Source organism: Bubalus kerabau, chromosome 3 (assembly GCF_029407905.1).
Source record: "Bubalus kerabau isolate K-KA32 ecotype Philippines breed swamp buffalo chromosome 3, PCC_UOA_SB_1v2, whole genome shotgun sequence".
Classification (NCBI taxonomy): Eukaryota; Metazoa; Chordata; class Mammalia; order Artiodactyla; family Bovidae; genus Bubalus; species Bubalus kerabau.
In genome coordinates, this window is record NC_073626.1 from 186,736,502 (window position 1) to 187,022,016 (window position 285,515).

Genomic DNA, 285,515 nt, shown 5'->3' on the forward strand with positions numbered 1-285,515 from the left:
CAGGGACGCCTAGCATGCTGCAGTCTACAGGGTCGCAAAGAGTCAGACACGAATGGGCGACTGAACAGCAACATTCATTACACGCTCAACAGACTACAGTATAGTATAAATGTAACTTCTGTATATGCACAGTGAAACCATAAAATCCTTATTGCCATATTTGTTTTAGTGCAGTTTTGGAAAACATTTTGGAATCATCTGTAAGAAACGCATAGAAGTGAAATATAAATACAAAGAACGAACATCAGACATCACGACTAGGGAAACCCTTACTAGACTCAGGGGCTGGGAATGGACTTCAGGACCACATGTCAAATGTTCTATTCCAGAGCTGCTGTGGTTGAGCTGCCTGGTGGCCAAAGCAAAACGGGAAACTACAGTTATGAAGTTCAGAATACTTGAGTCCTGTGGACAGACAGAGACTGCCTCAGAGGAAACAAAACTTTGCCCAGCACTCAGCTCAAAAAGAAAATTTTCACACATGTGTACAAATGACCCTGAATGACATCATACGTAGGTGTCCCTGGCCACATCCTTGAATGTACAGGCTGTAATGGGTTTCCTAAGCCTATTTCCTGGAGTATCTTTTGAAGAAGACAACAAAACAGTTCCAAATACAACTCAGTGAGAGCCTTTAGAAAGTAGAGTCAAACACAACTTTCTAATGACCTCACTTGATCCAACTGCATTTCCTAAACTGTGTTCCTCAGAACCCCAGAGTGGTACACAGTAATAAGTGTTCTTTTAGAGCTCCACAGGAACTAAATTGGAGATAAAATCAGAATTCAACAAAATCAAGCAAGTTTTTTAACTGCAGAATTTCTAGGAGTATTTAATACTCAAGTGTCCATGTGAATCTCCAATTTCAGGTGAAGGATGGATTCTTTTCCATATTCATGGACCCCTCCTCTCCACTTATCCCCAGTTTTTTTCAGAAGTGCCTTTTAGAAGCTCTCAGAGGGACTGCCCTGGTGGTCAAGTGCTTAAGAATCTGCCTTCCAATACAGGGGACATGGGTTCAATCCCTAGTCAGGGAGCTAAGATTCCACATGCCACAGGGCAACTAAGCCCGTGTGCCACAACTAGAGAAGCCTGCATGGTGCAATGAAGACCCAGAGGGTGGGGATGAGAACTTCTCACAACCTGTGAGATGCTCTGTCTTCACCAAGGGGGCCAGGGTTGCTCCCTGGGAGACCAGGCCAGGGGTGCTGCCTGGGAGCCCGGGCCAGGGGCGCTCCCTGGGAGCCTGGGCCAGGGGCAAACGTGGGGTTCTCTGTGATTAGCTGCGTGGAATTGAGGGAGCAGCTAAGGGAATGCAGACTTACCGGATATGCCCCAGGAGGCAGTCAGAAGCGGGTCAAGGGAGAATTCCAAGTTGAAGGGTTAATTAGAGCTAGCCAGAGAAATGGGGGAGGGTGGGACAGGAAAGGAAGTTCAGAGGTGGCAGTGAGAAATGGGTCTAGACCCTAGGGCCATTCCAAATTCAAAGAAAATGTGGTCTTAGGGACTTGTTGTCTGATTTCTATAACCCCAGGCATAGATGCATTGGGATAATTCTGAGTCGGACAGAAGTGGTCTCATCTATGGCTCATTAGTTGATGGTTCCAAGCTTCAGGTCTTAAATCAGGTTCATAAACAACTTGGCATAAATCCAAGTTGGGACCCGAACCAGCAGATGATCCTCAGCCAAAATGGCAGATTGAGGAGATATTGTGCATATTTGCTAGGTTGAAAAGGCCAGATATAAGAAGTGCATGTCCCAGGATGCACACACTCTGAAAGTCATAGGACTGTCAGTAACAGTGGGGAATGGAGACAACCTGAGTAGTCCACTTGTGGGAATTGATCAACTCAAAAACATTCTTAAAGTTTATTTTTTAATTTAAAAAGGTGTTTGTTTTTTTTTTAAACTTCACTTTGAAGCATGTGGAATCCTAATTCCCTGACCAGGGACTGAACCTGTGGCCCTGCATTTGAAGCGCAGTCTTAACCACTGGACAGCCAGGGAAGTCCATAGATTATGATACTTAAATACAACAAGATTCCATACAACCTTCAGAAGGATGTGATGGTGCTAATTAATCTGGGAAAAGATATATGTAAACTATTCATCAAAAATACAGATTACCAAAATATAATAGCCGAGTCCCATTTCATCCAGAAAAAAAATTTTTTTTGTATAAGCATGCACAGAAAGAAGGCTAAAGGAAGACATCCAAAATGAAAACTGGTTCTCTGTGGGCTGAGAGACTGAGGGTTATTAATATCTTTTTCTTTACATTCATCAGTACTTTTTTTTCATTAAGCATGGGTGTTTTTACATAATTATTTTTTAAAAACAAGTGGGAAATTCTTTAAATCCATCAATATTCCTTTAGCTTTTTTTTACAGTAAGAATGTATTTTTTTTACATAATTATTTTTTAAAAGCAAGCGGGAAAGCACTCCGTGTTCCCAACCTCCCACAGGTGGTACCCGAAGCCCTCCCTGTCTCTCTTGCATGATCCCTCCCTCTCCACCCTTATCTTCATTATCCAGTTTGTGCCATTTTGGTTCCAAATCCTGTTCCTCTAGATCCCCGACCCATCCACCCTCAGGCACACAGATGCTTTGAGAAGGATGGAGGCACAGCCAGCCGTGTTTCGGGGAGCACAGAGGCAGGATATTCTGGACTAAGAGGGTGAGTGAAGAGACCAGCCAGCCTAGGGTGAGGAGGGGAGCGGGGGTGACGGGGTGTTCGCTGGAACACAGCTCTCTGGGGCCACCGGGCTGTGCGGTGAGAGTGGCTTGGCCAAGATCAAGATCAGAGGTCAGAGGTCAGGCAAGGTTCAGGCCAGTTGGCACTGCCCTCTCATGCCTTTGCCAGGGAATCTGACACAAGATCTAAAGCTCACATCAGAAATGTCTTTGTAGGGCACGGGTCTGTGGTTATCTGCATGGTGGGATTTCCAAGATGGTCTGTCAAGAGACCTGGCTCTGGTTTCTCCAACTCACAGCAGACTCTGAAACTGTAACCTCACTGAGGCTGTCCTGCTCAAACTCCTTACACCCCCCAGGGCTGTGTGAAGCACAGGATGGAAGAAACTGCATTACAAAGGGCGGAAAAAAAAGTTTTACTGAGAATTAATGAGTTCACATTTGCACAGAAATTATATTTTATTTGAAGATTTGGAAGGACTCAATTTTCTTTTTAAAAATTTTTATTGGAGTACAGTTACTTTATAATGCTGTGTTAGTTTCTGCTATAACAGCAAAGTGAATCAGCCATCAGTTCGGTCATTCAGTAGCATCTGACTCTTTGGGACCCCATGGACTGCAGCACGCCAAGCCTCCCCTGTCCATCACCAACTCCCAGAGTTTGCCCAAACTCATGTCCATCGAGTTGGTAATGCCAGCCATCTCATCTTCTGTCATCCCCTTCTCCTCCTGCCTTCAATCTTGCCAGGATCAGGGTCTTTTCTAATGAGTCAGTTCTTCGCATCAGGCGGTCAAAGTTTTGGGGCTTCAGCTTCAGCATCAGTCCTTCCAGTGAATATCCAGGACTGATTTCCTTTAGGATGGACTGGTTTGATCTCTTTGCAGTCCAAAGGACTCTCAAGAGTCTTCTCCAACACCACAGTTCAAAAGCATCAATTCTTCAGCGCTCAGCTTTCTTTACAGTCCAACTCTCACATCCATACGTGACTACTGGAAAAACCATAACCTTGACTGGATGGACCTTTGTCGGCAAAGTAATGTCTCTGCTTTTTAATATGCTGTCTAGGTTGGTCATAGCTTTTCTTCCAAGAAGCAAGCATTTTTTAATTTCAGGGCTGCAGTCACCATCTGCAGTGATTGTGGAGCCCAAGAAAATAAAGTCTGTCACTGTTTCAGTTGTTTTCCCATCTATTTGCCATGAAGTGATGGGACCAGATTCCATGATCTTAGTTTTTGAATGTTGAGTTTTAAACCAGCTTTTTTAATCTCCTCTTTCACTTTCATCAAGGGGCTCTTTAGTTCCTCTTCTCTTTCTGTCATTATGGTGGTGTCATTTGAAAATCTAAGGTTAATTGATATTTCTCCTGGCAATCTTGATTCCAGCTTGTGCTTCATCCAGCCCAGCATTTCGTATGATGTACTTTGTATATAAGTTAAATAAGCAGGGTGACAATATATAGCCTCAATATACTCCTTTCTGCATTTGGAACCAGTCCATTGCTCCATGTCCGGTTCTAACTTGCTTCTTGACCAGCATACAGATTTCTCAAGAGGCTAAGGTGCTCTGGTATTCCCACCTCTTAAACAATTTTCCACAGTTTGTTGATATCCCCACAGTCAAAGGCTTTAGCGTAGTTAATGAAGCAAAAATAAATGTTTTCCTGGAATTCTCACTTTTTCTATGATTGAACAGATGCTGGCAATTTGATTTCTGGTTCCTTTGCTTTTTCTAAATTGAGCTTGAATATCTGGAAGTTCTCTGTTCACATACTGCTGAAGCCTGGCTTGGAGAATTTGGGGCATTACTTTGCTAGTGTGTGAGATGAGTGCAATTGTGCAGTAGTTTGAACATTCTTTGGCATTGCCTTTCTTTGGGATTGGAATGAAAACTGACCTTTTCCAGCCACTGCTGAGCTTTCCAAATTTGCTGGCATATTGAGTGCAGCACTTTCATAGCATCATCTTTTAGGATTTGAAATAGCTCAACTGGAATTCCATCACCTTCACTAGCTTTGTTCATAGTGATGCTTCCCAAGGCCCACTTGACTTTACACTCCAGGATGTCTGGTTCTAGGTGAGTGGTCACACCAGACATCCAGGATGTCTGGTTGTCTGGGTCATGAAGATCTTTTTTATATAGTTCTTCTGTGTATTCTTGCCACCTCTTCTTAATATCTTCTGCTTCTGTTAGGTCCATACCGTTTCTGCCCTTTATTGTGCCCATCTTTGCATGAAATGTTCCCTTGGTATCTCTAATTTCCTTGAAGAGATCTCTAGTCTTTCCATTCTATTGTTTTCCTCTATTTCTTTGCACTGATTACCTAGGAAGGCTCTCTTATCTCTCCTTGCTGTTCTTTGGAGCTCGGCCTTCAGATGGATAAATCCTTCCTTTTCTCCTTGGCCTTTCACTACTCTTTTTTCTCAACTATTTGTAAGGCCTCCTCAGACAGCCGTTTTCCCTTTTTGCGTTTCTTTTTCTCGGGGATGGAATCAGCCGTATATATGTGTATATCCCCCCTTTTGGATTTCATTCCCATTTGAGCCACCACAGAGCACTGAGTGGGGTTCCTTGTGCTATCCAGTATGGTCTCATCAGTTACCTGTTTTACATATTGTTGTTGTTTAGTTGCTAAGTCGTATCCTACTCTTTGAAACTCCATGGCCTATATCCCACTGGGCTGCTCTGTCCATGGGATTTCCCAGGCAAGAATACTGGAGTGAGTTGCCATTTCCTTCTCCAGAGGATCTTCCCAACCCAGGGCTCAAACCCACGTCTCCTGCAGTAGCAGGCAGATTCCTTATTGCTGAGCCACCAGGGAAGCCCATTTTGCACATAGTAGGGCTGCAGTCCATGGGGTCACACAGAGTCAGACACAACTGAGTGACTTCACTTTCACTTTTCACTTTCATGCATTGGAGAAGGAAATGGCAACCCACTCCAGTGTTCTTGCCTGGCGAATCCCAGGGACGGGGGAGCCTAGTGGGCTGCCATCTGTGGGGTTGCACAGAGTCAGACACAACTGAAGTGACTTAGCAGCAGCAGCAGCAGCAGGGTATATATGTCAATGCCAATCCCCCACTTGGTATCCCCTTGTTCAGGCTAGGGCCCAGGTCCTGCCCTCTTTCACTTCTCTTTAAGAAACACTGGCTAAGCAGATCATCAGAATGCCTTCTCTCTGCACCCCCATGTGAGATCTGTTACACTGAGGTCAGCTGCATAGCAAGGTGTGTAAATTACTCAGTCTGCCCTGAGCAGGGTTTCATGGAGGGGGCGCCGGAAGTAATCTTCCACAGTTTCCTACAGAGTTACCATCTCCATTTTATCAAAATGAGAAACTGAGCTTCAGTGAAGTTGAGAAGACTTGTCAGAAGTCGTGCAGCTAGTAAAGTGATGGGAGCCAGATGCCTAACTATAAAACCGGTGTAAATGGTTACGCCAAGGCGCCTTTATGAACTTTCACTTTCTACTTTATATATTTCTATAATACTTGAGTTATTATACTCAATATATGTTTTCTCCACAGTGGTTGCCCAACAACATCAAAGGTTCTTCTTTAGACACTAACCCCAAATTACTTCCCTTGGTCTGAGTTGAACTTCACCCAGTGGCCTTCCTGATTATTATTTGGCTTCCCAGTATTCTTGCTTGGAGAAGTCCATGGACAGAGGAGCATGGCAGGCCACAGTCCATGGGGTCGCAAAGAGTCGGACAGAAGTGAGCTACTATCTTTCGCTCAGAGCTGGCTAGGGGCTTTCCAGGTGGTGCTAGCGGTAAAGAATCTCTCTGCCTGCCGATGCAAGAGATGCAAGAGAAGCAGGTTCCATCCCTGGGTCGGGAAGATCCCCTGGAGGAGGGCATGGCAACCACTCCAGTATTTTTGCCTGGAGATCCCATGGACACGGGAGCCTGGTGGCTACAGTCCATGGGGCCACACAGAGTTGGACATGACTGAAGCGACTTAGCCCATACACAGGGCTGGCTAGCAGAGAGGGGCGTCACCGGCCAGGCTGGCTGAACTGTGCTGTCCACCTGATTTTCTATTTCTTATTATAAATGAATGCAGCTCAACAGATTTCTTTCTTCTTCTATCTCAACCCTCCCTAGGGTCTAGCAAACAGAAAGGAGCTTTATATAATGCAGGTCAAAGCAGTGAAGAGACACAAAGTCTTTTTTGGCACAGTAACCCACAGGCCTTAGTTCTCTCTTGGCCATGTACACTTTGATTGTCCGTGTCAGAAAGCAATTAAAGGCCTCTTTTCCTCATCTATTGCTATGTTACTCAAATGACTTGCCCTTCCTTACAAGGGACAAAAAAAATCCAACTCAAGCTGACTTAAGAATAAAAATACAGGTGGATTTTATTGGTTATTATAACTAAAAAAAAAAAAAAAAAAAAAAAAAACCCGAAGAGTTCTGGCTTCAGGTATGGCTAGATCTAGGCATTCAATGTCATCAGACCTTTTTCTGATTCTTTTCTCATCTTTCTTTTGTGCCACATGGTGTGGTCCTGGAAACTAAGGGTTCTATCCTCTAGCTTGGAAAGAGAAACTTGTCAATCATTCCAACAGAAGTCCCAGAATTGAATCTCGTTGCTTTGGCTTAGCTCACACTCTGAAGTCTGAACCACTTCTTTTAGCCAGTAGGGTGAATATGCTGATTGGCCTGCCCTGAATTACATCACCTCCCCACTCCTGCAGAGGGGCAAATCACACAGAATGAGAGTGGAGAGCAGCAGTTACCCCCAAAAAAGGCCACTGTAGAAGGAGAAATGGATGTTGGGCCTGGGCAGGAGACATGCTAGATCTGAGCCACCCTTCAGCTTGATCTGGGGGACAGTAGAGTAGAAAGATGGAGAAGGCAATGGCACCCCACTCCAGCACTCTTGCCTGGAAAATCCCATGGATGGAGGAGCCTGGTAGGCTGCAGTCCATGGGGTCGTTAAGAGTAGGGCACGACTGAGCGACTTCACTTTCACTTTTCACTTTCATGCATTGGAGAAGGAAATGGCAACCCACTGCAGTGTTCTTGCCTGGAGAATCCCGGGGACGGAGGAGCCTGGTGGGCCGCCGTCTATGGGGTCGCACAGAGTCGGACACAACTGAAGCAACTTAGCAGCAGCAGAGTAGAAAGAAATAACTGTCACGTCAAAGGTGAAGGAGAAGAGATGTGATGACAGGGGGTAGAGAGTGGAGAAGTGGATTTCAGAGACAGAGGGCCCGGGGGAGCCTGAGGCAGGAGAGCAGGGCCTGCCCCATGGTGTGGGGACAGCGCTGAGTCAGAGGAGCTGGACCCTGTGGACCTCAGCAGGCAGCAGGAGCAGCGGGCCAGGTTCATGCTTCTGGATTCAGCATGGCCTCAGTGAGATTCCTTTGAGGAAGTGGATCATGTCACCCCATTCTCTGATATTCAGGGCAAAGCAACAGAATCATATTTTTTCCCCTAGCTTTTAACTTGTTTGTTATAGTTGGTTTACAATGTCTTATTAGTTTCTGTTGTATAGCAAAGTGATATGGTTATACATATATATAATTTTTTTCTTTTTCATATTCTTTCCCACTATGGGAATCATGGCAGGGGATGGGGGAGAAGTTGAGAGTTTTTGTTGTTTGCTTTTGAACTGTGGTGCTGGAGAAGACTTTTGAGAGTCTCTTGGACAGCAAGGAGATCAAACCAGTCAATCCTAAAAGCCATCAACCCTGAATAGTCTTTAGAAGGACTGATGCTGAAGCTGAAGCTCCAATACTTGGGCCACCTGATGCAAAGAGATGACTCATTGGAAAAGACCCTGATGCTGGGAAAGGTTGAAGGCAAAAGGAGAAGAGGGAGGCAGAGAATGAGATGGTTAAATAGTATCACTGACTCAATGGATATGAGTTTGAGCAAACTCTGGGAGACAGTGAAGGACAAGAGAGCCTGGCATGCTGCAGTCCATGGGGTCACAAAGAGTCAGACACAACTTAGTGACTGAACAACAACAACAATTTGCTTGTTTTTACTGCACCGAGCAGCATGTGGGATCTTCATTCCCCAACCAGGGATCCAACCAGCACCCCCGGCATTGGGAGGATGGAGTCTTAACCACTGGACCACCAGGGAAGTCCCAGGAATCACGATTTCTTGACCGCCATGCAGTGTGTATCTGTCAGTCCCACATGAGTCCTGTTGACTGGAGTCAGCTGCCTGAAGGCCAATTGCCTCCACACCAACAGACGAGATTGAGTTCCTGGACCCAAGAAGATGGGAACCCAACCTGCATGCTGGTAGATCCCCAGGGCCCTGGTCCCACAGAAGTCCCCTTGGCAGCCGTCCAGCAGGCTTGCCCTCTCCACACCCCGCCTTTGCTTCCAGGGCTCCGCAGCGCCGTCCTTCCAGGGCTGTGCCAAGCTTCAGGGCGATCACAGGTGAGGACTCTGTCACGAGGCTCAGCTCCAAGGAGGCTCAAATAAACAGCAGCTGTTCGTGTTACTCCTGGGTCTGCAGTGTGTCTGGCACACAGCAAACACACCTATTGTTAGGTCTGTGACGTGCACAGCTCAGGAATCAGGAACGGTTAATACAACCACTGTGACTGTAAAGGAACGGATGGCCGTGACAGGTGATAAATACCAATGAGCTGTTGGGCTTTTACTGGGTTTGGCTGGGCTTTCTCCCCCGACACTCAGAATACTTTTCCTATCACTTCTCTCCTCTTCACAAGGTGGCCTGCTTGCAAATAGGCTCAAAGTGCAAACTTTTTCCCATTGATCCTGACGTCCAAAACCTTTCATGGAGATCCACCCATGGCAATGTTTCTCAAATTGGGGGTCCCCGCAATCCACCTGGGTTAGAATCATGATGACGTTTATAAATGGGGCAAATTCTGAGATTTCCAACCAGACCTTGCTGAATCTCTGGGTCTGGGGACCTGGAAACCTGTATTTTGAAAGGTTCCTGGGAGGACCTCCCTGGTGGTCTAAGAATCTGCCTTCCACTGCAGCAGACTCAGGTTCAATACCCGGTTGGCAAACTAAGATCCTACATGTCGTGGGGCAACGAAACCCAAGCACTGCAACGAGAGAGAAAACCCACACACCGCAGCTCAGACCTGACGGCGTTTCGTCACTGAGCTGTGTGTAACTCTTTGCGACCCCACGGACTGTAGCCCACCAGACTCCTCTGTCCGTGGGATTCTCCAGGCGAGAGTACTGGAGTGGGTTGCCATTTCCTTCTCCAGGGGATCTTCCTGACCCAGGGATCAAACCCACGTCTCCTGCATGGCAGGGGGATTCTTAACTGCTGAGCCACCTGGGAAGTCCAAGACCCGACTTAGCCCTAAATAAATTAAAAAAAAAAAAAAAGAGATTCCTGGGATGGGGTGGTGGTGGTCGTGATTCTAATATGTCCTGAAGCTCACAGGTGGTAGTCCCGCGGGCAATCATGACGCACGGGCCCCAACAGGAAAATCCTGATTCCCGCACTGGCCCTCCCTGCCCCCATGGCCCTTCTATCAGGCAATTCAAAGTCTCCGGGCAGAGAGTTACTGATTAACCCTAGGTTTCAAGGAAAGAAATAATAATAACTGAAGGGACAACGTGAGCCAAGAAACAAGCTGAGCAGCCCTGGGAGAGTGGTGGCAGACGGCTCAAGACTAGAAGGAGGAGAAGGAGACTCGAGCCAGCCAGCCTGCGGCCAGACAGCCTTCGGGTCCCAGCAACACCCACCGATTTCTGCCCGTCTATGCCCAGGCGGTGAGTTGCCACGTCCTGGGGGCTCCGGGTGCCCAGAATGGCCTGCCCCAAGATCCCGCAGCAGCCCCAGCTGGTCTGCCAAAAAGCCACCCCCTCCGACCCCGCGGGCTGCGATGGAGGTCCTGGCGGCCCCACGGAGGGTGACCTGGAGTGCCTGGTGTGCCGGGAGCCCTACAGTGGCGTCCGGCCGCCCAAGTTGCTGGGCTGCCAGCACGCCTTCTGCGCCGTCTGCCTGAAGCTGCTGCTGTGCGTGCAGGACGATGCCTGGTCCATCCCCTGCCCTCTGTGCCGCAAGGTCACGGCCGTCCCCGGGGGCCTCGTCTGCACCCTGCGCGACCAGGAGAACGTGCTGGCACGGCTAGCCCGGCCGGGCCTGGAGGTGCCACTCAGCCCTCAGGGGCTGGCGAACCCTGCCGCTCTGACAGCAGGGCAGCCCAGCACGGCCGGAGAGGAGGAGCAGGACGCGGTGAGCGCCAACCGCGCGGCGGCCCGGCGCCTGGCCGCGCACCTGCTCCTGCTGGTCCTGCTCATCGTCCTCATCCTGCCCTTCATCTACCCCGGCGTCATCCGGTGGGTGCTCAGCTTCCTCGTCACCCTGGCCCTGCTGCTGGCTCTGCTCTTCTGCTCTCACCCCGGCCAGCAGGGCGGCTGCGTGCCCACCCCCAGGACTCTCTTCTGCAGAGAGCGGAAACCCAGCGAGATCGCCTCCATCTCCTGAGCGAGCTCTGACCGGGCGGAGTCGGGGGTCCCTTCTGCCGCTGCGGCCCGCTTACCATCACGGTGAACAGAGGAAGCGGTTATGCAGCGGACCGGCTCCCTTGGGAGAGTAACTGCCCGCTGGACTTGCCAGCCAAAGCCAGAACGGCTGTCTTGGGTCAAGAACTGTGCTTTTGGACAATAGACTCACCCCTGCCGCGGATATAGCATAGCTATTAATAAACTCTTTGGGGCTGGGGAAGGAACTACTTGAACGCGACAAAGGAAGGGGGTCTCCTGTTCCTTTTAGTCCAATGCCCCTGACTTTTCTTTCTATACCTGGATGAGAGTATTGCAAATATTATTGGTATTGTAGAACAAATAGAACTGGAACTCTTTTTTTTTTTTTTTTTTTTTTGCAATTTCTCTGAGTTTTTTCTGTCTTTCTTTCGGTTTGATTTTGTGTGTTTGGGAGTTTGTTTCTGTTTCAGGCTGTGCCATATCTTCCCTCCTGGGAACTCAGAGCCCACAGGAAGTCCTCCTGTGCTCTCCCTAATGCTGTCTGCCTGATGCCCATCTCACCTCTCCAAAGGTCCTGGTGGCTCAGGTCTCCCACTGACCTGCTCCCAGGGATGGAGAGGGAGAAATTGTGCAGAGCAGTGATAGTCCTGCTGCGGCCGGGGGATGCCCACATTTGGCTGGCTGAGTTGGGGAGGAGTGGGGAGGACCCTGGTGGGTCTGGGAATTGCTCCCAGCAGCTCCACCAGGATTTCTCAGCTGCATGTCATCAGGCCCTAACACAACAGAGAATCTCAGGGTTACAAGGACTCCCCTCCAACGGTGGGTCCAGCTGCCCATCTAAGGCATTCAATCCCACACTCTCGAACCAAAGCTTTACAGTTGTTGTTTTCTTTCTTATTGCATCCCGATGCCCAGTTGAGATTTTGTCGTAAAGATAAGAGGCCCCATAAATACAACGGTCCTCTCCAATAACCCCGTCTTTCCCACCTCACCCAGGGAGCCACAGTCATCTGAAAGGCTCTCGCGTCTTCTCTTGGCCATTTCTGCTCCATAACAGAGAGGAGACTTCTGCGGGAGGGAATGACCTTCCATGGCTTCCGGAATCGGGCACCAGCCAGGGGGACCTGTCGGGGTGCAGGGGGGTGAAAGATGGGAGACGTCGCATGAGATCCTTCCAAAGACCCCATAGTTGAGAGGCAGACTTGAAACTTCAGAAAGGCGTGTTGAGTCCAATCCATCATCCCTCCCGGGCCCTCTTTCCTGACAGTTGCTGCATTTGTGTTCTTGAACTGGGCCTTCTGGCTCTCTGAGCTTCATTTCCCCCAAAACGAGCTAGTAGGACTGGGTTATTCCTAAGTCTCCTGAAACCCAGAAGCTGAGGGCACTGCTGGGCTCCTGAACAATGAACAAGGGCCACAGCCTCTCTGGAGTCACATACAGAAAAGTCAGGGTGTAAGTCTGTATGCAATTAGCTCTTGCAATCTGCAAACAAAAGCTTCCTTTTTTCTTATAAGGTGCTTTCAGGGCAACTCTGTGACACCCACGCTATTGGCTTTGTTAACTCCAGGTACTGGGAGGGGGCATGAGTGAGGGTGTGTGGGTGTCCTCATCCTTTTAAGCCAAGGCCACGTGGGCCTGGAGAACACCTTGTCTCCCCAGGATGAATAAATGACAAGAATTGTTTGGCATTTCCAGAACTGGCCTGGGGCATGTGCAGTTTGGGAGGGTAGCCAGTAGGTTAGGGAAAGAACGTTCTTTCCTCATTCACCTCTACTCCCATTCCACCTTGATCTTGGACCCTCCACCAAGGTTTCCATCGCTAATAACAACACCATTTCTACCAAAGTAATGGTGGGCTCATGTTTACTGAGTGCTTACCATGTGCCAAGCACTACATTAACTGCTCTGTGTCCATTATCTAGTTGAATCTTCATGACAACTTTATGAAGGAGAGACCACCATGCCGAAGAGAAGACTGAGGATCAGAGAAGTCAATTCATCTGCCTAAGGTTGCTCAGCCTGGGTTCACTCCCTGGTCAGGGAGCTAATACCCACGTGCCACAAATAAGAGTCCGCATGCATCAACTAAGATTTGGTGCAGCTAAATAAATAAATAAACATTAAAAAAAAGAAAACAAAAAGCTCATGATGGCCTGGATGGGAGGGGCGCTTGGGGGAGAATGGATACACGTATATGTATGGTGAATACCTTTGCTGTCCACCTGAAACTATCACAACATTGTAGTTAGTTTTTTGTTTGTTTTTTTTTAAGTGCTACTGAAGGAGAATCCCATGTCCCAACAGCCTGGCTTTCTCATCAGTCATTGAGCCCCTTGGGTTCCATGGGGCCTGTTCAGTGTGACAGAGAGCAGGGACCCAGCTCTGGTAATGGGGTGGAGAAGCCCGTCCAGGGTAGGAGCGCCATCCAGAACAGGCCAATCTGGTGGCCAACTTTATGCTTAGGTCCTCAGGATGGACAGAAATTGCAGGGAGAGGCCAAATTCCACCCCCTTCAGCCCCATATCCCTATTCTGTGGCCTTAAAGTCAGACATAACCTGGCTTGAATTCTAGCTGTCTCATTCAGAAGTCACCACACCTCACTGCATCTCAGATTCCTTACCCATGAAACAGGTTTCATAGAGTTGCCTGGAAATTAGTTTAAAAAAAAAAAATCCATGGTTGAGCATTTAGGATTGTAAGAAAGTAAAGAAGAAAGAGGGAAGACAAGGAGAAATGGATTGAGTTCTAGAAAGCCCTAACAGGAATGATGAGTACAGACTGTCTTTATTTTATTCAATCTTATTAATAAGGACATGGATTAAAACCTGGACACTAGAGACTTCCCTGATGGTACAGTGACTGAGACTCCTCACTCCCAGTGCAGGGAACCTGCATTCAATCCCTGGTCAAGGAATTGGATCCCACGTGCTGCAACTGAGACCTGGCTGCTATATAAAATAAATAAATATTAAAAAAAAAAAACAAACCCTGGACACTAGAATTTACCTCCTCCATTAACCAGCCTCAACATCAGCAATGTCTTCAGTAATATAAGAAAACAATCACCCCTAACATGGTCTGTACGCACTGAGTGAAGTGTATTACATATGATATCACATCTGCTATAAGGTTCACTTCCGTTCAATCACTCAGTCGTCTCCAGTTCTTTGCGACCCCATGGACTGCAACATGCCAGGCTTCCCTGTCCATCACCAACTCCTGGAGCTTACTCAAACTCATGTCCATTGAGTTGGTGATGCCATCCAACCATCTCATCCTCTGTTGTGCCCTTGTCCTCCTGCCCTCAATCTTTCCCAGCATCAGGGTCTCTTCCAATGAGTTGGCTCTTTTCATCAGGTGGCCAAAGTATTGAAGCCTTAGCTTCAGCATCAGTTCTTCCAATAAATATTCAGGACTAATTTCCTTTATGATTGATTGATTTGATCTCCTTGTACTCCAAGGGACTCTCAAGAGTCTTCTCCAGTACCACGGTTCAACAGCATCAATTCTTCAGTGCTCTGCTATAAGGTAGGTGCTATTATTAATTAACTCCAAATTACCAATAGGGATGCTGAGGCACAGAGAGAGGTTGAGTAACTTACTCGAGATCACACAGTAAGGTGGTGGTGGAGCCAAGGCCAGACAGCAGAAGTCCAATTCCAGAGTTCAGACTTTGAGTCACTTTACTGTATCAGATGAAACACTCCTGGGCATGTTGTAAGCACAACAACGTATGTGAGCCCATGGCCTGAAGGGTGAAAAATTAAGAAGAGGCGGCATTCCCCCTTTGGCTGGAGGACTCAGGGGTGCCAGGGCTAGAAGCTTGTGGAAGGTTGCCTGTCCCATTACCTACAGCTGGGTTCCCATCTCAGCCTACAGCACCCATTCATCACTGGAAGCTCTCTCAAATGACCGGAAGGAGCGTTGTGGTCTTTGCTGGAACAATGAATTCTTTGCAGCAATGGAAAATATTTCCAGGAATGAAGGACCTTCCTGCAGTCTCTCAGGCTATGGGGAGAGCATGGAGCACATTCAAAGAGAAATTAGATCTGAGCTCTTGAATCTGCCTGGAGCTGTTCACATGAACTTTATATTCTTGCCTGGGGACCTTGAAGTCACTTTCTTAAAGGAGACTATTTCTTGAGTCAGTAGGGAACTCTCTGAGAACTCAGGACACCAAGAAATCTAAGATCCATCGGTGCATTTACACAACAAATATTTATCGAAGGTCTGCTCTGCGCCAGGTACTGAACAAGATATTTAATCTTATTTGATAAGGAACTTTGATGAAAAAGGGAAACCAATGGGTACAAAGTTGAATAGTGTGTCCCTTCCCCCCAAAATATAGGCTGAAGCCCTAATCTCTACTACTTCAGAATGTGAACTTATTTATTTTTTGCTTTTTTAATAACTTAAGTTTTATTGGAGTGTAGTTGCTTCACAATGCTGTGTTAGTCTCTGCTATACAGCAAAACAAATCAGATATATATATTGCCTCTGTTTTGGACTTCCTTTCCATTCAGGAGAATGTGACCTTATTTGGAAACAGACTTTTACAAAAATAATCAAATTAAAGTGAGGTGGTCATCCGCATGGGTCCTAATCCAATACGACTGGTGTCCTTATAAAAATGGGGAAATTGGTCATGGAGACAGACACACTTAGAAGAAAGACAACATGAAGATTCATCAGAAGATCAGCCACGCGAAGGTGAAGGCAGAAAGGGGTTATGTTTCTATAAACCAAGGAATGCCAAAGACGGCCAGAAAGTGACCAGAAGCTGGGAGAGAGGCCTGGAATAGACTTTCTCTCAGGGCTTTCAGTGGGAACCAGCCTTGCTGAGATCTTGATCTTGGACTTGTAGCCTCCAGAACGGTATGAGACAGGAAGTTTCTAGCACTGTGACAGGGAAGAACAGAATCTGATTCCATGTCGCATGCGTTTCTTTAGCTTTGCTTCTGGTGCTTCTGTCACTGCAGCCGCGGCAAGCGTGCGGTCTCCAGCCGTGAGCGTGCATGGCAGCCTGCCTCCGGAACCCTGCCCCTCTGCCTCTGTTCAGCTCACAAGGAAACACCCTGACCTTGCCCATCTGGGACTGGCCACAGGAAAGGAGAAATTAGTACATCCCCTTCCTGAGGCTGGCCAAATCAGGAGATATTTTGCAAGACGTATGGCCTTTTGGGACTTCCCTGGTGGTTCAGTGGGTCGAGAATCCAGCTGCAATGCAGGAAACTGCCTACCATGCAGGACACCAGGGTTTGCTCTCTGGGTCAGGAAGACCCCTGGAGGAGGAAATGGCAACCCACTCCAGTATTCTTCCCTGGAGACTCCCATGGACAGAGGAGCCTGGCGGGCTACAGTCAGTCCATGGTAGCAACTAACACCACCACCGTGGCCTTTTCACTTTACTTCCTCACTCCATCTCCCTCTTGTTCTAGAAGAGAAACTACATCCAGACCCCAATAAGAGGGCAACTTAAGACTCTAGCAAGCCATCTTCTTGGACACTGGCTTTCCAAATAAAGCTGCTATTCTTGCCTCAACACGTCATCTCCTGATTTATTGGCCTGTCGTGGAGGGAGCAGACCAGACGTGGACTCAGTGTGCTGTGCTGTACTTAGTCGCTCAGTCGTGCCCAACTCTTTGTGACCCCATGGACTGTAGCCGGCCAGGCTCCTCTGTCCATGGGATTCTCCAGGCAAGAATACTTTAGTGGGTTGCCATGACCTCCTCCAGGGGATCTTCCCAACCCAGGGATCGAACCCAGGTCTCACGCATTGCAGGCGGATTCTTTACCGTCTGAGCCACGAGTTGTTTAAGGAACAAGGGATTGTGACTCCTTGGTACAGCAGCCCTAGGAACCGACACAGCATCCATCCTGTGCCTGGGCTTGCACCAGACCCCTTAGCTGGGCTGCTTCAAGTTCAGCAAAATAACTTGGCCAGAGTCTTGTAGCAACACTCATAGAAATGTCAGGTTCAAAATCAAGTCTGATTGATAACCAAAGATTAAGTTCTCACTCCCATTTCGTGCATGGCAAATTGAGGCTCAGAAAATCCCTGTGATTTCCCCCTCAGACAGAGCCCAATATGTCAGAGATGAAGTGGTAATCAGAGCCCACAGTTCCTAAATTATCCTTAATCTTAGAAACAACCATATGGGAACTACTGAATAATTATCCCCATTTCACAGGTTAAAGAGTTAAAACCCAAGTCCTTAAGACGCCTGACCAACCTTAAGATCACAAGTGAGTGAGTGAGTGAGGTGCCAGAAGTTGAACCTACAGTTTGACTCTAAAGCTACACCTCTCACTGCCTCACAGTTTCTTAGCAGCCTGTCTGCATGGACAAGCAGGAAAGCCTATCTTTCAAGGTGCTTGAGGAACTTACCATCAGAGCCTCTTTGCTCAGAGAGGATAGGACTGTCTGTCTTGTTTCCTCTGACTTTGTTACATTCAATGGCCCCTCCTGTGGATCCCCCATCTCTCTTCCCGGGGAAACTGCTCTGTGGTTAACCTCAGCCAAGGAAGAGTCCCACCAGCAACCACTACACCATTTGGGGTGCTTGGTCCTTCCTCCACATACCTCCCGTTTCAGCTGAAACAATCACATGATACAGATCATAAGATCTTTTCCAGAACTGCAATCTGGAGTTAGTGATGAAGGAGAGATGAGTGTTTAAAGTGGTAGCAACAAAGCAGATGGTCCCCGTAGCTCTGACCCATGAGCCTCTAGTTGCTTCAGAGAGCTGTTTCCTTCCCTACAAGTGCTTTTTTTTTTTTTCCTTTAGATAGCCAGAGTCAGTTTCTGTTGCTGGCAACCAAAGTTCATGACCTAATACAGGAGCCGTCCAGGCTCCTGGTTGCTGAAAAATCCCACCATGAACTTCAGCCCCTCCCAAACCTGGAAAATGAGGCAATGCCACAGGCCAAGGAGTGGAGGACCTCGTGCACTCCTGCCCCAGCCCTCCTGAGAGCCAGCCTGAATCTGTGGTGAGGCTGCCCAGATGTCAGGACCAGGGAAATGGTGGCCAGGTCGCCTCTGCTCAAATGTGGGACTGGACAGGAAAACATGGAATTGGATCTCAGGCCAGCCACTGTTGGAGGAGAGTTCCTTGGCTTCAGAATCCCCAGAAGAAACAAAGTCTCATTCTTACATCAGTTCAGTGAAGTCGCTCAGTCATGTCTGACTCTTTGCGACCCCATAGACTGTAGCCTACCAGGCTCCCCTGTCCGTGGGATTTTCCAGGCAATAGTACTGGAGTGGGTTGCCATTTCCTTCTCCAGGGGATCTTCCCAACCCAGGGCTCGAACCCGGGTCTCCCGCATTGTAGACAGACGCTTTACCGTCTGAGCCACCTGTATGCGTGTACGTATAATTTTTTTTTGAGGGGGCTGCACTAGGTTGTCGTTGATGCATGTAGATTCTCCCCAGCTGGAGCGAGAGGGGACTACTCTGTGGTGTGGGGCGTGGGCTCCTCGTTACAGTGGCTTCTCTTGTTGCAGAGCATGAGCTGCGGACACGCGGATTCACCAGCGGCGGCACAGAGCCTTGGTTGTTCCGCCGCACGTGGGATCTCCCCAGACCAGAGATCGAACCATGTCCCCTGCATTAGCAGGTGGGTTGTTAACCACTGGACTGCCAGGGAAGTCCACAAACTCTAGTTCTGTGTAGACAACTAGCCCAAGGTCCTTCACTGGAGTCAGTTTACAAAGCAAAGCAGCCTGCAAAGCAGCAGCGGGGGCAGCAGTTCCAAAACCGCAGCAGCCATCATCTTGGCTAATGTTTAGCAAGAGCTTCCTACATTCGGGCTACTGTTCTCAGAGCTTCCTTAGAGCTTTCTTCCTCAAAGCTAACTCTTTTGTTCTTCACAACAATCCTATTATTCTTTCTGTTGGACATTTGACGCCGTCATCTCAATGAATCAACACAGAGCCCCTATTCAGGAAGGCAGCTGAGACATGGATAAGATAAGGAACTTGCCTGAGTGGCTGCGTTGAGTTTGAAGCAGGGGGTCTAACCCAGCTCCAGCCCTTCCCAGTCACCGCACTTAAAACCGCTTCCTACTCCCACCTCTCTCCCTTCCTTCCTCATCTTCCCTGCCTCCATCAAAATGAACCAGACCTGGCCATGCCTGAAAATCAACTTTCCTCTAGACTTTTCAACAGTTACTTGAGTCAACAAATTCCCTTTCTTTGCTTAAACCATTTGGACTGTGTTGTTTCATTTGTAGGCAAAGGAGCCCTGAATCCAGTCTCATCCTACTGGTCCACAAGGCCACCTGTCATATCCTTTAATATCCCTCCTTTAAATAAGCCAGATACCCAGAGGATTCTGGTAGCTCCTCAGCCCTTCCCCCAAGACCCACTGCTCTGTGAGGCCTAGTTTATGGGGAACAGTGTCAGATTCGTGATCGCCAAAGAAGAGACTTTAGCTTCAGGACTAGAGCTGAGGCTTCAGGCACTTGGAGCTTTATGTGAGAGGTTTTATTACAGTGAAAAAGGGATGGAGAAAGCGTCTGTGATGACACGGACATCAGAAGGGGGCAGAGAGGCCCCACTCACTAGTCTGGGTGGGGCTTGATACACCTTGTCAATTGGTTACTCACAATAAAAAGGTCTTACCAGACCCACACCCACAGTTCAGTTCAGTTCAGTCACTCAGTCGTGTCCAACTCTTTGCGACCCCATGAATCACAGCACGCCAGGCCTCCCTGTCCATCACCAACTCCTGGAGTTTACTCAAACTCATGTCCATCGAATCTGTGATGCCATCCAGCCATCTCATTCTCTGTCATCCCCTTCTCCTCCTGCCCTCAATCTTTCCCAGCATCAGGGTCTTTTCCAATAAGTCAGCTCTTTGCATCAGGTGGCCAAAGTATTGGAGTTTTAGCTTCATCATCAGTCCTTCCAATGAACACCCAGGACTGATCTCCTTTAGGATGGACTGGTTGGATCTCCTTGCTGTCGAAAGGACTCTCAAGAGTCTTCTCCGACACCACAGTTCAAAAGCATCAATTCTTCGGCACTCAGCTTTCTTTACAGTCCAACTCTCACATCCATACATGACCACTGGAAAACCATAGCTTTGACTAGACGGACCTTTGATGGCAAAGTAATGTCTCTGCTTTTTAATATGCTATTTAGGTTGTCATAGCTTTTCTTCCAAGGAGCAAGCATCTTTTAATTTCATGGCTGCAGTCACCATGTGCAGAGATTTTGGAGCCCAGAAAAACAGTTTCTCACTACTTCCATTGTTTCCCCATCTATTTCCCATGAAGTGATGGGACCAGATGCCATGATCTTCGTTTTCTGAATCTTGAGTTTTAACCCAGCTTTTTCACTCTCCTCTTTCACTTTCATCAAGAGGCTCTTTAGTTCCTCTTCACTTTCTGCCATAAGGGTGGTGTCATCTGCATATCTGAGGTTATTGATATTTCTCCCGCAATCTTGATTCCGGCTTGTGCATCCTCCAGCCCAGCGTTTCTCATGATGTACTCTGCATAGAAGTTAAATAAGCAGGGCAACAATATACAACCTTGACGTACTCCTTTTCCTATTTGGAACCAGTCTGTTGTTCCATGTCCAGTTCTAACTGTTGCTTCCTGACCTGCATACAGATTTCTCAAGAGGCAGGTCAGGTGGTCTGGTATTCCCAGCTCCTGAAGAGTTTTCCACGGTTTGTTGTGATCCACACAGTTAAACAGTCAAGTAGATCAGTCAAAGTAGATACAGTCAAAGTAGATCCATTATATCTACTACTGTGGGCAGGAATCCCTCAGAAGAAATGGAGTAGCCATCATGGTCAACAAAAGAGTCCAAAATGCAGTACTTGGATGCAATCTCAAAAATGACAGAATGATCTCTGTTCGTTTCCAAGGCAAACCATTCAATATCACAGTAATCCAAGTCTATGCCCCAACCAGTAACGCTGAAGAATCTGAAGTTTAACGGTTCTATGAAGACCTACAAGCCTTCTAGAACTAACACCCAAAAAAGATGTCCTTTTCATTATAGGGGACTGGAATGCAAAAGCAGGAAGTCAAGAAACACCTGGAGTAACAGGCAAATTTGGCCTTGGAATAAGGAATGAAGCAGGGCAAAGACTAATAGAGTTTTGCCAAGAAAATGCACTGGTCATAACAAACACCCTCTTCCAACAACACAAGAGAAGACTCTACACATGGATGTCACCAGAGGTCAACACCAAAATCACATTGATTATATTCTTTGCAGCCAAAGATGGAGAAGCTCTATACAGTCAGCAAAAACAAGACCAGGAGCTGACTGTGGCTCAGACCATGACCTCCTTATTGCCAAATTCAGACTTAAATTGAAGAAAGTAGGGAAAACCACTAGACCATTCAGGTATGACCTAAATCAAATACCTTATGATTATACAGTGGAAGTGAGAAATAGATTTAAGGGCCTAGATCTGATAGATAGAGTGCCTGATGAACTATGGACTGAGGTTTGTGACATTGTACAGGAGACAGGGATCAAGACCATCCCCATAGAAAAGAAATGCAAAAAGCAAAATGGCTGTCTGGGGAGGCCTTACAAATAGCTGTGAAAAGAAGAGAAACGAAAAGCAAAGGAGCAAAGGAAAGATATAAGCATCTGAATGCAGAGTTCCAAAGAATAGCAAGAAGAGATAAGAAAGCCTTCCTAAGCGATCAATGCAAAGAAATAGAGGAAAACAACAGAATGGGAAAGACTAGAGATCTCTTCAAGAAAATTAGAGCTACCAAGGGAACATTTCATGCAAAGATGGGCTAGATAAAGGACAGAAATGGTATGGACCTAACAGAAGCAGAAGATATTAAGAAGAGGTGACAAGAATACACAGAAGAACTGTACAAAAAAGATCTTCACGACCCAGATAATCATGATGGTGTGATCACTCACCTGGAGCCACACATCCTGGAATGTGAAGTCAAGTGGGCCTTAGAAAGCATCACTACGAACAAAGCTAGTGGAGGTGATGGAAGTCCAGTTGAGTTATTTCAAATCCTGAAAGATGATGCTGTGAAAGTGCTGCACTCAATATGCCAGCAAATTTGGAAAACTCAGCAGTGGCCACAGGACTGGAAAAGGTCCGTTTTCATTCCAATCCCAAAGAAAGGCAATGCCAGAGAATGCTCAAACTACCACACAATTGCACTCATCTCACATGCTAGTGGCACCCCACTCCAGCACTCTTGCCTGGAAAATCCCATGGACAGAGGAGCCTGGTGGGCTGCAGTCCATGGGGTCGCTAAGAGTTGGACACGACTGAGTGACTTCACTTTCACTTTCATGCATTGGAAAAGGAAATGGCAACCCACTCCAGTATTCTTGCCTGGAGAATCCCAGGGATGGAGGAGCCTGGTGGGCTGCCGTCTATGGGGTCGCACAGAGTCGGACACGACTGAAGCGACTTAGCAGCAGCAGCAGCACATGATAGTAAAGTAATGCTCAAAATTCTCCAAGCCAGGCTTCAGCAATACGTGAACCGTGAACTTCCTGATGTTCAAGCTTGTTTCAGAGAAGGCAGAGGAATCAGAGATCAAATTGCCAACATCCACTGGATCATGAAAAAAACAAGAGAGTTCCAGAAAAACATCTATTTCTGCTTTATTGACTATGCCAAAGCCTTTGACTCTGTGGATCACAATAAACTGTGGAAAATTCTGAAAGAGATGGAAATACCAGACCACCTGACCTGCCTCTTGAGAAACCTGTATGCAGGTCAGGAAGCAACAGTTAGAACTGGATATGGAACAACAGACTGGTTCCAAATAGGAAAAGGAGTACGTCAAGGCTGTATATTGTCACCTTGCTTATTTAACTTATATGCAGAGAACATCATGAGAAACACTGGACTGGAAGAAACACAAGCTGGAATCAAGATTTCCAGGAGAAATATCAATAATCTCAGATATGCAGATGACACCACCCTTATGGCAGAAAGTGAAGAGGAACTAAAAAGCCTCTTGATGAAAGTGAAAGTGGAGAGTGAAAAAGTTGGCTGAAAGCTCAAGATTCAGAAAACGAAGATCATGGCATCTGGTCCCATCACTTTATGGGAAATAGATGGGGAAACAGTGGAAATAGTGTCAGACTTTATTTTTCGGGGCTCCAAAATCACTGCAGATGGTGACTGCAGCCATGAAATTAAAAGATGCTTACTCCTTGGAAGGAAAGTTATGACCAACCTAGATAGCATATTGAAAAGCAGAGACATTACTTTGCCAACAAAGGTCTGTCTAGTCAAGGCTATGGTTTTTCTCGTGGTCATGTATGGATGTGAGAGTTGGACTGTGAAGAAGGCTGAGCGCGGAAGAATTGATGCTTTTGAACCGTGGTGTTGGAGAAGACTCTTTAGAGTCCCTTGGACTGCAAGGAGATCCAACCAGTCCATTCTGAAGAAGATCAGCCCTGGTATTTCTTTGGAAGGAATGATGCTAAAGCTGAAACTCCAGTACTTTGGCCACCTCATGCGAAGAGTTGATTCATTGGAAAAGACTCTGATGCTGGGAGGGAGTGGGGGCAGGAGGAGAAGGGGATGACAGAGGATGAGATGGCTGGATGGCATCACTGACTCGATGGACGTGAGTCTGAGAGCTGGTGATGGACAGGGAGGCCTGGCATGCTGCAATTCATGGGGTCGCAAAGAGTCGGACACGACTGAGTGACTGAACTGAACTGAACTGAACACAGTCAAACACTTCAGCATAGTCAATAAAGCAGAAGTAGATGTTTTTCTGGAACTCTTTTGCTTTTTCATTGATCCAACAGATGTTGACAATTTGATCTCTGGTTCCTCTGTCTTTTCTAAATCCAGCTTGAACATCTGGAAGTTCACGGTTCATGTACTGTTGAAGCCTGGCTTGGAGAATTTTGAGCATTACTTTACTAGCGTGTGAGATGAGTGCAATTGTGCGGTAGTTTGAGCATTCTTTGGCATTACCTTTCTTTGGGATTGGAATGAAAACTGACCTTTTCCAGTCCTGTGGCCAAATTTGCTGGCATATTGAGTGCAGCACTTTCACAGCATCATCTTTTAGGATTTGAAATAACTCAACTGGAATTCCATCACCTCCACTAGCTTTGTTCATAATGATGCTTCCTAAGGCCCAGTTGACTTCACATTCCAAGATATTTGGCTCTAGGTGAGTGATCTCACCATCGTGATTATCTGGGTCATGAAGATCTTTTTTGTACAGTTCTTCTCTGTATTCTTGCCAGCTCTTCTTAATATCTTCTGCTTCTGTTAGGTCCATACCTTTTCTGTCCTTTATTGAGCCATCTTTGCATGAAATGTTCCCTTGGTATCTCTCATTTTCTTGAAGAGATCTCTAGTCTTTCCCATTCTATTGCTTTCCTCTGTTTCTTTGCATTGATTGCTGAGGAAGGCTTTCTTATCTCTCCTTGCTCTTTTCTGGAACTCTGCATTCAAAAGGGTATATATTTCCTTTTCTCCTTTGCCTTTAGCTTCTCTTCTTTTCTCAGCTATTTGTAAGGCCTCCTCAGACAACCATTTTGCCTTTTTGCATTTCTTTTTCTTGGGGATGGTTTTGATCACTGCCTCCTGTACAATGTCACAAACCTTCGTCTATAGTTCTTCAGGCACTCCATTTATCAAATGTAATCCCTTGAATCTATTTGTCACTTCCACTGTATAATCGTAAGAGTGTTGATTTAGGTCATACCTGAATGGTCTAGTGGTTTTCTCCACTTTCTTCAATTTAAGTCTGAATTTGGCAATAAGGAGTTCATGATCTGAGCCACAGTCAGCTCCCAGTCTTGTTTTTGCTGACTGTATCGAGCTTCTCCATCTTTAGCTTCAAAGAATATAATCAATCTGATTTTGGTATTGACCATCTGGTGATGTCCATTTGTAGAGTCTTCTCTTGTGTTGTTAGAAGAGGGCGTTTGCTATGACCAGTGTGTTCTCTTGGCAAAACTCTTTAGCCTTTGACCTGCTTCGTTTTGTATTCCAAGGCCAAATTTGCCTGTTACTCCAGGTATCTCTTGACTTCCTACTTTTGCATTCCAGTCCCCTATGATGAAAAGGACATCTTTTTTGGGTGTTAGTTCTAGAAGGTCTTGTAGGTCTTCATAGAACCATTCAACTTCAGCTTCTTCAGCATTACTGGTCAGGGCATAGACTTGGATTACCGTGTTATTGAATGGCTTGCCTTGGAAACAAACAAATGAAACACACCCACTTTCACAACATACATTTTAAGATAACAGAATTAGAGCTAACAATAGAAACATCTTACTAGATCCACTCCCACAACATACATTCTCTCCTACCATCTCTGTTGAACAGTAAATGGAAGAGCACCCCAGGACAGGACATGGCGTATGTGAACTCTTAGGAGAGTTGTAAGGAAGGAGGTTTGGGTGGCCAGGGCAAGCCTCAGGAAGGATGTGGGAACTGGCTGGATCTTGAAGCAAAGGTTTGATTTGAATAGCCAGAAAGAGTGGGGTGAAAGACAGCATTGCAAGGAACAGTGTGAGAAAATCATGCTGCTGCTGCTGCTGCTAAGTCACTTCAGTCGTGTCTGACTCTGTGTGACCCCAGAGATGGCAGCCCACCAGGCTCCCCCGTCCCTGGGATTCTTCAGGCAAGAACACTGTAGTGGGTTGCCATTTCCTTCTCCAATGCATAAAAATGAAGAGTGAAAGGGAAGTCGCTCAGTCGTATCCGACTCTTTGCGACCCCATGGACTGCAGCCCACCAGGCTCCTCCGTCCATGGGATTTTCCAGGCAAGAGTACTGAAGTGGGGTGCCATTGCCTTCTCCAGAGAAAAGCATAGAAGCCGCCAAACGCACAGCATATTCAGGGGCAGAGAGTGGACCTGCCTAGGTCAGGAATCAGCCAGGAACAGGGAAGAGGGCCGCACCTAGTGGCAGACGGTCCTGCGTGCCAGGCTCTGGGGCCCACTTGTGCACGTGAGCGTGCAGGCACAGACGTGCTCAGAGTCACCCCCGCCCTGAGACTCTGAACTAGCAGCACAGACTCTTGTTGGCAGCCCGTGACAGGGAAGCCTGTGCCTGTGTGCATGAAACATGTCCACTGGAGGTGAGCGTGGTGGGGAGAAGGGGGTACAAAAGGATGCAGTGAAGAGTTCTGAGCTTTGCTCCACTACTACAGACCCTAAATAAACTTCCTTGGCCTTCAACAGCATCCAACTCTGTGTAAGGGGACGTGGGGCAGTTTCAAGTGGTACTAACAGATATTCATTCATTCACTCACTCATTCATTCAATAATACTATACACTAAGCATTACCAGGCCTCCCTGGTGGCACAGGAGGTAAGGAATCTGCCTGCAAGGCAGTTCAATCCCAGGGTCAGGAAGATCCCCTGGAGGAGGAAATGATGACCCACTTCAGTGTTCTTGCCTGGGAAATCCCATGGATAAAGGAGCCTGGCAAGCTTCAGTCCACGGGGTCACAATGAGTCGGACACAACTTAGTGATTAACACTAACATGAGCGTTAGCTTAGGTCCTAGCGACACAAGAGTCAGTGAGACACAAGACTCCTGGCCCCGCTGAACTTACCCTGGGGCACTGAGGGCCGCCTGCTCAACAGCCATTCCACCTTCTGCCTTCAGAGAAACCTGATTTTGTCCATGCAGCAATGTGCTCAATCAAGGCTGGCAAGAGTAGTCTCGGCTCAGGGCCCCATCCTTCACAGGGCCCCATCTGGCCTCTCCCAGCCATACCCCTCCTGACGGAGAGAGGAGTCTACAAGGCCAAGAGGATGCGCCCACCTAGCCCACACTGTGGGTACCTGGCACCTCAATATTCCCTGTCCAAACAGCCCCAAGCCCACTTCCAGCCTCCTGGAGTGAGTCCCTCCCCGACCCACTCTCCTGAGAGTGCAGCCACTGCCCACATCTCTAGACTTGATGAGTGGCGAAAGGGCAGCTGTTTGCAGGAGGGAGGCAGACAGGGCTTGGGTGTGTGGGAGTCCTCGTGTGGGACGGGAAGGAACCAGGGCTGGAAAGAGAAGGAAGAGGGGCAGTGAGCCGGGAACCACATCCTGGCCTGAAACTCTGAGAAGCTGGAGGATTCTAAATTCACACCTGACTTCGATATTGTTTGAAGGTGTGTCTGTTTGGAAGGTTAGGACATGTTTTTTTTATCATTCTATGTTCTTGCCCTAAGCTCCACAAATGTTCGGACTGGCCTGTTCCTGGCTGCGGGGATCTGAGTCAGTCCCCCTTGCCAGATTCCTTGCTTTCTCAGACTCCTTTGCAGCCAGGAATGATCAAGTGATCTAGACATGTGATCCCAGCAAAGGGCTTCTGGAAAATCATTTCTACCTTGATCATGCAAGAGAAACCTATGAGGAAAGTCTCATGAGGAGAGCTTCCTTTTTCTCTTTTCTGCTTTTGAACACAACTGCTTAAGAACCATCTCTGGGGCGCAGGATGACAGAGTGAAGGACGGCAGCCAGCATGCGAGGATGATGAAAGTTGTAGAGACCTCGGGTCTTGTCGTGCATGCTAAGTTGCTTGTGTCACGTCTGACTCTTTGCAACCCTATGGACTGTAGCCTTCCAGCCTCCTCTGTCCGTGGGCTGCTGTAGGCAAGCATACTGGAGCAGGTTGCCACGCCCTCCTCCAGGGGATCTTCCTGACCGCGCTCAAGTCTCTTAGGTCTCCTGCGTTGGCACTAGCAGCACCTAGGTCATGGAGCCTAGGGGCCAGCTCTGGAGCCATCGGCCTCTGGATTTTATGCTCCGTAAGTCGTCAGTGTCGTCACGGTCTTGGCCACACTTTGAGCAGTGGCCAGCCATCCTCACAAAAACTTTGTGGTTTTTAATTTGTTTTTTGTATTTTTGCCCATGCTGCCTAGCTTGCAGGATATTAGTTTCCCAAACAGAGATCAAACTCTGCCCCTGGCAGTCAAAGTGCAGACTCCTAACCACTGGATCACCAGGGAATTCCCAGAAACATGCTTTCTAAAGACTAGTGACAGAAATCAGTCTGGCTGGAAGATCAGCAGTCTGGCTGGTGACATCTCGCCAGTCTGTGGGGAGGATTCCCCATCAGTTCAGTTCAGTCGCTCACTTGTGTCCGACTCTTTCCGACCCCATGAATTACAGCACGCCAGGCCTCCCTGTCCATCACTAACTCCTGGAGTTCACTCAAACTCATGTCCATCGAGTCGGTGATCCCATCCAGCCATCCCATCCTCTGTCATCCCCTTCTCCTCCTGCCCCCAATCCCTCCCAGCCTCAGGGTCTTTTCCAGTGAGTCAACTCTTTGCATGAGGTGGCCAAAGTACTGGAGTTTCAGCTTTAGCATCATTCCTTCCAAAGAACACCCAGGACTGATTTTCTTTAGAATGGACTGGTTCAATCTTGCAGTCCAAGGGACTCTCAAGAGTCTTCTACAACACCACACTTCAAAAGCATCAATTCTTCAGCGCTCAGCTTTCTTCACAGTCCAACTCTCACATCCATACATGACCACTGGAAAAACCATAGCCTTGACTAGACGGACCTTTGTTGGCAAAGTAATGTCTCTGATTTTTAATATGCTGTCTAGGTTGGTCATAACTTTCCTTCCAAGGAGTAAGCGTCTTTTAATTTCATGGCTGCAATCACCATCTGCAGTGATTTTGGAGCCCCCAAAAATAAAGTCTGACACTGTTTCCACTGTTTCCCCATCTATTTCCTATGAAGTGATGGGACCAGATGCCATGATCTTCGTTTTCTGAATGTTGAGCTTTAAGCCAACTTCTTCACTCTCCTCTTTCACTTTCATCAAGAGGCTTTTTAGTTCCTCTTCACTTTCTGCTATAAGGGTGGTGTCATCTGCATATCTGAGGTTATTGATATTTCTCCCAGCAAAGACTAGTGACAGAAATCAGTCTGGCTGGAAGATCATCAGTCTAGCTGGTGACATCTTGCCAGTCTGTGGGGAGGATTCTCCATGGGTGAAGTCAAACCAGAGGAAATAGAGAATTTTTTGCTATACGTGCATGCTACTTTTACTATTATTGTCTTTAAAAAATAATCCCATTTTTCCTAACGATTTAAAATGAACTACATCACTATTTAGGGCTTCCCTGGTTGCTCAGTGGTAAAGAATCCACCTGCCAAGGCAAGAGAGCTGGGTTTGATCCCTGGGTCAGGAAGATCCCCTGGAGAAGGGAATGGCATCCCACTCCAGTATTCTTGCCTGGAAAATTCCATGGACAGAGAAGCCTGGTGGGCTACAGTCCATGGGGTCGCAAAAGAGTCAGACATGACCTAACTACTGAACAACAGCATATCACTACTATAAATAAATAGCCAAGATGATTTGCTATTATAGAAAGTAATAAAAAGATTTTTTAAGTGAAATCCATGCTGAAAATAAAAACCTCTAAGTGCCTTGTGGTATCCCACATTGGATCCTGGGACTGTAAAAGGACATTAGTAGAATAACCAATGGGACTTCCCTGGTGGTCCTGCGGTTAAGAACCCGTCTTCCAATGCAGGGGACATGGATTCAAGTAGATCCCACATGCTGGGGAGCAACTAAGCCCGTGCGCCCCAACTACTGAAGCCCAAACACCCTAGAGGCTGTGCTCCAGAACAAGAGAAGTCACCGCAGTGAGAAGCCTGAGCATCAGAACAAGAGAATAGCCCTCAGTCATTGCAACTAGAGAAAGCCCATGCACAGCAATGAAGGCCCAGTACAACCAAAAACAAATAAATAAGTAAATATTAAAAAAAAAAAAAGTGGAAGTCACTTAGTCATGTCCAATTCTCTGTGACCCCATGGAAAATACAGTCCATGGAATTCTCCAGGCCAGAATACTGGAGTGGGTAGCCTTTCCCTTCTCCAGAGTATCTTTCCAACCACAGGATCGAACCCAGGTCTCCCGCCTTGCAGGCGGATTCTTTATCAGCTGAGCCACAAGGGGAAGCCCAGGGGGAAAAAAAGAAAAACCAATAAAGTCTATACTTTAGTTAATGGTAATGTACCAATACTGTTATCAAGTCCAAACTCATACTCTTACCACACAACAGGTCAATAAACCAAGAAATAAGCTGCTGGGGCAAGGAAGAGTGACTTAATTCAGAAAGCCAGCAGATCAAGAAGACGGTGGACCAGTGTTCCAAAGAACCACCCTCCCTGGGTTAGAATTCAGGCTTCCTTTACACTTAAAGGGGAGACGGTGTGGTCGGGCGATGCCAGCTTCTTGGTGTCAAAATCCTTTACTCTTGAAGCTGTCCACATAGGTCAGGTCAGGATGTTCTTGTAAACCTCCAGCAGGGCAAATGCTATTCTCTGCTCTGCAACTTTTTATCTCTATGTGAATGGAAAAGTGTTGTATCTTTAAAGATCAGAGCCTTGAGAATGGGCTAGCCTGTGCATTTCAGGCCATAGGCAACATTCTTAACTGGAAGCAAGAGCAAAAGAATACAAAGGTTAAAGTAAAAGAAACAGCTCCAATACAGAGTCAGATTTGTTCTTCCTATTACAATACTGGTTTCTCTGTCTTAAAAAAAAATGTAGCATGGTTATATGAGATTCTAACACTGGGGAAACAAGGTGAAGGATTATATGGTTCTCAGGTAAGAATTCTATACTGTCTTTGGAACATTTCTGTCAATCTAAACTCCTTTCCTTCCAAAATAAAAAGGTTATTAAATAAATAATACAGTGCTTAAATCCTAACTCAGTATTCTGGAGAGCCAATGGCTCTGAGCTGAGGCCTGTTCTCCCTTCATTAAACAAAGATTAGCAGATGTTATAGGAATACAATGGTATACTATTCTGTCTTAAAAAAAGGAGAAGATAATCCCACTTGTAACAACATGTATGCACCTGGAAGACACTGTGCTCAATGAAATAAGCTAGACGCAGAAAGACAAGTATTGTAATGATCTCACGTGGGTGTACCATCTAGAACAAATTCACAGAAGCAGGGAGTTAGAATGGTAGTTTCCAGGGGCTGGGGGGAAGGGGGAGGGAGATACGAGGACACGTCGGTCAAAGGGTACAAAGTCTCAGTTATACAAGATGAATGACTGTAAGCTCTGAAGATCGAACACACAGCATGGTGACCACAGGCAACAACGTGAAAGGTGGTCGCTCGGTTGTGTCCGATTCTCTGCAGCCCCACAGACTGTGGCTGGCCAGGCTCCTCTGTCCCTGGAATTCTCCAGGCAAGACTACTGGAGTGGATTGCCATTTCCTTCTCCATGGGACCTTCCTGACCCAGGGACCAAACCCGGGTCTTCCACATTTCAGGCAGATTTTTTACCAGCTGAACCACCAAGGGAGCCCATATAGGCAACAATATTGTATTGTATACTTAAAATTTGCTAAGGGGATAGATATTAAACCAAATCTTCTCAACACACACAGAAACTATGCAGGCATGATGGATTAAATTATTCAGGTTGATTGGAGTGATCTTTTCACAAGGTACACATATATCAAAACACCAAATCATACACCTTAAATATATATAATTGTATATGTCAAAGATGTCCAATAAAGTTTTTTTTGAAAAAGAAATATACAAACCTTTTGTTTATGAACCTGTAAGTCACAAAGAAAAATGGTTTAAATAACGGCCTTGATTATTAGTTTATGAGAAACAAATAAAAATTGTACCTCAACAACAACAAAAAGATTCAATAGTATCAAACTGTGTTCTCAGTAGAATAAGGATTGAAGGGAATAACTTTCTCATGTAGGACTCAAGGTGATTTAACACAAGTTCACGTACCAGCTGAAGATACCTCGTGTATCACCAGTGATAAGAGTCTCATGCACTAGAAAATATTAGATCAGGGGCAAATACAAACCTTCTTAGATGAGAAGCAAGTAGGGGTCAGCACTCATGCCTCCGTGTAAGAGATAAAGCAGAGAACTACAAACGCATTACCTAACACACAAGAACAGTGGGGGAAAATATTAACCCAAGTGACTTTGACCCTAAATGACTGCCATTCAGCTTAGCCAATTCTAGTTGATGGTCCCATCAACAGAAAGATGTTTAGTTCTTTGGGTCAAAGACGCCTTAGAAACACAAACAAGAGATAAGTTGGCAACATAGCTGTATCCATGGTAACGAGAAACCACCCACAGTGCCCTCCACCCTGACTCTCCTCTGCAGGTGTGTTCAGTCCTTCCCCATGGTACCCCTGTTTATTTCTGAGTGTCATTAGGAAAGAAGTGCCCATAAACAATCTTCTGTGTCATTCAGTCTCAAGTTCAACATGGCAGCATCATACGGATATTCTACAGGAAGGGATATGGGGCTGCTTTCAGCGAAGTCACCCCTAGAATTCAGTACCATCCAACAAACACTCATGCCAGGCCAGCCCCCACCCACATCCTGGAAGGACAGACATCAGTGAAACATAGTGAAGGAGTCTTGTTCTGCTGGGGAGCCGTCCTCTAAAACTCACCTAAATATCTTTGAACCTGTATTGATGTTTGACCCCATGGGATGGCACGACAGCAGAACCGATCAGATGTGGGATCAAATCCTGGCTCTGTGATCGTGGAGCTTGATGTCCCTGCCCAGGTTATTAAACACCCACCCCACCAAGCTTCAGTTCCTTCCCCTGTGAAGTGGGGCGAATAACAGTATAAACTGCATAGGATTAAACGATAGAAAGCGTACATGGGACATGAAGAGCTAGCCGCAAGAATAATGGTCTCTGAACAACATCCATGGCGATTTCTATAATTTCTGGGAGAATCAAATCCAATGATCTGGTTGCTGCAAACCTAACTGATCACCCAGGGAACTTTTTAAAATATAAATTCCTCGGCTTCCACACACCTGAGAAATTCTAAATTGAGCCAGTCTGGGGCAGTACCCAGGAGCCTATGGCTCCATGATATACATTTACAGGGTTTCACATTGCCTAGTCTGCAGTGGGCCCTCAATAAATGCAGGCCTCATCCCTGGCCTGGACCATTGCACCAGTCTCCTAACCACTCACCTGTGTCCACTCTTATCCATGTGTCCACCTCCGGAAGCCAGCGGAATCCTTTGGAAACGTGAAATCATGTCACATCACTGCCCCCAAACCCTCTACAACTCCCCATTTCTTACTGAATAAAATTCATGAACAAGGCCCTACATCAGCAGCTCCTGGGCACACATTAGAAATACCTAGTGAGCTTGTGAACAATACGTAGGCCTGGCCTAACCCCAGACGAGCAGAATCAGAATCTCTAGGGGTAGGGTGCAAGCAGAGCCGTTACACCACATGGAGGACACCCAGTTACAATGGGATTTCAGATACCCAGTGAATAACTTTGTGGTATAAGTACATCCTGGGGAATATGGGGACATATTTATACTTAAAAAGTATCTATTTCTTGTATATCTAAAATTCCAGTGTAACTGAGTATCCTGTATTTTCATTTGCTAAACCTGGAAACCCTAGGCCACACATTAGCCTTTCTAAAAAGCTCACAGTGGGGCTTCCCTGGTGGCTCAGTGGTAAAGAATCTGCCTGCCAATGCAGGAGACACGGGTTCGATCCCCGGTCAGGAGGATCCCACATGCTGCAGGATTGCTCGGCCTGTGAACCACAACTACTGAGCCTGTGCTCTGGAGCCCAGGATCGCAACTGCTGAGCCCACATGCTGCAGCTACTAAAGTCTGGGTGCCCTAGAGCCTGTGATCTGCAAGAGGAGAGGCCGCTGCAGCGGGAAGCCAGCCCACCACGACTAGAGAGTGGCCCCCACTCAGCACAGGGAGGAGCGCGCGCAGCAACGGAGACCCAGCACAGCCAAGGGTAAAGAAACAAATTAAATTAAATTATATTTAAAGAAAGCTCACAGTGAAACGGCCCCCATCACCTCTCATCTATTCCTCTCCCTCAAATCCCTCCACTCCATCCTTCTCCTTTAAAGACTCAGCCGCCTTCCCCATCTCTACAGCTTGTGGTTGCTGTCTGCCTGGGATGCCCTGTCTGTGTCAGACACCAGCAAGCCTCCCTGACCTCTGCAAGAGCACCTTCTCCCAGGGTTCCCCTCGCCCTGTCTTACTGTATCTCTGTAGCAACCACACGACATGATGTATTATTTGTTTGGCTGTCCATCTCCCTTCCCCCACAAACTAGACTGTCAGCTCCATGACTTGTTGAAAACACTTTGGTTCTTTCCTCACTGTCTCTACAATGCCTAGAACCCTGCCAGCTACTCAGTACATTCGGGCTGAATTAGTTAATGGGGGATGAAAAGACCCTTCCTTCCAGCACAACTCCCTAAACATTCCCGTGGGAGGAGCTGATAGATAATCTTGGCTGAGCCGGGTCTTGCTTGTGGCACGTGGGATCTTTAGTTGCAGCATGCGAACTCTCAGTTGTGGCTACGTGGGATCCAGTTCCCTGACCAGGGATCAAACCTGGGCCCCCCCTGCACTGGGAGTGTGGAGTTTTAGCCCCCAGAACACCAGGCACGTCCCAGCCCCAGTAGAGGTATCTTTTACTGAGAATGAGAGCAGCTAACGTTTACTGAGCTTGTCCTGTGTGCCAGGCAGCATTCAAAGCACTTCACCTGCATATGCTCATTTCATTCTCATGACAACCCTTGTAGGAACCATAACGATCCTCATTTTAAGAGGAGGAAAGTAAATTTTTCAACAGCAAACCTCAAAAAGCTCCAGTGCCTACACCAGAGGGACAAATGTACTTTCTCTACATTTCCTTCCTGTACCCTGGATTCTGGGTCAGGGCCCATGTGCTGCTCATTGTTGGGGTGAGGAGAAAACTGGGGTCAGGGGTGAGCACTGCGCAAAACTGTAACTGCTCCAATGTCTGCAGTCAAGAGCGTTTGACACAGGGTCTCTCTTGAACTATACACAGGGCAAGGCTGTTGGGCAGAGTGGTGCCTGGAACCATAAAGCCAATCTGGCTAAGAGACATTGAGCCCAGGAGGGCTGGCTGGAGGTTTTCTGTCCATGTTCACGTCCATGTAGTTATTAATTCTGCAACTGATAAGGCTCGTGTGCTCAGAGATAAACCTCCCATGCCCCCGACGGGTACACACCCATTTGACCCTCACAGTGGCCTCATAGGAAAGGAGAGCTGCTATTCTTTGTCCTGAGTTGCCAGTGAGATGAGGAGACACAAGCCTAGAACATTCCACAAGATGCATGAGTCACAGGCTTCTTGGAAGCTGGTCTCTGACCCTGATCGGTGCCTTTCCCGTTCACAGCACTGGGCTGTCTTCGCCTGGAGTAACAGCAACAACCTTGGGGCCACAGTGACTCACTCTGGCTCACCACTACTGCTTCAGGAGCAGGAGACAGATGGGCCCTAGGCGGGACAGCTTCTCCCCTGTGGACAGAAGCTCCATAACAGTGGGATGATGAAGGAGGCTGGGCCCTGCCCAGATAAAGAGATAAAGACCATATATTCCTCATTCTCAAATCAAGAACTCCCTGACCACACATGCACAGAAAGGCTCCTTGGAGGTCAAAAAGGGAGGGGGGATCACCTCATAGTAAGTGATATCAAGTACCCATAAGCCTCTTCACCAGAATCCACCTTGGCTGAGAGATGAGCACTGACACATGGGGGGATCCTGAAAGTGAAAGAAATACTTGCTCAGTCAGGCCTAACCGCGGGGACGGTAGCCTGCCAGGTTCCTCGGTCCATGGGATTTCCCAGGCGAGAATTCTGGAAGGGGGTAGCCATTCCCTTCTCCAGGGGGTCTTCCCAACCCAAGGATGGAACCCACATCTCTCACATTGCAGGCAGATTCTTTACCATCCGAGCCACCAGCGAAGCCTCAGAGAGGATCCTGAAACACACCAAATACAGACTCAGAATCAGGCAAATCAAAATGATTGGCCAAATAAAACCCGGAAAAAATGCCATAAAAGTAATTCAAACTACCACGAGGATGCAACTTAGCAACTCTGAGTACTGTACTCTTGTTCTCCTCCTAATGAACACCTTGCTTGTTTAACTACTTTCTGTCTTTGTGGGAATTCTTTTCTGCACAGCCAAAGGGCCAGGGCCTGGTCACTGGCCACTGGCTGACCTAGTGGCCAGGATCTGGTGCTCTCTCACTACAGGAACCTGGCCTCAGTCTCTGCTCTGGGAACCCAAGCTCCACTCCAAGCCACTGCAGGCCGAGACCACCTGAGATCACTGTGGCTTCTGCACAACCTTGACCTGAGCCTCAGTTTACTTTCCTATAGAATAGATGTGATGAGAATTCACAGGATTGCTAGAGGAATGCGGTCCATTTACACATTTATGGACTCCAAAATCACTGCAGATGGCGATTGCGGCCATGAACTTAAAAGACACTTACTCCTTGGAAGGAAAGTTATGACCAACCTAGACAGCATATTAAAAAGCAGAGACATTACTTGGCCAACAAAGGTCCATCTAGTCAAGGCTATGGTTTTTCCAGTGGCCATGTATGGATGTGAGCGTTGGACTATAAAGAAAGCTGAGCACTGAAGAATTGACACTTTTGAACTATGGTATTGGAGAAGACTCTTGAAAGTCCCTTGGACTGCAAAGAGATCCAACCAGCCCATCCTAAAGGAGATTAGTCCTGGGTGTTCTTTGGAAGAACTGATGTTGAAGCTGAAACTCCAATACTTTGGTCACCTAATGCAAAAAACTGACTCACTGGAAAAGACCCTGATGCTGGGAAAGATTGAGGGCAGGAGGAGAAGGGGATGACAGAGGATGAGATGGTTGGATGGCATCATCGACTCCATGGACATGGGTTTGGGTGGACTCCGGGAGATGGTGATGGACAGGGAGGCCTGGTGTGCTACGGTTCATGGGGTCGCAAAGAGTCGGACACGACTGAGCGACTGAACTGCACTGAACTGAACACATGTGTTATATCATTCTGAACCAAGTACTGGGTTCAGAATCATTCCCAGTCCCTGGGGCTGGGCACACAGCAGAGGACTGACTCCCGGCTTTTAAACTCTAGTGGGGACCACAGGCAATAAACAGAAACGGGAAGATAAACCAGAACAATTTCACAGAGTGAGAAGCCTGGAGTGGGATTCCCCAGGCACTTAAACAGTACCTGGCACACCGTAGGTGTTCAGAACTATTTTTTCTCTGACTGGACATGCTGGGTGGATGGGGAAGACTCACAGATGTCACCCTAGGGTGGTGGCGGAGGGGGGGCGGGGGGGACGAGGGGTGGGCGAGGCGAGGCACCGGCATGGAGAGCCAGGGTTGCAGCACCAGGCAGTTCAGTTCAGTCGCTCACTCATGTCCAACTTGGCGACCCCATGGACTGCAGCACGCCAGCCCTCCCTGTCCATCACCATCTCCCGGAGTCCACCCAAACCCATGTCCATCGAGTCGATGATGCCATCCAACCATCTCATCCTCTGTCATCCCCTTCTCCTCCCGCCTGCAGTCTTTGCAGCGCCAGGCAGGGGAAACCTCAAAGGCAAAGAAACGGAAGGGAAACTTGACGGCATGGATAGATCTCAACGCTCTGTGAACTTCACAGGGCTGTCTACCTAGGCGGGAAGGCTGTGTCTGTGGCCTGCTCTTTGATTTCACATCATTTGCTTTTGACGATTTCCCCCGGATGGTCGCGCGGCTCTCGGCGTTGGGGGACCGAGTCCGGCGAGCACTTTCCGCAGCGCCGAACCCGCGAGGGCGTCGCGCGGCGTCCCCAAGGGCGCACGGGCCCACGGAGCGAGTTTCGCGCGGAGCTGCCGGGCCCCTGCCTGAGCCTGGCATCCCGGGACACGCGCCGGAGCCCGGAGCCCGGAAGCACCGGGAGCGCGCGGGGCGGGGCGCTGGGCGGCGGGACCCGCCGGACCCGCGCGCGGGGCGGGGCCGGAGCAGCCCGGCCCCCTGGCCTCCGGCGCGCCGCCGCCTTCAGGTAAGGGGCGCGCTCCCCGCCGCGGGAGCCCCCGCCCCGCGCCGCCCGGCCCGCGGGCCCGTTGCCCCCTCCCCCCTCCTCCCCCGGCCCCTGGTGCCAAGTGCGCGGCGGCGGCCCGGCGCCGACCGGCCCGGAATCGAGGCCGCCGGGCGGCTTCTTGCTTTCCGTCCGAGCCGGAAGTGCGCTTAGAGCCACACGCCCTGGCCGCAGATGGGGAAACTGAGGCTGGGCCTCCCCTGGCCAATGAGGACTCTGGTCCGGGCCAGGGAGGGGACGGTGCTTGCCCAACCCAAGGTTACCTGGGGTCGCCGGGCTTCCCCTTGGCTCACGGGGCCCCTCGGGCGTTCCTCACCCCGCCTTCTTTGGCCCCTGTAGCCCTCTGAGCTCGCAGGAGACACTTAAACTGGGAGGGAGGAGAAGGTGTTGAGAATAACCTCTGGAGAAAAGGCCCCAGGGTCACAGGGAGCCCAGGTGGCCTCCTCCTGACTCCTGTTGTTAGAGGAAGGATGAATTTCTGCTACCGATTTACCAACTTTGGGGGGGGGGGGCGGGATTTTACACCTGGGTAAGCTGAGGCTCAGAGAGAGGAGGGAACTTCCCCAAGACCACTCGGCTGGGAAGGAGGTCAGAATAAGAACCTGGATTCTCCGACTCCAGAGCCTGACCCAGCACCTGGCACAGAGGAGGGCTTCACACACATGCGCACACACACACACACCCCTCCAGTCTCCTCTCTGCCCTGCTCAGGGTGGCGCAGGAAGGCAGGACCACAGCGCGGCTAGACTCCAGGCCTTGGTCTGGACACCACTGCCTAACGAGGCGTAGGAGTCAACAGTGAGTTCTCTGTTCACTAACTCAGCGTTCATTTCAGTGCAGAAACATGAAGCCCTTTAAGCTTTGGGGTCGTCCACCAAATACATATTGAAGGCCTACTGTGTGCGGTTTAGCCACTGAGAATACAGCAGTCAGCGAGACAAGAGCTGCCCTGGGTGGGGGTGGCGAGCAGTAGCTGGGTGGGGACATTGCAATTGCAGAGAGTGGAGTAAACCCTGCCCTTCAGCCTGAGCGGGAGGAGGGATGAGGAGGAGCACTGGAATCTTCTCCCCCTGAAGTCGGAGAAGAGGGCAGGAAGGGATGAAAGCGCACAGCTCCAAGTCCTACCAGGCCTTGTTTGGGATGCTTTGCCAGCCTGAGCTCCCCCAACCCCACCCCCAGGGATTTGGGGAGGAGGGGCTGGGTGGGTAGAGGGCATCCCTGAACTGACCTCAGAGTCTGGAAAGCTAGCTGTGTGATCTCGGGTGCGTCATTCTACCTCTCTTGGCCTCTTTTCTCGTCATACGGTGGGAGTCACGATACTTCACAGTGTTGGTGGTGCTGTGCTGAAAGGCTTCGGAAATCGGAAGCAGGGTCCAGGCTGTGGCTCACATCAGAGGCCTTGCCGACTCAGGCGTGAGCCAGGGTGTAGTGTGTATTTATAGTGTTTATTTAGAGGCTCTAGTGACCCTGTCAGAGAAGGCAATGGCACCCCACTCCAGTACTCTTGCCTGGAAAATCCCATGGACGGAGGAGCCTGGTAGGCTGCAGTCCACGAGGTCGCAAAGAGTCGGACACGACTGAGCGGCTTCACTTTCACTTTTCACTTTCATGCATTGGAGAAGGAAATGGCAACCCACTCCAGTGTTCTTGCCTGGAGGATCCCAGGGACGGGGGAGCCTGGTGGGCTGCCGTCTCTGGGGTCACACAGAGTCGAACACGACTGAAGCGACTCAGCAGCAGCAGCAGCAGTGACCCTGTGGATAACCCGTGAGTGCTCTCCGTAAAGAAATGTCAGAGGCAGAGGGAGGCTGAAGGCTGGGAGCCTGAGCTTCCCTGCTCTGCTGTCGCAGGAAATAGAGCGTGTGTCGCGGTCCGCGTTTCAGCTCTCAGAACCCTTGCGGTCACACGTACCGCATCACACAGAGGTGGCCCAGGCCGTCAGTCCGCAACTCCCGGAGTCATCCTGAACGAGCTAAGTGACCTGTCTGTGCCTCGGTTGCCTCACCTGTAAAATACCTGTCCCCAGGGTTGTCACGGGGACGGAGGAGGCCAAAGCCACAAAGGGCCCTGTGAGAGCTGCCACCCTGGGAGCTTTCCAAGGCCTGGGAGTGGTTGGATGGCACAGTTGGCTGCCTTGGTTGCCGTGGCCGAGCATGTACCAGAATGGCACCGTTTAGACACTGGGGGTACAGTGGTCAACAAGACGCATGCTGCCCTGGTTGGGGTGGCGGGGAGGGAGGTTCATCAACGTCACAGCTTGGAGAGTTTCTCATGAGCCTGAAATCATCTTTCCCTGCACTGGTACCACAAGGCTGCAAGTGGCTGGATCAGCCTCCCGGGCCCTCACGTGGGACCTGAGAAATGTCATTAGGTGGTTTATCCTCACTCTGTCCTTTATGACCTGATGGTTTTGTGACCATTGCTGTACATTTTAAACTGCGGCAGCAGATGAAATGGGGGGGGGGCCCTCGCTGCCTTGAATATGTTACAACGAGCAGAAGGGGGCTAGAAAGGGTATCGAACCCACTTGCCACTTTGCCACCCTCCTCTTGACAGCCAGACCCATCTGATTGTACCACCCTCTGCTCAAAACCCTTCTGTGGCTTCCTACTTTCTTAGGGTAAAGAACAAAAACCTCAGCATGGCCCTTAAAGTCCTGCCACCTGGGCCCCACCTACACCTGGCTTCCTCCTCCAGCTGTGTCTCAGACCACTTTATCAGTAGCCCTGTGTGCTGAAGCAGGCTGCTGCCTCCTGCCTCAGGGCCTTTGCACGGGCTCTTCTAGACTGCTTCTCTTCCCTCAGCTCCCTTTTTCCAGGGTAACACCTCATCCGTCAGATCTGATCCCAACCTTGACTGGCATTCCAAGTTCCCCAGGCCACAGGACTTCCCCAGGTACGTGGAAGGTTTATGTCAAAGTGTAATTATACTTGTGTATAATTGTGTAAGATATCACTGGGATTAATCTCAGCTTCCACCTGGTCACACACCCCCACCTCCAACTGTAACCCTCACGATTTCTGGGACTGCTCGGAGTTTGCTCGAGATGCTCAGTAATGAAATCTCTTTGGGAGCAGCTCTTGAGCGCACCCGTGGACTTGCTTTATCTAAAATTCTATTGTCCTTCATCAAAAAAGAACAGTTGCAGACATCACTTCTTAGCTGTGAGGGTAGGTGTTCTTTCCTTCTTTCACCTGCTCTGCCAGGCACTGTTCTAGGAGACATCAGGGAACGTGACACAGTAGCCCCTGCCTCACGGAGCTTTCTCTAATGAGGGAGACAGACCACAGACAGACAAACCTACCCTCACCGCCAGGTGGTGGCACCCTGGATTACGAAAAGCCACACCGGGCAGTGGTGGCAGCCGGTATCTTACACCTGCGTAAGGAGGCGCTCTGCTGAGGAGGTGGGAAAGCACAGGTGTCCTGGGCATCACCCACTGCCCCCCGCCCATCCTGCTTGGGGAGATAGGCACGTAGGCAACCAGCCTTCATGCCCGAGAGGAGGTGAGGCCCCCCAGAGAAAGCATACGCAGCGCTTCAGAGGTGGCAGGCTGGACAAATCCAAGAAGCCTCACGGCAGCCCCTGAGGCCCCTTAGTAAAATGGAGATGGACTTGGGTCTCAAGTCACGTGCACCTTAGGAGGTGTATATCCTGGTCCTGCCATTTGCCACCGGTGTGGCCCTCACCTCTATGAGCCTCAGTTTTCTCATCTGTAAGATGGGGACAGTGTTAGTCTCTTCCTTGCAAGGTAGTGGTGAGGCTGAACTGGGATCAGGAGAGTAAGTCTGCAGGAGCTCTTCACTGACTTTTTAGTTTTAATTTATGCCTGCACCGGGTCTTCATCGCTCCCTGCGGGCTGCGGGCTGCGGGCTCTCCCCGGTTGCAGCGAGCAGGGGCTGCTCTCGGGTTGTGGTGTGTGGGCTTCTCTTTGCAGTGGCTTCTCATGTTGCAGAGCACAGGCGCTAGGCTCACGGGCTTCAATACTTGTGTGCGGGCTCAATAGTTGTGGCACACAGGCTCAGTTGCTCCTCAGCGTGTGGGATCTTCCTGGAGAAGGGTCAAACCTGTGTCTCCTGCATTGGCAGGTAGACTCCCAACCACCAGACCACCAGGGAAGTCCCTGATTTTATTTGTAAGCTGTGCTTTTGAAGAAGGTGGTTCCTCTGGTAGCTCAGATGGTAAAGAATCCGCCTGCAATGCTGGAGACCTGGGTTTGATCCCTGGGTGGGGAATATCCCCTGGAAGAGGGCATGGCAACCTCTTCCTGTATTCCTGCCTGAAGAATTCTGTGGACAGGGAAGCCTGGTAGGCTACAGTCCATGGGGTCACAAAGAGTCAGACACGACTGAGCGACTAAGGTTTTCACTTTCACTTTGAAGAAGGGCATTATTTGGAGATGAGGATCCACGCCAAGAAAAAAAAACAGCTTGAGCTGCGTCCTGAGGTGGGAAACCCAGCGTAGGCTGAAAGGAGCAGCAGCTCAGCTTGGGGGAAAGCTGGCTAGAAGGGGAGTGGGGAAAATAAAGTTGAAAAGTGGGGTCTTTACTGAACCAAACTTGCGTCTGTTCACTTGCACAGACCAATCTACTGTCAATCTGCTGAGACCTGTTGTGGTGAAGGAAAAAGTGCAGCATTTACTATACAGGGGCCGATCAGGAGGTCAGGGCTGCTGCTGCTGCTGCTGCTAAGTCGCTTCAGTCGTGTCTGACTCTGTGCGACCCCGTGGACGGCAGCCCACCAGGCTCCCCCGTCCCTGGGATTCTCCAGGCAAGAACACTGGAGTGGGTTGCCATTTAAAAGAAACCCAAACTCCCTGGTGGGTTTCAGGGAAGCGTTTTGTTTTTGTTTCGATGCATAGTTGATCGACAGAGCTGTTAGTTGCTGGTGTATAGCAAAGTGATCCAGTCATGCGTATATATACGTAATTCTTTTTCACATTCTTTTCCATTATGGCTTGCTGCAGGCTATTGAATGTAGTTCCCTGTTTTATACAGTAGGACCTGGTTTATCTATGTCTGTGAGTCTTTCTATTTCATAGAGAAGTTCACTTGTGTCATATTTCAGATTCTACATACAGGTGATGTCATATAGTATTTGTCTTTCTCTGACTGACTGGCTTCACCTCATATGGCAGTCTCTAGGCCTTCCACGTTGCTGTGAATGGCATTATTTCATTCTTTTTTATGGCTCAGTAGCATTCCATTGTGTATATTTAACGCAGCTTCTTTATCGATTCATCTGTTGTGGGGCATTTAGGTTGCTTCCTTGTCTAGGCTATTGTAAACAGTGCTGATATAGCATTGGGATGCATGTATCTTTTGAAATCATAGCTTATTCTGGATATACACCTGTGAATGAGATTGCTGGATCATATGGCAACTCTATTTGTGGTTTTAAGGAACCTCCATCCGGTTTTCCATAGTGACCGCGTCAATTTACAGGGAAGCGTTTTCTTTTTCAGGGACGCAGTTTTAAAGACCAGCTGAAGGAGGGGAGTCACAGGGTGTGTGATCAGTTTGTGCACAAGTCTCTGACTGGTTGATGGTGAGGTAACAGGGTGGTATCACAGGGGTTAGCATTAGCAATCCTCAGGCTCCAGGAGGTCTGGGGACTGTGTTCTCATGGTCATGGAGTAATTACATCCTTCCGTTTGATAGTGGTTTTATCATCTGTAAAACAACTCAGGGACTGTGTGTCAGACACTGTCATCTAAGGGCTTCAGGGAAGAACTAAGGACTCTTGGACTGCCAGATGACTGTTTAAATTGTTACCGGTTCTCCTGGCCAAACTGCTACTTTTGTCATGATGCAGTCCTTTCAATCATTAATTCTTGGCTCCGGGGAGGCCTGGAAGACTATAGCTTTTCCATGAACAAGAGGCAGGCAGAGGACATGGGGAAGAGGGTCTGTCACATAAAGGCCCACTAGGTCCTGCTTGGTTCAAGATGGAGCTAGTGAGATTCTAATTTGGCAGTTTTCAGATTGTGTTTGAAGTTTTTTGGCCCACCTCAGTGTATAAAGTAGACCAAAGAGGAGCAGTGTAGGCCCTCCTTGAACTAAGACCCAGGTGCTCATTGAAATCCCACATCACTTATGCAGCGGCCTTTCCATTTATTTGTCAGGGCCTCTTTCTCCATCCATGAAACAGAGATAATAGCACCAACCTTACAGAATCGTTAGGAGGAAACGAGATGGAAGAGTAGCATATGGCTAACATTTACCAAGTACTAATATTTACAATTTTTTAATTAAAAAAACTAATTGTGATGAAATACACAGAACATAAAATTCACCATCCTAACCATTTTTAGCTGTGCAGGTCAGTACCATTAGGTATAATCACGTTCTTCTGCAGTCAACCTCCAGACCATTTCAACTTGCTAATCTGAAACTCTGTACCCACTAAACAACAACTTCCCCACCCCCCTCCCCAACCCCTGGCGACCCCTACTTTACATTCTATCTCTACGGTGTTGGTTACTCTAAATAGCTCATATAAATGGAGCTTTGTCACCCTGGTTATTTAACTTCTATGCAGAGTACATCATGAGAAACGCTGGACTGAAAGAAACACAAGCTGGAATCAAGATTGCCGGGAGAAATATCAATAACCTCAGATATGCAGATGACACCACCCTTATGGCAGAAAGTGAAGAGGAACTCAAAAGCCTCTTGATGAAAGTGAAAGTGGAGAGTGAAAAAGTTGGCTTAAAGCTCAACATTCAGAAAAATGAAGATCATGGCATCTGGTCCCACCACTTCATGGGAAATAGATGGGGAAACAGTGTCAGACTTTATTTTTCTGGGCTCCAAAATCACTACAGATGGTGACTGCAGCCATGAAATTAAAAGACGCTTACTCCTTGGAAGGAAAGTTATGACCAACCTAGATAGCATATTCAAAAGCAGAGACATTACTTTGCCAACAAAGGTTCGTCTAGTCAACGCTATGGTTTTTCCTGTGGTCATGTATGGATGTGAGAGTTGGACTGTGAAGAAGGCTGAGCGCGGAAGAATTGATGCTTTTGAACCATGGTGTTGGAGAAGACTCTTGAGAGTCTCTTGGACTGCAAGGAGATCCAACCAGTCCATTCTGAAGGAGATCAGCCCTGGGATTTCTTTGGAAGGAATGATGCTAAAGCTGAAACTCCAGTACTTTGGGCACCTCATGCGAAGAGTTGACTCATTGGAAAAAACTCTGATGCTGGGAGGGATTGGGGGCAGGAGGAGAAGGGGACGACAGAGGATGAGATGGCTGGATGGCATCACTGACTCGATGGACATGAGTCTGAGTGAACTCCGGGAGTTGGTGATGGACAGGGAGGCCTGGCGTGCTGCGATTCATGGGGTCGCAAAGAGTCGGACACGACTGAGCGACTGATCTGATCTGATACAGTGTTTGTCTTTCTGGGACTAGTCGATTTCATTCAGCATAATGTCCTCAAGGGTTATCCATGTTGCAGGGTGTTAGAACTTCCTTCTTTTAAGGCTGAAAAATGTTCCATTGTATGTATATAGCACATTTTGTTTATCCTTTCATCCACCGATGGCCACTTGGCTTGCCTCCCCCTTTTTTTGTTGTTGTTCAGTCACTGAGTCATGTCCGACTCTTTGAGACCCCCATGGACTGTATCATGCCATGTACCTCTGTCCTTCAGTATCTCCAGGAGTTTACTCAAATTCTTGTCCATTGAGTCGGTGATGCCATCCAACCATTTCACCCACTGTTGCCCCCTTGTCCTCCTGCCTTTAATCTTTCCCAGCATCAGGGTCTTTTCCAGTGAGTTAGCTCTTTGCCTCAGGTGGCCAGAATATTGGAATTTTAGCTTCAGCATCAGTCTTTCCAATGAATATTCAGGGTTGATTTCTTTAGGATTGGCTGGTCTGATCTCCTTGCAGTCCAAGAGACTCTCAAGAGTCTTTTCCAGCACTACAGTTTGAAAGCAGCAATTCTAGGACTTCCCTGGTGGCTCAGATGGTAAAGCATCTGTCTACAATGCAGGAGACCCTGGTTCGATCCCTGGGTCAGGAAGATCCCCTGGAGAAGGAAATGGCTATCCACTCTAGTACTATTGCCTGGAAAATCCCATGGACAGAGGACCCTGGTAGGCTACAGTCCATGGGGTCGCAAAGAGTCGGACACGACTGAGCGACTTCACTTTCACTTTCAGCCTTCTTTATGATCCAACTGTCGCATCCATGAGTGGAAAAACCACAGCTCTGACTATACTGATTTTTGACAGCAAAGTGATGTCTCTGCTTTCTAATACACTGTCTAGGTTTGTCATAGCTTTCTTTCCAAGGAACAGGAGTCTTTTAATATGGCTGCAATCACCATCCATAGTGATTCTGGAGCCCAGGAAAATAAAATCTGTCACTGCTTCCACTTTTCCCCTTCTATTTGTGATGAAATAATGGGACCAGATGCCATGGTCTTAGTTTTTTGAATCTTGAGTTTCAAACCAGCTTTTTCACCCTCCTATTTAGTTCCTCTAAACTAAAGGCTCTTTAGTTCCTCTTTGCTTTCTGCCATTAGAGTGGTATCATCTGCATTTCTAAGGTTGCTCTTTCTCCTGGCAGTCTTGATTCCATCCAGCTTGTGCTTCATCCAGCCTGGCATTTTGCCTGGTGTACTCTGCTCCACCTTTTAGCTGTTATGAAAAATGCTGCTATGAATATGGGTGTGCAAATACCTTTTTGAGACTGTGCTTTCAGTGCTATTGGGTATGTAAGCAGAAGCGGCATTGTTAGATCATTTACTGTTACAATTTGAAGGTGGGCATGGATGGCTGCCTCCGTGTCTTCTCTTGCCCGTCAGAGTAGGAGAGGTCCCTGGGACCCTGTGGACCAGTTTGAAAACCAGTGAGTCAAATGAACCATTGTAGACTTTGCCATTTCTTCCCCTTCCTTACCAGGCAGATTTGCCTCTTAAATTATATTTTAGTTATCCCTAGTGGAAACCGCCCTTCATTCAGCAAATGTTTATCGGTTCCTACTATGTTCCGTGTGGGCAGAGGGAGATAGACAGTAAGCAGTAAACATAAACAAGGGAAGGGTATAGTGTGTCATAGCAAGGCCTGCTTTGGCCCAGGCGGAAGAGCCAGTTGACAGGGATTGGGATGAGAGGCTGGGGGTGCCATGGTTTCCCTGAGCTGTGAGATTTAAGCAAAGACCAGAAGGAGAGAAGGGAGTTGACTGTGTGGTTACCTAGGGGAAGAGCATTTCCAGCAAAGGGAGCAGCCCCTGCAAAGGTGGGAGCACGCCTGGTGTGGCAGCCAAGAGGAGGGCGTGTCTGGAGCCGAATGAGTGGAGGAGCCGGCAGGAGAAGGGCAGGGTGCACATGGCCTGGCAGCCACTGTGAGGAGGCTCTGGGTGAGAAGGCAGTGGCTGGAGGTTTGGAGCAGGGAAGGGACGCGATCTGACTCTCCTTTGAGTGGAGCTTTCTAGAGGCTGTGGGGTGGATAGCTAGGGGTAAGGGCGGAAAGAGGTGGGAGGGGAGGCTCCTGCCAGAGAGACGATGGCAGCTTGTACTCTGCTGGGAGTCAGGGAAGAAGGGCGTGATGATAAATGAGGACGAAACACCCGAGAGCCTGGGCGTCCACCCTTGAGCACACTGTCGCCTTCCAGCCCTGCCCCAGCACCCCGCCCCTCCTCCAGGCTCCCGAAGCCAGGGTGGGCTGGGAGCTTGCCCTCCATGCCAACGCCCTCTTTTTCTTTCCAGTCTGTGCTGGGATCGTCCAAAACCCTCCGGGTTCTTCTGTGTTGAAACTGTTGCCGGGACACCTCCTGAGATGGTGCAGTTACCGCGGACCTCCAGCTTAACTTCCCGATAGAGGTATAAAATGAATGGGTTTGTCTCCTAAAATGCTGAGAGTGGGAAGTAAGCTGGGCCTGCCTAGGAGCCCCGCTTCTAGGACCATGTCAGGATTGTCTTGGGGTGTGTGTGTGTGTGTGTGTATGTCCGTGTTGAACTAGTCTTCAGAATTTCTGGCTTAAGAACAGTACTGTAGCTCTGTTTGTTACAAAGGATTTCTTTGGCCCAATGCTTTTCTTTCTTCTTGGGTCCAAAATAATTAGTCCTCAGCCTTCCTCTGACACTGTAGTTATCTCTCTAGTAATGGTTGTTTTTAAAACAGATGTTTATATTATTTATTTTTTAATTTGGCTGCATGGGGTTTTACTTGCAGCATGCAGGATCTTTCGTTGCAGCATGCACATTCTTAGCTGTGGCATAGAACGTTGGCTCTTAGTTCCCCAGTCCAGGATGGAACCCGGACCCCCTGCATTGAGAGTATGGAGTTTCAGCCACTGGACCACCGGGGAAGCCCTACTGATGGTTATTTCACTGTACTGCAGACTCATTTAAAAATTCACCTGTGGCCACTTAACTCAGAAAAAGAGGAAGAAAGGGAGAAAAAGAACATCACACCCCAGCTGCACCGGGCTCCCCTACCCTGCAATCCCCCCGCCAACACACACACACACATAAAAATTTAAAAAAAAAAAAAAAAGGCCACAGTTGGCTCAATTTTAAGAAAAACAAAAGAAGTTCATTCTTGCATGACATCTTTTAAAGACTAGGTCCTGCAGAACTTCCCCAACCAGGGATTGAACTTGCTCCCCTAGCTGTGGAAGTGCAGTCTTAACCAGTGGACCACCAGGGAAGTCCAAAGGCCTTGGAGTTTTAATGATGATTTAAAGGACTTTCAGGGCTTCCCTGGTGGTTCAGTGGTAAGGAATCCAACCGCCAGTGCCCGAGATTCAGGTTTGATCCCTGGGTCAGAAAGATCCCCTGGAGAAGGAAATGGCAACCGACTCCAGTATTCTTCCCTGGAGAATCCCATGAACAGAGGAGCCTGGTGGGATACAGTCCGTGGGGTCGCAAAAAGTCAGACACGACTTAGCGACTAAACGACAACAACAAAGGACTTTCCAGGATGATGTTGACCACATCTGATTTTCTCCTCTGTGCTAACTTTGGAATTTTTGCCACTACAAGAAGAAATCCCACTGCATTGTTTATGGCATCCATCAAGAAATGTGGGTTGAGCACCTCCCGTGGGTGCCTGTAGAACCCAGGACAGATGTTTGGGAATGACCATCTTCCCTTACTACTGACAAAAATAACCCAGCCTGTGCTTTTTTTGGTGACTGGTAATATGACCTGTAAGACAGAAGTCATGACTGCGGTGTGGTAAAGCATGTTCCCGTTCCAGCCTGGCGCCTGCATCCCGCCTCGGCCATGAGCCCAGCCATGGACCGGTGGCCCCCCAGGCACCTCCCCGTGTGCATGTCATCTCCCTGAGCGGCGGGGCTGACCTGGGGCAGAGGTGGACCTTTCTCAGCGTTCCTTGGGATCTTCGTGTCACCTGGGCAGGGACAAGATCCCCAGGGAGTTGGGACTACTCCCTGCATCAGTGATGTGCGGAGCCCAGGATGGTGCTGGACGGGCCCTGTGCACGTGAGGTGGCCCCGGGCACCCACCTCCAGCCCTGACCAGCAAGGTCTTCTTCTCACCGCAGGAATCCAGCACCCTTTCGCCCTCTCTCTCAGAATCAGTCCAGCTTCTCAGACATACTTGAGACTCTCGGTTCAGCTTTAGACTGGATCCTGATTCTAACCAGACCAAGGAGTGGAGGCCACTGAGGGCCAGTGTACACGGTCCAGGTGGCGCCCCCGCCTCCAACCTCAGCCGCCACCACACTCCCTCGATTGAAAGAGTTTGGGGCCCACCCCATCCGACGGGCCAGTCTGTGGAGTTGGAACCCTGGGCTCCTCCATCCCACCGTCACGGATGGCTGAGAGTTGCCCTTGTCCATCTTGTTGATTACAAGAGCTGCTGGTCAAAGGAATGCGGCTTAATCGTGACTTCACCCACACGGGCTCAGCTGGGCCACATGCGGCCAGGGCTTTGTAAGATAAAGCACTCCTCTTCTAGTGATCAAAAACACAACAATTTTTAATTACAAAAATTTTTTTTAATTATTAAAGCTCTAATAGAGACTTCCCTGATGGCCCAGTGGTAAAGAATCCACCTTGGAATGCAAAGGACTGGGATTCAGTCCCTGGTCAGGACAACCTGGTATCCCACAAGCCACAGAGCGACTAGGCTCACCTGCCACAGCCCATGTGCTCTGGAACCTCTGCCCCACAAGCAGAGAGTCCACATGCCACAGCGGAAGATCCTGTGTGCCGCGGCTAAGACCTGACTCAGCCAGATAAATGGGTAAATGTTCTTTTAAAAAAGCTCTAATAAGCTTGCGACAGAAAAATGTTAGAAATCCAGAAAAAAAAGAATAAAAGCCAATTACTTCTAGGCCCACAGCCTTGCCACCAAATGAAAAGGATCATTAACTTTTTTTTTAAAACTGGAGGATAGTTGCTTTACAATGTTATGTTGGTTTCTGCCATACAACAACTCGAATCAGCCATAAGTATGTGTGTATATATATATCCCCTCCCTCTCAAGCCTCCCTCCCACCCCTCTAGGTCATCAGAGAGGCCAGGCTGGGCTCCCTGTGTTATATAGCAGCTTCCCACTGGCTGGCTGTTTCACATATGGTAGTGTGTATGTTGGTAAAGAAGCAAGGTCCGATGCTGTAAAGAGCAATATTGCACAGGAACCTGGAATATCAGGTCCATGAATCAAGGCAAATTGGAAGTGGTCAAACAGGAGATGGCAAGAGTGAACGTCGACATTCTAGGAATCAGCAAACTAAAATGGACTGGAATGGGTGAATTTAACTCAGATGACTATTATATCTACTACTGTGGGCAGGAATCCTTAGAAGAAATGGAGCAGCCATCATGGTCAACAAAAGAGTCCGAAATGCAGTACTTGGATGCAGTCTCAAAAATGACAGAATGATCTCTGTTCGTTTCCAAGGCAAACCATTCAGCATTACGGTGATCCAGGCCTATGCCCCAACCAGTAACACTGAAGAAGCTGAAGTTGAACGGTTCTATGAAGATCTACAAGACCTTTTAGAACTAACACCCAAAAAAGATGTCCTTTTCATTATAGGGGACTGGAATGCAAAAGTAGGAAGTCAAGAAACACCTGGAGTAACAGGCAAATTTGGCCTTGGAGTATGGAATGAAGCAGGGCAAAGGCTAAAGAGTTTTTCCAAGAGAACGCACTGGTCATAGCAAACACCCTCTTCCAACAACACAAGAGAAGACTCTACACATGGATGTCACCAGATGGTCAACACCGAAATCAGATTGATTATATTCTTTGCAGCCAAAGATGGAGATGCTCTATACAGTCAGCAAAAACAAGACCAGGAGCTGACTGTGGCTCAGATCATGAACTCCTTATTGCCAAATTCAGACTTAAATTGAAGAAAGTAGGGGAAACCACTAGACCATTCAGGTATGGCCTAAATCAAATCCCTTATGATTATACAGTGGAAGTGAGAAATAGATTTAAGGGACTAGATCTGATAGACAGAGTGCTTGATGAACTATGGACGGAGGTTTGTGACATTGTACAGGAGACAGGGATCAAGACCATCCCCATGGAAAAGAAATGCAAAAATACAAAATGGCTGTCTGAGGAGGCCTTAAAAATAGCTGTGAAAAGAAGAGAAGCGAAAAGCAAAGGAGAAAAGGGAAGATATTCCCATTTGAATGCAGGGTTCCAAAGAATAACAAGGAGAGATAAGAAAGCCTTCCTCAGCAATCAATGCAAAGAAATAGAGGGAAACAGCAGAATGGGAAAGACTAGACATCTCTTCAAGAAAATTAGAGATACCAAGGGAACATTTCATGCAAAGATAGGCTTGATAAAGGACAGAAATGATATGGACCTAAGAGAAGCAGAAGCTACTAAGAAGAGGTGGCAAGAATACAGAGAAGAACTGTACAAAAAAGATCTTCATGACCCAGATAATCACAATGGTGTTATCACTCACCTAGAGCCAGACATCCTGGAATGTGAAGTCAAGTGGGCCTTAGGAAGCATCACTACGAACAAAGCTAGTGGAGGTGATGGAATTCCAGTTGAGCTATTTCAAATCCTGAAAGATGATGCTGTGAAAGTGCTGCACTCAATATGCCAGCAAATTTGGAAAACTCAGCAGTGGCCACAGGACTGGAAAAGGTCAGTTTTCATTCCAATCCCAAAGAAAGGCAATGCCAAAGAATGCTCAAGCTACCGCACAATTGCACTCATCTCACATGCTAGTAAAGTAATGCTCAAAATTCTCCAAGCCAGGCTTCAGCAATACGTGAACCGTGAACTTCCAGATGTTCAAGCTGGTTTTAGAAAAGGCAGAGAAACCAGAGATCAAATTGCCAACATCTGCTGGATCATCGAAAAAGCAAGTGAATTATATAAAAACATCTATTTCTGCTTTATTGACTATGTCAAAGCCTTTGACTGTGTGGATCACAATAAACAGTGGAAAATTCTTAAAGAGATGGGAATATCAGACCATCTGATATGTCTCTTGAGAAACCTGTATGCAGGTCAGGAAGCAACAGTTAGAACTGGACATGGAACAACAGACTGGTTTCAAATAGGAAAAGGAGTACATCAAGGCTGTATATTGTCACCCTGCTTATTTAACTATATGCAGAGTACATCATGAGAAACGCTGGGCTGGAAGAAGCACAACCTGGAATCAAGATTGCCGGGAGAAATAGCAATAAGCTCAGATATGCAGATGACACCACCCTTATGGCAGAAAGTGAAGAGGAACTAAGAAGCCTCTTGATGAAAGTGAAGGAGGAGAGTGAAAAAGTTGGCTTAAACCTCAACATTCAGAAAACTAAGATCATGGCATCTGGTCCCATCACTTCATGGGAAATAGATGGGGAAACAGTGGCTGACTTTATTTTGGGGGGCTCCAAAATCACTGCAGATGGTGATTGCAGCCATGAAATTAAAAGATGCTTACTCCTTGGAAGGAAAGTTATGACCAACCTAGATAGCATATTTAAAATCAGAGACATTACTTTGCCAACAAAGGTTCGTCTAGTCAAGGCTATGGTTTTTCCAGTGATCATGTATGGATGTGAGAGTTGGACTGTGAAGAAAGCTGAGCGCCGAAGAATTGATGCTTTTGAACTGTGGTGTTGGAGAAGACTCTTGAGAGACCCTTGGACTGCAAGGAGATCCAACCAGTCCATTCTGAAGGAGATCAGCCCTGGGATTTCTTTGGAAGGAATGATGCTAAAGCTGAAACTCCAGTACTTTGGCCACCTCATGCAAAGAATTGACTCATTGGAAAGGACTGATGCTGGGAGGGATTGGGGGCAGGAGGAAAAGGGGACAACAGAGGATGAGATGGCTGGATGGCATCACTGACTTGATGGACGTGGGTTTGGGTAGACTCTGGGAGTTGTTGATGGACAAAGAGGCCTGGTGTACTGCAATTCATGGGGTCGCAGAGTTGGACATGACTGAGCAACTGAACTGAACTGAAGTGATGTTGGTAAAGAATCTGCCTGCAATGCAGGAGACCCCGGTTCGATTCCTGGGTCAGGAAGATCCACTGGAGAAGGGATAGGCCACCCACTCCTGCATTCTTGAGCTTCCCTTATGGCTCGGATGGTAAAGAATGTGCTTGCAATGTGGGAGACCTGGGTTTGATCCCTGGGTTGGGAAGATCCCCTGGAGAAGAGAAAGGCTGCCCATTGCAGGATTCTGGCCTGGAGAATTGCATGGACCGTTCAGAGCTGGACTCGACTCAGCGACTTTCACTTGCACACGGTAGTGTGTGTGTCAGGATCGTTAACATTTTGATGTATTGCCTTGTGGTCTTTATGCTCTGTGAGACATTTTTTAGAAACATAGCTGGCATCGTATTGTGTATCCCACGGTGCACTGTTAACCACCTCCCTGGAAAAAAGATTCCCTTTGTCCGTGGCACTTGCCAGTTTCTGTGATGGAAATAGCCCCGCTGTGGCCTGTTTCAGTCTCCCAGCATCACTGAACGCAGAGCTGGGAGAGGTGCCAGTCTGAGCTGATATCAGCACACCATACTAGGATTTAAAATCATAATCCATCAGGGACTTCCCTGGCAGTCCAGTGGTTAAGACCTCTACTTCCCATGCAGGGGGTGTGGGTTCGATCCCTGGCTGGGGAACTAAGATTCCACATGCCTCCAGGCCAAAAAACCAAAACATAAAACAGAAGCAGTATTGTAACAAATTCATAGACTTTAAAATGGTCCCCATCCAAAAAAAAATATTTAAAAAAAATCTCTTCATTCTGATCTTATAGTCAATACACAGTCATTATTGACAATTCATAAAATTTAAACATATAAAGAAAAGATTAAAATCATACAGAATCTGAAGCCACCAACCCCCACCCGCCCCACTGCACCCCAGCGTACAGACAGTCAGTGTCAGCCACCCTGCTGTAAGTCCAACCATCCCCTCCATGCAGGTCGAGACATGAAATAACTGTCTTCAGAGTTTAAAAGCAATACAGCTCTGTGGCACTGGGGAAATCCAGAAGAGGCTCTGGTATCCCACCATCCAGAGATCCCCGTGATGACTGTTCTTCCAGACATTTTACTTGTCTATCTTTTTAATATGATTGGACTTGTGGCTTGAATCTCCTGGTTTATAGTCATACTACATGCTTGTGCCTCGTAGGAAGGTAACATCCAGGGGAAGGATGTTACTGCTGGTAATTGATTAAAAACCCTTTGGAGGGTTAAGAGTCTGCACTTCCACTGCAGGGGCCTTGGGTTCGATTCCTGGCCCGGGAACTAAGGTTCTGCAGGCCACACGGCATGGCCAAAAAGAGACCTTACAGGAGCCTGAAGAGGCAGAAAGTATTCTGGCTCCTTGAACATAGAAAATGGCCTGTTAGGATGAAGCTCAGATTATTTGAAGTTTGGGTCGCTGAGCATCTTTGGGTGTCCTTGGGCTGAGCATTATTGGGTCGCTGAGCATCTTTTTGGTTCTTCAGAAACACCTTCTCTCCTCTCCCGCTGGGCTCTGGGACGTCTCTGGGTAATTCCAGATGCTGGGCCCTTGTTCCATCTGCCTTCCTCATCTAATGCTCAAGGGGAGGGTGAGGAGTACCTTTCCAGAGAGAATAACCAGGAAAATCTAGCTTTTGTTGACACCTCAAAACTCGTTCATTCACTTGCTTATGTCACAGGCAATTTCCGAGCACTCACTCCGTGGCACACAAATGGCTGGGCCCGGGAATACTGGTGTGGAGGAGATCCAGTGCCAGCCCTCTGCCGCCAGGCTGGCCAAGCAGCGGGTGCAGCACCCACGGTTCAGGGTATGAAGACTTGGAACCGACAATTCATGCCACGAGCCAGGCTGCTCTCGATGAATGATCAATGCCTACAGACCTGGGGGGCAAAGGTCAGAAGTAGGGTCAGGGCTCCCCTGAGCCCCGGGGCTAACCTCCCTCTTTCCCACAGGCCTCCTCCCAGTCCCACACCCTATGGACCCGCGGGCTGGTTTTTCTGGTTTTTTCCTCCAAGGCAATTTGCATAGTTCTCCAAGAACTTCCAAGAAGCTGAACAGCCTGTTTTCAGACTTAGAGAGAAGGGAAGCCCAAGGTTGTTTCTTGAAATCTGGATAAGCATTATATAAGGTTTCTTTTTCTTCAGAACCTTCGTCATTGTGTAAAATGATTTTTCTTTTTCAGTGTTTTCTTTCCATTTTCTTTCCAACTCCTTGTGTGAAACAGAATGCTCTTAATTTAAATGTTTTGAGTTTACCTACCGTCTGTCTCCCTGCTACAGTGAGTCTCCATGGTGGAGGTGCTTGTCCCTGTGTCTTAGTCACTCCTGGGTCCCCAGCATGGAAGCAGCACCTGTAATACTTGTTGTACTTATCTGGTACGTGTTTGGTAAATTAACTGATTGATTTGGAGTGGAGGTGAATATTTAATTTGGGTTTATTTTAACTTGAGGTTCTCAAATTCTATAGCAATGCCGCAGTGCTTGTTTCTTTTTAATTGATTATGGACTCACGGGCAGTTGCAGAAATAGCGCTGAGAGGCCCAGCGCGCCCTCCCTCAGCTCTGCACGCGGCCCTGGCCTTCAGAGTCAGGTTGGACTCCTCAGCTGGGCACACTTGGTCCCCTCAGGGTGTAGCCTCTGGCAGCTTCCCCTCCAACCTCATTTCTTCCCTCCCCGCCTCTACACCCACCCATTGCCCAAGCCCTGGCTACACTGAGCATCCTTTTGGTTCTTCAGAAGCATCTTCTGTCTTCTCCGTTTGGGCCTGACACGTTGTCTCGTCTGCCGGGAACACTTCTTTCCCGCCCCGTCTGAGGTCGCCTTCTCCGGGAAGCCGGTGCTGGGCTCTCCTCTGCGTGTCTGGCTGTCTGGGTTCCCTCTGCCGCAGCATTTGCCCCACTGCTTTGCCGTCGTCTGTTACCTGTCTGTGTCTGCCACTGCCTGTTTCTCCTCCTAGATCGCCTTCTCCGGCCCGTCTTAGCTCCTGCAGGCCTCTGCTGGAACGGCCCCTTTCGCCTGATACCACTGCCACCCCTCCTTCCTCCTCACTTCGTACTCCCCTCACCCTGGTTGCTCTTCCCTGGCAGTCACCGAATACTTAACTGAATATTTACCTGCTTATCTACTTACTTACTGATTTCTTGGGCCTCCCTGGTGACTCAGATGGTAAAGAATCCACTTGCAGTGAAGGAGACCCCAGGCTCTCAGTGCAGGTCCAGTCCTCAGGTGGGGACAAGCCCCTGGAGGAAGACATGGCCGCCCACTCCAATATTCCTGCCTGGAGAATCCCATGGACAGAGGAGCCTGGCGGGCTACAGTCCATAGGGTTGCAAAGAGTCGGGCACGACTGAGTGACTAACACCATCACTTATCACTTATTTATTGAGTGGACTGTTCAGAGCATGGATCATGCATTCAGTTCCTCTGAGTGAAAAAAATCTCAGTTCCACCACTTAGTAGCTGTGTGATTATGGGCAAGTTACTTAAATTATTATGATTTTGACGTATCAGTATAGTATTGCCTGTCTCCCTTCTGAATGTGAGCCCCTTGAGGGCAGGGAATTTGTCAGTTTTGTCCCGTGATCTGCCCCAAGGCTGCCCAGAACAGGACATCCTGCACCATATATCCTTCTTCATTCGTCCAGCAAGTAGTGACTGAATACCAACCATATTCCACGGCTAGCTCAGAAAGCTCTGGGTACAGCAGTGAAGAAACACCCAGGGGCCTTCCTCGGGAAGTTAGCATTCTACTTATGCACACAAGTAAACAAATACTCTAAAAATATATTACTTAAGACGGAAGTAAGTATTACAGAAATAGAACAGGGGTACTGGGTTAGAGAAGCACAGTAGCTTGGCCTAGAGAAGGTGACATTCGGGCTGAAGCCAGAATGATGTGAAGGACAAATGCAAAGTGTCCCGGGCTGGGAGGACAGCAGGTGCAAAGGCCCAGGGGGAGGACCAGCTCGCGTATTTGAAGAGCGAAGACAGCCCGAGTGGCTGTAGTGCAGTGAGCACGGTGGGCAGGGGGTGTACAGGCTGGGATTAGAGGCAGGCAGAGGCCAGACCAGGACTGTGTAGACCACCATGAAAGGACTGGTCTTCATCCTGGGGCGATGGGAGGCCTCTGGAGGACTTTAAGCAGGGGAGTGACATGACCACTGTGTGTGACAACGAGGCCGCTCGGGCTGTTGTGCAGAGAATGGATTTATAGGGGTATCACGAGTGTATTTTGTTGAAAGGATGAACGAACGGATGAATGGATGAATTTGGCCTGAGCTGAGTTCTTTGGGCACTCAGCACACCCTCTTCCCTGCCGTGGTTAGAGGCAGGCCAGCTTAGGATTCTCTGATTAGAAGGCTGTTTCTTCTCGAGCTGAGACCTAACATGGGGTTCCCCAAATACAAGCCCAATAAACTACCACCGTGGGCTCCTCTGGGTAGGAGCAGCAGTTACTCCAGTCTCCAAGTGGCACGTGGTGGTGTTGATTAAAGGTTAGGAATCGCCGAGTCTGCTGACATCAAGGCCGGGCACTGCCCCCGGTCATCATCTTAGTTCGTGGTTTGTTGCTGTGCCCTTTGTTCACGGCCGTGGTCTGTACTGATTATCTGAGCCAGGGAGTTCAGTTCAGTTGCTCAGTCATGTCCGACTCTTTGCGACCCCATGGACTGCAGCATACCAGGCCTCCCTGTCCATCACCAGCTCCCGGATCTTGCTCAAACTCATGTCCAGCAAATCGGTGATGCCATCCAACCATCTCATCCTCTGTCATCCGCTTTTCCTCCCGCCTTCAATTTTTCCCAGAATCAGGGTCTTTGCCAATGAGTCAGTTCTTCGCATCAGGTGGCCAAAGTATTGGAGTTTCGGCTTCAGCATCAGTCCAGCCAATGAATGTTCATAATTGATTTCCTTTAGGATGGACTGATTTGATATCCTTGAAAAGCTATGACCAACCTAGAGAGCATATTGAAAAGCAGAGACATTACTTTGCCAACAAAGGTCCATCTAGTCAAGGCTATAGTTTTTCCAGTAGTCATGTATGGATGTGAGAGTTGGACTGTAAAGAAAGCTGAGCGCCGAAGAATTGATGCTTTTGAACTGCGATATTGGAGAAGACTCTTGAGAATCCCTTGGACAGCAAAGAGCTAGGGAAATCCACTCCAAAAGATCTCAAACCTGGGTTCCTGGAGCAGCCATTGGAGGCCAGTCTTGCTGGGTGACATTGGGCAAGGTCTTAACCTGTCTGGCCCTCAGTTTCTCCATCTGAAATGAGGGGAGGAGAATCCCTGTGCCTGACGCACAGGAGTGAACATGGGGTTTGGAACCAAAGTCTGGTTTGATTTTCATCACGTACGTACTGTGTGACCCTGGGGAAATCACTTGACCTCTCTGAGCTTATAGTTATAGGAGAGAGTCATAATGCCTCACATGCTACTTAACCTTACCTGGTAATTGTAAGAATTAAATGGATTTACAGTGCTTTGTGAGCTGTTAACCTGCTGTCCAGATGTTGGCTTGTGGCTTTAACTAGCTCAGAGTTATTTTGAAAAACAGATGCCATGTTAGCTGCCAACAAACTTTTAAATAATCCCTCCATGGATGTAATATTTTGAGAACAAAAGATTTTGTTGCTCAGCTGGATGAGAATGAATTGTGAGCCAAAGTCAGTGTGGCATATGGGTATTAATCTAGAAATCTCTGGGCAATAAGACGAATGTTTAAAACGGAGATGGTGCAAAACAAAAAAAAACCACGAGATTGTGGGTGAGATGTCTGCTAAGAGGTCTAGCTTTGGGTTCTATTCTGCTGTTCTCTGGCACGTGACCCGGGCCCAGATCCTCCTCCTCTGAGCCTGTTCCTCCAGGAACAGGGAGAAAGTGGACACTGTGGTAGTACCTGGCTCATAGAGCCGGCTGAGACAGTGTGTGTTAAAACTGCAGCCTGGGGGCCTGGCATCCAGTGACGGGTCCCTTTGGTTGCCTCTTACTCTTATTTATGCCCCTTTGCTGCATGCCAGGCACGGTGCTGAGCACTTGTTTGTTTGTTGATAATTTTATACATTTATTTCTTTAACATTTATGTAGTGTGAGCCCAGTGCCAAGTTCTGTCTTTTCAGTGCTTTATAAATACTGACTTGCACGGCGGTGTTCCTCGTTGCTTGCGCAGATCTTCCAGACACACACTATTATAGTTCATTTGTAGGTGAAGGAATCTCAGTGCAGAGAGGTTGAGCTTCCCAAAGTCCCACACCTTCTTCTCATCACACCGTCTGCCTGGTCCTGAGCCTGCATTTTGTATCTGCGGTGCCTGTGGTCACGGCTGGCTACCCTTCCTGGTCCCCCCTCCCAGGGCCCTTGGAGGCCTGGCTTGGCTTGGTTTGTCCCTACGCCTGCCTTCCCTCCGTCCACTTCAGCTGCTGGCAAAGAAGAACAGAGTAGAGGGAGGGGCAGAGGGAGGGCAGGGAGGCCTTACTCCCTCCCCACCCCTCTTCTGTGGCTGCGCTGGGCTTCTCTGCGGCATGCCGGCTTCTCTCATGTGCCGCATGGACTCTAGAGAGCTCGGGCTCAGTCGTTGCAGTGGGGCTTAGTTGCCCCTCAGAATGTGGGATCTTGGTTTCCCAATCAGGGATCGAACTCAGGTCTCCTGCATCGGAAAGCAGATTCTTAACCACTGGACCACCACGGAAGTCCCCCATATACACAAATCTTAAGTATACAGTTCAGTGGATTTTAAAATCACCACCTGGGTCAAGATACAGAACATTTTCATCACCTAGAAGCCTTTCTGTATCCCTTCTGGGCCAATATTCCTCCAATGGCAACCCCTCTTCTGACCCTTCTTGCTATAGATTGGTTTGACCTATTCTTCAAGTTCATATAAACATAATTCTACAGTATATACTCTAGTGAGTGACTGTCTGCTTATCATTAAGATTCACTCATGTTGAAGTCTGTGCGTCAGGCTCTGTTCTTTTTCATTGCTGTGTAGCATTCCATGGTATGACTAGACATAGGATGTCCGATCTACCCGTGGGTGAACGTGTGGGTGGTTTCATTTAGGACTGTTATGAATGAAGTTTCTCTGAGCATTCATGTACATGTCTTTTGGGGGACATAAGCCCTCATTTCTCAGGAGTGGAATTGCTGGGGTGTAGGGAAGACATCTGTTTAACTTTGCTGGATAAAGTGAGACCATTTTGCCCGTGGTTCTACCAAGTTACATTTTCCCCAGCTGTGTATGAAAGTTCTATTTGCTCCTTATTCTGTTAATATTATAGGTCTTTTTTAGTTTTAACCATTCTGATAGGCGAATGGACTTGGGCTTTTTTCCTTTTAAAATTTGTTTGCTGGGTCAGGTGTTAGTTGCAAGATCTTTAGTTTCGGCATTTGAGCCCTGGGTTGCAGCACCTGGGATCTAGTTCCCCAACCAGGGCTTGAACCCAGGCCCCTTGCACTGAGGGAGTGGAGTCCGAGCCGCTGGACCACCAGGGACGTCCCTCACTGGAGTTTTTCATTTCTGTGTCCTCAGTGACTAATTCACACCCCGCCGGTATGTTTGCAAGTTCTGTCTTTTTTCTTCATCAGCACTTGGTGTTGTCAGGTTTTCAAGTTTAGTCTTTCTGATGGATGAGTAGCCATGTCTTACTGGGGTTTTTATCTCTGTTTCTCTGATTCATGATGATGTTGAGCACCTCTGCGTGTGCTTATAGACCACTTTTGTGAAGATACGTGATATCTTTTGTGAAGTACCTATTCAGGTCTTTTGCTGATCTTAAATTTGCTTTGTTTCTTTTTCTTAGTGACTTGTATGAGTTGTTATCATTCTGGGGATACTCAGCCTTTGTGATAAACACATTTGAAAATATCTCGCCCTCCCCCACCTCCCAGTCTCTTAAAGATGATAACTAGAAGTTTTTCATTTGAATGAGGGCTGATTTATCCATTTTTTCTTTTATGATGGGTAGTTTGTGTCCTATTGAAGGAGGCTTTGCCAACCTGCTGAAAGCAGTCTTTCACTGGGATTTTTCCCTGCAGGACTGGAAATGGCCACAAGGGACGGGTCGGGCCCGAGGCTGCCCCGGGTGGCTGAGCCGGGTGTGGAGGGGGAGCCGCGTCTGCCCACGGGCCGGGAGCTGACCGAGGCCAGCCGCTTCACCTACGCCGCCCTCTGTGGCATCTCCTTGTCCCAGCTCTTTCCAGAGCCTGAGCAAAGGTGAGTGCTTCTATCTCACAGAGAGATGGTCGTGCTATTTCAAGGAGATGATTTGTGGCAGCCAGGCAGCCTTCCAGGTGCTACCAGACGGTACAAAGAGGACAAAGCCGTTGTCCTTGCCTTTAGGGAACTCACATCGTAGGGGGACAGCGATCCCTCATTCGGTGCCCACTCATTTATACCTTCACAAGGCATCTAAGGAGCACCTGCTTTTTGACCAGGCACCACTTGAAGTACATGGAAAGTGTATGTGAGTAAGATCAACAGGGCCACCTCTGCCCGTACACTCAAGGAGGACACCCCCTAATGCAGGACAAGATGTCTGTGCATTCAGTGAGCACCTCCTGTGTACTGAGGATTGTGAAAGGCCCTGTGGAGAACGCAAAGAAAAGCAAGGCCTGGCTCCTGTTCTCCTGGTGCTTACAATCAGGGGGCTAAACCAGGTGTCTGGGTTTGTGTGTTTTGTTTTGTTTTCATTTTTATTCACTTATTTATGTGTTTATGACCGTGCCGGGTCTCCGTTACTGCGCTTGGGCTTGCTCTAGTTGCAGCGAGCAGGACTTCTGCCTGACTGCCGTGCACATCACCTCACTTCTCCTATTGCCGAGCGCGGGCTCTAGGGCGTGCCGTCTTCAGCAGTTGCAGTGTGTGGGCTCCATTCCCCAAAGTGAAAGGGAAAGTCGCTCAGTCATGTCTGACTCTTTGTGACCCCGTGGACTATACAGTCCATGGAATCCGCCGGGCCAGAATACTGGAGTGGGTAGCCTTTCCCTTCTCCAGGGGATCTTCCCAACCCAGGAATCGAACCCAGGTCTCCCGCATTGCGGGCAGATTCTTTACCAGCTGAGCCACCAGGGAAGCCCAAGAATACTGGAGTGGGTAGCCTATCCCTTCTCCAGCTGATCTTCCCAACCCAGGAATCGAACCAGGGTCTCCTGCATTACAAGCGGATTCTTTACCAACTGAGCTATAAGGGAAGCCCTGGCATGTGGAATATTCCAGGACTAGGGGTCAAACTGTGTCCCCTGCATTGGAAGGCGGATTCTTAACCACTGAACCACCAGGGAAGTCCCCAGTTGACTGGTTTTAAGAGTGGACGGATGGGCTAAGTGCCACGATGGGGGATAGGTTCAGTGAGTGTTTGGAGTCGGAATAGTAGAGTGGCTAGGAGCATGGGCTTGGCCTTCAGGGATTTGCAGGGGAAAGTTTGGAGGGCCGGAGGAGGGTTGTTGGAAAGCTGGTGAAGTTGTTTGGAGAAACCAGGACAGTGATCCAGAGGAGGAGGAACAAAGGTGAGGCAGCCTTTTTCTGGAGCTGGGGACAGCTTGGGTGTTGTGGAGGGGCAGATGGAGCCCCCAGACTGGGACGGAGGGCCTCGGAGCACACAGATAGTGTTGCTGAGGCCGAAAGTGGTGGGTTTTGGGGACAGGAAGTAGAAGAAGGTTTCGCTTCTGCATTATTTCCAGGAGCCGCGCCCCCTCAGTCCCAGCATGGGCCCCTTGAGTAAACTCCTCTGTGCCTTGAGTCTTAGCTGGGCTTTTTTTTTTTATCTTTGTCATCCTCACCAAACCAAACACTTGTGCGTATTCATCTCCTTGGGGGTCACCTCCAGGAAGCCTTCCCAGACCCTCCTCACCTCCCGGACAGGATGCGTCTCCACCTGTCTGTCCAGTGACCTGCCCCCATGACCACCGGCATGCTGCACTGCAGCTCTTCCCATACCTGCCGCCCCACTCCTGTCCCTGGAGGGCAGGAACTGCCCTGTTCATCGCTTGAGTGCCCAGTGCCTTGCACACAGCTTGGTGTAGCGAAGACAGTAAAGATTTGTGAAAGGAAGGAATGGATACATACTGACTCTGTTAGCACAGGAGACAAACCACGGGATTTGGACTCAGATCTGGGTTCAGATCCTAGCCCTGCCACTTTGCGATGACATGTGACCCCTGGCAGGTTATTTGGCTTCCCTAAGCATCGGTGTCTTCAGCTGTAAAGTGCGGCTAGTGATGCCCACCCTGCAGGGTAGTTCCAGAGTCAAATGAGATAATGTAGGTAAAGCATGTAGTGCAGTGTTTGGCTGCTGCAGTACCGTACATCACACCCTCACAGAATAAGACTCGAGGCGAGAAGGGGAGGATGAGGATGCTCTGCAAGTCTCTCTCATTAGGGAGGAACTCTTTCCCAGGATACCCTGCAAAGGCTTCCCCTTTTATGTCATTGGTTAGAGCCTTGCCTGGAAGGGAGGCATGGAAAAACTAAAGACACTTGTCATTCTCTGTCTCCATCATGGCAGGGGGCTTCTACTGGCCCAGAAGAAGGGGCTGGAGAATCACTGCTGCTGAGAAGCGGCCATCCATCAGAGAGGGTGGTCCTGGGGAAGGAATGTCTGGATGGCTCCTGCAGAGCCTGGCACAGAAAGTAAAGAAAGTGAAGTTGCTCAGTCGTGTCCAGCTCTTTGCAACCCCATGGACTGTAGCCTGCCAGCTTCCTCCATCCATGGGATTTTCTAGGCCAGAGTACTGGAGTGCGTTGCCATTTCCTTCTTCAGGAGATCTTCCCAACCCAGGGATTGAACGCTGGTCTCCCGCATTGTAAGCAGACCTTTACTGTCTGAGCCACCAGGGAAGTCCTGGTTTCTTTCTTTCTTTCCTTCTTTCTGGAGGTTAGAATTTATCTCATTGGGTGTTCTGTTCCCAAGCAAGCAAGGGCCCAACTCCTGCAAGGGTCCAACTCTCTCCCTGCTCCAACCCATACCTGTGCCATACTTCAGTTCAGTTCAGTTCAGCCGCTCAGTCGTGTCCGACTCTTTGCGATCCCATGAATCGCAGCATGCCAGGCCTCCCTGTCCATCACCAACTCCCGGAGTCCACCCAAACCCACGTCCATAGAGTCGGTGATGCCATCCAGCCATCTCATCCTCTGTCATCCCCTTCTCCTCCTGCCCCCAATCCCTCCCAGCATCAGAGTCTTTTCCAATGAGTCAACTCTTTGCATGAGGTGGCCAAAGTACTGGAGTTTCAGCTTTAGCATCATTCCTTCCAAAGAAATCCCAGGGCTGATCTCCTTCAGAATGGACTGGTTGGATCTCCTTGCAGTCCAAGGGACTCTCAAGAGTCTTCTCCAACACCACACTTCAAAAGCATCAATTCTTTGGTGCTCAGCTTTCTTCACAGTCCAACTCTCATATCCATACATGACCACTGGACAAACCATTGCCTTGACTAGACGGACCTTTGTTGGCAAAGTGATGTCTCTGCTTTTCAATATGCTGTCTAGGTTGGTCATAACTTTCCTTCCAAGGAGTAAGTGTCTTTTAATTTCATGGCTGCAATCACCATCTGCAGTGATTTTGGAGCCAAAAAAAATAAAGTCTGACACTGTTTCCACTGTTTCCCCATCTATTTCCCATGAAGTGATGGGATCAGATGCCATGATCTTAGTTTTCTGAATGTTGAGCTTTAAGCCAACTTTTTCACTCTCCTCTTTCACTTTCATCAAGAGGCTTTTTAGTTCCTCTTCACTTTCTGCCATAAGGGTGGTATCATCTGCATATCTGAGGTTATTGATATTTCTCCCAGCAATCTTGATTCCATACTTAGGAAGCTCTTATCTTTCCAGAAGCTGCCCCAATCTGGTAAATCCCTACCTGATAAGCCGGTAGATATGCAGGGGAAGAGCTTTGCGTACTTTGTTCACATAAAGAAATATTTATGAACCTGAACTGTGTGCCAGACCTGTGCTGGGCACCACCTCCACCTGGGAGGGCACAGGGAGAAGTTATTGTTCTGTGTGCACCCCCCTCCCAAATCCACATCTGGTCTTAAGCACACAGGGCTGTGGCTGAGCCAGAAGCATTTGCCTTGGGGGTGTTTCCTTCCTGAAAGTTGAGCGTGTGTGCGTGTTAAGTCACTTCAGTCCTGTCCAACTCTTTGTGAGCCTGTGTAGCCCGTCAGGCTCCTCTGTCCCTGGGATTCTGTGGGCTTCTGTGCTGCAGCGCAGCATGTGCAGCCCTTTCCACGTGGTTGATCTCAGTCGTCTTAAGACCCAAAACACACTTGGGAGGCAGGGCGGTCTCTGCAGTGGTTCAGCGTGGCCTCTGGAGTCCGAGACTTGGGGGCTTGGACCCTGGAGCTGTCACATAACCTCTGTGGGTCTGAGTATCATCCTTGTTTCTCGAATGGAGGTAAAAACAGTGCTTCCTGCCCTTGTGGGGCTGTACCCAGAAGTCAGCGAGCCCATGTGTATGGAGCAGCAAGCACAGGGGCTGGTGGATAGTTGCTCTGCGGTCGCCATGAATTCTCATTGCCATTGATTGTCATATGTTTTGACTGGGGCTTCCCTGGTGGCTCAGACGGTGAAGAGTCTGCCTGCAATGCAGGAGACCCGAGTTCAGTCCCTGAGTCAGAAAGATCCTCTGGAGAAGGGAATGACTACCCACCCCAGTATTCTTCACCAACCACATCAGAAGCATTACCAAGACCCCGCCATTCTGCAGTGCTGCTGCCTCGTTTAATAGATTGCCACACTGGCCCTTTACATATGTTCTCATTCATTTGTTTATCCAAAGAAACACCTGCATAGGGCTTTACACCTGCCAGTTTTGTTCTGAGCACGTGACACCTGCTAACTCGGCTAATCCTTTCGACAACCCCATGAAGTAGGTTTCGTCCTTCTCACCGGTATTTCCAAGGCACAGAGAGGCTGAGTAACTTGCCCAAGATCACACAGCTCACGGCAAAGCTGGATTTGATCAGAGTTCATGCTCTTCACCCTTCCACGCGTGAGATGCAGCGCTTCTCTGCATCCATGGACATAGGGCCCGGCCACGCCGCTGCCCTCAGCCCCGAGCCCTTTCTGCATACATGTTGACACAGAAACGACACTTGATCCACTTAGTCATCCCTGCCCCCCACTCACACCCACACATCGCCCCAGGGTAATTCCAGTAATTCCAGCGGGGCAAATCATAGTAACTGTAATAACGGTAGCTAACATTTATGGAGGGTTATCATGTGCCGGGTGCTTTTATCTTGTGATTTAATCTTTCTGGCCAATCTCTGAAGCAGCCCTGTTATCATCTTCACTTTACAACAGAGGAAAATGAAGCTGAGAGAAGCGAGGGAGGCTGTGAAGCCAGGCACCGAGGGGGCCAGAACTCTCCCAGGGGTCAGGTTTCAGAGCCCAGCTCAGCCCTCTTCACTACCTCCCTTGGTCACCTTGTAAATAAAATAGTGATGCTGGGACTTCCCTGGTGGTCCAGTAGCTAAGACTCTGCGCTCCCAATGCAGGGGGCTCAGGTTCAAGCCCTGGTCAGGGAACTAGATCCCACACGCTGCAGCTAAGACCCGGTGCAGCCAAGGGAATAAATATGTTTAAAAAAAAATGTAAATAGTGATGCTAACCAACATTAATTATCTACTGCGTGCCAAGCCTTGCTTGTCGTGCTTTATATGTAGCTTCTCATTTAATCCTCAAGCAGTTCTATGAAGTCGGTCTCTTACACCCATTTTCAGGTAAGGAAACCGAGGCACAGAGAGATCAAGGTACTTTCACAGCCTCGCTCAGCAGTGAAGGACGTTTCCACCGACTGCAGAGGGGGCCACCCACGTGGGCTGGGCCTGCCTCAGCTGCAGAGAGCCACCCTGCCCAGGGTTCTGCCCACTTCCTGGGGTATTTGTTGTCCGATGACTCTCTGATATGAGGGTATGAAGGCCCAGCCCTCTCGCCCCACTGGGGGACATCTCTCAGGGGTCACCCCATCTTCAGATCTCCCCACAGGATCAGCTGAGACTTCTGTTGAGACTGGATCTCAGCTCCCTCCCACCCACCAAGTTCTTCATCCTCCCTGCCCATCCACAGGTGTTGAACCTGAGGGAATCCCCAGTAATCATTTCAGAGCTACTTCCTGGGAACCTGGACCAAAACGGTGGTGTTCCCAGGATTTGAACCTGAGTCCTGCACCCACCTGCACGGGCCCAGCCTGCAGAGATCTCTCTGCTTGGGCTTTGGCAGCAGCAGCTCTGAGGAATGGGTTGGGTGTGCTGCCTGGGATCCATGGAGACCAGAGCCAAGCAATGCCAGCAGAGAGCCTCCTAAGGTCACCCCCACGACCAGGGAGCTTGGCTTGTTTCTGGGAAACCTTTTCTCAGAACTTGCCTAATCACCTCCCGGCTGACTCTCCTGCTCCACATCCCAGTGGTAGCTTTGAATCAAAGCCTGATGTGGGCTCTGCCAGGGTCCCCAAGATGCCACGAAAGTGAAAAAGTGTCAGTCACTCAGTTGTGTCCGACTCTTTGTGACCCCACGGACTGTAGCCTGCCAGGCTCCTCTGTCCATGGAATTCTCCAGGCAAGAATACTGGAGTGGATTGCCATTCCCTTCTCCAGGGAATCTTCCCCACCCAGGGATCAAACCTGGGTCTCCTGCATTGCAAGCAGATTCTTTACCATCTGAGTCACCAGAGAAGTGCCCCCAAGATGCCATGGGCTTCCTGCATCTCCTGGGGTCCCTTCTGCCCTGGAGTACCCCATCCATCCCCCACCCAGGGACCCCTGTGGGACTCAGCTCAAATACTCAGTATGGACAGAGACCCCACGGTGATGGTTGCATAACTTCCTCCACACTTTGTCCACTTCTGCGGCGGCCAGCGTGTTTCTAGAAAGCATGTCCATGGCTGTTTCCAACAGCAGGAGGTCTCCATCTGCGGGAAGCCTTTTCTGGTTGCCACCCCTCACCTCCCAGATGGATTCGGGGCCCCCTCTCTGGACTCATCAGGGCTGGATTCCTGCCTCTGTCCTAGCATGTTGCATGGCGCTAGACCAGTTAGTTCCATCTGGGTCTCTACCCCTCAATGAGCTTCTTATCCAAGATCCGTCTTGCTCATTTTTTATTTCACAGCCCTCAGGGCAGGCTGGGCTCAGGGTGTTTGGTCAGTAACTAACTGCTCATTGCCCTCATTCCTATGGTTTATCAGCTCCTTGTGGTTAAAGTTTTGGTGGAGTAAGGTCAGATCCGCTCTCCTGAAATCAGGTTTGGCTCTCTCGCTATGTTCCATGGGCCACAGTTGCCATGGTTTTTTGTAGATGCCAGCTCTTCACATCCCTTAACATGTCTCGTCTTGTGAGTTGCATGGTCCAGGGTCTCAGCTGTGTTTGTCTTTCAGATCCTTCTGCACAGACTTTGTGGCTGGCCTGGTGAAGTGGCTGGACCTGTCTGAAGCCGTCTTGCCTACCATGACTGCTTTTGCCAGTGGTCTGGGAGGCGAAGGAGCAGACGTATTTGCTGAGGTTTTGTTGAAGGACCCCATCTTGAAGGATGACCCACTGGTGATCACTCAGGTACACCCACTGCCCAGGTAGCAGCTGCTGGGGAAAGTAGACAGCTTCCTCTCAGAGTCAGCCTGAATATCACTTCTAGTTGTGTGGGGGGAGTTCAAAGGTTAAATATTGCATCATAATATCTGATGATACGATGATCGATCATTATCGAATATTTACTATTGATTTATTACTTAAACATTGCTTCTTATATGTTAGCACCTTTACTCATATGAACTCATTTAATTCTCAGAGCAATTTTATGAGGTAGATAAAGTGATCATCCCCATTTTATAGATGAGAACATTGAGGCACAGAGAGGTTTAATAACTTGTTCGAGGTCACACAGCGGATTTGAAGCTTGGCCATCTGACTCAGAAGCCCGTGTTCCTAGCCGTTAAGCTGTGGTGCCTCTTTTCGGAAGCATCAGCTCTGCTGTGTGCCCTTGGGCGTGTCACTCACCTCCTCTGTGTGCATTTGAAGAAGGCAGATGCTTGGCCCGGGCTCTCGGTGCCAGCGGAGCACTTTTAAAACAGCCCTTGCCCTCCTTCATCTGACTCCCTGAAGTTCTTATGCATTTGTTTGGTTATGTGCTGGCTTGTTGGTCTGGCTTGCCACTCAAATGCAGGGCAAAGGTATTTTGTCTGCCTTGTTTTCCCACTTATTGTTAAGAGTCAATAAATGTATGTCCAGTGAGCAGGCTGGTTACGTATCAACCTATCGCTAATTCCTGTTACTTTTCCCTCAGGACCTTCTGAGCTTCTCACTCAAGGATGGTGAGTTGATAGTTCCTAAGTTCTGTAAATTGTGGGCACGTGTCTCCCCCTCAGCCAGGGAAGCCAGGGTTAGGTGTTGCTCTGTGGTCCCATGCTCGTGGCCTTTTCAGAGCAAGAAAGGGAAGGGAAGCCAGTAGCGCTGGGGGGCCGGGGAGCTCTCCATTCGTGCCAAGCGCCAGCGGCGTGATGCTCCTTGCGGTTTTACTGATTCCTCACCCCACCCCCCAGTCTCACCTTCTCAGTAGCTCTGGAGCCTGGCTCTTGCCCTCCAAGGTCTGTTCTGCTGACATCAGGGAGAAGGAACACAGAATTGAAAATGACATTCCAACAGCCTCTGCACCGTGTAATAAAGGGAAGTTTCAGGGACTTCCCTGGTGGTCCAGGGGTTAAGAATCGGCCTTGCAATGCAGGGGACACATGTTCAATCCCTGGTCAGGGAACTAAGATCCCACAGCCCACTCGCCATAGCTAGCGAGCCTGCACACCACAACGAAAGATCCCACGTACCACAGCTAAGACCAACTCAGCCAAATAAATAAACACTTTTTATAAACAGAAGTTTCCCCGAGTCTCCACCGAAACTCTGGCTCGTGGGGGATTGGAGGGGTAAGAAGAGGAGGAAGAAGAACAGGATTTCACAAGTAGGCGTAGCACACACAGGAGCGTTGGCAGGAGAGAGCGCTCAGAGGAGGGTCACGGGGGCCGGAGCCCAGTGAGCTCTGCACGGTCACAGGGTCCCAGGCGGTTCCCGTGGAGTTTACAGTCTGAGAAGCGCAGCTCTGAGGCTCAAACCCCAACGTGGCCCTTTTCCAGCCACGCGAAAGTTTTAACTCTGTATCTCAGAGCTGAATGCGGATCACGCAAGGGTGATCTGGCCCAGCCCCTGCTTTTATGCAGGCACAGCCTGAAGTAACACGTCTTCCTTTAAAAAAAAAGATTATTTATTTTGGCTGCACTGGGAGACATGGGTTCAATTCTTGGGTCGGGAAGATCCCCTAGAGGAGGGTATGGCAACCCACTCCAGTATCCTTGCCTGGAGAATCCCCAGGAAAAGAGGAGCCTGGCAGTCGCAAAGAGTCAGAGACGACTGAGCACGACACAGCACTGGGTCTTACTTGGGGCTCTCAGGATCTTCGCTGCACGAGGGCTTCTTAGTTGCAGCATGCAGGATCTAGTTCCCCAACCAGGGATGGAACGCGGGCCCCATGCATTGGGAACGCAGGTTTAGCCAATGAAGCCGCATGGCTGAGCTGTGGTCTGAGGATGTGGTGGAGCTGGTCTGAGAATCCTCGGCAGAATCCCTTTTATTTCTGCAAACTGAAATGAGGGAGTATTCGATCGTCCTGGATGCTCTTAGAATGAGAGGTGGTTTGCCCGGAGGTCTGGGGCGCGGGTTTCGGGAGAGCAGGGTAGTTGGTCAGCACACACACACACACGCTCACATGATCGTCATGGTAACGACAAAGCACCGGGTCCAAGCACTTGCTGGGAGGCCAGACGGCTGCCGGGGGCTGTGCAGACTTGGAGTCCTCCCTGCCCCCTGAGGGGTGCTGGGAGGCTTTGTTCCCATCTTGAGGGTCAGGGTCCTCTTGGGTGAGACTCATATTTGCAGGAGGAGTGACTGGGGACCAGAGAAGGGAAGGGGCTTTCCCGGCAGCACACGGTGGCAGGTGGCCTTCTGGTAGGAACCAGGTCTCTGGCCTCCTGGGCCAGCCCTCTGTCCCACGGCCTTATCACGGGGGAAGCAGCTCCTGTGTGTGCCAGACTCTCCCTTCTGTCTCCCAGAGCCATGTGTATCCTAGCCCGCCACCTGCCCGCACCTGCCAATCACAACCCTTCTGAGCGCCCATGAGCACCCCAGGACACCTTAACTTACCGCCCTTTGCTGTGTGTACCCTTGGCCTGGCTCTCCCAGAATAGTTAGAGTGGGTTTGAGGTGGCCTGTCTGTAATATCATCGTCTGGTACTTCATGCCCTCCTGGGGGCGTTCTCGTAGGCAGCCTCTAAACTGGCATTCAGTTCAGTTCAGTCGCTCAGTCGTGTCCGACTCTTTGTGACCCAATGGACTGGAGCACGCCAGGCCTCCCTGTCCACCACCAACTCCCGGAGTTCACTCAGACTCGTGTCCGTTGAGTCGGTGATGCTATCCAGCCATCTCATCCTCTGTCGTCCCCTTCTCCTCCTGCCTTCAATCTTTCCCAGCATCAGGGTCTTTTCAAATGATCAGTTCTTTGCATTAGGAGGCCAAAGTATTGGAGTTTCAGACTGGCATTGCCTGTTAAATTTCTCTGGAGAGTCCCCCCACTTGCTAAGCCCCTGCTCATGCTGGTGACTGCCCCTGGGCCTTGTCAAACATTGTTTCACAGCATCCTCATCCCCATCCTTTCATGTAGACATTCCCCTTCACGGATCAGCAAACTGAGGCTCAGAGAGGTAAAGGAACAGGTCTAAGCTGTTAAGTGGCAGAGCCGACATTCTAAAATAAGTGCTGTTAACAAAAACCTTCTCAGATTTTACCCATAGGAGTTGGAGGGATGCAGAGGCATCCCCATGGGAATATAATAATCCCTCACATCTAAGCCGGCTTCCCAGGTGGCGCAGCGGTAGAGAATCTGCCTGCCAAGGCAGGAGACTCAGGAGATGCAGATTCAATCCCTGGGTCAGGAAGGTTCCCTGGAGGAGGAAATGGCAACCCACTCCAGTATTCTCGCCTGGAAAATTCCATGGACAGAGAGGTCCATGGGGTCACAAAGAGTCGGAGATGACTCAGCAACTGAGCATGCATGTCTAAAGAATACAAGTCTCTGGCAGCATCTGAGGGGTACCTTTGGTTTGTCTCAAAGCCCCTCCAGATGCTGGCATCTACAAATAGGAGCATGGTCAGTGACACACCAGGACCCCCAGTGGGAGCTGGTGGAAGGGCTCAAAAGTTCCCCAGAAGGCAGAGGTAGGTAGCCCCTCCAACCATCCAGATGGCCCTCGTTGGACACAGGTGGGCCCCGGAGAGATGGCAGGTTCAGTTCCAGCCCCCACAGTAAAGCAAGTCACGTGACCATATGTGGTTTTCAGTGCATCTAAAGTTATATTTACACTATACTGTAGCCTGTTACGTGTATAATAACACCGTGTCTAAAAGGGGGTCACAAAGAGTCAGACACGACTGAGCGACTGAACTGAACTGAAAAATCCAGTGGACAAACTTTAATTTTAAAATGCTGTTGGAAAAAAATGGCACTGATAGATGCTGGATGCAGGGTTGCCATAGACCTTCAATGTGTAAAAAACAAACAAACGAAACAACACATTATCCGCAAAGTGCCATCAGGGTAAAGCGGAAGCCTGTAGTTGAGAAAATGATGCCCGGAGTGGCAGCGGCTACTGTTGTCCTGTCCAACTCTGTCCTTATTAATGAAGAACCAAGGACCAAGACGACAGAGGATGAGATGGCTGGATGGCATCACCGACTCAATGGACATGAGTTTGAGCAAGCTCCGGGAGGTGGTGATGGACAGGGAGGCCTGGCGTGCTGCAGTCCATGGGTGGCAAAGAGTTGGACACAACTGAGCAACTGAACTGAACCGAAGGACCAAGAACTGGGAGCACTGGGGGATCTGCCCGCCTGGTGTTAAAATTCATCAGCAAGTTGCTGAATGTCTCTGCCTCCGTTTCCTTGGGCATCAAATGGGCACCACAGTACTCTTTACCTCGAAGGGCGGTGGTGAGGACTGAGTGGAATAACCCAGGTCAAGTGCTGAGAGCAGAGCTGGCGCCCAGGACGCAGCCCCTGCGTGCTGCAGGCCGCGGTGGCCGCAGGGAAATGGCAAACTCCTGGGAACCAGGAAACCTGGACTCTCATCCTGTCTCCGAGACACTCGTGATGTCAAGTCACTTCTCTGAACTTCAATTTCAAATACGAAGAGGCAAGCGCTCAATGCTACTTCAAAGCAAAACAAAGCTGTCTTTGGTCCTAAGAACACAGTCGAGGATCTTGTAAGGAGAAGGTCAGTGTCATAGTTGGGCCAGTTGTTCAAGGCCTATCTCGTAAGCTCCGTGAGGGCAGGGCTCCTGTCTGGCTTCTTCACTGTTGTTTCCCAGTGTCTGCAATGCTGGTGGACAGATGGTGGGCATTTAGTGTTTGTTGGATGGATGGAGGGATGGTAGAATGGATGGATAGAAGGAAGAATGGATGGTCTTTCCTTAGAGCGCAAGCTTAGGCACTAGCAAGGCGGTTTGTCTGGACTGTAGGGTTAAGCCGTCTTTTTCTGCAGAGACTGAGCGGGTAGGTCACACAGCACAGAAGAAAGCTGTCTGTCTGTGTGGCTGCGTTTCTCTGGGTGTGAGGCAGGGTGGTTAGTCGTGGAATCAGCCCAGGAAATCAACATGAAGAGCTGCAGGTCTCAGAACTTCCTGGAAGGTTGACCTTTTACTGACAATGTTGGGATCTTAGTCATGGAACGATGGCCGTCTTGGCAGCAGTAGGGTGGAATTTCTTTGCACACTAACCATTTTCTTCTCCTCACCCGGTAACAACCCATGAAGCCTCTGGCCTGCCTAGCTGGAAAAACAAGCCTTTCATATGTTGACGGTTAAACTGAACCTGAGCTCACTAAACCGGGTTTTCACAGTCGCGGCACTGCAGACATTGGGGACTGGATAACTCTTTGTGGTGGGGCCCCGCTGTGCCTTCTGGGAGATTTGGCCACCTCCCTGGCCTCTTCTCACCAGACACCAGTAGCCCTCCCTGACTTGGAACAACCAGAAATGTTTCCATACTTTACCAGATGTTCTTGGGATGGGGGTGGGGAGCACAAAAACGTCCCTAGTGGAGAACCATTGGTCCAGGACCCACAGTGTGGCCAGGTGGGGCTGGTTTACTAGCAGTTGGTGGTCTTCAGAAGTGACCTAGGAACTTCCCTGGTTGTCCAGTGGTTAAGAACCTGCCTTGCAATGCAGGACACGTGGGTTCAATCCCTAGTCTGGGAACTAAAATCCCACGTGCTGCAGGGCAGCCGAGCCCACACACCGCAACTAGAGAGACCACGTGATGCCTCAGAGACCCTGATTGCCGCAACTAAGATGAGACACAGCCTACACAAATAAACAAATAGATAAAAGTTACCCAGTTGCTGTGGGTCATGTAACACAGATGGTGAATGACTGTGTAATATATAATCCTTAGATCAACTGCTAGAATAGATAACTGTTATCTCCACTGGGAGGAAATTAGGCTCAGGAGGTTAGGTAATCAGAGGTGAAATTTCAAAATAAGTTTCAAATTCCATTTAAGGCAGTGAGTCTCATGGTGAATTATGAGCCAGAGACGTAGCTGAATCATGGTTCTCGCCCTCTGTACCCTGAATCCAAAGATAGCTTTGGCTCCGGGCAATGGGACCCAAGGAGGTGCAGCTGCAGGAGACAAAACCACCTTCACTGCAAGCCCGGCTCCGCTTTCTGACCCGGTCTTTATGACTGAATTGCAAAGCCTGCCTCGCCGATAAATCAGAAAAGCCTGAGAGGTCATCTTCGATCGTGGTGGAACACACACATTGTCACCTGGTGGCCTGGGTCTCCGTCAGGATCCTTAAGACTCGGCAAGCTTGTTATCGGTATTGAACTGATTGACGCATTCAGCCAGTAAGAACTGAGCCCCACTGCGCGTGCCAGGCCCTCTGCTGGGCGCCGGGAGGAATCCTCCCTGGGGCAGATGCTCATGGAGTGCCTACTGTGTGCCAGCCCTGAGCAGAGTGCTTTTATGATTTGTTTCAGCCCCTCAACAGCACTGGGAGGTAGATGATGCTGGCCCCCGCCCCCTCGTTGTGCTGACGAGGCCGAGGCAGCCCAGAAAGGGGAATCAGCTGCCTGAGGTCACACTGATGGGGAGAAGGAGGGCAGGAGTTGAGCCCAGGCATCATGGTTCCAGAGTCTACTCTTATCTTCGGCTATGCAGCATGTGGGATCTTAGTTCCCCAACCCAGGATCAAACCCATGCCCCCAGCAGTGGAACCTTGGAGTCTTAACCACTGGACCCGCCAGGGAAGTTCCCCACCATGCACTCTTGACTGGTGTTCTCCTTCCAACGAGGAGATGAAATGATAGAACCCTCATCCTTACAGCTGCCTTTAAGGGGATTTGATGAGGCCAGAACCAAGAGCGAGCACCCCGAGAGGCAGGGTCCTGAGGAGCGGCCAGACGGGGCAGCATCTAAGAAGGTGGAGCTGGAGGAGGGTTTCGGAAGAGGCCCCTCGGCTCCCATGACCACTGGCCTTGAACTACTCTTGTTACCACCTGAGTGTCCTTCATTGTCCCCCCAGAACAAGCCATGAAAAGGCAGGAGTCATACCTGGAACTATCTAAGGTCAAGTCCTGCCCTGAGTCGGGGTGCATCTTAGAAGCCCCACCCCTCCAGCCACACTCTCCCCACCAGTGTGAACACCCTGACTTGTAAGTCAGTCCAGCGCCCAATGTGGGGGCCCAGGGGGCATGGGACTGGAGGTAGGTGTGCTTTCTTTGTATGAAAAAGAATTCACTGAGGGTGAAACAGTATTAATATTTCAAATGCTATATAACATGTACAATTAGAAAAGTTAGGGGGAGGCCTTCCCTGGTCGTCCAGTGGCTAGGACTCCACACTCCCAATGTAGGGGGACCAGGTTCAATCCCTGATCAAGGAAACTCGATCCTATATGCTGGATGCCACAGCTAAGACTCAGCCCAGCCAAGTAAATAAATAAATAGAAAATAAGAAGAGAAGAGTTGGGGGAATTCCCTGGCAGTTCAGTGGTTAGGACTCAGCACTTTCATTGCTGGGACCCAGGTTCAATCCCTGGTTGGAGAACTAAGATCCGTCGAGCCACATGGCATAACCCAAAAGAAAAAAGAAAAATTGGCCCATCGAGGGATGGCAGTGCGGTGTGCTGGGTAAGTGGTTGTATGAACGTGGCCTGAGAGTGCCCTCGGACCCTCAGGGAGCGGTGAGACAGGTCCCCAGGCTGACTCAGCAGCTCACAGCCTCACCCCAGCAGTCCTTGCTTCCTAGCATCTAAGGATCTAGGAAACATGACAATTTATCATAAAAAGGGTACTATCAGCCACCCTTTCTCAACCACAGTCCATGGGGTGGCAAAGAGTTGAACAAGACTTAAGTGACTAACACTTTCACTTTCCAGCCACCTTTATCTGAGGACTAATTTATAGAATCACGCTGTGGCTCAGACGGTGAGGAATCCACCTGCACTGCAGGAGACCCAGGTTTGATCCCTGGGTCGGGAAGATCCCCTGGAGAAGGGAGTGGCAACCCACCCCAGTACTCTTGCCTGAAGAATCCCATGGACAGAGGAGCCTGGCAGGTTAAAATCTATGGGGTCGCAGAGTCAGACACGACTGAGCGACTGACACTTTCACACTTGACCACTTACTGCATCCTAGGTGCTGGCCAGGTCCATCACATGTGTCTTCTCGTTGCATCTCAACAAAAGCCAGATTAAAAAGATATTCTTGCCCCCATTGTACAGACGAGGAAACTGAGGCTTAGCGAGATCAAGAACTTGTCCGAAGCCGTTCAGCTATAAAGATAATCAGATGAAAATTCAAACACCAGTCTGTGTGGCAACTGCCTGAGTTTCTGCCTGAGTTCCTTTCCTTTGGTCTTGAGGGCAGCCCCCCACCCCCAAGGGAAGGGCTTGGCAGTGATCTCTTCCCAAAGGTCTGGGATGCTGCTGCTCTCTATGGAGGGGCGAGGTCAACCCCAGGCTGGTCACCCCGGCTCCCGAACTCAGAGCTGTACTGAGTGCAGAGGCTGGTTCAGTGCCTGGCAATGGAGGTTGTACTGCTGAGGTTGTACCCCCAAGGAGGTGCATGTGGCTGTGTAGGGAAGGTGGGGCTTATCATGATGCCTGGGGTACACCTGGCATTTAGTGCCAGGCTTCGTGGGTGCTGTTCATCCTTTAATGCACAGCACAGTGTTAGACGGTGAAGTTCAAAGTGCGGTAGCTGCTCTGTTGAGATAAGGGTGAGAGAAGGAGCCCAGGGGTGTGAGTTCTAACCCTGGGTCTGTCCAAACACACTGCGTGACTTTGGACTTGTCCCTTGCTCTACCTAGGCCAGGGGGACCAGTTGGGCTCCAAGGGTGGAGACTGGGGTGGGTACTGGGGCTGCACAGCAGTTGAAGGCTAGTGTTAACTCCGGCTCCACTCAGGGCAGAGTTCGTGTTCCCCTCCAAGATTCTCCAGAGTAGACTGGCTGGGTGTTGGGTCATTTGTATGTGTGCCTGTGGCCCATAGCCTAGGCCTACGTGTGGGATGGTGTGGTGGTGGTTGTTCAGTCGCTAAGTCACGTCTGACTCTGCAGCCCCATGGACTGCAACACGCCAGGCTTCCCTGTCCTTCACTATCTCCTGGAGTTTACTCAGATTCATGTCCATTGAGTCGGTGATGCCATCCAGCCATCTCTTCCTCTATCACCCCCTTCCCCTTTTGCCTTCAGACTTTACCCAGCTTCAGGGTCTTTTCCAAGGAGTCAGTTCTGCTTATCAGGTGGACAAAGTACTGGAGCTTCAGCTTCAGCCTCAGTCCTTCCAATGAATATTCAGGACTGATTTCCTTCAGGATGGACCGGTTTGATGTCCTTGTAGTCCAAGGGACTGTCAAGAGTCTTCTCCAACACCGCAGTTCAAAAGCATCAGTTCTTCAGTGCTTATAGCTTTCTTTCTGGTCCAACTCTCACATCCACACATGACTACTGGAAAAACCCTTGCTTTGACTAGACGGACCTTTGTCGGTACAGTTGTGTCTCTGCTTTTTAATATGCTGTCTACGTTTGTCATAGCTTTCCTTCCAAGGAGCAGATGGCTCTTACTTCCATAACTGGGAGGATTAGCAGCCCCGATTGCAAGCCTGTCCGGTGGCTTCCGGCCTTTTTAGGAGCGCCGTGGATGCTGGTTTCCTCCCCTGCAGAGGTCTCAGGAGGAGTCTTCATCATGTGGCTGCTTCTAGGCATGAGTGCCCCAGACCTTCTGAGATCGGGGGTTTGCTAGTTTGAACAAGTGCAGAGGCCCTGGGGCAGGAATGAGCTTGGCTCCTTGGTGGGACAAACCCTGGTGTGTGAAATAGGGACCAGTAGAAAGTGAGGTGGGAGAGGGTGGTAGGAAGGGGTCAGATGGTGTACAGCCGTGCAGACCATGGGGGAAAATGTGGGTTTTATTCCAAGTGCATTGTGGAGTTTCAAGTTGGGGAAGAGAAGCTCCCACATTTGTGACTTTATCTTTCAAGCTGCTGTGTGGCAAGTAAAGTGTGGGGGCAAGGGTGAAAGATGAGAAAGCGGGGAGATGGCTGGTGAAACGCTGTGGCTGTCATGGTGGCCGTGACAACAGAGAAGGGGAGCTGTGCTCAGACTCGGGATACGTTTTGGAGGGGTAGCTGTCAGTATTAGCTGGTAGATTGGGTGTCAGGGGAAGGGCAACAAGAAAAATCAAGAACATTGCCCAGGCTTTTGGCCTGAGCCCCAGGTCAGGCTCTTTATTGAGATGGGATGGATTGGCCCTTGAGGAGTCAGTTAGTTGCCTGGCAAGTTGTCCTGTAGCCCAATATTCCTCCCCACCTCCTCCACCACTCACCACCTGCGTGAAGTAGAGCCTCAGCTCCAAGTCCAGCAGTCTGGCTGTCAAGGTCCTTGAAATGACCCTTCCACGAGGCTGACATTCCAGAATCCCTTGCCCAGGAATACCTTGGAAGGTTTTAATCACCTGGCACCTGGGACTCTATATTCCAAAAACTAAATCATGGCAACCTTGACCAATGGAGTATGAATTAGTAGCTAATTATCATCGCCAGCAATTAATCACCATGGCCAAGGCTTATTAATTCCCACAGCTTGATTATGACCTGCGTTCAATGGTCAGTGACCCTAGGAGGGAGCAGGGAGCTCCCTTATTCTTGGAACATCAGCGGATCAGTAACCCCAAGACATGACCTGCCGGCGTCCGTCTCCCTGCACGCAGCCAGATCCACATCCAGGGAGGCAGCTGAGGGCAGTGGGACGCGTACTGCCAGACCACAGCTCACTCCAAGCCCCTCACTCCAGGGAGGACTGCAGAATTACCATGCAGCAGAGGAGGCCGGTTCTGCAGTGTTCATACAGGGCTCCTCGTGGGCCCGGAGTCCTCTGCTTGAAACTTTGTGAGATGACTCTCACAACTTCTACCTGAGCAAAGGCTAATGACCCCTACCTGGGTCATTAATTGAACATTTATTCTTTATGCCGGGTGCTCTCCTAGGGACTAGCGAACACACAGAGTTTATACATATAGGCTTTATACTTCTCGGGGAGAGAAAAACAAAAGTAAGTGGACATGATATCAGACTTGGGCAAGCTCTGTGTGGAACGAAATACAAGGCAGAGGGGTCGAGGGATGTGTGTCGGGGTCAGGGGGGCCACTCTGGACAGGAGGCATTGGAACAGAGACTTGAAGGAGGAGGAGGTGCCCCACAAGATCAGGGGAACGAGCCTCCCAAGTGGTGGAAACAGCCCAAGAACAAAGGCTCTGTAGCAGGAACATTCTAGAAGATGAGGTCATGGAGTGGGCCAGGGGCCTTGTAGTCAGTGTGGCATGGGATTTGGTTTTTATCATGACATCACCTCCTTAAACAGCTTTGGGATGTGAAAATTGGAATCTTTGCTAATTTGACTGCTGAAAAACGCCACCTTGCTTCTGATTCAGGTTCGTGAGTTACCCACTGCTCTGCCCCGGAAGCTGTGCTCCTGTTAAATGCACCGGCTGGGGGCCCTGAGTCTGGGACGTGTCTCGGGTTCGGATCTCATGCATCGCACTGCGGTGAGCATCTCTGTGCTTGGGAGCTGAACTGACCCCTCCTCTTTCTCTCTCTCTCGAGGCTGCTACGATGCTCGGGCCCGCGTCCTCATCTGCCACATGGCCTCCCTCCTCCGAGCGCCCTTGGAGGAGCTTGACCTCCTGGAAGAGACCTTCCTCGAGAGCCTGAAGGAAAGCAAAGAGGAGGACTCTGAGTAAGGGACCCCTGACCCTTGGCCCCGCCTATCGGGAATAGAGGCCTCCCACTTCTCAGATAACACAGTCCGGTCTGCCCCTCCTCCCGCCTAGCTGAAATCTCAGATTTCCACTCCAGTGGACTTCTGAGATGTCCACCACTTCCACCCATTAGGAGACCCTGAATGGAGAATCCCGGTGCAGCCCTGACTTGCTGTGTTACACTTTAGCAAGTCACTTTCCCTCTCTGGCCTCCACCCTCATTTATAGGAGACGGGGATTGAGCGGATGATTGCTCAAAGCCCTGAGTTTGTGATTTTAACAGCCTGTGGTCTTGACACCCCCCTGCACTTCAGTTCATATGGCGCCTTGTCCGTGGGTCAGAGTGGCCTGGGTTAGGATCCCTGTTTATTTTTGACCTTGGGCAGGTTGGCCCCCCTTTCTCTAAGCCATAGTATTCTTATCTGTAGTATAGGAATGAAAATAACATCTTAAGGTTGTTGTGGGAAACAGATGCAACTGTATTATCAAGTGCTTGGCCCAGGGCTGGCACACAGCAAGGGTTCCATACCTAGGAGTCCTTACCTTCCCCACATGCCTCCATGCCTGCCAAGGCTGATGGGCTTTGCTCTCTCTGTATGGTCAGGTGTGTGTCGAGGGAAATTTTCCTGGCAAACTTGGCCAGAGCTCAGCTCTTTGTCGAACACCCTACAGAGGATCTAATCCCGGAGTAATAGATCAGTTCCAGTCACAGCCTAACTGCATGCTCCTTGCATCCAGGCATATCTCCCAGCCTTGAGTTTTGTTCAGCCACGAAGAGTTTCTTTGAGCAGCCAGACTGTGCCAGTTGAACCCAACTGAGAATTTAGCTTTGAAGCCAAGCTCAGAACTGCATCCACCCTCCCCCCACCCAAGTTTGTAGGGCAAAGGGAGGGGGTTGTTCCCTTGAGAAAGAAGGAAAGTTAATCTGTCGAAATAACCCCAAACAGCCTTGTTTTGACTCCCAGAGCTGTGTCAGTACAGAAAGACCTGGACCGAGCCCAGTGACCATGGTCACAAGGGCTGCCCAGCACCTTTGGATATATTGGACGTTTGTACCATTTCAAGTATGCCTTGAAGTGAAAGAAACTCTTGAGTATTGTTTGGAAATCTGTTGTCAGAAAGAAACATATTACCCAGAGGTTCTGTTCCGAGAATACCAGTCATGCCAGATCAGGGACAGTGAAACAGAGCCCACCTCTGCCACTTACCAGCCGTGTGATCCTGGCCAAGTTACTTAACTTCTCTGAGCCTCAGTTTCTTCACATGCAAATGGAGATAACAGTAGCACCCTCTTCAAAGGTTCATGTGCGGCTTAAATGAAGTTTCTATACCTAAAGTGCTTCAAGCAGGCCTTGCAGAGTTGTATGTATGTGTGTTCAGTTGCCAAGTCATGTCTGACTCTTTGTGACCCCATGGACTGTAGCCCACCAGGCTTCTCTGTCCATAGGGATTCTTCTGGCAAGAATATTAGAGTAGGTTGCCATGCCCTCCTCCAGGGGATCTTCATGACCCAGGGATTGAACCCATGTCTCCTACATCTCCTGCATTGGCAGGCAGGTTCTTTACCACTGGCACCACCTGGGAAGCTCTGCACAGACTTACTAGATGATAAATATCAACATTTGCTATCGTACCAAAAGAATTGATGCTTTTGAACTGTGGTGTTGGAGAAGACTCGTGGGAGTCCCTTGGACTGTAAGGAGATCAAACCAGTCAATCCTAAAGGAAATCAACCCTGAATATTCATTGCAAGGACGGATGCTGAAGCTGAAGCTCCAATATTTTGTACACCTGATGTGAAGAGCTGACTCATTGGAAAAGACCCTGATGCTGGGAAAAATTGAAGGCAGGAGGAGAAGGGGACAACAGAGCATGAGATGGCATCTCATCTCATTGGATGGCATCACCAACTCAATGGACATGAGTTTGAGCAAGCTCTGGGAGATAGTGAAAGACAGGGAAGCCTGGTGTGCTGTAGTCTGTGGAGTTGCAAAGAGTCGGACACAACTTAGAGACCAAGCAGCAACATTGCTGTTATTCCATTGTGGGGCCATTTCCTTGGGAAAATACTCCACAGGTGTCATTTTTGAAACTAAATTTTAGGGACTTTGGTGACCTCTAGGTTCCATCTGTGGTCTGTGGAAGAATCTGGGACCCAGGGAAAGCCTAGGGACTGGTCAGCCAAGCAGCCTGGTCCTCTGACTCTGCTGCTAAGTCTGTGTGGCCTTGGGCCCATGGCTTTCCTTCTCTGGCATTAGCACCCATGTTCTCACCTGTCCAAGAAGAGGATCGAATTGCGTGTAGGTGTCTTTTGACCCTGAGGTTTTGTGTTTCTGTAAGGTGAGCTTCCTGGCACCCTGGGGCGATCCTTTGCAGCCGGGGTTCAGGATGCAATGTCCCACCTCTGTGTTCTCAGGGCCTCTCTGAGCCCTGCGGCCATCCGAGCTTCCCCTCCTGGTTGGGTGACTTCACTTCCCTATGTGTTAGCTTCCTTGTCTCTAGCAGAGGGATAGTGATCGTATCTCTGTCATAGGGCTGTCCAGAGGATTAAATTCATTCATTCTTATCAAAAGCTTGGAACAGTCCCTGGCACATAGTAAACAGCGAATGCCAGGCTGGAGGTTGATACTGAGCCCATCATAATAACATGGTCAACATCTAACCTTTACTGAGTGCTCTCTAGATGCCGGTACAAGATACCGTCTCGTTGGATTTTCACTGCGGTCCCCTGAGGCTTTGGCAGAGGAAGAAACAGAAGGTCAGAGGGTGACGTCACTCGCCCAGGGGTGCCCAGGTGATCGGATTCAGCTTCCTTATCCAGTCTGAACGTCACTCACTGCATCCCCTTCAGGCGTGGCTGGGAACCCCCAGTTTCCTCCTAAGTTCTGAAGAAGGCAGCGAAGATCATTCTTCTATGGGTTGTCTGAGCTTTTACTCGGAATGTGTCTCTAGACTCCCCAGAGATAAGCACCCCCTCTCTATTGACTCTTGCAGAAAGTGATTTAAAAAAAAGAAAGAAAAGGGTGGACTTCCCTCGTCGTCCGGTGGATAAGAATCCACGTGCCAATGTAGGGGACACGGGTTCTGTCCTCGGTGTGGGAAGACTCCACGTGCAGCAGAGCCGCTAAGCCCGTGTGCCTCACCGAGCCCCCTCCAGGGCCCGAGAGCTACAAGCACTGAGCCCACGGGCCGGAGCTACTGAAGCCAGTGCCCCCGAGAACCTCGCACCTGGGGTCCGCAGCAGGGGAAGCCACTGCAGTGAGAAGCTGTGCCCCGCATCTGGAGAGTAGCCCCCCACTCTCCAAAACTAGAGAAAGCCCACTCGCAGCAACGAAGACCCAGCACAGTGATAAATAATTCTGGGGAAAACAAGAAGGGTGACGATGAGGACAGAAGAGGGGAAGGCACCCCCTCTCACAGGAGATAAGGCGGCCATGAGGGAAATTTCTCTGTGGAGCCGTGAGATGAGCAGTGTGGTTGTCTTTGCTCCTCACAAGGTAGCCGTGACTTCAGCCTGGGATTTAGCCCTAATCTGCGTTTTGGCTTCAGCCTCTGATAGCTCAGCTGGTAAAGAATCCACTGGCAATGCGGGAGAGCTGGGATCCCCTGGCGAAGGGAAAGGCTCCCCACTCCTATATTCTGGCCTGGAGAATCCCATGGACTATATATATAGTGCATGGGGTTGCAAAGCGTCGGACACGACTGAGCAACTTTCGCTTCTGTCTTTGGGAGGCTGACCTGAACTCCAGCTCAAGGTCACTTCCGGCATCCCAGGTCGTGAGTGTGGCCAGGGGCTCTGTGATGGCACAGGTGGCCATGGTGCCTCAACAGCAGGCAAAGTCAGGAAGAGGAGCAAGGCTTCGTTTGGATTTAGTGTCATGCTCTGAATTCTCACTTCCCAGTACAGGAAGCATTGCAGATGTGCCTCACAGCCTGTGTCTCCTCTTGTTTAAATTCAGTCAGGCAGGGACCTCCCTGGGATTTGTTCTAATATCCCGGAAGTTTCATTCTTGATGGTGAGCGGCCTGAACTCTGGCTAAATATTTTCTTTAGCCAAAATGTATGTGCCCTCTGGTTTTCATACACGTGGACAATGAGCGGGAGAATAGATCACTGCAGTGAGATGTTCACCTCCAAATCTTTCTTTCTGAGGAACATCTTCTGAGCCGCATCCAGGTGCCAGTCCCAGAGCTAGCTACTGAGGGTGGAGGCAGGAAAGGTTTGATCTATGTCCTAAAGGCTCACCCCGGTGGTTCTCAAACTTGACATAACCAGAGAGCTTGTTACAAATAGTTTCCTCACCCAGGAAGTCGTGCTTTTAACACCTTCCTGCTGGGGCTCCTGATGTGGTTCATCCAGAGCCTAGCCTTTGAAAATCAACGGTCCAGAATTCCAGGCTAATACAGCACAGAGGGATAGGAAGGTCTGGGGTAGGGGCAGTCAGGCAACCTTGAGGCTCAGGGCGTGCTTCCTGGAGGAGACGACTCTGGAATGGACAGTGATGTTTAGCCAGACAGAGGAAGGTGAGAAGGTCCTTGGCAGCCAAGGGGCAGCAGGAACACAGGACTGAGGCTTAGGAGGCGTGCCTGCAGGCACTTTAGTGTTTCTGGAGGGTAAAGTGTAAGTTCGGAATTGATGAACCATGAGGCTGTGAAGAAGGCAGGGGCCAGGTCGCAAGGGGGCCTGAGTGTCCTGCTGGAGAGGTGACCCCGTCCTCAAGGCAGAGGAGGACCTAGGAGGGAGGGAGAAACAGGGGCAGACCGTCACGGTTCTTATTCTCCTGCTTGACGTTGGTCACCTTCTGGGGCTGTATCATCATTTCCAGTCCCGAAGTGAGAAAACTGAAGGTCAGAAAACCCAGGTGAGCTGGTGAGCTCGTGGCAGAGCTGGGCTGAAGCCTTTCTGCCCCCAGTTTGCAGTGTCTCCCAGGCAGCGTTTGTTGAACCAGATACTGCTGGTCGGTCCGCAGAGCCAGCCGCTCGTGGCTCCTGTGTGTTCCTCATATGTGTTCCCCCAGGAGCTGGAATTCCTCCTCAGGCCTCGAACTCTGCTGAAAGCAGCTCATTTCCAGCCTTCCCTTTTGCCCCAAATGGTGCTAGCCGTTCAGGGCCAAAGTATATCTCCAGCCTGTGTTGAGGAAGTTATCATAACCATGGAAAGAATGATGGGAGCAATAAACACACGGAATGATTACAGCGTGCTAGTCACCTGTGTGGACTCTCGTTTCGCCCTCCCAGTACCCCTGGGAATCCAGGGCTATTATCATCCCCTCTTCATGAATGAGGAAACTCAGACAGGACAAGTTATTTGTACCTAATCCCGAGGTTAGTAAGTGGCTCTGTCCACCAGGATAGGCTAGGTTTTGCTGCAGTAACAAATGACCTCCGTGTCTCAGTGGCTTACAGCAAGAAAAAGGAGCATTTCTTTCAGGTTGGCTGTGGCTTTAGTCCACTCTGTCTTGGTCCCAGGATGACAGAGTGATCTTGGTCCAACAGTGTTGCTGGTCTCGGGGCAGAGCAGAAGGGGTCTTAGCAGGAAGTGACACAGATCCCTTCCACCTACTGGCCAAAGCGGGTCATGGAGCCACTCAGCTCAGCAGGGCAGAGAAGGATCATTTTTCCTTAGCGGGGACCAGCTCAGGGCATAACTGGACATCTGGAGAACGCTGGTGGCCCACCACAGCAGAGGGAGGATCCAAGCCTAGTTTACAGGGTATGAAACCTGACTGCACAACCCAGGCCCTTCATCACCATCGTGTGACGATCGATGCGTGTGGTTCAACCTCTTCCCGCATGTCTGATGGCGTGCGTTTCAATCATGGGAAACCAGCACCTATGATCACGGAGAGCTGGTTTCCGCTCAGTAGTGAAGCAACCGAGAAGTGCTGGGCTGTACTCCCAGGAGGATAAGAATGTCTCCCTCCTGAGGCTGTTGGTTTGTAAAGATTAGATTCGTTAAGGAATCCATCAAGGAATTTAAGACAGTTGGTTGAAGTGAGCGGGCCGACAACCAAAATGCTTAGCAGGTCTCTGAGTGCCCATCTCAAATCCCACTTCTCCTCGCTGACTGGAGGATGAACGGTTTCTCGCTATCACATGTGGTTCAGGAGGCGAGAGATGGGAAGGGAACAGTTCTGATTGAGGACCGCGTGGTCCTGTTTGCCAACACACAGAAGTGCCCGCCCGCTGTCCACGCTCCATGAACGTCTGTCCATCGAAGGCATGAATTAAATTTAGTCCACACTGTCTTGGTTCTGAGTCCCAGGATGACAAGAGTGATCTTGGTCAACAGTGTTGCTGGTCTCGGGGCAGGGCAGGAGGAGGCGTAGCAGGAGACTTAAATTCCTTAATGAATTGAATCTTTACAAACCAACAGCCTCAGGAGGGAGATGTCCTATCCCCCTTTTTACGAAAGGGGGGACTAAATTTCGGGCAGATGGAGCTTCGTGGGAACAGCCTCCATTTAGGGCCCCACGTGCAGGGCCGGCTGTCGGGCTCTGTGTCCAAGATTCCCTGCGCTGCTCCCCACTGCCGCTCAGAAGCTGGGTACACTCATCCCCAAACGCGGCTGTGATACGTGGACAATAAAAAGGAAAACTGCTTCTGGGATAAGATAAGCCATTCGAAGTGCAAAGCACAGTGGCAGTCGTGTTAAAAGTCCTCAATAAATATTAACCCTTCTTTCATTATCGCCGTCATCTGCCATCGCTCCAGCACTGAGTTGTTGTCCAAACTCCAGGTTCAGTGCAGAGTTCACGCTGGTGATGACTGCACCCTCCCGCCCGTCTCCCGTCCTGCGCCTTATTGCCCCGAAGCACCACAGGCCGAATGTCAGACAGGACAGTTGGCCTTAGTGACAGGAGGGATTCTCAGGATTTGCCTGACCCGAGTTTCCAACACTGGTTCCCTTTTGCTACGTTTTCTCAGGCTCAGATCTCAAGTCCGGATGGCTCTAGTTGTTGTTGCCCCAAAGCCAAGGTCTCCAGCACAGACATTTCTCTAACCCGTGTCTGAAAGGGTTATTCTCAAGGGAAATTGGTTTCCAAAAGCAGATGGCAGAGCGCGGGCTGGGGAAGGAGAGAGTGAGGTGATGGGGTCTGTAACTGTGTAGTGCTCGTTCCAAGTCCGTCTGTATAAAGATACCTTTGTGCTTCTTTTGCTGTTACTGTTATTACTTCTTTGTCTTTTCATTATTCAAATTGCAACCCTGTTAGGATGAATCGACTGGGTAAGTAGCATATCCCACATACTGGGTTTTTAGAACGTTTTCAGCTTTTTAAGACCATCGATGATGGACGGGCCCGGGGTAACTTTGGTACCTCGCTCTGCATGATAGAGCCTGCAGCACGGAGGCTAGGTTGGGGGGTTGGGGAGGAGGGGTGGCATCAAGGTTGCCCAGGCACCGCGGGCCCTAGAGGGCAACCTCTTCTCCCGCAGGTCTGCCGAGGCATCCCGGAAGAAGAAGGAGAACAGGAGGAAGTGGAAGCGCTATCTGCTGATAGGCCTGGCGACCGTGGGAGGCGGGACGGTGATCGGTAAGATGAGACGGGACATGTGGCCGGGCCGGGTGGGATGACCCCAGGGACTGGCTTCAGGGCACAGTCACGATGGACTGCTTGCTCAGTTGCGTGATGAAGCTCCTTTGCTCTCTCCCACTTGCTCTGGGGAGAAATTCAGACTGCTTGCTGCAGCTCGCGTGCTCCTGTGTGGTCTGCCACCCCCCTGGACACCGCTGTTTGCCAGCTCCCTGCTCGATCCACCCTGTGCTTTGGCGGCACCACTGGGCCTTCCCCTGCATCCCCCCGCTTGGTATCCACTGCAGGGGGATCAGCTGGGGGGCTGCCTCCCTGCCGCATGCAGAGGCAGTGTGTTCGCACGTATGTCGGGGGCCGCGTGCTCACGCCCTCCTGTCCCCCGCACGGGCGGCTGTCCTTGCAGGCGTCACCGGGGGCCTGGCCGCTCCTCTCGTCGCTGCCGGGGCCGCCACCATCATCGGCAGCGCCGGGGCCGCGGCTCTGGGCTCAGCGGCCGGCATCGCCATCATGACCTCGCTGTTCGGTGCCGCTGGAGCCGGTCTGACAGGTAAGGCTCCAGAGCAGCAGCGGTCATGAGGGGTCTGCGGCCCCGGGTAGCCCAGCCCCGTAAGGGTCATGCCCAGATTCTCACCAGGGGAACTCCCCGGGAGATGGAGGAGGAGGAGGACGTGGCTTTCCTCTTCTCTGAGTTCCAGAACTTGCGGCAGGCTTCGGCACGGGTCTGGGGAAGGGCCGAGGTTGTGAAACTGCCCCCAGTGTAGACTCTTCAGGGAGGGTCTTATTGGACTTCTTGTCGCCACCTGGGAAGTTTCCAGGCGGGATGCCTCAGAGATGCTTGAGCTTCCCCGTGTAAGAGACACTTACAGGACAAACTTACACCTACAATTTACGAGAGAAAAAGGCTGCTTTTCATTCAGCAGCAGCCCCTGGTGGGGGCGGGGGGGAGTCTTTCCACATGTGCCGGTAGGCCCCTCATCACACCGAGTTTCCTGTTCCTCTCCCCAGGTGGCCTGTAGCTGCCCACATTAAGCATCTTGCTCATGGGAACGTCCCTGCTGCTCCAGTCGTTAAGAACTTTGCCTTCCAGCGCAGGGGGCAGGGGTTTGGTGCCTGGTCCAGGAGCGCAGATCCCACGTGCCTTGCGGCCAAAAACACCAAAATAAAACAGAAGCAGTATTGTAACAAATTCAATAGAGATTTTAAAGATGGTCCACATTTTTAAAAATCTTAAAAATCTTGGGCTACTAAGATGGGTGTGTTACGTTCCTGAGGTTCGTGGGCAGGAAAACGATATAGTACCCACTGAATCAGGACAGAGCAGTGGTTTATAAACTTGGATTCTGAGTTTCAACCCCAGCTCTGCCACTCGCGGGGCTCACTGGCCTTTGGAAGCCTCTTACTCTCATCTGTAATTAGGGACAATCGTGGCACCAACATTAATGAGTTCAAAAATGAGACGTGTGTTGAGGAACAGGGCACAGAGTGTGTGAGTACACAGAGCCACGCCGACAACATTCCCTGGGGGCCCCAGGCACCCCCATCCTCATTTTTGTATCTGGTCTTTAGGATACAAGATGAAGAAGCGTGTTGGGGCCATTGAGGAGTTCACATTTCTGCCCCTGACGGAAGGCAGGCAGCTGCACATCACCATCGCCATCACGGGATGGCTGGCATCCGGAAAATACCGTGAGGACGGGGGGCAGAAAAGGATGCAGAGCGGGTGGGCGTTGGCTGAGCTGGGTCTGCTGCTGTGGGCCAGACGCTGCCTAGGCTTTTGGCTGGTGTATGTCTGTAGGGCTGGGGTAGGAGAGCCCCATTTTTCAGAGGAGACTGAGGCTCAGAGTGGTGAGATAACTTCATCCCATAGTCTTCCCATCCATCCATCCATCATCCATCCATCATCTGTTTGTCTACCCATCCATCTACCCACCCACCCACATCCATCTGTCCATCTAACCATCCGTCTATCCATCCATCATCCATCTGTCCATCTACACATCCATCATCCATCCATCCATTTGTCTATCTGTCCATCCATCCATCTATCCATCCATCCATCATCCATCCATCATCTGTTTGTCTACCCATCCATCCACCCACCCACCCATATCCATCTGTCCATCTACACATCCATCCATCTATCCATGCATTATCCATTCAACTATCTATCCATCCATCCATCCGTCATCCATATAATCATCCATCCCATCCACATCCATCTGTCCATCTACCCCTCCATCCATTTACCCATCCATCATCCATATAACCATCCATCCATCATCCATCTATCCATCCATCCATCCATCCGTTCATTTATCCGTCCATCCACCCACACATCCACCCATCAGTCCATCCTTTCAGCAGGCTTTGCAGAGCACTGAGCACACTCTGCCAGACACTGAGCCAGGCCCTAGGAATCCAGTGGTGAACAGCACAGTCATGGCCTCTGCTCCCGTGGAGCATATGGTCCAAGGCAGGAGACAGATCACTGAGCAGAGAATTACAGGGATGCTGTATGCGCAGCACAATAGGGGAAGCACAGTGTTTCTGGGGAGTGAGGGAAAAGTCACTAGAGGAAACTTTTTAGGCTAAGGACTAGCTGGGGATTAGCCAGGTAAAGAAGAGAAAGCAACGAATACCAAGTTAAAGGGCAGCGTGTGGAAAGGCCTGTGGTGCCAAAGAAGCACAGGATGGCTGGAGCAGGGGGCTGGGAGACAGGAGGTTGGGGGGGCCACATCATGTAGGAGCGTGTGAGCTGTGGCCAGGGGTTTGGACTTCTCCTCAGAACAAATGGAGGTTAGCAGGGGACTTTTAGCACGAAAGTGAGAAATCGGTACACTGGCTGTGTGACCTCAGGCCATTTCCTTAACCTCTCTGTGCCTTGGCTGTTTCATTTGCGAGGCAAAGCAGATTATCCTTGCCTTTCAGGGCACTCACAAAGATTAAACAAGGTGACCTGTAGATTTTTAGTGACATTCCACAAGCATTACTTAGTTGCCTTTGCTGCTGTACTTTGAACATGTGTGATGTGGGGGACTTCCAGCCAGGGTGGCCTGAGGAATAAACGTCAAGGTGCACTGCCTGCTGGCTCACTGCTGCAAGTGCCCACGCAAGGCTCGGCAGACAGGATGAGCAGGGCGTCAGCCCAGGCAGAGAGCAGGCTGAGCGGGACGCCGGGGCATCCCAACCACATACCCACACTCAGAGCCCGGTGGGTTCCCGGGGCGAAGCCACAGTTCCTCTGAGTGACATAGCAGGAAGCAGGCGAGAAAATGCCCAGGCTCTGTTGAGAGGCTTTCCTGGGCCCCAGAGTATTACTGGTGAGGCTCACCCCGGCCGGTCCCTGCACAGCAGTCTCTGGCATTGACTGAGCACCTAGCACCCTGAGTCAGGCATTTCACCCACACGCTAGGGGCCTGATGTACATGACCTCACGTGACCCTTTGAAGAAGAGCTGTTCTTTCCCTGATCTGGATGAAGAGGAAAGCTAGAGGGGTCCCGTGGCAGACAGGCGGCACAGCGGGATTCCACCCCAGGTCTCCTGAGCCAGGGGGTCACGGGTTCCTCTTCATTTGTCTCATGGCACTGTCTATGCTACGGAAGGACCAAGATAGGAAGTAAGGATGAAGAGTCTTGAGTGAAGCAGTTTGCAGCTCTGACCAGTGTGGAAAGCAAATCCTTCATGGTTATTTTACCCCCTGGCTGAGTTGGCTCCAGGTCAAAGTGAAGTTCGTCTGGGGGGTGGGGAGGAGGAGATTGTCTTCAGGGCTCTCCTCCAGCAGCCTAGTGCAGTATGTGCCCCAGGCAGAGGGGGGCAGTTATAAGAAGTGCAGCCGAGCTAGACGAAGTTCTGGAGGGAAGTATCACCTGCCTCCTTGACGCCAGGAAAGAAGTCTCTTATCCTCACAGGCTTGCTTCCACCTGTGATGGGAACAGATGGACTTTCCTGGGTCTGTCCCTTTATTAAGCAGCATTGCACGTAATCGTGATAGTAGTCTAGTAGCTCGCCGCTGAGCCAGGCATCCTGCATGCATTGGCTCACTTAGGCCCTCATGTCGAGCCACAAAGATGGGCATCGTTATCACCCCCATTTTACAGATGAGAAAACCAAGGCTGATAAGGGCTGCCCTTGCTAGTCAGGGAAGAGGGCGCGGCTCACCCGCTTTCTGTCTGGCTCCATGGCCCATGTTCTTGGCCGCGGGGTGATAGAAGGCAGGAGAGCGCTTTATAGTTTACGTAATGCTTTTCACGCAGCCTACCAGGTGGTCCCCGTGACCCCTGTGAGTCAGATGCCCTCTTTCCATTCTGACACCTGCAGAAACCGAGGCTCAGAGGGCAGTGTGCCCTGCTGCGAGCCTTGGGACCAGGAAGCTGCCCGGCTGGGTCCAGAGCCTGGGCCAGCATCACAGCCCACCACGCACACACATACATGCACACACTTGCACACATGCATGTACATATACTTACATGCGCACACATACACACATTTACACGTACACACATAGGCGTGCGTGAGCATTCACATACATGTTTACACGCATGCGCGTACGCCCATACATACATGTACACATATGTGTACAGTACATACACATGCAGCCTTACATGTGTGCGCACACACACACACACAATCTGCCCACATCCTCTCTCAGAGCTGTCTGTCTTCTCCTCCATAACTAGAGACAATTAACCCCTGAGCTGCTGCAGAGCTCTGCCTGGGTCCCTGCAGAGAGGGGGAGCAGCCCCTCAGGGGTCTTTGTCAGCAAAACTCCCGTCGAGGCGCCTGGCTGAGCCGGAACCTGGAGGCAGTGGGAAGCTGTCTCCTCCCTCCCTTCACTCATCCTGCTTTCATGAGGCTTTGCGAATCAAGCGCTTGGCAGACAGGCTGCGGGAGAGACAGGCATCAGACGAAGCAAAAATAAATGGACAGTCATGGGCCGTGATGAGAACTTAGGGCAGGAAAGCGCAGGATGTGTGAGACCCATCAGAGTGCCAGAGGGGATTCCCTGGAGATAAGGCAAGCAGGCTGGAAGCTCATAGAAAGGTAAGGATGGAAGGTCGCTTGGGCCACAGGCAGAGATGCACAGGGCTTCTCTGTGCTCCCACAGTCTGCAAACCAGCGACTCCATGAGGTTTGCACAGTCCTCTCCCTCCCTGGGCTGAGGGCTTCTTATCTGGGTGGCTCAGCCTCCTGCATTGTAAAATGATATAACATTATCCCTTGTAATTGTGGGGCTCCATTTCCAAAGCTATGTCGAAGGTTAAATCAGAGAGTCTGTGAGAAAACCCTCAATGCAGAGCTGCCCAGCGCTTGGTACCTGCTCACAGCACCTTCCTGCAGTGACCAGGGTCTGCATATTCAGGGTCAGGCTCCGGGGCTGGTGTGGTCTAGGCCCCCGGTTAAAGTCTGTGTAGGAATGAAACAGTGAACAAAGAGATGGAATCAAAAGCGTGTGTTTCCAAAGGGCAACATGATGAACAGTGAGGCTGTGAGGAAGGCAAGGGCCAGGTCACAGGGGGCTGAGTGTCCTGCTGGAGAGGGGCCACTACCCTCACGTCTGAGGGCGGACCGGGAGGGAGGACGGTGCCGGCGTCATGGTTCTCTTCTCCTGCTTGGCGCCGGGCACGTGGCGCTGCTGACATCACCCTCCCATTTCCAGTCCCTCGGTGAGAAAATTCAGGCTCAGAAAAGTCGGGGGAGCCAGCGAGCTCATGGCAGAGCTGGCCTCAAAGCCCTCCGCCCCCAGTTTGCAGACTGTCCCCCAGGTGGTGTGAATGAGATGCGGCTGGTTCAGGGAGCGAGCCCATGTGGCCCGTGTGTTCCTCTCGTAGGCCCTCAGCGGCTTGATGCCAGAATTACTGCAGAGGGGGAGGCAAGAGCCCTTACGTGCATGGTCGCTGGAATGCTTAATTCTTACAACTACTCGGTGAAAGGAGATAAGTAGTAATCTGCCCACTGGACAGCTCGGCAGAGTGAGGCTCAGCAGGGGATAGTGGCCCCCGGTGCTCAAGGTCACTGACGACCTTGCTAAGGAACGCAGGAACTGGGTCCTGAACCCCAGCCCCCCCACTCACAGGCAGCCCCCTGCTCCATGTGGGAGCACACCTGCTCCGCTGCCAGCTGCTGCCCGTGGGCAGGGCTGGTCCTCCTGTCTCCCCCACGAGGGTGAGTGGGCCTCTGTCCCTGCCTGTCGGGGACAGTGGGGCCCCCTCCAGCCCAGACAGGAGAGACCCCACCTGCCCGCGCTCTCCCCAGGCACCTTCAGCGCCCCGTGGGCTGCCCTGGCCCGAAGCCGTGAGCAGTACTGCCTGGCCTGGGAGGCCAAGTACCTGATGGAGCTTGGCAACGCCCTGGAGACCATCCTCAGCGGTCTTGCCAACATGGTGGCCCAGGAGGCCCTGAAGTACACGGTGTTGTCTGGTAAGCCTCCCCTCCCCCCGACCAGTGGCATGCCCACCACTCCCAGGCCACACTGCTTCTGTGCCTTTGCCTGCCTGAGGCCCCCAGGGAGTCAGGCACTGTGCTATTCCCTCGGTGACCCTGTCTGTGACATGGTTATCATGGTCTTCATAGGGAGGAAATAGATAAACAGCCAATCACATTATCACCTAGTGTATCAGTTAGTAACTGCTGTGTAACAAGCCACCCCATAACCCAATGACTTAAAATAGCAGTCATTTATCACAGTAGCTCAGGAGCGTCGGCTTCCTTTGGCTGACTTTTGCTGGGCCTGCTCATGCATCTGTGTGTCAGCTGGCCAGCCAGGTGTCGGCCAGCTTTGTCTGGGGTGACCAGGGTGACTGGGCTCTTCTCCATTTGTCTCTCCTCCACTCCTGGGGTCGCAGGCTAGCCCACACCCCTGGGAGAAGTGCGTCAAAGGCACAAGTCCATTTCACACCTCTCATCCAGCAGCATCTCATTGGCCAAAGCGGGTCATGTGATGGAGCCTAGCGTGGACAGGCAGGGGGCAGGGCCGGGGGCGCTGCAGGGTTATGGCAAAGTGGGAGGGATACAGGGTGGCGTGATCGATTGGGCCATCTCTGGAATCCCACCCGTGGCAGATGTTTGAACCTGAGATCTAGTCCACGTATCAGAAATGCGTGAGCTTCCCTTTTCTTCCGGGCTAGTGAGCAGTTTGGCAGCACTTGGGAAACTTACCAATCCCAAGTTAGAGACTGCAGGCGTTCACTCGGGCATCCAGTAGCCAGCCAGTCACTTCCCTAGGAGGACCCCCCACCCTCACCCTGACTGCTTTCATCACCTGTACCCCTCCTCCCCAGGCATCGTGGCTGCCCTCACCTGGCCAGCCTCACTCCTCAGTGTCGCCAACGTCATTGACAACCCCTGGGGCGTGTGCCTCCATCGATCGGCGGAGGTTGGCAAGCACCTGGCCCACATCCTGCTCTCCCGGCAGCAGGTACCCAGGACTGGCTGGAGCGGAGGTGGGAGGGAGCAGGGGAGCTGACTGGTGGGTGGATGTCATACCTCAGACGAGCCCACATCGGGGTAGCCCGGTGGCTTTAAAGGGTCTGCACTGCTCCACCAGCTCAAGTCACAAAAGTGTCCTAGGAGGACTTCCCTGGCAGTCCAGTGGTTACGACTCTGAGCTTCCACTGCAGGGGGCCCAGGTTCCATCCCTGGTTGGGCAACCAAGGTCCAGAATGATGAGTGGTGGGCCCACACCCTGCAAAAATATATCCTAGGACAGACCAGTAAGAATTACTGACTGTGCCTCCCTAGCAAGTAATCAAGTGAGGACTGAGTGTCAGAGGCCTCTGCAGGTGTGGTCAAGGTCAGCTCTTCTTTCGCAGATATCTACAGAGCTACGCTCTGAGCACGTCTCTAAGTGGTCCAGATACCACGTAAAACCATCAGGGTTCCGTCCACATTCCAGTCAGAGGCAGGAAGATACAAGTAAAAGACCAGGAAGATCCCACATGCCTCGGGGCAGCTAAGCCCGTGGCATCCCTTGGCCAGGACTCAGTCCTGAGGCCATCCCTGGCTACAGGGAAGTTGGAGAAACTTAGTTTTTGGCTGGGTAGCTGTGGGGGGTGGGGGTGGGGGCAGAAAAGCTCAGGAGTTTTGCTACCAAGGATGAAGGAAGAGTAGCTGTTGGGCAGTGACTGGCAGCTTTGACTGCAAAGTTCCTGTGGAATTGGAATATGACTCAATGGAGGGACTTCTGTGGAAGTAAATGGAGGTGGGGCAGCAAGGAGTGGATGCACGTATTGGCCCCAAAACAAGGGAAAGGCACAGGGTGCTGAGGCCGGCTGGTCCGATGAAACTCACCTGCCCCTGCCGTCTGCTTCCGTGTCTGTAGACCCTGTACTCAGACCCCTCTCCTGACCTTCTTTTCCAGGTTGCACTTTCTGCAAGTTCTTTAGTCAGAAAGTTCCTCTGTGCGTCTGACTTGGAACCCCCCGTTTTTCTCTTTATGTGTTTTTTTGTTATTTGGCTGCCTCGGGTCTTCACTGCATCACGTGGGATCCCTCATCGAGGCACACACACTCGTTGCAGTGCGCAGGCTCAGCAGTTGCATTGCACAGGCTTAGTTGCTCTGAGACATGTAGGATCTTAGTTCTCCAACCAGGGATCAAAGCTACACGTGCTGCATTGGAAAGGATTCTTAACCATTGGACCACCAGGGGACCCCATGGACCATAACCTACCAGGCTCCTCAGTCCATGGGATTTTCCAGGCAAGAGTACTGGAGTGGGTTGCCATTTCCTTCCTCCAGGGGATCTTCCCGACCCAGGGATCGAACCCGGGTCTCCCGCATTGCAGGCAGACGCTTTACCGTCTGAGCCACCAGGGAAGCCTTACCAGGGGAATCCCTTTTTATGTTTTCATTATTATTATTATTGTGGTGAAAGTCACATAAGATAAAAATACTTCTTTAACCATATTTAAGTGTCCAGTTCAGAGGCACTGGTGTAACTCGCACCATCATCCATCTCCCGAATTTTTCACCTTCCTAGACTGAAACTCTGACCCCACGAAACACTGAGTCCCGTCCCCTCTCCCCTCCGCCCCCCACGGCCCCTGGATCTACCAGGGTCCTTTCTGACTCTGTGAATCTGACTCTTCCAGGCCCCTTGTATAAGTAGACTCAAACAGTACTTGTCTGCACCTACTGTACGTTGGAATGCATTGTTCAGTTCAGCTCAGTCACTCAGTTGTGCCCAACTCTTTGCGACCCCATGAACCATGGCACGCCAGGCCTCCCTGTCCCTCACCAACTCCCGGGGATTACTCAAACTCATGTCCATTGAGTCGGTGATGCCATCCAGCCATCTCATCCTCTATCGTCCCCTTCTCCTCCCGCCTTCAATCTTTCCCAGCATCAGGGTCTTTTCAAATGAGTCAGCTCTTCGCATCAGGTGGCCACAGTATTGGAGCTTCAGCTTCAACGTCAATCCTTCCAATGAACACCCAGGACTGATCTCCTTTAGGATGGCCTGGTTGGATCTCCTTGCAGTCCAAGGACTCTCAATGCACTGTTAAGGTTAACTGAACATACGTCCTACAACAGACGGTACTTCCCCCCGGCCCCGTGCTATACAGTAGGTCCCCTCATCAGCCTTCCATTCCAGACACAGCACTCTAACGTACTGTCTCCTCTTCTAGTCTAAGGCCAGCATTTCATACCCCGCTTTCCTATCTAGGGACAGAGCAGTCCCCCTGCTCCACGTCACCCTTCGCCCTCTTCTCCATCGCATCTGGGGGTACCTCCCGCCCCCTCTCCCAGCTCCAGAAGGGGCCCCTTCACTGCAGTCATTTGCCGCACACAGGTAGACGGGGAAGGAGAGACGGCTGCTGGGAAATGGTGTGGGATAAAAGGAAATTAACCCAGTGAAACACTGCCTGTCAGCCTCAGAGGAAGCCAGTTCCCTAGCAGGTGCCCTCCTGCATAAACGCCTCTCCTGATGGAGACATCAGAGCCCGGGTCAGGAACGGCACAGCCCCCATGCATGAAGTGCAAGGCAGCTGCTGACAAGTGTGCAAGGGCCGCCGTCATCAGGGCAGCCTTTCTGGAACCACTGTGCACACCTGTGTCCCTTCTTCCCCAGGGCCGGCGGCCTGTCACCCTGATCGGCTTCAGCCTGGGAGCCAGAGTCATCTACTTCTGTCTGCAGGAAATGGCTCAGGAGAAAGGTAAGGCTGGCTTGTTACAGGTGAAAACCCTTCCTGAGTCCGTCCCTAGGCCGGAGGCTCCACACCAGGGACCTCAAGTCTTGTGACTGTGTTCCCAGATCTTAGTTAAAAGCTTAAAATAGTTTGAAAAAGAGAAAATAGTTACTTGGAAAATTGTTTATTTCTTCCATATGTAAATTAGAGTGGATGTGAGATAGTCCTACAATAATGGCCTTGGTTTTCTGATGTGTTTTTTTTTTTTAATTTACTTACTTATTGATTTTGGCCACGCTGGGTCCTCGTTACTGCACGCGGGCTTTCTCTAGTTACGGCTTCACTGACAGGCTTGGGCTTCTCCCTGTGGCGGCTTCTCCTGTTGCAGAGCACGGCCTCTAGAACATAGGCTCAGTACTTGTGGCGATGGGCTTAGGTGCCCCGAGGCATGTGGGGTCTTCCCAGAACAGGAATCAAACCCGTGTCCTCTGTGTTGGCAGGCAGACTGCTAACCCCTGAACTGCCTGGGAAATCCTGATGTGGGTTCTAGAGTGGGAGAGGAGGGGGTGGGAGGGCTCTGAAGTTGGGGTGTTGGCAGGGCCACGTTCCCTCTGAAGGCTCTGGGGGGACCTCACCTCTTCCAGCTTCCAGTGCTGGCCAGGCTTGTAGATGCGACGTTCCACTCATGCCTCATCCTCGTCACCTTCTCCTTTATGTCTCCTCTTCTGCCCTAAGGACAGTTTTGGTGACTTCAGGGCTACCCGCTCAAAGCCAGGATGACCTCGTCTCAGGTGCAGGCACGTGTGTGCTCAGTCGTGTCTGACTGTTTGCAACCCCATGGACTGCAGCCCACCAGGCTCTTCTGTCCTTGGGATGCTCCAGGCAAGAATACTGGAGGGGGTTGCCGTTTCCTCCTCCAGGGCATTTTCTTGACCCAGGGATTGAACCCACATCGCCTGCATCTCCTGCATTGGCGGGTAGATTCTTTACCACTGAGCCACCTGATACCAATTACCTGTGTGTGATTTAATTACTTCTGCAAAGACACTTTGTCCAAGTCAGGTCCCGCTCACAGGTTCTGAGCGCATATCTCAGTGGGGGAGGGGGCACTGTTCCACCCACTACAGACACCTGTGGGAGCGTGGCATGCCGTTCAGTGACGTGCTTTCATCGTGGAGGCAGCGGAAAGCCTGGATGCCCCTGCCCCAGCCTCGGGTGGGTGAGGCCTCCGGGACTGAATGCTGGTTTGAGACAGATCTGTCAGCCGGGGCTGCCACCCAGGGAGGGTTACGGGGAGATGAGGTGCAGAGCTCAGGGCACTTGAGGTGGTCCACTGCCCTGCAGAGCACCAGCAGAAAGGATTCCTTCTCTGGATGGGGCGAGTGGCAGAGAACTGTCAACGATCTTTAATCTCACATGCACTCTGTTGGTCAGAGCAAGTGACGGTCAAACCACACAAGCAGGACTTGAGTGTTAGTCAGGACTTGAGTGTTAGTTGCTCAGTCCTGTTTGACTCTTTGAGATCCCATGGACTGTAGCCTGCCACGCTCCTCTGTCCATGGGATTCTCCAGGCAAGAATACTGGAGTGGCCTGAGCATTCCCTTCTCCGGGGGTTCTTCCCGACCCAGGGATAGAACTTGGGTCTCCCCCATTACAGGCGGATCCTTCACCCTTTGAGCCACTGGGGAAGCTCAGACCAGCAGGGTGGAGCAGTGCATTCTGTCCACAGTGGAGGGGGAGGGAAGCCAAATGGTGGACTCTGACTCTGGGGTTAGGAGGGCATGGGCTTTGCCAGCCTGAGACCTGGGTCTGCGTTTGCAAAGACCAGCCTCTGCCCAGCTGGGGAACCTGGGTTGGGTAAGGATGCAGCCTCCCTATGCGTCCATCTCTCCATTTGCAGCAGGAGGTTCATGTCACCTCTGGGCAGCGGCAAAGGGCAGAGAGACCATGGCAGTCAGGCCACCGGCCCCGTGCTGGCTCCTGATCCTCCCCTGGCCTTCAGGCTGAGGTGTCTCTGCCGGTGCAGGGGGACCTTGCACCCACCCCTGCTCTCTGTAGTTGCTCCCCCCACCCCGGGACGTTATCCTCCTCTGTGCCGTCATTATCTTGCTCCTTTCCTGGTCATCCATCCCCAGCCCATGCAGCAGACCATCCGCTAGGCTCCTCAGTACCTGGATGTACTCAGTACTCCTCAGTACTGAGTACCTCAGTATTCAACAGTTGTTGAGTGACTCACTCGTGTCAGACTCTTTGCGCCCCCGTGGACTGCCACACGCCAGGCTCCTCTATGCTCCCCTGTTTCCTGGAGTTTGCTCAAATCCATGTCCATCGAGCCTGTGATACTACCTAACCGTCTCATCCTCTGCCACCCCCTTCTCCTCCTGCCCTTAATCTTTTCCAGCATCAGGGTCTTTTCCAGTGAGTCGACTCTTTGCATCAGGTGGTCAAAGAACAAGGCCACCTGGACGACATGGTCTTATTAACAGGACCGATTCTCAATTCAGAGGAGAAAGGCATACTTTTGGCTCCAGTGAGCATAAATTACTTATTAGCTTCAGAACATTAATACAAGCCAACTCTTCAATTCCCCTGCTGAACAAATTGGATTCATTTCCATTGACCACTTGGCTGAGGCCATCAGAAGTGAGATCGACTGTCAGCTGCCTCTGGCAAGTGAGGCTGGAGACCGGGGGGAGGACGATGTCCTGCCTCTCTGCCTTTGCAGGGCTGGTTCCTAGAGCAGCTTCCTTCTGGCCTCTTTTTGGTCACTGCTTCCTCTCCTGGACCTTCACTGCCAACCAATAAGAACTGGGGCTTTGGTATCAGGCAGACCTGGATCTGGGTCCCAGGTTTGTCACCGATGAGCTGTGGGACCTCGGGAAAATCACTTAACCCCTCTGAGCCTCAGTTTCCTCATCTGATGTGGGGTTTGGTACACTCATCTTGGAGGCTCCTGGAGAGATTAAAATGAGACCATGAATGTGGAAGTACCTTCCACAGGTTCAGTTCAGTTCAGTTGCTCGGTCATGTCCGACTCTTTGCAACCCCATGAACTGCAGCACGCCAGGCTTCCCTGTCCATCCACCAACTCCTGGAGTTTACTCAAAACTCATGTGCATCAAGTCAGTGATGCCATCCAGCCATCTCATCCTCTGTCATCCCCTGCTCCTCCTGCCCTCAATCTTTCCCACCATCATGGTCTTTTCAAATGAGTCAGTTCTTCACATCAGGTGGCCAAAGTATGGGAGTTTCAGCTTCAGCATCAGTCCTTCCAATGAACATTCAGGACTGATTTCCATTAGGATGGACTGGTTGGATCTCCTTGCAGTCCAAGGGACTCTCAAGAGTCTTCTCCAACACCACAGTTCAAAAGCATCAATTCTTTGGTGCTCAGCTTTCTTTATGGTCCAACTCTCACATCCATACGTGACCACTGGAAAAACCATGGCCTTGACTAGATGGACCTTTGTTGTCTGCAGTTTAGGTTCCATTAGTAAACACCTGTTCCTCTAAACTCTAACGTGAGGGCCTACCACACACGGGGAACTATGGTGAGCGTCGAGTAGGTAGAAAGTCAAAGTTGTTCAGTTGTTTCAGACTCTTTGTGACCCCATGGACTATACAGTCCATGGAATTCTCCAGGCCAGAATACTGGAGCGGGTAGCCTTTCCCTTCTCCAGGGGATCTTCCCGACCCAGGGATCGAACCCAGGTCTCCCGCATTGCGGGCGGATTCTGTACCAGCTGAGCCACCAGGGGAGCCCATGGTGCTTGTCATTTTATGTCTACTTTCTGGCACACGTGTTAGATCCCGAACTCCAGGTGGACAAGGTCTGCCTGTGCCCCACCATCTCCCTGGCACCCAGCACGTTTGAGAGCTCAGGGAAGGGCGGGGAACTTGACTCTGAGCGAGGGAATCAAGCGTGGGCTGATGTACTCAAGAGCCGGGTGCAGACTCCCCCTGCGCCAGGGGCTCAATCTCCCCGCAGCCCCTGGGGGAAAACTGAATGAGGCCGCACAGAGGAGCCACTCGGGTGCTGAGAGCTGGAGCCGGGATGTGACCCCAGGGCGCTGGGCTTCAGGGCCCTCAGTCCCGACACTGCTGTACTTTGCAGAGGAGAGTATGGGTGGGAGTCCTCCCGAGGCCCGAGCGGGGAGGGCATTCCAGAGGCCCGGGCCAGCAGGACAAAGGAAGGGCTCTCAGCGTGTCTGGAAACGCTGTGTTCTTGCAGCCTGTGAGAGGGGCACTGAGCTGGAGGCGGGTCATGGTTAGGACAGGAGCCCCGCACAGGCTGAGGCATTGGAACTGATGCTTAGGCCTCGGCCTCTGAACTGTGGGGCGAATGAAGAGCTGAGCAGGTCCTGCAGAGGGAGGCACTGGGGGCAGGGCGGGGGGTCAGCCCCGGACAGCCCGCGGTTCACACCCACACACTCCCATGCACACATTCCCATATGCTCACACACATTAACACATAGAGCAGCAACTCAGCCAGCCCCAAGGACCTCTGCCGCCCCCATTGTTCTCTGTGTCCAGGGCGGATTTTAAACAAAGAAGGAACTAGGATGGGCAGCTTCCCAAATAACAAGAGTTTGATTGAATCTGAATAGAAGCCCTGTGCTCAAAAACACAGCTGGTTTTGTCCCCACCCGATCACCTCCTAAAGGAAAAACTTGAAGCCAGAATGCTCTGAACGAGAATCGTCTCCATCAGCTTGGGAGTTTTCCCTCTGGTAACATCCCATCCCAGCGTGTCCGGACAGGAGGCGAGAGAGCACCCCAGTCGCCCTTTGCCTCGCCCTTGGTTAAGAGCTCTCCGAGAAGGGGTCTGCCCATGGTGGCAGAGGCTTATTCCAGACATGGGCTGCGCTCCCATGGTGAGAGGTGGGACACGTTGGCGGGGGGGGGGGGGGGGGGCAGCAAGCCGTGCCCTTTGACCCCGTCCACCCTGCTGGCCCCCTCAGCGCCTCCAGGTAGACAGTGAGCCCCTGATACCAGGCCTCAGAGTCCTGTATTTCTCCCGTTTCTCTCTACCTTTCCAGAGAGCAAGAAGGGAACTCCTGATGGTTCATAGAAATAGGAAGTCAGAAACAACACACGCCCGCCTGCAGAGCAGAGCAGAGGGTCCTGAACCCGAGAGCCGGTTGCTGCTGCGCAGCCTCCCTGGGGGCCTGGGCCCAAGGCCAGCGGGGCCACGGAGTAACGTGAATGAAAACGTGGACAGACATTCACAAAAATAGGCTCAGGCGCCTGCGTGTTGAGCGGGGCCCTCGTCTTCCCGTGTCCTCTTTCCCTCTTACTGCCCACATTCTCTCCAGCCATCCAGTGAGCCTCTGGTCTGCAGGACTTTACCACTTACCACCCAGTCCTGGGTTCTATCCCTGGGTCAGGAAGATCCCCTGGAGAAGGGAAAAGGCTGCCCACTCCAGTGTTCTTGCCTGGAGAATTCCATGGACTACACAGTCCATGGGGTCACAGGGTCGGACATGACTGAGTGCCCTTCACTTTCACCCGTTCCCCACCCATCAAAGATGAGAGGCGGACCAAGCCAGAAGGACTGCACAGATGCAGGCCTCTGTGCTCAGCTGGGGACGGGGCCACAGACTCTTCCCCACCAAGAGACGCAGCTCAGCTGCTGCAGATATGCAGGCTCTGGAGTCTGGGCATCCCCTTTGAATCCAACACCCACTACGAGGCAAGTCTCACCTTTCTGAGCTCCAGGGGACTCGGGTAACACCCTGAGTAATAATAGTATTGTCATCAAGGCTGTAAGTGATACATGCAGTAGTGCTCACAGATGCTGGTGTGTGGGAGCCTGGGGAGTCTTATTGAGCATTTATTTTATGCTAAGATCTGTCTTAAGCTGTTTAAGAGGGAGCTGGCTTGAAATTCCCTGGAGGTCCCATGGTTAGGACTGTATGCTTTCACTGCCGAGGACTCAGGTTTGAGCCCCAGTCAGAAATGAAGAGCCCACAGGCTGCACAGTGAGGCCAAAAAAAAAAAAAAAAAAAAAAGGCAAGGCAGGGCTCATATGATTAGAACACCACACATATAGGTGACCTTAACCGACGCCCCAGTTGAGAAAAATCGGCCTCCCATCAGAGTGGGGGCCCCCAGGTTCTGTTCCTCTCTGTTCCTGCACTTGCCTTCCCCCGCCACCCTGTCTTTCTTGACAACCCCTCCCAAGCGCTGGCCTGGGTTTCTGGTGGGGCACCTTCAAGTCTGCAGCTGACTGTGGTCATGAATGAATTATTCACCCTTTGCCCGGAGCTGCTGTTTCACATCTAATTCATTCCAGCTCAGCTGTCTGGTTTCAGGCAGCCCTGCTCGTTTAACACCCAATTAATCTTTACACAGAGAAGACCCTCTCCTAATTGCAGGAAAGCTGTCATTATCTGAGTTGGGGGAAATGTGAAACAGGAATTACTCTAATGCAATTGAATGTACTAATTGTCTTCTGGATTCCCTGGAGACCGAGTAATGCGATGTAGCGATAAATGAGTCGCCGAGAGCACAGCACCCTTCAGCCGGCCTCCCAGGCCCTCTGCTCCCACCCAGCCTCCCCCGGCCCTCTGCTCCCACCCAGCCACAGCTCATCCTTTTTCCCCTCCCCCAGGAAAAGCTGCCTATGGCATTAACCACCTCACAGCTTCATTTCCGTCCTGAGTGATGTTGCAGACAGCAGGGGGTTACTGCTTAGGGGATATGCAGCCATCCCCAAGGTACCCCTCGCCTGGTCCTGCTCCTCCCTCCAGCTCAGGGTGGGCAGCCTACTTTCAAATAGGTGTCTGGACCACGAACCCCTTGAGGGCAGGAATTGTGTGTGAGCAGCCTCTGTGCCTCGTGTATCTGGGATGAAGCCAACAGAGAGCGCACGCTCTGTAAGTGACGTGTCTAACGTAAACAGTCACACGGTATCAGTCAGGACAGGCGAGGTTACGCTGCAGTGACAAACAGCCCCGCCTCCTTAGAGGCGTGGCCCAGCGGAGGGCTTCACCGTGCTTCCGGTCCCAGCGGACGGCTTCACCGTGCTTCCGGTCCCAGCGGGGGGCTTCACCGTGCTTCCGGTCCCAGCGGGGGGCTTCACCGTGCTTCCGGTCCCAGCGGGGGGCTTCACCGTGCTTCCGGTCCCAGCGGAGGGCTTCACGGTGCTTCCGGTCCCAGCGGGGGGCTTCACCGTGCTTCCGGTCCCAGCGGGGGGCTTCACCGTGCTTCCGGTCCCAGCGGGGGGCTTCACCGTGCTTCCGGTCCCAGCGGGGGGCTTCACGGTGCTTCCGGTCCCAGCGGGGGGCTTCACCGTGCTTCCGGTCCCAGCGGGGGGCTTCACCGTGCTTCCGGTCCCAGCGGGGGGCTTCACCGTGCTTCCGGTCCCAGCGGGGGGCTTCACCGTGCTTCCGGTCCCAGCGGACGGCTTCACGGTGCTTCCGGTCCCAGCGGAGGGCTTCACCGTGCTTCCGGTCCCAGCGGAGGGCTTCACCGTGCTTCCGGTCCCAGCGGACGGCTTCACGGTGCTTCCGGTCCCAGCGGACGGCTTCACTGTGCTTCCGGTCCCAGCGGGGGGCTTCACTGTGCTTCCCGTCCACTGTGGGTCGGCCGGGGCTCTGATCTTTGTAGTCACTCAGCCATCCAGGCCAGGGGAAGCTCCCTCAGTAGGAGGTCGAGATTGTGGTGAATTACACACTAGCTCTTCATTTTCACCTGGAACTAACACGTGACTTTCACTCATGTTTCATCAGCTAGAGCAAGGCAAATTGATGTTTCTAACATCTGGGAAAGACCAGTGAGTATTCCCACCATGGACTCCAACTGGAAGACCTTTTTGGATTCTGGTCTCTAATTAATTCTCAGTTGAAACATTAGTTTCTTTATCTACAAAATAGGGACTTTCCTCTCTTCCCTTACCCTGCCTCATAGCTTGCGGGATAGAAGAACCCCTTGATGGGAAGCCAGAGTGTGACAGGTCCTGAGGATGCTGGGATGAGAGTGCCAGGGGTTGATGGTACCCAGGAGCTCCAGCCACGGGACCCCCCAACAGACAGAAGCAGGGATGGTCCCCAGAAGGTTACCCACCAGAGGACCAGAGATGAGGCCAGTATAGAGCTGGGTCCAGTCCAGCAGGGAGCAGGCTGCAGGCAGACAAAACTCTGAGCTGTGGTGATGGTGACTGGCTCCAGCCCAGGGCCCAGAGAATCAGACATGACCTGATAAAAATGCCCTGGAGACGTAGAGCGCGTGTGCTCAGTTGCTGAGTTCTGTTCGATTCCTTGCGACGCCGTGGGCTCTAGCCCACCAGGCTCCTCTGTCCATGGGATTTCCCAGGCAGGAATACTAGAGTGGGCTGCCATTTCCTTCTCCAGGAGGTCTTCCTGATTCAGGGATTGAACCTGAGTCTCCTGCAACTCCTGCATTGGCCGGCAGGTTCTTTACCACTGAGCCACCTGGGAAGCCCTGACGGCATAGTGAGTGAGTGAGTGAGTGAAAGTCACTCAGTCGTGTCTGACTGTTTGCAACCCCCCTGAACTGTACAGTCCATGGAATTCTCCAGGCCAGGATACTAGAGTGCGTAGCCTTTCCCTTCTCCAGGGTATCTTCCCAACGCAGGGATCGAACCCAGGTCTCCCACATTGCAGGCGGATTCTTCACCACTGGGCCACCAGGGAAGTCCCTGCTCTTGGCTTTGGTGTCCGTCACCACAGATGGGACGGATGTCTGTGCCAATGCTTGATGGTGTCAGTTTTGTTAACTCGGATCCTCACAGCCTCCTCATGGGCCGGCATCTGACTCACCATATTCTATAGAGAGTGGACAAGGACTTTGAGACTCGGAGAGTTGAAGGGTTTCCCCAGAGTCAGAGCTGGGAGGTGGCAGAGCTGAGGCTGCCCCCCAGCGCCTGGCCCTGGCCCTTGGTCCAGGTCCCTCTCCTGCTCTCTGTCCGAGCTCCTGGGAAACAGATTATCTGCCAAAGCTTCTCTCTGCAGGGCGATGGAGGGGCAGCCTCCAGGAATTATTTTCCCGGCCATGGTGAGCCCTGGTGCCCCACCAGCCTCACGAGCACGCCCCCACCAAGGGACCTTTCTCAGTTTCCCTCCCTCCTGGGCCTCCCCCTCACTGAGAATGTTGTATAAACAAGTCCCTTGCATGAGTCTGGTTGATAATAACTGAAGAATCCAGACCCTCTGCAGTGAAGGAGCAGCACTCTGGGGGTTTGGGGATCCCAGCAGGGGAAGGAAGCACCTCAGTTCAGTTCAGTCCCTCAGTCGTGTCCAACTCTTTTCAACCCCATGGACTGTAGCCTACCAGGCTCCTCCCTCCATTGATTCTCCAGGCAAGAGTACTGGAGTGGGTTGCCATTTCCTTCCCCAGGGGATCTTCCCGACCCAGGGATCAAACCCAGGTCTCCCGCATTCCAGGCAGACGCTTTAACCTCTGAGCCACCAGGGAAGCCCCAATATATGTAAAGCACTTAGCAAAAATGGCTGGCAAGTCGCAGGCGTTCAGTAACTGCTATCTTTGTCCCTGTTACTGCTACGGTTGTACTTTCTCCTGTTATCACCCAGCTGCTATAACTGAGCTGTGGCTTCAGCTACTCACTTCCTAGCCATCAGAGCAAAAGCAGAAAGCATTGATCCTATTTCTCACTTCCATAAGGGGACTTGGAGATACCAGCTCTGCTGGTAGTAAGACCTTCCTTTTCAACCTGTCTCACTCTGAGAGTTTCACACTCTCCTGTGAGGAGCTAAGTGCTCAGGTTCAGGTTTAATTAGCCATCAGAGCCTCAAACAGCTCTGTCTTCTGCTCACTGGAAAGGTTTACAGACCCAGTACCATGAAGACCACACCATGGCTGGGAATGACCTCTCCAGGGTGCTGCCTAATTGTCTGGAAGGTGGTAGCAGGGGTGTCTGCAGAAACTCAGGCAGGGAGATAATTTCTTCAGCTTTGAGCACCTGGGTACTTGAAAGAATGTTAATTAGGCGGCAAGTCCCAAGTTGGGCTCTCATTGGTGTAATTTTACATTTAGTAATTTAGCAGTTGCTGGGGGTAGAGGCTTCAGGGGACCGTTGTTGAACATGGCTCACAGCTTAGTCAGTTTAGTTGCTCAGTCGTGTCTGACTCTTTGCGACCCCATGGACCACAGCACACCAGGCCTCCCTGTCCATCACCAACTCCCAGAGCTTGCCCAAACTCATGTCCATTGAGTCAGTGATGCCATCTAACCATCTCATCCTCTGTCGTTCCCTTCTCCTCCCACCTTCAATCTTTCCCAGCATCAGGGTCTTTTCCAATGAGTCAGTTCTTTGCATCAGGTGGCCAAAGTATTGGAGCTTCAGCGTCAGCATCAGTCCTTCCAATGAATATTCAGGACTGATTTCCTTTAGGATGGCCTGGTTGGATCTCCTAGCAGTCCAAGGGACTCTCAAGAGTCTTCTCCAACCTTGGCCCAGCCTTAGATACCCCATAAGAGGGCTGTGGGGTTTTCTTGTTTGTTTGTTTTTTAATATGTATTTATTTATCTATTTGGCTACGCTGGGTCTTAGTTGCAGCACATGAGATCTAGTTCCCTGACCAGGGATCGAACCTAAGCCCCCTGCATTGGGAGCTCAGAGTCTTAGCTGCTGGACCACAAGGGAAGTCCTTTGAGGGCTTGTTGAACCGCACTTAATGAAGCCAGCTGACTGAGTCACAGTTCCTGCCCGGTTCTTCCCATGAAGTGTCTCGTTGATGGTCCCAGCCAACCCGTGTGCACCTAGGCCCTGTGACCCATGGCAAGGCCCGCTCCACTGCCCCAGGGGGACCTTGGACCTGTCTCTTGAATGGCACCACTGAGTGTTTACCCAGCTTGTCCAGGCTGCACAGCCAGTAAAAGGCAGGGTCAGGTCTGGAGCCTTCTTGGGGCTCGTCTCAGGGACCCTGGGGCGTGGCAGGTGCTCTGGGGTGTAGTCAGCCCCACGCTTGCAGGTGGCTTTCCTGGAAGGTCCTGGCCGAGTGTCCCGGGACACCTGGAGCATCTGTGGCTGCCACAGCACCATCTGGCGGTGACTCATGGAGCACGCACCTCACGAGCCCAGCTTGGAGCGGGCTTCCAACAGGCGCCGGCCAGAGAGGCCGGCAGCCTTCCCTTGGGGGCTTGTGCAGAACTGGTACCTCCTCCCGCTGTCTGAGAGATTTCCGTGTCAGCAGCCACATCCTCCCTGTCTGTATTTATTAGACATCAGAGATACAAAGCAGCAGGGTAGTTCCCTGGTGGTCCAGTAGTTAGGACTCCATGCTTTCACCACTGGAGGCCTGGATTTGATCCCTGGTCGAGGAACTAAGATCCCACAAGCTGCAAGGTGTGGCCAAAATAAAAGGGGGGCGGGAGGGGTGGGTGGAGATACAAAGAGGGGGAGGATCTGGTATTTACCGAGCTCCTGCTGGGAAAGGTGTTTCCTGGCATCATCTCCTAGAGTCTTCCCAACAGCCCTGCAAGTCAGCGATTCTCCTGCCCTTTCTGGATGAGGAGATGGACAGGCGTGGCCTGGCCTGGCTCCCGTGGCCCCATTGGACCCCTGCTCATGTCATCAAAGCAGAAGGTCTGCCCTCCTAAGCGTCACCGGGCTTTCCTGGCAACAGCTACCCAACGTGTGCTGTCATTTCCGTGAACTTGTTCCCCTCCCCAGATGAAAATCAGGAGGAAATGTTCTGAAAAAGAACTTCTCTTAAGAAAAGAAAGAAAAATCAAATCCAATTAGTCCATTAGCGATGCCCCCTTTTTCTTTAATGACCAAAAACTATACAAGATCAGGTTCCCGTGGCACTTATTTTAAAAGATGGAAGGGAACTCAGATGGGGTTGTTTTTGAGGATTCCACAGCATCGCAGAGGTCACTGGGAGGCCCCTGCCCTGTGCCGACCCGTGTGGAGAAAGTAATTGGCAGAGAAGAGGAAGAGCAATGACCAGGTTTCTGATATGCCTCCAGTTACCCCACCAGGAACTTGAACTCAGGCCCATAGACATGCATTCATGCTCACTGGGTCGTTCAAAGAGGCGAGCGGCTGCCAGAACTGGGCCCACGCCGGGGTCTGAGGCTCCCACTTTGGCAGGGCTGTTCATGCAGGGATAAGGCAGCGTTAGTCATAAAGACATTACTACCAGCAGCCTTATCAGTGATCTCTGCCCTGACTGTTCCTGACTGGCAATCACTGTACCATCTGTTTCAGAAATGGCATAAAGAGTTATAAAGCTTGAGAGTGGGTAAGAGGAAGCAACCACGGGGAAATCTTACTTTGAACCCAGATCTAGGCACTTTAAGTAAAATTACCCAGTGGAAACATGACCACTACTGTCAGAATACGAGCCTGACATTGGAGTCCAGAGAACCTCAGTTCAGTGGACTCAGACTTGCTAAACTGTAGGCAGCGCTGTGGACCCCAGGTTATAAGCACTAGCAGAATGGGAATAACCACTGTGGACTTTCAGCCAGGTTCCCAGCCACAGGCATTACCATACAGGTCCTCAGTCCAAACTACACAGATTCCCATGTAAGAGCAGCTTTAAAGATGAGGTCTTACTCCATAAAGTTGATAAAAACACATGAAAAAAAAAAAAACGAAAAACACCATATGGGAAAAGCACAAAGAAGCAAACATCAAGATTAGATCCTTAATTTAATAGAATGGCCTAAAGGAGTGCCCCCCTCAAAAAAATAAGCATGATTACAATAATTAAGGACATAAAACATTGAAGGATAAGTGGAAAGAGTAAAATGTTGGGAAAAAAAAAAGTACAGGGAGATTTTTAAATGAAACCAGTGGAACTTTTAGAAATGAAAAAGAATAGTCATTGAAATTAAAACTTTGGTGGGAAAGTTAAACAGATTAGACAAAGCTAGCGAGAAATCTTTCCCAAAGGAAAGATCTTTGGGGTACGTATTAGGTATGTTAAGGTCAGAAGAGCAATGGCTCCTGAATGGCTCACAGTTCAACAATCTGGCAGTCAGAAGTGCTTTACAAAGGAGAGCATCACTCTGATAATGAACATGCCCAGGGGCTCCCTTGGACTTGAGACATACCATTCTAATTTCCCCTACAGGAGCCCCGGAGAAGGAAATGGCAACCCACTCCATTATTCTTGCCTGGAGAATTTCATGGACTGAGGAGCCTGGCGGGCTCCTCTGGGACTGCCATGGGATTGCCAAAAGTCGGACACGGCTGAGTGACCAACACTGGCTTACACTTAAAAAGGGAAACAATGAATTGGAAGATTGGTTTGAAGAAATTACTCACAATGCATTGTGGAGAGATAAAGAGATAGAAGATAGGAAAGAGAAGTTAATGTTCAACAGTTGCCTAATTCCAACTCCAAAAAGGAGAGAATAGGAAAGAGATACAATTTACTGACTGAGATTGACTGACAGACGTGATTCCTAAGGTTCAGGGAACATGAGTCTTGAGCAGAATAAATATGTTACACCTACACAGATCATAGTGAACTCCAGAGATAAAAAGGAATTGTTTAATTACTTTTTAAATGAATTTTTAAAAATAATACTTACAAAGAAACCTCAACTAGACTGATGAGACTTCTCAAAACAATAGAAACCACAAAAGGGAAAAAAAGAATTGTCAATCTAAAATTGTATATCCATCCAGCTAAACTATCATTTGAGGTGGAAGCCAAAAGATATTTTCAAAGACTGAGCAAGTTTACCTTAAAGAGACCCTTGCTGCAGTAACTACTCAAGGAACTCTACTTCAAAAAACAGTGAATATTACTGTGATAATATAGACAGAACATCTAGCACTGTTCCTGGAATCCAGGACCATGCTCATAACCACTAGCTGCCTTTATCATACTTGAATAAAAGCCTCCAGACCCTGCTCTGCAGCTCTGACCACTGGCCCTCTGGACCTGGTTGCTTGATCTTGCACTTGATTAAATCAGTGCTTGAACACCCCACCTTGATCTTGCCTAAAGGATTCTGTTTTGGCCTATTTTCCAGTTCTCTAGAAGGATCCTGCCTTCATTCAGAGTCCCAAAACCACATCCCTGAAAACAGCCACTTGCCAACATCCTGGCTGGGCTGCTTCAGTGCCCAGGTGTTCCTCCCACTCCTCTTCTCACTGGGTGAGAATTCAAAGAAACATTCCCCTAGTACTGGTACCACCAGGGGTTTTTAACCCATTGCTTACTGCACACGAGCTCTCAGTACTTTGCAGTGTTTCAGATATATTGCATATATCTGTCGTAGACTGATTGCAAAAAAAAAAAATGGCCCTACTTCTCCACCCCTCCCTATTTTCACATCTTTTCCAATATGACCTTGAAGCTCTTCCCATCAAGAAGTGCAGTCAGTTTCTCCACCCTTTGAATCTGGACTGGCCTTGTGACTTGCATTCGCTAAAAAAAAAAAGTAAAAGAAATGACATCATATCCATTTCAAACTTAAGCTTCGGAAGGCCTCGCACATGGGTTTCACCCTCGCCTTAAGAACAAGTCAAGGCTAGCCCCCTGGAGGATGGAAGACACGTGAGGCAAAGCCACGTAATCTCAGCCAGCCCCCAGGCTACCCACCAGCTGGTCGTAGACACATGAGTGAACCCAGTGGGATCAAGCAGGCCAGGATAATCTCAGCAGAACTGCATAGCCCATTGGTAGGCTCATGAGAAATAACAAATGGTTACTTCAGGTCACTGAGTCTGGGGCTTATTTGTTATACAGCAGCAGCTAACCAATAGAAAGACATTTTATTTGTGTATATGCATATAATGAAACTGCTGGTGTTATACTGGCTCACAGCTGTGTTTCTATTCATGTCATCTTGTTCAGTTTAACCTTTCTGGTGGGGAATTGAGTGCCCATGCTAGGATGGATGGCCCCCCACTCCAGTACTCTTGCCTGGAAAATCCTATGGACGGAGGAGCCTGGTAGGCTGCAGTCCATGGGGTCACGAAGAGTCGGACACCACTGAGCAACTTCACTTTCACTTTTAACTTTCATGCACTGGAGAAGGAAATGGCAACCCACTCCAGTGTTCTTGCCTGGAGAATCCCAGGGATGGGGGAGCCTGGTGGGCTGCCGTCTATGGGGTCGCTCAGAGTTGGACACGACTGAAGCGACTTAGCAGCAGCACCAGCAGCAGCTAGGGTGTGGACCGACAGCCGTAACTGCCCATCAGAAACTGCACAGTGTGACATGTCTCATGCAGACCCCTCTTTCTTTGCGTGATCTTTCCACCCACTTGGTTTGACAGGTGTTCCCAAGAGTAGCAAAGCAAAAGGTCGTGTGCCTTTGGCGTGGTGCCCACATCAGGATGTCAGTCTTCCAGCAAACTCCAGCCTGCTGGTGTGTGTCTTGAGTCAACCGAGTAAGAACTGTTTATCTTGGCAAGTTGTGCTGTTCTGTTTTTAATATTCGATTTTAGAAGATGTCGCAGTTATCAAAAGACATGTTTTGGTTCAAGATTAGGGAAGTAGAGTAGGAGAGAAAATGTAGGGATCACTGAATTCCACTCTGCCCCTTATTGTGTGACTTTGGGCAAATTACTTAGTGTCTCTGAGGCAAGTTTTCCCCATCATAAAATGGGAGTAGTCCTGCTTACCTCCTAGGGTTGTTACAAGAAGAAAATGAAACAGTATATGTATAAAGCACTTAGCCTAGGTAAGCTGTGATGATGATAAAGAAAAGAAGGGAGGTTAAGAAATAGTATACCAGAACTTTATTTAAAAACAAACAACAAAGGAATGACCTCTGCAGCAAGATCTCTCTCTCCAGCTTCTCTCCCAGCTCCTCTGAAGTTAGACCAGTATTACTGCCTGTGATACTTGAAGGATAAAACCAAGGCAAAAGAGTTCCTCAGTAAGCTCAGACACACTTAAACATCCTGACCTTGAATTCTTGAACTCTCACTTAGCTGAAAACTGCGTCTGGGGTGTCACTAGGTACAGTTGAAATGCAAAGCAAACTGTCGTTCAGTCAGCTGGCTCTTTCATCTCCAGCAGACATCGCCTTTGATGTGATTTCTTTCCCTTCTACGGAATCGCACCTCCCAGGTGCTTTGTCTGCAGCCAGACCCCGCTTTAGCCTCCCCTGGAGAGGCGGGTGGACAACCACGAGAGGTCAGGCATGCAGATTAATTTTTCGGGCTCCCAGATGCTAGTAACAGCCTTACCACTTTGCCGAATGGAAGAGACGGGAATCAAAAGGGAGAGATGAAGGCTTACTCCTTCCATGAAAAAATCATCCCAAATCCCTATAATCCATCAACGGGCTCCCTTAAACGGTTCTTTCTAGTGTGAACGTCATTCCACTGAAGGGTTGGGAGGAGGGGGACAGTCAAAGCTTGCCTTCATCTCCCTTCCCTCTGGCTCCTGGACCTCTCCCTCTCCCCTCCGCCGCGTCTGTGGGTTTATCTTGCGTGTACGTGTGTCTTTGGCATGGATTTCATTTGTGTTAGATGCGGTTCACAGCATTTTCTTCAAGGTCTGTTTTCTGGACCCGCCATCAGGAGATAACTTCCTCCTTCGTTTCCCACCTTATCGCTCAGTGCACACACGACCCCCTGCCAGGAGGAAGAACATCCTTCTTTTTCGCTTCTCAAACTGTGGTCTTTGCAGCGCGGGAGAATCTCATTACTGACAGTGTGATAGGCCTGTGGGAGCGTGTGATGTGGCCTTTCCTGCCGTGTGATGAGATTTCTGTGTAGCTCCTAGAGGAGGCTGGTGGGAGAGACCTGGCAGGCACCGCCAGGGCCTGCCTCATGTTCCGAAAGCACGTGGTCTGGAGAGGACAGAATGACAGAGGCAAAGCTGGGAGTGGCCATTCCCAGTGACACAGGGCCCCCCTCATCGTACAAAAAGGATGCTCTGTGGGACTCTGAAAGAGCTAGCCCTACTTGGTACATTTTAAGAATGTTTAGTTTGATAGAAACTCAATGTATCAACAGCCTCAGATATGCAGATGCTACTACTCTAATGCCAGAAAGTGAAGGGGAACTGAAGAGCGCCTTCATGAGGGCGAAAGAGGGGAGTGGAAAAGCTGGCCCAAAATCCAGCATTCAGAAAACTAAGATCGTGGCATCTGGTCTCATCACTTCATGGCGAATAGAAGGGGGAGAAGTGGAAGCAATGACAGGTTTTATTCTCTTGGGCCTCAAAATCACTGCGGATGGTGACTGCAGCCATGAGATTGAAAGACGCTTGCTCCTTGGAAGGAAGGCTGTGAGAAACCTAGACGGCATATTAAAAAGCAGAGACATCACTTTGCCGACAAAGGTCCATATAGTCAAAGCTAGGGTTTTTACACTAGTCATGTAGAGATGTGAGAGTTGGACCTTAAAGAAGGCTGAGTGCCAAAGAGCTGATCTTTCAAATTTTGGTGCTGGAGAAGACTTGTGGGAGTCCCTTGGACAGCCAGGAGACCAAACCAGTCAATCCTAGAGGAAATCAACCCTGAATATTCATTGGAAGGACTGATGCTTACGCCAAAGCTCCAATACTTTGGCCACCTGATGCAAAGAACTGACTCATTGGAAAAGACCCTGATGCTGGGAAAGACTGAAGGCAGGACGAGAAGGGGACGACAGAGGATGAGATGGTTGGATGGCATCACCGACTTGATGGACATGAGTTTGAGCAAACTCCGGAAGATAATGAAGGACAGGGAGGTCTGGCGTGCTGCAGTCCAGGGGGTCGCAAAGGGTCAGACACGACTTGGTGACCGAACCACAGCATAGAGGATTTTAAAGACCAGGGCTCCAGAGTGAAAGAATTCTTGCTGTTGTGAAGAACTAGCCGTTCTCAGCTCTTGGGGCTTTTTTTGTGATTTGTTTTGTATTTTTTTGAAAAGCTAAGACAATCTCCAGACTGCCAGGAGCACCCCAGTGGTAAAAGTGTCATATCAGGAATCTGGCGTGATAAGAGCAGTTGACAAGATAGAAACTGATTTATCTAAATCCTAAGTGATAAAAAGCAAGATGGTTGCACAACAGTATGGCTATACTTAATGCCACTGAACTGTACTCTTAAAAATGGTTAAGGAACTTCCCTGGAGGACCAGTGGGTGAGACGGAGCCCTCCAGTGCAGGGGGTTGGGACCCCTACTCGGGAAACTAAGATCCCACAAGCCTCACAGCTAAAAAATAAAAATAATAAAACAGAAGCAACATTGTAGCAAATTCAATAAAGACTTTTTTAAAAGGTCCATATCAAAAGAATTTTTTAAATGGTTAAGATGAAAACTCATGTTATGAGTATTTTACCATAATTTGTTTTTTTTTTTTAATTTGGGGACTTCCCTGGTGGTCCAGCGGTTAGGACTGTCTGCTTTCCCTGCCAGGGGTGCGGTTTCAATCCTTGGTTGGGTAACTGAGATCCCACAAGCTGAGTGGTGGGGCCAAAAAAAAAATGTTTTTAAGTAAATGAGGATGTGTTTAACTGTAGTTGACAGCTCTACAGCTGCTTCCCTCCGGAGGCTTCATCCTCCGACCACGTGCCCGGCATCACTACTCCCCACCACTGACTCCTCAAATAGTACCTGCAATTAGCAGCTGGCTAGAAACAGGCACAGAGAAGGCAATGACACCCCACTCCAGGACTCTTGCCTGGAAAATCCCATGGACGGAGGAGCCTGGTGGGCTGCAGTCCATGGGGTCGCAAAGAGTCAGACACGACTGAGCGACTTCCCTTTCACTTTTCACTTTCATGCATTGGGGAAGGAAATGGCAACCCACTCCAGTGTTCTTGCCTGGAGAATCCCAGGGACGGGGGAGTCTGGTGGGCTGCCGTCTATGGGCTCAGAGAGTTGGACACGACTGAAGCGACTTAGCAGCAGCAGCAGAAGCAGGTGTGGTACTGTAATGGCGAAGCCATCTCCAAAGACAGTGCGTCCTGCCCACCATTTCTGCCTCGCTGCCAACTTGATTGTGTGCATGGGAAAAACAGTGGATCCCACTGACCGGGCATGTGCCAGGAACCACCCTGAGCATATAACAACCTCACTCTAGCCCTGGGAAATCAACATTATTGTATTATCTCCATTTTACATGAGGAAGCTAAGGCTCCAAGTTACTACATAACTGACTTCAATTCACGCAAAACCAGCATTTGAAGATATCTTCTGTGCTCAAGGTCAAGCAACTTCTCCCAGACTGGCGATTCCCAACGTTTCTGTGCCCCTGGGCCCTTTCTGCTGGCAAACATTTCCCAGCCCTGCCCGTGGCACTTGTCACTCTTTCAGCGTCTCCTGGTGGAGAAAGTATGTAATGACAAAAAGCTACCTGAATCCAGAAATTCTGAGTTGCAACAGCCATCCGATAGTCCTAATCATGGCACCTGCCGTGTGCGACAGGCGGCCTTTAATTGGTCAGCGGTGGTTTGCACTTACACAGGCCCTCAAATTCACTCCGGATCTTTGTCCCCAGAGATGGGACACCTTGAGCTACACCACGAAGCTCCTGAAGGGTCTGGAGATCCCAAGCCTTCCGTATCATGTAGGCCAAGCCCAAGGGATTCTGTGAATATGGCTGATGTTAGGTGCTTCTTGGGAGGGTCACCATGAGCCTCTGGCTCACACTGTCAGAAGCCAGGGGAGAGTCGGCTCAGTCAGGTCAGGGTCAGAAGGACCAGCTCCACCAGGGCAGGGTCAGAAGGACCGTTCATGTTCTTGCCTGCTGCAGACCGCAGCTAGCCACAGTAGCAGCCGTTCCCCTGGAGCAGAAGCCTGGAAACCAGCAGTTAAAGAGCTGAGTGGGTGCTTGAGTGCTCAGTTGCTTCAGTCCTGTCCAACTCCTTGCGACTCTGTGGACTGTAGCTCACCAGGCTCCTCTGTCCATGGGATTCTCCAGGCAACAATACTGGAGTGGGTTGCCATGCCCTCCTCTGGGGGATCTTCCCACGCAGGGATGAAACTCATGTCTCCTGTGTTGCAGGGGCATTCTTTACTGACTGAGCCACCAGGAAAGCCCGAAAAGCTGAGAGCAGTGGTTAAATACTCACATTTACTTTCAGCAGACTCAGCACTTGCTCTTCATTATCCAGTCTACAGAGATCCTCGACTGGCACCTCTCAATTAAAAAAAATTTTTTTTGCATGTATTCTCACCACAAAGGGTCCACACTGCCGAGTCCCGTGGCTTGCTTTCATTCATCCCACCAGTACTTACTGAGCACAGCACCGCTGCCAGGTGCTGTTTGCTGAGGGCGCTGGGGATTCCCTGTTGTTGTCCAGTTGCTCAGTCGTGTCCAACTCTTTGCAACCCCAAGGACTGCAGCACACCAGGCCTCCCTGTCCTTCACCAGCCCCGGAGCTTGCTCAAACTCAGGTCCACTGAGTCAGCGATGCCATCCCACCGTCTCATCCTCCGTCGTCCCCTTCTCCTCCCGCCTTCAATCTTTCCCAGCACCAGGGTCTTTTCCATTGAGTCGGCTCTGCATCAGGTGGCCAAAGTATTGGAATTTTAGCTTTAGCATCAGTCCTTCCAATGAATATTCAGGACTGATTTCCTTTAGGATTGGCTGTTTTGATCTCCTTGCTGTCTAAGAGACTCTCGAGAGTCTTCTCCAACACCACAGTTCAAAAGCATCAATTCTTCAGCACTCAGCCTTCTTTATGGTCCAACTCTCACATCCATACATGACTACTGGAAAAACCATAGCTTTGACTATACAGACCTTCCTGGGGAACATGAGAAAGAACAGTCTCAGCCCTCGGGGAGCTCCCATGTAGTGGCAGACAGACTGAAAAAGAGATTTTAAAAGACAACTAGGTCATGAGTCAGATGGTCTCAAGTGCTGTGGAGAAAAGGAAATCAGAGAAGAGAGATGGGGACTCCTGGTCGGGGTGGGAGGTTGGATCCTCCCCCCTTTGGAGGGTGACAGTTGAGCAGAGAGGTGCCAGGGGGGGCATGTGGATGTCAGCGGGAAAGGCATCGGGAGGAGGGGTCAGCAAGGGAAAGGCCTGGCATGTTCTGGAACAGCGAGGCCAGTCTGGCCGGAGCAGAGCGAGTGAGGGGATGCATGGGGGAGGTCTCGGCGGGCTTCAGGAGCTGCTGAAGATGACTTACCCCAGGAGAGATGGACCCCACGAGAGGGTCTTGAGCATGAGAGTGAAATGATCTGACTCTCCCTCCAGTGTAATTTACATACTACACAATCCCCCCGTCTTCAGTATATAAGTCAGTGATTTTCAGCAAACGTACAGTCCAAAGCATTCCACAACTCAGTTGTCGAAAATTTCCATCACCCCCAGAAGGTACCTACCTCGTGCCTATGACTTGACTTTTAAAGGGATCACTTTGGCTCCCGTATTAAGAATAAAAATAAGAGATAGAAGTCAAAGACAGTTTGGAAAAGTAGTGTTTCTCATAGCACACATGAGTGACGAAAAGCACCAAAAGTGGAGAGGAGAAGGCAGGACTGATGAGCACTTCCTGGTGCTTCACTGGCCAAGACTCCTCACTCCCAGTGAGTTCAAGCCCTGCTCGGAGGACTAGATCCCACCTGCCCCAGCGAAAGATCCCACGTGCCGCGACAAAGGTGGAAGATCCCGCGTGCCACGACTCCAGTCCAGTGCAGCCAAATAAATAAATACATAACTAAAAAGTTTAAAAAAAAAAAAAAACAGGACTGATAGAGCATTTCTTCTCCACTGCTGGAGGGATGGAGCTGCCTTAATTCCAAAGTCCTAACAGAGTGAAGGGCCTCCACCTTTGCAGTAAAAGCATTGTATTGGAAACATACACAGGATTGCTTAAAAAATAAGAAATCCACGCTTAAAAGCTGGACATGCCTGTGTCCTCTACTCGAAGGTGGCCAATGCTTGTTGGACCCCTGACTGTTTATAAAGCTATGGGACTATCTTCACACCTTAAGAATTCACAGGAAGAAAAGCTGATGGTAGCAACTGGAATAAATCCCACATATTTCAGAAAACATTTATGGTCCCTGCAGTTAAACTGCAGTAAGGTGGTCTTATGTTCGTTATTATTGTTAAAATATTAAATACCAGTTTCTTTTTTAAAACATTTATTTAGCTGTGCTGGGTCTTAGTTGTGGCATGTGGGGTCTAGTCCCCTGACCAGGGGTTGAACCCAGACACCCTGCATTTGGAGTGTGGAGTCTTAGCCACTGGACCACGAGGGAACTCCATTGTGACATGAAGAATCACATGTGTCCACGGAAGGGACCTTCTTGACTCTAAAAGTGGTACCTGAGTGAGGATTTTCTGTGTTTTACCTGGAAGACTGAAATTTTCTGGCATTATAAAGTTTTGGACCAAACAATGAATTTTGACATTTTTTTCCCCCGGCATCTAATTCAGTGGCCAGTTTTCTTAACTCAGACTTCCCCTCCTGGACTGTATCATTCTGGGAACAGGACATAGAGTTCTCCCTTGGGTGGGTCTAAAATGAGGCAATGGCACCCCACTCCAGTACTCTTGCCTGGAAAATTCCATGGACGGAGGAGCCTGGTAGGCTGCAGTCCATGGGGTCACGAAGAGTCGGTCACGAAGAGTCGGGCACGACTGAGCGACTTCACTTTCACTTTTCACTTTCATGCATTGGAGATGGAAATGGCAACCACTCCAGTGTTCTTGCCTGGAAAATCCCAGGGGCGGTGGAGCCTGATGGGCTGCCGTCTATGGGGTCGCACAGAGTCAGACACGACTGAAGCAACTTAGCAGCAGTAGCAGCAGCAAGTTTTTTTAGCTAACACCTGTGTGTCACCAAGAGTCTGCTTCGTGGCTTATCTCCAGGTTTGCCTTTTGTTCCAGAGACCAAATCATGTTTTAAAATGTAAGGAGAGCACCTACGACTGTGTAACCGTCAGAAGGGGAGGAGGTCTCGTTAAGTCAGTTTTCAACCAGGCTTCAGTAAACATGTTTCCAGCTCGCTGCCCACCCTGGCTGGATTTGACGGTTCTGGATTGTTTTATGAGTTTCAGCTGCTAGTCTCAGTTCAGCAAAAGGCAGCTATCTCTTTGCTGTTCGTCACAGCTGTCTGATGGGAATCACGGCATCCTGGCGGTCACCCTAGGCAACCTGGCGGGGAATGCCGCAATCCCACTGCTGGCCACAAGGGGTCCCAGCCCGCCCGGTGATGGCCCCTGGGGCAGCGGAGCTCCTGAGATAGATTCATCAGGCAGGTGCCCTGAGTGGCCGGCATCCAGAGAGCGCGCAAAGCTCCGTCGTTGGTCTTGGCCCACAGCCGTTGGCACTGTGGGGGCGATGATAACCCCTCCATGATCGCTGCGCTCTGAGTTGCTGCTGCTGGAGGGATGCCCAGGACCTAGCAGCTACCCGTGTGACTTTCGGCACGCCCCCTCCCCTCTGAGACCCCGTGTTTCCTCATCCGACAAGAGCAGGGTTCAGAATAAAATCTACAGCCTCGCTGGAAGCACAAGCACCTGAAGTGGCCCTTACGTGGAAGAGCATCTGAGGCATCTTTTCCATTCAGCACGAACCACCAGCTTCCCGAGGCTTCACATCTTTCTGCCAGATTATCCTCTCCCTGGAAGCCAAGGAGTGACGTCAGGATTCTGTGCCAGGGAATCTGATCTGTCAGAGCCGGAGGAGCACAGGGGTTCTCAGATTCCCGTTAGCCCAAAACCCCTTACTCAAACTCTGACATGCAGCTCAAATGGAAACCAGATGCACTCTGGTTAGAAACCGGAGCCCAGGGAGAGGAAGCCAGCCGCCCCGTGTCTCTCAGCAGGAGACGGGCAGGGCTGGCTGAGTTGTCCCTGTGGGGCCCACTCCCCAAGAATAACACGGAGCAGGTAACTCCCCAAGTGTAGGGGTGCTCAGGACTCTGAGAAGGAGCTACGTGCTGGGAGGTGGGGGAGCAAGGCAGGCAGGGGGTCCGCCAGCTTCCTCTGTGCATTCACCACCCTGGGTTTTTCCCCACCATGACTTCATCCCCATAAAGACCCTCAGTTCAGTTCAGTCACTCAGTCGTGTCCAACTCTTTGCGACCCCATGGACTGCAGCATGCCAGGCCTCCCTGTCCATCGCCAGCTCCCAGAGCTTGCTCAAACTGATATCCATCAAATGGGTGATGCCATCCAACCATCTCATCCTCTGTTGTCCCCTTCTCCTCCTGCCTTCAATCTTTCCCAGCATCAGGGTCTTTTCCAGTGAGTCAGTTCTTCGCATCAGGTGGCCAAAGTATTGGAGTTTCAGCTTCAGCATCAGTCCTTCCAGTGAATATTCAAAACAGATTTCCTTTAGGATGGACTGGTTGGATCTCCCTGCAGTCCAGAGACCCTCAAGGCAGTACCATAGCCACTTGTAGGCTCAGAGAAGTAACTTAGCTTAGAAGTCACCAAGCTGGGATTTGAACCCAGAGCTTTGCAGCTACCAAGTGCATACACTGGCTGTCCCAGGGGATGGCCATGTATTTACTCACCCATTCATTCACACCCTTCTTGAACCCCAAGGATAGACCAGGCATCTGTGACCAAGGCAAGCCAGAGCCCCACCCTCCCTGAACCCAGAGGTTAGAGGAGGAGACAGATGTAAACAAGTGAGACGAGGCCAGAGCAAACAGAGCTGGCTCAGGGGTGGAGAGTGGCTGGGGGTGGGGCACGTGCACCCCGGCGGGCTGAGAGCAGCGCTTCTCAAAGTGCGTGTGAGCTGTGGGTTTCCAGTCTGCAGGGACATCAGAGACACTGCTTCTCTGATCTATACTGAGAGGACGGACACCCCACGGGCCAGCGCTCATCCACGGGCTGCAGTGTGAGGAGCCCTTGCCTGAAATACCCTGAACCGCTAGGTCAGCGCCGATGCATCCACTCCATGCCCTTTCATCCCCCTCTCCTCTGCACTCCCGCCTTACCGCCAGGCCGTACAGGCCCCCAAGGACTGTTGCCAGAGGAGGGCTGTTGTATCTCCTGCCTGGCACATGCAACATGCCAGGGACCATGAGTCCCTTCTAAAAGGAAACTCTCCATCCAAGGCCACGGTCAGTCGTGAGCTTCACGGATGGTGGAAATAGATGTGGGTCCCCACTTGGACTGTGATACCCACTGGCCATGTGATCCTGAAAATGTCTTTGGTTTTCCTTAACTCTGAAACGGGGATGATGTGTGCTTGGTTTATTCATTCATTCCTTTTTGGCTGTGCTGGGTCTTGCTGTGGCCGTCTTCTCTAGTTGTGGGGCACAGGCTCGGTGCGTGGGCTTTGTAGGAATGGATCAGGCACCAGAGGGCTTGACCCAGGGCCTGGACCTCTGAATAGAAGCCGCAGTATGGTGTGCGCTGGCATGGATGTGTGCACGAATGTGCTTGTGCCGCAAGGACAGGGAAGCCTGGCTGCAGCCCGTGGAGTCGTAAACTGTCGGACATGACTGAGCGACTAAACAACAGTGAGTGCATATGTGCATTCTCGCGGGTGTCATATCCATGTCTTCCACCGCTGTTGGACGGTCCCTCACAGGACCCACTGTGGTCAGGGGTGCTGACGACCTTTTCTGGGGTCTCTCTCCAGATTGCCAAGGGATCATTGAGGACGTCGTCCTGCTGGGCGCACCTGTGGACGGAGAAGCCAAGCACTGGGAGCCTTTCCGGAAGGTGGTCTCTGGAAGGATCATCAATGGCTACTGCAGGTCTGTCCAGAGCTCGTGCTCCTGGGGAGCTGACAACCCTAACTGAGCACCTAGTGTCCCAGTGACCTAGTGACCTAGGTGTCACCTGGGGACACAGATGTTTGAGGCCAGGCCCTCGTCCCGGAGGATCCCAGGGAGCAGTGGGGCACCGGCCCTGGAAGGAGCAAGGCCCAGGCCAGGGGTCCTGAAGGGGCAGCGTCCGTGTCCATGGGACGATGCACGAGAGGGACAGGTCCTGAGGAGGACTTCCTGGGTCAGGCCCGAGACCAGATTATAGGATGACTCGAGAGGCCAGGCCGGTCACTGTGATCTGGGGCAAGAGGGACACAGCTGAGTGGGCTGAGACTGAGAGGCAAAGAGCGAGCCCCAAATGGGAGGTCTTTAAGTGCTGACTAACGAGCCCTTGTGTGCTGTGTTTGTTTATTGTTTTTTGGCTGCGCTGGGTCTCTGCTGCGGCCTGCAGTCTTCTCTAGTCACGGTGTGCGAGCTCAGTAGTTGGAGCACGTGGGCTTAATTGCCCCGTGGCATGTGGGATCTTCTCTCTGACCAGGGATCGAACCCATGTCCCCTGCATTGAAAGGTGGATTCTTAACCCGCCAGACCACCAGGGAAGTCCCTCATGTGCATTATTTGGTAGGAAGGGAGTGGGGATTGTCCAGGCTTTCAGAGCAATGTCTCGGGGTAGGGATGACAGCCTTGGGGGGCCCAGCACCCACAGCATACGACAGATCCTCCAGCAGGAGCTGAGGGCTCCAGAGGCTGATGGCTGTGGGGCTGGAAAGGAGGCGTCCTGGCCGGGGATTTGAGAAGGACTTGGGGGCTTCAGCCAAGGTGGTGCCCTAGACACTGGGGAGGAAGGGAAGGTCCTACCCCAAAACCCTAAGGGGTTCGTATTATTGATCCCATTTCACAAGTGAGAAAACTGAGGCACAGAGAAGTTGAGTCGCAAGGCCGGTTAACTTTAGTTTTGATCTAAGCCCAACCATCCCAAGTGGAACCTGCAACTGAATAGAACAGATTCGGAAAGTCTTTATCATTTTGATAACTTAGCCCACGTCCAGAGCTATAGATAAAGATGATCTTTAGCCATGGATAGAGGGCATTAACCAGCACACCAGAGTTCAACCAATTAGTATGGCTTTATCATTCATATTCTTTTCCTTTTCAAACTTTAAACTTTTTACTTTGTACTGGGGTATAGCCGACGAGCAATGCTGTGGCGGTTTCAGGTAAACAGCAAAGGGGCTCAGCCACACATGTACATGTGTCCATTCTCCCCCAAACCCTGTCCCTCGTATTCTAAGCTGAATTCTTAGAATCAGAATATGGTAGAGAGAACAAAGAAACAACGATAGAGAGCCATAATATATAAAGAGCTCAATCAAATCAATTTTAAAAATTGAATAAGAAAATGGCCAGAGACTTCTCTGGCCATCCAGTGGTAAGACTGCATACTCCCAATGCGGGGGACGTGGGTTCACTCCCTGATTGGGAAACTTAAAATCCCCCATGCCTCATAGTGTGGCCTAAAAAATTTAAGAGATAAAAGAGAAAATGGCCAAAAGATGTCTACACATAAGCATGGAATAAATGCAGTCAATAAACTTTTGAAAAGATATCCAACCTCATTATTAATGAAATAGATGCCAAGTAAAGTAAGTAAAACACTGTTTATCATCCATCACATCATCAAACATCTGAAACGTGAATAGCACTCAGTGTTGGTGAAGATGTGGTGAAACGGGCACTGTTATACTCTTGGTGGTAGTTGAATTTAGTGAATCCTTTTTGGGGTAATTGGCAATATCTATCCAAATTAGTAATGTGCCAGTCTTCTGACACCACAGACTCGGGCTCCTGTGATCCTGCGTAAATAGATACTCACATGCACAGAGATGGATGCACGGAGGGGGTCCTTGCAGCTTCGTTTATAAAAATTGAAAGCAGCCCAGTGACCTAAATGACCACAAAGAGGGGAATCATGTTTTTAAAAAAGCAAGGGCAGCAATACATTCTATGGGCCCATTTACAGAAGAAGTTTCTGTGTGTGCATATATGCATCTGTGTGTCTAGAAATGAACAGGGAGGTCCAAAGGGACCATGAGACACGGATAACAGTGAAACCCATGAAGAGTAGATAGGGATTGCAAGGAGGGCTTAAAAGGGTTTTTTTTCCATTGATACATAGTTGATTAACAGTATTGTATTAGTTCCAAGTATATAGCAAAGTGATTAGTTACATATGTGTATTTATGTACTTCTTTTTTAATAAAAGAGACTTTTATGTATTTATAAAAGAGACTTTTAAGTAAGGGCAGTTTAAGTAATAAGAAAAAGAATGGACACAACTTTGACGTCCAACAGTCCTTGGTTAAAATCTTGGCTCCATCCTTTACCTCTCAGATGGCTTTGGACAAGCAAATCTGAAGCTCAGTATTCCTACCTATGCAATGGGAGTAAGAGGCCGTCCTGCACAGGAGTTCTGGGAAGATTAGAGGAGATTATGTGGGGTGGGAATGGCAGTTTTTGGGTGCCCAATAAGCAACATGGGCATATTCACAGCACAGGATGTTTTTTGGTGTGTTTCACAAACAGCAAAGGGAAAGAATTAAAATTGCATGTGTGCAGTATGAAAGCAGCAAAATCTTATTAAAGCCATCTGTTCTGTTGAGAACCTGAGGCTAATAAGCTTGGGTTTCCATTATTTTGTGAGATCCTGAGCCATCTCTCCAGAGAGAAAAAAGGAGGAGAAGGAGGAAGGAGAGAAGAGGGGAGGAATGTACAGACCGAAACAATAACTGTCGTTTCTTGATTAAATTAAGCAGCAGCCAGGAATTCACATGCTTGGCCCCCAAAGGCTCTTTGGTTGCGGTAAACTTACTTAAGATGGAGAGTGAGTGAGGGGGTAAGGGGAGCTTCAGGCCAAAGCTACCAAACTATATACATTTATACATTTATAATGTACATTAATAAAACTCGCAAGCTCTTCGCCTGCTTTCACACACTCCCTGGAAGCCAGCCGGGCTGGGTGGAGCTGCTCCCTGTTGTACTGCAAGGACACTGAAGCGCAGAGAGGGTCCAAGGCCAAGGTCACACAGCAGAGCCAGGATGTGAACCCGGGTGAGCCTGCCTCCTGACCCCTGGGGCATCTGCAGTGAGACGGTTTCATTCTGAGCTCCAGGGGCCTCCCTGAGTGGCCTCTGCTCCAGCGCCGTGTGGGGAGGGGCTGATGTTAGAAGGAGCGGGCGGTGGGAGGGCGGACCCCTGCCCACAAGCGGCTCCAGGCCTGTGAGGACCCAGGGCACAGCCTTCCGCAGGTCTCGTGGTGCCCGTCAAGGGCCAGCTTGATTCGTGCGTCCACCTGGCCTGGAGCACTGAGGCCTGGCTTGCTGGGCACCCCACCCACCAAGGGGTTTCACGACTCCACTCGGGAGGCAGGATGCAGGTCTAGGGCACAGTTCTACCCTCAACGAGCTCTCTGCCCAGGAAAGGAAAAGACCCAGGGACGGACCCACAGAGGACACGTAACAAACACCGCAAGGGGAGCACACGGCAGGCGCCGGAGGGACGGGGGTTATTAATGTCGGGTGGAAGGGCTCAGGGCCACTACTGGAGAGGGCACGTGCAAGCTCGATGGTGAAGCGGGGGATAGGAGCCCGGCGGAGCCGGGAAGAGTAGGCCCGGCAAGAGCGGCCGCGGCGCCCACGAAGGCCCCGAGCGAGGGCTGTCATCACACCAGTGCCTCCCGGGCTCGCGGGTGTGAGTGCTGGGCACACAGGGCGCCTTGGGCATGCTCCTGTCCTCCCCGCAAGGTGACTCACAGTGACGAGCCTGAGGCTCAGAGGGGTCAAGCAACTCGCCCGAGGTCACACAGCGGGTGACTGACAGGGCAGGACTAGCTCCGTGCGGTCCAGGCGGGGGCTGGTGGCCCACCTGCTGTGAGAGGGTCTGGCAGGCCTCTGCAAAAACCGCAGGAAAGAAACAAAAGCGCTGGGTTCATTCAGCACAGTTTCGAGGCTCTGGAACCTTCTAACACGCGATCTCGCCCTGTGTGTCGTCGTCGTTCCGTCGCTAAGTCACGTCCAACTCCTGCGACCCCGTGGACTGTAGCCCGCCAGCCTCCTCTGTCCTTGGAAGTTCATCCGTACGTGTGTATAAACAAGTGCAGTTAACATCGCTAAGTAGAGTGTGGTCAGAGTTAAGATGGACCGTGGGCAGGAACGACGCTGGCCTTGCCCGTTTATGACCTTCTTTCTGTCTTATCTTTTGGGTTGTTCTGGGTTCTTTGTTGCCAGGCGTGGGCTTTCTCCAGTTGCGCTGAGCAGGGGTGGGGGGCCACTCTCGAGTTGCGAGGCACAGGCTTCTGGTTGCGCTGGTCTGTCTTGTTGGGGAGCACAGCTCCCAGCGCCCGGACTCAGTACTTGTGGTACTCGGGCTTAGTTGCCCCACGGCGTGTGGGATCTCCCCGAGCAGTGGTCACACCCGTGCCCCCCACACCAGCCGGTGGATTCTCACCCACTGTACCCCAGGCACGCCTCTCATTTACGACTTTCCGTGTCAGAACCATCTGGGGGGCCTCCCTCACACCCTGTGTTTGATGCGCGGGTCTCATGATGACTTGATAGAACAGCTCGGATCAGTCTCCCTTGTCCCCTTAGCCAGCATTCTGAGGGACGCTGTCCTGGGCCCTCAGTATGAGGCTGACCACTGGGGTGTGCAAGCATTGCTGTCTGGAGGGAGTTAAGGAATTTTCTAGAAAAGAAAGCTCGTGGGCAGTGGGGAGTCACGGTCAGCTTCTAAGAGGACAGGGGTCGGGTGAGAGTTTAAGGAAGGGGATGAGGGGCTGCCTGATTTCAGAGCTGGAGCAGAAGGTCCTGCGGGAGCGGGGCGGGCGGATTCAGTGATCAGTGGCCTGCCGGTGGGGGAAGGGGGACCTGGGACATGGTCCTGCCGGCTTCTGTTTGAGGGACCTGGTGGGTGATTCACACAGTGGAGTCAGGGGGGACGCAGCAGGCGGGTCTGTTGCCTGCGTACGCGTGTACTAAGTCGCTTCAGTCGTATCCAACTCTCTGTGACCCCATGGACTGCAGCCCACCAGGCCCCTCTGTCCTTGGGGTTCTCCAGGCACTAATACCAGAGTGGGTTGCCATGCCCTCCTCCAGGGGATCTTCCTGAACCAGGGATCAATCCCACATCTCTTTACGTCCTGCATTGGGAGGTGGGTTCTTTACTACTAGCGCTACCTGGGAAGCCCAAGGGTCTGTTGAGAGCCCCTCAACTCTGGACCCCGGTCCTTCCAGGGTGTCCGGGGTGGTACCACACAGGCACCCATGTGGTCAGAGACCCTGAAGGGTCAAAGCTACCAGGGAGCCTAGGGAGCCCGCCACACCATGGGTCCCAGACAGCTCGCCTATGGTCAGACATGCAGGGCAGGGAGCCCTGACTCCCAGCCGATCCCCCCCACACGGCAGGGAGGGAGAGCCCTGCTTTCAAACAAGTGCAGAAAAGTAATGGTCTCAGAGGACCCTGCAAACCAGAGTCAGACTCAGCCTAAACGAAAGGAGAATTCCAGTCCTGGAGGCTGAGGGGGAACAGAAGTGTCCACGCACACGGACCTGCTGGGGGACAGGGCCAGCGTCACCCTGGGCGGGGCGCAGGGGCTCGAGGGGGAACGCTGACCCATGGACCCTGTAGACCAGGCCTTCTGTGGACACAGCTCGGTGTACCTGAAGAATCAGGCTGCAGAGGGTCTGGGGTTATCCTCTCTCCGGAGTGTAGGGCGGATGTCTGGCTAGGAGTGACGGGGTACAGAGTGCAGGGTTCACAGCACCCCTGAGAGCGGAGGAGGACTGTTGCAGGGCTGTGACCCACCTGGGGGTCACCCTGGCCTCCTAGTGAGGGCAGGAGGCTGCAAGCCGGGCCTGTCTCAGTCCCTCCCGTTCACAGTTAGATGGGGGGGCCCCAAACCCAGAGTCCCAGCCTGCAGAGCATGTGTCCTAGACCCCCGTGGTCCTCTCCCCGAGACAGATGTCCTGCTGCCTCTCTTTGATCTCCCCAGGAGCCCCGGCCCAGCCACCCCAGGGAACTGGAAGCCCATAAACAGCTGAGAGCGTCCCTCCCAGCCTCATGCTGGTTTCTGGAGAATGGCATGCGTTTCCCTCAGTCATCCACTCATCAGAGACTGTCTGTTGCTCTCAGCACTGTTTTCTGCCCCAGGGAGCTGGCAGGGAACCAAGCGGCTTCCCCGGAGCTTCCAGGCCCGCGGTGCTCCCAAAGCAACGGCGCCTGCAGCTGCCCCTGCCATCCCTGGGCGCAGCGAGCCTCGGTTTTCCGCAGAAGCGCCCATCCCGCCAGGCTCGCTGGGGCCGGGCTGGGCCCTCCTGAGCTGGCGTCCACCCCTTCTCACTGCGTCCTCTCCCCCGCAGGGCGGACTGGCTGCTGAGCTTCGTCTACCGCACGTCCTCCGTGCGGCTCCACGTGGCCGGCCTGCAGCCTGTGGTGCTGCAGGACAGGAGGGTGGAGAACGTGGACCTGTCCTCCGTGGTGAGCACCCCGGGCCCCCTGGGGCCGACTCTGGGGGGTGGGGACGGCGCACATCTTACTCCAGCCCAGCGACCCATGTGCCAGGGACACGCCCCGGCCCGGTCCACCCCAGACGAGAGAATTGTAAGAACTCACTGGGGAACCAGTAAGTCCTGTTCACGGGCACCATCCCTGTGCCAGGGCAATGCCCCCAGGCCCTTGGCACATGTCCTCTCTAACCTGCACATGGTCTCAGGGCCAGTCATCATTATCCCCATTCCACAGATTAGGAAACAGGCTTAGGAACGTTCCCATCATGCAATGTGCAACCGATAACGTGGATTTGAACCTCCAAAGCCCTTGTTCTTGCTCCTACATTACTGCCCTCTTTCCACTCCTCCCCCAGCTCCTCCTCCCACAGACCTCACTCACTCCCCGAGCCCAGATTACTAGTCAGGACAGTCTGTTTCTCTGGAGAGTAACCGGAACAACCAGAGCATACACGTGGAAGCATTCAGGCTGGACCGGAAGAGAAGCACCTGACTGCCGGGCTGTGGAACGTGGAGTGGGCTTCCCAGGGGGCACTAGTGGTAAAGAGCCGCCTGCCAGTGCAAGAGAAGTGAGGTGTGGGCTCCAGGGAAGTCCTCTGGAGGAGGGCGTGGCAGCCCACCCCAGTATTCTTGTCTGGAGAATCCCGTGCACAGAGGAGCCTGGCAGGCTCCATCGTGCTGCGCAGAGTCAGACACAGCTGAGGTGATTTAGCACACACACCCAAAACCTTGGAATAGGGAGCAAGGAAGGTGTTTAATTTATGACAATGTTGCTTCTGTTTGATGTGTTTGGTTTTTTGGCTGCAAGGCATGTGGGATCTTGGCTATCCCACCAGATATTGAACCCACACCCCCTGCATCGGAAGGCAAAGTGTGTTCCAAGGTCCCTGACCTTTGACGCATCTGGAGAGTTTATTTAAAATGCAGATCCCAGAGCCCCGCTGCCCAGACCTCCTCCATCGATCTCTAGAAGCGGAGCCTGCTCGTCTGCATATTAAATATACTCCCCCAAGGACTCTTCCACATCTCAGACTAAGCAGGGCAGACGGTCCAAAGCATTCTTACTGGGAAATCGGGAGCACCCACCCCAGCGGCCACACAAACCTAATTTGGTCTTCTAGATCCGTTTTCCAGGCTTGCAGGAACCTCGTCCCCCCACTACATGTCTGTCCTAGAGAGTTAATAATAGCTTCATGTACCGACGCGATGCCCAGCTCTGCCCTGAGCCTTTTTCAGTGTCCGTATCCCCACTGTATGGATGTAACTGCAGCCCACGACCTCTGAGGCTTTGAGAGGCTAAGGGACTTGCCCAGGGTCACTCAGCAGGAGCATGGCAGGGCAGGACTCAAGCCCAGGTCTGAAGCCAGTGGGCATCGCCCCTGGTTGGGTAGATGTGGGCACCAGCTGCCAGGAAGGGGTGGGTCCTGGGCTGCAGTTACATCCTCAAGCAAACTCCACCAGGGGAAGTCGCTGCGATGAAAGTCCCGCGAGAACAGGAGCTTCAGTTTCCAGTTACTACACTACCAGCTGCCATGTATCAAGTGCCAAACATTTCCCAAGCATAAACCAGTTGCCCCAGGTACCGCATAAGCGTGGTTTGAGCCAGCCACACCGTCCTGTCTGAAAGCAGGCAGACCAGGCCCCTCCCTGGGCATCTGAAAACTCCCCTGGGGGTGGGTAGCCAGGACGGCCTTGGCTCCTCCCTTCAGCTTCAACATCAGCCTGGCCCAACAACACCCCCCCAACACACACACACACACACACACACACACACACACACTGCACCTCGTGGTGGGGGAAGCTGGGCACCCTGACCCCCACCAGCACAGCTAACGCCAGGTTGCATGAGGTTTTAGGAGTTTTTTGATTTGCTTTTTAAAGATTTATTTTTTTGATGTGGACAATTTTTAAAGTCTTTGTTAAATTTGTTACAGTGTTGCTTATGTTTTATGCTTTTGGTTTTTTGGCTGCAAGGCATGTGGGATCTTGGCTCCCCGACCAGGGATCGAACCCACATCCACTGCACTGGAAGCTGACGTCCTAACCACTGGACGTGCCGGGGAAGTCCCCGGTTGCGTGTTTGTTAAAGCTGAACTGAGGCCTGAAGACAGCACAAGGGGTTCTAGCACAAAAATGTAAAACTGGAGCATTATCAGGCACTGCCAGCCCCAGAGCTCATGGGCCGTGACCTTGCCCTGAGGACCCCTGGGTCTCTCACCCGGCCTGCCACCATCTCGCGGGGGCCAACTTGTCCTGGCTCATATCTTTACTCCCCCAGACTCCAAGGGCCCTGGCTCACAAGTCCTGACCCACCAGAGGAAGGCAAGTGAGGAAGGGGAGCTTCAACCCCTAGAGTCATCTCTTTAGATCATCTTTACCCCTGAGAGCTTGCTTCATGCGATATCAACCTCACAGCAACCCCATTGAGTAGGCTGTGGGCATCCCCAAGTCACAGACTAGAACACTGAGGCTTGAGACAGTGGGCTTCCCTGGTGGCTCAGACAGTAAAGAGTCTGCCAGCAACGCAGGAGACCCAGGCTCAATTCCTGGGTTGGGAATATTCCCCGGAGTCAGGAATGACAACCCACTCCAGTATTCTTGCCTGAAGAATTCCATGGACACAGGAGCCTGCAGGCTATGCTAAGAGTCAGACATGACTGAGCGAGGCTTGAGACGATAGACTCACAGAACCAGAGTCGTAGATCCGATCTCTGAAACCAGGTCCGGAGTCTGTGCGATCCGCCTTCCTGTGGGAATGAGGAGAGCTTGGCTAACAAGACTAGGAGACCACCAGACTCTGATGCCCCCTGGCCCGTGTCCAGGAGTCTCTGTCCTGTTTGACTTGATGCCCCACCATGCTAGGGGTCTCCCTCTGCCACAGGAATCGAATGTGAAAAAGTGTGGCTGAAATTTCCTTTACAATGAAAATTTCCTTGAAGTGCTACAGAGCCCTTGAAAGATGCGATTCTGCCCTGGGAAGCCTCTGAATGGGATGTAGTGGGAAGGGCACAGCGGTTGATGCCAGGGAGGCCTGGCTTGGAACCCGCCTCTGCTGCTGTGCTGGCTGTGTGACCTCAGGCCAGTGGCTTAACCTCTCTGTGCCTCGGGTGCCGCATCCTAGAAACAAGGCTACCACCTACCTTCCAGGGCACATGCGTGCGTGATGCTTGGTGTGCAGGAGGCCCACCTTTAGCGCTAGGCCCCGCCTCCCCTGCCCCCGTCTCCACCTTCAGTTCTGCCCCTGAGACCAGCAGCTGCAGAGATTCCTCTCTGGGCTCAGATGCCTTCATGGCAGCCTCCCAGCTCCTGCCTAATAATAGCTCTTTATCGCATTAGGATGCAGCACAGAAAGCAGTGCTTTCCTTTTCTGGGTAATTAGAGGTAATTAGCATTGCCTTCGTGCCGCCCTCCTATTTTCCTTGAAAATTCTTGCTGGAGGAGACGTTGCTGGCAACAAAGTCCTCATGACTGCTGTTGGCAAGCAGTACCTGCCCTGTGCTCAAGGCTGAGACCTAAGGACACGCCTTCTCCCGGCCGGGCCCACGTGGGCAGAGCCCTCTGCGTTAGCCCAGCGGCAGTCACGTGACACAGACCTGGTCTGCAGAGGCTCCTGACCTCAGGACAAGCCTGAGCAGGGCTGAGCCGCGGTCAGGCTCTGACACAAACAGAGGGCGTCTCCAGGGAGTGAAGCAGACAAAGGCCAGGCTGCCTGGCGCTCTTTCAGCCTCTCCCATGTGGGGACTGGTTTGCAGCAGATGGGGTTTCTGCCTCCCCAGAGACCACCTCTTGAGGCTTCTTAGAGGAGAGAGACCCAGTCAAGGGTCTCTGGAATCTTGGTGTTCCAGAAGTGCCAGCTGACTTCTAGGACTTAGCAGGGCTTGGCACACAATGGTGGTGGTTTAGCTGCTCAGTTGTGTCCGGCTCTTTGCAACCCCTGGACTGCAGCCCGCCAGGCTCCTCTGTCCATAGCATTTCCCAGGCAAGAATACTGGAGTGGGTTGCCATTTCCTTCTCCAGCGGATCTTCCCAACCCGGGGATCGAAGCCGGGTCTCCAGCTTTGCAGGCAGATTCTTTACCAACTGAGCCACCAGGGCACAAGATAGACACTCAATAATAGTAACAGTAGCCAACACACCAGACACTGCTCTGCATGGGTTACAGACCTTATGTCACTTGATCCCCATAGCTGTCCAGTGAAGCAGGAATAATAACCCCATTGTACAGGTATCAATGCAAAGAAATAGAGGGAAACAACAGAATGGGAAAGACTAGAAATCTCTTCAAGAAAATTAGAGCTACCAAGGGAACATTTCATGCAAAGATGGGATCCATAAAGGACAGAAATGGTATGGACCTAACAGAAGCAGAAGATATTAAGAAGACGTGGCAAGAATATGCATAAGAAATGTACAAAAAAGATCTTCATGACCCATATAATCACAATGCTGTGATCACTCACCTAGAGCCAGACATCCTGGAATGTGAAGTCAAATGGGCCTTAGAAAGCATCACTACGAACAAAGCTAGTGGAGGTGATGGAATTCCAGTGGAGCTATTTCAAATCCTAAAAGATGATGCTGTTAATGAACTGTACTTAGTATGCCAGCAAATTTGAAAACGCAGCAGTGGCCACAGGACTGGAAAAGGTCAGTTTTCATTCCAATCCCAAAGAAGGGCAATGCCAAAGAATCCTCAAACTACCGCACAATTGCACTCATCTCACATGCTAGTAAAGTAATGCTCAAAATTCTCCAAGCCAGGCTTCAGCAATACATGAACTGTGAACTTCCAGATGTTCAAGCTGGTTTTAGAAAAGGCAGAGGAACCAGAGATCAAATTGCCAACATCCGATGCATCATGGAAAAAGCAAGAGAGTTCCAGAAAACATCTATTTCTGCTTTATTGACTATGCCAAAGCCTTTGACTGTGTGGATCACAAGAAACTGTGGAAAATTCTGAAAGAGATGGGAATACCAGACCACCTGACCTGCCTCCTGAGAAACCTGTATGCAGGTCAGGAAGCCACCATTAGAACCGGACATGGAACAACAGACTGTTTTCAAATCAGGAAAGGAGTACATCAAGGCTGTATATTGTCACCCTGCTTATTTAACTTATATGCAGAGTACATCATGCGAAATGCTGGGCTAGATGAAGCACAAGCTGGAATCAAGATTGCCAGGAGAAATATCAATAACCTCAGATACGCAGATAACACCACCCTTATGGCAGAAAGCAAAGAACTAAAAAGCCTCTTGATGAAAGTGAAAGAGGAGAGTGAAAAAGCTGGCTTAAAACTCAATATTCAGAAAAGTAAGATCATGGCATCCAGTCCAATCACTTCATGGCAAATAGATGGGGAAACAAGAGAAACAGTGATCGACTTTATTCGGGGGGGGCTCCAAAATCACTGCAGGTGGTGACTGCAGCCATGAAATTAAAAGAGGCTTGCTCCTTGGAAGAAAAGCTATGACCAACCTAGATAGCATATTAAAAAACAGAGACATTACTTTGCCGACAAAGGTCCATCTAGTCAAAACTATGGTTTTTCCAGTAGTCATGTATGGATGCGAGAGTTAGACCATAAAGAAAGCTAAGTGCCAAAAAATTGATGGTTTTGAACTGTAGTGCTAAAGAAGACTCTTGAGAGTCCCTTGGACCGCAAGGAGATCCGACCAGTCCATCCTAAAGGAAATCAGTCCTGAATATTCATTGGAAGGACTGATGCTGAAGCTGAAACTCCAGTACTTTGGCCACCTGATGTGAAGAACTGACTCCTTGGAAAAGACCCTGATGCTGGGAAAAATTGAAGGCAGGAGGAGAAGGGGTTGACAGAGGATGAGATGGTTGGATGGCATCACTGACTCGATGGACGTGAGTTTGAGCCAGCTCCAGGAGTTGGTGATGGACAGGGAGGCCTGGCGTGCTGCAGTCCATGAGGTCACAGAATCGGCCATGACTGAGCGGCTGAGCTGGGCCAGGCGGGCATAGAAACTGGGGCTGCAGCAGGGCACAGTGCATGTGGGTGGCAGAGCCGGGTGGACCCGGAACCTCCCTGAGCTGGGACTCTTCACCGCTGCGTTCACGCTGCCTGTGTCCACACATTTCTGTGGCTTCTTGTCAGTGACATCCGGCCCTCAGCCATTAAGCCTGTGATGTGTATTATCTCACTGAAGCCTCACAACCAGCCCACGTGGTGTACGTATCTTTATTAGCCCCATTTTACAGAAGAGGAAACTGAGGCCTGAGAGGTAAAGGCGCCCCCAAGGGGTCCAATAGCCTTGGAAACGGTTGGGCAGATGGCAGCAGCTTTGGTTTGGGAAGTCGAGGTGTCTTTCACGGCAGGAAGCCCTGAGGCCCCCTCACCCTGCGTTGATAAGCCTGAGCATCTGCAAGGTTCAGGGCTGGGTGTGGGGGTTGGGTCCTGCCGTCCCCCACACAGTCTAGCAGGACAGAGACCGAAGCTAGCAGGTGAGAATGGGGCATGTTGTGAGTGTTGTCATGGGGGAGCCCCCGAGAGGGTCCCTAACCAGCATGGGAACGCCAGGGAGGCTTTGCGACCCCAGGGACATTGAGCGTGTCTCCCCGCAGGAGGAAGCCCTCCGTCGAGGCGGCCGGGGAGACGGTCCTGGCCTGCAACCTTTTCTTTTGCTGCTCCGGGCCTTAGTTGCACACTCAGCGTCTTCCATCTCGGCTGCAGGATGCTGGATGTTTCAGTTGCGGCGTGTAGGATCTATTTCTCTGACCAGGGATTGAACCCCGGGCCCCCTGCATTGGGAGTGCGGAGTCTCGGCCTCTGGACTACCAGAAGTCCTGGAAACTTTATCCAGCGTCAGCCACAGCAGAATGCTCCTCTGCACAGAAGAGATTCTTTTCCCACCCACCTCACTCCTGCTCTCCTGTTCCCCCAGCTCCCTGTAAAATTAGAACTTTGCCAGCCAGTTCTTTCTCCCTCTCTGTCTTTGCAGAATAGCAGCTCAGGGGCCAGGGTTGGCTGAGGCCTGGACCAACCTGTGGCCAAGAAAGGCCAGAGCTGTGCATTCTGGGGCAGTTGCCCAGTGCAGTTTCTATCTGGCATCGGCTGTGGCCACAAATACCTCCCTTCCTTCCTGTCCTGCCTGCCTGCACCCAGCCCTAGTACCAGCCCTTTGCCAACATTGAAAGGGTATAAGGAGGCCATCCTTGTTTATCTCTCTGGGTCTAGGTTTCTGCTGGCTGGAATTCACATGTGATGGCTTGAGCTTCAGCAGCCATTTTGGGTTCCCAAATGGATCAGCCCAGCTAACTCCCTACCTTCTATCTCTCCTTCCAAGAAAACGAAAGTAAAGGAACTCATATGCACGGCATACCTACTATGCACCAGGAGCGGTGCCTTGTGGTTTGTATTATTTCTTCCCACCACTCCCGTGAGATGGAGCAGAATAGTTCCTGCAAAGTCCCAGGCTGTTGAACTCTTTTAGCAGATATTCAAGGTATGCAGTATTGTGACCCTCATTGTTACAGATGGAGGAGCTGGTGTTCAGGACATTGTAGACTCACCTCGTTACTAGTAAGAGAGCCAAGTCTAGAACCCCGATTTCTCTGATTCAAACTTCGGTGCTTTCTAGCACCACGCAGCCACTGATGTCCACCCTCTAGGAAAGGATGCCTCGCTACCTTGACCTCCACCCTGAACCCAGGGGTCTGAAAAGCCTCTTCTGTGTGTATGCATGTTTCACTGAACGGTCTTTGAAAGCAGTTGTACAGAAAACAGCAAGAAGTAAGCAGGTTCTGGTTATTATGAGAAAATAACAGAGCTGTGCGGGGAGCTGTCTTTTGAGTTCTTGCGCAGTCGCCGGACTAGCCCAGTGTGGTTTGTGGCCCGAATGGGAGCGCCGGTGCTGCCGGCTGGGCCTTTGTACCACCTTCTCGGGTCCCAGCAAGCCTCCCCTCTGTTCCCTGTCTTCTTTTTAAACAAAAACCTTCCTCTCCAGCCTTGAGGGACTGTCCAGTCTTGTGTCTGCCTTTGGCACTAAAGCAGGCCCCCTAAGCTGGCTGGGGAGAGCGTGAGGCTCCGTCTCAGGGAGGAGATTTGCGCAAAGCAGCTTCCACAGTCAGCCTCTGAAACGCCGCACACGGCTGCGCCCTTCACAGGCTGCGTGTCGTCAGGCAAATCACCGCCCTTCTCTGGGCTTCTCTTTTCTCATCTGTAAAACGAGTATGATTTTTAAGGCCTTCCCCACCACACACTTGACTTTCCACGAAGAGAGGAGGTCTGGATTCAGAGCCCAGCTCTGACATCTGCGTGACCCTGGGCGGGTCCCTTTACCTCTCTGCCTTAATTGCTTCATCTGCAATTAGCACCCAATACCTGTCAAAGGAGTATAGCCAATAAATGTGTTTCCTCCAACGTATTAAGCACCCGCTGTGTATCAGGCATTGTCCATTATCACCGTTAGGCGTCAGCACTCCAGTTACACCCCTATTTTTCACTCGCTGACATATATCCCAACACAAAAATAGAGAAGTCTCTTTTCTCTCAGGAAGGGAGCAGGCGCTTCTTGGCCCTCGTGTTAGTGAAGATTCTGTCCATAACAGAGGCCCAGATGAAGTGGCTTAAACACACAAGAGGCGATGCTGCCATGTGGGAAAAGGCCAGAAGAGGCATTTCAGGGCTGGTGCAGAGGCTCCACAGCCTTCAGGGGCCAAAAGTCTCTGTCTTGCCACTCCGCCATCCTTACATGGCTCACGATGGCTGCTGAAGCCCTGGCCATCCCGTCTGCATTCCAGCCAGCAGGAAAGAGGAAATAGGGAGAAAGCAGAAGCATTCCTCCTTTTAAAGAGACTTCCAAGGAGCACCGAATAACGCTGTACTTCATCTCATAGGCCCGAGCGCATCCCCATAGTACACTCACCAGCCAGGGAGGCTGGAGAGTATGTCCAGCGAGCGCTGGTTCTTATGACTAAGGGGAAGGAGGAGAGTGGACTGTGGAAAGTACCTTGCAGTCGTTCTAGCCATAGCTCTGTTTTCAATTTCAGAACTATTCCTGGGGGAACCTTCAGAGCAACCCTCTGAGCTACTCACTCTTACTGCCCCCGTTTTACAGCTGAGGCAAGTAGAGGTCAGGGGGATACAGGGCTTGCCCATGCTCCCTCAGCTGGTGAGCCACAGAGCCCTTCCACTGTAACCTGAAGCTGCAGACAGAGAACGGGAACTGCCCCTCCAGACTTCTATCAGGAGGATCTTTCCTGCCCCACAGGACCCAGACTCTGTAGAGAAGCTTCCTTTTGTTGTTCAGTCGCACGGTCATTTCTCTTTGTGGACCGCAGCACGCCAGGCCTCCCTGTCCATCACCAACTCCTGGAGCCTGCTCAAACTCATGTCCATTGAATCAGTGATCCCATCCAACCATCTCATCCTCTGTCGTCCCCTCCTGCCTTCAATCTTTTCCAGCATCAGGGTCTTTTCCAACAAGTCAGTTCTTCACATCAGGTGGCCAAAGTATTGGAGCTTCAGCATCAGTCCTTCCAGTGAATATTCAGTGTTGGTTTCCTTTAGGATGGACTGGTTTGATCTCCCTGCTGTCCAAGGGACTCTCTAGAGTCTTCTCAAGCTTCCTTTGTCTTTATTTAATAAATTCTAGAGCAGCCTTGAACCCAGAGGCTTCCCACTCACTCTGGATTGGAGAATCATTGAGGGTTGGAGTGATGGTATTCGTTGACGACACAGGGAGAGGCGCAGGGGTCCTGGGAGGACTGGGCTCTGCGGTGCTCACTTTCCACCCTCCTGCAGGTCAGTGGCCACTTGGACTACGCCAGGCAGATGGACGTCATCCTGAAGGCTGTGGGCATCCGCACCAAGCCCAGCTGGGACGAGAAGGGACTCTTGCTGGCCCCAGGCAGCCTGCCCCAAGAGGAGTCCCGCCAGGCAACAGCCACCTCTTCATTAGATCAGACCACCAACCAGGATGAGCATCCGGAGACACCTGGAGACATCCCCAAAGCAGCCATACCCCCTGACCTCCGCCAAGCCCAGGTGCCAGCAGGACTGGACCAGTCTGAAGGGGCCTCCCTTCCTGCTGCTACCAGGCCTGCTGAGAGCCCCCCTCTCTGCAGCCATGGCCTGGGCGCCAACCCACTGGGCTGCCCTGCCTGTGCCCATGAGACACAGGGGCCCTGCCCAGGGCTGGACTGACCCGAGGAGAGTCACCTTCCCAGACTGCTACACGGAGCACCCTCTTACTCTGCTTCACCGGCTCCCCCGCCACCAGCTCTGGAGATGGAGAATCTCTACCACTGCCTTTGCTAAATTGAAGACGTTGGTACTGGAAGGACGGGGGCTTGTAAGGAGACACTGTCCCCTCCCCGAGGAATGGAAGCCAGAGCTCCGCAGAGTCAAGCCAGCACAGTACAGATCCGTGGGGCTGAACCGGCCGGGCACCTTCTGTGCTTTGGGTCAGCACTGGGGGTCTGATTGCCCGTCCAGAGCTCTCTGGAGCCACGCTGCCAAGCTCTCCAGCCTCAAGAGCCTGGTGTCCGCCTGCCCCTCCAACCACTGTCCAGGGCTGTGCTCCAGCCCACAGGCACCATGGGAACACCTGCAGAGCAGGTCCAGTGGGGAGCAGACAGCTTACCCTCTCTGCCCTTGGGAGATCCGATGAGATTTGCCGCATGCAGCCATCCGGGCTGAGCCCTGCACAACCACAGGGGCGGCCATCAGAAACATGTGACGTGAAGGCCCTCCCCCCAAAGTTAGCCACAGGGGGGCCCTGAAGATAATTGTTACAGAGCAGGGTGCACAGACGCTGGATCAGCAGGCAGTGTGGACGCTGGATCAGCAGGCAGTGTGGACGCTGGATCAGCAGGCAGTGTGGACAGGAGCTGGGCCTGGGACAAGAATGAAGTGTGTGGGGGCAGAATTTCCTATGGCAGGAACAGAGGTGTGATGATCATAGTCATAGATAATAATGCTCGCTACCGTTTATTAAGTATTATCGTGTGCAGAGCGCTTTGTGCGATTGTCTCGGTTGACCCTCACAACAACCCGGTGAGGTAGGTACTATTGTCTTCATTGTCACTGTCAGGCCCAGAGCGTTTCGGGAACCTGCCCGAGATCACGCAGGTGATCAGTCTCAAAACCCAGTCAGTTAACCTCCAGAGCCCAAGTTCTTAGTCCCTGTAGCTGCATCCCTGAAACCTTCCTCCTCGGTCCTCCCACTGGCTCTGAGTGACAGACCCAGAGATGATCCCTCTCCCGCACTGTGCATTCAGGGAAACTGAAGCCCAGGCAGAGAAAATTTTGACAAACCTGGGAGGAGGCAGCTGGGATTGGAGAGAATCGGGGGAATTAGAGTATTAGAGCTAAATTGGTCCTCGGGGAGAATGTGTATTTGTTCCTTCAGCAGATATTCACAGAGCCCCTGCTGCTGTTGGTCCAAACCGCTCATGTCACCCATGGAAGACTGAGCCCCAAGAGAGAAAAGGACGTTGCTGAGGTCCCAGAGCAGGCTTGGGCAGACTCTGGACCAGAACACAGGACACCGGCACCCAGAGTCTCTTCCCGCTTCACCAGCGGCTTCTCCAGCCCAAGTGGCCCTTCAAGCAGATTCAGTCCACACCACAGTCACTCAGCCAGGGCTTATTGAGAGTCCACTGGGGCAAGCCTGGGGTAGAGGGGGAGCCCGACAAGCACCGTGACCCCTGTAGAGTCAGTGGCATGGCCAGAATGGAGTCTGCTCAGTACCACGGAGAGCGCCAGGCCGCTGGTGGACGCCCCTGGGATAGGGGTTGGTAGAACTTGGTGGGAAGATGGGAGGGAGGCAGGCAATGGAGGAAGAAAAACCTCAGACTGAAAGGGAACCTAAAGCAGATAAACTTTGGGAACCAAGAGTTCCCCATCAGAAAAACAAAAACAAGTCCTGTGCCGGAGTCCACCACCTCCCCCAGGGCACCTGCCCATTACCAGGGATGGCTTCTCTACAACTCTGCTGACCCAGTGCCCACGCCCGCTTCCCTCACTGACCCCAGGGAAGGCCAGAAGGCAGCGGGAGAGGGACTGGCTCTGTCCTCATCAGATGGTTCCCTTCTAGGCCCAAGGAAGCCCACGGTAGGGAACACCCATCCTTGATCTTGAGCAAGAACCCAGCAGCTACCCATGTGCCACCAGGAGGAGCAGGACAGTAGCCTAGCCAGGAGTTCGGGAGACAGAGTCAGATCGCGGGCTGCGGGCCAGGGCTGAGGAGGAGGAGGAAAGCGGGGGTGAAAAAGTGGGAACAGTGGCCTTTCCTGGCCCTCTGCCAGGAGCCAGGGGATTGGAGGGCCAGGAGTTATAAATGCAGCAGGGACCACCCACTAACCACCTGCCGAGTGCTGGGCGTTCTGTGCCTGTAACGCCCTAGGAGGCAGGCATCATTTCCCCATTTGCATGTGGAATACCAGGCTCAGAGAGGTTAAGTAACTTTCCAAGGGCTGGAAAGCAGTGAAGCGGAGGTTCAAACTTTGCCTGCCTGACTCCCAGGCTCAGATATTTACTATGCAGCACGTATATCCTGAGAGCCTAGCTGGTCTGAAAACTGTCTAGCCAGACATGTTCAGGTTAAAGATCCCCTGAGCCAGCACATCTGAAACCATAATGTGCAACGATTCACCTGGCGACCAGCAGGTCTAGGTGGGGCAGGGACGTGCACTTCGAACAGACTCCCGGGAGCTGATGCTAACGGTCATGGCCCGCAGAACAAGGGATCTGGCCCAGCACTGAGCCACCTCTGCAGACAGAGGCATGGCTCCCACGCAGGCTGATGGGATGTGCAAGGGAGATGGTTGCCTGCATCCTAAGCTGGGCCAAGAGGGCCTTACCCCACTCCCGGGAGCCCTCCAACCCTGCTCTACACACACCCACCAGTCACACTCAGCGGTGAGGCATCCTGGAGAAAACTGTCCTAAAGCCAGCAACCAGGCCTCCAGGTTGGAGGCCCGTGGTGGGCAGGGGGTGCTGACTCAGTGCATCCACTGGAGCTCAGAATGGCTCCCCGGAGGACCTGTAGCCTCCTGGTTTTAGCCAAGAGCTTGTCCAAGGCCTCGGGGGACCTGGCCCCATCCAGTCCAGCTCTCCAAGCCTGCATCAGTCCGTGGGGGTCCCAGGCGGCCGCGGCCGCAGCCCAGGCTCCATGCGATCGACGCGGAAGAAGTTGGCTGTTGTAGCGGCCCTGGCAGGCGGTGCGGGATCCCAGGAGGCCTCGCCAGGCAGCAGCAGCTGCGCCGTGAGCCGCGGGCCAGAGAAGCCCCCGGAGCCCGAGCCCGAGTCCGAGTCCGAGTCCGGCGGCAGGGGCAGGGGCAGCACGTGCTGCAGGCTCAGGCCGGGCCGCGCGCCGCTGTGAGAGGTCCGCACGGAGGGTGAGGCGAGGCCCGGCTGCTGCTCCCGGGGGCCGCGGGCACACGGCAGGAGCCTGCCCAGCGCCCGCTTGAAGTCCCGCATGAAGAGTGGGTAGATGATGGGGTTCATGGCGCTGTTGCAGTAGCCCAGCCACGTGAGGGCGTCAAAGAGCCCCAGGGAGATGCAGTCACACACGGCCTGGAGGGGGTGGGGGACATCCTGGAGCCGGGACGCAGGGCACCCCACCCAGCGTGGGTGGGACAGACCCGCAAACACGTGCGCTCTGAGCGGCTGCCCGCCCCCCTCCCTCCCCAGCTCTGGGGGTGCGGGGTTGGGGGTGGTGGGATTCGGGGCCTCCCCATCAAGGCGGGGACTCACCCACCTCCAGCGGTGGCATTACCTGGACTATGTTGGCCACAAAGAAAGGCAGCCAGGTCACAAAGAACATGCCCAGCAGGATGCCCAGGGTCAGGCTGGCCTTCAAGGCCTTCCTGCTATGCTTGGTGGCTAGACGCCTGCTGTCAGCTGACTCCACCCCTGGGCGTGGGGTCCTGGGCACCTGCAGAGAGGAAGGCCGCATGACTTGGTCTGAACCTATCCCTGGCCCCAGACTGAGCCTTAATCCCAATTCTAGACCGAGCCCTTAATACACTGAGCCTTGACCCTTGAATGGGCTCCAGTTGTAGTCCTAGACTCAGCCCTGACCCTGACTCCAGGCTGAACCTTGACCTTGGCTTCAGAGTGAGCCCTTCAGCAGTAAACTAAGCTCTGCTCATGTCCCTGACCACTGATACCTACCATACATTGAGCCCTACATAACCACCGTCTCAAAGTGAGCCTCCTCCCTGGACCAGACTGAGCCCAACTTTAGCCCCAGACTGAGCCTTGATCCCAGAAATAGACTGAGCCTCTGTCCTGGTCCTGCACCAAGCCCCGACCCTGACTAGCAGTGCACAAGGAGCTCTAGGAAGGGCGGGGAGATGTCCTAGGGGCTCATGTTCGTGCCTGGTGGACAGTGTCGAGTGCTGAGCTTTGCAGGGAGTGTGGCCTCCTGAACTGCTGGCTTTGTGTCTGGGGCAGTGTTGCCCTGCGCTGCACTTGGGCGCTTCAGGGATTCGCTGCGATGGAGCAGTGCTTGACGAAAGAGGACAGCTGCTGCCTGAGGCCGGGCAGCCTCGCTGCCTGTGAACTGACTCTCTTCATGTTTTGGACGGTTTTGCACTACTGTTTTCATGACCCACAAAATAAAGTTTATTTTGAAAACATGTGCCCCAAACAAATGTGTGCAATTAAATATCTTATAAATCACTAGGGACGGGAGTGACCTTGGTATTTTAAACTTGGATTTCACTGTGGACTTACAGACATCTTCATTCCCACACATGGACTTCATGAGCAGGAGCTGGGAGAAGAGGAAAAAGGAGGGGCTCCACGGGAGACAAGGCATGAGGGGCTCGAATGTGACTTTTATAAACTGGAGACCAGGAGTCCCAAAACATAAAAGGCTCTCTGTACCAGATGACGCATTAGCCCAGCAGTTCTCTTAACTTTTTCAACTTTATGAGCCCACTGAAATTGATGACATCTACACAACTTACTCCCCAGAAAACAGCTTGTAAATGTTTACGAACACACACACACACAGAAGAAAAAATTTCCCACATAGCCAGAGGGTTCAGAGACCACTGCAAAGTCCATGCCTGAAACCCCTAGGGATCCACAAAAGCTGCAACGTGAAGCCCTCCTCTAAACCATGTGTTGTAATCAACTTGGATTTTCATATATCCGCTTTACACAAAGTGAAAGCCACTTATTTGACAGCTTACGTAAATACTGGGGTGAGCATAATTCACTGGACCAGGAAAGGGTATGTGTGCTGCCTGGGAATACACCTGGGCTTTAAAGGCCAGAGATTCCCTCCAGCACTTCCTAAACTGTGCAAGAGCCCAGCTTAGCTCTTGAGGCAACCAGAAACAGGTTGGGTACTGGAGGATGAAAGAATCAGGAGGAGGCAGGAAGGAAGGAGCCAGGTTCCCAGGCAACCTTCACAGATGGAAAGGGGTGAAGGCAAAGCCAAGAGTGTGAGCCCCAGGGAGCATTAAAGCCACCCACACACACCCCAATGTGCAGGAACTCCCCCTCCCAGCCTTGTTCTCACTGGTCTCTTCAGGGTACCCAGGCTTGGTTCCTGTCCAAGGTGCTGAAACCCCAACTGCATGCTGTCCTGTAGGATCTGGAATAGCGGTGGGTAGGAGAGGGGAGACAGGCACCCTGTAACTCCTGCTTTTCGATGTATTTGTCCAGGTGAAATCTGGTTAGACAAATATCAAGGCTCACACAGGGAAGCCTAAAAGAGGCCCTTGATTCTTCCCACTTTCTTGGTGGGCAGGCTTCAAGTTATGCCTCTACCACTCACTCACTTGTGATCTTGAGAGAGTCCGCTTCCACATTTGTCAAATGGGAGAAAACGCCCAGCTTATGAGTTGCTGCGGATAATGCACGTGTGCCCTGTGCTGGACACGCAGGTAATGCAAGCACAGCAGCCCTGACACCGTTCAGTGGTGCGTGGATGAGGCTGCGGAAGTTGTAGCGCCCTCGGGAGCCTCGTCCTCTTGCCAACAGCTCAGGCTTTCCAAAGCAGCGCACACCTCAGGACAAAGGCTCTGACTCACTGTGCGGCAACCAGGGAGAAAGAGAGGGTCTGCTTTTCCCTCCCCTCTCATTTTCTCTTCTCCAGAGTGGACTCTCTATGGCTTCTGTGGCCCCATTGGTCAGCCTGGAGGGAGAGACTCCTGATTCCCCAAAAGAATCTCCCAAGAGCTGCTCTGACTTTGGATTGCTGCCATCAATGGGGACAGACAAGGGGAGGAGGGAGACACCATCTCCCGCAGGCCCCAGCCACACAGGTACCCCTCACCCCTGGAAGCCTGGTGAAGAGGCAAGAGACAGCCATGGCTCTTGGGCACTGGGAACCAAGGCATTCAGGGAGATAAGACAGGGGCCATCATCAGGGGAGGGTGACCCAAAGGGGTCAATCATGATATGAGGGTCCCTCTCCAGTCTTCCTGGGAAGAAACCTGCATTTTCCTGCCTCTTCTTCTCCCCAAAGAATTGACTCAAGAAAGCAGGCAAAAGGGAAGAAATTGAGGTTCGGAGAAAGTAGGGGACCTTCCCAAGGTCACACTGTGCTCAAACCAAAGCACCACAGACCCCCTGCATTGTTATCCCCACTTACTGAGTGCTTACAATGCATCTGCACCTGACATTCATTCTGTCATTTGGTCTTTCTGGGAGGAAAGTATTATAATCTTCATCTTGCAGATGAGGCTGAGAGAGCCAGGAGTCACACAGCAGACAAGAGTTGAGTCAGGGAATTAAGGTCACCTCCAGCTCCAGACGCTGAGCCTTTCCCACTTCACCATGCTGCTTCCATTCTGGAGGAAGGCAGCCCCAAGCAAAAGCCCACCACTCTCACCAAGAGGCCCTCGTGGAACAGACGCCGAGGGCCTCCACCAGCCCACGCCCTGGGGTCCGGGTGACGCCATCCTTCTCACTTCTCTCTGCCCTAAAGCCACCTCACGACCCCTCGTGGCACGCTCTGTTGTCTGCACGTCCCTTATATCAGCACACGTCTGTGGCATTTGCCACCGTCAGAGGGGGCAACTTGGCAGGGCCCTGCAGGGCCCTATGTCCATAAACACCTGTCCACCTGTCCACTCAGCACAAACAAGGATATATACCGCAGCTCCATTCATGACAGAAAAAAACGAAACAGCTCACAAGTCCATCAGAGGAGAGTGGTTAAATAAACCCTGGTTTAGACTACTATAGTGAAAGTCACTCGGTCGTGTCTGACTCTTTGTGACCCCATGGACTGTACACAGTCCATGGGATTCTCCAGGCCAGAATACTGGAGTGGGTTGCCATTCCCTTCTCCAGGGGGTCTTCCCAACCCAAGGATCAAACCCAGGTCTCCCACATTGCAGGCGGATTTTTTACCCGCTGAGCCACCAGGGAATCCTTAGAATACTATACAGATGTTTAAAAGGATAAGTCAATCACACGGAAAGATCTCCACGACACATGATCAAGTGCTAACAAGAAGCTGCAAAACAAGAGAGACAGCATGAATACCTTCGTTTAAAAAAAGATGCAAGGCATAAATTTCTTTAGGCACATAAACAAATTCACAAACACAGAGGAAAACAGCTGGAAAGACGTGGAGAGACAGGAGTGGGAGGTGACTGATGAGGTCAGGGGGGCCTTTTACTTTATCGCTACCGATGAATTTTCATTTTAAAGTGGACTTACATATTCCCTCGTGTAATTTCAAATTTGTATGACCAGCTAACCATGTGTGTGCTCAGTCACCTTGTGTCCAACTCTTTGAGACCCCACAGACTGTGGCCCACCAGGCTCCTCTGTCCATGGGATTTTCCAGGCAAGAATACTGGAGCAGATTGCCATTTCCTCCTCCAGGGGATCTTCCTGACCCAGAGTTCCAACCCACATCTCTTGCATCTCCTGCATTGGCAAGCGGAATCTTTACCACTGCACCCCCTGGGAATCCCAGCCATCTAATCACAGTGTGAGGGTGATAAGATAGACCTTGGAGCCAGACTGCCCAGTTCAAATCATGACTCTGTTACTAACCAGCTGAGCAACCTTAAGCAGGGTACTTTACCTCTCTGGGCCTCAGCTTTCTCATCTGTAAAATGGGAATTCTCATGACATCCGCCTTGTAGGATTGTAGTAAGGATTAAATAGGATAATAGAAAGTTACTTGAACAGTGCCTGGTACATAGTAAGTACTGTGTGAGTACTGTTAGTTACTAAGTTAGTGATCATGGTTGGTGTTTATTGTTATTTGTATTCGCCTCGGCTCCCTGATAATGATGATGAGGCTGCTGGTGGCAGCCATGGTTATTTTTGCCCCTAGGAAGACTCACAGGGGTGAACTTCCCAGCACCATGCATTTCACCATCAAGAGGAAAGGACAGAGCTAACATTTGTCAAGCAACAAGCAACTGCTGTGCACCAGGCATATATAAATCACCTCACTGTTGCTTCAAACAGCCTCAGACGATAACTGGGAGAGAGGGAGGTGAGCAACTCACCCAGAGTCAACCCGCTGCAGTGAGAGAGAGGCAGGATTTGAACCTGGGCCCAGACAGACAGACAAGCCCCCCGCCCTGTCCCGGCTGCAGCAGGCTGCCTCGTTCAGAGCGGCGGCCCAGCCTGTCACGCTCAGCTCTGCTCCTGCTCTCCCCCTCCTCCCCCTCTGAGATATTTCTGGGATCACAGCCTCCTCTGAGGGGGAGGAGGCAGAGATGGAAGGGAAGACGGATTGCTGGGACAGAATGATGCATAGCTGGGTACTGGAGGGTGAAGAGAGCTGGGGGAGGAGGACCAGGGGGAGAAACGGAGGGAGGGAAGGAAGAGGAGGATACGAGGTGCACGGGAGAGGGGCTGAGACTGAGCCGAGGGGGAGGAGAAAGGGGGGACGATGGGGCGGAGAGGAAGGCGGTGAGGAGAGCGTGTGGCCACAGAGACACAAGAGAGAAAAAAGGGCACAGGACACAGGGACGCCCAGCCGGGCTGCCTGCTGCTCCCCAGGAGGCTGAGCGCCCACAGCGGTCCCTCTGGAACCCCCAGGGGTGAGCACCATCACCACAGGGGCACCCACCTTTCACACACACGCACACACACGCAAGCACACACTTGCCCTGGTTGCATCTCATGGGCACCCTCACCACCTCTCACGCCCCTCCTGCACCCCCAGACACAGCCCCTGCCTGACCTCTAAGCAGGACTCCTTTCCCAGAGCCCCTGGGGCTGAAACCACTGAGCCAACCGGTGGCTTTCTAAGAGCTCATTCGCATCAACAGGCAGACAGAGGCAGAGGAAGACACTCCAGCCAGCTCGGCAACCACGTCCGAAACTCCGGAAGGGCAAGGACTTCAGGGACTGGGAGCCAGCCCCCGTCTCTCTGTGGGAAAGCGAGAGACTGGATCGAGGGAGCAGCCAGTGGTTCAGTGGGGCCGGGACGGGGAGGAAGGGGGCCTAACACTCCCCCAAGTTCTGTTCCTTCTCATCAGTTCCGCTGGGTCCAGGCAATGAAAACGCCTCCACCCCCAGGCCGGATGCGCCACCTCAGGTGATGAAAGAGGGTCACAACCCAGGAGGCCAGAGTAAGGCGGCCTCCCAGAAGCCTCATCCCCAAACACAGGCAGTTCTCCAGGTGGTACGGAAACTAGCCGGCACAAAGCTTGCTTAGGATCTGGGTGGTTTGGGAAGCAAGCTGAGTGACTTCAAGCTAGGCACTTGCTGGATGGTGGAGTCAGACACGTCCTTACTCAAGAGAAAAGGTGTTCCAGAAAGCAGGAGATATTCGCACAGACATATTTCAGGCCTGAGAGGCCGAGAGTCATTCTGCCTCAGAGGCAGTGCATGTGTGTGCTAAGTCGCTCAGTTGTGTCCGACTCTTCGTGACCCTATGGACCGTAGCCCACCGGGCTCCTCTGTCCATGGGATTCTCCAGGCAAGAATACTGGAGTGGGTTGCCATGCCCTCCTCCAGGGGATCGTCCCAACCCAGAGATCGAACCCACATCTCTTAGGCCTCCTGCACTGGTAGGCAGATTCTCTACTGCCAGCTCCCCCTGGGAAGCCCCGAGACTGAATGACCCATGAAGACGCCTCTCAGCCTTTGGTTTTGTGACTTCCTTGATTTTGCAAACATACGCACAGAGAGTGATGGATTTTTGACGTTTGCTAGAAGAGACGCCCTTCTTATAAGCTCCAGAACCCTCATCATGATAGGGTTTCGTAACTACCATCTCTCTCTCCAACTAGAATGTAGATTTCAAGAGGGCAAGACCTTCTCAGACCCACTCATGCCCGCACTCACAGCCCAGGACAGCTCCTGCCCAAGAGAGATCCTCAAGGGACTTCCCTGGTGGTCCTGTGGCTAAGACTCTGTGATCGCAATGTAGGGGGCCCAGGGATCTGGTCAGGGAACTGTATCCCACATGCCGCAATGAACATTGGAGATCCCATATGCTGCAACTAAGGCCCAGGACTTCCCTGGTAGCTCAGCTGGTACAGAATCCGCCTGCCATGCGGGAGACCTGGGTTCGATCCTTGGTTTGGGAAGATCCCCTGGAGAAGGGAAAGGCTGCCCACTCCAGTATTCTGGCCTGGAGAATTCCATGGACTGTATAGTCCACGGGGTCACAAAGAGTCAGACACGACTGAGCGGCTTTCACTTTCAAGACCCAGCGCAGTAAATAAATAAATAAAAGCAGAAGTACTCAGCACGGCACCGAGGAAGTGAATGAACGTACTGAAAAGCACAAGATCCATCAGCCACAAGAACTGCTTCTACAAGTGGAAGAGAAGGGAGAAGCGTGAGCTGGGGTTGAATCCTGGGCTCTGTGGGGCACTGTGTCCATTTCGTTCCTTCCATCACTGTGCAATGAACACTCACGGCACTCCTTCAGATGCTGAGAATCCAGCAGTCAAGACAGGTCCTCAGCCTCACAGAACTTACATTCTAGTAGGAGGAAGCAAACAAGCCAACGATAAATGGGAAGTATGCAATTTGTGCCATTTGCTGCTGAGAACAACTTAGGAAATGAGGGCTGGAGGGGATCTGCGCAAGTGTGACCTCGTTACTAACCAAGCGGTTAGTAAGACAGCCAAGCAAAGGCCAGAGGAAAGGGACAGAAGTTAGGGGCAGATCTCTGTGGTGACGTGAGGTTCCCCAGGCAGAGGCAACAGCAGGTGCAAAGGTCCTGAGGCAGGAGTGTGCCTGGTGCTCAAGGAACAACAAGGAGCCCAGTGTGGCTGAAACAGAAAGAGTGAGGGGATGGTGGGAGGAAAGGAGACCAGACAAGGGGCAAGGAATAACACGACAGGGCCTGCACTTTTCTTTTTTTTTTTTTTTTTGGCTACACCTCCCGGCTTGTGGGATCTTAATTCCCTGACCAGGGATCGAACTCAGGCTCACAGCAGGGAAAGTGCCGAGTCCTAGCCAGTGGCACCACCAGGGAATTCCCAGGGATCGCTATGGCTGCAGTGTATGTCGAAAGGAAGCAAGAATGGGCTCAGGAAGCCAGTGGAAGATCAATGCGATAACCTGGGCACCAGATGAAGGGCTCAGCCATTGAGGGGGGGCAGCAATTGACACGTGAGAAGTGGTCAGGGCCTACATGGGCTTTGAACATAGAAAGCACACAGGGTGTGCAGCAAGAGAAAAAGAGGCTGCCTCCAAGGCTCCTGGCCTGAGCCACTTGCGTCAATTAGTCGACGTAAGGAACACAAGTCAAGGACTACATCTGGAGCCTGGAAAAAAAATCCCAGATTCTGTTGGGGACGAGGTAAGTGAGTGGTCCAGGCTGGAAGTCATCAGTATGAACGTGGTACTTCCGGTCACAGGATGAGCTGAGCTCACTAAGGAAGTGAACGTGGAAAAAAGCAAGAAGGCACAAGGACCGAGGCCGGGGAGTGCCCCGGATGGTGGCAGAGCAGGAGGGCCCGGCAGAGGCGACTGAGAGGCACAGCCAGTGCAGCAGAGCACAGGACCCAGGGTGGTGACCCTGGAGCCGGGTTTCGAGGGCACGTCACCGCCGGCTGGCAGCAGGAGGCTCAGACCCGGGCTCTGCGCTTGAAACTCCCTGACTAGACGTGCAACCGTGGGCGAGTCGCCTCCCCTCATCGACCCTTAGTCCTCCAGCTGTCCAACAGGGATAGGGATTATTGGCCCCTTTGGGTGTCCTGGGACTACCCCAGTAGCTCAGTGGTAAAGAATCCGCCTGCCAATGCAGGAGACACAAGTTCGATCCCTGACCCGGGAAGATCCCACACGCCACGGAGCAGCTAAGCCCGTGAGCCACAACTAGAGAAAAGCTTGCACAGCAACGAAGACCCAGCACCGCCAAAAATAAATAAATAAAATCATTTTTCAAAAACCCAAGTGCCAGCTGGTTAGCGTCACGGAAAGAAAATCTATGTGTCACAGGCTCTGTGGTAACCAAGACTCTAGACCTCCCCACTCCAACCCCACCAAGACCAGCCAACTCCATACCTCCTTAGTCATTAGGGCAGAGTGAGACAGGGAGATGACCTTGGATGGTGAATGAACACCCAACAAAATAACTGAGTCACAGAGTAAGAACAGAGGCCTTTAGCACACCCTCCCAGCTCCTCTGGTTATGTCAATAGAAAGTCTCATGCTGATGCTACTGTACCTTTAACGTCCCTCCAACACCTAACAGGGAGAAAGCAGGCCTTGGGCTCAAGCATCTCCAGCCATCCAAGCTGGACTTCAGCAACACTGCTGGGGCTTCTGCGGCCTCATTGAAGTTATGGTTCTGATCACCTTCTATTTCTGGCAAGGATACTGATTTTCCGTTAGTGAAAGAGATAAGAAGTTTTCTTGCTAAATAAATTCATGGAAGTAAAAAGATGAGATGACTCCAAGAAATCGCTAAGTACATATGGCTGCAGAGACTCACAGACTGTGTGAAGCTGGGCAGCAGGGTAGCAAGGCAGATGCCACGAGGCAGTTCCCCAAAGCCTGAAGTTTGCGAAATGCTCCTTTACAAGAACCCAGGGAGAGGGTGTGGATAGCCCATGGCAGCCATCCTGAAGCTCGAGAACCAAGTCAGGGTCACAGCCACCTGCAGAGACTGGAGAAGTTTCTCCAGTGAGTATAGATCAGGAGACAGCTGGCTGCAGCCAAGGCCTCCTGTCCACCCAGGACACCATCATCCTAGCTGATGGGCCTCCCTGCAGGGGTGACATGGATGAGCCACTTGGGGGCTGCCAACCAGGATGTCAGCCTCTCAGCTCCGTCTATCCAGTAACCCCCACCCCCCAAGGGACCTGCCATCCTGCAGACACCTCCCACACCTGAGGCCACATCTAGAGGACACTGGAGAGCCCTGCTGGGAACTTCCTGGGGGCCTGTGGTCTAATTCTCTGGGGCTCAGGCCCAGCAGTCTGAACACCCATCCCTGGGCAGTAGAGTGCTAGGACTCAGGTGCTGTGCAACCCGCTCCACTCTAGATACTGCAGGGAAGAGCACCCACCCCATTCACAAGGAATCAGGGACACCTACTAGGCACAGTGGAGATCAAAACCCACCCAGATAAGCCCAGCCCTCATGGGAGCTTACACGTCAGTGAGGGACACAGACAATGAACAAACCAACCAACAAACTGGGGGTCGAGATGGAGAATAACAGGGTGGCGGGTGGCGGGGCGGTCTGCAGACAGGGTGGGCAGGGTGGGCCCCTGGGAAGGAGTAACCTGTGAACTAAAGACTCAGGCAAGGACAGCCCCAGAGGAAGAACATTCCAGAGGGCACAGCCAGTACAAAGACCTGGGCACACAGTCTGTCGCCTTCTGGGAATGGGGCTGGTGCAGAGAAGCCGGGAGTGGGGAGGGGAGGGAGTGCAGCTGGAGAGGCTGGCAGGACCAGGTCCCAGGCCAGATCCTGGCCCGGGTCTCCTCTGCATCTTGAGAGCCATAGGGCGCCGCTGAAGGGCTTGGAGCCAAGGAGTGAAGGGACTGCCTTTTGTTTCTCTTTGTGCAGAAAATGGACAGGGTGGGTCTGGGGTGGAGGCAGCGGGAGACTATCAAAGACTCCCGGGTAAGGGCCTTCCCTGGTGGTCCGGTGGTTAAGAATCCGTCTTCCAATGCAGAGGACACAGGTTCCGTCTCTGGTTGGGGAAAGAAGATCTCATGTGCTGTGGGGCACCTAAGCCCCAGTGCTCCTGAGCACCTCACTGAAGACCCAGCATGGGAAGAAAAGAAAAAGGCTCCAAAGTAAGAAGCAATGGTGGCTTGGATCAGGAGATCAGGAAGGTGTCCTCGGGGATGACACAGGCATAGAGGGGCTTGTGAATGCATCCCATGAGCACGAGAAGGAAATTTTTCCCAAGCTTCTGGGCCATGATGCCATGATGGCACCATTGGCTGTGATGGGGAAGACGGGCGAGGAGCCAGTGGAGAGAGTTGGGACCCCCTGAATGGCCTGTTGCACGTTACCCTTGAGAAACCTGCCCACATCCTGGCAGGTCCTGTGGAAAGTTGGGCATCGAGTCTGGAGTTCAGAAAGAAGATGGGTGCTGGGAATGACCACCTGGAAGTGCCAGCAGTTGTATGCTGAGCCGTGGATGCCCAGTGGGCACCCAATGACTGCTCCTTCCTATCCGTCCCCCACGCCCGGGTCTCCCTGCACGCCCCGCCCCATACCTGCAGCGTCTCCAAGGCCTGGCCGGCAGTGCCGGTGGTGAGGGACGCCACCTGGACGGCCTGCTTGCGGGCAGCCAGCAAGATCCTGCTGTAGGTGAAGCAGATGGCGCCCGAGGGCAGGAAGAAGGTGAGGCCCGACGCCACGAGGACAAAAGGCAGGCTGGCCAGCAAGCGGCACTGACTCGGCGCGGGTGCCCGCGCGCGGCCCGGCTCGTGCCAGCCTAGCAGCAGGGGCAGGAAGGAGGCGAGAGCGGCCAGACTCCAGGCGCCGAGGACCAGCGCCAGGGCGCGCGCGGGCGTCATGCGCAGCTTGTAGCGCAGTGGCGAGAGGATGAGCAGGTAGCGGTCCAGGCTGATCAGGCAGAGGTTGAGGATGGAGGCGCTGCAGCACATCACGTCGAAGGAGGCCCAGAGCAGGCAGAGGCCCCGCGCCAGCACCCAGCGGCCGTACAGCACGTTCAGCATGGCCGGCGGCATCACCACCAGCCCCACCATCAGGTCCGACGTGAAGAGCGACACGAGGAAGAAATTGGACGTGTTGCGCAGCGCGGGCTGCGCGCAGATGAGCGCGATGAGCAGCGAGTTGGCCGCGGCCGTCAGCGCGATGACCACACACAGCGCGGCGGCCACCCAGCCGCTGCCCCCGGGTGCCCACGGCGGCCCCGAGCCCCAGTCCGGGGTACTGTGATTGGCGGGGCCTTGCTCTGGGACCATGGAGGCTCTAGGGTCCGGAGGACGAGGCAGGGTGGGCGTGGAGGCTGGCTAGTGGGAAGGAGGGGATGGGGGGGGGGGAGGAGGGGGCGGCCCTCTGGGTCAAGGGTCAGCACCCCTAAGGGGATGGAGAGGGGGTCTGGGGGCGTCCGTGGGTGGGATGCAGAAACACCTGGAGCAAACACCTGGGTAGGAAGTTTGGGAGGGGGCACCTGAGGAGCAGGGTCCTCTAGCAGGAGCGAGTGGCAAGTCAGGAGGACAGGAACGCAGAGCCCCTGGAAGGGGCGGGCGGTAAGATGGATCGAGGGCAGAGACCCGGGGAGGTGAGAGCCGGGGCCACTGGGCGCTCTCCAGGCCGGGGCAAGCCCCTCTCGGCGAATGGACATAGGTGCCAAGGAGGACCCTGGGTGCTGGGAGTCTCAGGGTGGGGGCCCCACGGGCCAAAGCCAAGCCCCCGGAGGGGAGCGCAGGTCTCTGACCCAGCGCAGAAGCACCCCGGGCTCGGGCGTACGCGGTCCCCGCGGCGAGCTGGAGAATACCGGCCGGCCCGCCTGGAGAGAAAGACCCCCTCCCCACCCGGCCGCAGGTCTCCGGCCCCGCTCCCGCCCGGGCTCGGTACCTGGAGCGCTGCTCCGCCGCCGGCGACTGCGGCAGGAGCCGCGGGCCCGGGAGAGGCAGCGGCGGCCGCGGGCCGGGCCGGCTCCCAGGGACCCGGGAGACGCCGCGAGGGCCCGGCGCGCGCGGAGGCGCGGTGGCTGCTTCCAGGAGCGCGCGGTCCCCGCGCCGCGGAGCCTGCGTCCCGCCCCGCGGTGGGCGGGCAGAGCCGAGCCCTGGCCCAGCAGGCGGGCGGGGTCCCCGACACCCCTGGGCCTGCGGAGGGATGATCCGAGAGCCGGGCCGTGCCAGGTCGCCTCCCAGCTCTAGCGGCTTCTACCCGCGCCCCCCGGGCCTGCCCCTCCCCACTCACACTTGGCGCAGGAGGAACTCGGAGAAGGGGGTTGTGGGCCACCTTCATCCAGGACTGCTTCCAATAGGGGGCTGCCCACCCGCTACCAGGGCGAGCCGGTTGGGAGATATTGGGCAGATCGCTTGACATATGTGTACATGTATGTTACAATATGTTGTTGTTGTTGTTTAGTCGCTAAGTCATTTCCCGACTCTTGCAACCGCATGGACTCTAGCCCACCAGCCTCCTCTGGCCATAGGAGTTCCTAGGCAAGAATACTGGAGTGGGTTGTCATTTCCTTCTCCAAGGGATCTTTCCCACCCAGGGATGGAACCTGCATCTCCTGCATTGATAGGCAGATTCTTTACCACTGAGCCACCTGGGGAGCCCTATGTAATATATAATTTGTTGCGCTTCCTTCAAACTTTTAATTTAAATAGATGGCAACCTCCTCCTGGAAGTCCTTCCCAGCAAAAACCATCCTGTCCCCCGACAGTGCCAGGCACTAAGGGTGAAGGATCAAGCTGTCAGCACTCTCAGTCTACAGAAGAGTGGGAACAGGGAATCCCCAGGCCAGGTGGGGTGGAGTCACTGCAGATAGATAGGCTGGCACACCGTGTGTAAGGCTGCTACGTGTATCCTTGCCTCCTCCCGCCCCTCACAACCGGAGCTAAGAGTCTCTACTGGACACGTCACAGGTTAATATCATGGATTCAGTCAGTCAGTTCAGTCGCTCAGTCGTGTCCAACTCTTTACGACCCCATGGACTGCAGCACGCCAGGCCTCCCTGTCCATCACCAACTCCCGGAGTTCACTCAAACTCCTGTCCATCGAGTCGGTGATGCCATCCAGCCATCTCATCCTCTGTCATCCCCTTCTCCTCCTGCCCCCAATCACGCCCAGCATCAGGGTCTTTTCCAATGAGTCAGGTTTTCGCATCAGGTGGCCAAAGTGTTGGAGTTTCACCTTCAGCATCATTCCTTCCAATGAACACCCAGGACTGATCTCCTTTAGCACGGACTGGTTGGATCTCCTTGCAGTCCAAGGGACTCTCAAGAGTCTTCTCCAACACCACAGTTCAAAAGCATCAATTCTTCAGCGTTCAGACTTCTTTATAGTCCAACGCTCACATCCATACATGACCACCGGAAAAACCATAGCCTTGACTAGACGGACCTTTGTTGGCAAAGTAATGTCTCTGCTTTTTATTGTTTTCTATTGTTTTCCTCTATTTCTTTGCACTGATCACTGAGGAAGGCTTTCTTATCTCTCCTTGCCATTCTTTGGAACTCTGCATTCAGATGAGTATATCTTTCCCTTTCTCCCTTGCCTTTAGCTTCTCTTCTTTTCTCAGCCATTTGTAAGGCCCCCTTAGACAACCATTTTGCCTTTTTGCATCTCTTTTTCTTGGGGATGGTCTTGACCATGGATTCAACAAACATTTATAAGGAGCACTCACTAGGTGTCAGACACTGTTCCATCCAATTGGGACACTACAGAAACCAGAGCAAAGATCCAACTTCATAGAGTTTACTAAGCATAAAAAAACATTTAAAGTGGTCATAGGGCAATAATTGTGTGTGTGGTCAGTCACGTCCGATTCTTTGTGACCCTATGCATTGTAGCCCGCCAGGCTCCTCTGTCCATGGGATTCTCCAGGGAAGAATATTGGACTGGGTTGCCATTTCCTCCTCCAGGGGATCTTCACAACTAGGATCAAACCCACGTCTCCTGCATCTCCCACAGTATAAGGTGGATTCTTTACCACTGAGCCACCTAGGAAACCCAGAATGATAATTGCTATAGAAAAAAAGGAAATGGGGAAGAATGTAAAGAAAATCTCAGGTGGCTGGGGTCTTTTTCCTTCCACAGAAACAGGAAAATAATGCTATGTGCCAGGGGCTTTATTTTATTATTCCTACCCCCAGACCAATGCTAAGAGGTAAGTTAAACTGGGCTAGGAAAGGCCAAAGGCCTCGCTCAAGTCACCAGCCGCAAGAGATCAAGTGGAACTGAAACTCAGGTCTGCCCAACACCCAGAGAAGCTTCAAGACCCTGCATACCCTGCCCGGACTTGCTGCGTGGCACCCAGAGTCCCATCCCTGCCCACAGCCGGGTCCGTGTGGCAAGGGGAGGCTTGCCGTCCCTCCCAACACCACCTGCAGCATCACGACAATTTCTGTCCTGCCTCAGGGAACAGGATACCAAGCTCTGGGCAAAGAGACAGAAAGAGCAGACTTGGAATCCCAGCTCCACTGCTAACCAGCTCTGTGGACTTAGAACCAGCGACTCCATCTCCTTGGGCCACTGTTTGCTCCTCTGCAGTAACTAGCAGAACAATACAGCACCCGCCTCTCAGGGTTGTTGGTATCATCAGTAAACTTTATGGTGCTGTGTCAGTGTTAGCTACTAGCCTCAGTGTTCCCATCTGTAAAATCGGAATGCATTCAGCTCTGCAGTAACTTCTTCCCCCCAGGGATTTTTTTTTAATTTTTTATTTTATATTGGAGTATAGCCAGTTAACAATGTTGTGATGGTTTCAGGTGGACAGCAAAGGGACTCAGCCATGCACATACATGTGTCCATTCTCCCCCTAACTCCCCTCCCATCCAGGCTGCCACATAACATTGAGCAGAGCTCCCCGGCCCAGGGATTTCTGCTGTGAGCAATAGCAAAGCTGAGAAGTCCTATGTGGGATACACTTTGGGGCCAAGTGTTGGTGTGGTTCAGTGACTCGGTCGTACCTGACTCTCTGTGACCCAATGGGCTGCATCACGACAGGCTCCCCTGTCCTCCACTGTCTCCAAGAGTTTGCTCCCGTTCATGGCCACTGAGTCTGTGATGCTTCCTGGATTCATAATCCCGATTCGGTTACTTGCTCTGTGACGTTGGCCAAGCGTTTTCGTGTCTCTGCAGCTATGAAACTGGGGTAGTGGACATACACCTGGGTTGAGCCTTGAAACCATTTGGCATGGAGAATGTGCTTGGTACATTTTAGCTTTGAGAAAATTAAAAGTATATGGTGAAGACTTCCCTGGTGGTCCAGTGGTTAAGAATCTGCCTGCCAGTGTAGGGGACATGGGTTCGATCCCTGGTCCAGGAGGATTCCACATGTGGGGCAACTGAGCCCGTGCACCACAACCACTGAGCCCATGCTCCAGAGCCCACGCGCCAACTGCTGAAGCCCTCGAACTCTAAAATCCGTGCTCCACGGCAAGAGGAGCCACCGCAATGAGAGGCCGTGCTCTGCAGCAAAGAGGAGACTCAGACTATAGAGAAAGCCCACGGGCGGCAACAAAGACCCAGTGCAGCCAAAACTAAATCAGTTAAATACATTTTAAGATGTTTAAGTATATAGTGAAATTGAATATTATTATTCCCTCTGCTTTGGCCTTCCCAGGTGGCGCCAGTGGTAAAGAACCTGCCTGCCAGTGTAGGAGACATAAGAGCCTCTGGTTCGATCCCTGGGTGGGGAAGATTCCCTGGAGGAGGAAATGGCAACCCACTCCAGTATTCTTGCTTGGAGAATCCCATGGACGGAGGAGCATGGTGGGCTACAGTCCATGGGGTTGCAGTCAGACACGACTGTAGCAACTTAGCATGCAGGCACCCTCTGCTTTAACTCTTTCAGTTTGATTCCTTTATTAAAATTAAGAAAATCTAGGGAAAAAAGAGAGGGATGGACTGGGAGTTTGGGTTTGATAGATGCCAACTATTACATTTAGAATGGATAAGCAACCAGGTCCTAATGTATAGCACAGGGAACTCTCTTCAATATTCTGTAATTCCACAATGGAAAATATATTTTTTTTTAAAGAATGTATACATGTATAAATTGAGTCACTTTGCTGTACAGAAGAGACTGGCCCAACATTATAAATCAACTGTACTTCTTTAAAAAAATAAAATATTTTTAAAATCTAGGGAATTCCCTGGCTGTCCAGTGGTTAGAACTTGAGATTTCACTTCTGCAGCTGAGTTCCATCCCTGCTTAGGGAACTAAGATTCCAGCAAGCCTCGTGGTGTGGCTGGAAAAAAAATAATATGAAAACGTGACCAAAAATGTTAGCATTTGTTTGTTCTGGGCGATAGATTCACAGATGCTTGTCACATTATAAACCGTACTTTGCTATACTCAAAAAAATAATAATCCTTCAGGACTGGGCCTGGGTACTGGTGCCAGCTGTGGCCACAGTTAGTATCTTGACTTTAGGACCTTTTCAGAAGTTTGTGCACTTAAATTTGTCATTTCCGTCATGGAATCTTAGGCGTCCTTAACATTTCAGGGTAGAGAGGGACCGTCAAGGATGCTCAGTTTTTCTTGATTACTTCTAGCCACGGGGTGCTCCCTCCCTCGAGAGAGAAGGCTTGTGCCATAATGGGACAGCCGAGTCTTAGGGAGTCTTCTGTCCCAAGCCTCCATGCCTGCCAGCACACAGGGAACCAAGAAGAGCATTTCATGGCAGAGATGAGGAGGGAAACCAGGGTCCAGGGGGACTGGGAGGCCTGCTCAGAGCTGCTCTCACAGGAGCCATTAACCAACTGGTTAACTGAGAGCAGGGATTTGTCTCTTTTGTTCACTGTTGTATCCTCAGCATATATTGTTGCTCCTGTTGAATCGCAAAGTCGTGTCTGACTTTTTGCAACCCCATGGACTGCAGCCTGCCAGGCTCCTTTGTCCATGGGATTTCCCAGGCAAGAGTACTGGAGTGGGTTGCCATTTCCTCCTCCAGGGGATCTTCCCCACCCAGGCATCAAGCCCGCATCTCCTGCACTGGCAGGCGGATTCTTTACCAGGAGCCACCTTTTGTTCACTGCTGTGTCCTCAGCATGTACTAGGTTGCCATAAATACATGTTCAGTGAACAAATGAACAAAACTCTCAGCCCAACCATCAGCAGTCACTTATTCTCAATAATTATGTTTTTTTTAATATTTTCGACGTGGACCCTTTTTAAAGTCTTTATTGAACTTATGACAATACTGCTTGTTTTAGGTTTTGGTTTTTTGGCTGTGAGGCATGCGGGGTGTTGGCTCCCTAAGCAGGGATCAAACCTGCACCCCGTGAACTGGAAGGTGAAGTCCTAGCCACTGGATCCCCGGGGAAGCCCCATGAAGAAGAATTATTATAATGACTGACATTCGTTGAGGCCCCACTCTATGTCAGGCACTGCTCCAAGCTCTACAGGTACACTGATTCATACAAAGCTCACCACGACCCTGGGAGGGAAGTGGGTACGATCAATATGCCCCAACTTGCTAAGGGAAAACTCAGATCTTCAGTGAGTGGCTCAAGAAACAGCCCAGCCAGGATTTGAATCTGGGAATTCTGGATTTTCCCAGAGGCTCAGAGCAGGGGAGGGAAAATAGACGGGAGTTACTGGCTCTGTACAGGTAAAACCAAGGCAGGGAGCTGGTGCTAATCACACGCCCATCTGGAGAAAGGCCAGCGTGGCAGTGCTGCGTTAGGGCTTATCCCTTGTCAAGATTTCCAATTCCTCCACCTTTGCGGGGTTTGGGGGTGAACGGTGGCGGGGGGACCTGCAATTTTTCTTCTGGGTCCTCTTAGTGGTTCAGTTTGAGGTTGGCCAAGGAAAACATCAGCAGGCAGTAATTCGCATCTCACTCCCACTGGCAGACGGGCACAGCCAGCGACGCGTCTCTGCCCTCTAAGTCTGGCTCTCTCCGCTGGCTGCTCGCACGGCCCCGTCAGCAGCGCCTCTCCTGTGTGGCCCCGCTTCCCTAGCCCTCCTCCACCCCTACCCAGTCCTGGCCTCCACCACCTCCTGCTTGGACTCCTGCAGTTCCCAGCTGGTCCCCACCACCCTCCTCCCCAACAAACCTCATCTTCCCACGAGACTGCTTTTCATCTCGCTGAAACCCAGTTCTATAAGAGAGTGAAGCCTGAGCCCCCGCGGCTGCTCCAGGCCTGCCACCTGCAGGCCACTCCTTGGCATCGCAGCCCGGCTTCCTGCCGCCTTTCCAACCAGCCTCTTCTCAATCTCTTTATGTATCTATCCGTTTATGCCCCGCCTTGTTTCACGCACGGGATGAAGCCGGCCGCTGATCAAGACTCATTCTGCCAAGAGGATGCTCGAGTCTCAGAGCCTAGTGCCAAGGACGCCACCCCAGGAAGCCCTCCATTTGCGCCTGGTCCCTGAGCGCTTTCTCTGTGCCCTCCAGTCCACCCCCACCTCCAGTTGTGTAAACTGACATCGTCAGTCATGTCCGACTCTTTGCGACCCCCTGGACTGTAGCCTACCAGGCTCCTCCATCCATGGAATTTTCCAGGGAAGAGTACTGGAGTGAGTTGCCATTTCCTTCTCCAGGGGATCTCCCCGACTCAGGCATCGAACCCGCGTCTCCCACATTGCAGGCAGACGCTTTACCATCTGAGCCACCTGGGAAGCAAAGGACTTACTAATATGGCCAGAGATTGTCCCTGCCTGACTGAGGTCACTGAGGGCTGTGTGTATATGCAGATACGTACTTTTCTCCAAGCCAATTCCACAACAAGGGACAAAGGACCACCCAGGATCGTTGTGTCCTGCACAATTGCAAGGAGCGCCATTCTGTAGTTGGGAAGTCCACAACCTACACAACAGTCATGAGCAGCCATGCAGGGAAAGCTCGGCATCCGGGAGAAACCAGGTATGTACACACAACTGCTATCGCCAGAAGGCGCTAGATTGGAATCTGGGCGCCACTGTCTGCCAGCCTGGGGAAAGCACTCCCAGAGCAAAAAGGCGCTCATTTCACATTTGCAAAATGAAGATCCTCCATGGATGAGAAATGATATAGCTTCCCGGATGGCGCTAGTGGTAAAGAATTTGCCTGCCAATGCAGGAGACATAAGAACCAGGGATTTGATCCCTGGGTTGGGAAGATCCCTTGGAGAAGGAAATGGCAAGCCGCTCCAGTGTTCTTGCCTAGAGAAGCCCATGGACGGAGGAGTCCGGTGGGCCACAGTCTATAGGGCCACAAAGAGTCGGCCACAACTGAAGCAACTTAGCAGGCGTCTACAGGCTGCCTAGTATTGGTGGTTACAGCAATGCATGTGCGGAAGAAAGGATCGGAGAGTTCTCCCACCGCCTGCCTGGTCTCAGTGGAGAGTCCAGGAGCCCCAACTTCAGCCACAGGCAGGTAATGATGCCAAGTCCATAGGGCCATTTAGACGGGAAAAGGACGCCAAGCATTGTCCAGCATCCAGTCTGGCACATAGTAGGTGATCAACAAATGGAAAGACTGAAAGCAGGAGGAGAAGGGGACAACAGAGGATGAGATGCTTGGATGGCATCACTGACTCAATGGACATGAGTTTGACTAAACTCCGGGTGTTGGTGATGGACAGGGAGGCCTGGCCTGCTGCAGTCCATGGGGTCGCAAAGAGTCAGACACGAGTGAGCAACTGAACTGAACTGAACCAAGGGCAGTTCCTAAGATTATACCAAGAGTGATTCAGACAGACTGCCTGGGTTCAAGTCCTGTTGGAGACTTTTCTCAACCCCTAGGCAAGTTACTTAATTCCTCTGCACTTCTGAGGCCTCTTCTATAAAATGAGGGCAGTTATTGCATCGCCAGGGAGTGGCGAGGGTGCAGTGAGTCAATTCACATAAAGTACTTAGCAAAGCACCCCACTTTGCATATCAGTCTGTAACCACTGCTTCTGTCTGTTTCCCCTTCTCCTGAGGCCAAGCCAGGCTGGGGTGCTGGGAAGGGCCGCGATGGGTCACTCCGAGGAGAGGAGATGTCATGGGCCCAGGGGGTCAAAGGTCAGAGTCAGAAGTGGGGTTCTTGAGGCCCACCCAAGTTACATGTGAGGCCAGAAACAGCCTCTGCAGGAAGGAGGTGGGGATCCAGGAGCCAGGAGGGGCTGCAAGGAAGTGGGGACCCCTAGGATGTGGGGGGTGCTGCAGACCACGCTTGCCTTGGGGGTCCTCCCAGGGCTCGATGCGCAGCCTGAGGCCCCTCGAGGCACCCTGAGACAGCAGAGCCTCCCAGCGAGGACGAGAACACAGGCGTTGAAGGAATTTATTCACGAGAAAACTCAGGGTCCCTCGGGGAGACAGTCTACTGGTTACAAGCTCCAGAAGCTCTTGTCGGGTCAGCCGTGAGGGCCGGGGCTCCCCCTGGCAGGGGGCTGGGGGGGCGGCAGGGGCCCTGGGACAGAAGAGCGGATGCAGGCAGCTGTGGGTGCTGAGGGGGGCTCCTCCCTTCCCACCTGCCCGCCTCCCCCGGGGGGACCCCCGCCCCCTCTGGGGCTAAAGTGCAGCTGGGAGGCGGGGGCGGGGCCGGGCTGCTGGAGCACCTCGGGATCACGGGACGCCCCACGAGCCCTCGTGGCTCCTCTCCCTCACTTCTTGAGGCTCACCCCGAGTCCATGCCCCACCACATCCCTTCTGGGAACCCTCTGGGTAAGGGAGACCCCTCCCCAGCATCAGATGTGTAGACAGGGTTCCCCAAGAGGGTGAGGCTGGCTCCATCAACTTTGATGGGGCCTGGAGCATGTGGGGGGCACTGAGATCTGGGCGGGCGGGAGGGAGGCAGGGGGGAGGAAGGGGCGATGTCTGATGGAGAGGGTCATCCCCTCCCCCGCCCAGAAGGTCCCGCCACCCCCAGGGAAGCTGAGGAAGCCAGCGAGCCTGGCTCCCCGATCCAGGGCCAAGAGTCAGCGGGGGCCTGCCCAGGCCTGACTCCCAACCACGGGAGGGCCACCTCAGTGCCACCAGGAAATGCTGCTCTGGGGGCGGGGGGCGGTGGGCCTTGGCACAGTTTGGAATGCCTCGCCAACTCAGCAGCCTAGCCAGAGACTCCTCTCCCCCGCCAAACAAGGGCACACATCTCAGAGGCAGTCAGGAAGAGAGCTCCCCTCGCCCCAAACAAGAGCCCTGAAGATCTCCGCCCCTGCCCCCCACTCTGGAATATATTAAATTGTGCAGCTTGGCCCCAGCCCCACCCCCTTCAGATCTCCGTGGCAACCGGGAAGCATTCCAAGTCCAAGTCTGAATCCAAGTCCATCCAGTGCCAAAGGGGGTGCTTCAGCCTCTCCCCCCAACTCTTCCCCAGGAGGGCGAGACCCCCACATTCCACAGGGAGCGGGAGGGGAGGAAGACTCGGGGGCCTCAGTCCTCAGCCCCCTCTTCCTCGGCGTGGGGGGCCCCAGGGGGGTCCTCGGGCTCAGGGGCCTGCCCACCGGGATGGGGGTGGGGGTGGGTGCCGGGCTGGGCCCCCTGCGCGTCCTCGCCCTGCACGTAGACGCTCAGCCCCTCGTGGCTGGGCTCCTTGCCGCACGCCTGGCAGCTGCAGTGCAGAATCTTCTCCACCAGCTTGTCCACCCGGGGCACCTCCTCGTGGCCGGGACACTCCAAGGTCACCTGGGCAGGGCAGACAGAAGAGGAGCGGCGTTTCCAAGGGCCTGGGGCAGGCAGGGAGGCCCCAAGGGCAACCCGCATCACAGGACCAAGAAAAACCCGAGATCCCCGAAGCCTGAGCCCCCCAGGGCACCTGGGCACAGTCGGGGGAGACGAGGGGGTGAGTCCCTGCAGAAGCCTCCTGGCCTGTCTTCCCACATCCTGCCACCTTCCTCCCCAGCCCCAGGCAGCCAGGAGACCCCCGAACGGCCCGCCCTGCCTGAAACCGGCCCCCAGGGCTCCCACTGCCCTCGCCCAGAGCCCCTGACTCCTCACAGGCCGCCTGCCACAGACCCCCTGCCCCCGCCCTGGACCTTGCCCCCCTCCTGCCAGCTCCCTGCTGCCTCATCTGCCTGAGATTTTGCATGTGCCGTTCCCTCTGCCTGGGAGGGCCTCACCCACCCACCCTGCTCCCCGCTGCCCCAGACTTTGCCCACTTAGCTTCCCCTGAACCTCTGGATCTAAGCCCAGATACTGCTTCCTGGACGCAAAGGGCAGGTGCAAAAGCCCTGCGGTGACCGCAAGCCAAGTAGGTATGAGACCGAAGGCAGTGGGTTGGTGTCAGGCTCAAGCTGGTACAGAGGCGAGAGAGCCAGGAGGAAGCTTGGAGGACTGGTGAGCCAGAGCACGGCTTGTGGACGGGCCTTAGGGGCACGCGGAGCTCTGGGTCTCATTCTCTAACAGCGGGACGCCCCCGAGAGGATGTCAACAAGCGGCTGATGTCAGAAGCAAGCTTCAGAAAGAGCTCCTCTCCTGCAGATGCTGTCGTCAGACATGTGAACCCGCAGGCGGCAAGGACCATGCCAGTGCCCCCAGCAGCAGCCCCGAGCCCCACACCCGCGGGGCCCAGGCTCGGGGGAGGCCAGGCCGGCCGGGCTGTACTCACGATCTCCCACATGGACTGGGCTGGCATGCAGGAGTCACAGTGCACCAGGGACTCGGTCGACTGCGGGAAGGTGTTGGGGACGCTGTAGCTGAAGCACTGTCCCAGGCAGGCCCTGCGAGAGGAGACCGCTGTCCGTGTCGCTGCGGCGGCGTCAGGCGTGGGCAGCCCGTCCCTTCCTCCCCTCTGGGCCCCTGTGCAGACCCCGCCTAGCCACTGCCCCCACCCCAGGATCCCACCTGTTCTGGATGGACTTCGCCTCACAGCCGCTGTGGCCCACGATCTGGGTGATGTTCTTCGCCTCACACCAGGCGCTCTTATCCGGGAACAGGGCCAGCTTGTTGATAGGCGGAGGCGCAGCCAGGACCATGACGGGCAGGACAGCCCCCACCAGGACCCGCAGCATCATGCCCGTGGCCTCTGGAGCCCTAGGACTGAGCACAGACCGCAGGTGAGGCCGGCAGGGCCCAGGAGGCGGGTAGAGGGCGGCAGCAGTGGGGGTACAAGTGTGCCCGCCGAGCCCGACTCCCTGGGTTCAAGCCCTGTCTCTACTGCTTCCTAGCCAAGCACGACCTTGGACAAGTTATTTCTCCTGTAGGAACCTCAGACCTGGGGCTGCTAATACTGCGAGCATCAGATAGGTATCGTGGAGATTAAATAAGGTATTTTATGAAAAGCTCTGAGCAGAGAGACCAGCAGATAATACACACTGCATGTGTTAGTCATCTTTATAACTTGCTTTGTAGCTTTAAAGTAAGTTACTTTTCAGTCAGTTCGGTTCAGTCACTCAGTCGTGTCCAACTCTTTGCGACCCCATGGACCACAGCACGCCAGGCCTCCCTGTCCATCGCCAACTCCCAGAGTTTACTCAAACTCATGTCCATCGAGTCGATGATGCCATCCAACCATCTCATCCTCTGTCGTCCCCTTCTCCTCCTGCCCTCAATCTTTCCCAGCATCAGGGTCTTTTCAAATGAGTCAGATGTTCACAATCATGAGGCCAAAGTATTGGAGTTTCAGCTTCAGCATCAGTCCTTCCGATGAGCACCCAGGACTGCTATCCTTTAGGATGGACTGGCTGGATCTCCTTGCAGTCCAAGGGGCTCTCAAGAGCTACTTTTAAGCTTCATGTATTTATCTGGCTGCACCGGTCTGAGTTGGGGCATGCAGCAGCACGTGGGATCTAGTTCCTGACCGGGGACCAAACCCTGCCCACTGCATTAGGAGTGCAGAGGCCCAGCCACTGGGCCATCAGGGAAGTCCCGAGCAGATTACTTTTTATCTCTGGACCTCACTTTCTTCAACTAAAAAGGGGGGTGTTATGAAAGGTGGTGGTGATGCCGTGTGACAGTGGACTGTGGCTCGTACGAAACCCGGCTGTTTGCAAGCACCCGGCTGAGTCCTGAGCAGTCACTAGCTCCCTCCTCACTGCAGTGCTGTGGGTCGTCCAGGGCCACGTCTCCCGTCACCGTGGCTGTCAGCTTTCCGGCATCAGGAAAGCTAACCATCTCCGTGTCACTGTAAAATCTTGGGCCGCTTTGGCTGGCTGAACCTCGGGTTAAAAAAAAAAAAAAAAAAAAAAACCGACCTAGACTGTATTTCTCTTCTGGATGCTCCAAGTCCAGAGTCGACACGCACATCACAGCTCCATTCTACCCTCTGAGTCAAGCAAGAGACAATCCAAGCCAAGGGCCTGACTCTCTGAATTGCCTGGAGCGAGGCACCAAGGCGATAATAGAATCTGCCAGCAGAGGGCGCTGCAGGGCAGCGTGTGTGTCCGAAGGGCGGGCTCGGGGGGGGGGGGGAGGTTTTCCCAGTGTCCCCCAGCTCCATCCTCTGCAGGTTTCACCCCCACCCCCACTGCAAAAACCGTGGAGGAGGGAAGCTTCAGAGGCATTCGGAAATGCGGGCAATGCTTACAAGGCGGTCCTCTGGGGGCAGGACACTGGGGAAAGGGCACTGGACTGGGAGTCAGGCATCCACGTGTGCCATGAGACCCTGGACACTCCAGCCTCAAGGTCCCCACCTGTAAAATGACTGCCAATTTTCAAACCTGATAGCGCATCAGAATTCCCTGGGGACTCGTGGAGTGGAAGTTCCAGGGTGGGGTGTGCCTTTTTTTTTTTTTTTTTAACAAGATTCCATGGTGGTTCTGATACACAGGGTGGGCTTAAGAAGTGGTCTGGCTCAGTCAAACTGGGGTTCTGTGCCTCGGGACAGTCCCCAGAGGGGCCTGGGTGGGGCTGAACTGGGAGCAAGGGCCAAGTACGGTCCCATCGGCCCCACGGATGCCCGGTACTAGTCAGGCTAGCCAAGGGCTAGACACCTCCTTCAGAACCACCCTTACCCTTGGCCCACTTTCTGCTGAAAGGGGCAGTTACTTGGTGAAAAGCCGGGAAGTGAGAGGTGCTCAGGGATCTTGCTGGCTCCTGCAGGCTGACCCTCTGGGCGGGCTCCACGGAGCTTCCAGGGAGGGCCCCTGCAGGGCTGCGACCACCTCCACAGGGCTCTGAGCAAGTTCAGCTCAGATCCTGACCCCTAACCCTGCATGTGGTCCCTGGAAGCAGAGACAAGTCCCATCTCGCTGGATCCCAGTGCCCGGGGGACCCCTGCTCCCAGCCCAGCAGGGAGGGGTGCAGCAGGCAGAGCGGTGGGAGGCGAGTCCAGACAGTCTGCCCCATCCCAGGGGAGTCTGCGTCCTGACCCAGGCCCTCGCCCACACATTTCCGGTCTCACTCCCTAGACCGACAGCAAAGCCCATGTTTTCAGGGCAACCACAACCTAAGAAAATAGAATGGACGTGTTCCTAACTGGTGACCTAATTTTCCAACACCCTTAGCACCCAGGAGGCTCCGTCACCCCCACCAACTCCCTTTCCATCCCCAGGGACCTAGGCTCTGAGTCAGGGCCTGAGCCTAGCACGCTGGCGGAGGCCCACCTAAGGGGATCCCTGAGGCTCCCCCGGCAAGACCTCGGAGAGGTCCAGTGACTTTTGTCCAATGCCTGACCCCTGCAGGGCTCCTCAGCAAGGCCAGGTCAGGCGGGCAGGGAATGATGGTAGGCTCCTTTAGATAGGAGTGAAGCCTGGGAACAGAAGCCATGCGGATGTGAGCGCGGGGCTGGTTTGGGGCTGGAATGGGGAGATGCTGGAACTGGGGCTGGGGGCCAGGACCCCGCTAAGGGATTGAGATGGGCATGAGGTTCATAACAAGGTACAGCAGAAGTGGGATAACGATGCTTCAGGAGACCCGCCACCCTGGAGGGTGAGGACTGGTCCCTTGGGTCAGGTTGGAGCAGATGCCCAGAAGGCAGGAGAAACGCCGAGGAAGAAGCCGCCTCCCTTAGCTCCCCACCCCATCTCGGGCACAGCTGGGCCCACAATGGGGTGCTCCAACCCAGTCCACCAGGCCCGGCCTCTCCCCAAGCCCCGGCCCAGCCACGCTCGGCCTCCCTGAGCCAGCAGCCCTGAGCTCCAGCAGAAGCCTGGCCCGGGAGCCTCCTAAGCTCCAGCCCCAGGGCCCCCCCACCAGGAGCCGCGCAGGTCCAGCGGTACGGTTCACCTCTCTGCCCAGCGACCTCAGCCCCACGACAGGAGCGAAGCCCGGTCCTTGAAAACCACGGCCAGGATGCGATGAGAGCAGCCAGCAGGCACCTCACTCAGGATAGTGCCCTTCCCCTGGGGGCTGACAAGGAGGCTGGGCTGGGCCAGGAGACAGGGAGCCCGCCCTCCCACCCAGCCCCCAAGAACGCCTGCTGCCCCCCCCAACTTCGCGCTGGGGTCAGCTCTTGGCTAGCAGCTTTTTCCTTGGCTTGTGTTTTGTTTTTTTAAGCAGCAGCTCAGTTGTTTGGTTTGTTTTTTTTTTTTTTGATACAACCATGGGACCTTCCTTCCTGAAGACTTGAGAACCTCCCCCAGGGTCTCATCCCCTCCTCCTGCTCTGAGGCTCACACAACAAGTCATGGGTCGCCCAGAATGTCAGAGTGGGAAGGGGGTCCCCCAAGCCGACCCCCGTGCTTTGCAGAGGGGTGGTCCCAGGGCCCCCAACAGTCAGGCCGAGCAGTGTCCTTCCTCTATACCATGCAGTTCCCTGCAGTTGGACGCTGGTTTCCCAAGCACCGTCTAGGAGGGCAGAGAGGGCACTGAGGTTGGGGGCCCCCAGGGGTTCAGAGCCTGGAGGGGAGATTGAGGGAGGTGGGTGATGAGGAAGCAGCTGTTGAGAGCAGCAGTCAGACAGCTGGGGGGTGGGGGGACAGAGAGTCTCAATTCTGAACTGAACTCAGGAGTATAGCTACCAGAACAGTAAGGCCAGGAGGGGTTTGCGGGTATTAGCCCAGCACAGCCCCTCTTGCAGTTAGAGCTGCTCCTGGCTGTGGGCCAGGCGCTGTTCTAAGGCTTACAGCGAGTGAAGCCGCTCAGTCGTGTCCGACTCTTTGCGACACCATGGACTGTAGCCTACCAGGCTTCTCCATCCATGGAATTTTCCAGACAAGAGTACTGGAGTGGGTTACCATTTCCTTCTCCGGGGGAGCTTCCCAACCCAGGGGTCAAGCCCAGGTCTCCTGCATTGCAGGCAGACGCTTTACCATCTGAGCCACCAGGGAAGCCCTCTAAGGCTTATATATACACATATATATACACATATTCATTTATTCGGTTCTAGGAAATAGATACTGTGTTTTCCCCATTTTACAGATGAAGAAACCCAGGCACTGGGAGATTACGAGAGTCGCTCAAGCTGACTGACACAACCAGCGTTGACTAAAGCTGAGGTATGAAGCAGACAGCAGGATAACCCAGAAAGGTTCACGAAAGAGGAAGACGAGGAACGGTCTGCAACACGCAAGAAGCCAGGGCCCCCCTCCCGCCCCAGCAGCTGAGGCTGTGTTTCTTAGGCCGAGTGGCTCTCTGGGGTTCAGCCACAGCCAGGGCTGGAAGCTTGGCTGCCCCACAGGGCAGAGTTCAAATCCCACTCCGGACCCCCTGAAGATGAGCGTGTGGCCACGGTAGACCCCGGCTCCCTGGAGCTTCCAGCCTTCCTCGGAGCTGTTGGGGGGCCACAGTTAGGGCGTCCCCTCTCACCACCCCACCGTCCACTCCCAGATGCAAGCCCTCAGGATCTCCAGAGGCCTCACGCCAACCTCTGATACATCCGAGGCTGCCAGAAACACAGGGAGAGGTTCCCTGGGGGAGGGGAGGGGGCACAGGCTGCCACAGTAGCGTGGAAACTGAGGCACGGAGTAAGGAAGTGACAACCTGTGTCTCCCACTCGGGGACAAGGGCAGTGAAGACACACGGGGCTCCTGCCTTGGCAGCTTCCTGGGGAAGACGAGGTTGGGGCAGCAAGGACGCCGGCTTCCGAGTCAGGCCTGCTGGTCCTCACACCCTCCAGAACCCAGCATCTTCCCCAAGATGCTTACCAACAACTCAGGCATCCAGGGCCCAGCCCTGGATACGCCGACCCCACAGTTCAGACCAGGCACATGAGCCCAGTCCCACATGGAGCTGAGGCCCGGTCAGGTCAGGAGCCCCCCAACTCCCCAGGGAAGGGTCCCCAGAACAGCATGGCTGACAGCAGCCACCCACCCCTCTGCCCGGGCCTGGTGCCTGCAATCAACCCTTATATTCCCCAGAGGGACTCAGGTCTCAAGGAAGACCCCTGGCCCGCCGCTTCGCTGTAGGGCACCCAGCGCAGAGCAGAGTCAGCTTCACAAAACAAGTGACCATCACCCTCTCCATTTCCTCTCTTGGATAAATCTGAACATTCAGGGTCCTTAAGGCCAGGTAATCCAACACTGTATTGGTACGATGGTCCTCTCACTCCCAGACAGACACACACGCAGGGCCAGCAAAGCCTTCCTTAGAAGCAGGCAAGCCTTTCCCCAGCTCCAACTTCTGCTTTCTGGAACCTCCTCTGGAAACCTCTCCCACTTAAGGCTGGAAGTTCCTCCCTGTGGGCTCAGGTGACACCTGGATTCGCACAGAAGGCAAGTGGGGTTTGTGGGGACTTGTTTCTCCAATGGATCAAACCGGATGCCCCCAGTCTCTACCCCTCCCCGTTTCCTCCTCCCCCTGTGCCCCCCCCCACACACAGAAGGACAGGGTCTGGTCTCCTCCATTCACAGCTGAGGCTGCGACAGAGCCTGGTTCAACCCCTGGCTCACCCACTTGAACCTTTTTTATTTTTTTGTCTTGGTCACTGTGCAGCTTGTGGGACCTCGGTTCCCTGAACTGGGATGGAACCCAGGCCCCTGGCAATCAAAGCACCAAGCTCTAACCGCTGGACCACCAGAGAATTCCCTCACTTGGACCTTTCTGTGCCTCAGTTTCCTCATCTGCAAGATGGGGGCACCTCTTAGGGCAGCTATGAGAGTTAATCGGCAGAGTGCACGGAAATTTCGGGAGAGGGCGCCCGTCACAGGCGGTGCTCAGCAGATGTCCCTGGGAGCACCGGCCTGGAGTCACTCTGGGCTACTCACCCTCTCTGAACCCTGCCCACGCCCTTCTGCATCCTACGCGCCCCCCTTCTGCCTCCCTCCCCACCACCCGTCCCTCCTACTAGATCCCTAGCGGGTCCCAGAATATCTAAATCCAGGGCTGTGTCTGCCTTGAAGGAACTGAATTTAGGGGAAGAAACTCAAGCAGAGGAGACGACGGCTGGGCGAGGGTTTTCTGCTTGCCAGGGTGGGAGCTGAGAGCAAGATCCCGCTCAGACTCTAATCCTTGCGCCCTTGGCTGAAGGGCCGGGGTCCCCGAGAGACCAGCAACTCGGTGAAAACAGGCGGGGCCCGGCTGCCAGGCCGCGCACGCTGCGGGTGCGGAGGGCGTGGCGTTCCCGTCCGCGGCCCTGGGCTGGGTGACCAGCAAGGGCGAGGCAACCACCGCAGGTCCTGGAAGGAGTGCCTGCCGGGACTTCCTCGAATGGGGCCACTGAAGGGCTCAGACCCCCAGCCCTGATCTGCTCAGCAGGCCCTCTCTGGGGTCCGGGAGAGAATCGGACCCAAGCTCATCCTCTGCCTCACTGTGAGTGCCTGGGGGCAGGACAGGACAGCGGTTAGGGACCAGACCACTGGTCGCTGGTTTCACCTGCCCCAGCCTCCCATTTGGTCCCGTGAAATGGGAAGCAGGGCCTGGCAGAGCCTATCTTAGCAGATGGTCTCAAGAGGAGTCCAGCTCCAGCACGCTGCTTAGAGCCGCTGTGACTCCATGACCCCCGGCAGCGCAGCGTGGCTTCCTTCCTACCGTCCTCGCTGGCAGAGCACATACGAAACCCCACCTCCGGGGTTGGGGAAGGCGGGGGGGCACGAAGGGCCAGGCCCAGGCCCAGGAGGCCTGCCTGCCGCCGGGCAGCTCCACCTCCCTGGATACGCCCCCACCCCAACCCAGACCACGGCCCTCCTGCCCGCAGACCCTCCTGGCCACAAACTGTCTCCAAAACAAATCGATGCTAATGAGCGGCTGCAGGGCCCGCCTAGACATCTGCTCGGCAGAAGTCCCACTGCAGCGGGTACCGGCGTCCCCGCCCGCCCCGCCGCCTGCGACCCCAGGAGCTGGGGGTGGGGAGAAGGCGCTAACTCACTTGGAAATTTCACTTTAAAAGGATGAAGATAGCTCCGCAGGCAAACGCACATCCTCCCGGCCCCCTCCTCCAGCACACAGGCCCAGCAGAAGGAGGTCCAGTTTAGGGGGTGCGGGGGGGGGGGTCACCGATGCTCCAGCCTCTCCTTTCCTTTGGCCCCAACTACGGGCAAACCACACCCAAGCAGCAGCCCCAGCATCTGGAGGAGTTTCAGGAGGCCGGTGGTTGCCACAGTAACAAAGGGTGAGGGGCTCCTTGTTGACAAATTGCTTCCCCACCCCCACTCCCCCGGCCAGCAGCCCAGCCTTTGGCCTCCGGCCCTGACCTCTGTTTTCCTGGGGTTCCCGGAGTTACAGGCTGCTGTCCTCCAGCTGGGTGAGGACCTCGGAAACGCTGAAAATGTGCCCTTGTCCCCGGGTACCGGCCACCACCACCCCCCCACCCCGCCCTCCGCCCCGCGCCCCGGGCCACGCCGAGGCGGCCAGCTGCCCCCTCTGCTGCGTCTTGTAAAAGATCCGAACCGCCCCGCCCAGGCAGCGGGGCGGGCAGGTGGCCGGCAGCACGGCCCAGTTGTCCAGGCCGCCTCTCGGGGGTGGAACTCAAGGAAACTGAGCCCCCGGGAACGCCGACTCCCCTGCCCCTGACTCAATTCCAGGGGGACGACCCCCCAGCCCGGCCCCGGGGGGCAGGCAGAAGGCAGGGGGAGGCTTTCGCTCCTTTTCCCGGGTCTAGGAAACTGTTCCCGGACTCCGCTGGGGGCCCCGGGCCTCCGATCCGGTGGGGGGAATGTCTGAATTCGAGGGTGGGGGGCACCAGGGAGACGCACAGACAGGGGGAGACAGAAAGAGCGAGCGAGAGACTCCAACAGCGGGGCAGGCGAAGGGCGGGGGGCAGACAGAAAGGCAGGCACCAGCCCAGGGAAACGGGCAACGGGCAGAAGGGGAGAAAAAGAGAGAAGGGGCAGATCCGGAGGGCGAGGGGAACGGAAATCGAAAGACGGGGACAGCCAGACGGGAAGACAGACGCCCGGAGACAGAAGGGAGGCAGCAACGTCCCGGAGAGAAGAGGCTCGCGGCGCGGCGAGGCCCCGGGACGGAGCCGGGGGACGCGCGGGCCCGGCGGCCGAGCTCCGGGCGCTGCCCCGGCGCCCGCGCGGGCCGACCCGGCCCTCCACCCGCCGCCCGGCTTCCTCTCGGCCGCGCACCGCCTCGCTCGGCCGCGGATCTCCGACCAAGCGATGGAAAACCCAGGCGAGTCGGGGGGACCGGCTCGGGGCGGCCGGGGCGCTCCGTAGCGATCCCGCGCCGCGCCCGCGTCCCCCCCCCCCCCCCCCGGCCCCGGCGTCTCATAGCCGCCTGGGGCTCCCGGGGCTCCGCGGCGGCGCCTCCGCACGCTGCCCGGGGGCGCGCGGCGCTGCGCCCGCGGCCGAAGCCTCTGGAAGCCGGGCGCTCGCGCGCCGGCCCGGGCGGGACTTACCGCGCGCGGCGGAGGGGAGCGCGGCGCGCCCGCCGGTTCCTGCGGGGCTGTCTGCGGGCCGCGGCGGGCGGACGCGGAGCCCCCGGGGGGCTCGGGGAGGCGGCCGGCAGGGCTGGCGGCGGCCCCGCGAGGCTAGGCTGGGCTGCGCTAGCGCCGTCTGCGGCCCCGGGCGGGCGCGCGGTGCGGGGGAGCGGCGAGCCGAGCGGCTCCGACGTCAGGGGTGTCTCCGCTCCAAATAGGGAGCGAGGGCGGGCGCCGCGGAGGGAGGGACGCGAGAAAGAAAGAGCGGGCGGGCGCCGGGGCCGCGCCCCTCCCGGCGCGCAGGAGGGGGCGCCTCGGCCGCCCGCGCCCCGGCCCCCTCTCCCCCCGCCGCCCTCGAGCCCCGGGCCGGGGTCGGACGCTGTCCGACGGCGCGGCGGAGCTACCGGGGGGCGCCCCAGAGGCGGGGCCGAGAGCCCGGCGCCCCCCGATCGTTCCTTTAGAGCACCCTCCGCCGGATTTCTCCGCGCTCGGACTGCTCTCCGCCTCCCTTTCCCCGAGCCCGGGGCCACCGGGCCGCGCCGGGCCTCCGGGTGACAAAGATGGAGGGGCGCTCCTTTTTCTGGGAAGCAAGCGCTGCTGCTTTGCTCCGAGGGCGTGGCGCCCCAGCCCCGTGAGCCGCGCGCCCAGCCCGACCCGCTCCCGGCTGCGCGACCGGGGCCGGTCTGAGCTCTTTCGATTCCGGTGGCACCCGACCTCCGCCAGGCCTTGCCTCAGCTCCAGACACTTGGCTTACGTGTGCAGAGAAGGGTCTGAGAGTCCCGAGGAGGCCCATTCCGAACGCCAGCAAGTGGACGCACTTCCCTGGCTCCTGGGATGAGCACAGCGTCAGCTCCTGGGGGAGGAGAGGTACCCAATGCATCAGGCTACACCTGGGCACTCGGGCGCGTTTCCGTCGTGCCCTCATTGTTATGTTCGCCAATAAAGTGGGGGAAAAAATAGCTTTGTTGCTGAAAAGTAGTAGCTCAGGACACAGATCCAGTTGCAGGGCTTTGCGTTCTTTTGCAGTGGTTGGTGAGGGTGCGTTTCACCGTAGCCTGGCTGGAAGCTCCCAGATGGAAGCCGCCCAGCTCACTCGATGTCACAGGTTGCTGAGCATGCTGGTGGCTTCCAGTGGGCTGCTGCTAGCTCCGTGGTGCAGGCTGGCCTGTCCGCCTCTCCAAACCGGGCACTGCCTCTTCATGCCTCCAAGCTCTTGCTTATGCTGTTTGCTCTGCCTGGGCTTCCCTCCCCCTCCTTTCATCTCCTAGTGAAGACACTCTTCAAGACCCAGATTGGAAAGCCTTCCCGAGACCCAAGGAGCATAAACCCCTCCCTCCTCTGGTGTGATCCTGGAGCACAGGATACACACCTCTGTTCCTGGTAATTTCCCTCTAGACCAGCTGAGTAGATCTCTTTCCTCTACTTGACCTTGGGCTCCTTGAAGGCAGGGATCACCTATGTTAGTGTTCCCAGGGCTTGGCGAACAGGGATACAATGTATCTGCCTGAATTAAGGAAATGTTATCCCCCATGAGTGTTCCCCGGAGGATCTCTGTAGTAGCACCGGTAACAACTCAGGCATATTGAGCACCTTCCTATACAAATGCCTGGGCCCCTTCTAAGCACTTTCCCCCCACACAATAAATCTATGAAATAAACACTATTGTCCCCATTTCATCAGTGAAAAGAACCAAGACCAAGAGAGAGGTTACGAGACTGGCTTAAAGTCACTCGGTAAAGGCAATGCCAGTGACCTTCTGTTGGAGGAACACATCTCACGGGTTCTAGCCTAATCGCCTGGTACCCAGTAGGCACTCAGGAAACTCTGACCTTTGTGCTCACCACTGCCACTCTCAATGTGGACCCCTGGTGGGGCAGGGACTGGATGTCTACACTTTGTAAGTGAAAGTGTTAGTCGCTCAGTCATGTCTGACTTTGCGACGCCATGGACTGTAGCCCACCAGGCTCCCCTGTCCATGGGATTCTCCAGGCAAGAATACCGGAGTGGGTAGCCATTCCCTTCTCCAGGGGATCTTCCCAACCCAAGGATCGAACCTGGGTCTCCTGCATTACAGGTAGATTCTTTACCATCTGAGCCACCAGGGAAGCGCACTTTGTAAGAATCCACTGCAGGAAGCAAACTGGGTAGCCTAATGAGTTTGTCAAATCATACAGAGAGCCCTTGACAGTTCAGCCACCCAACCATCTAGTCAAGGACATGGGGTTTGAGATTAGGTAGCATTCGTCTGGTAAAGACTGGCAAATTACAGGAGGGCTACTGCCGGAATCCAGCTCCAGCAGCCAGGGATTCAACCTGAAGGGAGTTACAGGGTACCCTGTGAACACAGGGTCAAGAAGGCGACTTGCTAATACTGTCAACAGCTATCACTATGTGCCAGGCATCATGCTAAGCACCACACCTGCTTTACTGTATGGAATCCTGACCACAATCCTACTATTATTCCCATTTTACAGATGAGAAAAATCAAGGCATCAAAAGCTTAGTTACAAAAAAGAAAGAAAGAAACCCTAGTTATCCTCCCAAGATCACACCACTAGTGATGGACAAAGTCCAGACTTGAACCCAGACCCATCAACCCCAAAGCCCATGCTCCTCTGTCCACCGCCCCCTCCTGACTGCCTCGGGCACCGCTAAGACCCAGGGTGGTGGGCCCCAGTGGGAAAGGCAGAACCTGTCACGTCAGAGTCTCCAAGCGCACGGAGATGCACCTGGTTGGCAGCCGCATGCCAGTTGCCTCAACAGGCCTGGCTGGCACCGGGCACGGGCCTGCAGCCAGAGCCTGCTGGCCCTGGGCCAGTCTCTTGGGGCCAAGGTAATGCGGGGCCCAGCTCTGGGGTAGAGGGCTGAAAGCCTCTCTCCCCAGCTCATTAGCAGACATCTGGGCTCAGGAAAATGACCGACCTGGAATGTGACTGGGCCACGGGGAGCTGCTCCCCTCCCGGAGTCCCGGGAATGTGAGCTCCCTCCCACAGGGCACGGGCTTGGGCCAGCTGTTTCCTCTAATCCCGTCAGCCTGGCCTCGACAGGGGTCCAAAGCCCTGCACTCTCCCGGAGAAAGAGGGAGAGCGAGCCAGAGCCCTCCTTCCCAGGCCGGCCCGCTGACTCAGAAGGTTGGTACCGGGGCCTGAGAGAGCCATAGTCCTTCCATCTCCTGCAAGATAAAGACCAAGGGTGTCCGCGTGTCCAAGTGTGTGGGTGGGAGGGGCCGTGGAGGAATCGTCATGGAAGGTCCTAGAGGCTTCCTGCTTGGGTTTGCATCCTTGCTCCATCACCCAGCAGCTCTGCAAGTTGCTTCCTGTCCGGGCCTCGATTTCCTTCCCTGCAACACGCAGCTGGTAACGGCGTATCCTCTACAGAGCTGCTGGGACTCACTGATGTATTTAGCAAATACTTATGGTGCCGACTATGTGCCAGACAGGCACAGAGGTGCCAGGGCCACAACAACGGGCTGGACCAATAAGGTCGCAGGGCTCAGGAAGCTTCAATTCTGCCACGGGGAGCCAGAGCGGGTACGCATAAGCAGAATGGGTTTCTCATAATCCAGCTGTTACAGAGGAAATAATCAAGCCAGGGCGAGGGATGAGACTCAGAAGACATGGCAAAGAGGCGACGTTTGAGGTAGATTATGATGAGAAGGAGCCGGGACTCAAGGAGATAAATGGATACAAAGTACTCGGCATGGTTCCTGGAAAATAGCACACGCCCCAGAAAATGAAAGCTATTTTAGGGAGGTTTGTGCAGGGAGTCAGAGTCCCTGGATCAAACCCAGGCTGCAGCGCCAAGCTTTCTCTCACCTCACCCAGGGAACGCGTGCCCTGAGCCTCAGTTTCCTCATCTGCAAAACAGGAGTTTTAATAGTGCCCAAGTGCACGTTGACAGGGAGAATTTGCTGAGGGATGTGTATGTGGAGCCCGGAGCCTGGCCCCAGCTGGCCTGGAGGAAGGGAAAGCTGCTAGAGTCGCATTATCCCTTCCCACAGAGGCAGAGGACGTGCCGAGTTTCCCTGGGCGAGTCGGCAGCAGATCTGGCCTGCAGGCTCTGGCCTGCTCCTCCTCGTCGTTGGGGGTTCCGGAGGACTCTGGGCCCTGCTGTGGGCTCACAGAAAGCGGAAGGGCATGATAGACGCCCTCTGGGGTCTGCCCCTGGAAAGCTGCTAGGGGCGTGGGAGGTGTGGACCCAGCCCTGGATGAGTGCAGAAATGCGGGGAGCGGGGCCCCGTGGGAGGATGTCAGATGCCCTTTGTAGGTAAGTTGGGAAACCGAAACTCAACAGGAGGTGCCGAGGGCTAAGAAAGGGGAGATGAGAAAAGAGGAGGATCCGAGAGGAGACCTCAGTTTTGGGAATTTCAAAGTGGAAATGGAAACTCACGTCAGTCTGACTCCAGGGAAGGCCCCTTTTCCACTCCAGTGGTGGTTACGGCTGTGTCCTCATCGTAATAATGAGGACACCGATGCCACCAGGAGTGTGGCCTAAATGCCAGCACCGGGGTGGCGGGGGTGACTCCCAACCTCTCACTTTGCTGCTTGTTTGCTTCCTCCACCACCATACCCCCAGGCTCCCTCAGCTGGGGTTCCCGGACCCCTGGGGAACTGCCCCCACCCCACCCCTACCCCCACCGCCAACCTCCAACTGACAGCCCCAGAGCCAGGCTGTCCAGAAAGGGCCTCGTGCCTGGGATCCTCCGCCCTGCCGCTGTGGTCAGCGCAGAGAACCGGGCTGGGGTGCTGGGCAGTGTTAGGCAAGTCCATTCTTTTATAAAGTTCCTTCTCCATTCTTCCATTTCTCAGCTTCCAGCTGCCCACACATATCCACAGAGAGTAGAAGAAATTTTCTCTCTCCTCGAGAGTTGGTCCTTCTGTGAGTATTTAACATCCCACAGAACAGTTGTTTTGGTTTTTTTTCCCCTCAAGGTTTTTGTGCTCCAGATAAATTCACTGAAGAATCCTCCTGCTTAGGAACACGGATACTGGAGAAAGAGAAGGCGCAAAAGACCATCACGTGGGCATCTGTGCAGCCCCACTGCCAGGGACCCGGCTTCTGCCCACACCCGCAGACCAGCACAAAACGCCAGCAGCCAAGTGTGTTCCCCAAGAGCCTGTCTTCCTGGCCAGGCCAGTCGAGTCCTATCTCTCCAGAGTCTGAACTGGGAGGCTCGGGGACTGGGCTGGTGAGCTGAATTGTGTTAGGGACAGGATTCTAGAGAACGCTGCCTGCTGAAGGAGCTGACGAGGGCTTGGTTCTCACCCCTCAAGATTCCCCTTCCTTGGACTCTCTGAACTTCTCCAGTGTCTTACAATCTTAAGCTGATTTGAAGGAGTTTGGTATTTATGTCCTTAAAAGTCTTGATTAAAACAATATATAAAAGGGTTTGGTCCTTAGAAGAAAAGCTATGACCCACCTAGACAGCATATTAAAAAGCAGAGACATTACTTTGCCAACAAAGGTCCGTCTAGTCAAGGCTATGGTTTTTCCAGTAGTCACATATGGATGTGAGAGTTGGACTGTGAAGAAAGCTGAGCACCGAAGAATTGATGCTTTTGAACTATGGTGTTGGAGAAGACTCTTGAGAGTCCCTTGGACTGCAAGGAGATCCAACCAGTCCATCCTAAAGGAAATCAGACCTGAATATTCATTGGAAGGACTGATGTTGAAGCTCCAGTACTTTGGCCACCTGATGCGAAGAACTGACTCACTGGAAAAGACCCTGATGCTGGGAAAGATTGAAGGTGGGAGGAGAAGGGGTCGACAGAGGATGAGATGGTTGGATTGCATCACCGACTCGATGGACATGAGTTTGAGCAAGCTCTGGGAGTTGGTGATGGACAGGGAGGCCTGACGTGCTGCAGTCCATGGGGTCACAAAGAGTCAGACACAACTGAGCGACTGAACTGAACTGATACATATTATTACACATATATATATATTTGACCACCTACTAAGTGTCTAATACAGCACCAGGAACTGGAGACAGAGTAAAGCATAAGCCTGCCCTGGAAGGAAGACGGGCAGACACACAGAGCTTGGAAGTAGAGGGCAGAGGAAAAGTTCTTTGACAAGGAAGCTGCCCCGCACGAGGCCAGAAGGTTCAGAGGAGGCGGTGGCGTCAGGGGGCTGGTCTGCCTGGGAAAGACTTGGTGGAGGAGTGAGCTTATACAAGGGCTTCGAGGCATGAGCAGGACCTGGGCCGATTGAGAAAGTTCACACTCAGAAGGAAAGCACCTGGAAAGACTGATCTGCCCTGGATAAACACGAGACCCTCAGACCTCCAGAGCACCCCAGCAGAGGCCACTAACACACACTTTCTGGACTAGCCCAGAAACAGCCTCAGGATGCTTTTTCTTTTCTTTAAATATTTGTGTATCTGGCCATGTCAGGCCTTCGCTGAGGCACCCAGCATCTCCAGCTGTGGCATGTGGGATCTAGTTCCCTGACCAGGGATTGAACCTCGATCCCCTGCATGGGAAGTGCGGAGTCTTAGCCACTGGACCACCAGGGAAGTCCCAGCCTCAGAATCCTTCTTAACATAGCTCCTCTAGGAAGTCACCAAAAGGGATACTGATGGCTTGTGAAATAAATGTATTTTGTTTGAATGCATTTGTCACTCCTAGGAAAAATGTGTTTCAGGAATAGATAACAAGCGCGACTGAAATAGAGGTAATAGACTAACATTCAGTTTTTCAATGAATATTCGTTGAGTGCCTACTATGTGCCAGGCTCTATTCAGGTACTAAGCATGTGGCGGTTAGAAAAAAGAAAAAAACAAAAACCCTCCAAGCAAACAAACAAAACAAAATCGCTCCAAAACGGTAAAGATATCTGCCCTCAGGGAGCTTGCATTTTGGTGGGAGGAGACAGACAACCAACAAAATACGGAGGTCAAGATACAATCTGTGGGGTTGTGATAAAGGCCAGAGAGGAAAAGCGGAGAAGTGGGGTGGGGGCGGGGTCGGGGGGAGGGAGAGTTACACAAACCAGAGCAGTCTGGGGGGACCTCCCTGAGGAGGACCTGCTGAATAAAGCCCGGAAGGAGATGAGGCGGGTGAGTTGTGGGGACCCTGGGGGAAGAGCGGGAACAACCAGTGTGCTCACACACAGCGGGGACAGAAAGACTGCACAGAAAAACAGGGAGCCGGTGGACTGGCAGGTGAGGCTGGCACCAGGAGGGTGGCATCGGAAAGGGTCCCAGAGTCCATTTTGCTGACTCTGGCTTTTTATCCCAGTGCGGTGAAGACACCGGAAGGCTGTGAGTGGAGGACAGACATAATCCAGTTTAGCACTCACGCTGCCAGGTGGAGAATGGATGCAAAGGGGGCAACAGTAATAATACAGTCTCAGACGACTCTCCACCAAGCACTGAGCGAAAGGAGCTTTGTACGTTCCCGTGGTAACTTTTGAGACAGGCATCAGCAAGATTGCTCCCATTTACAGACAAGGAGACTGAGGCATGTGCGTGCTCAGTCGCTGCAGTCGTGTCTGACTCTGTGTGACCCTGTGGACTGTGGTCCACCAGGCTCTTCTGCCCATGGGATTCTCCAGGCAAGAGTACAGGAGTGGGTTGCCGTGCCCTCCTCCAGGGGACCTTCCCGACCCAGGGATCGAACTGCGTCTTTTATGTCTCCTGCATTGCCAGGTGGATTCTACATGGTGAAGGACCGTCAATGCTAGGCTAAGAAATGTGGAACGATATTTTGCTCATCATTGGGAATCCACTGGAAACTTGTGAACAGGGAACAACATGCATTAGACTGAGTCAGGACTGACAGGAGGGGAAGAGGCTGAAGGCCGGCAGGCCCCTGGAAGCGTGGGCAGAGATCCTGGCAGGATGAGAACCATTCCCCGAGGGCCCCCTTCCTCAGCTGAACCGAGGCTTTACAGATCACAGATCTGGGCCAAAAAGAAGCATGGCTGCCTTCTGGGGCCAAGGGGAGGAGTCAAGAAACCTTAGATGTGGACACTGATGGACATGTTCTGTGTCTCACCTTCTGTGGCTCTCCCTCCTGCTCTTTAAGAACGTGTCTGTATAGGTTAAGGGAAGATCTATAATTACCTCACTACTCCTTGATAAGAGGACTTTTCCTGGTTAAAAAAAAGAAAGCAGAACTTGCGTTTTATCCATGAAGTCCACTATGGAGAGAAAAGTGAAAGTCAAAGTCGCTCAGTTGTGTCCAGGTCTTTGCAACTCCTTGGACTATACAGTCCATGGGATTTTCCAGGCCAGGATACTGGAGTGGGGAGCCTTTCCCTTCTCCAAGGGATCTTCCCAACCCAGATCTCCCGCATTGCAGGCGGATTCTTAACCAGCTGAGCCCCCAGGGAGCCCTCCGTGGAGAAGAGGGAGTCAAGTCTGGACCAGCGGTGGGCCTTCTAGTTTCTGTGAGAGTCTGTCAGGCACTATCACAATGGCCAGACCTCCAGGTTAAAGGGGGGTGATCCTTTTGATCATAATTTGTTACACAATTGATTATATAAGAGAATCTCATTTCGCTATTTCACTTTTCTCCTCAGTAACAGAATGCCTGACCTCACATGCACACTGTGTGACAGGCAGGGGCCGTGACTGTCTCACAAGGAGGCCCAGAGCGATCACGTGGCTTGCTCATGATTACACAGCGACCCAGGGAGGCAGCTCGGGTGAGAACAGAGGACGCTCTGTGGTCAGAATTTGGGGAAGCCTTTCTTCCAATTGCAAGTCACTGACCCGTGGAAATGGCCACTGGGCCACCCACTTAAAAAGCCAGTTAATTTAGGGGTTTTAAGAATATGGGAAACATTAAACGCAACTTCCTAACTGAAACATACTAAGGACGAAACTATTCCATAAATATAGTGATAATGAAAACGTACTCTAGGTCTTGATAGACAAGCAACAGACAAGATATGGACACGCAGAGAATGACAGATGCTGGAAGACGTGCAGACAGAGACCAGAAGAGGCAGGAGACCACGCACACGCCTGCCCCCCAGCTCCACCTGCCGAGACGCCAGAAGCAGCGGCACAGCAACCGCAACGAGCGCGCTCGCCGGTCCTGCTTCCAACCATCGCTCTCCTCTAGAAGGAATGAGGGCTGCCACAGAAATGGCCGGCTCCTCGGCTGGGGTCAAGCAAATGAGAGAGGAGTCTGGGCTACCTCATACTTAAAGAATGGACTAGATGCCAAAAGATAAAGGCCCCAGATTGAAAGAGCTCCCATTAGACAAATCTGGACAACCTGAATAACAAATATTGACAGTAATGGATTCTAATAATCAATTTAATGAGGACCCACAAGTCCACACTGATATAAACTGATGATCAAATACATGAGGGAGAAGGGAAAGTTCTTTCCTCGGAGAATGTCAAATAATAAGGAATAGTGACTTTAGGAAACCATCAATGGATGCTAAAATTGATCGTTTGATAAGGAACAGCTTCAAAAGTATCTCCTCACAACTTATTTATAAATTACCAAAGAGAAAAATAATAGATTTACAGGGAAGAAACCAGGCGAACACCACTTTAACCGAGTGCCCAAAGTTCACGTCACCGATGTTAAGACGAACGTACAGCAGGTGCCTCCTGGTGAGACGCACTGAAAAGGGGTCAGCGCTGGGACTGCAAGCCTGCGTGTGGTCACGGCGCAGCACAGGGCACACCCAGACTGAGGAACGCGCCACAGAATAACGGCTTGCACTCTTCAGAAATGTCAGGATCAAGAGCAAAAGCTGATGAGCTGTTCTGAATTAAAGAAAGAGACGCGACAACTGAGTACCATGCACGGTGCCGGGCTGGATCCTGGACCGTGGAGACAGACAGACCCCACGTTGTTTTGACAACTGACAAAATCTGAACATGTGTTATGGATTAGACACTGTGGTACTGATGTTAATCACCTGATTCTGATAACTGTGCCATGGTTACATGAGAATATCCTTATTCTTAGAAAACATACATTGAAGTATTTAGGGGTAAATGGGCATATCTCCAACTTCCTCTCAAATGGCTCAAAAAAATACTCTGCATACACACATCAAGAGTTATAAAAGAAACGATGTGAGCAACCGGTAAACAGGGTGAAGGGTACAAAGGAATTCCTTGCATTATTCTCCCAACTTTTCTCTGTATAAAACAGAATCAAAATAAAAACATAAAAAAAAATTTAACCCCTTAAAAGTACACCATAAAGGCAGTGAATATCACCACTACACATTATTAAAAGGGTTTCCATCTTCCACCTAGTGATGGGGGTGCTCGTTACTGTCTACGAATAATGCCTTTTAAAAAAATGAATTGAGGACTTCCTCGATGGTCCCATGGTTAAGAATCTGCCGCCAGTGCAGGGGACATGGGTTTGATCCCTAGTCAGAGAAGATTCCACATGCCTTGGGGCAACTAAGTCCAGGCGCCACAACCGCAGAGCCCGTGCCCTAGAGCCCACGAGCTGCAACCGCTGAGCCTCCATGCCTAGAGCCCACACTCTGCAACGAGAAGCCTACATAACGCAACTACAGAAAGCCCATTCGTAGCAACAAAGACCCAGCACAGCCAAAAACAAATAAATAAGACGAATTCAAGTGTTTCCAGTTGTTAAGATATATCAGTCAATAAAAGCATGAGGCTTTATTATACATGCAAGGATTTAGCAAAACTCATCAATAATACTGACCTGAAGCTCTGATTAACAATTACATTGTTTTTATTCTTTTAGGACTACCTCCTTTATTGACAATTGTATTTCTAATAAATATAGGAATTATTTTTAACAAATATAGGTAATTTCAAATTGGATCAACTTGTTCTTATCAGTTTAAACTTAATGACACTGACTCTGATTACTTTCAACTAATTCCATCAGGTTTGTATCAGATCATGTTTATTTTTGTATGACCCTTTCCAGTTTAAACAGCTTTCAACCAGCATAGCAGAGCAGTTAAGTGTCTGGGTTCTGGAATCAGGTAAAAATCCTGCCTGTATCACCTTTTAGCTGTTTATCCTTGAACAAGTGAACTTATCCTTTCAAAACCTGTTTCTTCATCTATAAAATTAGTGTAATAGTATTTCTCTCACAGGATTGTTGTAAAAAGTAAGCATCACAATGTACATAAAGCCTTAGAATAATGACTAGCACAGAGCAGCTGCCCAATAAATACAAGCTATTATTATATATTCATTTGAAGTGATCAAATTACGTTCTGCCAGGCTCAGACTGGCTAGACCAGGAATAAAGATGACTGACAGCTGATAATGAGCTCCTTTTTCTAGTCCCAGTTTCTTCCCTATTAAGGACTCAGCTTCTGCCCACTCCTGAATTCCTCCAGGATTCTTGACATCGTCTTCCTCCACTTATGTCTATTGGCTCTGAGCGCCCTTAAGTCAGGATCACACAACTGAAGCCAATTACCTGGAATGCAGAATTAGGACGAATGCGGTCCTGTTTCCTACCGCACCAGAAGCTCCCAGAGCTCTCGGGTCCCACTGAATTTCTTCAGTGGCCTTTTCCCTCCTTTGCCTCTTGGTCTAGACTGAGGCCGTGTGCTCAGGGACTCTGGTCTTTGAGAAGCTCGGGTGGAGTTTCAGGAGGCTTTTCTCGTTCGGGGGTGTCTCGGTGGAGTAGAGCATGAAGCCACTGATACTGGTTCATGAAGATGCATTGCTCCCCAATAATTTTCAGCCTCTTTATTACCAGGGACTCATTGGAGATACCTGTTCTCTCCCTCAGATCTCACTAACTTAGACTCTAAGAACCAACTCCCTGAGCCCAAGGATTATGCCCTTTTCATTCTAGAACCGGAGAAGGCACTGGCACCCCACTCCAGGACTCTTGCCTGGAAAATCCCATGGACGGAGGAGCCTGGTAGGCTGCAGACCATGGGGTCGCTAGGAGTCGCACACGACTGAGCGACTTCGCTTTCACTTTTCACTTTCATGCACTGGAGAAGGAAATGGCAGCCCACTCCAGCATTCTTGCCCGGAGAATCCCAGGGACGGGGGAGCCTGGTGGGCTGCCGTCTATGGGGTCGCAGAGTTGGACACGACTGAAGTGACTTAGCAGCAGCAGCAGCATTTTAGAACAGCCCCCTGACTACCTACCAGTAACACCACGCACTCGGTACTGATTCAAATAGCAGCACCCCCTTTTGGGTATTCCTGTTAGCGTATACATTTGACCCCCAGTGTCTATAAGGTAGAAATGACCTTTTCCTCTTTATTGAAGAGGAAACTTTAGTTTGAAGAGACTGAGGAACCACCCTAAGCCCCCGACCCCCAGTCACATCCAGCTAAGCGGTGGAGCGGGAACTTGGACCCAGGTCTTCGACTGGGAACCCTTCCGCTCTTCTCGTGTAAGCCCCGCCTCCTCCTCCCGCTGCCCCGCCTCCGTGGCGCCTTACACTCCAGCGGTCACCCTGACTCAGAGGCTGCTCGGCGAGCCCTGCCCCGCTCCTGCCCAGGTCCGTTAAGCTTGACACCACCCCTGGCGTCCGAGGGGAAATGCTGCTTGCGGCACACTTAAGAGAGAGTGGTGATGGCTTCCAGATGAGCTGGTGATTCTAAATTGAACATTCCTTTCGGTACTGAGAATTCCCACTTTCTCCCTTCCAGCCCTTGGCATTTCTGTAATCAGAAAGCACGCAACAGGAGATGGTCTGTCTCAGCGCCACTCGGGGCGAAGGCTGCCGCAGCCCGGTTACATCCTTGGGGGGAGAATAGGCAGAGTTTATCTGGACAGGTTCAAAAATAGTCCTTCGACAATACAATCAGATTGAACCACGACAAGTAAAATGTAATTATGGCTTGGTTACATTTAAACAAAAAAAAAAAGTGAACAGTGAGGTTTGGGAAAAGGAAAAGCAGAAGTACATAGATATTTCCTTCATTCTCAATGTCTGCATCTCCTGCAGGCGGGATTTCAAGACTGCATCCGCAGATCTTTTGAAACGGGCAAGGGGATGGCAATCCAGGAGACAGCTCAAGAGGGTGTGTTCCGAGGCCACTTCTCAGAACAAAGACCGACTTCTGCACAAGGCCAATGCAGCCTGATAAAGGTTCCCCCAGTGGGTCCCCAAACGCCAAAGACATTCACGTGAATGAGTTCAAAATACATATTGCTCTGGGCCAAATCACACAGTGTCAAGTTCAGACCATGTGTGTTTGTGTGTGTTGGCAGGGCAGGCCGCTTCTGGGGTGCTGCAGCTTCGGCCTGGTGTCCTGGGCCCAGCGGGGTCCCCACCGCTCTCTCCCCAAACCCACGGGTTCCCTGGTATTTGGTTCCAGGAGGACAGGCAGGAAATAGCTTCACAAGCCCACAGGGGAACAGGGCCCCTGAGGACGTGAGTTTCTAATGAAACTTTACGTGGAACAGAAGGTGAGCCTTTGCCAGCACGCTGGGACTTTCTGCAGGCTGATCTGAGACGGGGGCAAGGAGACAGGATGAGATGGAGCAGTGTGCGTGGGGCCCATCTCTGCTCAGAGCCATAAAGCGGGAAGACAAAGTGCTCTGAGGGAGAGCAGACAGCCAGTGCGTTCCTTGCCCAGAACTACTGCCCCCCAGAGCTGTTTCTCAAAACACACGGGTGGTGTTTCCAAGATGCCGGGCAAAGGGATCCATGCAAATAAATGCCTAAAACCTAACAACTAATGAGACAGAGAAGTCGGACTCCAGTGTCCACTTCCACTCCGTTTCCTCCTGGCATATCTGGAGAATTAGTGGGCGTGTTGTTTTCTGCTTTTGTCTTTTTTGGAAAGGGGACCTGTTATTCTCTCTGCCTGAATAAAGATGGGAAGATTGGGGGGACAGGGGAAATAGTAACTTTTAAAGCAAGTATGGAGATGACAAGTCTAAGAGATGAAAGAATCCACCTGCAACTCAGGAGACGCAAGTTTGATCCCTGGGTCGGGAGGATCCCCTGGAGGAGGGCACCCCACTCCAGTATTCTTGCCAGGAAAATCCCAGGGACAGAGGAGCCTGGAGGGCTACGGTCCAGGGGATCACAGAGAGTCAGACACGACTGAAGTGACTGAGCACGCTCGATCATGGAATGAAGAGGGCGAAGCGAGAAACAGCAGAATGGCTGTGGAAGGTGGTAGCCGTGATCTCGCAGTCCTGGGGTCCAGCCCACCTGTGGGCGTCAGCTGATCCACAGAAATGAAAACCCGCTGAGAGCATGGGAGCCTGGACGGGTGGTGGGCCCTCTGCTGCCTGCTGTGGTCCCGAGCGCAGCGCACCCTTCTGGGAAGGGAGCTGGGGTGAAGGCTGAGGAAGGAAGGAGGGACAAGGTGGCTCTGCCTCGAATCTGCTCACTGCAATACCCGCAAGAACTGTCTAATCGACATTCCCCATTGGTAGAGACCCCAACTCTACCCTGACGCTCACCCCGCGCCCCCCACCTCTCCGGACCCTGCACACTGGTGAAACTGACTTCCTCGTGGCTCCCCAACAAAAAAACACACTGCCATGATTCTGAGCCTTTGCAAAAGCTACCTTCCCTCTCTTCTGTCTGGAAGGTCCAATCAACTTCACATGCCCTCCTCCTCTGCCAGGCCATCCGAGGATCTCCTTCGCTTTGGCTGCCCTTTGTCTACACCCCTCCTCATCCAACGTCAGAAGAGTCTGTCTGTCTGTGCATCAGACTCTCAGCTCCTCAAAGGGGCCTGAGTCTTGTCTTTCACCCATTTATCTCCCCTGCCTGTAACGGTACTGAGCTCACCGTAGATGGCTAGTCAACAGTTAAAGGGACAAGTGGGATCGAGTCCTGCCCATCTTCATTTCATTAATAGAAACAAGATACAAAAGCCTGACTCCTGAGGCTCTTCACGCTCTCAGAACAATCTGCTACAGTACCCGCTTTGTGTCTAGCCTCCCTGATTGCGGTGAAACCAAAGGGACAAACTCAGAGGGCCAGCAGCAGTGGCCCTTCTGTCCTCGGACTCCTGGCGCTACATGAAGATGAAATCAACCCCAAACGCGGCCTTCCGGCCAGCCGTGCAAACCAAGACCTCTCCCCAGTCCCCGGGCCAAAGCCCCCAGTGCCGAGGCCCGGCCGGTGGGCGTCGAGCTCCTTGAAGTTAAGAGGAACCGTGACAGCGATGGGGTGAGCCACCAGCACGGGGAGGCTCCCTACCTGACCTCAGCACGGCAGACGCGGCCAAGACGGGCCGGCCGGGTCCAATGGTCAGGACGACACGCCGGCTTTACAGACTAACAGCCAGAGCAAGCGCGGCTCCTCTGGACGTTCATCGTCTTCCTCGGACAACACACCACGCTCTCCAAGCTCCGATTTATGAGATGGAAGCAGTTCTGAAAACTACACTTCACGGGGCGAGCGGGGAGGAATGCACCACGGCTGTGCTTCCAGGAAGGCCTGAGAGAGAGGCTGGGACCAGGCGGTTACAGCTGCTGGCGGTTCAGACAGACACCTCCTGCTCACAGACCGAAGGCAAAGAAACGCAGGCCACGCGCTGGGCTGCCGAGTTTAGTTTATTTATTTTAAGACCACCGCCTTGCAATTTCCAGAGAGAAAATACAAAACAAGAAACAGACTTGGTTTCAAACACGTGCACAGTGTGCTGGAGTCGGAAGCATTACTGGTGACGTGGTTACGCGAGTGCGGCTCGCCGGGCGCTTCAGTGTTCCTGAGGAATGAACGCGGTTTCTCCTGCCCTCCCCTGGGGTGCTCTCAGGCGTGAGTCACTGCTCCTGCTCCTGGAAAGGAAGGACACTCCATTAGCAGGCGCGCACGGCCTCCTGACGAGCCCCTCCAACCTGCCGCCGCGGGGCAGGCGCACAGGGCCCTACCAGCATCTGCTTGAAACCTGTCTCACTCACAAGAGGACCGTCTCCAGCCCACCAGGTTAACACCCAGCAGAGGGACGGGTCCCAGGTGGGTGGAGGGAGCACAGCCCTGCGATCAAATGGCCTACTAACGCCGGGAGCTCTGGCAAGTTCCAAACCCCGGTAAAGTTCAGTTTTCTCATCTGCTGAACGAGGGTCATAAAACCTCCGTCGCAGATCTGCTGGGAGAGGTCTAGAGAAGGAACACAAAGATAAAGCACCCAGGATGGCCCACGGGGCATAGCAGGCGCTCAGCAATCATCACCCCATATTACGACTACACTGGAAAAGCCCCAGGCCGCAGTCCTGCTCCTCTCTTCAGAGACTCGAGGCTGACAACATCGAGGCGCAGACTCGAGCTCAGATAAAGTTACAGGCTGCGCTGGAGCAGCACGCACGGGGCTGTACAACCTCTAACAGCATTTCCCACAGTGAGTCCCAGCATTAAATATGCACACATACAATCACCCCTGAGCCATTTATCCATGACAACTCAGTCTGGAACAATGAAAACATTTCAATTAAAAGACCTAAAGCTCCTCTCCCTGTTCCTTTCTGTTCTCCTCCAGACTCAGCTGCAGGGCCAAGAGGGGAGGAGCCGGGAGCAGGGAAACTGCCCGCGGTCAGCGCTGGTGCCATGCAGCTGCCCTCCGCCTGCGCGGGCCCCCGGGGCACCCACCCTGGCCTTGGCACAGGGGCGGGTCATGACGACTGAGGGCCTGCCTGCGCAAGGCTCTCCCGCCTCCCCTGCTCCCAGTCCCCTCCCCAGGCCCACAAAGGCTGGCCAGTGGGCAGCTGGCAGTCTACGCACGTTCTCAGATAGGGGCTCCCAAGCTGGGACGCCCGTTTGTACCCCACTCTCTGCCCTGCTTGCTAGTGCAGTGGACAGTGGACGAGTCAGCCACCCCTCCTTGGCCTCCACTGTGATAACCAGTGCTTCTGTTTATAGGGCACCTCAGAGCTTGAAGACATGTTCACATTTAATCTGCACAGCAATCCCGTAGGCAGAAATTACCACCCTCAAAAGTGAGAAAAGAAGGGAAGAACTCCAGAGCACCCAGGAAGCACACACGGGGCTGTCCTGGCTTCTGGGCTCTCTCCCCTGGCCCCCGCTGCAGCCCAGACCAGTGATTCTAGCTTGAGGTTAACCGAGAAGGCAGACGAGAAGGCAGAAGGCTCATCCCTAGAAGGAGAAGTTCTTCATGAAGGTGGTGGTGTGTGACGGTGATGCCTTAGTAAGCCTGACGCCCCGAGGCCACCAGCCCGTCTAGTAAGATATACAACTTACTTCATTCATTTATTTTACATTTATTTGAGCACCTACTTTGTTCCAAGCCCCGAGCATACAAAAATAAACAGCACCTCCGTCCGGAGGCTGCTATGCACAGAAACTTTTAGGAAACGTGATACGTCCTTTCACTTGAGGCAAGGGTAAAACTTTTGCATCTTGTTTGCGTCATTAAAAGCCCATCTGTGGACAAGACTGCAGCAGAATCGGGCGGGACTCACGGTCAAGAACGCGCCCTCTTCAGTGGAAAGCAGAAGCATGACTGAGTTCAGAAGTCTAGGTTTAGCCTGAATGTGTGTGACATGTTTACCGGGCACTCTGAGATCCTGAACAAAAGTGCTACCTACAGAAAGGAGAATTTAATAAGAATCTGCTTTACTGTGATGATTCAAGTCGATTCACTTACGAGCTCAGCGGTGCCACAAAGACCTCAGTTTATTTATCATTTATCATATTTATTATTATCTGCGCTCTAAAGAATTCTCTGAGGAGGCAGGAGGAAGAAAGAGAAGCATCAGTTCTGTACGTACTTTGACATATTTTCCGTGTAGAAGGTACGGAGCCTGGAAATCATGCTGACAATTGGAGTAGGCCATTCCAAATCCCATTCCAGAGCCAAAGGCTAATGGCCACATTCTTCCTGGTGAGCAGAAAAGGAAAACCCCAAGGGGGAACTGTGAGGAGAAAATAAAGTTTTCCTCTGGCTTCAGTACACTCGCTTAGGGTTCAGTGAACATTCAGCGCGCACCACGCTGGACTGTTACACGCCACACGCCGGTCAGTGTCTCACCACCAGCCCAGGGGAGGGCCGATTAGGTACCCGTGCTGCCAGACGTGAAGTCTTAGGTGGTACAATATGAAAACAGCAGACACAGTGGAACCTGTTAACTTTTCTATGCCAGTTCTAACCATCTGCTCATTTCAACTAATTCTTAAAACTTATCATAATAATACCAGTAAGGTCTTTGAATTTTTAAAGTATGTAAGAACTTCACCAATATTTACATATTTTAATTCTACTAAGTCATGAGGTTTACTTAAGCTAATGCCATAAACGATTACTTCACACCAGCACTGTTTCACTGGGATTCTCCAGTTGTGTATTCCCCACTAGTTCCTCATGGAAGGAGGTCAAAGTGACCCCTATGGCTTCTATTCAATAGCCAAACTTCAGAAGTTCTTCCACCGAATGAAAGAGACACTGCCTGCCCTTCGCTCAGGAGAATTTCTGGCCAAAAAGCCTATTTATTTCAGGTCCACTTCTTTTTATTACGAGCAGGACTTTTGTTTTCAAGCTGCTTTAGAAAAAATTATAACTAATTAGAATTATTTGAGAGCGTAGATTTGGCCAAATGACTCACTGGCATAAAGTACAGGCTTTTTTTTAAATGATATCATATTCAAGATATCAGGCACCCTGACTTAGTGCCCAGGGGAATTCTGGAGATGCCCACCCGTTCTGGCCTCCCTTGAGCCTGTAGTCGCTGTCTAGCTCACTTTGCAGTGGCCCACCTAAACCCACACGTGGATGCTGGCAGCCGGGGGCTGAGCCTCCAGCAGCGTCCCTGCCGCGCACGTAGACCCTAGGACGTTATGCACACAGGCAGGAAGGCACACTTACTTTTAAAGAGGGTAAGTGAGAAAACAAGTCCTAATCCAAAGCCAGTACCTACAAAAGAGGGAGGAAAAACACGTTAAACACCTTAACAGTAACTTGACAAAAATAAAACGAACATTTCATAAATGTGAACATCTACACGACAGATTTTTTTAACTTGGTAGAGAGACGAGTTTCTCGTTTCTAACTTCCTTCTTGTCGTCAGAGGCTCTGTCTACCCCTGTGGTCCCCTTTGCCCCACCAGGGGATAAGAACTTTCTCCCCATTCTGTCTAGACGAGTCTCGGGGGTGGGGGGAGGAGCCAGGAGACAGTTCTGAAAAGATGCTCTCGCATGGCTTGCAGACAGCCTCCAGCACCTCGGGCTCCCGCGCCGCCTTCCCAGGCACGCCACGGCCAGCACGCCAGGTGAACACCCTCAGCGGGAAGGTCCCCTGGCTGTTTGGCATTTTGAGTGGTGGCGACATTTTGAGGAAGAAGGAAGGAGCGATCCAGAGGAGCTGCTGCCACAAGTCAGACTGTCCAGACGGGGAAAGCACGTCTCAAGCGTGGACATCAGGCCCCTCTCCTCGCTGACTCACGGGGCGCTTTTAACCACCATCTTTCAAGATGAAAAAACAGATGCAACCCTGTTTTAATGATCTGGTAGGAAAAAAAAAAACTTTAAATACCTAATTTTAAATCAAACTTCACAGGAACCTTAAGCTTGGAGCCAAAAAAAAAAAAGCTAAATCCTCATTTTGACCAATCTTTCTCAACCTTGGTCATTCTATTGATATGCTCATAATTTATTTTCTTTAAAAAAGAAAAAAACCATTAATGAATGTATTTAATTATATAAATTCAACTTCAACTTAAATAGTATCTATAATCACAGATTCAAGTGCCAGCTATACTTTTTTAATAAGGCACGTTTTAAATGAATGCAGAACGATTAAAATAAAAACATTTACCTGTGGTACCACTTTAGGAAAAAAAATCATCTCACATACTGTAGAGACACATGTCCCAAACTTTGAGATAAACTTATTTTTCCATTATCAAAAAAGTAAAGTTACACATGCCAAGGAAGAGAGCCAAGCCCTGATTTCTCCTCAGACTTGACAGTTAATTGTTTTCAGACTTTTCAGAGTATCCTGATGTTCTTTACTAAGTGTCTGCCCCATGGTCCAACATAGCCCTGACCAACTTCTCCACAATTAAGCACCACATAAAGGTCCCAATTCTCACTTGCCTTAATGGTTTTCAAATACGTGCTGTTGAAATTCCGAGAGCCTCTTCCCTGTCTAACCATGAATGTAGGCTAGGCAGTGTGAACACTCAAAGCACTCCTCAGTCAGCAAACCTGACCTTTCTGCTCCAAACACAGAGAGCTTCATCTTAAGCAAGTAAGCTAACCCACACCTTTTCTGCTTCACCTGTGCAACAATCCCGCTGATGCTGGCCTGATCAAGTGTTTATGCTAAAACCCAGAGTGAGTTCTGATAAGCCTCTTACCCTCTCCATGTGGCCATGATGCGTTTCCTTCCTATGACTGTATCCTATAGAAATATGTATTTTAGTTACAACCACGACTTTGTACTGTCCGCAGGCCCTGCACTAGGTACTGCTGCCCAGCTTTAAAATGCAACATCTGAAGATCTCTCGTGTCATCCCAATTTCCATGCAGTTTAATGAAGTGATGGAAAACCTGTCAGTTTACAGACCACAATGGTTAACCTATTCCAGGCTGACATAAAGAGAAGGGAAAGGAACAAACATCAGTATCTCCCATGAGTACCCAACATTCCCTCCCTACTCCACCAAAAATTCTTGTAAACCAAACAGCAGCCTGACATGGTACTATCCCCCAACTTGCTCAAGGACACGCTCAGTCGGTGGAAGAGCAGTGACCTGGGCCCGAGTCTGCCAGACTGCAAAGCCTAGATACCCCCAGTGCCAACCCCTGAACAACTGATGCCTCCCAAGGGAAACTGGAGGATCGAGATTCCTACTGCCAGCGAGGCAGGATTCAGCCAAAACCAAAGTGTGCCTCCCGTGCGACAGCCCAGGACGCTAGGCAACCAGGGCAGCAACAAGCCCGCACAGGGCCAGCTGGGCTTGTTCAGATCCGTCCCCAGGCTCGCCTGCCGCCCCTGCCACAGACACGAGTCTACCTGGAGGGTGTGCTGCAAGGGCTTCAGAGACGCAGCCATCGCGACTGACGCTCCCCAGCAGGGGTCTGCTGCTGCCTGGCTTTCTAAAATGGCATGGGCTTCCATTTCAAAGTAACCTGCCTCACCCCCTTGCAGCTGGAAGATGAGTAAGACGGTAAATTGGTCCTAGAAAGTGAGGTAAAGAATTTGGGCTGGCCCACGGGTCTCACACCAGGCAGCGGGCGGGGGTGTGGCCAGCAGAAGCACAGCGGCTCACCGTCAGAGCGTCTGGTCTTCTCCGTCTGGAAGGCAAGTTTTTGGCAAACAAATCAAAAGCCCAAAAGGAAAATATTTCAGCACTTTCCTTGTCCCTCCGATTCCATGCCTGTCTCTATTTTCCCCCAAGGAAAGAAAGCTCTCTGACGCTCAACTTTTCCTAACAGTAGATTAAGAGCGATGATACAGCCAGCGCTACCAGTTATCACTCAGCCACAAAGAGGAGAAAGGCTTCACATCAACCAGGACACAGCAGAAAATCTTTCCTCTCTAGACGTCACTTAAGTTCAGGTATATGCCTGACCACTTCAATTCTGCTACTATTAAAGGCATGTGTGTGTGTGTGTTAGCCACTCAGTCGTGTCCGACTCTCTGCGACCCCAGGCTCCTCTGTCCATGGCATTCTCCAGGCAAGGGTACTGGGGTGGGTGGCCATGTCCTTTTCCAGGGGATCTTCCTGACCCAGGGATTGAACCCAGGTCTCCAGCATTTCGGGCAGATTCTTTACCATCTGAGCCACCAGGGAAGCCCTATTAAAGGCATTTACTTGCAAGTATAAACTGGGATCAAAATCACAGTGCAGACTAGCCTGAAGTAGAAGTATACTCTAGGCTCTTAAGTTGAGCTGCGACATCTTCGATTCTTAAGAGTGATTTTTTCCCCTCCATTTCTATATTTTTAAGACACAAAATACAAGTCTGCTCCCTTCAGAAAAAATGACGCAGAAATCGATGTTTAGATGCCAACAATTTACTTTCAGTCGGCTATCTCGGTTATTTAAGAGATAAACAATGGTGGAACTGCTGATGAGTTTCACAGGTTCAAGTTCTCACATGCTCAATTTTCTTTTAAAAGGCAACATGTTGCTTCAAAGAAAGTCCCACCTGATCAGGGGACACCAACTCCGCAGCTGTTTCCACTAAAGACTGGCACCTCTAGGCCAGGTTTAAACTTCATAACAATAAAACATGAAAGGCTTGTCTTACAATAAAAACAAACCAACATGGAAAAAGAGGAGAGTTCTCTCAGCCTTTGGCCACTTCTTTTTTGTTGTTGCATTTCAAGTTCTCTTAGAAGAAAAAAGCCAGAGGAAAAAGTACAAAGCATTTTTCACCTTCCCTGGAAGCAAATATTTAACTATGAATAAAATTTATATAACTCTGCCTCCCCTTTTAAGCCTGTTCTTTTGGCCCATGCTGTCTGGAATGACAAATAACTCTAAAGTAAAGAAATGCCTGATTGTAGGTACACATCTTCCGAATGGCAAAGTCCACCAAGGGGAAGGCAGGGAACAAGGCAAAAAGAAAAACCACCCAAAAGAGCAGCCTTATGGAATCGACATTAGGCAAGAAGCCATGCTCTGAAACCATTCTTTCTGGAGAGGAAAAAGAATTGGCACAAATTCTTTCAAACAGAAATTGCTCTGAATCAATCTAACCGGCCCTTTAATGCAAGTTTAGTGCCCAAAAGGACATCATAAAACGGGCCAGTAGATAAACACACGTTTTTAGAAAGAAGCAACTCCTTAACAGTTCATCTGATACTACTTTAGTAACAAACAACAGAGAACTCACTCCACTAACTACATAAAAAAACACTGCCTCATCGTATGCCCAAGCGGATTTCATAACAAATTTCAGAGAATACCGACTACCAGCAGTGTCCCAGTGTACACCCCAAGCGACGCGTGTGTGGTGGGGTCTATGCCGACGGCCATCACTGCGACACATGGGCGAGGCCCCGTGCCACGCATCACGAAGCTCGACTTGACTGAAACACTGAGAAAGCAAACATAACCAGCAAGAATTAAGCAGCAGGCCACATCATCTGACTGCAGCCCTCAGGTACAAATGTTTGGGTTTTTTGGCTATCCTACAAGGCATGCAGGGCCTTAGCTCCCTGACCAGGGACTGAACCCAGGACCCCGGCAGTGGAGCATGGAATCTAAACCACTGGACCGCCAGGAAGTCCCAGAAATGTACTTTGGATGTCAGTCCCTAAGCAGAACAAGTTGGAGAGATAAAGGTTCCTATGGAATCAACTTTGTAGAAGTAATTGTCAACGAACATTCAATTGAGGAATAACTCACTGCTGGGGGAAGCATTAAAAAAAACCCTCAGAAAGTCACTTAAAAAACATGTCCATGAAAAACTGATCATAGGGGAAAGAAGACCACAGACCTTTTATTTATCAATAATTGATTATATAACTAAGATCTCACTCCAGCTTATTAACATTTTAAACAAAGCTCCTAAATTCCTAAGTCCAGTGTGTGGTTTATCAATGCTAAATCTTGATCTACATCTACCATTTTACTTTGTATAATAACATATCAAGATGAACAGCACACACTTAAGTACCACACTCGATGGCAGGTTATGAGAAACTACAGCGATTACAAGCAAGTTTAAGAGTCTAGGAGCCATATGCCAAACAACTTTATTCTTAAATGACGGAAAGAAAAGATACAGCTTCCAAAATATAAGAGACTTACCTTCCCACTGCGTGTGACGCAAGAGCATGGATGCTGTCGGGAGACAGGCCGAGTTCAGAGCCCTCTGACCTCAGGGCGAGTGCTTTAGCCTCACCTGCCCTCAGCACGCTCGTCTACGAGCATCGCCGTGTTAGGAAAGTGTAAGGGATCTGCAGTCTGACACAGACTTCAATAAATGGTGGTTAGGTCTGCTACCTCTCTAAAAACACACTCAAAAGATGTCAGAAGCGTAACATAAGAGTTAATCCCTCCATTAAAACACAACTCCACAGGAGGATCGCACTGTGAGTGAACCACAGCTGAAGACTGGAATCTTTTTTATCCACTCTTTGCATAGCTGACTTTTTTTTCACAGGCAATAGCAACTGTTTACAGAAATACATTTTTTTTTTAAACAAAATAGGGGGTTCCTTCAGATTCACTGCTGAACTAGAACATGTTGCTTTAAAATACAACATTTTCCTAGAGCTGCCTTGTGTTTAATAAAGCTATATTTATGCTTTGCACATGGATTAATATCAAACTGAGCTATTTATAATGGGTGTTCTTTCCTGTTCAATCATGTTTCTATAACACTATTACAATCATCAAATGCATTTGTCAGAACAAACAAGAATGTGCTTTTATAGAAAAGTACCCTTGGGACTGAATTTAGTGAGAATTACATTTCCAAGAAACATTCCTGATTTATGAAAGATGCTCAGGGCCCAATTTATGAGGGGAAAAAAAATAGTTTTAAGTCAATTCCAAACTGTGTTACTTAATCCTTTGAGGCAAAGACAGATTGTCCCAGGTGTCCATGTGTAAACGCCAAGTCACGTGAATCAACCCAGAAAGTGTGCCAGACAACGGCCCCGAGACGGCAGATGTGGTCTGTGCTAGTCAGCTTCTCACAAGTCAGCCCAGCCGCAGGCCGTGCAGGGCCCGGGCCGGGAAGGTGGCTGCTGCTCGAGGCCGCACCCTTCCTGCGCCTCAGACACAGGGGCTGAGCGTCTGCAGGAGCGTCTGGGGTGGACATCGATTACCAGGACTCTGATCAGAACACGTCAAGCAGCCGGCCAAAAGGAGTCAAGACAAGGAAGGTAAATGTGGAAGCCATTACAGCACTGGTGTGCTGCTTCCAGAAAAGGCACCTCGCGACCAGGGTCCTTTTAAACGAGAGCACACAGCACACGATCCACCTTCAGGATTCCGACAGCTGTATGGCTTTTCCAGAACGCACAAAAGAAACGCGGCTGTACACATTTTACTAAAATATAGTTTATTCACATGTGGGCAGAGGATGCGGGAAAATAAGCAGCTCTGATGACTATTAAAGGGACATTGAAGAAAATGCAGAATTACTAAGTTTCAAAAAACACAACCAAAGAAGCCACTGCGGCTGCTGAGTCACTAAGTCGTGTCTGACTCTTTGGTGACCATCCCCATGGACTGTAGGTGCCCTGCACTGGATTATTGGGGGGAAGGAGTGCTTTGGGGTTCCCTGGTGGCTCAGATGGTAAAGAATCTGCCTGCAATGCAGGAGACCCAAGTTCAATCCCTAGGTAAGGAAGTTCCCCTGGAGGGCATGGCAACCCACTCCAGTATTCTTGCCTGGAGAACTGCATGGACAGAGGAGCCTGGTGGGCTACAGTCCACGGGGCTGCAAAGATTGGGACACAACTGAGTGACTAACACTTCTGAGGTACTAACATTTACAGAGTGGCAGACACTGACAATGGAGAAGGAAATGGCAACCCACTCCAGTGTTCTTGCCTAGAGAATCCTGTGGACAGCGGAGCCCAGTGGGCTCCGCTGTCCACAGGGTCACACAGAGTCAGACACGACTAAAGCGACTTAGCAGCAGCAGGCACTGATGTACCAACGTTTCCATATATTATTTCACTTGAACCACAGAACCACCTATGAGGTGTATTATGATCCTGATTTACAGAAGAGGAAACAATGTAAAGAAAGGGGTTAGGTGAGTTACCCAAGAACACACAACTAAGAAAGAGAATGCAAACCCCAGCTGTTTGACTCCAGGGTCCTGGCTCTTTTCTACCGGCAGAGAAAAAACTCAGGGAGAGGTCGGTCAGAAGAGCTGCAGGGAGACCAGTCTATTGTTACATAGCACAACGAAGTGTTTTTCTGGATTTTCTGGATTGTAGTGTTTTGCATGGGTAATTTATGACTGTGTGACTCTTTAATCCCTCAAGAAAACAACAGAAACCACAGATGTCCGATTTATCAAGAGTGACAACAACCCCCCGCCCCAAATTACTTAGCCATCAAGGAGAAACAGGCACCAAGTCAAGCTGGGAGGCGCTTCCTTCTGGACACTGGCTGGAGAGAGAAGTGCCTTCCCTCCCTACACTGCCCCCCGCCATCAACATCAGTACCTGTAGTCTCCTCCCTGGGACCGTCAACAGGAAACTCAGGGCTTCCCTGCACCCTGTGTATGCATCATGACGGCTGTTACGTGGCTTCCTTCTTGATCCAAATGAAAAAATCAACAGAGAAACAAGAACCAACAGTTTCTTTTCCTTATACATTTCCTTAACCTACATTTATTAGCAATTATTAAGTAGAAAGCACTAAGGATAAATTTCTTTTCTCTTGGAGTATGTAGTGCTTATTTTCAAAAAGTGGGTAGTGGATACACAGTGGTTACATTTCAGCTACAGTGTTATGTAGATTTGGGGGTAAAACAGGTTAAACAGGATTGAGAATACTGGTTACCTACTAGTGGTGTGTCCCTTCCTTGGACAACTTATATACCCTCTCTAGGCAACAGCTTCTTTGTACTGAAAATAGGAATACTAACAGTGCCTACCTCTAACTGGGGAAGAAGAGCAAGGATGAAACAACATAACATGTGTAAAAAGCCTGGAAGAACAGTGCACTGCACACAGTAATTATAAATGTATTCTTCTCCCACAAAAAGCATTTCAAGAACAAATACTTACTGAGCACTGAAGGACAAGAACACTGGGTCCAAAATCAAAAAATGGGCCAAAGAACTAAACAGACATTTCGCCAAAGAAGACATACAGATGGCTAACAAACACATGAAAAGATGCTCAACATCACTCATTATCAGAGAAATGCAAATCAAAACCACAATGAGGTACCATCTCACGCCGGTCAGAAGGGCTGCTATGAAAAAGTCTACTAACAATAAATGCTGGAGAGGGTGAGGAGAAAAAGGAACTCTCTTATACTGTTGGTGGGAATGCAAACTAGTACAGCCACTATGGAGAACAGTGTGGAGATTCTTTAAAAAACTGGAAATAGAACTGCCATCAGTTCTTTTCAGTTCAGTTCTTCAGTCGTGTCCAATTCTCTGCAACCCCATGAATCACAGCATGCCAGGCCTCCCTGTCTATCACCAACTCCCAAAGTTCACTCAAACTCACATCCATCGAGTCGGTGATGCCATCCAGCCATCTCATCCTCTGTCGTCCCCTTCTCCTCCTGCCCCCAATCCTTCCCAGCATCAGTCTTTTCCAATGAGTCAACTCTTCGCATGAGGTGGCCAAAATACTGGAGTTTCAGCTTTAGCATCATTCCTTCCAAAGAACACCCAGGACTGATCTCCTTTAGAATGGACGGGTTGGCTCTCCTTGCAGTCCAAGGGACTCTCAAGAGTCTTCTCCAACACCACAGTTCAAAAGCATCAATTCTTTGGCACTCAGCTTTCTTCACAGTCCAACTCTCACATCCATACATGACCACTGGAAAAACCATAGCCTTGACTAGACGAACCTTTGTTGGCAAAGTAATGTCTCTGCTTTTGAATATGCTATCTAGGTTGGTCATAACTTTCCTTCCAAGGAGTAAGCATCTTTTAATTTCATGGCTGCAGTCACCATCTGCAGTGATTTTGGAGCCAAAAAAAATAAAGTCTGACACTGTTTCCACTGTTTCCCCATCTATTTCCCATGAAGTGATGGGATTAGATGCCATGATCTTCGTTTTCTGAATGTTTAGCTTTAAGCCAACTTTTTCACTCTCCTCTTTCACTTTCATCAATTATGACCCAGCAATCCCACACATGGAGGAAACCATAATTGAAAGAGACACATGTACCCCAATGTTCACTGCAGCACTGTTTAGAACATCCAGGACATGGAAGCAACCTAGATGCCCACTGACAGATGAATGGATAAGAAAGCTGTGGTACATATACACAATGGAATATTACTCAGTTATTAAAAAGAATGCATTTGAATCAGTTCTAATGAGGTGGATGAAACTTGAGCCTATTATACAGAGCAAAGTAAGCTAGAAAGAAAAACACCAATACAGTATATTAACACATATATGGGATTTAGAAAGATGGTAACGATGACCCTATATATGAGACAGCAAAAGAGACACAGATGTATAGAACAGTCTTTTGGACTCCGTGGGAGAAGGCAAGGGTGGGATGATCTGAGAGAATAGCACTGAAACATGGATATTACCATATGTGAAACAGATCGCCAGTCCAGGTTTGATGCATGAGACAGGGTGCTCAGGGCCAGTGCACTGGGATGACCCTAAGGATGGGATGGGGAGGTACGTGGGAGGGGGGGTTCAGGATGGGGACACACGTACACCCATGGCTGATTCACGTCAATGTATAAAAAAACCACCACAATATTGTAAACTAATTAGTCTCCAATTAAAATAAATAATAAATAAATAAACTTGGCAAAAACTAAAAATAAAAAGAATGCTGGGTTCAACAAGAATAAGAAATAAGACAGTCTCTTCCCTGGCAAGCTTGGGCTCAGGAAGGAGTAACAAGTTAGGTATCCAGAAAACTGAATAAAAGCGAATCTTGTCTTTCAGAGAGGGAGAGTGCTGCCAGTCCACAGGAAGGCGGGGACACGTGTAGCTGAGAAGCTGCTGTTGTTTTTTTAATCTTCAAGAAGGAGGTGGCATTTCAGTTGCCTTAAATGGTAGACTTTCAACAGCCAGAGCTGAGGCAGGGGGACACACCCCCCACCCAGTGGCTGCAGAAAAGCAGGGCTCGAGCAGGGAAACGGGGGAGGGCGGCCACGCGGAAGCTCAAGGCGGGCCACTGGGAGCAGGAGACAAGGCTGGAGAGGGACGGAGCCTCTGAAGCACCAGGAGGTGGGCCAAGGAGTCTGCACAGCACTTAATCCAACAGGCTGGGCTTCCCTGAAGAGTTTTTTAAAAGGCAAAACACGACTGACACTATGCTTTAGGAAGAGTCATCCGACTAAGGTGCGCAGGATTACTTGGAAAGGAAGAGACATTTTGTTGGCAAAATTTACAGGATTTAACAACTGATTAAGTGTGTGTATGTGTATCTGGGGTTTTGGGGGGGTGCAGTGGGGAAGGCTGTCAAAGAAAATGCAGAGAACTTCTACCTGGATAATTATAAAAACATTGGTGATATTTAAAAATTATCAAATAACCTTTTAATACAAAATTCCCTTAATAAAGCTAGAATATAACTTGATTTATACAAATGCAATATCGACAATGTTTTCATGAACACCAAACCATATCAAATAAAGTGAAGAGTATTCGCTAAGCACTTAGATGTCACGATTCAATTATCTCATTTAACCTTCACATTTAACAAGCTTCTCTTATTAGCCCCATTTTACAGACTTGGAAACTGAGACACAGATTGGTGAAGTAACGTGCCTCGGGTCACGTGTCTGGGACTGGAACCCAGACCATCCAACTCCAGAGACCTGGTCTTCAGTTGCCACGTTCCTCTGCCACCAGTGTGGCCTCCTCAGAGGCATGAAAACCATTATAATCATCATGACTTACCAAAGGAAGCGAAACAACCTTCCAAAATTCATCCGAGCCAACATTCTGTGTCGGCTTTTCCTTCACGACACAAACTGAGCACCCACTGTGTGCCAGCCACTATACTAGGCCCCGGAAATCAGTTTCCACTCTAAGTTCACGGTCTAGCGTTAGAATCAACCGATAATTAGAAACTCAAAGTACAAGGTACAACGAGGAAACAGGAAGTGCTGTTTCTGCTCAGCATGGAATACACAAAGGGGAGACGGGTGTTGAGGAGACCAAAGTATGTAGGGTCATATTTTTCATGCAGATGGCGGAGAAGAGAGAATCTGAAGTCTGGACCTAGCCAGAGGCACTGAGAAAGGCACCCAAGCCACCTGGAGGGTTAGAGAAGGGAGTGGGAGAGAAGGCGACAAGACAAAGACTTCAAGGAGCTCCTGGTTGCCAAACGACCATGCATGAGGTAGGAGATACAGCAAGACAGTCTTTGACAGCAAACTAAGGATCTTGAATATAAAGAAAGCTGAGAGCCGAAGAATTGATGCTTTTGAACTGTGACGTTGGAGAAGACTCTTGAGAGTCCCTTGGACTGCAAGGAGATCCAACCAGTCCATCTTAAAGGAAATCAGTCCTGAATATTCACTGGGAGGACTCATGCTGAAGCTGAGACTCCAGTCCTTTGGCCACCTGATGTGAAGAACTGACTCATTTGAAAAGACCCTGATGCTGGGAAAGACTGAAGGCGGGAGGAGAAGGGGAGGACAGAGGATGAAATGGTTGGATGGCATCACCAACTCAATGGACATGAGTCTGAGTAAACTCCGGGAGTTGGTGATGGACAGGGAGGCCTGGCGGGCTGCAGTCCGTGGGGTCACACAGAGTCGGACACGACTGAGCGACTGAACTGGAGTGAAGGATCTTGGTCTCTATTACAAGCCACAGAGAAGCAATGACAGAAACTAAGCAGGGAAACAACACATCAGATGTGTACTTCATAGCAGCCCACTCATAGCAATGAGGACAGATTTGAAAAAGCCCCATCAAAGACAGAGACAGTAACCCAGGCGGGAGCTAGGTCCAGACTTCAGATTCTCTCTTCTCTGCCATCCGCCTGAAAACTGTGATCTTACATACTTTGGTCTCTCCTCAACAGCCCTCTCTCCTTTGTGTATTCCATGCTTAGCAGAAATGAAAGAGACAGTACTAAAGGTAAGCAGGACAGGTTAAAGCAGGACTCTGACCAGGACTTAGGAACTTCTGAGAAGTGGGAGTGACCACACTTAATGATGATTCTTAGCTAAGGAATCCTTAGCTAAGTCATGGACAGAGATACACAGAGATGGAAACGGGGGTCAAATGTTTTTAAACATACCAACGATTTTGCATTTAACATATTGTTGGTGCCAATGGTGAGTACTATCCCAGATCAGCATTCACAACAGTGCGGGAATGACTTGCCTGAATTCGGGGGTCTTCCATGAGCAAACACCTTCTTTGCTGTTCAATCTGGTTCTCTCAGGGTGGCCAAGACTATGAGGTTTAGGAAGCAGCACCCAGCTGACTTTCTGTTGCAGTAGTATTCTACACCTGACGTGAAGAGCTGACTCACTGGGAAAGACCCTGATGCTGGCAAAGACTGACGGCAAGAGGAGAAGGGGATGACAGTGGATGAGATGGTTGGATGGCATCACCCACTCGATGGACATGAGTTTGAGGAAGCTCCAGGAGATAGTGAAAGACAGGGAAGCCTGGTGTGCTGCAGTCCATGGGGTTGCAAAGAGTCGGACATGACTCGGTGACTGAACAACAACACCCATCTTTCTTAAAGACATCAGTAATCTTCAAAACTCCATAAATAAATCTCTCCAAATCACTGGACTTGCATACATTAAGAAATAAAAGTTTTAGTTTTCATATACTGAGTGAAGAAGAAAAGTCTTCCAAAAGATATGAGCTGAAATAAAATGAAGTTCAAGTTGCAGTTGAACAGGGGAAAAACGTTGGGGTTTTTTTCAATGGTCACAGCCAATCTCCTCTGGGAAAGCTTATGATTAGTAGCATTTATTCTAATGCCAGGACAAGTGAGATTAGAGCGGCAACGTACTGCGTTTTTACTTCTAATTAGAGAGGGATATTGTGAGCTCAGATACAGGCTTATGCGGAAATGGTTAAAACAAAAATTCCTACAACTCGTTAACTTCAATTTAGTCACCTGAAATGATGCCAAGAAACTAGCAACTTTCTTAGGACTACTTTCCTAGTAAAAAGTGAATTATGCTGCTCAAATCATATGCTTCAGTTAACCATTTAAAATCTATCTATCAAACAGGAATTTTGAGTACTTTATATGTGCAGGTTCTGACAACCAGAAACATTTGTTCTAACTCATAAACATTTGCCAAAGTAAAGTAGACCTACAAATCCATCAACAATTATGTCAGTGTTGCAATAATTACAAACTATCCGAAGCAACCTAATACAGGTTTAGGTTGGATAAAGAAAATTGAAGTAAAAAGTGATGAGATGCATTTCAATTCCTCCCACATACACTGCTAACTATTAACAGAAAGCTTTAAAATTCTACCTGAAGATACACAGTTGGAGCAACTTGATGGAGGGCTCTCACTTTAGACGAGCACCTGGGCCACACTGTGACCCCCGCCCGCCTGCCCTCGCCCCCAGACACAGCTCACTCCCCGTCATCCATTAAGACCGACCATATTTTCATATCCCATATTCTTCTCCATTTCTTTCTAACTTGTACCCCCCCTTTTAAAACATGCAACGCTTCGTGGATCTGTGCCATCCTTACTCAGGGGCCATGCTAATCTTCTCTGCATCATTAGTGAATGTGCTGCCAAAATGATTACACTCTTTTTTCCTTTATTTGTTTCTTTATTTATCCTTTATTTCTTATTTCTATTCCGCTATCTAAAAAGCACTTCACTTTCTCAGGACTTCCCCGGTGGTCCAGTGGTTAAGAATCCGCCTGGTGACACAGGGGCTGCGGGTTCACTTGATGGTCAGGGGAACAAAGATCCCACATGTCCTGGACGTGCACAGCTAAGCCCGGGCGCCACCGCTATCGAGCACGCGCCCTAGAGTCCAGGAGCCGCAACTGCGGAGGCCCTGGCGCCCTAGAACCCCCGCTCCCCGACAAGAGGAGCCCCTGCGATGAGAGGCCGGGGCACCGCCACAGGGAAAAAGCCCTCACAGCAACAAAGGTCCAGCACAGTCAAAAATAAATAAATAAAAATTAAATAAAAAACAACACTAGACCAAATGAACTCCTAAAGTTCCTACCAGCTCTAATAATCGACAGTTCTGTAAGTCTATGGACTTACTGAAATTATTCAAGTGGGGCCAACCAAGGAAAGCCAACAATGGTATATCACATCCAACAAGAGCAAAGCCCATTAACCTGTCAATCAAGGAGAAACGTCATTGATAGGCACGGTTGCATGGCATCACCAACGCAATGGACATGAGTCTGAGTAGGCTCTGGGAGTTGGTGATGGACAGGGAAGCCTGGCGTGCAGCAGTCCATGGGGTTGCAAAGAGTCAGACACGACTGAGTGACTGAACTGAACTGAATGTAATTTCAAAGTTAGTGAGAAGCTTAGAGAGATTTTCACTTTAAACTACTCTATTAAATACAAAACTAGACTTAACATATTTATTTAAAGATTACTGAATATTCACTGGAAGGACTGATGCTGAAGCTGAAACTCCAACACTTTGGCCACCTGATGCGAAGAGCTGACTCATTTGAAAAGACCTGGATTCTGGGAAAGACTAAAAGTGGGAGGAGAAGGGGACAACAGAGGATGAGATGGTTGGGTGGCATCACCGACTCAATGGACATGAGTTTGAGCCAACTCTGGGAGACAGTGAAGGACTGAGAAGCCTGGCGTGCTGTGGTTCATGGGGTCGCAAAGAGTCAGAGGCACGACTGGGCAACTGAACAACAAATTCAAAATCCTCAACTACAGGAACCAACTCAGCTCAGTAAATAATGTTTTGAACAGAAACTGTTCTCATTGTTTCTTTGCTTACATTATGATTCCCTGGAGGAGGGCATGGCAACCCACTCCAGTATTCTTGCCTGCAGAATCCCAACCACAGAAGCCTGGCAGGCTATGGTCCATAGGGTCACAGAGACACGACCGAAGCAACTTAGCATAACTACAACAGTTAATGATTCTCCGCACCAAGCGTCATTATTACTCCCAAGAGGGGATCTGTATTAAGTTTACTGCTTATCATCCCATTTGTATAAGCGGGATCATTTATCGCACAAGATGTTCTACAATTTACGCCTCTCACTTTATGATTATCAGGACACCTTTCTGTGACAGTACATGTCTGTTTAAGACTTTTCATGAACTGTAACATATATACATAAAGCTGCGCAATTAAATGTGCCACTCAATGAATTTTCATAGACTAAACACACCCATGTTACCAGAACCAGAGCAAGAAACAAAGGATACCCAACACCCCCAGAAGTCTGCCTTGGGCTCTCCTAGTCAAAACTTTCCATCTGAGGATAACCAGATTCTGATTTCTCAAAGCACAGTGTAGTTTTGCATGGTTTTAAACCTACATAAACAGAGTCGCAGAGCATGTGCTTTGGCCCACCACTGGCTATGGATAGATACAGTCTGTTCTTATCACTGCTGTATAGTATTGAATTACATCGTGTCACAATTTGCTGACCCATTCTGTTGCTGGGCATTTGGGTAGCTTCCAGTGGGCGCTATTATGCCTAGTTAAGTTCTACGAACGTTCTAGTACAAGTTACTTGGTGAACACATGTACGCACGCCTGCCGGGCACACACGGAGGCACGGAGCTGCTCTGTCATGAGATGCGCACAGAGTCCGCGTTAGGAGACACTGCCAGCTTCCCAGTGTTCACACTGATTCATGCTCCCACAAGCTGAGTCTGAAGGTTCTGGTTGCTTATATCTGCACAAACACTGGCTATATTTCATCTTTTTGCTTTCATTTCACTTTTCTTTTTTGGTTCTAAATAACTTTTTGGTGTATAATTTATGTGGAATAAACTGCATCCTTTTAAAGTGTAAAACTCAATGAGTTTGGAAGCTGCACACGCGCGCGTGCGCGCACACACACACATACACACACACACACACACACACACACACGGGAAACTGCCACCACAATCAGGAAACCGAGTACTGTTACCACCCCCGTTCCCTTGTGACCCTCTGCCGTCCAGCCTTCTCTCTACCCTTTCCTCTTATCTACTTTGTCATTACAGACTGGCTTGTATCTTCTAGAATTTTATATAGAAATTCATGCAATACATACTCTTTTGTCTGACTTCACTCAACATAATGATTTTGAAATGTACATATGTTGTTGTATACATGGTTTTGTATGTATGTTCCTTTTTATTAGTGACTAGTCCATTCTATGGATGGTTCACATTTGCTAATCCATTCACCTGTTGATGGAGATCTGGGTTCTTTCCATTTGGGGGTATGATGAATAAAGCTGCTATGAACATTCATATACAAGACTTTTTGTGAACTTGTTTTCATTTCTCCTGAGTAAATAAATACCCAGGAGTAGAATGAGTGGATGGTATGTTTAACTTTATAAGAAACTACCAGTTTTACAGAATGACTTTGCCATTACACCTTCCCATCAATAGTACACAAGAATTCCAGTTGCTCCATACCTTAGTCAACCCTTAATGTTATCAGTTTTTTAAACTATTTTAATCGGTATATAGTGGTATCTCATTATGATTTTAATCTGTACATCCCCACACCATTAATGTTAATTTCTTCTCATTTTTTTTTTGCCATTAGTATAACTTATTTTGTGAAGAATCTTTTCAAACATTTTACCAATTTTCTTAACTGAATTATCTCCTTACTGCTATGATGAAATTTAACAATTCTTTTTTTATTCCGGAAACAAGCAACGTTTTTGTTCTCTTAATGGTGTCTTTCAAAGAGCAAGTTTAAACTTTTGATCAGTCAGCATATAATTTTTTCTTTGTGATTTTGCTTTCTGTGATCTAAGAAAATTTTTTTGAATTCAAGGTCACAAAAATTTTTCTCCTATGCTTTCTTTTAGAATTATCTAATTTTAGCTTTGTGATCTTTGAGTTAATTTTTATGTATGATAATGAGGTATATTTTTCCCTGTACATGGATACACAGTTACTCTAGCACAATCTGTTGAAAAGATTTTACTTTCCCCATTAAACTGCCTTGGCATCTTTGTCAAGAATGAAATTGACTGGCTTCCCTGGTGGCTCAGTGGTGAAGAATCCGCCAGTCCAGGAAGATTCCACGTGCCCTGGAGCACCTAAGCCCACGCGCCATAACTAGAGAAAGCCCGTGTGCAGCAACAAAGACCCAGCACGACCGAAAGTAAATAACAATGAACGCCCTGCACACTTAGGGGTCTACTCCTAGACGCCAGCTGACCCCGCTGGTTTCCAAGTGCATCCCTCCCTCCGACACCACAGCGTCCAGTTTACTGAAGATTCACAGTAAGTCCTAACATCAGGTAACATTAGTCTTCCAACTGTTTCTCTTTTAAAAATCACTTTGGCAACTTCCCCGGCTATCCAGTGGTTAAGACTCCACATGTTCTCTGCAGGGGGCACAGGTTCAATCCCTGATCTCCCATGCTACCTGGCATGGCCAAAAATAAAAAACCTCTTTGCTTTGTTTTGGGTTGTTTACATTTTCATATGGATTTTTTTAATGAACCTCTCAATTTCTACAAGTACCTCTGAGCATTATTTTTGTTGCTGGAACAAGAGATAAATAAGCTTCCTCACTGAACTGCTCGGAGAGTAGAAACAGGAGAGTATGACAGTGGGCCAAGTCTGATGGCATAACAGGCACTCAGTTAGTGTCAGCTTCCTCTCTTCTCCCCTCTCTTGGCCTTTAAATAAACAGGACCCAATCTAGTAATGCCCTAACATTTCACTAGTGGGTCAATGGCCATGGTAAAATTATTACCACACCAAACGACTTTTGTAAGTAAATATTTGTATTTTTACTTGGATTCGATACTGAAATGCACTTGCCAGAAAAAGCAATTCAGCATATTTACTAATAAACTGTTTCAGGCCACATTTTAGGAAAGCATAAAACCACAGCCAGAACAAAAATTCAAATCTGTTTTCAAGTTCCATATAGGGCCTAATTACATTATTCTACAAAACTAACAGAAAATCCTCCTCTAGCAAGATCACCGCGTTCCATTGTTCACAATCCTGCCGCAAGTGGAAAAAGGATTCCTGCTTCCAAACATTGTTTAGAAATACATGTAACAAACAAAATATGACTACTAATTCAACAATTAACACGTACTAATTTGAAACCAAACCTATAAACAATCAGAAGCCTTTGAAGTATTTCAGTTTAGCCTAACTGATATCACTCCATGACATGGAGAGGGATCAGTCTGCAAACACAGGCTACCAAAGGGCACTTTCTGGTGGGCCACCAACACTTCGTGGTAACCCACATTTATCAGATGAACTGATACTTAAAGAAAAACAATAATTTGCTTTCTTTTTCCATGACTATCCAATTGCTTCTTTCAGTATATTTTTTAACATTAAAATGGTCTTAAACAATCAACTTAACTACACTTTTACTTGATTATCAGATGAACACACAAAACTGCTGATTAATTCTAAGGTAGCTCAGCTGCTAAACCATTTACTGTCCTAAATACTTTCTTAGCATGGAAGGAACAAGGCGAAAACCTTTCTTTTCATGAAGATGAATCATGACACAGCAGTAACTTCCATCTCTGTTGACTGAGCTGCATACAACCAGAGGCAAATCTAAGACATACCAGGAATAAATTAACTGCACAATGTTACTTGGGCTCGCTCCCCTCCGGCCTCTCCTGATTGTCAACCGCAGCTCCGTTCTCCACTTACACGGGTCTGACATCAGCCCTGGCGACTCCGGCTCGTGAACCGCCACATCAGGTTCTGTAAACATTGCCGCCGCCGTCGCCTGTCTCACTCCACTCCTCCTGCCCTCGTCTTGGATCTGAGCTCCTCTAACCTCTCATCACGTCGCTTCTGACATGACTTTGCAATAGTGTACTAACCCATCCCTGCCCTCTCTCTGGCCCTTCCCAACTCATCCTCCTCGTGCTACTGCAGGGCTCTTTCTGAAATCAAACGTTCAACATTTTCTACAGAAACAGAAAACCCATCCTAAAATTCATATGGAATCTCAAGGGACCCTGAATAGCCAAAATAATCTTGAAAAAGAACAAACCAGGAGACATAATTTCGGATTTCAAAACTTACTACAAAGCTGTGTTGTGTTGTACTTAGACACTCAGTCGTGTCCAACTCTTGCGACCCGGTGGGCTGCAGCCCGCAAGGCTCCTCTGTCCATGGGGATTCTCCAGGCAAGAATACTGGAGTGGGTTGCCATGCCCTCCTCCAGGGGATCTTCCCAACCCAGGGATCGAACCCAGGCATCCTGCATTGCAGGCAGATTCTTTACCGTCTGAGCCATCAGAGAAGCCCAAGCATACTGGAGTGGGTAGCCTATCCTTTCTCCAGGGGAAATTCCTGACCCAGGATTTGACCTGGGGTCTCCTGCATTGCAGGTGGATTCTTTACCAGCTGAGCTACCAGGGAAGCCCTACTACAAAGCTACAGTTATAAGAGCAGCACAGTACTGGCCCTAGAAGTCCAGTGGTTAGGATTTAGCACTTTCCCTGATGGGCCTGGGTTCAACCTCTGGTCGAGGAACTAAGATCCCACAAGTCAAACAGCACAGTAAAAACAAAACAAAACAACCAACCAACCCAGTGTAGTACTGGCATACAGACACATTAATGGACTAGAAAGCCTAGAGATAAACCCCTGCGTGTATGGCCAAGGTTTCCCAGGTGACCCCGTGGTAAAAGAATCCGTCTGTCTACAATGCAGGAGATTCAGGAGACGTGGGTTTGATCCCTGGGTCAGGAAGACGCCCTGAGCAGGAAATGGGAACCCATTCCAGTATACCTGCCTGGAAAATTCCATGGACAGAGAAGCCTGAAGGGCTACAGATCACAACAAGAACATAAATGGTCAAATGATTTTTGACAAGGGTGCCAAAACCATTCAGTGAGGAAAAACCTGTCTTTTCAACACACGGTCCTGGGAAAACTGGATATCCGCAAAAAATACACAGGACAAAGGTGTCACAACACTGCATGCGGCGATGATTTCTTGGATATGAAACCATAGAAAAAAAATATATAAATACACTGGTCTGTGCCTCCAGTTTCTGGCAGAGAGCACCTAAATTGCTCAGAACTTCCTGGGTGATAGACACGTCTTTTCCTATAATGAGGCAACTCTTGATGGGCTCCTGCATAGCTTCAAGATGAGGGCTGACCACCAGAAAGTGCAGGCCACCCTTGGAATTTTCAGCCCCACCCCTCAGCCTCCAAGAAGGGGAGAGGGGTTGCAGACTGAGTTAACGATTAATCATGGCTCCGTGATGAAGCGTCTGAAAAACCCGAAAAGTATGGGGTTCTAAAAGCTTCCAGGATGGTGAATACATCTAGGAGGGAGGCACACCCAACTCGACAGCAACAGAAATGCCTGCGCGCGGGGCCCTTCGGGACCTCTCTCCACCTGGCTGTGCATCCCCGTTCTTCAGTATCCTTGGTAATAAGCTGGTAACCTAGCGCCGGTGGTTTAGCTGCTCAGTCGTGTCCGACTCTTGTGACCCCGTGGACTGTAGCCCTCCAGGCTCCTCTGTCCATGGCATTTTCCAGGCAAGAATACTGGAGTGGGTTGCCATTTCCTTCTCCAGGGGAGCTTCCTGACCCAGGAATCAAACCCGGTCTCCTGCATTGCAGGCAGATTTTTTACCACCTGAGTTATGAGGGAAGCCTAGTAAGTAAACAGTTTTCCCGAGTTCTGTGAGCCACTCTTAACAAGTTATTGATGACTAGGAGGGAAGCACAGGAACCTCTGATTCACAGCCGGTCAAAAGCACCGGCAACAATCCGGACTTGTGACTGGCATCTGAAGCGAGACTCTCAGGGGACGTAAGCCTTGAGCCCGGAGGCTCTGTGAGGTCTTGTTAGTGTCAAAACTGAACTGTGTTATGGAACACCCAGCTAGTGTCAGAGAACAGCCTGGTGTGGAATACCCTACAGCCGACATTAGAAGAACCGTGAGTACGAGAGTAGAGGAGAAATAGAGGGGTTTTTTTGCTGCTCAGACACCAAAAGCAGTCAACAAAAACTGACAAACTGGACATCATAAAAACTTTTAAATTTTGTATACCAAAGGTAAGAGCAGAGCCAAAAGGCATCCCACATACACAGGAGAAAATATGTGCCAATCATAGATCTGATGAGGGATTAATATAAGAATATACAGAGAAATCCTAAATGCAGTAACAACAATTCAAAGATGGACAAAGGACTCCAACAGACATTTCTCTAAAGATACACAAGTGGCCAATAACCATATGAAAAGATGCACTCATCATCACTAATTATTAGAGAAACGCAAATCCAAGTTACAATAAGACACTACACTAAACTGAGCATGATGGCTACTATAAAATTTTTAAGGAAAACAAGTATCGCTGAGGATGTGAAGAGACCGGGACTCATGGCAGTGTTGCTAAGAATATAAAATGGTACAGTCACTGTGGAAAATAGAATGGCCGATCCTCAAACAATTCAAAACAGAACCGCCACTGCTGCTCAGTCACTGAGTTGTGTCCGACACTTTGAGACCTCAGGGACTTCTCTGTCTGCGACTATCTCAAGTTTGCTCAGATTCATGTTCACTGAGTTGGTGACGCTATCCAACCATCTCACCCTCTGCTGTCCCTTTCTTCTTTTGCCTTCCATCTTTCCCAGCATGAGGGTCTTTTCCAATGAAACAGCTCTTTGCATCAGGTGGCCAAAGAACTGGAGCTTCAGCTTCAGCATCAGCCCTTCTAACAAATATTCAGGATTGATTTCCTTTACTAAATGACTGGTTGGATCTCCTTGCAGTCCAAGGGACTCTCAAGAGTCTTGTCCAACATCACAGTACAAAAGCATCAATTCTTTGGTGCTCAGCCTTCTTTATGGTTCAATTCTCATATTCATATATGTCTGCTGGAAAAACCATAGCTGTGACCAAACGGACCTTTGTAGGCAAAGTGATGTCTCTGCTTTTTAATATGCTGTCTACGTTTGTCATTGCTTTCCTTCCAAGGAGCAAGGGTCTTTTAATTTCGTGGCTGCAATCATCATCTGCAGTGATTCTGGAGCCCAAGAAAATAAAATCTACCACTGTTTCCATTTTTTTTTCCCCTATCTATTTGCCATGAAGTGATGGAACTGAATTCCATGATCTTAGTTTTCTGAATATTGAGCTTTAAGCCAGCTTTTTCACTCTTTTCTCTCACCCTCATTAGGAGGCTCTTTAGTTCCTCTTTCTGCCTTTAGAGTGGTATCATCTGCATATCTGAGGTTATTGATACTTCCCCGGCAATCTTGATTTCAGCTTGTGATTCATCCAGCCTCGCATTTCACATGATGTACGCTGTATAGAAGTTAAATAAGCAGGGTCACAATACACAGCCTTGTCATTCTCCTTTCCCAATTTAGAATCAGACAGTTGTTCTATGTCTGGTTCTAACTGTTGCTTCTTGACCTGCATACAGGTTTTTCAGGAGACAAGCAAGGTGGTTTGGTACTCCCATCTCTAAAAAGTTTCCAGTTTGTTGTGATCCACATAGTCAAAGGCTTTAGCATAGTCAATGAAGTAGATGTTTTTCTGGAACTTCCTTGCTTTCTCCACGATCCAACAAATGTTGGCAATTTGATCTCTGGTTTCTCTGCCTCTTCAAAACCCAATTTGTACATGTGGAAGTTCTTGGTTCATGTACTGCTGAATCCTATCTTGGATGGATTTTGAGCATAACCTTGCTAGCATGTGAAATGAGTATGACTGTACACTAGTTTGAACATCCTTTGGCACCGCCCTTCTTTGGGACTGGAATGAAAACTGACCTTTTCCAGTCCTGTGGCCACTGCTGAGCTTTCCAAATTGGCTGGCATGTTGAGTGCAGCACTTTAAAGTGAAAGTGTGAGTCACTCAGTCGTGTCCAACTCTTTGCAACCCCATGGACTGTAGCCTGCCAGGCTCCTCTCTTTCCATGGAATTCTCCCGGCAAGAATACTGAGAGGGTAGAAGACATTCCCTTCTCCAAGGGATTTTCCTAACCCAGGGATTGAACCTGGGTCTCTCACACTGCAGGCAGATTCTTTACCATTTGAGCCACCAGGGAAGCCCTTAACGAAATAAGCCAATCTCAAAAAGACAAATACTGTAGGATTCTAGTTACACGAGGTAGTTAAGAGTAGTCAAGATCACAGAGACAGAAAATAGAGTGGTGGGTGCCAGGGGCTGGGCCTGAGAGTGGAGAGCTACTGCTAACTGGGCGGAGTTCCAGTTTCACAAGATGAAGCGTCATGGAGACAGATGACGGTGTCGGCTGCACAGCGCTGTGAGCGTACTTAACACCATCTAAGGGTACACTTAAAGAGGCTTCAGATGGTAAGCTCCACGTTTTTTCTTTAAATTAAAATTAAAAGTTTTTTATTGAAGGACAGTTGATATACAATGTTGTGTTAGTTTCAGGTGTGCAGCAAAGTGATTCCATTGTAGACACGTGTGTGTGTTCAGATTCTTTTCCATTACAGTTATTACAAGACACTGAATATACTTCCCTGCGCCACACAGTAGGATCTCGCTGCTTATACTGTATATAGTGATACGTATATATGTTAATCTCGAACTCCTAATTTACCTGTCCCATTCGACGGTAAATCTCATTATATGCATTTTGTCCCAATAAAAAAATTAGGGGAACACACCTCACAACATTACGAAGATTAAATGAGATAATGTTTCCAGCTGACCACAGTGTGTGGCGCACACTAAGCGCCCAATACATGGCCACTATCATCAGCCCCGCGAGGAGCCAGAGTCTCTCTCCTCTGGGGCTCTTCCTAGACAGTTTCTGAGGCCTGAAACACAGACCTCCACCCCTTCCGCCCACTGAACACCTACACAGTCTGTAAGACTGAACTCCCATGTCACAACCTGCTTTTCATTTTCCTCAGGAAGGGTGGGACTTTCCACCGTTTGGGGACATATACATTAATAATTACTATTATGTATATAAACTGAAATACCGATTGTCAGACTTCATGCCACCCGCAGTGTTCACACTCAGAGCAAATGTGTTCACTATTTTAAGTTACGATTGCTACCCTTCATTCAATGCCTGCAGCAAGTATTTACCAAGTACAGGTAACGTACCAACCGCTCTGCAAAGGCTACCTCACTTTATCCCTACTGTAACAACTGCCGCTTTATAACTGAGAAAACTAAGGCACAGAGAGGTCCTCAATGGTACTTTTATTTCTAATGCAAAAAAATCAAGAAAAAGAAAAGGAAAAGTATGTGAAGGTTATCACAGTCCATTAAAGGGAATACATTCTAGGGGCTGCTTATAAATGTCCACGGCTCGCATTTTTCCTTATACTTAACACACCCGGCCTCCAAGGCCAGCCTTTTTCAGGAAAGTCAGGGTGCTGGGAAACCCCTTTCACAGGCAAGATGTCTCTTTCCTCTCTTTCAGATTTCCCAGCCCACATGTGGACTAGGTACTAGATATTCCTTACTCTGGTCTCACAGTGGGGTGGCGGGGGAACCACAGCCAACGCGACAGCTTTTCAAGGCAGGTTAAGAATTCCGCAGGCCTCCAAATGGGCTTCCCTGGTGCCTCAGATGGTAAAGAATCTGCCCGTAATGCAGAAGACCCAGGTTCAATCCCTGGGTCAGGAAGATCCTCTGGAGGAGGAAATGGCAACCCACTCCAGTATTCTTGCCTGGGAAATTCCATGGACAGAGAAGCCTGGCCTCCAAATGCATCATGAAGTGCCAGAAGACTTTCCTCAGAGATTCCCCCAGCGAATCTGGGGCCCTGGCCCCTGTCACACGGACATCAACGTGGTCACGAGGTCACGGTCTGCCAGCGCAGGCCTTCTGCGCTCAACAGTGAGCTGTAACAGGACTCTGAGGGCAATGACAACGCTTCCATGACTTACACTTTCAGGGCTTAGAAATTCTCAACTTGCAAGGAAGGACCTCCATAAGTCTCACAACCCTGATTCTTCTCATCTCCTGGAATCTCACTTTCACTGGGAAAGAGAAAATAGACCCTCCTGTCCAGTCCAGAGTGACAAGCACAAGGTGAGGGCGTCAGCCCCGTGCCAGAACTGCTAAGACTCTGATGTGAGCACTATGCATGCCTGCCAGTCTCACCAGCAGAACGGGTATCTACTCATGAGGGCGCACACAAGACTTAACTACTCAGAATGTACAAAAAAACCAAACGGCGCAGCCCGTGAGCCAAGTGCGGAAGAAAACCGGAGCATTCAATAAACCTGATAAAACTTAAATCCATAAAATTAGCAAAAACTATTAATGATGCATTCACATAAAACTAACGGAACATGCTATTCATAAAATGTAATATTCTTCACTCCCTTTTCATTTCCTGCAATAAGGCTCTGGCACTACCACTTAAACCAACACCACCCTCTCCTTGTTTAAATAAAGAAGTGCTCTCTGGTTTACGTTTCTGCATTGACTAGTCCCAAATATTTCTAATACTACTTCATTATTACTGACACTAATTTACATGCCCATATGAAATTTAAAAAGTTGGTAAAAGTTCCAAGAGTACAAGCACATGTGATCAAAGTGTGAACTGGCAGAAATTCATATGAAATCGACTTTACTTGGACTTTTAAAATTTAAGAGCTGATTCATTCAGTTAATAAACATACTGGGAAGCAAGTATGGGCAGAGAATAGAGTCTACAAAATTTTCAGCAATCTATGTCATTAATTTAACAATCATTATTGTATGTCTCCTGTATGCCAGGGGCTGGGGGTCAACAGTGAACAAAACAGTCTGACTCTCATGAAGCTTACATTCTAGGGTAGGGGGACAATCAAGTAAAGAAACAGACTGCAAATTTCAGATGGTGATATGAGCTATTAAAAATTAGTGATGCGATGGATAAACTAGACAGTGCATATGGGTGGCGGCAGCAGGAGTAAGAATGGAGGCCAAAGGGAAAGGTAAAGGTGAGCGGGAGCGAGGGAAAGAAAGGAGTGGGAAAGAAGATAGAAACAGGTGTGCCACGAGCGATGCCTGCCGCGCCGGGTACAGGCAGGCGTGCGCTTTGCTTCTCTGATTCAACAGGCTCCATACACCAGGTCAAACCGTATTAGAAATCTTCTACCCCACACACTCCTATTACACGCAAATAAACAGGTATTTTAAATCCAGAATACAAGAGAAATAAAATTGCTTTCCCTATGATAGGAAAGGGAGGGGGTATTTATAAAAAACAGTAGCTCTTACTATAGGACAATTTATATGAGAACATCACTCAAGCTTCAGAGTAAATCCCTGAAGAACAGTTTTCTTAAAAAACCTGTGCCTAAAGTACGATCAGTGCAAAGAAATAGAGGAAAACAACAGAATGGGAAAGACTAGAGATCTCTTCAAGAACATTAAGAGATACCAAGGGAACAAATTCATCCAAAGATGGGCTCGATAAAGGACAGAAATGGTATGGACCTAACAGAAGCTGAAGATACTAAGAAGAGATGGCAAGAATGCACAGAAGAACTGTACAAAAAAGATCTTCACGACCCAGATAACCATGATGGCGTGATCACTCACCTGGAGCCAGACATCCTGGAATGTGAAGTCAAGTGGGCCTTAGGAAGCATCACTAGGAACAAAGCTAGTGGAGGTGATGGAATTCCAGTGGAGCTATTTCAAATCCTGAAAGATGATGCTGTGAAAGTGCTGCACTCAATATGCCAGCAAATTTGGAAAACTCAGCAGTGGCCACAGGACTGGAAAAGGTCAGTTTTCATTCCAATCCCAAAGAAAGGCAATGCCAAAGAATGCTCAAACTACTGCACAATTGCACTCATCTCACACGCTAGTAAGGTAATGCTAATAAAATAATGCTAGTAAAGTAATACTCAATATTCTCCAAGCCAGACTTCAGCAATATGTGAACCGTGAACTTCCTGATGTTCAAGGTGGTTTTAGAAAAGGCAGAGAAACCAGAGATCAAATTGCCAACATCCGCTGGATCATCGAAAAAGCAAGAGAGTTCCAGAAAAACATCTATTTCTGCTTTATTGACTATGTCAAAGCCTTTGACTGTGTGGATCACAATAAACTGTGGAAAATTCTGAAAGAGATGGGAATACCAGACCACCTGACCTGCCTCTTGAGAAATCTGTATGCAGGTCAGGAAGCAACAGTTAGAACTGGACATGGAACAACAGACTGGTTCCAAATAGGAAAAGAAGTACGTCAAGGCTGTATATTGTCACCCTGCTTATTTAACTTATATGCAGAGTATATCATGAGAAATGGACTAGAAGAAGCACAACCTGGAATCAAGATTGCCGGGAGAAATAGCAATAACCTCAGATATGCAGATGACACCACCCTTATGGCAGAAAGTGAAGAGGAAGTAAGAAGCCTCTTGATGAAAGTGAAAGTGGCGAGTGAAAAAGTTGGCTTAAAGCTCAACATTCAGAAAACGAAGATCATGGCATCCGGTCCCATCACTTCATGGGAAATAGATGGGGAAACAGTGGAAACAGTGTCAGACTTTATTTTGGGGGGCTCCAAAATCACTGTTGATGGTGACTGCAGCCATGAAATTAAAAGATGCTTACTCCTTGGAAGGAAAGTTGTGACCAACCTAGATAGCATATTCAAAAGCAGAGACATTACTTTGCTAACAAAGGTTCGTCTAGTCAAGGCTATGGTTTTTCCTGTGGTTATGTATGGATGTGAGAGTTGGACTGTGAAGAAAACTGAGCGCCGAAATTGATGCTTTTGAACTGTGGTGTTGGAGAAGACTCTTGAGGGTCCCTTGGACTGCAAGGAGATCCAACCAGTCCATTCTGAAGGAGATCAGCCCTGGGATTTCTCTGGAAGGAATGATGCTAAAGCTGAAACTCCAGTACTTTGGCCACCTCATGCGAAGAGTTGACTCATTGGAAAAGACTCTGATGCTGGGAGGGATTGGGGGCAGGAGGAGAAGGGGACAACAGAGGATGAGATGGCTGGATGGCATCACTGACTCGATGGACATGAGTCTGAGTGAACTTCGGGAGTTGGTGATGGACAGGGAGGCCTGGCGTGCTGCGATTCATGGGGTCGCAAAGAGTCAGACACGACTGAGCGACTGAACTGAAAGTACATGCTTACGAGAGCTCTTTAACTCAGCTGTACAATATCTAGGCTACACATGAGCAATGGAAAGTCATTTTTCACTCTGCTGCTGCTATGTCACTTCAGTCATGTCCGACTCTGTGCGACCCCATAGACAGCAGCCCACCAGGCTCCCGTGTCCCTGGGATTCTCCCGGCAAGAACACTGGAGTGGGTTACCATTGCCTTCTCCAATGCATGAAAGTGAAAAGTGAAAGTGAAGTTGCTCAGTCCTGTCCAACTCCTAGCGACCCCATGGACTGCAGGGGCTGGGGGTCAACAGTGAACAAAACAGTCTGACTCTCATGAAGCTTACATTCTAGGGTAGGGGGACAATCAAGTAAAGAAACAGACTGCAAATTTCAGATGGTGATATGAGCTATTAAAAATTAGTGAAGCCCAGGCTCCTCCGTCCATGGGATTCTCCAGGCAAGAGTACTGGAGTAGGGTGTCATTACCTTCTCCGATTTTTCACTCTACCCTGTGTAAACAGCTGGTGGGAACCTGCGGCACAGCACAGGGAGCTCGCTGGGGGCTCTGTGGGGACCCGGCGGTGGGGCTGGGGGAGGGAGGGGCAGGAGGGCGGGGATACAAGCACACGTACAGCTGATTCGCTTCGCTGTAAAGCAGACACGAATACAACACAGTAAAGCAATTATACTCCAAATAAAAACAGATAAAAGCAACAACAGTTCATGGCAAAAATAATAATAATAATAATAATAACAAAACATTCATTTTTCAGCAAACCAGTGGGAAAAGACTGAAAACACTTAGGTAGAAGGAGTCAAACAGAGCAGTGCTCAGCAAGGGAGCTGTCCTTCACCGTGACCTCCCTTCAGTCCCTTTCAAGGCAGAAAATACGAAATTATCCACATGCAGCTGAAAGCCTGCCTTGGCCCTTCTTCCCTACCTACGTCTTCTACCAAAGCTCTATCTTATGGCGTGCTGCCATCCCCTGAGTCTCCATCTCCATTTTGAAGTACCAGAAAAGCAGGCCGCCAAAGAGGTTTCAAGAGTTCTATAATCTCACTGCCTATAGGAATAAGAACTAAAACACTCACGACAGAAGAGCGTTCATCCCCCAGTCTCAACCCTCTTAGACGGAAGCCTCCCAGAATTACACTTCCACTCTGCATTTCTCATATACCCTTACTCGAAGTCCATTACTTAAGGGATAGCTCCTCAAAATCTGAACTCAGCTTCTCCCTCAAAATTAAAAACCTCTTCAAAGGGCTTCCCTGGTGGCTCAGTGGTAAAGGGTCCGCCCGCCAGCGCAGGAGACGTGGGTTGGACCCCTGATCCGGGAAGGCTCCACCTGCCGCAAAGCACCTCAGCGCATGCGCCATAACTACTGCGCCTGCGCTCTAGAGCCTGAGCCCACGTGCCGAAACTGACACCCGCACGCCCTAGAGCCTGGCTCAGCAGGAGGAACCACTGCAGGAGACCCGCACACGGCAGCTAGAGAGCAGCCCCTGCTCACCGCAACTAGGGAGAAGCCCACGTAGCAATAAACACCCTGCGCAGCCAAAAACACATAAGTAAAATCTTTTAAAAAAAAAAAAAAAGAAGAAACCCTCCTCTCAACCTCATCATTCTCAAACAAATCCAACCACGTAAGAAGAAAAACCACCAAAATTATGAGCTTTTCTTCTCCCTCCAGTCTGTCTCCTGCCACCTCACACGGTCGGTTACTAAGACCCAGATGTAACTGAGTGGAATGAGGTGCACATGCACCCCTCCTGCTTTACTTCCAATTTCTGATCAATGACATCAACCAAGTTCTAACCTTGGAGTCATCCTTATTATAAGAAACAGAATGTGACAAAGTTAACCCAGTTGGAGAGAAGATAAAGAAAACAGCATTTATTAAGTTCCTGGTGTGCGCCTGGCGCTGTGATGGCCCAGGAGGTGGGTATTACTATCTCCATCCCATAAATGGAGGGAAAAGTTTGTCAAGTTTCTCAAACACACCCACTCCTTTCTGGTCTAACAGTTCAGACTTTTCACTTCACATTCGCAGCCTTCTCTACTCCTGATTTGTTCTGTATAATAAAACACTGCCAGAATAATCATAGCAAAATTCCATTCACATCACATCAGTTCCCTGTTAAGAGCAGTGAAATGCCTTCTGCTTCTCTGCTTGCCCACTGGCTGGCCCGCAGCTCAGCATGTATGTGTTAACTAGCTCACAGTCCCCCACCAGCCTCACCTTACTGAGCCCTGGGAGCAGAAAGTAACAGATTTTAAAGACAGAGGTGGTGAATATGCAGAATGCATGTGAAAAAGCCAAAGGCAACTCAGAACACTTCAAGAAAAAGTAGAATCTCCCTAAGATATTTCACAATTCTGACTCCACTCAAGCCAGCCTTCTTTAGGGAGGAGTGGGTGCTAAAATCGGAACACCAGGGTGCTAACCCCAGCTCCTCACTTCTAGCCACTTATCCTCTCCGTGCCTCAGTTTCCTCCTCCATAAAAGTTTAACCAGCCTTTGCTCAAGTTCTTCCACTCTCCCTAACTATCCAAGTTATTATCCAAAGCTCTGCTAAAGGCCCATTTCTCCCAACCTACCACTGCACTTACCTGATTCATAACAACAGCTCTACAGCAAAGAATTGGAATAACTCATTTTAATCTTCATCTGTAATTACATATCACCATGCTTCACTTGGGCTTCCCTTGTGGCTCAGCTGGTAAAGGATCTGCCTGCAATGCGGGAGACCTGGGTTCGATCCCTGGGTTGGGAAGATCCCCTTGAGAAGGGAAAGGCTCCCCACTCCAGTATTCTGGCCTGGAGAATTCCACGAACTGTATAGTGCATGGGGTCGCAAAGACTCAGACGCAGCTGAGCATCACTTCGTGCTTCATTTAATTATTCCACCTGCGTGTGCCCCACCCCCACGTCCCACTCATGGATGACACACACTCCTCACCGCCTCGGGTGACCATCAGTGTGTATGCACGCTCAGCCAGGTCAACCCTGTGACCCCGTGGACCGCAGCCCACCAGGCTCCTCTGTCCATGGGATTCTCCAGGCAAGAGTACTGGAGTGGGCTGCCATTTCCTCCTCCAGGGGATCTCCCCAACCCAATGATCAAATCCATGTCTCCTGCGTCTCCTATGTTGGCAGGCAGATTCTCTACCACTGAGCCACCTGAGAAGCCTAATCATCAGTGGCATCATACTAACATCAACAATTATTACTATCACTATTTACTGACTACATAGTTAAGTGCCAGGCATTGTGCAAATATCTTGTATACTTTTCTGTCATTCAACATTCAGCAACCTTTTAGATAAATCTGTCTCTTAATCCCCATTTCACAGTCAAACCTCTACATAAACTCACTCATTTAATCCTCAAAACAACTCTGTACGACAGTAATAATATTATGGCCAATTTACTCAATACAAATTAGGAAGCAGGCACAGAGAGGTTAAATAACTTGCCCCAAATCACACAGCTGGTAAGTGGTGAACTGAAAGCTGTGATAAATTCACTTACTGACTCATTCTCAACATTTTTTATTAAGCATTCCTCTGGGGGCTGAAGCTACAACAGTGAATGAACCAGCAAACATCCCTGCTTACAGTTTTATTTCTTTTCCAATATTTTCATTCAAGAGCACAATCCTAAATCCTCTTAAATACTCTTTAAGATTTTCATACAAAAATATCGAATTCAGGTAATAAAAGTATTGAAGAAAAGCATGGGACGTGAAGCCAAAATACCTGGGTTAAATTCCCAACTTTGCCATTGATTAGGCCCTGATCAATGGGCTTTCCTCATAGGTCAGTTGGTAAAGATTCTGCCTGCAATGCAGAAGACCCGAGTTCAATATCTCTGTCAGGAAAACCCCTGGAGGAGGGCATGGCAACCCATTCCAGTGTTCTTGCCTGGGAAATCCCATGGACAGAGGAGCCTGGTGGGCTACAGTCCATGGGGTCACAAAGAGTCAGACACGACTGAGCAACTAAACCACCACCAGGCCCTGATCAAATTCCTTCACTTATGCTGCACACTGAGCACAGAGTCTGGCACTTAGCAAAAGAGTTCTCCTCTCCCCTCCCAGCACTGACTCCACAGTCTGTGTCGTCACAGAGCACGTGTTAAAAGGCTACACCAGGTGACAAGACGGGCTCAAAAGGGACCACTCGGCCTCTTAACTTTCCAAGTCAATTCTCCTTCCAGATGACCAGCACTAATGTCTCTGCTTTCAGGCCTCAAACTACCATGAGGCTGATAAATCAGGTTCCAAGTCCCAACCAGTCCATCCTAAAGGAAATTGGTCCTGAATATTCATTCACTGGAAGGACTGATGCTGAAGCTGAAACTCCAATACTTTGGCCACCTAATGCAAAGAACTGACTCCTTATTCAGACCCTGATGCTGGGAAAGACTGAAGGCGGGAGAAGGGGACCACAGAGAATGAGATGGTTGGATGGCATCACCAACTCGATGGACATGCGTCTGAGTAAACTCCGGGAGTTGGCAATGGACAAGGAGGCCTGGCATGCTGCAGCCCACGGGGTCGCCAAGAGTCGGACTGAACTGAACTCCCCTCCGAGCACTGACTTCAGTCTGTGTCGTCACGGAGCGCATGTTAAAAGGCTACACGAGTTACACGACGGGCTCAAAAGGGACCAATCGGCTTCTTAACTTTCCAAGTCGATTCTCCTTCCAAATGAACAGCACCAATGTCCCCGCTTTCAGGCCTCAAACTACTCCGAGGCTGATAAATCAGGTTCCAAGTCGGGAATGGCAGCGACTCACGTGAGGCCTGGCAGAATCTATAAAAGGCTTGCAGATGACCTTCTCGGCAGGCACTTTTGATTCAGCAGGGGAGGAACGTGGCCTCAGACAGCCGTGACCCCAGGGAGAACCCCGAGACCCTGGCCCCTGTGCCCCTGCACACGCCGCTTCCACTCGCAGAGCCCGGCAACTCTCCGGCCGCCTGCCGACGCGACCCCCGCTTCTTCGGGGCTGCTGCAGCTGCACCCCTCCCACTTCGGGCAGCGCCCCCAGGCTCCTATGGCCCGTGTCCCCCAGCCCGCTCAAGTGACCAGGGCCCCGGGGGCCCCGAGCCCCGGCCTGAGTGGCTGGAACAGGCCGCACGGCCTGACCTCTCACCCGCCGAGTGGACCTCTCACGGGGCTTCTCCTCCACCCTCCCAGTCAGCGGGCCCTAGAGCCGACGACTCGGCTCCCGGCGGCGCCCGCCGAACACGACGAGGAGCCCCTCACCTATCTTCACGACGGCGTCCGCCAAGCACCGGTCCCACTTCCGGCCGAGCTCTGACTCCGACATGTTCCCCCGCCAGCAGCAGCCGCTCCAGCTTTCCGGACCGTCGGGCCCCGCGCTCAGAGCCCCTCCCCCGCCGCCCCCAGGCAAGTCTCGCGATAGCCGGCCGCCTGTCCCAAGTCCGGAAGGCCGAAGGCACCGGCGCACCAGATATCGCGAGATGCTCTGACTACTTCCGTTCTTTCCTTTTTTTTTTTTTCCCCCAGTTGGTCGTCAAGGTGACGGGTGGCGGAGGCCTGAGGTGACCCTGACCTTGGAGCTGCGCCTACCTAAGGGTTGCGAGGCAGACAGGTTTCCTAGGCGGCATCCAGAGCCCTGTTTGGGAAGGTTCCTTTCACTACACCAGCTCCCGACTCTGGCCTTGGAAATTCCCCAGGGCGAGTGAGGGCACCGCGCTAGGGTCGCTTCATTGGTCGCCTCACCTTGGCTTTTTTCTCCTCCCGCGTTCCCTCATTGATTGCCGTGGAGCTCCCGCCGTCACCTCTGACCACAGAAATTGCCCAGGCAAAGGCCACTTATTGCCAAACCACAGACGCCTGTGACCTCTGTACGGCATTGGACGCAGCCGCTTTCTCGTTCTTGATCTTCCTTGTCGCGGCCTTCTCTTTATTCATTTGGCTCCCAGGACACCAGTCTGCTAGATCTCCTGTGACTCTTCTCTTCAGAGGACCGTTGCCGGTTGCTTCCTCTCCCAGCTGCTTGGAGTGTTGGTTCATTGGATTGCCGTCTGTCCTCTTTACATATTCTCCCTAAGTAATTGCAAGCATTGCTAAATTCTGTCTCCTGATCAACCTTCCTATTCATAATTCAGCCTCTTCGCCGGGGTCCTCTAGTTTTCCCTTCCCATTCCCTTCCTCTAGCCTACCAACAAATATAGATTTGATCCTTTTGTTCCTCTTATGGGGCTTCCCTGGTGGTTCAGGTGGTAAAGAATCTGCCTGCAGTGGGAGAGACCCAGGTTGGATCTCTGGGTCGAGAAGATCCCCTGGAGAAGGGAATGGCTACCTACTCCCAGTAGCCTTGCCTGGAGAATTCCATGGACAGAGGAGTCTGGCGGGCCACAGTCCATGGGATCGCAGAGTCAGACACGACCGAGCGACTAACACTTTTCATTTTCATTCCTCTGATTAGAAGCTGTCAATGACCCCTATTCATCTACTGGTTATATTCAAGCTTCAGTGAGTTCATTTTAGGAAACCTGCACTAATAGAACCTGGAGACCCCCTTCATCCACTAATGCAGCCCGGAGCCACTGTCCACCTCCCTACTGCGGCAGGAGCTCACCTGACACATGGAACCTCTACATTGCACTGGAACACCTGTTTATAGATATTTGTATCTGCCACTAAAACTGGAAGCTCCTTAAAGGCCTGAGTTGCCCCTTGCTCATCTGCACACTCCCAATTCAGAGCACAAGGCCTTGGGCAGTAGGATCTTCTAAGAAATATTTTTTGAGCTGAATTGAATTCATTCACTCATTTCCTTATTCATTCGTCCTTGGCATCCTTAACAGCAGAACTGTTTTAGTAGTCCTTGCTGTGACAGGGCCCCTGCTTTCAGGAAGCCTCCTTCCATGACCTCTCTTCAGTCCTCATCTGAGCAGCATATCAGATTGTGTGGTAATTGTTTGTGTGACTCGGATGTGACTGTGAGCTCCTTGAGAATGGGGCCTGTGTCGTTTCCCTATCCCTGACGACCAGCAGAGAGCCTAGTATATATTGATTTTCAATGACTGCTTTTTGAATGGATGCGAGAATGAATGTGTAAATGATTGATTGAGTTAGAGGAAACAAAGTCTCTGTTCTGGGGGAACTTTATAGTGCAGTATTTGTGTTGAGAAAGAAAAGGAAAATTAACTTCACCGCATCCCTATGATGTGTCACACATGGCACCAGGCAACGCATGTAATTTCACTTATCCTCACAGCAAGTGATTTTAGTATGTTAAGTTTCAAAGATTTGGAAACTGAGTCTCAGAGACGTTAGGTAACGTGGAAGATGCACAAGGCTCTGCATTGTGTAGATTTAGAAACTGACAGACGCATTTATTGGATTCAAGAGGGTTGTAAACTTTTGTAGAAGGCAGAGAGCAAATTACGAAAGCAATCAGAGGCAGATGGTAGAGCGTGAATTCTGGAGCCAGGCTGTCTGGGTTCAGATTCCAGCTTTTTCCTAGTTTGTATCTGTTATTCTCTTTCCACGGTTCCTCTCCCAATATGATGCTTTGCTCACTGCTGTATCCCCAGCGCTAGAACCTTATGTGACACATAGTGTTTGTTTGATGAGTAGATGTTGGTTGAATGAATAAAATAAATGAAGGCTCTGGAGTTTTTATAGTTTTTGGAGAAAAATCAATGCAAGTGGGGAAAAAAAATTTTTAGGAACATCACTACAAAAAAACCTCAGCAATACACTCAAGATAAATTTAGTTCTACTCAAAATGATTAAAAATAGATTTCTCAATGCTGGAGCAGGGAGTTACAAACATGGAAAAAGCTTGAAAAAATTTTTTTGCTGTTGGATTGGAACTAAGAGTCTCAGTATGAATTCATTGTATTTAATAGAGAGAGGGTGATCTAGTGGTTAAGTATCGGTCTTCCAGTGCAAGGATCCCTGGTTGGGGAACTAAGATGCCACTTGCCATGGAGCAACTAAGCCCTCGGGCCATTACCAGAGCATCCTCGCCCCGCAATGAAGATCCCGTGTGCCGCAGCTAAGACCAGACACAGCAGAATAAATATGTTTTTAAAATACAGATAGATATAAAAGTGTGTGTTTCCTGATCCTGTGTGTTTCCCAACCCTGTCTGCTGAGAGGGCCTAAAAACAATGATACACCAGTAGCAATAAGCAAGCCTAGATCTTGGCTTCTAAATACCATTCTCTATTTAAAGAACCCAGGTCACCTTGGAAAAATAACCAAGGCTTCAGAGTTCAAGCGGGAAAATTCCAGATGACCCTGGAATCTGTTCTTGTATCATAAAGTAAGGAAGTCATCAAAGGATGATAGTGTCATGTCCAAATAGTTTAGCAACTACAAACTGCCTAAAGAATTGCTTGGTTCCTAATTGGAACTCTGTACAAGCTATTATTACCATCAGTAGAACTTCTCCCAGTTGTATGGGGCAAATTTCACAAAGATAGAAGTTTGCCTTTCAAATTGGTAAAGACAGTCTTGTCTTAGAGCAATTTCACAGTAAGAGAGCCAATTCCTTTTTACATTGAATAGAAAAAAACATGGAAAAAAAGTTGAGTAGATTTTAACCTCAACTGCTTAATCAACTAAACATAAGCTCTTTGTTTGGTTTACTAGGTTGTAAATCCAGTTTCATTAACAACACAAACTAAAATATTTTATAGCACAGCACCTGCATAAATAAAAGTCTTTTATATTCCCGTATTTTTTTTTCAGTTCCCCTTCAATTAAAGACTAATTCCTTTCTTAAAGGGCGATTTGCATTTTTTGTTTCATATATTCTTTCTCTAAGAAGGGAAATGGCAACCCACTCCAGTGTTCTTGCCTGGAGAATCCCAGGGACGGGGGAGCCTGGTGGGCTGCCGTCTTTGGGGTTGCACAGTCAGACTCGACTGAAGCAACTTAGCAGCAGCAGCAGCACCTCAGAAGCCCTCTCTCTGGTGTGTCTTTTGCCAGGTCATATCCCCTCCTTCTCAGCCAGCATAACTACTATTCTGACTTCTATGTTATTCTCCCCTCCACCAGGCCCCACCAAGCATGTGGGATCTTAGTTCCCCAACCAGGGATTGAACCTATGACCCCTGCAGAGTCTTAACCACTAGGCCACCAGGGAAGTCCCTCCTTGCTTTTAAGTGATATAGTCTGATTAGGCATCCTTAAACAATGTGATTTAATTTTGCCTAGTTTTGAACTTTACACAAATAAAATTATACAGTCTGTATTCTTTTGCTCATTATTTATCTGTGTTATTGTATGTATAGCCCATTCTCAATTCATTGCTATATCAGTTCAGTTCAGTTCAATTGCTCAGTCATGTCCAACTCTTTGCAACCCCATGAATCGCAGCACACCAGGCCTCCCTGTCCATCACCAACTCCCGGAGTTCACTCAGACTCAAGTCCATCGAGTCAGTGATGCCATCCAGCCATCTCATCCTCTGTCATCCCCTTCTCCTCCTGCCCCCAATCCCTCCCAGCATCAGAGTCTTTTCCAATGAGTCAACTCTTCGCATGAGGTGGCCAAAATACTGGAGTTTCAGCTTTAGCATCATTCCTTCCAAAGAAATCCCAGGGCTGATCTCCTTCAGAATGGACTGGTTGGATCTCCTTGCAGTCTAAGGGACTCTCAGGAGTCTTCTCCAACACCACAGTTCAAAAGCATCAATTCTTCGGCGCTCAGCCTTCTTCACAGTCCAACTCTCACATCCATACATGACCACTGGAAAAACCATAGCCTTGACTAGACGAACTTTTGTTGGCAAAGTAACATCTCTGCTTCTGAATATGCTATCTAGGTTGGTCATAACTTTCCTTCCAAGGAGTAGGCGTCTTTTAATTTCATGACTGCAGTCACCATCTTCAGTCATTTTGGAGCCCCCAAAAATAAAGTCTGACACTGTTTCCACTGTTTCCCCATCTATTTCCCATGAAGTTATGGGACCGGATGACATGATCTTCGTTTTCTGAATGTTGAGTTTTAAGCCAACTTTTCACTCTCCTCTTTCACCTTCATCAAGAGGCTTTTGAGTTCCTCTTCACTTTCTGCCATAAGGGTGGTGTCATCTGCATATCTGAGGTTATTGATATTTCTCCCGGCAATCTTGATTCCAGCTTGTGCTTCTTCCAGCCCAGGGTTTCTCATGATGTACTCTGCATATAAGTTAAATAAGCAGGGTGACAATATACAGCCTTGACGTACTCCTTTTCCTATTTGGAACCAGTTTGTTGTTCCATGTCCAGTTCTAGTCTATCCATAATTCATTTTTTGTTTTTTAGTTGAAGTATGTTGATTTACAGGTGTACAGCAAAGTGATCCAGGTGCATATATGTACATATACACACACATAATATATACACATATATGCGTGCCTGCTCACTTGCTTCAGTCATGTCCAACTCTGCAGCCCCATGGACAATTGCCTGCTAGGCTCCTCTGTCCATGGGATTTCCCAGACAAGAATACGGGAGTGGGTTGTCATGCCCTCCTCCAGGAGATCTTCCTGACCCAGTGATTGAACCTGCATCTCCTGCATTGCAAGTGGATTCTTTACCACTGAGCCATGGGGAAGCATAAATTCAGTTCAGTTCAGTCACTCAGTCATGTCCAACTCTTTGTGACCCCATGGACTATAGCACACCAGGCCTCTCTGTCCATCACCAACTACTGGAGCCTACTCAAACTCATATCCATTGTGTCGGTGATGCCATCCAACCATCTCATCCTCTGTCGTCCCATTCTCCTCCCGCCTTCAATCTTTCCCTGGAGTTATATGTATATAAATAACCATGGGGCTTCCCTCATAGCTCAGTCGGTAAAGAATCTGCCTGCAATGCAGGAGACCCAGGTTCAATTCCTGGGTTGTGAAGATTCCCTGGAGAAGGAAATGGCAACCCACTCCAGTATTCTTGCCTGCAGAATCCCATGGATAGAGGAGCCTGGAGGGGAAAAGTCCATGGGATTGCAAGAGTCGGACACAACTTAGCAACTAAACCACCACAACTTTATACCCTGGAATTACATATATATATGTATATATATAATTTTCAGATTATTTTCCCTTATATGTTATTATAAGACGTTGACTATATTTCCCTATACTATATAGTAGGTCCTCACTGTTCACCTGTTTTATACATAGTAGTGTGTTTCTGTTAATCCCAAGTTCCCAATTTATCCCTCCCCAGTTTCCTCTTTGGTAACCATATGTTTGTTTTCTATATCTGTGAGTCTATGTTTTGTAAATAAGTTCATTTGTATCATTTTTTAGATTCCACATATGAGTAATATATATTTGTCTTTATCTGGCTTATTTCACTTAGTATGATAATCTCTAGGTTCATTCATGTTGCTGCAAACGGCATTATTTTGTTCTCTTGTTGGCTGAATAATATCCCCTTGTACCTGTATACTAGATCTTCTCCTTCCATTCATCTGTTGATGGACATTTAGGTTGCGTCCACGTTTTGGCTATTGTGAGTAGTGCTGTTATGAGCGTAGGTGTGCATGTGTCTTTTTGAATTATAGTTTTGTTGGGATATGTGCCAAAGAGTGTGGCTGCTGGGTTACATGGCACAAGAATTGATTTTTTAGATTACACTCTAAAATACTTGCCAGTCCGGTAGGTGTGTAGTGACATCTCGTGGGGGTAATCCTTGCTTTTCTAAGCGACTAAACTACCAGACCATATGTTCTAAACATATAGCAGGAATGGGGGATTCAAATTAAGTGAAAGGGTCCCTGAAGGAGAAGAGAAGATGACAGAGACACTTTGCAGGTTTAACGTTTTCTACCTTTGAAGCAGGTGTACTGGGACGAATAGTCTCCCCCATCACATTCATGTCCTTCCTGGAACCTCAGAATATGACCTCATCTGCAAACAGGATCATTGCAGATGTTGTTAGTTAACATCAGATCATAATGGGATAAGGGAAACCCCAAATTTAAAATGACTAGTGTCCTTATAAGAAGAGGAAGAGATATATACAGCGACAGGTAGATACAGAAGGATGATGGCTATGTGATGATGGAGGCGGAGATCAGAGTTCTCTGCTGCAAGCCAAGGAATGCCAAGGATTGCCAGCAAGCACCAGAAGCTAGGAGAGAGGCGTGGAACAGAGTCTGCCTCTGCGTCTCCAAGAAGAAACCAACCCTGCTGACACTTTGAGTTAGTTCTAGCCCTCAGACCTAAGGGAGAATAAATTCCTGTTGTTTGGGGCCAGCCAGCCTACGGTTCTTTGTTATAGCAGCCCTAGGAATCTAAACTAGCAGGGAAATACACTAGATTGGAAATCGTGAGAGCTGGATGCCAGGCTCCTCTGCCACTAACTGGAGACCATGTAGGCACAGCAGCTCTCAACACGCGCGCCTCCCTCCTCATCAGCTCTCTCTCGCTCTTACCATTCGGCGTAAGGCTCGCAGGGGCTCCCACTGCTGCTAACCCCAGGGTATTATACCACTCCTCTCGCTTAGTAAATAGTAACTTTACAAACTCTCCTCCGCTTCCCAGCTGGAGTGGACCGTGTGTTTTCTGCCAGGACCCTGATCCTAAACCTCTGAGTGGTCCTTGCCCCGCCTCCATTCTCTACCTAACCCTGCCCCCTCCTTTGCTTCCTTCCCAGCGCACATCGCAATTCGCAATTATCTTGTTTATTTACTCCTCCCTGCTCCGCCTCCATCACCCAACCCTGCTTCTCCCAGCAGATAGTAAGTTCGTGAAAGCAGCGCCTTTACTCGTTCCTGATCATTTATATTCCCAGCGCCCTTGCAGCATCCGGTGCCTTGTTGTTGAGTTGCTCAGTCGTGTCCAACCCTTTGCAACCCCGTGGACTGAGCCCTCCAGGCTCCTCTGTCCATGGGATTCTCTAGGCAAGGATGCTGGAGTGGGTTGCCATTCTCTTCTCCCGGCTCCTACATTAGAGCCATCTGATGACTATTTCTTGAGTGAATGAAGGCAGGAGGAGCAAGAATGATGCCTCCTCAACACCATCCACCCCAGTACTCAGTGGTGCTCAGCTGATGCTCCATGTTCTCACATGGTCCTGCCTTAAAGGCCAGAGGCTCCCAGTCTGAAGCACAAGAATAACAACTAGGGCGGATTTAATCATAGCTTTGTGCTCATTATTTTTTTTTCAATTGACCTTAGAGTGAGCCTGCAGGAACATTTTAAAACGTGTGATTGAAGGTGCATTTTCTGCCATAACCTGCATTTGACATGAACGTGTAGGAGATCAGGAATTTAAGACAGATAGCATCACCGATTTCGTTTGGATTTAAGCGTGTTGACTTAAATGAGTGACTGTTGGCACAGGTGAAATCAACATAGCTTGAATATTAATATTTCAAGGACCAACCAAAATCATTCCAACATCTTTCCACAACAGAGCTCCCCTGACCAATTCAATGTCAAGTTACTTTTGATTTTGACCTGGATTATATGAACGCAGCCATTATTGTGTAACTGGATATCACTTGTCTGTTTTATGGGTTAATAAAAAAAATTAGGGAGTGCATAAAGGCTTTCTTGATCAATGCAATCTCTTGGTAGAGAAAATATTTCTAAACAAGGGGAGAAAGGGGCATTTTTGACAAAAAGTAGACTGGGTAGCCTCTAAATTTCTCTCCTGTTTCACAGCCAGAGTGTCTCAGCCCTAAACTGGGTCTTAGGTTCTGGGCTTCCCAGGTGACGCAGTGGTAAAGAATCTGCCAGTGCAGGAGACAACAAGAGACGCGGGTTCGATCTCTGGGTTTGGAAGATCCCCTGTAGGAGGAAGTGGCAATCCACTCCAGTATTCTTGCCTGGAGAATTCCATGGACAGAGCCTGGCAGGCTACAGTCCACGGGGTCGCAAAGAGTCGGACACAACTGAACTCACAGCTTGCACTCCCGCTGTGTCTGCTTCTAAAGTCACAACTTTACCTGGGAGGTTGATGGATGTGTTTCACCAAAAGGTCTTTCTATGAATCCCTGAAATTCTATGCAAACTTTATGTATGAGTACATTTTTTTTTCCTTTGAGTCTGTAGCTTTCTTCTGGTTCTCAAAGAAGGTTAATAACTATTGACATGGAGCCAAATACAGGTCAGTATTTGGAGATATACTGGGGATGAGGCCAGTCCCTCCAGCAGAGGGTGGCGGCTCCCACATTCACTGACCTCCTTGACCTCACGACATTGGTTGTCAAGAGATGGGAGAGGCTGAGCCAGGTAGGGCTGACCCAAGAGCACCAAAAGAGAATGCCAACTTTTCCCTGCTCTTCCTGTTGGGTTGGTTTTCAAATCCCATTTCCAACCCCCCAGCTACCACATCATGAAGCACATAAGCTCTCAAGCAGAGTCTCTGGAGAAGACCACCTTCTCTCATCAACTTCCTGAAAGGGCCTAGAAGATTCTTCTCAAGGACACACGTTTTTCTAAGCTTTTTCACTCCTTTGTCACAATGCTGGTTTCTGGGACTTCCCTGGTGGTCCAGTGGCTAAGACTCTGTGCTCCCAATGCGGGGGGCCTGGGTTCAATCCCTGGTCAGGGAACTAGACCCCACACACCACACCTAAGACTTCAAAGGCTGCAACAAAGACCCAACACAGACAAATTTTTTTTTTTTTTAAATGCCGGTTTTTCTGGCTCCCGTTGTGGACATATTTAGACCCCTTGAGCAAATGCTGATTCAGAGGTTCTGGTTGGAAGACATTTCTCAATGGAAACGTGACTTTGATTCTTACTTGGACACCTTTGCCTATAGAATAAGCACTTAGCTCCTTGACTTTGCATTCAAAGCCCCTTGAGAATGGTTCCGTCCCCTTCACCTCTTTGCTCCTCCCCCATGTAAGGCTGAAACAGAGCAGGACATTGGGCCCCCCTGCGTACAAGTCCTTTCGGTGTCCCCCGTTTCTTGTTTGTAGGAAATAGGTTTCATTCTGGCTTCTTGACCTTCCCTGAGGTCCAAAGGGCAGACTCAAACAGTTGCTACTCAAGGGTGGCGGTGGTTTCATCACTCAGTCGTGTCCGACCCTTGCGACCCCATGGACTGTAGCCTGCTAGGCTCCTCTGTCCATGGAATTCTCCAGGCAAGAATACTGGAGTGGGTTGCCATTTCCTTCTCCAGGGGAATCTTCCCAACCCAGGGATCAAACCCAGGCCTCCTGCATTGCAGGCAGATTCTTTACCGACTAAGCTATGAGGAAAGCCCGAAATCAAGGGAAGAGCAGTCAAGAAATTATCTGAGGCAAAATTAAAGGAAGCAGAAAAGCTTGCCAAGAAGATGATCTGAAGCCAGAGGAGAGGAGACCAGGCCCTGCACACGCCCTGATCTTGAACGGTTGCTATAAAGCTCCTCATCAAACCCTCCAGAGTTTGGACACACAGTCTCTGGGGGGCAGGAGCCTGCTGTGTCTCCCTTTGCCCCCTCCCCAAAGCAATAAAGCTATTCTTTTCTACTTCATCCAAAACTCTGTCCCTGAGATTCGATTTGGCACCGGTGCACGGTGGCTGAGTCTCCAGCATCATTAAAGACTCTGAAAGGCTGAGGAACCAACGCAGAAAGATAATTGTGGGGAGAGTTTTGCGGGCACAGAGAGGTGCATGTGCAAAGGCCCTGGGGTGGGGGCCTGCTTGGCCCTTTAAGAGACCCAGTGTGTCTGGAGAGTGTGTGCAGACAGGAGATGGTATCAGAGGGGTGGAAGCAGATGGCACAGAGCCTCGTAGGCTGTGGCAAGGACTTTGGTTTTCTTCTGAGTGAGCTGGGAGACATCAGAAGCTTTGAGGAGAGGAGTGATGCCATGTCACTTGTGTCTGACAAAGACTACTCTGATCATTGTGTTGAAAATAGAACATTGGGGGACTAGAATCCCACAGGCTGCATGGTGTGGCAAAAAAAAAAAATTATTTTTTTGTTTTTAAAATTAAGATCACCCAAGGAAAGAGTATGGACAGAGAGAAAGGAAGGCCAAGGACTGAGCTTTGTGGCACTCTTAACACCTTTTCAGAATTAATTTTTATTGGAGTACGTATAATTTTTTATTGATTTACACTGTTGTGTTAGTTTCTGCCATACAGCAAAGTGAATCAGCTATACATATACATGTATTTGCTCTTTTTTAAATTCTATTCCCATATGGACCATCACAGAGTACTGAGTAGAGTTCCCTGTGCTATACAGTAGGTTCTTATTAGTTATGTATTTTGTATATGGTGTGTGTATGCCTCAATCCCAGTGTACCAATTTATCCCTCCCTCCCTACATTCTAACAGAGGCTGTGGATGAACCAGCAAAGACGAATGAGAAGGAATAACTATCCTTCTCATCAGTGGGAGGAAAGCCAAAAAGAACGGTATTCTGGAAGCCAATCAGAGGGAAATGTTTCGAGAAAAGAACATGATTAACTGGGTCAAATGGAGATGAAGAACTGGCCGTTGGATTTAGCATCAGGGAGTTGCTTTGATGACGCTGACAAGGACAATTTCCTCGGAGGAGCCAGAGCCAAAGTGTGAAGACAGTGGATTTGAGAGAGAAAGGGGGAGGGTTGGAGGCAGTAAGGGCGCGTTGTCTTTTCAAGGCGTCTCTCTCCAAGGAGGGACAAAGGAATGGAGCAACAGCTTGAGAAGGGGTGGAGTTGCTGGCGGATGTCTTAGGTTGGGAGAAGTTACTCATATTTGTGTGTGGACAGGGATGATTCAGGAGAGCGGGTCAAACTGACGATCCAAGAGAGACGCGAGAGGAGACGGCTGCAGCCTGGGAGTTTTCATTAGAAATGCTAAGATTTTTAGATTCCAGGGGGCTGGAAGTAGGAGGTTTGATTCTGAGAAGAGAGAGAGGTTGCGAGACATCTGGAATTTCCTTTCCATGGATGCCTGTGTCTCTAGGGCTCAACTTTTAAACTTGAACATTTCCTTTTTTGATGTGGTTAGAATCCCTGAGCCCACAACGTGTTCCCAAGAGTATTTAATTAAATAGGAATCTAGTGTGCATCTGTGACTAATTAATACTGATCAGAAACAATTAAATATTAAATGTCAGGGCTGTTACCTGGTTCCTAATGATTGCAATGGGCTGAATGCAGTGATCAAGTCCTGACCTCCATAGGAACCAAGTTCCTATGTCAAGATTATAAAAGACTAAAACTGAGCTGATGAAAGAGCAGATTTTATGAGTTTTGAAAAATATTTGAAGCAATGAAATGCTGAGCATCAAGACAAGGGAATTGCTTACAGTTCTTTTCCTTAATGTGTGGGTTTAGAAAAGCCCTCTGGCTAATAGAAATAATGGCAGTTAGCAATGTAGTAAACATTTCCTAACAGTTCTTTTTAGAGAAAAATATGCTTTCATAAGCTGATAACTTTTATATGATATATATATGTGCTTAGTCAGTAAGTTCTGTCCAATTCTCTGCAACACCATGGACTGTATAGCCCACCAGTTTCCTCCATCCATGAAATTTTTCCAGGCAAGAATACTGGAGTGGGTTGCCATTTCCTTCTCCAGGGGAACTTCCCAGACCAAGGATCGAACCTATGTCTCCTACGGAATGCCCGTGATATGTATAAATATATATATATAATGATGTAATTCATTCAACAAGTGTTTCATGAGGACTTGATTTGGCCAGTCCTGTGCTAAGCTCCGGGAATAAACAGACATATATGACGAACTCTCTGTCGTTAAGATCTAGCCTGATACTTTTCAGAGGGTGACCTGATGTCCATCGTGGTCAGAACCAGCTGGGTTGCTTTGCTTCTACTTCACCTTGTGTGGTTAGGGGTTGCTGTTGTCTCCTGATTTCGTAAGCCGCACTTTCGTTTCATTTCTTGTTGAGTGATTTTTAGAGATGCGGTAGGGAGAAATACCTTTACTCCGCCGTCTTGAACCTGGCCGGCCCCCATGGCCCTCACGGTCCTGGTGAAAGTGGGGCCCGTCTATAGTCCCACAGATGGGGGGCTTCTATCCCTGGAGCAGGGTGGGAGAGGGAAGGGTCGAGGGCAAAAGCAACAGCTTGGGTTGGTGAGGTTGCCGAGGGCTGGGAGAGCGAGTCGAGCCTGGGGGGATATCTAGCAGAGGGATGGGTGGAGGGCAGGACGCAGCGCAAGGGGCCGGAACAGAGGGAGTCTGAACGAGGAGCAGCAGGGGAGAAGATAGAGCAGGGGGCCTGGAAGGGCTCCCGGGGCAAACCAGGGACGCTGTAGCAGCTCCGAGTCTCATCCCTGGGCCAGCTTGTACATACTGCCCAGGCCACTCGAAAGCATCACGCTGGGACGGACTTCTCTGGTGGCCTAGCAACTAAGACGCCACGCTCCCAGTGCAGAGGGCCTGCGTTCAAGTCCTGGTCAGGGAGCAATATCCCGCATACTGGAAGCAGAGCTGCTGTGTGACGCAACTGACACCCAGTGCAGCCAAATAAATAAATTTCTTTTTCTTAAAAAAAAGAAAGGCGTCACTGTGGATGAGTCCTGTTTGACATTTTTTCCCTCAGTCCTCATTTGAAAAGTGAAAACTCACCTCCCTTCATGAGAGTCTGAGTTCTGAGCTGTTGTCAACTATAAAGTGCCCATTTGATGCCCTCAGGGTGGTAGCTGACACTTCAGATTCTTAATTTGTAAAGAAGAACTATGGACAGGAGGTTCATAACATTGTATAGGAGGCGGTGATCAAAACCATCCCCAAGAAAAAGAAATGCAAAAAGGCAAAATGGTTGTCTGAGGAGCCCTGACAAATAGCTGAGAAAAGAAGAGAAGCCAAGGGCAAAAGAGAAAAGGAAAGATATAAGCATCTGAATGCAGAGTTCCAAAGAATAACAAGGAGAGATAAGAAAGCCTTCCTCAGTGATCAATGCAAAGAAATAGAGGAAAACAATAGAATGGGAAAGACTAGAGATCTCTTCAAGAAAATTAAGAGATACCAAGGGAACATTTCATCCAAAGATGGGCTCGATAAAGGACAGAAATGGTATGGACCTAACAGAAGCTGAAGATACTAAGAAGAGATGGCAAGAATGCACAGAAGAACTGTACAAAAAAGATCTTCACGACCCAGATAACCATGATGGTGTGATCACTCACCTGGAGCCAGACATCCTGGAATGTGAAGTCAAGTGGGCCTTAGGAAGCATCACTATGAACAAAGCTAGTGGAGGTGATGGAATTCCAGTGGAGCTATTTCAAATCCTGAAAGATGATGCTGTGAAAGTGCCACACTCAATATGCCAGCAAATTTGGAAAACTCAGCAGTGGCCACAGGACTGGGAAAGGTCAGTTTTCAATGCAATCTCAATGAAAGGAAATGCCAAAGAATGGTCAAACTACCGCACAATTGCACTCATCTCACATGCTAGTGAAGTAATGCTCAAAATTCTCCAAGCTAGGTTTCTACAGTATGTGAACTGAGAACTTCCAAATGTTCAAGCTGGATTTAGAAAAGCTAGAGGAACCAGAAATCAAATTGCCAGCATCTGTTGGATCATAGAAAAACCAAGAGAATTCCAGAAAAACATGTATTTCTGCTTCATTGATTACACTAAAGCCTTTGACTGTGTGGATCACAACAAACTGTGGAAAATTCTGAAAGATAGGAGACACCATACCACCCACCTGCATCCTGTGAAACCTGTATGGAGGTCACGAAGCAACAGTTAGAACTAGACATGGAACAATGGACTGGTTCCAAATTAGGAAAGGAGTACGTCAAGGCTGTATATTGTCACCCTGCTTATTTAACTTATATGCAGAGTACATCATGTGACATGCCAAGCTGGATGAAGCACAAGCTGGAATCAAGATTGCCAGGAGAAATACCAATAACCTCAGATATGCAGATGACACCACTCTTACGGCAGAAAGTGGAGAAGAACTAAAGAGCCTCTTGATGAAAGGGAAAGAAGAGAGTGAAAAAGCTGGCTTAAAACTCAGAAGTCAAAAAACTAAGATCATGGCATCCGGTCCCATCACTTCATGGCAAATAGACGGGGAAAAAATGGAAACAGTGTCAGACTTGATTTTCTTGGGCTCCAAAATCACTGTGGACAGTGACTGCAGTCATGAAATTAAAAGATGCTTGCTCCTTGGAAGAAAAGCTATGACCAACCTAGACAGCATATTAAAAAGCAGAGACATTACTTTGCCGACAAGGGTCCATCTAGTCAAAACTATGGTTTTTCCAGTAGTCATGTGCAGTTGTGAGAGCTGGACCATAAAGAAAACTGAATGCTTAAAAATTGATGCGTTTGAACTGTGGTGTTGGAGAAGACTCTTGAGAGTCACTTGGACAGCAAGGAGATCAAACCAGTCCATCCTAAAGGAAATCAATCCTGAATATTCAACGGAAGGACTGATGATGAAGCTGAAGCTCCAGTACTTTGGCCACCTGATGTGAAAAACCGATTCATTAGAAAAGACCCTGATGTTGGGAAAGATTGAGGGCAGGAGGAGAAGGGGACCACAGAGGATGAGATGGTTGGATGGCATCACTGACTCAATGGACATGAGTTTGAGATAGTGAAGGACAGGGAAGCCCGAGGTGCTACAGTCCATGAGGTCAGAAAGAGTTGGAATGTTGGACATGACGGAGCCACTGAACAACAACCCAAGGCAACCTACAGATTCAGTGCAATCCCTATCGCAATACTGATGGCCTGTGCTCTGCAACAAGAGCAGCCACTGCACGGAGGAGCCTGTGCGCCCCAACTAGAGAGCAGCCCCTGCTCACCACATCGAGTGAAAGCCCTCGTGCAGCAAAGAGGACGCGGTACTGCCAAAAGATAAGTAAAGGAAAAAGAAAAAGAGGGGATGTGATCAACCAGGAGACAGCCACTCGTGTCCCAGAGGAAGAGGACAAGCTGACTCGAGGCTGCACTTTTCTCTGAAAGCTTATGTGACTCTGGTCTTTTGAACCATGGATAAAAATACTTAATTTTGACGTTTAATATGGCTGAACATGAGAGATCCTCTTATGCAGTGAATAAAGACACGTTGAAGACCTAGTTTATGGAAGATACTGTGACAATGTTGGAGGATTTGGAAGCGTATAAAATACAGGCAAATCACATAAAATCACTTTCACATTTAAGATTAATTTGAATTCAGATGGACTAAGAAATGTCCAATTTTCAGTTTGAAATCTGTCACTGGCATTCACAAGAGAGGTCAGGGCTGGATTTGCCAGTAGGGGACTCACCCACTTGAAGGTATTAAAATCTTGAAAATTGATGAATTTCTCAAAGAATGTGGAATTACAAGGGATAAACATAAAAACCAGGATAGAGCCTTAAATTGCACCAATTATACAGGGCTGCAAAAGGAAGTTAAACCAATGAAACCCTAGGGATGAATGAAGAGGAAGAGACAGAAGAAGAAAAGATAAATAACAAGTTAGAAAGGGCACACACAGAGCGGCAAGAGGAGGAGGTGGTCCAAACCTCCTAGCCCTTCACAGAGGCCTGATGAATGGGAACTTTGTAACAAACAAGAAGTATAAATGGCAAGAGGTCAGTGATTCCCTGCAGATGTTGCCTCTTCAGACGGTGGTGAAAGCAGAAACCGGAGAGCAGAGAGTTCAAGACAAGTGAGGAAAGCTGTCATTGTACAGAAGGAAAGGGAAGAAACCCAGATGCCGACACCCTGCTCAGCGTGCACAGTGGGCTCTGGAAGGACTGAAGAGAATATCCTCTTAACCTAGGCAATAGGGACACATCCTTAAGGAGGGCAATCTGTTAGTTTGGTTATATCATAATTAAGGAGTCCTGCTCAACAAATGACACTGAGACAGTTAACAGATGACAGACTGAAAGGAGGTATGTTTAGTATCTAAAAATCACAAGAGACTAGTGGCGGGAGGAGACAAATGAGGAGTTTGAGACTAACATATACATACTACTATGTATGGGCTTCCCAGGTGGCGCTACTGGTAAAGAACCCACCTTGTCAGTGCGGGAGACAGAAGAGACAAGCCTTCCATCCCTGGGTCGGGAAGATCCCCTGGAGGAGGGCATGGCAGCCCTCCAGTGTTCCTGCCTGGAGAATCCCATGGACAGAGGAGCCTGGGGGACTACAGTCCATGGGGTCGCAAAGAGTCAGACGACTGAGCGACTAAGCAGAGAGAGCAGTCAAGTAAATAAATAAAAATAAATATTTAAAACATTTAAACTAGGTAAACAACAAGGACCTACTGTATAGCACAGGGAATGATACTCAATATCCTGTAATGACCTATAATAGAAAATCATCTGAAAAAGAATATATATATGTATATATTCAGTAATATATAACTGAATCACTCTGTTGTACACTTGAAACTCAACCCAACATTGTAAATGACCTATGCTTCAAATTGAAAAATAAATAAAAAATAAGGTGTGCATGGAGCGTGGGCACATGCGTATGGAAATGCAGGCTCTCCACAGAGGATGAAGTGGTGTTGGCTCAAATCCCCCCAGTTCAGGACCACCGCAGGTTAACAGACGGGGTGGTGCCTGGCCCAAGATCAAGCCCCCTTCCTAAAGGCCTCTTGCATCCAGTGACCGATCCAGGAAGGAGCATAAGTCCTGAGGCCCCTTGCCTCAAGGCAGGGCCAGTGTGAAGGCCCAGCTGCGCCCCGGAGCGCCCCGCGGCTCTGCTGGAGCCCTGCGAGCAATTTCATCAGAGTGCAGCTTCTCCCTCTGCCCGGTTCCGCTCCTCTTACTCGTGGGTTTTGTTCCTGAGAGCCTCTCTCCTCAAAACTTCTTACATGAAAATGTCAGACTCAGAATCCGCTTCACAGATAACCCAGCCTAGGTCCGTTGATCCTGGAAGGGGTCTCAGCAAGCAAACGAAAATGGGACTTGAGAGCTGGATCGCAGGCCAGTTGCCTGGCAACGAACAGCCTGCCAGTGGTGGCTGTGGAGCAGCAGGAGCCTGTGGCGTGCACTTACGATGCGGTTTAAAAGTTTCTCCCTGGGAGTGAACTGGAATGGGATATGCGGAGTCTTAAAGACTCTGGAGTTGATCCCTGTTGCTGGAAGCTACCAACGCACTGGAGAATGACAAGGAAAAGCAGAGAGCGATTAATCACCAGTGATGGGCGAACTCACCAGTGTGTTCTCTACAAAACCCAGAGAGAGCCTGGAAGATGACTGTGGACTCCTGCAGGCTTCACCAAGGAGTGGCACCAAATTGCAGCTCTTGTGCCAGATGTGGTGCTGTGGCTGCAGCCGATAAACAGCCTCGGATGCGTAGTCTGGGGTCACGAGTCTGGCAAATGTGTTCTTTTCCATCCTTCCCAGAAAGATAGGCCAGGGATCTCCCTGGTGGTCCAGTGGTTAAGAACCCGCCTTGCAATTCAGGGGATGCTAGTTCGATCCCTGGTCGGGGAACTAAGATCCCACATACCTCAGATCGACCCAGCCCACGAGCCACAGCTGAGCCTCAGTGCAACCAAATAAATAAGTAAACATAAATAAAAGAAGAAGAAGGGCCACAAGCTGTTCACATTCACATAGAACAGACAAGAATCTATTGGCAGTCTCATTCCAGGACTATGTCAACTGCCATTCATCTGAAGGGATTTGGACCCCAGCTCATCTCATGAAAAAGAACCTATCCTGGCCCTGGGTTATTTCATAGTGTAGGGTGAAAGACAGAAGAAAACTGAGAGATGAGAAAACAATCTACTCAGAGATTGCTTGTTCTAGACAGAAGTCTTGATTGCAAGGGACAGAAACCCAGTTTGAGCTGGCTTAAACAAAAAGTCCGGAGAAGGCAATGGCACCCCACTCCAGTACTCTTGCCTAGAAAATCCCATGGACCGAGGAGCCTGGTGGGCTGCAGTCCATGGGGTCGCTAAGAGTCGGACACGACTGAGCGACTTCACTTTCACTTTTCACTTTCATGCATTGGAGAAGGAAATGGCAACCTACTCCGGTGTTCTTGCCTGGAGAGTCCCGGGGACGGGCGGGGGGAGCTGGTGGGCTGCAGTCCATGGGGTCGCACAGAGTCGGACACGACTGAAGCAACTTAGCAGTAGCAGCAGCAGCAAACAAAAAGTCCCAGGCTTGAATCTCATTGGTCAGGCTTGGGTTACGTCCATCCTGAACCAATGACTGCGGCTAAGGGAATGGAATACTCTGATTGGCTAGGCCTAATCACGGGCTCGGTCTTGGAACGAGGGGTGAGGTAGGGTTAAGATCAGCCCGCTGGACTGAAAGCAAGGAGGGAATGGCTCCCGAAAGGACGACTAAGACACCGAGGCTGATCAGTAAAATGAGCAGATGTCCCCTGGAGGGCTCGAGTAGAGTAGGCATCTACTATGGGGGAGTCTAAGGAGGCTTCGTGGAGGAAGTGGGCGTATTTTTAATTGAAGTATAACCCATGTAGAATATTATATATATGTTACAAATGCGGACTATGGGGATTCCCAATTCTTAAAGCTTATCCTCCATTTATAGTTATTATGAACTGTGGACTATATTCCCTGTGTTGCATAATAGGTCCTTATAGCCTATTTCGTACCTAATCGTTTGTCCTCCTTACTGGCCTCCTCTCCCCTCCTCCCACTGGTAACCCTAGTCTCTCCTCTATGTCTGTGTCTGCCTCCTTATTGTTATATTCACTAGTCTGTTGTATTTTTTAGATTCCATATGTAAGTGATATACAGTATTCGTCAGAAGTGAACATTTGACTCAGGGCCCAAAGAACAAATAGCAGTTTCTCAGGTGGAAAGGGGCCAGCGTGTGCAAAGCAGGGAACTGTGAGTGGGCACTGCCCGTGGAGAGGAGATAGTTCTCAGGGGCGGGGGTGGGGCTGGAGAGCTCCTGAGCCCACCTAGAGGGTCTTCTAGAGGAAGGCAGCATAGACTTATGTTCAATATGCTGATATGAAGTCAATATTGTCAAATATTAATTTGATTCTCTCTAGATCAGTAAAGGGGTCTTGTCTTCCCTGTGGCTCAGACGGTAAAGCATCTACCTGGAGTGCGGGAGACCGGGATTCGATCCCTGGGTCAGGAAGATCCTCTGGAGAAGGAAATGGTAACCCACTCTGGTACTCTTGCCTGGAAAATCTCACCAATGGAGGAGCCTGGTAGGCTGCAGCCTATGGGGTCGCAAAGAGTCGGACACGACTGAGCGACTTCACTTTCTTTCAAATCAGTAAAGGGGACTTCATGTGAGGCAGCATGTCTAAACTCTAGAATATTAGCTGCTGTGGGTAAAGACATTTGACTCCTGTTCAGTGATGTATCCATGTGCCTAGACACTTCTGGCACATGGTAATAATAAATAATAAATAAATGTTTGGGTAATAAATGTCTGAATTTAGCTTAATAAATAGGTTGATTGTGTTAGACTTTCCATGAAATCCTTGAGTAAAGGAATGAGACTAGGAAATCTTAACAAAAACAAGAGCAAGGAGTGGGGGAATTGATGAGGTTGAAAAGAAATAGAAAATAGTAAAAATAATGTGAGCACTTACTGAGGATGTATCTATTAGAGATTGCTTATAGTGATCAGTGAGTATCTAAATATCCTATATTCATCATCTCATTTAATCCTTATATCTGCCCTATGAGGCAAATAATATGATCCCCACTTACACAACGAGGAAGTGAAGCTCAGAGAGGTTAAGTGAGTTGGCCAAGACCACACAGTTAGTTATGCTGATACGCAAACCCAATCTGTTTCTCTCTAGAGCCAGAGGTCTTAATAAAAATGAATTCTCGTAAAGCAAGCGCCTTCTACATTCCAGGCAGCCCTGGACATTTGCTACCGCACAACACATCTATTCTGGTGGCATTGTTATCGCCATCAGGCCTTATGTTAAAGACAGGGAAGTGAAGGCCAGGAGAGGTTAAGTATAATTTACCTGAAGTCCCATGTAAAACAAGCAGCACAGGCTGGATTTGAGCCCAGGAGACTAGCCCCAGTCTCCAGACTCGGAACTAACGCCACACCGCGGCTTGACTGACGCTGCTGATTCAGAGGGGCGTTTAGGCTGTAACCTGTGCGGTTTGTTTTGAGGAAACTAACAGACTTTACAAATATCCCTGAGTTTGAATGCCTGATTTCCCGCTGACCGACTGGGTAACTTTAACCTCTTTGAACCTCAATTTCTTCAACTTTAAAATGGGATTAATAGCCACATCCTCCTTGCAACTGTAGGAACTAAACGAGGTAATGGCCAATAAGTTCCTGGCACAGGTCCAGCATGGGTCAAGAAACTGTAGTGACTTATGTATTTGGTTTTTTTGCTTCCTGTCTTGTCAAGGATATTCAGCTTAGATCAGGGGTCATAACTCTTTTATGCTCCGAACCCTTTAGCAGTTCAGGGCAGCTGATGCAGCCTTTCTCAGAATGATTTGAGATACAAACAATGAAGTGTGTAGGATGACAAAGGAAACTAAATATATTGAAATATCATTATTAAAGACGTTTTAATTAGAGATGCAGATGCAGAGGATGGTCTTGTGGGCACAGCAGGGGAAGAAGAGGGTGGTGTTGACATACAGCATCACCGCATGTAGACGAGCTAATGGGAAGCTGCGCACAACACAGGAGCCCGGCCGAGCACGCGGTGATGGCCTAGAGGGCGGGGTGGTGGGGAGGGTGGGAGAGAGGCTCGAGGGGGAGGGGGTGAGGGGGAGGGGGTACACATATATGCCGTGCTCAGTCGCTCAGTCGTGTCCCACTCTTTGCAACCCCATGGACTGCAGCCCGCCAGGCTCCTCTGTCCATGGGATTCTCCAGGCAAGAATACTGGCGTGCGCTGCCATTCCCTTCTCCAGGGGATTTTCCCAACTCAGGGATCAAACCCAGGTTTCCCACATTGCAGGCGGATTCTTTACTGTGTGAGCCACCAGGGAAGCTTATATATATATACGCACACACTTATATACAGCTGATTCTCATTGTACAGCAGAAACCAACACAACATTGTAAAACACTTATCCTCCAATTTAAAAAAAAAAAGATGTTTTAAATTTGCATTTGTATTATAGTAACATGGGAAGGACTGATGCTGAAGGTGAAGCTCCAATCCTTTGGCCACCTGATGCAGAGAGCCGACTCATTGGAAAAGACCCTGATGCTGCGAAAGATGGAAGGCGGGAGGAGAAGGGGACGACCGAGGATGAGGTGGTTAGATGGCATCATCGGCATGATGGACATGCGTTTGAGCAACGTCCACATCTCCAGGAGATAGTGAAGGACAGGGAAGCCTAGCGTGCTACAGTCCACGGGGTCGCAGAGAGTCAGACATGACTTAGCAACTGAACAAGGACGACATATGTGCTTGTAACCACAGTGAGTCCTAAGTGCTGGTGGCAGGCTTTGTAATGACTATTAGTTCACAGTGACGAGCGTAAAAGACATTTGGGGATAATCTATAACACCTGTCACGTGGAATGAACGTATCTATGATTCCTATTGGTGTCAGTTGCTGGTACTCTTGCCTGGAAAATCCCATGGACGGAGGAGCCTGGTGGGCTGCAGTCCAGGGGGTCGCTAAGAGTCGGATACGACTGAGCGACTTCCCTTTCACTTTTCACTTTCATGCATTGGAGGAGGAAGTGGCAACCCACTCCAGTGTTCTTGCCTGGAGAATCCCAGGGACGGGGAAGCCTGGTGGGCTGCCGTCTATGGGGTCGCACAGAGTCGGACACGACTGAAGCGACTTAGCAGCAGCAGCAGCTGGTCATGCTAAGACTATGCGATTTGTTGCCTACGCTCATAATTGAAGGAAGTGTTAAATTCGAGTAAGAGGTTAGTGAAAAAAAAGATGTAATTTTTTTTCCCATCCAAGTTCATGGACCCTTGGGTTCAAAACAGCTGGTTGAGAGGAGGGCGGTTGTGGGGAAACTCTGGAATTGGCTGGCTTGTTTGGAAGCTTCTCGTAAACGGACCTCTCTGCTCACGCTTTTGGATGTTGTTTATTTGACCCTGTATGGAGAGAAATCACACATCTCAAATTCGCTGTGGGCTCCCTGCTGCTCCTCCAATGTGCTAGACAAGCTCCAGCCTTAGAGGACTTTGCATTGACCTGACTGTTCCCTCTGACAGTAATAATCTTCCCTCAGACATCAGCCTCCTCCATCTGACTCTCACATCTCTCTTTATTTTTTTTTGGCTGGGTCATGCACCTTGAGAGATCTTAATTCCCCAACCAGGGATGGAACCCTGGCCCCTGCTGTGGAAGTGTGAAGTCCTAACCATTGGGCAGTCAGGGAAGTCCCTCTCATGTCTCTTCTGAGTCTTCAAACATCACTTCCTCCATGAGGCCTATCTTGATTGCATGTGCTCAGTTGTTCAGTCGTGTCCACCTCTTTGTGACCCCATGGACTATAGTCCACCAGGCTCCTCTGCCCATGGAATTCTCCAGGCAAGAATACTGGAGTGGGTTGCAGTTTCCTCCTCCAAGCACTGGGCAGGTGTTTCATAAATGCTAATTCCTAGCCCCTTTGGATCTGGAGGAAGCAACTCCATCCTGTTGGCACAGGGTCCCGGGAACTCCCGTAAAAGGGCAGGGCTCTTGTCCCTCGCTTTCGTCGTGTTCCCAAAAAAGGCTCAGAATAGAACCAAAGTCTCCTGGCTCCACTTGGAGTTGTAGGCAACAGCCCACACGACCACTCTTTTCCTGTCCACGACTCCTCTTTTGAGGTGGAAAGTAGTCATTGGAATAACTCACCCAGGGGCAGGGAAAGGAAAAAACAGCAAAAATTGTTTTAAAAGGGAGTTATACAAGCATATGCAGGAAAACCCCATCGAGGGACATAAATGCTGATTCAAATAAGGAGGAAATATGAAGTTTGACAGTTTTCCAAGCCTTCCCTGCTCCTAAATTTCCTCTCTTCCATCACACTTTTTTTTTTCCTTGCCCACAAAATGGGCATTAAGGAAGATGACAGGTAAAAAAATAGACGAGGGAGCAAAGCAGAGGGACTTGGAGGTTGCTGATCAGTGTGAGTATAAACGCTACTTGCTATTACCACCAACCTGTTCCCTAAGTCATGATGGGGAAAGGCAGGCTTGAGCAGAAGCCGATGTCCCCCCAGGGAAGGAGAATGAATTCTGGATCACTCGCAGAGACCATTTTCCAGAGCTGCTTTGATCTCCTGCCCGAACCAGGGCTGGGGACCAGCAAGCTGGGCCTCCAAGGAAAACCGGACTTCGCAGCAGTCTCGAACAGCTGTCTGCCCACAAGGGCGTGTACTGGCCATGCATCTGGCCGGCTTGCGCCCTGCTCCCGGGCCCTTGCCCTTCGACCCCAAGGAGTCGTTTTCCTCTCCACCCAAAACGGAGCCGAGCTGGCATCTGAAAACGAGTAAGTGAAGTGAGGCTGAACTTCGGTTGCTGTTGAGGATTTGTTTTTGCCAGGCGGCTTGGTGGAGAAGTTTGCATTTCTCGGTTATTTTTAAACCTGGATTTCTGGAATTTGATTTGGAAAAACACAACACCAAAAACCAGGAACCCAAGTCATGGGAGCCCAGTGGCTCTGGGCGTCCTCTTTAGGTGACTTGCTACTCCCTGGAGTGGCGGGAGCCCAAAGAGTGTTGGGCTGGCAGAGGACAGAGAGGCAGAGGGGTTCCGGCAGTTCCAGAAAGCATCCTGTTCTCCATTCCCTGTGAAGAAAATGCCACACCTACGTGACACTCACTTCTGGCCCTTGCTGTGTGCTGGGCTCTGTGCTGGGTAGGGATGGAAAGTCCTGGTCCCTGGTCTTCTTTCAGATGAAATTAATGGTTGTAACATACTTATGATATGCGCTTGCTAGGGGAAATTACAAGGTTGGAGGGGGCACTGCTCATCTAGCCCAGAAAGATCCAGAGAGACTCCAACTATGAGACTTGACTGGGAGTTAGCAAAGCCCAGCCAGAGAGGACGATGGGTAAGAGAGAGGTGTGGTGAGGGTGAGGGCAAAAAGACAGAGGCTTTGAAGACATACAGACGGGACTTCTACTCTACCTCTGACAAGCAGTGCCATTCAAGCAAATGTGCTTACCTTCTCTGTACCTCATTCTCCCCATCTGTAAAATGGGGATAATCTGAATCCTTTACTTGCAAAAGTTAACAATTACTAAGCCTGTACTGAGTGCCAGGAACTGTTTCAAACATCCAATACATATTAACTCAAAGATAATTTTCCCAAAAAAAGATAAAAATTTGACTCTCATACAAATATGAAATGAACCTATATCAAAGATTGTATGCAATCTGTTAAGTAATGAGGGAACCAGAAAGATGTTATGACTCATTCAGAGAAGGAATCAAAGTACACTTGGGACTTTCCTGGTTCAGTGGTTAAGACGCCATGTCTCCACTTCAGGGAGCACGGATTTCATCCCTGGCAGGGGGTCTAAGATACCACATGCCATGTGGCATAGTCAAGAAAAAAAAATAGAATAAAAAAAACCTCCAAAGTACTCCACAAATATAGTGAAATAAGGATCAATGAAATTAATTTATAAATAGATACAAAACTGGCAAAGTTGGTCAATATCCACAAAACAGTAAATCATAAACCGCATTTCACAATGTGCGTTTCTATAGACAAGAATCATTTGTGTTACTGTTCATTTTCTCTAACTTACAGAGCTAGAAAGTAGTTCAAAGATAATGAAAGGTAGAATAGCCTTTCCCTGACTGCTGAGCCAGTCAGGACACCCAAATACACTTTGGAGTTTTTCCTATTTGTCCCTATGGTCTCTCCGAACCCCTGTGATCAGAGTCTCAAAGAAAAATTATTCTTGATCACAGGGTGAAGCTGGTCTCCTTAGATTTGTCCTAATTGTTTATGTAGGTGCGGTGAGAGTATTAATTTGTCATACAAGTCTTGTAAATGTGCTTCACAACATTCAAAGCCATACACATTTAAACGATTGAAAATTAACTTTTTCTAGAATTTTTTACAAGGGATGTCCACTTGTTTTTTTGGTTTTTTTTTTTTTGAGGGGCGGAGCCGCGTGTCGGATCTTAGTTCCCTGACTAGGGATCAAACCTGCTCTCCCTGCAGTAGAAGGGTAGAGTTTTAACCACTGGACTGCCAGGGAAGTTCTTCCACTTGAGATTTCTAAAGGCTCTGTTATTTGTTATTTGTAGATTAAGAAAGCCAACCCAGGAAACTGTTTTTCAGCAGATTTCTCTCATCTGTTGTACCCATAAATTTTGATGAATTCCTCCTTTTGAGGTCCCCCAAACATCCAAATTCCATTTCTTGGGCTTCCCAGGTGGCGCTAGTGCTAAAGAGTCCACTGCCAAGGCAGGAGACGCAAGAGACGTGGTTCAGTCCCTGGGTCAGGAAGAGCCCCTGGGGTAGGAAATGGCAACCCGCTCCGGTGTACTTGCCTGGAAAACCCCATGGCCAGAGGAGCCTGGTGAGCTACAGTCCATGGGGCTGCGAAGAGTCGGACACGACAGAGCAACTGAGCCAACATGCGCACAGATATCCTTCCTTAGGATCTTTAAACCAGGTAGCAGACCAGTTTTCTTGGAGAGCTTTGTAAGGAGTAGTTCTGTAAGTACAGCCAAGTTTGAAAGTGAGTTCCTTAAAACTGAGTTACCCTGTGGAGTTTGTGAGTAACCTCTGTATTGAAAACATGATTCCCTTTCTTGCCCTGCCCTGTTCCCCTCAGGGTTGACGAGTATCAAAGGAAGGAGAAGCTGAACAGGAGCAGGGCCCTGCAGAGCCCTCCCAGACACAAGAGCCCTTCCATGTCTGCTGTTTCTTGTTTGTCAAAACTGCTTTAGCCTCCTAGGTCTTCCAAAGAGCAGAGCCAAGCAGTTACTAATTAGAGAAGAGAAGGGATGCAGAAGCAAAGGAAAAGCAGTCCAGCAAGAAAAGTAACGATCCCTTCAACAATAGCGACAAAACAGAGACCTAGGTCCGTCTCAATGGATGTACTTAACGATCTTACACATAACTTTTGAGTTGTTCTGCAGAAACTAAGACCCCCCTACCCAGGTCTGGGATGGTTACTCAATGCTGACCACAAGCATGTAGACACCAGACTGATTGGAACCAGAAGGCTGATGATTAAGAATCCTGAACCATCACCCTGCTACCTCACCACCAACCAGTCGCAACAAAGTCCATGAGCTGATCACGCATCTCACAGCCCTCACCCTTAATTTTGCCTTTAAAAATTCTTCCCTGAAAGTCATTGGGGAGTTTGCATCTTTTGGACACGAGCTGCCCCTTCTCCTGGCCTGGGCCGTCAATAATGCTGTATGTTCCTTCACCACAACCCGGTGTTAGTAGGTTGGATTTGCTGCCCGAGGGCAAGCTGACCATGTTCAGTTCAGTATCAAATTTTATTCCCTGAAATATCTTGTTGCCTCTGACTTGAAGAGCATCATTCTCAAAAATGACACTCCAGGCCCTGAAGTATGATCAGTTTATCCCGATCATATCCTGGTAAGAAGGAGGGCGTATACTTACTGAAACTATGCAATAACTTGCCATGACAAGCAGGGGAGCACTGAATTTCTGAATTCTGCAAAGTCAGTCGATGTTTAGTTCCACTGACAAAAGCAGAAGCTACTGAATTGTTATGGGTTACAGATGGCTTAAGAAGACAAAGGGCTTCCTTATAAATCTGGAAAACAGGGCACTAAAACAAGATCAACAATATTCCAAACAAATATTCCAGCGAGCAGCGGTTACTCTGCGTTTCGAAGCGCAGGTCGCTCCTTGCAGTGGCCTCTCTTGTGGCGCAGGCTCCAGGGCTTGCAGGCTCCGCGGTCGTGGCTCACAGGCTTCCTTGTTCTGAGGCACGTGGAGTCCTCCCGGATCAGGGACGGAACCCATGTCCCCTGCATGGGCAGACGGAGTCCCATCCACCACGCTACTAGGGATGTCCTCTGAGGACTCTCGAGGTGGTGTCTGAAGAAGCCATCTGCTTGATTAGGTGGATCTAGTGGTTAAGAACCTTCCTGCCATACTTACCTGGCAGGGGAGATACCATGATCACGAAGGTGGTTTTCCCAGGGCAAGGCTTATCCATTGCACTCCGGATGTGCTGACCCCTGCGATTTCCCCAAATGTGGGAAACTCGACTGCATAATTTGTGGTAGTGGGGGACTGCGTTCGCGCTTTCCCCTGAAAAAGAAAAAAAAAAAAAAAAAAGAACCTTCCTGCCAATGCCAGAGACATAAGAGATGCAGGTTCAATCTCTGGGTTGGGAAGATTCCCTGGAGAAGGGCATGTCAACCCGTTCCAGTATTCTTGCCTGGAGAATCCCATGGACAGAGGAGCCTGGCGGACTACAGTCCATAGGGTCGCACAGAGTCAGACATGACTGAAGCAGCTTAGCAAGCATGCATACTTGACTATCGAGTCCTAGAAATCCTGACTCACTCCACTGGTAGAGCCTAAAAGTTATCTAAGCCAGGTCAACTCAGCTTTGAATGTCAATAGTTTGAGGTATCTGGTGCAGTCCTTTTCTATGAAGCTCTGAAACTGTCCTTTGATGAGAACACGAACTCCAGTCTGTGGTTTACAGCAGGGCAAGCCTCAGAGATCTCACAGATAGCAGTGACCAAAATGGATGTGGTTAACTTATTACTGATAATCTTCCCATGTGAGAGATCTGATGAGAGTTCATACTGCTGCTACTGCTGCTAAGTCGCTTCAGTTGTGTCCGACTCTGTGCGACCCCAGAGACAGCAGCCCACCAGGCTCCCCGTCTCTGGGATTCTCCAGGCAAGAACACTGGAGTGGGTTGCCATTTCCTTCTCCAATGCATGAAAGTGAAAAGTGAAAGTGAAGTCACTCAGTCCTGTCCGACTCCTAGCGACCCCATGGACTGTAGTCTACCAGGCTCTTCCGTCCATGGGATTTTCCAGGCAAGAGTGCTGGAGTGGGGTGCCATTGCCTTCTCTGAGAGTTCATACTAAGAATCATGAAACACAAGGAAATTTTGTTGTTTCTGGCAAGTAAAACAAAGATAATCAGATGTTCCAAAAAGAAGAAAATTTAGGCAAAATATCTCTAAAGATAGCGATTAAGCCTACATTCAAAGAAGTCAGTAAGTGTTGCATCTGATTCATAAAAATGGATAAATATAATTTATAGAGAGGAATAAATCTTGAGAAAAGTGGCAGACTTTATTTTTTGGGGCTCCAAAATCACTGCAGATGGTGACTGCAGCCATGAAATTAAAAGATGCTTACTCCTTGGAAGGAAAGTTATGACCAACCTAGATAGCATATTCAAAAGCAGAGACATTACTTTGCCAACAAAGGTCCGTCTAGTCAAGGCTATGGTTTTTCCTGTGATCATGTATGGATGTGAGAGTTGCACTGTGAAGAAGGCTGAGCACCGAAGAATTGATACTTTTGAACTGTGGTGTTGGAGAAGACTCTTGAGAGTCCCTTGGACTGCAAGGAGATTCAACCAGACCATTCTGAAGGAGATCAGCCCTGGGATTTCTTTGGAAGGACTAATGCTGAAGCTGAAACTCCAGTATTTTGGCCACCTCATGCGAAGAGTTGACTCATTGGAAAAGACTCTGATGCTGGGAGGGATTGGGGGCAGGAGGAGAAGGGGACAACAGAGGATGAGATGGTTCGATGGCATCACTGACTCGATGGACGTGAGTCTGAGTGAACTCCGGGAGTTGGTGATGGACAGGGAGGCCTGGTGTGCAGCGATTCATGGGGTCGCAAAGAGTCGGACATGACTGAGCTACTGAACTGAACTGAACTGAACTGAATCCTGAGACATATTGTTTTTTGTACCAAGAGTATGGAGTAAAGAGATTCAGGAAGTCTGGAGTGGGATCCAGATATTTCACAGATGTCTACAGATCTCCGTTCCATTAAGTTTGATGTACATCCGCCGGCCTAGACCATGCTAGATTCAATTAACGGAGAGTCCTCAGGACGTCCTGGTGGCCCAGTGGTTGGGGCTTGGCCCCCTCGCTGCCAGGGGCATTGGATTCCGTCTCTGGTTGGGAAATGAAGATCTTGCAAGTCACAGTGGTGCAAAAAAAAAAATAGAAGGAAGCCTTACCCAAGGATTGTAGCAGCAAGTAAATATTTTAAACACTATCTGAGCTCGAGGCTGATACACTGTACTGGCGAGGCCGATCTCACCAGCAAAGCACTGACAGGACTCGGAGGAGAGGAGGGACGCTCAGCAGAGCTGTTTCATAATGGCTCTGGCTCTTTCGAGAACTAGTTCAGGAAAGTGCTTTCCTCGAGGGCAAATACCTACTAAGAAGAGCAAGGACACAGTCCCAGGGACTTCCCATAAAATGCAATTTTAAAATGTTTGTATAAATAACATTTGATCTAGATGTATTTTACTTAGAGAAAGCTTAGCATTTCCTGTGATTTGATAACTCTTTACATGCAAATTTTCAAGCAAATTGATTATATGTAGCATTTTTTTTTAAAAATAAAGTGAAAGAACAAATTTTTGTGATTTTCCAGAGACCCTATGGGAACGCTCAAAGATAGTTTTAGATGTAGGGGATATCTTGAAATTTTTCTTTACTCTTTTCCAAATTTAGGATCCAGTTCTGGGAAAGCAAAAATTCAAAAAAGCCATCAGAAGAGATTTGGATATTTGATTAAGAGGGGATCTTGAGTGTCTATATGTGATAATAAAGCATTTAAAAATAAACATAGAAGGTAACAAGATAGTAAAGAAAATCAGCTTTTTCATAATCAGCTTTCCCCCACCCTTAAATAATCAAGGATATAATAAAATACAAATAGATCACAGAAAATTATTAAGACATGGAAAGTTTGCTATCTAGGCAATTATACAGAAAGTAAAGAAAAGCCTTACATAAGCAGGTGAAAGCATTAATCAGTAAACCAAAGAAGCAAGTCTGTCAAAGTTGAGCAAACTTTGTTGTAATTTTGACATATTTCAAGCTTCCTTTCAGATTCAGGTACAGCCAACCAAATGATGTAAAATTTACTTGTATATAAATGCTCTTTTATATTCTGAATCAAACTGACGCTTAAACTTAGCACATTGTTTCTCTTTCAGTGAGCCCACAAGGCCAGAACAATTTTCATATTAATATTATGTTAACAAGCAATGAGTACATCATTTTTTACCTTCAAAGGAATCAATAAATATTTTGTTAGTTAAAAATTTTTTCCAGTCTCAAATTCCAATATGGTAATCATTAGATTTAAATTTGCATGAACAAAATAAGATAGCATATATTAAAATATAAAATCTCTATATGGAAAAATAAATCTATATTTTTTTTAAATTGCATAACAAAAGTTGTTTGGGGTCCTTAATATGTGTCAAGAATATGAAGGGTGCTTCCCTGGTGGTCCAGTGGTTAAGAATCTGCCTGCCAATGCAGGGGCACAGGCTTAATCCCCAATCAGGGAAGATCCCTCTTTGCCTCGGAACAACGAAGCCCACGTGCCACTGCCTCTGAAGCCCACGTGCCTAGAGCCGGCGCTCTGCAACAACAGAAGCCGCGGCCGTGAGAAGCCTGCCCACTACAGTCAGAGAGGAGCCCCCGCCTGCCACAGCTAGAAAAAGCCCGTGCGCAGAAATGAACACCAAGCACAGCCAGAAATCAATAAATATTTAAAAAAAAAAAAAGAGAGAGAGAGACAATGTAAAGGGATCAGAAGTCAGGGTCCCCACCAAAAGCCTGAGAATCTCTGCTCACATACACATTATATTTCTGTTACTGCTAGTCTAATCTCAACCACTCGTAGAAGTTCTACTTTTAACCAAAGTTTTACTTTTAACCAAAGTTTTACTTTTTACCAAAGTAACCAACTACTGATTCACAGATAACAGTAGGGTGTGTGTGTGGGGTAAGTTAATTAAAACCCGTCTGCCTTACCTGAGTATTTTAGCGGACAATCAAAGCTTGCAACTTTCTACAACCACAGGTGTCTCTTACACATTTAAAAAATGCTCCTTAACAAAACCCGAAACATAATTTTTACATAGCACATATGCAGAATATATAAACTTAAAGGTATGCTTGGTTGATAATGTTTCGGTATTCTACCTTAGAAATGATTTAGGTATCAATGATTAACTTACTTGATTTAATATCCTCTCAGGCGCTAATGGAAACTCATCTGCCTGCCAGTGCAGGACACGTAAGAGAAGCAGGTTCTGTCCTTGGATTGGGCAGTTGCCCCGGAGGAGGAAGTGGTCTTCCCACTCCAGGATGCTCGCCGGGAAGGTCCCGCTGGCGGAGAAGCCTGGCGGGCGACAGTCCATGAGGGCCACAGAGAGCCAGAAGGCTGAGCCTCTGAGCACACGCACATGCACACGCACGCACACACACACACACACACGGCTTTAGTCATCTGAAGATCTTGGATATTATCTATTGCTAGCACACTATAAGAATGATCAGGGACTTCCCTGGTGGTCTAGTGGTTAAGACTGCACTTCCAATGTAGGGGGCGCAGGTTCCATTCCTGGTCAGGGAACTTAAATCCCACATGCTGCGTGACATGACCCAACAAAATTTTAAAAATTAAAAAAAAAAAACACATGATCACTGTGAAGATTTGTCACAATAATGATTCAATTCACTTGAATCATGTCTCAACATTTCTTCATTGTTATAAATGTTATACAGGAATAACGCTAGCTTGCTTGATCAATTAACCTGAATAAGTTCAGGGTAAATAAACCCCAGTACAATAAAACGAACACTGGAATTGTTGTTCACTTGCTAAGTTGTATCCGACTATTTGCAACGCTATGAACTGCAGTGGAGAAGACAATGGCACCCCACTCCAGTACTCTTGCCTGGAAAATCCCATGGATGGAGGAGCCTGGTAGGCTGCAGTCCATGGGGTCGCTAGGAGTCGGACACGACTGAGCGACTTCACTTTCACTTTTCACTTTCATGCATTAGAGAAGGAAATGGCAACCCACTCCAGTGTTCTTGCCTGGAGAATCCCAGAGATGGGGGAGCCTGGTGGGCTGCTGTCTCTGGGGTCGCACAGAGTCGGACACGACTGAATCGACTTAGCAGTAGCAGCAGCATGGACTGCAGCATGCCATGCTTCCCTGTCCTTCACTATCTCCCGGAGCTTGTTCAAACTCATGTCCATGGAGTCAGTGATTCCATCCAACCATCTATTCCTTCTGTCATCCCCTTCTCCTCCTGCCTTCAATCTTTCCCAACATCAGGGTCTTTCCAAATGAGTCAATTCTCCACATCAGTGGCCAAAGTATTGGAACTTCAACTTCAGAATCACTCCTTCCAATGAATAAATATTCAGGATTGATTTCCTTTAGGATGAAGTGGTTTGATCTCCTAATCCCTTGAACCTATTTGTCACTTCCACTGTTTAATCATAAAGGATTTGATTTAGGTCAACCTGAATACTCAATACTGAAGTCAGATTGATTATATTCTTTGCAGCCAAAGATGGAGAAGCTCTATACAGTCAGCAAAAACAAGACCGGGAGCTGACTGTGGCTCAGGTCATGAACTCCTTATTGCCAAATTCAGACTTAAATTGAAGAAAGTAGGGAAAACCACTAGACCATTCAGGTATGCCCTAAATCAAATCCCTTGCAATTATACAGTGGAAATGACAAATAGATTAAATGGATTAGATCTGATAGAGGGCCTGAAGAACTATGGATGGAGGTTCATGACATTCTACAGGAGGCAGGGATCAGACCATCCCCAAGAAAAAGAAATGCAGAAAGGCAAAATGGTTGTCTAAGGAGACCTTACAAATAGCTGTGAAAAGAAGAGAAGCAAAAGGCAAAGGAGAAAAGGAAAGATATACCCATTTGAATGCCGAGTTCCAAAGAATAGCAAGGAGACATAAGAAAGACTCTCTCAGTGATCAATGCCAAGAAATAGAGGAAAACAACAGAATGGGAAAGATTAGAGATTTCTTCAAGAAAATTAGAGATACCAAAGGAACATTTTGTATAAAGATGGGTAAAATAAAGGACAGAAATGATACTGACCTAACAGAAGCTGAAGATATTGAGAAGAGGTGGCAAGAATACACAGAAGAGCTATACAAAAAAGATCTTCATGACCCAGATAACCAGGATGGTGTGATCATTCACCTAGAGCCAGACGTTCTGGAATGCCAAGTCAAGTGGGCCTTAGGAAGCATCACTATGAACAAAGCTAGTGGAGGTGATGGAATTCCAGCTGCGCTCTTTCAAATTCTAAAAGATGATGCTGTGAAAGTGCTGAACTCAATATGCCAGCAAATTTGGAAAACTCAGCAGTGGCCACAGGACTGGAAAAGGTCAGTTTTCATTCCAATCCCAAAGAAAGGCAATGCCAAAGAATGCTCAAACGACCGCACAATTGCACTGATCTCACATGCTAGTAAAGTAATGCTCAAAATAAAGTAATGCTCAAAATTCTCTAAGCTAGGCTTAAACAGTACCTGAACTGAGAACTTCCAGATGTTCAAGCTGGATTTAGAAAAGCCAGAGGAACCAGAGATCAAATTGCTAACATCTGCTGGATCATGGAAAAAGCAAGAGAGTTCCATAAAAACATCTACTTCTGCTTTATTGACTACGCCAAAGCCTTTGACTGTGTGGCTCACAACAGACTGTGGGAAATTCTGAAAGAGATGGGAATTCCAGACCACCTGACCTGCCTCCTGAGAAACCTGTATGCAGGTCAGGAAGCAACAGTTAGAACTGGACATGGAACAACAGACTGGTTCCAATATACGTCAATGCTGTATATTATCATCCTGCTTATTTAACTTAAATGCAGAGTACATCATGTGAAATGCCAGGCTGGATGAAGCCCAAGCTAGAATCAAGATTGTTGGGAGAAATATCAATAACCTCAGATATGCAGATGACACCACCCTTATGGCAGAAAGCGAAAAAGAACTAAAGAGCCTCTTGATTAAAGTGAAAATGGAGGCTGAAAATGTTGGCTTAAAACTCAACATTCAAAAAACTACGATCATGGCATCCAGTCCCATCACTTCATGGCAAATAGATGGGGAAACAATGGAAACAGTGGCTGACTTTATTTTCTTGGGCTCCAAAATCACTGCAGATGGTGACTGCAGCCATGAAATTAAAAGATGCTTGTTCCTTGGGAGAAAAACTATGTCCAACCTAGACAGTGTATTGAAAAGCAGAGACATTACTTTGCCTACAAAGGACTGTATAATCAAAGCTATGGTTTTTCCAGTAGTCATGTATGGATGTGAGAGTTGGACTATAAAGAAAGCTGAGCACCAAATAACTGATGCTTTTGAACCGTGGTGTTAGAGAAGAATCTTGAGAGTCCCTTGGGCTGCAAGGATATCAAGCCAGTTCATCCTAAAGGAAATCAGTCCTGAATATTCATTGGAAGGACTGATGCTGAAGCTGAAACTCCAGTACTTTGGCCACCTGATGCGAAGAACTGACTCAATGGAAAAGACCCTGATGCTGGGAAAAACCGAGGGCAGGAGGAGAAGGGGACGACAGAGGATGAGATGGTTGGATGGTATTACCAACTCAATGGACATGAGTTTGAGTAAGCACCAGGAGTTGGTGATGGACAGGGAAGCCTGGTGTGCTACAGTCCATGGGGTCGAAAAGAGTTGGACACAACTGAACAACTGAATTGAACTGAACTGAATAGTCTAGTGGTTTCCCCTACTTTCTTCAATTTAAGTCTGAATTTTGCAATAAGAAGTTCATGATCTGAGCCAGTCAGCTCCTGGTCTTGTTTTTGCTGACTGTATAGAGCTTCTCCATCTTTCATGTGCTGGCATTCAAACCCAGCCAAAACCCTGCTTGGGACTTGAACTCACGTGGCTGGGACGAGAACCTAGCTAAAACCCATGGCATCTGGTTACAGGACCCAATGAAGCTCAGGTTTTTGATGTCGCATCACAGAAATAATTCAGTGAGAGACAAAGTGATAGGCAAGTGGATTTATTCAGATTCAGAGAGAAGCACACTCCATGACAGAGTGTGGGTCATCACAGAGGGCTAGTGTGGTGGCCAAATATGGCCTGGTTAGTTTTTATAGGCTGGGTAATTTTCATATGCTAACGAGTGAGAGGATTATTCCAAATTATTTTGGGGAATATGAGTGTGTTAGTCGCTCAGTCGTGTCTGACTCCTTGGGACCCCGTGGCCTGTAGCCTGCCAGGTTCCTCTGTCCATGGAATTTTCCAGGCAAGGATAGTGGAGTGCATTGCCATTTCCTTCTCCAAGAGATCTTCCTGACCCAGGGCTCAAACCTGGGTCTCCTGCTTTGCAGGCAGATGCTTTACTGTCTGAGTGAAGGGGTGGAGTTTCCAGGAACTGGGCCGCCGTCCACTCCTTGGTTTTGACAGCGCCTGGGAACTATCATGATGTCTCTGCATCTGCATCTATGCTCAGTCGTGTCCGACTCTCTGTGACCCCATGGACTGTAACCCGCCAGGCTCCTCTGTCCAAGCGGTTCTCCAGGCAAGAGAACTGGAATGGGTTGCCATACCCTCCTCCAGGGGGTCTCACGATGCCTCTAGCTGTGTCATTTAGCTTGTTGATTGAAGATCAAGGTCCAATCAAAGCCAACTTCTCTGCCGTCTTTGACCCATTTGATTCTGATCAGTTTTTGTTATGTCCTTGGCCTACGTCATTCTTTCAAAAGCTGTGCCCCTTTCCCTCCTGTTACACCATGAACTATAGCCACCCAGGTTCCTCTGTCCATGGATTTTCCAGGGAAGAATACCAGAGTGGGTAGCCATTCCTTTCTCCAGGAGATCTTCCTGACCCAGTATTGAACTCAGGTCTCCTGCACTGCAGGCAGATTCATTACTATCTGAGGTATTATTATCTGTATTTATTATTATCCGTGTTTTAGATAAAGAGAACTCAAGGCAGAGAGAGGTTGAGTCCAAGGTCCCACACCTAGTAAGAGGCTGAGTTGTTGTGAAATGTACCTAAGATTTTATTTTAATCAGGTACTGAACGATGACAGGCGTGGAGATATCTGTCTTTAATAGAAGCATGTATTACTTACTTGGGCTTCCCTGGTGGTTCAGCTGCTAAGGAATCCGCCAGCGATGCAAGAGACCTGGGTTTGATCCCTGGGTTGGGAAGATCTCCTGGAGGAGGAAAAGGCAGCCCACTCCAGTATTCCTGTCTGGAGAATCCCCATGGGCAGAGGAGCCTGGCAGGCTACAGTCTGTGGGGTTGCAAAGAGTCAGACACGACTGAACGACTAAGCACAGCATTATTTACAATTCTCGAGAGGAGTGGAGCATGCCAGGCTACACAGGGTAGTATGAGAAAACACCAGGGTCAGTTAGATAGAAAAAAAAAAAGAGCAAGAGGTTTTTTTGTAGTTTTCATGGGAAGGAAGGAAAGAGGCAGCGTAAATCAGGATTGGCTAGTTTGAATGATTTCAGGTTGGCCCCGAGTTATCTGGTACGCAGCCCTGGGCTGATTGATGGAAGAGACAATATTGACTTGGCTGTGAGAGTCGGATAGAGGAGGTGGTTGGGTGTTTGCCTTTGGACTGATTGATTTGCAGAGAAACAGCTCTTAGGGCGCTTAGGCAAGTTGTTTACTATCTCTAGATATGAGCTGGCCCCGGGAGGGGCGGTTTCTCCAGGATTAGCAAGGGCCTGGAATGCCAAAGCATCATAAATACAGAAAATAAAAACATGATTAGTCCATGAGACTGACTTTCAGCAGGCCGTCTTGGGAGTGTGCTTACCTCGCACACCCTGCTGCTCTTCCTAGGTTATCGTGAGGACGCGAGTGGAATATAAAGTACGCATATAATATTTAGCACATTGCCTGGCACTTAGAGCAAGTTCTTTATAAATCACCACGACTATTATGCAAAGGCCAAGAAGTGGGAGAGAGAACAGGGTGTATTCAGACAGCTCAGCGATTCAACATGGCTTTACTGAGGAATGCTAGGGAGTGGGGGTGAGGAGGGATGCTGGGAAGAAATCTAGTTAGGCTGCGACTGCAAAGAGTCAGACATAACTGAGCACGCAGGCATCCAAAACTCTGGCTCTAGCTGGAGTGGTTAAGGAGAGGCCTGCCAGATCTTGGAGGCTTTGTTAAGGAGGATAAAATTTACCCCGAGGGCAAGGAAGGACCACGGGAGAGTTTTTAAAAAGGCTCAGATCTGTTCCTTTTAGAGAACTTCTTTCCGGCTGCAGTGCGGAATGCATTTAGCTCAGAAAGACACTGGAGTCAACATGACCAGCCGAACTGGAGGAAGGTTTTGTCTCCCCAGCAGCCATTCAGCACTCACAGATTTCCACTGAGGCTCTGCCTTTCCCGGGGCTTCCTTGGTGGCTCAGATGGTAATGAATCTGCCTGCAATGCAGCAGACACAAGAGACCCAGGTTCGATCCCTGGGTTGGGAAGCTCCCCTGAAAGAAGGAAATGGCAACCCACTCCAGTATTCTTGCCTGGAAACATCCCAAGGACAGAGGAGCCTGGAGGGCTACAGTCCATGGGGTCGCAAAGAGTCGGAGGCTGAGTGCTTGTCAGCAGCTTCCTCTCCGACATTCACAGACCCTGTGGTGGTGGTGATGGGGATTGGTTCTACCTCCCCCAATCCTCCCAGGTGAGAACTTGACCACCCTAGACCTAGATGAATCACCTCTATTCCTTGGGCCACTATGACTGGGTCCATGATATTTACATCCAGTAAGAGTGACTATCAGGACTGCCGCTTAGACTACTGGGAAGCAAACTTGCTTTTGTGTGCAGAACTTGACTCTGAGAGGGTAAGAAGGATGGAGCTGCTGCAACCACCTTGTCACTAAAAGGAGAGAGCCTGGAGATGACGGGGGCCACGACTTAGAACAGAAGAATAAGGCCAACCCAGTGGGAAACAGAAAATGAGCCCCAATGTCACTCAAGTGAAGGGAAAGTCACTCAGCTGAGTCTGACGATTTGTGACCCCAGGGACTATACAGTCCATGGGATTCTCCAGGCCAGAAGCTTTTCCCTTCTCCAGGGGATCTTCCCAACCCAGGGATTGAACCCAGGTCTCCCTCATTGCAGGTGGATTCTTTACCAGCTGAGCCACAAGAGAAGCCCAAGAAGACTGGAGTGGGGAGCCTATCCCTTCTCCAGCGGATCTTCCCAACCCAGGAATTGAACTGGGGTGTCCTGCATTGCAGGCGGATTCTTTACCAGCCGAGCTATCAGGGAAACCTCAATGTCACTATTTGAGCCCTAAATCCAATCACGCCTGAAACCGTTCAGTCCATTTTTTTGCCAAGCCACATTGAGTTTGGCTTCTGGCTGATACAACAGAAATAAATGAAAGCAAATAGCTCATTGCAATACACTCCCTGTGCTCAACTGCTCAATCATGTCTGACTCTTTGCGACCCCGATGGGCTGTAACCTGCCTGGCTCCTCTGCCCATGGACTCTTCCAGGCAAGAATACTGGAGTAGGTTGCCATTTCCTACTCCAGGGATCTTCCTGATCCAGGGATTGTACTGGCGTCTCCTACATCTCCTGCATTGGCAGGTGGTTCTTTACCACTGCCCCGCCTGGGAAGCCCAGTGATTAGATTTCAATATATGAATAAACACAAACATTCTAGACCCAAACATTCAGAATTGTACTTTCTTTATTTGACTAGTCAGTATTAGGGAATGAATTGAGCTTCCCTGGTGGCTCAGTGGGAAAGAATCTGCCTGCCAATGCAGGAGATAATGGGTTCAGTCCCTGGGTTGGGAAGATCCCCTGGAGAAGGAAAAGGCAACCTACTCCAGTATTCTTGTCTGGGAAGTCCCATGGACAGAGGAGCCCGGCGGGCTGTAGTCCAGGGGATCACAAAGAGTCGGACCTGACTTAGTGACTAAACAGCACGGGGAGTGAATTACTGGCTTCCCTGACGGTTCAGCAGTAAAGAACCCATCCGTCAACGCAGAAGACGCAGGAGAGGCAAGTTCAATCCCTGAGTCAGGAAGATCCCCTGGAGGAAGAAATGGCACCCCACTCCAGAATTCTTGCCTGGAAAATTCCATAGGCAGAGGAGCCTGGTGGGCTACTGTCCATAGAGGTCATAAAGAGTTGGATGCAAAGGAGCCTGGTGGGCTACTGTCCATAGAGGTCATAAAGAGTCGGACGCAACTGAGCTACAGCACAACCCACGATCCCCAGTGTGATGATCTTTGGAGGCGGTAGCTTTGGGAGATAACTAGGTCATGAGAGTGGAGCCTTCAAGAATGGGATTAGTGACCTTATAAAAGAGACCCCAGAGAGCTGCCTTGTCCCTTCCACCTACAAGGACAGCAGAAAAGATGGGAGTATATGAACTAGGAATTGGGTTCTTGCCAAATACCAAACTTTGATCTTGGATTTCCCAGCCTCGGAATTTTGAGAGAGAAATTTCCGTTGTTTATAAGCCACTTAGTCCATGGTGGTTTATTATCTACCAATCATTTTTATTAATAACAGGGGAAAACATGTTCTCCATTCAAACACTCTCATGCACTAATGTTAAAAACTGATAAAAGTCTTTAGAGGAAAGATAGGTGCTAGTTATAAAGATCTGCATACTTGGCCCAGCAATTCCACATTTAGAGATACTTCTGCCTGCTTGCAGAAGCATGGAAAGATGTAAAGATAGCACTACTTATTCGTGCAAACATTAGAAGAACCCAAATGTCCATCAAAAGGAGAATGGAAAAAATAAACTATGGAATTTCTATACAATCAAAGCTATTACACAGTGGCAACTCACATAACACATACAGCCCTGCACACTGTGAAATATGATACTTTAGATTGTGATGGGTCTGCATAAAGACAGGGTGACTTGTCCATGATATAGATAAAGTCACAAACAGTGATATATGGTATACTCTATGTGTCTAAGAAGGGGACGACAGAGGATGAGATGGTTGGATGGCATCACCAACTCAATGGACATGAGTTTGAGTGAACTGCAGGAGTTGGTGATGGACAGGGAGGCCTGGGGGGCTGCAGTCCATGGAGTTGCAAAGAGCTGGACACGCCTGAGCGACTGAACTGAACTGATGTGTCTAAGAACTTTATTATTATTATTATTTTGGCCCCACCACTTGGCTTGTGAGATCTTAATTCTGTGACTACGTATTGAATCTGGGCCCTCAGCAGTGGAAGTGCAGAGCCTTAACCACTGAACCTCCAAGGAGTCCCAGAACTTTGTGCTTTAGTACGTGCTAGGATATCCACCAGACGGTCAATTGTCATCTCTAGACAGCCCAAGACTGACACATGCTCTTGGTTTTCTTTGCCCTTTCAGCCGCGTGGGGCCTGGTTGCTGTGTGTGGGCTTCCTCTGGTTGCGGAGAGCGGCAGTAGCTGCGGTTCAGGGGCTCGGTTACCCTGCGGCCTGCGGATTCTTTCCGGACCGGGATGGAAGCCCCGTCTCCTGAGCTGGCAGGCGGATTCTTATCCACTCTACCACCAGGCAAGCCCTACATACGCTCTTTCACATATCCTGTTTAATATATTCCCATAATGTTTTATTCTTCTAAGACTTCAAATTAAAAAATGATGAAAGTTGGGGCCTCCCTAGTGGCTCGGTGGTCGAGAATCCGCCTGCCAGTGGAGGAGCCCCGGGCTCCCTCCCGGCCCAGGAAGATCCCACGCGCTGTGGGGCAACTGAGCACCTGCGCCACTAGTACTGAGCCGGGGCTGCAGCTACGGAGGCCCACGCGCCTGGAGCCAGCGCCCGCAAGACAAGGCACCGCAACGAGAAGCCATCACGCCGCAGCTGGACAGGAGCCCCCGCTCCCCCGCTGCAACTGCAGAAGTGCTCTTGCAGCCACGAAGACCCAGCACAGACCAAAACAAGAAATAAGCTTATTTTAATTAAAGAAAAAAAGAAAAAGAAGCACCCAGACTGTCACCTTTTAAAAAAACTAATAATTAAAAAAATAATAGATGATTAAAATTAAATGTTTTTAAAGTAATGAAGATACAGATCTATATATGTATCTAATGCCATTTTTTAGCATTATAAGTAAAAAATAGCTCTAAATCCTCTAAAAACAATGACATCATTTTAATAGATTAATAGGAAGTTGTGCAAATATCTTGGCAAATGTATTCAGGGTCCTTCTGTCTCAACTCTGCAAGACTTCAGTCAAATTCTAATAAGTCTAATAAGTTCTAAGGAGTGCGTGAGAATTAGGCCCTTTGACATTAACAGAGCTCTGTTATTAGCAGATCAAAAGTTAGAAGTTCTGTCTTCATGTTGACAACATCCACATGTTTGGAGACATGGGGAAAATGGACTGACCTTCCCCCTGCTGGATCCAATTGTTTTGGCTTTGAGCAGGAAGTGCTTTTGCATCCTATTTCAGGGTTTAATATCTGACCTAGAGCTATAACTCCTATTAACAGAAAAGGAGTTAGAGGAAATTAATGAACAGTAAGTTGGGAGGGAAGAGTGAATAAAAAAGTAAAGATCCTGTGGTTGCAAGTAACAGAATGTTCTACTTAACTGGATTAGGCAACGTGTATCTGAAAATTGTTCTAGCTTCAGGTATGGCTGGATCCAGGGGCTCAAACGTACCAAGATTAGTCTCTATCTCTTTATTGTGGAACTTTATGTAGGAAGAGTCCAACCACATTGTGGCACTTTCACCAGCAGCTCCAGGGTTACACCCTATTCTGTCTTAAAACCCACAGGGAAGATGATGCTCTGTTTCCTTGACAGTCCCATTGACTTGAATTGGTCCCAATTTCCTTTTGTCTGAATGGGGTCACATTCAAAGTAGTCAATGTGGCCAGGGGGATGAAATAGACTGACCAGTGTGGGTCTGGTTAACATGCCTCTCCCAGGAGCTGGGGTGGCAGTTATGCCAATCAAGTCATATGGACCCAGAGTGGGGGAAAGGTGGTGTCCTCAAAGGAAAATCAGAAGAGAGGGAAAGTTTCAGAAAGAACAGATACAGAATGCAGGAATAGTCAAGTGACACGATGGGGCTTCAGGTCCGTTTCAAATAGTGGCAAATGCTATGAAGACAAGCAGAGCAGGGTCACGGAGACAAGAGAAGGAAAACACCCTTTCCCTGCCCTCGGGCATTTTGGGGGTTAATAGGTCAGTGCCATAAGCATTGTGCTCTGTAATCTGCAGATTCCTTGGGTGTAAAGCGAGGGGATTCAGGATCAACATTCCGGGCGTGGTGAAAGAGGTTCATTTTCCCACGATAGGGGGCTCCTGGGTCCTGAGCTTCTCAGGGGCTTCAGTGAAGCCATATCCTGGGTCAGGATTCTTCCATTTCACATTATCCATCCAGTGCCTACTTGGCTTCAGGCAAAGCTCACAGTGATACCGCAGCCCTCACAGAGTTCACTCAATATGATGAGGCACAGACAAGGAATAAGTCAACAGACTTGTAGAATATGTTTGGTGATGGAAAACGACAAAAGATAAAGCCGGGTGAGGGAAAAAGAGGGTCGTAAGGTGGTCAAGGAAGTGCTCTCTATTGATAAGTCATTTGAACAGAGACAGAAGGACTTGATGCAGAGAGCCATGCAACTCTCAGAGGGAGCAGAGTTCTGGGCAGAGGGAAGGGCAAGAGCAAACGCTTTGAGGCCAGAGGATGCTTGTGTTATTGGAAAAACAGCCTGTAGGCTGGTGTGGCTGGAACAGAGACAGCGAAGGGCAGAATGGTAGGAGGTCAGATGAGAGAGGCAACGGAAGGACAGATCACGCCCTGGGAGGCCATGCTGACAGCTTTGGCTTCCACCCTGAGTTAGACAGGGAGCCACTGGCCAGCGTGAGCAGAGGTGTAGCATGATCTGACTTCTGGTCTTAAAGAATCATCCCACCCACCAATCGACCCACAACAGAAGGAGTACTCCGACAGCTATGTGGAGAACAGACGGCATTAAGGAAGGCTGGAAGCAGAGAGGTGGGTCAGGCATCTGCTGCAATAATGCAAGTAAGAGGCGATTCTGGCCTGGACTGAGGTAGCCACAGTGCCCGTAGTGAAAAGTGGCCCCAGTCTGGATGTGGGCAAGAAAATGACTGAGCCAAGCAGGTGTAGCTTGAAGGGCCATATGACAATGATGGGGATACTTGTAATTATTCAGGCCAAACGGTGTCCAACTCCCACCTCCTCCTATTAATACACCAAGCCCCCTCTGTTGGAACTCACTTGGCATCTTACAGAAGGGGTTATTCCTGACAGTCTTACTCACACTTACAAATGAAGCTTAGAGGGCTGGATCCTTCCACCCTCTGTCCCTTGGGGGTGGGTCCATGACATAAGCTCAGCCAATGGACTCTCCAAACACAAAGAGAGTGGAGAAGGGGCTGGAAAGCCCAGGTTCATCACAGAGGCCGCACGGCCCGTCTGGAGCACAGCCTTTGCTGTTGGTTCTGTTGCCCAGCCTTCCTCAGACAAGGCCATAAGTGCATCACACAACTCCAGGGCAGGAGGCGCCATTTCTCGCTATTCTGTCTTAGTCTACGGTAGGAGTCAGCAAACTTCACCCACAAATGTTTTAGGTTTTGTGAGCCAGATCGTCTCCATGACAGCCACTCAACTGTGATGTCACAGAGCAAAGGGGGCCACAGGCAACATGCAAAGTGATAAGCGCTCTGGGGGCAGTTGTTCTCCCCAGCCCTAAGGGAACAAAACAGCAATGTTGTAGGAAAGAGGTCGTTCCAATAGAACTTTATTTGTAAGAACATATGTGTTTGTCTCTCTGCTGCTGCTAAGTTGCTTCAGTCATGTCCAACTCTTTGCGACCCCATGGACTGTAGCCCACCAGGCTCCTCTGTCCTGGGGATTCTCCAGGCAAGAATACTGGCGTGGGTTGCCATGCTCTCCTCCCGGGGACCTTCCCAACCCAGGGATTGAACCCAGGTCTCCCATATTACAGGCGGATTCTTTACCAGCTGAGCCACCAGGGAAGCCCAGGAATACTGGAGTGGGTAGCCTATCCCTTCTCCAGGGGATCTTCCCAACCCAGGAAGCTAACTGGGGTCTGTGGTGTTGCAGGTGGATTCTTTCCCAGCTGAGCTACCCGAGGAGCCTATAAGAACATAAAGAAAGCGAGAATTCTGGCTGGTGGGTCATAGTTTGCTGACTCCTGGTCAAAGTGAGTGTCTTCTGCCCCAGGAATTGTACAAAGCTGACTGTTAGGTCTTCAGAGGTCCTTTTGTTCCTGGCTTTCCAAGCTGGCCCCATAGCTTCCTTCTGATTCTATGAACCCCCGTATCCTTGGTCTTAATCAACTCAGGGTGCCATAACAAAATATCATTGTCTGAGTGGCTTAAACAACTGAGATTTATTTCCTCACAGTTCTGGAGGCCACAAAGTCCAGTATCAAGGTGCTTTCAAGATGGGGTTCATTCTTTTTTTTTTTTAATAAGTGATCTTTTCTTTATTTCTGGCTGTGCTGGCCCTTTGTTGCTGCACACGAGCTTTCTCTAGTTGGAGTGGGCGGGGGCCACTCTTCGTCCCAGGGCACAGGCTTCTTGTTGCTGTGGCTTCTCTTGCTGCGGGGCATGGCTCTAGGGCGCACAGGCTTCCGTAGCTGTGGCTCCGGGGCTCTAGAGCCCAGGCACATGGGCTTAGTGGCCCCACGGCACGTAGGATCATCCTGGCTCAGGGACTAAACCTCTGTCTCCTGCACTGGCAGGCAGATCCTTTACCATGGAGCCACCAGGGAAGCCCAAGGTGAGGTTCCTTCTGAGGCCTCTTCTCTTGGCTTGTAGGTAGCCTCCATCCTGCTGTGGGCTCCCACGACCTCTTCCTGATGTGTGCTGAGGGTGAGGGGAGAGAGAGCTAGCTCTCTGGTGTCTCCGTTTATAAGGGCACTAATCCCATGGTGAGGGCCCCACCCTCAAGGCTCACCCTGTCTTAATTATCCCCCAAAGGCTCCAGCTCCAAACTACTACCACACTGGGGGACAGGACTTCAACATGTGGACTTAAGAGAGACATAAACGTTCAGTCCATAACACCCTTGCCGTGTATTTTGGTTTTGCTCAAGGTAGAGTCATTTTCTGTAGCTTGCACCCAAGAACTTTAATTGATGCAACATTTACTCAATTTCATTTAATTCTATGTGGCTCTTAGGAAAGAAAAGAAGAAGGGGTTGGGACTTCCCTGGCGACCCTGTGGCTAGGCCTCCACACTCCCAGCTCAGGAGGCCTGGGTCTGATCCCTGATCAGGGAGCTAGATCACCCATGCTCCAACTAAGATTGAAGATCCCGGGTGATGCAAGTAAGACTCGGTGCAACCAAAGAAACAGATGCTAAGGAAAAAAAAAAGAAGGGAGCGTGAGGACAACTCAAAGCCCCTCATTCCCACTTCTGGAGAAACAGCCCAAAGCAGGTTACCAGGAGCAGAAGCCATCAGTGACATCTTGATTTATGACGCATCCATGTGCTTACGAGTTTCCTCACTGCATAGTTGTAACTTCTACCTCTTTCCTAGAAGAGTCAGTCAGGCCTGCAGTGAACAATAACTGCCTCCGGAACTAGTTCATTCATGATCCCAGGCTTCCTCCCTCCTCCTCGCCTCATCAACTGCTTGGCTGTTAGAGCCGTATGTTTCCTGTTTACAAAGAGATATGAAATATATTAATTGAAGAGTCTGCCCCTAATGTTTCATTGCTTCCTTCTGCCTCACAAGATGAATTTCACTTGGCCCTGGAGTTGTATTTGTCTTTGGAAGTAATGGATTTGATGATGTTTAGAAATTCATGACAGTAGACGACCAAATCTGTAAGGCGCTCATTCACATAACCCGTTTGTGTTTTCTTTATTTAAATAATCCGTCATGTTCCAAAGAGGATTGACTTGATGTGTGCTGTGCAGAGGACTTTTTTTTTTTTTTTTAAGTAAGCAATGGGAACTTCCCTGGCAGTCCAGTTAAGACTTCACTTTCCAATGCAGGGGGGTGCGGGTTTGATCCCTGGTTGAGAAGCTAAGATCCCACATGCCTCGCAGCCAAAAAAACCAAAACATACAACAGAAGCAATACTGTAACAAACTCAATAAAGACTTTAAACATGGTCTACATTAAAAAATGTTAAAAAGTAAAGGGAGCAGACAGGGGGACTTCCTTGGTTGCCTAGTGGTTAAGACTTCACCCTCCAAAGCAAAGGGTGCAGGTCTGATTCCTGTAGGGGAACTAAGATCCCACACGCTGTGTAGTGTGGCCAAACAGAAAATACAAGCAACAAAACACAACGCCATTTACATTGGGACTTCCCTGTGGCTCAGATGGCAAAGAAGCTGCCTGCAGTGCGGGAGACTGGGGTTCGATCCCTGAGTGGAGAAGATTCTCTGGAGAAGAAAATAGCAACCCACTCCAGCATCCTCACCTGGAGAATTCTATGGACAGAGGAGCCTGGAGGGCTACAGTCTATGGGGTCACAAAGAGTCGGACATGACTAAGCAGCTAACACATACTCATTTACATTAGGACTCCCTAAAATGAAATACTTAGGTATAAAATCTAACAAAATATGTAGAAGATTCATATGAAGCAAACTACAAAACTCTGACGAAAGAAATCAAATAACAACAAAATAAAGAAATATTCTTTGTTCATGGATAGGAACACTTCTGTTAAGGTCAGTTCTTCCCAACTCAATCTATAGATTCACTCTGATCCCAATAAAAATCCCAGCAAGTTATTTTGTGGCTATTGATTGACAAACTGAGCTTACATGGAGGAGCAAAAGATCTAAACAGCAGCGCAGTCAAAGAACGAAGTCCGAGGACCGACACTACCCAACTCCAAGATTTACTATAAAGATACAGTAATCAAGACGTGTGGCATTAAAGGAGTAGACTGATCAATGGAACAGAATAGAGAGCCCAAAATTAGACCCACACAAATATGGTCAAAGGGTCTTTTATAAAAGAACAAAGGCAATTCAATAACGAAACGATAGTCTTTTCAACATATGATGCTGAAACAGCTGGGCATCCACATGCAATAAAAATGAATCTAGCTACTGACCTTACACATTTCACAAAGTGGATCATAGCTAAAAGGAAAACACAAGCCATAACATTGCTGTGTACTTCCTGGGTGGTCCTAGGGGACTCTGTGCTCCCGACGTAGGGGGCCTGGATTTGATCCCTGACTGGGGAACTAGATCCCAGATGCTGCAACTAAGACCCAGTACAACCAAGTAAATAAAAAACTAAAAATAAAAAGCAAATAAAAAAATCAATAAAATCAAATAGATAAAAAAAGTAAGTATTCAAAAAGACCCATACCATTCTAGAAAGGAAAATACAGGAGCAAAGCTAGCTGATATTAGGTTTGGCAATGAGTTTTTTATTATTATTATTATTTAAATTGAAGTATAGTTGGTGTATAATATTATATAAGTTACAGGTGTACAATGTAGTAATTCACAATTTTTAAAGGCTATGTTCCAGTTATAGTTATTATAAAATACCAGCTATATTTTCCATGTTGTACAATATATCCTTATAGCTAATTTTATACATAATTGTTTGCACCTGTTAATCCCTTGCCCCTACAGGACAATGAGTTTTTAGACACAATAATGAAAGCACAAACTGTGAAAGAAAAAATTGATAAGTTGATCTTAATTAAAACTAAAAATTTATCTGTGAAAGACACAGTTAAGAGAATGAAAAGGGAAGCCATAGGCTGGGACAAAATTTTTGCAAAACACGTATCTGAAGAAGGACTTGTATCTAAAACATACAAAGAACGTTTAAAATTCTACAGTCAGAAATCAAGCATACCAGTTAAAAAGTAGGCAAAAGATCTAAATAGACATCTCACCAAAGAAGATACACACGTGGCAAATAAGCATATGAAAAGTTGTTCAATATCATAGGTCACTAAGGAATGGCAGACTAAAACCCCAATTTGATACAACCATGATGTTTGTCTATTAAAATGGCTAAAATCCAAAGCACTGATAACATCAGATGCTGGCAAGGATATGCACCAAGAGGAAGTCCCATTCACTGCTGGCAGGAATTCAAAATGGTGCAGCCACTTTGGAAGACAGTTTGGTAATTTTTTTTTAAACAAAGTTAAATAAAGTCTTGCAGTAAGATTCAGTAATTTCATCCCCACAATTGTATTTGTATTCACTCAAAGGAAGTGAAAAATTATATCCATGCAAAACCCAGCACATGAGTATTTATAGCAGCTTTATTTATAATTGCCAAAAATTAGAAGCAACCAAGATGTTCTTCAGCAGATTGGGTGGATAAACATACGGTGATATATACAGACAATGGAATATTATTCGGTACTAAAAGGAAATGAGTTCATCCAGACATGAAAAGACATGGAGGAAACTTAACTGCGTATCGCTAAACCAAAGAAGCCATTCAGAGAAGGCGGACAACTGCACGATTCCACCTCTATGACCTTCTGGAAAAGGTGAAACCATAGAGATGGTGGGCTTCCCAGGTGGTGCTAGAGATAAAGAACCCACTTTCCAATGAAGGAGACCTAAGAGACACGGGTTTGATCCCTGGGTTGGGAAGATCCCCTGGAGGAGGGCATGGCAACCCACTGCAGTGTTCTTGCCTGGAGAATCTCATGGACAGAGGGGCCTGGCGGGCTACAGTTGATAGGGTCACAGAGAGTCGGGCATGAATGAAGCGACTTAGCACGCACGTAGAGACAGTGAAGCGATCAGAGGCTCCGGGAGCATGGATGGTGGGGAGGAACGAGTAGGTGGAGCACCGGGGATTTTAAGGCCGTGAGACTATTGCATAGGACACCATAATCATGGACACAGGACACTATGCACTTCTTAAAACGCAAGCGATTGTGTGGGGGGAGTTTTTTGGTCTCACCTCACGGCTTTCGAGATGTTCATTTCCCTGACCAGGGATGGAACTCCATGCCCCCTGTAGAGGAGTCTTAATTGCTGGACCACCAAGGCAGTCCCGCAAAGAATTAATACAAAAAGTGAACCCTACTGTAAACTATGGACTTTTGTTAACAGTAATGTATCAATTGATGATGAAAGTGAAAGTGGTGAGTGAAAAAGTTGGCTTAAAGCTCAACATTCAGAAAACGAAGATCATGGCATCTAGTCCCATCACTTCATGGGAAATAGATGGGGAAACAGTGGAAACAGTGTCAGACTTTATTTTTGGGGGCTCCAAAATCACTGCAGATGGTGATTGCAGCCATGAAATTAAAAGACGCTTACTCCTTGGAAGGAAAGTTATGACCAACCTAGATAGCATATTCAAAAGCAGAGACATTACTTTGCCAACAAAGGTCTGTCTAGTCAAAGCTATGGTTTTTCCAGTGGTCATGTATGGATGTGAGAGTTGGACTGTGAAGAAAGCTGAGCACCAAAGAATTGATGCTTTTGAAGTGTGGTGTTGGAGAAGACTCCTGAGAGTCCCTTGGACTGCAAGGAGATCCAACCAGTCCATTCTGAAGGAGATCAGCCCTGGGTGTTCTTTGGAGGGAATGATGCTAAAGCTGAAACTCCAGTACTTTGGCCACCTCATGCGAAGAGTTGACTCATTGGAAAAGTCTCTGATGCTGGGAGGGATTGGGAGCAGTAGAAGGGGACGACAGAGGATGAGATGGCTGGATGGCATCACCTCCTTGATGGACGTGAGTTTGAGTGAACTCTGGGAGTTGGTGATGGACAGGGAGGCCTGGCGTGCTGCGATTCATGAGGTTGCAAAGAGTCGGACACGACTGAGCGACTGAACTGAACTGACTGAGTGGAGGGAGATGTGAAGTGTGAAGTGTTAGTCGCTCAGTCGTGTCCGACTCTTTGTGACCCCATGGACTGTAGCCCGCCAGCCTCCTCCGTCCATGGATTCTCCAGGCAAGAATACTGGAGTGGGTAGCCATTTTCTTCTTCAGGGGATCTTCCTGACCCAGGGATCAAACCCAGGTCTCCTGAATCGTAGGCAAATTCTTTACTGTCTAAGCCACAAACGGGGAGATGGGATATGTGAAAACTCTCCATAGTTCCACCCAATTTTTCTGTCAACCTGAAACTGCTCTAAATGATCCCTGGTGGCTCAGACAGTAAAGAATCTACCTGCAATGTGGGAGATCTAGTTCAATCCCTGGTTTGGGAAGATCCCCTGGAGAAGGGCATGGCAACCCACTCCAGTGTTCTTGCCTGGAGAATCCCATGGACAGAGGAGCCTGGTAGGCCACAGTCCATGGGGTTGCAAAGAGTCGGACATGACTGAACAGCTAAGTACAGCATTAATTTTAAAAAATATTTATGTATTTACTTGTTTGGCTTTGCTGGTCTTCCTTGCAGCACGCAGGATCTTTAGTGGAAGCATTCAGACTCTTAGTTGTGACATGTGGTGTCCATCTATTATAGTTCTCTGAAGAGGAATGGCACCTGAGCCCCCTACATTGGCAGCTTGGGGTCTTAGCCACTGGACCACTTGGGAAGTCCCTAAAGTCTATTAACCTTTAAAAATGTGAAAGGTATTGTGGCTAAGACAATGCTATGTGTCTTCCTGAGAAGATCACATTTCCCAGCTCCCTTGGAGTTATGCTGGGCCCAAGTGACTGAGGCCTGAGCAGAGGAACGTGGGTACAAACTGTGGAAGTCATCTCCAGGCCTGGCCCTTCAAAATACCCCCCTTCACACTCCAGTTTTTCCTTCCTTTTGCAATGACCTTGATCTAGACAATGAGAAAACAAAATTAAGAGGGCTGCCCAACCCACATTGGATTCTGTATGAATGAGGGAAAAAATACAAAACAACTTACTATTCTCATAAGCTGCTGAGATTTCCAGGATTTATTTGTTAGCTCAGCATAGCACATGCAGCCTGATCAAAACAAGTACAGAAAGGCTCAGGACGAAAGCAGACAGAATGAAATGCAGTTCCCTCACCCGGGGCTGCCCTGCTGGCTGACGGTAAAGCATCTGCCTGCAGCGGGGAGGCCCAGGTTCGATCCCTGGGTCGGAAGATCCCCTGGAGGAGGCAGTGGCAATCCACTCCAGTACTCTTGCCTGGAGAATCCCATGGACGGAGGAGCTGGGGAGGCTATGGTCCGTGGAGACGCAGAGAGTCAGACACGACTGAGCAACTTCACTTCCCTTCCCTTGCCTGACCTCTCCTCACTTTTTAGTCTTATTCCCCAGAGGACCACTTTCAATATTTTAGTAGCTTCTTTGGGCTTTGATGTCTCTATTTCTACATATGATCTTTAAATTTTATTATTTATTTATTTGACTTATCCAGGTCTTTTTTGTGGCCTGTGAATACTCAGTTGTGTCAGGCGGGAGCTTAGTTCCTGGGCTGAGAACTGAACCCAGGCCCCCTGCATTGGGAATGTGGAGTTTTAGCCACTAGACTACCAGGGAAGTCCCTCTACATACAATTCTACTTCTAATTTTTTGTGTATAAATTTTAGGCATTATCTATTGGCGTCCATTATGGAAGATGACTTTTTTAGCATTCTTACACAGCCCAAGTACCCTGATTCTCTTCCTTCCAGTGTCACCGGGTAATAAACATGAAATTCGGGGGACTAAATCCACACTCAGTCTTGATGTTGTTCAGAATATGCAAACGCAGAACCCTCATGAGCCAGACAGTACACTACCCTTGTGTTTCCTTTCTGAACACTTTTTATTTTTAGTCTCTGTTTCTACTTGTTTTATTTTTTATTTCATTTTGCTTAGTTTTTGTGTTGTTTCCTTTTGTTTTAGTCTATGTGTGACCATTTCTTTCCATACTTTGAGAGCGGATATTTGTCATTCTTCCTGGCTGCCCAGATCTTAAACCCTTCTGTATTTGGGAAATCGTCCCTAATGAGACTTGTGGAACTTCCAACACAGAAGAGGAAGGTTCTAGAAGCTCACTTTCCCAGCCTCTTGCAGTTTAAGTCATGGGCACTTGGCTTGGGCTCCACTCGTCCGATGCACACATTTCTTCTGACTTTGAATAGATAACTAACGACTGGAGAAGCAGAAAATGCAAGAAACCCTTTTTGGATAGAAGAAGTTGCCTCGGGGCAGCAATGAGAGGCAATAGCATTGAACCCTGACGAGGGACCCAGCAGGATCAGATCTGCAAGATGCAGTGCCTGGTACTTGGGGAGAGCTTTGGCATCACCCTGATTGTACCACTTTAGAGACCACTTTGAGAAGCTTTTCTAGTAGGGTACATATTAACAGGGTTCTCTAACCCTCTTGGGATTTTATGGACCATCTGACATTCTTTGAATAAAGTCTCTTTCTCCATAAGTCAACTAGAGTTGGTTTCTCTTGGACAGCACATAGGAACGGCTATCATTATAGTTTTTCACAAGGTCACATGCAAGGCCGACTTCCTGGGCTTTTGCCATCTTGAAATTCTTTTCTGTGGGTCTGCCATACCACGAGGCATGAGGGATCCTAGCTCCTCAACCAGGGACCGAACCTGCACACCCTGCTGTGGAAGCTTGGATTCTTAGCCACTGGACCACCAGGGAAGTCCCACCATCTTGAAATTCTTAATAATTTTCAAGCAAGAGGCCTTGCCTCTTCAGTTTGACTCTGCACCAGGCTCTGCGAATGACACAGGCGATCCTGGGCGCCTGCAGTGGATGATGTGTGAATTTCCCTTTTTTTCCGGCGCTCTCTGCCCTCCTGTACCCACCTGGACACAGCTGCCTGCACAGCAGTCGTGCCGAGGCTCCATTTACCGTCAGTGTGGGAGTATCCCTGCCTCTGGCCTGGGTCGGAGCCACTGTCTCCTGGATACTTGTCTTCGCCTTGTGTTTTTCTCTCTCATAGGGTGGAGTTGATCATCAATCATTTGCTAAGGAAAAGGGCATTTGAGGTAAAAGTTTTGAGAGCTTGCGTGTCTGCAGCTATGTATTCTACCTCCCATCTGATTGATAGATTGGCTAGATGTAGAATTCTTTGTTAATAGCATTTTTCACTTAGTATTTTGAAGATTTTGTCCCTTTGCTTTCTAGCGCCTATGTAATTTATTATTTAGAAGTTGAAGGCCCTTCTAGTTTCCAAGTCCATAAATGTGGCGTTTCTGGTTTTTCTTTCCTCAGTCTCTCTCTGTCTGAAAGCTTTTTGACCTCCAGGCTAATGCCCACAAGTCTCCTGGGGATGCTCTTCCAAGGTCAAAACGTATTTCCTCATATCCCATAGGGCTCAAACTAAGAATAATAATTACGGAATTCTCCATTTCTTTCATTCAGCAAATGATTTCTTGAGCTCGCACTGAGTGCCGGACAGTCTGCTAAGTCTGGGTTTGCAGCAGTCAACAGGGCAACTAGAACTCTTGCCCTCGGTGGAGCTTGGGGACGGTGAACAGAGAAGGGTGTGGAACTGCATCGTACGATCGCATGTAATGAAGAAGAAAGGGTGTTGCAATGGTGACGAATGAGGGTGATCAAGGAAAGTCTCTCTGAGTTCTGAAAGATGGGAAGGGGCCAGCGTGTGAAGAGCTGCGGTGGAATATTCCAGGCAGCGTTTTCCACAGGTGATGAACCTCCTGTGCTAGCCTGTCACTTGACCGGGATTCCTGTTTCTTCTTTCATTCTTTTTGACCATGAAACAGCGTGTGGGATGTTACTTCCCTGACCAGGGGTTGAACCCATGCCCCCTGCAATGGAAGTACAGAGTCTGAACTACTGGACCACCGGGGAAGTCCCAACATCCTGGTTACTTCTTGAATCTCACCTCTGACTCTCATCTCTGGCATCCTTGCTGTTCTGTGAACATACTGGGCACACCCCAGCTGCAGGGACTGGGAGCTCATCATGGCCTCAGCCCCACAATCCTGCCTGGATTGTTACCTCAAGCTGCTTCAAGTATCAGATGTCACCTTCTCATTGAGACTATCCTTGGCTGCTGTGTTGAAAATTGCAAACCCACTCCTCAGCCTCTCTGACTCCCTCTCAGCTTTATTGCTTTTCCCTTAATGCTGATTCTCATCCAGTTCACTTCAGTTCAGTTAGTGGCTCAGTCATGTCTTACTCTTTGTGACCCCATGGACTGCAGCACGCCAGGCCTCCATGCCTGTCCATCACCAACTCCCGGAGTTTACTCAAACTCATGTCGATTGAGTTGGTGATCCCATCCAACAATTTCATTCTCTGTCATCCCCTGCTCCCCCAACCTTCAATCTTTCCCAGCATCAAGGTCTTTTCTAAGGAGTCAGTTCTTCTCATGAGGTGGCCAAAGTATTGAAGCTTCAGCTTCAGCATCAGTCCTTCCAATGAATATTCAGGACTGATTTCCTTTAGGATGGACTGGTTGGATCTCCTTGCTGTCCAAGGGACTCTCAAGAGTCTTCTCCAATACCACAGTTCAAAAGCATCAATTCTTCGGTGCTCAGCTTTCTTTATAGTCCAACTCTCACATCCATACATGACCACTGGAAAAACCATAGCTTTGACTAGATGGACCTTTGTTGGCAAAGTAATGTCTCTGCCTTTTAACATTCTGTCTAGGTTGGTCATAGCTATTCTTCCAAGGAGCAAGTGTCTTTTAATTTCATGGCTGCAGTCACCATCTGCAGTGATTTTGGAGCCCAAGAAAATAAAGTCTCTCACTGTTTCCATTGTTTCCCCATCTATTTGCCAGGAAGTGGTGGGACCGGATGCCATGATCTTAGTTTTCTGAATGTTGAGTTTTAAGCCAGCTTTTTCATTTTTTCCTTTCACCTTCATCAAGAAGCTCTTTAGTTCCTCTTCGCTTTCTGCCATAAAGGTGGTATCTTGATTCCAGCTTGTGCTTCATCCCACCCAGTGTTTCTCATGATGTACTCTGCATATAAGTTAAATAAACAGGGTGACAATATCCGTACGTCAAGAACCTTGACATACTCTTTTCCCAATTTGGAACCAGTCTGTTGTCCCATGTCTAGTTCTAACTGTTGCTTCTTGACGTGCACACAGATTTTTCATGAGGCAGATCAGGTGGTCTGGTATTCCCATCTTTTGAAGAATTTTCCACAGTTTGTTGTGATCCACACAGTCAAAGGCTTTGGTATAGTCGATAAAGCAGATGTAGATGTTTTTCTGGGACTCTCTTGCTTTTTCTATGATCCAACAGATGTTGGCAATTTGATCTCTGCTTCCTCTGCCTTTTCTAAATCCAGCTGGAACATCTGGAAGTCCTCGTTCACATACTGTTAAAGCCTGGCTTGGAGAATTTTGAGCATCACTTTGCTAGCGTGTGAGACTAATGTAATTCTGCTGTAGTTTGAAAATTCTTTGAAGTGAAGTCGCTCAGTCGTGTCCGACTCTTTGTGACCCCATGGACTGTAGCCTACTAGGCTCCTCGGTCCCTGGGAGTTTCCAGGCAAGAGTACCAGAGTGGGTTGCCATTTCTTTCTCCAGGGGATCTTCCTGACCCAGGGATCGAACCCAGGTCTCCCACATAGTAGGCAGATGCTTTACCATCTGAGCTTTTGGTGTTGCCTTTTTTGGGACTGAAATGAAAACTCTTCCAGTCCTGTGGCCACTGATGAATTCTCCAAATTTGCTGGCATATTGAGTGCAGCACTTTCACAGCATCCTCTTTTAGGATTTGAAAGAGCTCAGCTGGAATTCCATCACATCCACTAGCTTTGCTCATAGTGATGCTTCCTAAGACCCACTTGACTTCACATTCCAGGATGTGTGGCTCTAGGTGAGTGATCACACCATCGTGATTATCTGGGTCATGAAGATCTTTTTTGTATAGTTCTTCTGTGTATTCTTGCCACCTCTTCTTAATATCCTCTGCTTCTGTTAGGTCCATACCATTTCTGTCCTTTATTGAGCCCATCTTTGCATGAAATGTTCCCTTGGTATCTCTAATTTTCTTGAAGAGATCTCTAGTCTTTCCCATTCTATTGTTTTCCTCTATTTCTTTGCACTAATCACTGAGGAAGGCTTTCTTATCTCTCCTTGCTATTCTTTGGAACTCTGCATTCAAATGGGTATATCTTTCCCTTTTCTCCTTTGCTTTTTGCTTCTCTTCTTTTCACAGCTATTTGTAAGGCCTCCTCAGACAATAATTTTGTCTTTTTGCATTTCTTTTTCTTGGGGATGGTCTTGATCCCTGCCTCCTGTACAATGCCATGAACCTCTATCCATAGTTCTTCAGGCCCTCTGTCTATCAGATCAAATTCCTTGAATCTATTTGTCACTTCCACTGTATAATCTCATCCAACAAGGTACTTATTAATGTGTCTTATTTACAGTCTGTCTGCCCTCACTAAAATGTAGACTTCCCAAGGGCAATGATTTGTTTGTATTTTGTTCCCTACCAAGGACAGTGCCAAAGACAATGTGTGGCACATAGAAGGTGATTTATAAATATGTTCTGAGTGAGTGAATGGCTCTGAGAGTGAAAAAGCTTGGTATATTTGGGCAACAGAAGGCCAGTGCATGGGACAGGGTGAGCAGGTGAGGTGGGACAGGAGAGGAGATTGGAAAAGTGGGCAGAAGGCAGACACAGGGGCCCGATGGGGCACAGAAGGAAGGGCGGGTTTTATCCAAAGAGTAACAGAAGGCCTTTGAAGGGTTTTAAATAGGGAAGTGGAGTTATCCAATCAGCAAATCTTGAGGGATCGTGGTAGCTGCCATGAGGGGCCTGGATTCAGAATGCACATGTGGGTGCTCAGTCTCTCAGTCGTGTCCAGCTCTTT

The 285,515-nt window shown here is 50.0% G+C and overlaps 5 protein-coding genes, 1 long non-coding RNA gene, 1 other non-coding gene and 1 pseudogene across 15 annotated transcripts; 4 read left to right on the forward strand and 4 right to left on the reverse strand.

Annotated features, from left to right (window-relative positions):
- The first annotated feature begins 10,461 nt into the window (after nucleotides 1-10,461).
- Nucleotides 10,462-11,142, forward strand: RNF186 (ring finger protein 186). The gene has a single exon (XM_055574878.1). It carries the CDS (start codon nucleotides 10,462-10,464, stop codon nucleotides 11,140-11,142), a length of 681 nt encoding a protein of 226 aa, XP_055430853.1.
- Nucleotides 11,143-37,910: 26,768 nt separating this feature from the next.
- On the forward strand, nucleotides 37,911-141,602 carry TMCO4 (transmembrane and coiled-coil domains 4). Of its 7 annotated transcripts, none has more exons than XM_055574279.1 (16): nucleotides 37,958-38,000; nucleotides 40,841-40,931; nucleotides 47,760-47,873; nucleotides 61,518-61,695; nucleotides 68,855-69,029; nucleotides 69,757-69,784; nucleotides 80,671-80,803; nucleotides 88,262-88,359; nucleotides 88,763-88,906; nucleotides 89,926-90,045; nucleotides 94,613-94,777; nucleotides 95,638-95,774; nucleotides 98,428-98,512; nucleotides 123,942-124,059; nucleotides 130,485-130,602; nucleotides 140,405-141,602. In XM_055574279.1, exons 4-16 carry the CDS (start codon nucleotides 61,526-61,528, stop codon nucleotides 140,804-140,806), a joined length of 1,893 nt encoding a protein of 630 aa, XP_055430254.1. In that variant the 5' UTR covers nucleotides 37,958-38,000; nucleotides 40,841-40,931; nucleotides 47,760-47,873; nucleotides 61,518-61,525; the 3' UTR covers nucleotides 140,807-141,602. The 7 variants fall into 7 exon arrangements, with proteins under 7 accessions (XP_055430255.1, XP_055430260.1, XP_055430254.1 ...); XM_055574281.1 differs by lacking the exon at nucleotides 40,841-40,931 and adding an exon at nucleotides 38,748-38,834 and having other exon boundaries at nucleotides 37,976-38,000; XM_055574280.1 differs by lacking the exon at nucleotides 40,841-40,931 and having other exon boundaries at nucleotides 37,911-38,000.
- Nucleotides 141,603-143,731: 2,129 nt separating this feature from the next.
- On the reverse strand, nucleotides 143,732-155,957 carry HTR6 (5-hydroxytryptamine receptor 6). The gene is made up of 3 exons (XM_055574286.1): nucleotides 155,244-155,957; nucleotides 144,384-144,542; nucleotides 143,732-144,181 (listed from the first exon to the last, which is right to left on the reverse strand). Exons 1-3 carry the CDS (start codon nucleotides 155,955-155,957, stop codon nucleotides 143,732-143,734), a joined length of 1,323 nt encoding a protein of 440 aa, XP_055430261.1.
- Nucleotides 155,958-164,578: 8,621 nt separating this feature from the next.
- Nucleotides 164,579-176,462, reverse strand: NBL1 (NBL1, DAN family BMP antagonist). 3 transcript variants are annotated; one of them, XM_055574289.1, is made up of 4 exons: nucleotides 174,573-175,063; nucleotides 167,432-167,612; nucleotides 167,196-167,307; nucleotides 164,579-166,273 (listed from the first exon to the last, which is right to left on the reverse strand). In XM_055574289.1, exons 1-4 carry the CDS (start codon nucleotides 174,667-174,669, stop codon nucleotides 166,022-166,024), a joined length of 642 nt encoding a protein of 213 aa, XP_055430264.1. In that variant the 5' UTR covers nucleotides 174,670-175,063; the 3' UTR covers nucleotides 164,579-166,021. The 3 variants fall into 3 exon arrangements, with proteins under 3 accessions (XP_055430264.1, XP_055430263.1, XP_055430262.1); XM_055574288.1 differs by lacking the exon at nucleotides 174,573-175,063 and adding an exon at nucleotides 175,095-175,115 and having other exon boundaries at nucleotides 164,612-166,273; nucleotides 167,432-167,626; XM_055574287.1 differs by lacking the exon at nucleotides 174,573-175,063 and adding an exon at nucleotides 176,246-176,462 and having other exon boundaries at nucleotides 164,634-166,273; nucleotides 167,432-167,626.
- A 15,259-nt stretch (nucleotides 176,463-191,721) lies between these two features.
- MICOS10 (mitochondrial contact site and cristae organizing system subunit 10) lies at nucleotides 191,722-228,427 on the reverse strand. The gene is made up of 4 exons (XM_055574290.1): nucleotides 228,272-228,427; nucleotides 195,003-195,050; nucleotides 193,912-194,021; nucleotides 191,722-191,964 (listed from the first exon to the last, which is right to left on the reverse strand). Exons 1-4 carry the CDS (start codon nucleotides 228,333-228,335, stop codon nucleotides 191,950-191,952), a joined length of 237 nt encoding a protein of 78 aa, XP_055430265.1. The 5' UTR covers nucleotides 228,336-228,427; the 3' UTR covers nucleotides 191,722-191,949.
- Nucleotides 208,436-208,532, reverse strand: LOC129648062 (uncharacterized; annotated as a pseudogene).
- A 108-nt stretch (nucleotides 228,428-228,535) lies between the features above and the next one.
- LOC129647113 (uncharacterized) lies at nucleotides 228,536-230,679 on the forward strand. The gene is made up of 2 exons (XR_008712282.1): nucleotides 228,536-229,082; nucleotides 229,461-230,679. It is a non-coding gene; the product is annotated as an uncharacterized LOC129647113 (long non-coding RNA).
- Nucleotides 230,680-255,903: 25,224 nt separating this feature from the next.
- LOC129648067 (U1 spliceosomal RNA) lies at nucleotides 255,904-256,067 on the forward strand. Its single transcript, XR_008712664.1, has one exon. It is a non-coding gene; the product is annotated as a U1 spliceosomal RNA (small nuclear RNA).
- The last annotated feature ends 29,448 nt before the right edge of the window (nucleotides 256,068-285,515 follow it).

Bases quoted from the DNA above. Each gene is read 5' to 3' on its own strand.
- NBL1 (XM_055574289.1), bottom strand. From the start codon at position 174,669: ATGTCTAGGCGGGCCCTGCAGCCGCTCATTAGCATCGATTTGTTTTGG. The intron at 167,613-174,572 runs GTTGGGGTGGGG...CTAGGGCTCCAG, and splicing joins GCAGGAGGGCCGTGGTCTGG to AGGCCACGGGCATGATGCTG. The intron at 166,274-167,195 runs GTGAGTACAGCC...TGCCCTGCCCAG, and splicing joins CCCAGTCCATGTGGGAGATC to GTGACCTTGGAGTGTCCCGG.
- TMCO4 (XM_055574280.1), top strand. From the start codon at position 61,526: ATGGCCACAAGGGACGGGTCGGGCCCGAGGCTGCCCCGGGTGGCTGAG. The intron at 95,775-98,427 runs GTACCCAGGACT...CTTCTTCCCCAG, and splicing joins TCCTGCTCTCCCGGCAGCAG to GGCCGGCGGCCTGTCACCCT. The intron at 98,513-123,941 runs GTAAGGCTGGCT...GTCTCTCTCCAG, and splicing joins GGAAATGGCTCAGGAGAAAG to ATTGCCAAGGGATCATTGAG.
- HTR6 (XM_055574286.1), bottom strand. From the start codon at position 155,957: ATGGTCCCAGAGCAAGGCCCCGCCAATCACAGTACCCCGGACTGGGGC. The intron at 144,543-155,243 runs GTATGGGGCGGG...TCCTCTCTGCAG, and splicing joins AGGCCTTGGAGACGCTGCAG to GTGCCCAGGACCCCACGCCC. The intron at 144,182-144,383 runs GTAATGCCACCG...CACCCCCTCCAG, and splicing joins TTGTGGCCAACATAGTCCAG to GCCGTGTGTGACTGCATCTC.
- MICOS10 (XM_055574290.1), bottom strand. From the start codon at position 228,335: ATGTCGGAGTCAGAGCTCGGCCGGAAGTGGGACCGGTGCTTGGCGGAC. The intron at 195,051-228,271 runs GTGAGGGGCTCC...CCTCTTTTGTAG, and splicing joins GGACGCCGTCGTGAAGATAG to GTACTGGCTTTGGATTAGGA. The intron at 194,022-195,002 runs GTAAGTGTGCCT...TCTGCTCACCAG, and splicing joins CTCACTTACCCTCTTTAAAA to GAAGAATGTGGCCATTAGCC.
- RNF186 (XM_055574878.1), top strand. From the start codon at position 10,462: ATGGCCTGCCCCAAGATCCCGCAGCAGCCCCAGCTGGTCTGCCAAAAA.